Raw genomic sequence first — 262,912 nt, forward strand, 5'->3', positions numbered from 1 at the left:
AGGTCTTATGTTTTGTCCTTAAGAGGCTACTGTCCTTGGAATCAAAGAGATTACCATTTTTCCCCTGAATTAAATGTACAGTCAGATTTCACAGCTCCTATGCCATTTTCTTTCTTTACATCTCTCATTTCTTTTAATTTCAATTCTGCTCAAATAATTGGCCCTAGAACAACAGTTCCACTCTACGATAACTTCAGATGTCTCAAATTCATTTTGTTCCACCCCAGAACACAAAATATGATCTTCGGAAAATATCACACAACAGAAGTTCTGGATTTGTCTATAATAAATATTGGAGGAGAAGGGAGAAGATCACTTTTTTTTTGGAGTCTGTTTTTTTCCCTTTTGTCTCTCTGTTTGGAAGTGATCTGCACCACAGAAGTATTCATATTATAAACTTCTTGAATTTGTACTTCAGAAATTTTTATGCTTTGATAGTGGAGACTGATCTAAGGAAACGCACTTAGTCAAAAAATTTTGGCCATTTCTTTTACTTCAGCACTGGGGACAGTCTGTTTATTGGGAAGGACTTCTGATATTTGGTGATCTGCTTGCCAAGTGTGCTCTCTTTCTGATTTATTCATCAATTTTTACTGCAAAGTTATCATGCCATGGATGATTATATCATCCTACCACTTAAGGCAATCCAGGATTGTTCAGGAGGAGCCTTTCTCTAGAAATTATCTGGGAAACTTTACCCCTTCATTCATCCTGGTATATGCTAGAACATGCCACTCCTCACCAGATAAGAAATGAGATTAGAGCTTTCTCAGAACATTCCTGGATTTCTCTCGTGTTTGCTGCCTGAATGTGGGCTCTCCTGGAAACATACTTGATTGTCTTGCTTGTGCAGATTCCTGGCACTGTGTAGAGTTCAGTGCTCTCTCCAAGTGCATCTGGGTGGCTTTGTGAGACCACCAGAGCTGTTGGAACAAGTGTCCTCCTCCAGCTTCATCTGCCATCATATTTTCTACTCTAAAAGCTGAGCACACCTTGCTCCTGCCACTTCATCAGAGGTCCATTAATGAGTCCCTGTAGCACAAATGGCTGCTCAGGCCCTCCTGCCTAGGTCAGCCTGCTGAAAGGACCTGCACAGCTGCTCTCTGCCATTTCCAACCCAAGCAGCAGTCTCAGGACTCAGAAAAATGGTCAATAGATAAACACAGCTGTACCTTGTGCTGGGATAGACCCTCCATTCCCATTTGCCAGCATCTTCATTCAGATCTTTCCATTGCTGGCACATCTCATGGGCCCAAAGCAATTTCCCAGACAGGTGGCTTAAATGCTACTCACAACTTGTTTCTCCCTGTGTGGTTGTGAAGCTTTTGTTTGCCTGTTTGCTCAGAGCTAACATTAGAAGAGGTTGAAAAGGCAGCTTCAAAAATAAAACTTTATGAGTGTATTTACTATGCATGACATATTTACATACACCTATATAATGAGGTGTGAGAGCTTTGCAGCACTTCCCAAGGACATGTAAGCTCTGCCTCAAAATGGAGACACATACAAATAAATGTATACTCATAAAACTGCATTGACGCTCATTGATCATGTTACACCAAAGATTTACATGACACCCTACTGTTTTTCTGTCCTGGGAGTTATAATTCTTGCACAATTTCTACCAGTCACCTGGCCTCTTTGTGTTAGTCTTGTTTGAAAAAGAGGTGGGAACTTGGCCTCACTGACGTCAGTGGTAAAGCCTCCATTAAGTTCACCAAAAGAAAATGTTCTTAGTCCTTAGCTCTAAATGAGGGTTTTGTATAAGTGTCTTCAGCAAAGCAGGCTTTTGCACCTCTAAGGAGAGCTCTGTTGCAAAGACAGCACAATGAGAGACACTACCCACTGTAAATTAAGTAAGGGGACTAAAAGGCGATGGCACAGAGACTTCTAAAGAGAAGCAAAGTGTGAGGGCTGTTGCACTGAAGATTTTAGCATATATGGGCTTCAGCCTAGGACCTGACCACACAGCTTTCTCTCTGCTTTTGTTATTGACATTCACCAACAGCAGGAGTGTCTCATCAGGTCTTTACTAAGGTCACTGCTTTTGGAGAATGCAGTTAATGCAACTCTGATGATTTCCTGAGGGATCCTAGATGGCAGATATATTGATTGATAATAATTCACAAACCCTATAAACAAATGCAAACCTGTCCTCTCTTGCATGGAGAATAGGGCAACCAGAAGCCTCTTCTCCAATGCAAGGTGTTCAGACACAAGAAATAGACTCATAGAATGGTTTGGGTTAGAAGAAACCTTAGAGATCATCTTCTTCCAACCCCCCTCCATGGCTAAGGACACCTTCTACTAGACCAGGTTGCTCAGGGACGTATCTAACCCTTGAACATTTCCACAACTCTGTACAACCTGTTCCAGTGTCTCACCGCCCTCACACTAAAGAATCTCTTCATTACAGCTAATCTAAATCTACCCTCTTTCAGTTTAAAGCCCTTCCTCCTTGTCTAATTCCTGCATAGTCCTATGGAAAGTCCCTCTCCAGCTTTTTTGTAGGTCCCTTTTGGTACTATAGGGTCTCCCCAGAGCTTTTTCTTCTCCTTGCTGAGCATCCTCAGTTTTCTCAGCCCATGCTGAGCATCCCCAGTTCTCTCAGCCTGTCTTCATAGGAGAGGTGCTCCAGCCACCTGATCATCCTAGTGATTCTCCTCTGGGATCACTCCAGCAGGTCTATGTCCTTGTTATACTGAAGGCTTCAGAGCTGCATGCAGGAATCCAGGTGGATCTGACCAGTGTAGAGCAGAGGGGAAGAATCCCCTCCCTTAACCTGCTGCCCACACCCCTTGGGATGCAGCCCAGGACACTTTTAGCTCTCTGGGATGTGAGCGCTCATTGCTAGCTCATGACAAGCTTCTTGTCAACCAACACCCCAAAGTCCTTCTCCTCAGTGCTGCTCCCAACCCATCCACCTCCCAGCCTGTATTTGTGCTTGGGATTGCCCCAACCCATGTGCAGGACTTTGTGCAGGGTCTTGCACTTGGCCTTGTTGACCTACATGAAGATGTGTCTGCTAATTTCTGTGGTGAATGCTGGCCTTCCCACCATGCCCTGCTGTTGCCATCTGGAGTTGCCATCCCCAGAAGCATTTAAGAGTCTAATGCTGGGTGATATGGTTTGGGGGGATTACAGTGATAATGCTGAGTTCATAGTTGTTTTTAGTGATCTTAAAGGTCTCTTCCAACCTTGACAATTCTGATTCTAAAAAAAAAAGAAAATATTGTATTAAACTATCTGGTTAGAGAAAAAAAGTAGACAGCATCTGTGATTCCTCTTACAAGAAGTAGCTTCACACTGTGCTCAGAAGGATATTTACCTTTGTCCCATGTTCCACTTTGGGTTACAAAAAGAGAAAAAGAGGCAAATGTTCAAGCACAGGTGATGTCTTTGTGTTAGGACCCAGTTCTATAGAAATACTGAGAACACGTCACCAAATTAAAAATGTTTATTCCTATTCTTCATGTCACTTCACTGTAATATCACTAGAGGAATCCAACAGTAGGTGAAAAATATTATTTTAATATTTGGAATGTTATTCCTGAAGAGTTGCATTTTGCTTAGATATGTTATTTAACTACATGGGCAAGCAATTCCATTATGGAAATACAGTGAATGAATGGTTTTGGATACTCACTATATTCACTGCTTTGTCTTCAGATTTCGATGTGCAATTTAACTGCAAGACATTTCAAGCTTGACAGAACAAAAGCCATTAGTTGGAGGCACTGACAAAGGGAACTGTGGAGTCCTAAAATTTTGTAAACGTACCTGGAGGTCCTTGAGCTTTAGCTACAGAAAACAGAATTCAGCTCAGAGGCAAATGTATATGCAAGGGCACTGACTCTGCAATTTGCACCAGGCCCTATCAGAAGAGCTTTACTACACAACATACCTAATGGCAGCAGGATGTCAAGGTTCTCCTTCACCACTTACATAGGAAAAGGAACATGAATTTTCCTTCTGTACCTTTACCTTTAAAATCGGATACTAACAAGCAGTTGTGATGTAATCTTAATTGAATCCTACTGAGGGGTTCTCCTAATTCAGAGTCCATGCCCCATGCATGCACACTGTCATTGCAGCCAATGTTCAGAAAGGTCACAGTCTGACTTCAAAGGAATTAGTTTTGTGTGGAGAAACAGGAGAGGTCACAGGCCCAGGGTTTATCTACACGGCCACAGCCAGAAGCAGCTCAGGAGAGCATCAAGTCTAAAGGAATCCTTCAGTTAATCCATACTGAGCCCCATATCTTGCAAGATCTGTACTGGTTTCCCTAAGAGAACTGAGGCTGAAGGGCCAAACATCTTTTTGCAAGTAGGGATTTTTGTCCCAGTCTTGACTCATAGTTAAGGGCTTGCTAGCCGCCTGTTTTAAAAGAGCTTTGGAAGTTTTAATGTGATTGTTGTCTAAACTGATTTGAAAAAAAAACAAGATCCAGAGCCTCTATAAACTATGAAACACAGTTCTGCAGTGCCTAAGGCTGGAGGTAGCCACCACAAGCACTTGAGCAAGTTGGGAGATGAAAGGCACAGCTCACAGCACCACTCAATGCTACAAAGTGTTGCCCCAAACTTCAGAGAATAGAAACCATAAGAAAAATATTAATAGAATTAAAATTTAGCTATCAGTAATATGTGAGGATGATTACTCAACCGATTATGAAATGTCATAACTCCTTAACCTCATAAGTTGCTTCATAGAGTTTTAATAGGGGGAAAAAATCTGTTTTATGAAATGAATAATTTCATAAAATGTGTGTTAAAAGCCAAAAATATTGATAGGCATCACTGGAGTGAGGCAGAGAAACAAAAATCGCTGTAGGAAATAAATACTTGGAAGATGATGAGAAGTATATTTGGGGCAATTTGCTTTTTATTTATAGCAGTAAATTTAGGGGTTAACTCCAATCAATACTGATATTAGAATTATAAAGACAGAAAACTAATGGGAGAGGAATTAATTGATTGAAGCTTTTATGCCTCCTTTTCCTGATGTTTTCAGAAACAAAAATAGAAGTATGAAATTATGATATAAATTAAAATCCAGAGAAGACTGGCCAGAAAAACACTAGACTTAAATGAGCATTAAAACAGCACCAGCTTGTTCCTGGGGATCTTTTACTATTTATTGCATGGTTTGCTAATGAAAGGTGCCAGACTTACTCTTCTTACTGTATAACAACACACCAAGGGGTTCTGGATAGAATACAGGATGAACTAGGGTGTCTCAGAAGCACAGGCAAAGCCAAATAATGCCATCTGGTAGCCAGGTTTTAGTCAGTGAATGCAAAAGCTAGTGGAAGGTTATGACAAGCACACCAAATCTTAATAATGCAGAGATATTAATATTTTCTCCCCTGCCTGATTACCCCAGCAGAAAGTCTGCACCATCCTGTTCTCTGTAAATGATTCCATTTACTTTTTAATTTTTTTTTCCCCTGGGCATGCTTGTGCAGCAGTTAACATGTTTTGAGCGTTGCTCACACAATAAATTAAAACCAAGCCTTAGAAAAAATCTATTACCCCAAACTCTATCTTCCTAAGGTACAATCTCTGCCTAGAATTAATTTCATGCATGCAAACCCTACTTTTAATCAAAAAACAAGGGGTAAAAAGTGTTTTCTTTGACAAGTGTTTTCACCAGGCATAAATACGGCATAAACAAGGTGTGGTTTTCCTTGTGTTCCTTTGGTGCAGTTCATGCCTCATGTCTACAGGACTATCAAATCCTTTACTGCAGTCTTTGCATTCTGACATGCCTGATAGCCAGAGGGAAGGCAGCAGTACTTTCAGTTCCCTGCTCCCAGCAGACCCCAACCAAGGGCTTGGAATCCTACTGTCCTTCATCCTGCCCTTTCATGGGCCACTCCTACCACCAAAGGTTCTTCACAGCATCAAGATCAGGGTGAAGATAGTTTGGGCAGACACTTATTCTGCTTTTAGGGCATCACCTTGTAGCTTACCTAGGAGGGTAAAAACAGAGTTTCCTTCCAAAGGAGCTGTGGGAGATCAAGGCCTGTTTGATTCTGGTACAAATAGTACAGACTTCTGGCTGCAATCAAGGATCTATTAACTGCCTCACTCCAAACCACCCAGGCTGTTCAGGCTTGACCCTGAGCATATGGTACCTGTACTGCCACAGGCAGTCAAAACCCCTTCCCCTTCTGCATCCAAGCCCATCTTGCCTCCCATGAGCTGGCCCCGTGCCCCTTGCCAAGCTGCCCTCTGCAGCAGCTGCTGTTTGGTGCTGAGAGCTGTCTTCAAGCTGCCAATATGCATGGCCAGGGCAGGCAGCAGCCAGAGCAGGAAGGGGGGCACCTTCACAGAGACAGTTCATCCTCCAGGGAGGGACACTCATGGGGAGCCAGGCTGCTTTGGGAAGAGTAAAAATGTGTTTTAACTTGTACTGGCAGTGAAGATAAACTTCAACTGTGCTGTGGGTTGAAGACATGTTCTGGTCTCTGTTAATGAGAAGATAAGAGGCTGAATTTCATCCATAGTGCTTGGCTCTGAAACTGGCCATGGCCTGTGCCAGGTAGAGCTCTGCCAGGAGAGACACCTGTGTGCTGTTCTCCCTCAAAGGCTGCTGGAGAAGGAGGCTAAGTCCTCAAGGGAACAACTACATTCTCAAATTAACCCCCCTGGAAACTGAATCAGCATAGGCAAGAATGTTCTGTAGCAGAATCATCCATTGTTCTTTTTTTGAGGACCAAAACTGTCCTCTTCCTTATGAACTCTTTGGTACATGTGGAGGCATCAAATCTGGGGCACTGAATGCGAGATCCCATAATGGAAAACTGGGAAACAAGTCATGAATTGTTCAGCATACAGAGGTGGTGCCTACCTATGGCTAGCTTATTGTCCTGGCCTCTACAGCCTTTAGAAGTCTGAATAAATTACTCACAGAGCAGTAGTAATGCAATTGTGATACGCATACTAGGAGTTGCCCTTTAAATGTCCCCTCTGGCTTGGTGGATAATGCCTTTATGAATGTTTGTATTTGAGTTAGGCTGTGTTTTCTGGAAAAGAAAAAGCTGACGCACCTGCCTGGAGTACATGTGCTCGACTTGGGCAGAGCAAGCCAGGCAGGTGCCCATCCCATGAGCTAAGGGTCCGATTTTGGCATGTGCATGGTGGCTGTTAGCTGGCCCTTGCTTTGGCCACTCACCCTGAGGGCTCAGAGAGATTGGCAGGGTGCAGGACCTGCTCTGCTCTGCCAACAGGTCTCATACTTGACATTTTTGAAAGTTCATCAGCCAGGCCTGAAATTCTGTGTATGGATGTAAGATACTGGGATAAGACAACTGTAGAATGTGAAATTCTAATACAAAATATGCCCTTTCAGCCAGTAGCAAACTGAGCCAACATCCATGGCCCCTTGCTTATGAATGCAATCCTAGGGGTTAGGCAGGCAAAAAATAACTTTTTCTGCATTAGTCTGCCAAGCTTATTTAAAGCAACCCGGACCCTTGCAGCTTCTTGCAAGTCACTTGAAATGAGAACGTCCTCAGTGGTTTTCATTGTGGGGAAATTTTACAGGGAGGTGTCTGAGCAATACCAGTTTTGGACTTTGGAACAAACTTGTCTCAAACATTATTCATCTGTAGCAGAGCTACACTAGAACACAGGAACACAAGGGACCTAAGGATGGAAACTCAGTTTATTGGTTACACGGAACAGTGAGGCGAAGGCTGAATGGAAGTTCAGATGTTGAAGGCTGAGAATCATGAAGCCGGATTTAGTTTGGAAAAATATGGATTGGATTTCAAGAGATGGTACCAAGTGTTTGTCTTGGAAAACATGCAACACTGAACAAAAACAGAATAAAAACTTCTCTGAGAAAATATACATTATTCAAATATCTAGAGTATTTTTATTGACAACCTTTAAATACAAATAAGATTGTTCTGGGGTGTTTTAAGATATTTAATAGGCGTTTATACCTATTGTGTTTCAAAGGAACTGAGGCATGGAGAAAGCTGTTGAACATAACTGTCCTCATCATGGTTAAAATATCATATTTTAACCATGATGAGGACAGTTACCAACCAACCTACACGCTTCCATCTGAGAGAAGGGTTGCTGGACATGTCATGTCAACCTATGGAAAGCCTGTTATTTTCTGCCAGAATAGTGAGGGGACTCCTGCATGGGTAAGTTTCTTTGGCACCTATTATTTAATCCGTCTAGCAGAATCTATGTGAATCTGCCCAGCAAATGTATTCTCCCACCCCACTGTAGATCCATGCTCTGCACCCTGGCTAATGTTCAAACTGAGAGTGCTTCTGCAGGGCCTGTTTGTCAGCAAACTTAGCTCTGCAGTGGAACCCCTGGGGAATCACAGAGATAAGTAGAGCTTTCACCCCTCTGGTCTTTGAGCCTCCATCCAGTTTGCCTTGTCCTTTGGTGCCTGACTGTCTTAAACAAGTGTGACAGAGACTTATTGCCCAGTGTTGCTGGGCAATGCTGGTCATGTGGTGCTCTAAAAACACTGAAGGAGAAATCAGATCATTGAGGCACCTTCAGCTCAGCAGAAACTGTGGAGCCCTCCAGGAAATATTTCAGTGAAGCTGAGATGATGGGTAGAAAAAGACAGCAAGCCTGGGGAGGGAAGAAAGACATATTTTTTGTTATTTTAAACACATGTACTTGTCTTGATTCATAATGGAAATCTGGGTGGGAAGCACAGCTGGGAGGACAGAGGGGAGAGGCTTATTTTTATTTTGAAAGTATGTGCTAATTGTGGCTCAAAGCAGGGAGAGAGGGTGGGACAGTGTATGATGAAGAAGCCACCTGTAGTGAAGGTGGGGAAGGAAGGAAGTTTTTACTGTCAATTGGAAATATATGTATTTCTTCTCTAGTGACTGAACCACAGCTAGACCAACAGCCTCAGAGCACTGAGTAACTCACATTCAGTTCTGCTTCTGGCAACAGCTTTTATAGCTTGGTTCTAGCACCTTTTATTTAGCCTTGTGTGACCAATTGGTTTTGGGTGGAATGAAATGTTTCAGTCGACCCAAAACTGACATTTGTTTTCACTCAGTCTTCTAAAAAGCATATTCTTTCCCTTTCAGGCATCAGTTTGTATTATTTTTGTGTTTGTTTAAAGCCAAGTAGTAGAAATGCAAAGGCATGATTTATACATGCAAGAAATTGGAAAAAAATTCTTCTTTTCAGCAATGAAAAAAACAGGAACATCCACACCACTCTCCCATGTTGTGAGAAAACTCTCTTTAAGCCTTCTACTTTTTGAGAAACTTTTAACATCAGGTTATGGGTGATTCTGAGTGGCAGAGTATCTGGCCAGGGCTCTGCATTCAATACCTGACTACATACCAGCTTTGAACCTGATAAGCAGCAATGCACCCAGTTGCTCCGCATGTTGGGTAAATGTGCAAATGCTCTTTATGTCATTGACTAAGGTGGAGCTTCATCCAAAATAGATTGGCTTCATCAAGAGAGACCCACAGAATGGTGTTAAAGTATCTGGCAGAGATAGTTCAGACAGCAACTCACATAACATTATTTGAATTAATAGATTAGTTGCTGCTGGTGTGAGGGCTTTTTTGAGCGTTGCTTTATTTTCATTAGTACCCAGAATGTAAATGTGTGTCATGAGCAGAATGCAATCTGAGGGCCTTAGATACAATCTTGTGGAAATGTGCTGGAGAAGGTTTTATCACAAGGGACAGACACAAATCTTGTTCTTTAGAACACCACACAAACTCTAATGGGCCCAATATTTCTGAAATACTAAAAGAAGTTCTGATCTTTCCAACTTCTGTTCTAGCTTCCTCTTAACCTAAATGACTCAGCCCTGCTTCTCTCTACGTGGATCTTGGACCAGTGACCCTCAAAAGGAAATAAAGCAGGACTTTTTTTGTTTTGCTTCTTTTTAATTTTTTGGGCAGCTAAAAAAGCAAAAGGTCACATAATTCCCACTTCTGCTTTTACCTTGGAAAAATCCTGCTATGATCCTAACTGCATTGTTTAGGTGTCTAATACCTTTGAAATATACTCCTAAAACACTTCATCCTTTATGCAGCAAAGTGCAGTATCAAAGTGCAGTATTTTATGGCTGCCAGAATGAGAAAAAGGCACATTAAGGAGGAGATGAAAAGTAAACTTTGGATTCAGTTTTAAAAACCAAGAGGGAGTTTTGGTGAGGGAGGAAAGAATGAAAGAAAAAAAAGTCAGGGATACAGTGATATACTCTGAGTCTATGGCCAAGATTTCCCTACTCTCCCACTCAAACAAGAGTTCTCATTGTCTGGGTTTATGTGAATTATTATTAACCACAACTTGACTTCCCTATTCAGCTTACCTACTAAGCACACTTAACAGCCTCTGATAACACTCGTAACTTGCCCATGTCTAGTGGGATAACTTCAGTATGAAAAACACAATGTAGAAATCAAACTCTACTCTGCATCATCTGACACAGTTTGACATGAAAACACAGGAAGCAAATAGATATAGCTGGGACTAATGTTCAAAGGCTCACGGCCAAAACATTTCTCTTAGGCACCATGAAACATTTTTGCTCTTCCCATCTAAAAGATGGCCAGGAGGTGCTCTTGAGAAGAGCTCTACAGTGAGCTTCATTGAAAAAAAAGCTCCTAAAAGACCATGCATGAAGCAATATAGAGAGTGAGTCAATTAGGAAATCATCCATGTCATGTCATACTGAAGATCTGTGGCTGGTATATATACTACAGTTTTCCCATAAATAGAAGTGAGGAAATTGTTGCTCTAAAACTTGAATGTGTAGCTAATTTGAATATGATCTCACAGAGGGCTGTTGGGAGTTCCTATTTGTTATTATTTGGTGATTAAGCATAGCTTGTACATCTGAAACTCTTTGTCTATTCATTCCGCTTTTAGACTTGGAGCAGCAGATGCCATACCAACTCACAACAGAAGATGATTCAAGCAGAGATTTCTCTCTATTTTGGGGATTTGCAAAGGCTTCCTCAGCCCTCGGAACTCTGCTCATTAATTCCTTGACTGCTGTCATAAATCTCGTATTTTGATAACTTACTCATTAGCCCAGACAAGTAACATGCAACCCTTGGCAGAGTTCAGGACCAATCTATATTGTGGAGAGAAAGCAACAAAATATATCTGGCTTCTTCACTGAAAATATGAGCCTAATACATCCACACTTTGTTTTTCACTGCCCAGAAAAATAGGTTGATGCTTGGATTTCCTAGGCTCAGTTCTTTTTTTTTCAGTCAGGGTGCATTTTACTCTGATGCACTCTCATTTCACTTAATAAGGGTTGCTGTTTTCCAGTGAATAGAGAATCATTAATCATACATTGTCTCTTCAAACACAATCCACAGACACTTTTCTTATTCTAAAGAAAAGCCCTCCCTCCTTCTCTTGAAGTGCCATATTTTACAAAAGGTTTCCCACTACTTGGAAACTAACCAGTGACTGGAAATCTGTGTCTCCAAAGGCCATGGACTCAAGAAAATAAATAATTACACTGCCACCAGCTGTTTAAGTTAAAAGTGATGTAACTGTTGAGATTTGTGCTTCCATACACACAAACAAGATGAACACTGGTCAGGAAGGAATTTTTCATAAGTACCAAATTATTTGACATACTTAAATAAGAATTTTTAGCCAAGAAAACACACACACACAAATATTTTCCAGCATGAACAGATGTTAAAAGTTTGATCTTTGGTGTGTAATCTGTAGCAGACATACAGAAACTCCTAGGAATTTATGAAGTTACTTCATTTCAAATTGAGATGCATGTCTGATGAGAATATGGTTAACTGGCAATACTAGCAGCATCTGTAAAGGCCAGCTCTCTTACAGTACTGACAAGCAAGCACTAACCTATTTGTCTGCTACTTTGCAATCAAAATTCCAATGACAAAACTGCAATTTTTTTCTGGAATCTTGACATTACAGTGAAATTATTTTTCTTCTATCAATTCAGAGAGAAAACCAAAAGCAGGATTTTTTAAAGTCTTTCCATCCCCGAAAGTCTTACTAAATCTCAAGGTCACTGTAAAATAGGATCAATTTTAAAAGGGCACACAGGGAGCAAGACCTCCACTGCCAAGCTGCAAGTGAAAAACTTAGATCCACATTACCAGTTACATGCTATTGTTTTTCCAATCACTGTGACAAGAAACATGCTTTGGTTTGGTCTGGGCTGCAGGCGTATTGTCTATGCCATGGGTGTCAATGTAGGTAGATAAATTATTGCTATAGATCCAAAACTTTTAATGATGATGGGCTCAAAATGAAATTATTAAATGAGTTTTCTCCAGGAGTGCTGAGGGTGGCTTTTGAGAATTTCCAAACCAAGTATAAAGTGATGTTTATGTGCACATATCTCAGTGATCCACTGGGAAATCCAAGCCTGGATCATAAAAGTCCACCACATAAAAGTTTTCCTTCTAGGTCAAGTGAAAGTACTGTTGGAAGTATTGAGGAATAATCTGTTTTCTCAATAGAAGTTACATGACTCCCCTGCCTTCCTAAGACTTTTTCCATGTCTTAGATTTTACGATTGACAAAATAATGACAGCTGCATCCTTTCTAATTTCTTAATGGAATGCAGCCAACAGTACCCAGAAGGACAAAAGCCAGGATTGAGGGGAGCTGAGAAGGGAGGGAGCTTACATGGCCAGAAAACAAGTACTGTAAAAGCTTTCTGAAAACTTACAACCCAAGTATAATTACTAAAACAGCTTTGAAAGGAGGGAGTTAAATTACTGAGTGTGGCTGTAATCATTCTGCTAGTTTAGATTGCTCCAGTATAAATTAAATTAAATAGGACCTGGACTGCCAATTAACTACCCTACCCACAGGTGATCACAATATGTGCCATGTAAAATCCCTGCAAAGGAAAAATTTATACACCTAGAAATGACAAGAGTGCATATTAAAACCATTTTTGCAGTTTACAATAATAGCAAAGCCCTTTGATAGCTCATCAGGAAAAAGGGAGGGCTGGTGGGGGGAAGGAGCAGGGAGGAAATTCTGTATACATTTAGAAGCAATGATTTAGACAACATTTCCCTTGAATTAGTTTATTTTGAAAGAGAACAAAGGGGTTGTCCTGCTGGGTAGCTTTTCAGCAGGGATGCCCTGCCTGCCTTATTTCAGATCTGCAACATTATGTGGTTTCAATTAGTGGTAGCACTTGCAAAACTAGTAACACAGACATTTTGGCTTGAAATCTGACTCCAAGGCAGTGAAGGGTACTTAAGATCTACTCAGGGGTGGGTGGAGAAATACAGTATATTTGAAACAGTGTTGATCTTCTGTCAGAGTGGTGTCACTTCTAAAACATTCTCTGTATTTTTATGGGCTTGGTGTTTAATTTCTTCTTTGTTTCACTGTTTAGAAGTTGATTTCCACTTTTCTAGCATCCTATTTCCTGTCTCTTTTGTCACCTGGCTCCTTACTAGGCCCTCAGTTAAGTTTTTTTTCAGGTTTTGAGGGCAGCCAAGTAAGCTAGCTAAGCATGCTCAAAATACTATGCCACTTAAAATGCTTAATATTCACAGAGTCCCCTTCTTCCTCAAAGTTCCTTGTAACTCTATGTACTCTAAGAACTCTGTACTATCAGGGTCTGACTGGTTTTATTATCCATCTGTCCCCTTAATGCTGTGAAGGAATTTCTAAAATATATATTGTAAGGCAAATGATAATTTCTTTAACTTTGCAGACAAAGCAGCTGACTTCTGTTGCTATTCCACATCAATGTAAGTGTCTCATGTAATACATCTGCTGGCAGAAAAAAGCCTGTGTATGATGATTCGACAAAGTTTCCCAGTCCTACTCATCTTAGCTGTCTTGATAGGCAGGTGACATTTTGATGAACAAAATAACAAATGTCACTGCTGTGCTGACAGACATATACAATATTCCAAATATCCCCTGAAAGAGAAGTGTTTAATATTGGAATGAAAGAGGCAACTTCTTGACAAGATTTCAACATGTATAACTATAATATTTTTAGCAATGAAGTCAATATGTCTCACTATCACATCCATCATGGTACTAAAGTAGTTTTTATCAAGACTTTCCTAGATGCTGCTCTAGTATGGTGATAGTCAACATAGTATAGCTGAAAGAAGACTACAGCAAAACCATGAGCCCTTTTTTTCTCAAATACTTGCATTCCTAATCTCCAATAAAGGACTTGTATTTGTTTTCATGGTAGTGAAGGTTGGAGATCAAAGAGAACCCTAAATATCATCACCATGTATCTGTTTTGCTAACCTAATGCTCGCAATAGGCCTTATAAAAAGCTGGCTGTAAAATCACCACTTATTTGGCAATGCTTCATTTTTTATTTGTGGTTGTTATCAAGAGGAAACAAAATATTGGGGCTGCAAATGGAAATGGAATGAAAGTGTGGAAAATGCTGCTCATCTCAAACCCCATGGTGATCATCTGCTGAATTATTCACGTCTGGTCAACAGCATTTGTTTTTATCAGTGTTACCTCAGCCTTGCTTGTGCAGCCATTTAGCCTCACTCTCACTCGTGCTGGGAAGAAGCAACCTGAACTAAGGAGCAGAGGATGGAGCAGAAGCATGGGACATGGATAGACTTTTCCTTTTTGATCTATGTAACAGAAATCAGAATATAAATGGGCAGTTAGGTCGCTGTGATCAAATATCCACAGTGTAGTTCAGCTGATTTGAGGCTGGAACACCAAATTTACCCCGCATTTCTTCAAAGGCTCTGCAATGGGAGTGCCTTACTTCAGAAGCAGTCTCTCTTTTTAGGTAATCCACAATGATCCACAGTCATACAAGCAGACTTTCCCCAACTGCATTCATGCTACTTAACAGCTTTATATCAATTCTAGGAATAAAGATGCTCACATTCCACTGACTTAAGAGAGTAGGTTTAATGCACTCTGCCATTTGCCACCATCCTGATGGGCCTTTTTTGTGTGTCTGTGTGATTAATACATGTACTAATGCTAATAAAACACTTATGGAGTTTCCCAGATGTAGACATGGCCCCTTAATCCTTCCCTGTTCTGCTGGGGATAATCATTTTTACAACATGAGATCACTTGCACCAGTGAAGTGCATTTTAACACCTTTTGCTGTTATCTGTATGAACTGATGATCCTAATAGAATCCCAGCAGTGCATTTAAACTTTATTTCCTAGGTTAATCAGGCTAAAAGACAGTTAACTAAGTTTCCCAAAGGGGGCCTTCTTTACATTAAAAAAAAAAAAAAACTACTGGAATTGTTTATCACTAGAAATTTTGGTCAGTGAGAAAAGAAAGGGAGTAGTGCTATAAAAAGAAATGGTGTTTTTGTCTTGTAGTGGACAGCATGGCACACCATAAAAAAAAAAAAGAAAGAGGAAAATATTTTCTGAACAAAGAGCTCATGCCGATCCCCCTCCTTTTTTTTTTTGATCTTTAATCCCTTCTCTCCTAAGTAGAATGGCAAAGGAGCCCTTCTCTCTCTAATAAATAGCTAGCAAAAGAAGGCATTCAATGCTCTGTCCCTTTGATCAGCACAAAGCTGTCAGCTCCTGCCGCTTTTTTACTTCTAGCTCTTGTTCCTGGTTAAAAGTGGAAGTAATACCCCCTGAAAGAAATACCCTAGGTGTCCTGCAAATCATCAATCCTATTTTTTAACTTGTTGTTTTTCAGTGGCCCACCCTCCTGGCCTGAGCAACCTCCTCACTAACACCCCTCTTCCTCTTTCCACCCCTTTTCCAGAATACCAGTTTCATTTGATACGCAATTCAATGTGCCAGTCTGACCTACTGGGACCTTGCTGTCTGAGACTCTACCACTGCGCAGACAGGGGAAACCTTCCTTCTAGCAATAAACATGTTTACCTCCATTCATTTCTCCCCCTTAAAGGATTTTTTTTTTTCATAGACACAGCAAAGGGATTTTTAGAAAATAGTTTTTAATAATTTATAATACAGCTCTTACTTTAAAAAAAGCAGAAGACAAACAATAAATTAAAAAATTTACAGGTTGTGCTTGGCCGAGTGTCTGAGATCCCGTTTTGCTCCAATCTTCAAGCTGCTGCATTTCAGCGACATCACTGCATCTCAGCAGTAAACAATCTGCAAATATTGCTGCCTTCAGACAGGTCACTCGGCACATTTTAAAGCAGGCTCCTTGTTTACTGCTCAGATTAACTGCAGTGTGCTTTTCTGCTCCTCACAGTGTCAGGACCTTATACACAGTTTGCAAATATTATGCAACAGAAATAATTCACAAAGGCAAACAATTACTACCGAGCATAGAACAAGAGAGTGGCTGGTGTTGGGAGAGCAGGGCAGAGGTTTGGTGTCTGTGTCTGTGTGTCTATAAAGGGTTGGAGGGGGGAGGAATGGGGAGTAAGGAAAAGCAACTATATAAAAGAGCATTTTTACCAGACAATGTCATAGCCTCAGTGACATGTAATGATGTTTAAATACCTTTGCCATTTTCCCCTGGTGACTGCTGCACTGGGTGTGTTCTGTGGGCCTATAGAGATATGTTTTTCAAAAATCAGGATGGAGTGAATGCCGTTCGTTGTTCTGGCTGCAAAATGTCAAACTGCAGTGGAAAGAAATACAGCATTGCAGTGGTGGTGCACTGAGGCCCCCGGTAGGAAAGCAGGAGCTATTAAGTGGAAAATTCCTGCAGAGGACGTGTTTCCATTTCTAATGCGAAGAAAGAGGGTGTTGTTTGAGGCTGGCAGGTCTGTGGAAAATACAGAAAACACAGGGAAGATGAGAAAATGACCTCATTGAACTCTGAGAACTTAAGCAAACAAACAGCTTCGGCCAACATACCACATTCTTCTGCCCAAACAACAAATTGACCTGTAAGTTATATAATCCCCCACAAGCCCCCGTGCCTCATGTAAATGTGGGGAGGGAGAAGGGGGCTGTTCACTGCAGGGGCAGGGAGGACAAGCAGTAAAACCTGCTGCAGTAGTAAAGACTCTTGGGGTGAGCAGCCTGTCCTCCCCACAGCACCACCTTCCACCCCAAATGGAGTCCTCACATGAGGTTCAGGTTAAATTGCGCTCTGAATACCAGCAGAATGATGGCACTAGTTGTTTATTATAGTATGAACTATTTCAGTACAGCATAAATTTTCCATTTCAAAGGATCCTGAATGCCTTCAGGGAAGGGACTAAGTTTTGTGAGCAGAGGGTGGCCTCTGTAAAAGTTGGTGGGGGGTTCGTCTTAGGGATGGTTAAAACCGCATTGTTGGAACCTGATGGGGGGGACTCTGGAAGGCTGTTTAGGGGCTGTGTTTTCCCCTATAGAGGCCCCCTGTAGTGTTGACTTGGACTGCCTGCGTTACCATTTTATATCAACTGAACAAATCCTAGTGTAAAAATGCAGGGGCTAACCAAAGGCCATGGTTCTGCTGGGGTTGTTGGTGTTCTGTTGGCAAAAAAGGCAGATGTGTGCCAGCGTCCCCAGCATCTGACTGTGCTGAAAGGTTTGATTCATTGTACAACTGCTGGCCTTGGTGATTTTCCAATAACTAATTAATTGAACATAATAGAAAATTATTAATAGGTAGAATAGCAGATAAACCATAATTCAGAGTTTACAATAGTAGTATTTACAAATCAGCAAGAGCTTTTCTGTTTGTTAATAGTACATTTGCTGTGGAAACTTGTTCTCAGCTACCATGTAATTCCAATGTACCCTTTTAATGGATAGACTCTTTTTTTCTTGTTTACATTGTTAAAATCCTGTTGTCTCCCACTTGCAGTTGCTTTTGAGCACAACCAGAACCTGCTCTACCATCCAGCATTTTGCATGGACTCAGCCTCTGATAGATAAAGTTAGCTTTGAGTGGTCCTTGCAGCTTTAAAGTCTACATGCTTTAAGGACAAACATAAGTGTAAACAGATAAAGGGTTTGATCTTGCATCTTTAAAACATATGCATAGAAATGTGGGAATATGCAAGGTTCAAATATTAGCAGCAAAGAAGCAGCTGACACAAGATTCACAAATTACAGGTGCACATTCAAATTTCATGTAAGCTGCTTTTTAAGACTAATGGTTTGATCCATTCTGTCATTAGGCACCAGTGCCATGAATGCACTGAGGGAGAATTAAGAAAACCCCAGCAGCTCTAAGGAGCTGATTAGATTCCGTGCTCACGTTCCCTCACCAAAACATTTTAGAGCAAGATAAAGTGAATTACAAGATAAGTGCTGAAGAGAAAGTGAGACCATCCCAAACTCAATTCAAAAATGCAACTCTTCCCTCTTGCAGGCTTTGAGAAATGTAAATAAGCATTCTTTTTTTTTCCAGTTTGACATCTCCCTGCATGTGGAGAAGACAAGGCAAAAAATGACAGAATTATATACTAACAAAAAAATCTTTACATACAAGACTTTCAGCATTATTTTGTAGATATTATAAGTTGCTTGAAGAAAGATCAAAAAAGGTGGCTGAAGATGGGGGCATGTGTCCATATCAAATTTAATTCTCACACAGCTGTTGCGTATTGCTTTTCAAGGCTCCAGTTGCCACTTATTTCAGGTATGGAGGAGATAGTGTTATGGTAATATGAAAAAGAAATCATTCTGATCTGTGCAGCTCAGATCTGAAAACCAATTTGCCCAGAATCCAGCACCATTTCAGTTTAACCCTAAATGCCTTCACCTCTGCAGCACAAGGGCCAAAAGACATTCAGGAGCTCCACAGCGTTGTGTTATTCCCTTTCTGGAAATGTTTAACCAGGGCAAACTATATAGTGCAGCATTTCTGCATGGTGCCATGGATTCTGTTTCTCTTTTCCTTGTGCTGTGTAACTAAGGGGCACTGTAAGGGGTGCATAACTTACAGACTAGAGCAGCTTTCTCCTCCACACTCTGACAGGAAATAAAAAGTGCCCAAAAAATGAAGAGAAAAACAAACTCTATGAATGAAAAAAAGAAGCACTGCCAAAACAAAAGTTTCCTGCACCTAATAAAAGGGAAAAGTCAGATTTTTGCTCATCCTCACCTTGTGGTTGCAAATGGCAAAGGAAGAGAGGTAAGGAGTGCCCCATCTTTAGAGCTCTGGATTTTAGCACCCATTGCAGGATTAACTCTTCTGAGGAGTGCAGGGCTTTGGTTACATTGCTTTTAATAGGGTTTTTAATAGGCTCTTTGTCTTTTACATACTGAACTCAGCTCATCTCGTAGCTTCTGTTTTGCATTCAGTTTACAAGACCTGAGAATACCTAAAGAGACTTCTAAGAGACTATTTTAAATAAAAACATAGGCATATCTGGGTGATGAAGTACAAACCTGAGCCAACAAGATTGTAGGCAAACCACATTCAGCTCCTGCCAATGTACCTCAGTGCTGCCCTACATAAAACTTTCAGAAATGTGCAGAAGTGCCTGGTCAAACTAATTTGTGCAGGAGGTTCAGAAAGCAAAAAATAGATAGTAGAATAAACAAAAAAAAAAAAAAAGCTTGTGAGTTGTCCCTCTTAGCATCACAATATCAGAAGTCATGGAGTTAAAGAGACACAGAAATCCCTTATCAAGCTTTGGCTTTTATTTCTTCATTCTTTTATTTTAAATCATAAGATTTCATCCCAGCTGGGAAATGTGTGGTGCCAGCATTCCCAAGCTTTAGCGCTGTCCTCTTGTTCTAATCCTAATGGAAACAGGACACTTGGCCTCTGAGCACTGAGGAAAGCATTGACTCCCCAGGATTCTGCTATCACTGTGTCCACTTTCCTAACTTTTATAAATCTAAGATCTTGAAAGAAGTTTTGAAATCAACTGGTAGAAGACCTGATTGTGAACCAGTCTTCCTCAATGTTTTGCAGTTCAGGTGACTCCTAGTGTGGACAACTGGAGGATGAGGACCCCAAGTCATGACAAAGACTAAGCTCACTGTTTTATCTGGAAGCAGAAGGAAAGGCCCCTTGGCCTGTAGATCAATGATTTCATACTGAGAAAAGGACAACAAAAAAGGAAACATCACAAGAATATGTGTACACAGGACTTTTGTGGATAAAAGGTGTGTAATCTGCCCCAACACTGACCAGCTGGAGACCTTCCTCTGTCTCAGGATTTCTGCACCTCAGGATGTGGGTCCTGCTTAGGAGGCAATAAGAATTATCAGGTGTTCAGAAAATGTGCCTTGAGATTTTGCACTTGAGGGGCAGCTGCAAGGAGAAGGAAATCTGTGCTTTCCACATCTATTGCAACTACACTTGGTTCAAAGAATATTAAGACAGAATTATTAAAAATCTTATGTTGAGTGATAGGAGTACAAGCTAAAAGTGAAAACATTTCCCTAAATGCAAATCCTCCCACATACCAGAAGAAATACATAAATCAGCCAAAGTGTGGGTCAGTTTGTGCTTGGCAAAATGTTTGACTCAAGAAGAGATGGCGTGCTGCTCACCTACTTTTGACTCAACTGAGTGCTGCCAACCAGCTATGAAAAAGCCATGGTGGTAGAATAGGCTAAACATTTGGGAGTCATGGCCCAGTGGAAGGCTTTGGAAGAGTTGTTCCCAGGTTCTTGAAATATCTATGGCACAGCTAATCTCTACAGATATATTTAGGTATTTTTCTTACAGCAATTATCTGGCAATAAGAAGTGCTTGATTAGACTTTCTGCAGACTGATGTGTTGCAGTGCAAGAGCCTGGCCTTTACATGGAAACAAGGTTAAAATTTGGCTCTTCTGTTGAAATGGTCATTTGCAACAAAGGCTCCTCCTGCTTTACACCAGTGAAGAAAATGAAATGCCATGTGAGACAAAACAATACCAATACTAAAGATCTGAGTCAAGATCAATCAATGTCATGATTTCTCTTACCAAACTCTTAAGGAGATCTCCATGGAGATCATTAATTTCTGTAATATGCATAAAAGAAATCCACAGGGTTCAGGGAGAAGCAAGAAGGGAGACTTTTAATATACCCCTTTTTTCTGCTTTTGGTTGTGATTCTCCTAAGTGATAAGTATGATGTTAGAGTCACTTTGTCCAGCCTGGTGGGAATGTTAGCCAGTGTCACTACAAGTATTTAGTCTGATCTGCCCCATAAGCCCCCCTCCACCACACAGAAATGAGTTGTGAGGATTAGGGCACACCAAGACACTCAAGCTCCACTCCTGTGGGTTTGGGGAGAAACAACACATTTAAACATTCCAGCTACAGTTCCCTTGGCAACGTACATAACAACAACTCAGTAACACTATGGGTTTCTGTTTTCTTAACCCTTCAGGACATTGACTGAATGAATACTTCCTTGAGGAAACTGTTCAGTCAACCAGATATACTCAAACACACTTAAATCCAGCAGGTCTTTTCTCTTTAAAGAAACAACAGCTGTTGAATTCCATGTCAAACTGATCTCCTCCCCTAGCATTAAAGAGTTTAATTCAAAGACACACATATACCATTAGCAAATCCTCCATGGAAGTCTGTATGAAAAAAAGACAGTAAAAAACAATCCCCAAATGTCAATGTTTCATATCATTATGAAGTTACTGTGGAGCAGAGGACACAGAGAACAATACACGACATTTTATAAAGCACATAAGTACTCTTAAGAAACAAAACAATATTAGCATTTGTGTAGATTATAAAACACAATATTGTTCCTGACAGTAATAGGAATAATAATGTCTATAACAACTTCATAATTATTTCTCTGGGAATTTAAAATACTTTGTAAATATTACCTAATACTATCAAATAATAAGATTTACACCATCTTTGTGAAATACATGAGATATGCCCCTGAGTTTGTTCCCCAGCTCAATGAACTGGAGCTTTCTGTGATGTTAAACACATCTGCTCCTTAGCAGTGACCATTCCTGTTGTGCAAAGGTTTGGAAGAGGAACCACCTGCTGAATACTTGTGCAAGGTCACCAGAACTCACCTGTCCTCACAAAGAGCTGCTGTAGGCTTTGGGCTGTCATTAGTAGACAGAATTAATGAACATGCTTGCAAGGCCTCAGTTAAAAGCTGCAACTGTTATGGTACTCTGCAGATTTCTTTAAGAGACTTATCTGTGCACTGTTGTCTTCCTCAGAAGTTTAGATTTATGCAAGGATGAAAACCTTTACCTTGCAGACCTTTGCCACAGGCTGAGATCAACAAATGATGTGTAGCAATTGTCTGAAAAGAACTTACCTTTCTTTCTCAGTATACAAGAAGGGACCTGACCTAGCTTTTTAGGAGAGCAAAAAAAACCATCAGTACCTATGTCAAAATTATAACTATTCCTTAACTAGTAGTGTACTGATGCACTTACACAAAGGAAGAGATTGAAGCTACAAAAGTAAATCAGGGATCAAGCATATGTTAGTGCAGCCCAAACCAATTGCAGTCCATGACCCAGGTTTTTCATCCTTTCTCTCTGCAAGCTTTAATTTTTTTTATTTTCAAAAGGAGTCTGTGTAATCTTCCCTTGGATCTGTTCTGTGATGATGAGGCACCTTGTCACAGTTGTAGCTTCAAGCAGACAGAAGAAAGAGTTAAGTACACCTGCAAAATGAAGGCTCTTTAGCCTTAAACATCTAAGGTTCCATTGTTCCAGCACTGCTTTCTATGGAGAGTGCTTACCTTCTCTGCAGCAGCTCCTGTGTAAATCTCTGGGAAGCAGACCTCCCTCCTCAGCACACCCCCACCCCTAGCCTTAGCTCACAACCATTTGTTAAAAGTTATGCAGCATCCTCACTAACAAACATGTGGTTGCCAGGGCATCCTTGTTCCCCAGCCAACTACTATACTAAGGCTTCACTGGCAGCCATCCAGCTGTGCCTCATTTAGGAACCTCTGCAGCAGTAAGGGATGTGTTTTTCCTGTTTACCGGAGAAATAAGTCAGTTTGTTGATTGTCTCCTAAAGACCTGAATCATTTGGGGAAGCAGTAATTTTTCACAGCAGACTGTGAGACAGAACATTCCTCTATATTCTCTACAAACCAGAATTTAAATCTTACTGCAGAGAGCTGGGATTTTTGCACAAGCCCAGCTAGAGTAGGTCCCAGAAAGGTTGGTGTGGCACTGTGAGCAGCACAGCGCAGCACAGAGCCTTGCATGGCAGTGCCCCACACAGCTGGGCTGGTAACTCAGCACAAGTTCTGCAGTGGGTGGTGCTGTCTTGCCTGGGAGGAGAGAGTGAGTATTAGCAGCTACAAACCCCATTTCACTAAAGCTTTTACAGCATCACAGCAACATCAGTCCCAGAGAATCTTCCTCTCAATGTCAAGTTTTCTTGGGCCAGCTGCATTAAAGAAGAAAGGATAGCTATGGAAGGGCCTTGCTCACTATTTCATTTAGTGCAGGTGACACCTAAAGATGCAGCAGTGCTATGGCTGATTCCAGGCTGGACTTCTGCCTGCCCAGCAGCCTGAGTGGGCATTGGTCACAGAAGCTGATGGCAGGGGCCATGGTGCCAGCAGTGGGCATGAGCTGCTGCCATGATGGGAGCTCATGGGGAGAGTCCTGGGGAGAACAGCACCCAGGGTGAATGAAATGTCACAGGAGGGTTGCACCAAGAGGATTGACAGATTTTGTTGCTCATGCCATGATTCTTCTGTCCTTAATGCCTCCAGGGTGTCACTGCTCCTTCATTTCTCATTCCTAGAACAATTAATGAGCTGCATTTGTGCCCTTAGCACTGTCTCATTTACTGTACCTTTACGGTAGCATTCATGTAATAAGAGCTGGATGAAGAAAGGCGGGGAACATTCAGATGGAGAAGGGATGTTTTGGATTACATATTCCTGCTGTCCCTAGAGGAGAGCAAGGTTCCATACACTAAGGAAAGTTTAGATCAAAAAATCTGCAGTGATTGTGGCATCCACAGGAGGTGGATGCCACAATCACTGCAGATGTCACTCATAACTGGTGCTTACATACCAGACCTTTTATCTGAGAATTAATTAAATCTAAACTAAATGAACCCTAGAGTAGGCAAGTGGAAAGGGCAATGAACGTTTTCAGGCTCTGTATTTTGAAAAGGCAAGAAGTAGATCCCTGTGCTTAAGACCATCAGAGCTTTAAAAATTCAACTTTTGGAGGTCTCTTTACAACACTGGGCAATTTGTTTTAATAGTAACTATACCATTGTGCTAATTTGGGCAGCAGTTTACAGTCAGATCCTGGCACCCATTTTATCCATACTCCTTATGTGTCAGCTTACACTCTGGCTTTAGCCGGGGAGAAGCCAACAGGAAAAGTCAAGACAAATTAAACACTGGGTTATATTTAAGGTTTCTCCCTGCAGGATGGATGAATCTCACTGAAATCACTGTTCTGAGACTGCAGGCACAGCTATTGAGGACAGCCCAGATGCAAGCCAGGTCTCGTTTCCAAAGCACAGAGTGGATTAAAAGGTATGATTGCAGTTCTAGTTAGTAAAACTTTAACATAGCTTGTCACAGATGAGCTAAGAACAATATTCATTAATAGTACAAGACTTCTGCACTCTAAGGCTGCCTTTGCTATTGCTTCTGTGTGCTGTGTAATAGAAGTGGCTGATGCCAAAAACACATGCCCAACTTGTTAATGGGCTAAGTTAGGACATGGTCAATGTTCTACAGCTTATATATCTATAAAAATACATACACATATAAAAATACATCAAGAATTACATATGTGTAGTGCTCCTGGTTGATAGCAACTGAACTATTTATGCTGTAGTCTTGTTGGGGGAAAGGACATTGTGTTTGCAATTCACTATGTCCCCAAAGAAGTAGTAAACATTGTATCTATGCTATGAAATAAATATATAGCAGGTCAGAAAAGCAATGTAATTGCAAAAGAAGAGATGGCAGATGAATCACAGACCTGCATCAAGCCTTACCCTGATACCACCCAAGAAGGTCTGAGCATCAGAATTCAGGCCTCAGGACTGCACTTACAGTTTTAGCATTTCAGACCTAAGGAAAAGAAAGAAAATAAAAGAAGGCAAGAATGTAGCTTTTGTTCACTGTGTGAAAGGGAAGTGTGTAGCTCCTCACTCAGTCCCACAGGACACACAGAATGCAGTGACTGCTCTATACAACCTTTCACTGGAAGAATGTGCAGGCAGCAAAAGTATTTGTGATACTAATTACAGATTAGAAAATACTCATTTAGGAAAATGTCCCTTGGCAGGGTATTTCAAAATAAACTAAACATACTCCTCTCCAAACTGATGGAAAGGGCTGTATTCCTCTATTTAGTTAGAGAAAGGGGGATTAAAAATGCACCTCATTTGGGATGAAATGGGTTATAAAAATGAAACATAAAGCACTTTACATCAGTGCTGACAAAAGCCCAAATTAAAGAATTGTCCTTTAGTTCAAAGACTGAAAAATATCAGACATCTAGATGGAATAAAGGTTCATTTAACATAATAATCTAGTCCAAAAATTGGTATTCATCTTCCTAAAATACAGCAATGAAAAAAAGTCACTCTTTTTGTCACAATTAAAAAATAAAAGAAATTAAAATGTTATAACTAATATTATGGCTCAGTGGAATGCCACACACAGTTGCAGCACAGATTTTGCCACAAGATAGACTTTTAAAATCAAGGTAATATTTTGAGACCATATTGCACCCAAACCTAAAACTTGGAGCATTTTGACTGAATTTCATTTTGCATGGGCCATATCAGAGTAGCAAAAAACATCAAAGGTAAATTAATATCTGGAAATTCCTGTGTAACTTACAGTTTTGCTGAGGAAAATCCATGCACACTGCATGAACTGGTATTAATAAGTGTACAAAAGAATGCATTATCCCTTGCAGTGTATATATATAAATGTTGGCTATACCTATGGGTTTTTTGGAAGTAGTGTTGTCATGGTTACCATTCAGCTGTCTTTATGTTTTAATATGCCTTGTTTTGTAAGGTTGAGGTTCATTTCAAGTTCATGTGAAGCAAATCAACTGAAGTTTTCAGACATGGTCTCTAACTTAATGTGCCATGTTTTCTGAGAGGCCAATTTTCAATACTTTTGGCATGACTTTAAGAGATGTCAAGCACCTTCAGATGCAGCAGAAGCCAATGCTCTGTATGCAGTGACTGAGTCATGAATAATCTGCCAAGCTGCACAATCCGTGACAGTGTTCTTTTCCAAGGCTATAAACCTGCTTCAGGTGGTACAAGAATGTTTCTGTTCTCCTACAGGCTGAACCTACCACTGTAAGACACTAACTGAACAGTGTGTCATTCTCTCAGCAGCCTTTATTTATTTGTCTGAAGCTACAGGAATGCTTGACTGTAATGTAAAACATAAGCTCAATTCCCATGTGTAACATCAATATTCCAGTACCTTTGGTCCATTGAAACAGAAAACTCCATTTCCCCTTTCCCTTTGCAAATTTCCTCATGTTCAAATGTTGGGGATGGAAGGGTGTAATATGCAATTTGCCTTTGGTAGTTCATTAAAAAGCTGGAGTTTCAGCTCCAGCTGCAAGAGAGACTCAGCAATAAACTAAAAAAAAAAAAAAGAAAACTAAAAAATAAAACAAACAAACCCCCAAACGAAAATAAATAAACAAACCAAACAAACCCAAAACAAACAAAACCAAAACAAACAAAAAAACACCTCCTGGCCAGGGTAATTGAGCATTATCTCAGCTCTGTGGGGTTTGATTGTCTTCTGCAGGAAATCCCAAAGAGGCAAACTGACTGGTATATGTAGTTTTTTGCTTTTCTATGGAAACAGAAGAACCTGCTCTTCAAAGTAGCCATTTTACCTTATTAGCTTCAAGAAAAACCTTTTCACAGCCTTCCACCTGGATTTGCAGAAGAAATCCAGAAATGGCTCTTACTTTTTCTCAATTTACCTTTAGCTGAACAACCTGGCAAGGACATGTTGATCATTTCTGTGGTGCAGTGCACAGAAGTGGAGGCTGCTCATAGGGAGCTTTGTGGTAACACTCCAGTATAGCTGACTTGCCTACAAGATATTATACCCAATTTAAAACTAATTTAAATATTGTCTACTTTTGTCTTTGGTATAAAATTGGGAAAGAAAGGGGCAGGGGAGAAAAAGGTCTAGAGCAGTGCTTCTGTGTTCTAGGTTCATCTCATACATAGTCTTTCAGCTTTTAGTATTTTTAGATTTTGACTCCTGCTCTCTCAGGAGTGGGCACAGGCAAGCTAGCTGCACACACTGTGTTCCCCATGGCAAGTTTTCCTCTCTCTTGAGCACTCACAGAGTGCTAGGAGTACTCAAAGACTGGTTTATTTTGCTCTTGATTACTTGGCTGTTGGTGTCTTTGATTTGCTTTGTTTCTTTGGGGACATCCCTCTGCAGTGGGGTGCAGAACCATCTCTTTTCAGATTGTCTCTATGCATTCACACATCTCACAAGTGCATAGGAGGTTAAAAAGCTCTGCCCTTTCCAAGAGCTCCAGAAGATTTCTGAGGCACCAATTTAGCTAAAAAATGTTCAACATGTAGGGTACAAAATGCAGCATAAACCACAAAGACACCCAGGTCTACACGTGTGTTGTACAAATCTGTGCCCGGTCCCCACACACCTGTGTGTACACAGACATTTGGGTATGTAGGAGTCACATGTGATGGCAATGCCACAGAGGGACATAATGAATGTTATCATGGGCTGTGAAAACACACTCCCACCCTCTCACCTGTGTTTATTCAATCTATTCATTTTTCATTCTTCTAGCTTTCAGGGAGCTATTCAGACAAATAACTAGTTGATATGTCATTATATGAGTGTATTTGTTATTAGAGATATGCAATCATATTCTTTTTTTATCAGACATCTCAACCTTTTTTCATTATTTGATTTCACAGTGTGAATTCATTCTGGTTTTTCACCTGTTCTGATACTAAATGGTCTAGTAAATGATAAGCTTTATCTCCTAAACCCTACAGTTAAGCATCATCAGGGTGTTGAAGATGCGTTGTAAGCAAATTGGACTGAAGGAGGCCTCCCTGGCCCGTTCCAATTCCAGGGTATGTTCAGGTGAGTGGAAAATGTTTGCTGCTAACCCCAGTGCAGAGCTTCCAGTTCATTGCACAAGAGATCCACTTCCATACACTTGATGCTGTGGTCTGTGGTCTGTGGGAGGAGGAAGAGAGCTCTGAGGAGCATCTATTTGTTATGCTGTGGGCTCTGGGGCCTGGAGCTGTGCAAAATAGCATTTGAAATGTCACTTTCTAGGTCATAGCAAGAGATGGTAGTGCTGACATCTTTAACCAGGCTGCCTTTGAGGAGCAAGCTCACCTGCATTGCACTGTATTAAACTCTGAAGTGATCAAGGGCTGGCACTGCAGGGTCAGCCTTCTCCTCCAGTGAGTAAGTTCAAGTCTCCATGTGTGAGAATGTTTTTATCACAAACCCTAGCTTTTTAACAGGTTATTAGCAAAGCACCAGCAGGGGGCCTGAAAAAATGAAAACTACTTTTTGATTTGTTCATTAAAATCAAATAATTATTTATAGTTGAATTGATCAAACTCTATAGTTAAAAAAAAAAAAAAGGTCCTTATTCTGCCTGCTTGATATTAAATGGTAAAGCAGCACAGGAGTGAAAATACCCTGGAGCTCTTTATCATCTTCATTATCTTCACTGGTGAAGTGAGTGAGTGAGTGGAGAGGTGTGAAATTCCAGCAGAGAGGAACATGCTGTTTTAAGAGGAAGTGCTGACATGCAGGCTACAATTAGACAAAAAATGACTGCTGACATTTAAAAATCATTACAGAGAGGAAATTGTGAGTGTAATTATGTCATCATTGACACTGTTCAAGTGTGCTGATGCATTTTTGCTGATCAAAATCAAGTGTTTATATTTGTAAATAGAATGCACTTAGCAACTCTATCAATGGAAATGTTCTAGCCAAGAACTACAGAAAATGAAGCCAAGTTGCTCTCACAAAACTTATTTTTTCCTTTTTATTGATTTTCAGTATTTTGATCTGAGAATCATATCTTGGTAATAGAATTGTTTCTTGTTATTTAGTATTTTGGATGACTGTTTGATTGAACCTTCTTTGTAGGGTTGTTTTGGTATGGTTTTTTGCACACAACAATAGGAATGGCCATTCTGGAGCAAGTCAAAGGTCCATTTTGCAAATGTGTGTCCTGTACCAAACAGTGGCCATCATTGGAGGCCTACAGGTGGCTTTAAGACAACAGTAAATATATAATTATATTAGGTATACCAATGCCACAGTTTCCAAAATCTGCTGGTCACAGACTTCAGAGACTATTCCAAAAAATCAGAATCATGAAGTCTCTCTGACTTTAGAAATAGTGATACTGGAGTCAGTGCAAAGGGAGACATGATGTCAGCAGGTGGCAAAAATGTAAATGTTATCATTTACTTGGAGGAGTTTGTTGACTGTGCAAATACTGGATTTTTGGCACTGCATTATTTAACACAGTTCTGCCTTGAGCCCTGTCACAAGACCTTTACCTATGACATATGTCACTCAATGACAGGGAAAAGTGACCAATCTATGATAGATACAAATGCTCAGTGCAGAATGGGCAAAATATGTGAAGGAGTATGTTTCTGGCTGATTCCAAAACTGGATTGTTTTTTTAATCTTGGAGATTTTGAATATTATATATAAATACACTTTATAAATGTGCAAACAGAACTGCTTACAAAGGCTCTTGATGGAAGAAAAGGTCTTGGCTTCTAAATTGAAATGTCCCCCCAAAAAATGTCTAAAATTGCTAGTTCTCCTGTGGATGGCATTTTGTTCACAGTATTCTGGAACATATTTATGATGGAAATTAAGGAAAAGACAAAAAGTGTGAACAAGATAAAGGATGCTTAATAAGGAGGTTTTCTACAGTATCAACACAGTTATTTTTGAAGGCTGTGGCAGAAACAAAAATATGAACATTGAATGTCAACTACTCAGGTTCAAATTAACTATTTCTCAGCCTGCATCTACCTAGCTCCAAAACACCCCTCAGTAGGTCTTTGCTATTTTTATAGGATTTGGTTTGTCTGTGCATTTTCTTTCAGTTTTTGGGGGGGCTTATTCAGTCCTCACTTTATTGCCTTTACCCTTTAGGAAAGGGGTTTTGCAATCCACCTATTAATTTTCTGGGTGTCCTCCTGCATCCAGCTTTTCTTCTTTTGACATTGGGTCCATCAGTTTCCATCAGTGTCCCTGTTGTCTGGATGTCAAAACACATATCCAGTCAAACTGTGTTAGCAGAATAACGTCAAGTAACTCTATAGTCACCACATCAGCGAAAGAGCTGCTTTCATGATGTCACTTTATGATTGGCTGAATACTTAATTCATTTTTAGAGTTATAAGGATTTCCCTGTCAAAACACAGAATCCTTTGTGCCATTGAAATGGTAGAAATCAGTAGTTAGGGAACAATCCACACTGTGTGTCTTGGGAGAGACCAGTCCCACAGGTATTTCAGATGACTGCTTATTGCAGCAGGAAAGACTGAAGAGCTCATCAAAGAGGGGGCCACAGAAATATGTAATAGGGCTTCATTAGAGCATAAAAATATGACAGAAAGGACAGTGTTATGTTACTGTGATTTCTATTATAACATTTATTTATAGGCTACTTTCATCTTTATCTCCCTTTTCACTAATTCAGGCCTTTCTAGATTTATTTTTTTCTTTGGAATCATTGTTTTCCATATGTCACCTTAGTGGAAAGCTTATTTAATTACAGATTTTAACAAGCTAAAGAAAATATAGTTTCCCCATTTTCTGCTTGTTTTTGAAAGACAGAAATCAAAAAATTCATCTTTCTCTGTGCAGTAAACTGGTGCCACATAACTTATCTCTTTAAAAACATCTTTCCAGAATGGCTGAACTCTGAAACTCAGCCATATCTTATAATTAGTGGTTTTAATTTATCTCTAAGCATATTTTAAAAACATCACTTTGTCTGAAATTTTGATAAACATAGGATTGACAGAGCATTGTTGAGTATCAGGACTGTCAAGTAGTTAGATCCCCACTCCTACCAAAGGGAGGCAAACACAAATCAGTACCAGTGAACCATGCTGAGCCCACCCAAAAGTGGGGAATTCAGCAGCAGTTCAATATCTGACCCCAAAAGCAGTAGTGGAAGGGCCTGCAGGAAACCCTCTGGATTCTCATCAGTGAATCAAATTTGCATGGTACCTTTGCTTTTAACTTAATGATGGTGGGGTTTTGTAGGATATTTTATTTTATTTATTATTCTTAATTTTAGGTTTTTGTTAAGACCAGGATGGGTATTCCATAACATCCAGATAAAATGTATCCACCTGCACTTCTGGAGACCTAAAGTCTAACCTGAATCTTCCTTGACATTACCTCTTTGAACACCTAGAATCTTTCAGTCTCTGATGTTAGCCCCTACAAAAGCTCCAGGCCTCTATAACACAGCAGCCTGGGCTCCCTTTGCATCACCTGACAAACAAAAGTGGTGTTGGGCTCAGAGTCTTGATGGGTGCTTTGCATGAGGCAGAAGGGAAAATAATCCCACTTCCCAAATAAGACAGATATCAGACAGATATCAGCACAGATATTAGAAAAAATATGGTAAGCAATAACAAAATGCAAGTCCTTGGAGACTGGAGAGTGTCTGCTTATATCGTCTGCCTTGCACAATATTCTGTATAGTTTATGCTTTCATTGCAAAACAATTTGTCAGCGTCTTATTTGCCAAGACATTGTCAATATAACATAATGCAAGTCATGAGCTGCTGTCTGACAGCCCAGTCCTGTAAGCTGTGTCCTTTTATGCATTAAGGACTCCTTCAACAACAAAAGTAAGAAGAACTATTTTTCCAGCAGTTCCTCAGACCACTCACACAGTGAGGTGTGACCTGCAGAAGTTCCACGACAATGAGTAAATGTCAACATTGAAAGACACCTGCAGTGCTGTTTTCTTGCATTAACAACAAAGTCAGTGCAAAGCAGTAACAGTGCTCAGAAGAGTGATTCTACTGAAGGACTTTGGGTTCAGCAGTAGGAGAGACCATGGAGCAGTTACAATAATCACTGCCATCTCTTATCTGTTTTGATTACATAGAAGGATCTACCCTGTCACTTATCAGACAGGGACCAAATTTTAAGCCCTTTAATCTCCTTTGTGAGTAAGTATCTATCAAAGCTGTCTTCTTTCATCACAACATCAAGGTAGATATCTTCCAATACACTTAAATAAGACTGGAAAAACATTAAAACAATGGAGCTCTACTGCTTCATGCTATTGCTACATGTTCAGTAATAGTAACAGAAAAGGGTGTTGCCTAGTTTTAGTAAAACATACTCTAATAAGAATTATTGTTTGATCCATTCCATTTTGAAAAGCTTCAGCTGAGCCTCCAACTAAGTTACACAGTCATAAATGAGACTACAGCAGTCTCCAAAACTGTTCAATCTTACAAATCCGTGCATGTAACATGCTCTTCTCACTATACAATGACTTAAATTAATATACGACCAAGGTGTAGATAAGAACATGCAGCAGCAAGTACAATGGCCACTGTGGGTAAAAGAGAAACAATTTAAAATGGAACAATATGGTTTATCAGCAAAAGATCTGCAATTTTTAAAAACTTCATTCTTTTCCCCTACAGTAAAGTACAACCAAAAAGAAGATCTGGAAATCTGAAAATATGGAAGCAGAATAACAATCCAGCAAAGAATGGTAAGAAAAGAAAAAGATATTATCCAAATTTCATTGTTGAAACATTTTTGATTCTGAAACTACTGGTAATTAGCACACTTAAGTTTTATTAATTAAACTTCAATTGTTATACATGTGAAATGAATTATGCAACCTGTAAATCTTAATTACATTGCTAATTGCAAGAACATTATGATCATTTTGTGATGCCTTAAATCAATCAAACATGTTTCTCAATTTTGGAGTTGATCAGAGCTGATCGCATTTTGAATATAACACACTGCTTGTACATTTTAACAGAATTTATATAATTAATTATAATATTTTGATTAGAGTTTTAAACACTAGTATCCATAAACCAGAAAAACACAGTAGTATTTGGATGCAATATGATATTAACACTTCATGCAGCAAATGCTTCTGGTTAAACAATTGGTATTAATTAGGCAAACATGCATCATTCATGCACTGGGGGTTTATGTCCATCACAGCAGTGAAGCAGCTTCAGATTGAGACACGGATGCAGTTGGCAGAAGCAGCACCTGTACTGAAACAGCTCAGGAGACTCAGGTGTTGTCATGCCAGGGCATTTGTAAACCTGCTCACTGTGCTCACATAATGTAAGTCAGTATTATTGAGAGACATTGAGACACTGCATCAATTTTATGCCAGATGAGTGTCTGGCTTCTCTTACCATCAGTTCAGCCTCAAGTAATTAATTTAATTATATCAAGTAATTCATTTAGTTATAAGTAGCCTCAGCTACTTACAATTAAATGTTGAAAGCAGTCATTGGCATGTCTGGTGAAAGCTGCCCTGCAAGAGGGACTGAAAGAGCCATCAGTGGCCCAGGGTAGGGCTTCATCTAAAGTACCAGGGTCCAGGTTGAGCACATGAATTCCAGAAAGTTGTTAAATGACAGGACAGATTGCTGTTAGAGCTCTGAGAAGAACCAATAATCTAGAAAACACAGCTTAAAAGGTAAAATTGAATAATTAGAGATAATTAGTGTGAAGAAGGGATACTTGGGATAACAGTTTGCATACACAGAAAAGACTGGTATAAAATGAAGTCATTAGCTTGGCAGAAAAGAAGTGAAAACAGCATCACTGGCAACAAGAAAGAATTGTACTGGACATTATTAGGAAAAGCTTTGTAATGCTAAGAACCAGCCCTTTGCTCTTTGTGAAGCTATGAAGGTGCTCTGTCACCAGGGTTTAACAACAGACTGGACTAACATCAATCTGAAATGAAGCAGATATGGCTGGGCCTATGCTGGGGCAGTCCTTAAATGACATTTTACGTCCTCAGCACATTAAGTTTTGTGGGATGCAGAAAGTGCTTCATATGCTGCTAATCCAGAAATTCTTGCAAGAACTGGCTTTCTGTAATGCTCTGCACTATAGATGGTTTTCCTGTTGGGACAATCCCCAGCTCCTTAAGGATTCTGCTGAATTGTGGCACTTCCCTGGGCAGTGGCTGCTGCCATCAATCTCATACCTACATCCAGCATCCAGCTCTGGATTATATTATTAAACAAGGGTGTAGTACAAACCTTCCAAACACCTCAATCCGAGTCAGACCTTACCATGAAGTGTGAGCCACAACTTACAAATACAAAATGTTATTTTCCATCAGCTTTAGTGATATCCATTGAAGTTTGAATAGTTTTCCAACTGACTGAGGCATGAAAAGGTCGGATTGTCCACTCCTCACAGAAAGATAACTCATAAGTGACTCCACACAAAGGTGTGCAGTCTTAGACAGAGACAAAGCTGGTGTAGGTGGGTGACCTTCACCAGAGCCTGTTTGCTGCTGTGAAAGGGTGGAACACAGCAGATCCTTTGCAGCTCTGGTTATGGTGAAAGATTTCATTGTGCTCTTCAAGTTTGCCATTCCACAAGGCAAAGTTCAGGTTGTGCTTCAGTAAGATCTGGGAAGCCAATTTATGCACTGTGCTTTGTGTCTATTTTAAGATCTCTTCCCTAGCCTGCCTTACAGCACTGAGCCAAATTCCCTTCAAAGCTGCATTCAAATGTACCTCTTAGGCTAAAGGCTCTAGTAAGCAAAATAAATTAAAAAATAAAAAAAAAAGCAAAGACAAATTAATAAGAAAGCTTCAAAATAAAAAATGTCTTTGTTTTGGTTTGTTTCTTTTTCCATCTGCATTCAATTCAGTATTTCAGGAGACAGATTTAGGGTAGAAAGTTTATAGGTAGTGCAAACAATTCCCTGGCACTTCTCTTTTTTCTTCATTGAGAGAAGGTCTAACTTCCTGCTTAGTAAAACAACTCCAGAGCTGATCACAGGAAAGATCCACCAACCTACTCCTGTTGCTGGTTGGGTGATCCCATGCTTTATTTCCCTGCAGCTGAACAACTCCATCTTCCTCAGATGCTTCTCAGCAGCCTCTTTGTACATGAGTTTATAGAAAAGCTTTTCAAATCATTCAAAAGCAAAGTAGGAATATGCCATGAGTGTACTTGTAGGTAAAATTAAGAAATATTCTGGTTTGATTTCTGAAGGTTGGCTACAAGCCCTGCAGCTGAAGTTCTCTAAATATGCTTTCAAAATAAAAAATACTCACTAAATTCCTCTTGAAAGAGTAAATAGTCAAAGCAGCTTTGAGCTTCATTTTGTGCTTCACTTGCAAATAGTTATGTGACCCAGCCTCACACCTCAGCCTCTAACTCTGCAACAGGTCACCCCAGCATAGTGTTACAGGCTTTAACCTTGCCCTGCCATTCATGCTTAATGTGGTCACGGCTTGATTTCTCATGGCATGCTAGGACTCCTGGCCAAATTTCATTGCTAACAGGGAAAAAAGTCATGCTGACAAACTGAACATTTCCAGTGCAATTACAGGAAGACAGAGTGGCTTTTCACTCCAAAAACACATATATCCACACACATATACATGTGTATATAGACAGACACACTCATATATGTGTATAATACCTTGCCTTTTTGGTGCATATAAGAGTTACAGTGCTCTTCGGAGAGAAAAGCAGCCATTCCCCTTGTCAGAGAGCTGCAACTTTGCCAGTCAGTTCAGTCTGAGAACGCCAAGTGAGCCATTTGAGACGTGTGATCTTTCAGCTGCACAGCATCCCATTCATCAAACGCTTCAGCAATGTAATATGTAAAGCTGGAAAAAACAGAAGCTGCAGATGCAAGAAAAATCAATTAGCAGGAACGCCCATGTAAGAAAAAAGGCCTGCACAGAGCCACCACATTGCCATTCTGAATTTCCTAAAGCTGCCTCCTCCCTTCTTTTGGGTGATCTTGGAACACATTCTGTAATTAGGATGAGAGGATAGGAGTGTTCTAATCCCCTAATTAGGCACTGATAATTTAATAGAACACTGCAGAATTTAATGTCACTAGGTAGCACTAAGCACAAAGTTGGTATTATATCCTTTTCTCCACTCCCCTGCCCCACCAAAAATTTCAGATATGGCAAGCCTCAACATTAGGAAAGAGGCTGTTATAGTTTGCAAATAGTTTCCATCTGGAAGAAGGCGCACCCAACAGAATTCAAAGAATGCACACTGCAATCTCAGTTACAGTGGCATAAATTAGGATCAATTCCACTGAGGTCAGAACAGTTATATCTGGGAGACACGTGAGGATTGAGGCTAACTAACTGCAGGAGAGTCAGTTCTCATCTCCTCTCCCATAAGTCAGGCTGGCCCTAGTTTCCAGTTGGACTCTGTCCACATAGTGGGCCCAACCTGGCTTTAAATTTCAAGAGAATAAATGTGGAGATACTGATTTTACTGGAGCTATTCCCGATTACAGTAGTGCAAAGTTTGACCCAGAGATTATTTTTATAGATCCAGGCACTGAGCAGTGGCCAGAAGTTGATGTCCCATTGCACTCTGGCCTTGCTGGACTGGAACATTCAGAGTACAAAGACATTTCTGGGTGATCTGGAGCACCACGTTTCAGAGACCCATGTTTGATCACAATTATTTCTCACTTGGATGAAGGCAGCAATTCCCAAAATAAAGTGCACATGTGGAACACACTTACCTACCTAGTTCCTCTCCTCCCCAGGAATATTTTTCGACTTGTTAACTACTGGAACCTGATCCTCATGTAATACAGGAAATGTGTAAGGGTGATACCACCAACCTTAGCAAAGTGCAAGCTGTGAATAGCACTGCTGAAGCTGAGCAGCCAGAAAAGATAAAAATGTTGGTATGCCAGCTGTTGACTGCTACTGCAGGTGAATGGCTTTTAGAAACATTTAAACCAGTTGGAGTAAAAACAGGCCAACCCTCACTAATGGTGAAAAGGTGAGAGAGAAGGTTATAAAGCATAAGAAGTGCAGTGGCCACATATAGTGACGTGAATAGCAAACAGTCTGCCTTTGATGGGAGGAAGGCAGAGCTTAGCAAGAGGCTACAGAAACACTGGTGTGAGCTGTAAGGCTCATATGGGTACTCCAGGAGGAGGACTCCCCCAGGTGTCCTCTCCCCTTGGAGAGGAGGAAGCAGCTCAGAGGCCTGAGGTCTGTCTTGCCACCTCTTCTCCCAGAGGGGTAAATGTGGCTCTGCACAGCTGAGTGCCCCTTAGGGCAGCAATTATGAGGGGAGTGAGAATGGTAGCTGTATATGAACAAGGCCCTATTAAGAATTCTCTCCCATTATTTAAGGTTGAACTGATGCAGAGTTTAATGAACCACTGCTGTCTGACAAATAATAAATACACCACACAAATGAATTTCAGGGTGAGTGAGACTCTTCATGAATTTGAATGGAATTTAGCAAATAGTCCCGGATGAAACAATGCAGAAAAAAATCTAAAATGTCAAAGCACTTCATTTTAGTATTCTCAAAATGGAGTGGTTCATTTTAGAACTGCCAAAACATTTTCAAAAACTTTCAAAACAAGCTTTTAATCTGTCCATTTTTAAATTGCTCTAAATTTTAAAAGGAAAGAGAAAAAGCTTTTAAACACATGAAACAGCTCAAAACCAAAAATGAAGCCATTCTTTTGAAGTACAACTAAATATTTTGGACTGAAAAAAATAATACTTTTCTTGATTTTTTTTTTTTTTTTTTTACTTTGCCAGCTGTATTTCAAAACTCAGTCTGACCAAAACTAAAATGCAATTCTAAAAAAAATAAAAATAGTTGTTAGAACCATTAACAAATATCTATAGACTCAGAGAGTGGTTTGGGCTGGGAGGGACCTTTAAGGGCCATCTATTCCAACTCCCCTGCAATACACAGAGACTTCTCCCACAAACCAGGCTGCTCAGAACCCTGTCCAACTTGGCCTTGAGTTTTCCCAGGGATGAGGCACCTCTTTGGGCAACCCGTACCAGTGTTTTACCACCTTTGTTGTAAAAAACTTCTTTCTAATCTAAATTCAAGCATTACCAAGCTTCTGTTCTTGGTCATCTACTGCCCAATTAATGTTTCTGAGTTTAATGGAGCAGAGTGAGTCCCATTACTTTCCAAAAACTATTTGAGCTTATTGATCTGTTTTAAATTGGAAAATCAGAAAATATTTGTTTTTATAACAGTAAAATAACAAAGGTTCCATCTGAAAACTCACAGTAAAAAACATTAACCATGCAAATAGTAGGTTTGGGTGCTTGAAAATATGACTGTTCTCTGCATCAGAATCTGTATCTGCTTAACCTGATCCTGGAGCTTTTTTCCAACCCAAGGTCCTTGAGCATCCCCAGTGCCCTGGCTTGCTTGCAGGCAGATCCTACTCTTGCAGAAGGAGTGGAGTGGGATATCAGCTCCCACCCAAAATTCTGTTCCACAGCAGCGCTGCTGTCACATGTGCTCCTGTCCCGCTCAAGCTCAGCCACGCAAGACATTGAAAATGTGGCACTTGCGAGCCCCTCACAAAGAGCATGGAAATGAAGCACCAAACTCCCATCCCCCTGAGAGGATCAATACTTTCAGCCAGAAATATTTGGCTTGCAGGTGTTTGGCTGTCTGATGAATAGCTCTAATTTTCTACAGAAAGCAGATACTTTTTTTTGTGGAAAAAATATGCTCACAAAACTCAACTTTTCCTTTAAGGAACAGATGGAGATGGAAAACGTTTAACCTATACAATGTAGCAACATGTGTGGTTTCCACACACCCCTCAATCTTTTCTGGATGTCCACTGACTTGCCTTGCTATAGGGAATTGCACTAAGGGTGATTGGCTTTGAACCCAAAACATTGCCCAGTTTCTCAAGCTCTATCAATGGATCTATCAATGTTTCCATGTGTGGACCTTGACTTTTCTCAAATACCAGTCCTGTTAGAGGCAGAACAACATGCTACTGTACTGCGTGTCACTGGATATTATGATCACATTCCTATGCTGGCCAAAGGGAAGAAAAGGGTGTTTTCAAGGCCTGTAGGCACAAAGAACCCAGAACAGTTCCCCAGGAAAGGGGAGTCAGGTTTTGTAGCTATCTCAGAGGCATGAAATGTTTTATTACCAACACACATATGCAGACATTCTAGACTTTATTTGCTTCCAAAATAAAAAGACATATTATTGCAATAGCAAAAGAAATTCATCTGTGTTTGAGGTTTGTTATGATTTGAGCAAAAGGAAGGAAATCCAGGGTCAGAGATCACTCCTTCCCTACTGTCTATCACAACAGGTTACCATCCTTAATTTTCCCCAACTTTGTTATATTGGAGGCTTGATCCTTAACTTTGAACTTTTTCCCTTTTCTGGAATTAAGCCAGAACCACAAAATATTTGAAAACACAGGCTTAATGGAATTGAATATAGTTTTTCTCTGTGAAAGTAAAACCAAACTGAAAGTGTTTGCCCTTTCAAAAGATGCCTTTAAAATTGACATGTTTCCTTCATATTTATATTGGCTCTGGTTATTTGATAAAAACTGTAGGAAATGTATTGCAAAATATTATTTTTAAAAGACAAATAAGTAAACTTTAATTTTTAAATTTTTTTCAGATATATCCTACATTATTTTATAAATGCTTTCCAGATTTGGCTTGACACTATTACGCATTTCAGGATTATCTGAGAGTTAATTCAATGATACTTTACTTTGGCTCTCCTTTTTAGCATTTTGATGTACCATTGTTAATTGATTTTAGTGTTCTCTTCAGGAAAATTTGATATAAAATCACAGGTTTGAAGATAAAAATTAAAAATACATATATACACAAAGGTAAAAATCTATATGCATATATACACTTATACATACATATACCTGTGCATACATATGGACACATATATATGGAGCCCACAGAAATTACTCATAAAAATGCAATGTGTTCAAGCAGCCAACTACAATAAGCACATCATTCATTACTTTAAAGTTCTATTGACTTTAGCGATAACTTTTCCTGAATAATGAATGTACATTCTAGACAGAGTAAAACTTAAGGAGTTTAACAAAATATTTTAATAGAGCTATGCTGGAAATAAAGAGAATTTCACAGAGGGAGGTTTCAGTGGCTGATATGGAGGGAGGAAATTTTCATATCAATAAATATGGTGGCATCTGCCAGGTAAAATGTTGTAATAATCCTCTGGGTGCTACTTCCCTCCCACTAATGTGTTGGACAGTTTAGATCAACACCATATGCCTGTACATAGAAGGAGCTGGAAACCAATGTAAATACAGAGAGAGAGATCATTTTGCAGCCCTGTTTTCCCTGCACTCCTGCTATCTCTGGGATAGGGGTTGGTGGTATGCACAGAATAATGGAAGAGGAGGAAAACAGCCCCAGGAACAGGTCAAAGCATAGAGGGAGAAAGCACTGGGGGGAGGAAGAGAGAAGGCAGGGAAATATTTACAGAGAAGCTCTTGCAGCTTCTTTCTGATAGACTGAGGTTTTCATTCTTGTCTGTATCCTCTTCATGTCCTCTTCCCAACTTCTGACATTGCCTTGCTTTGACCTCAGGTGGGAATTGTGCTCCTAAGGCTGAGCCAGACTGCTCACCCACACCTCACCCTGTCCACTGTGCTTCTCTAATGTGGGCTAGCAGGAGTCCATGGCAATGATTTATTATAAACTATGTGCAATTGAAGTTCTCTTGTCCTTTGGGAAATATTTGTAGATAGAGATCGTTATGTAGCATCTGTAGTTTCCAAGTATCCATATGCAGGATAAATTAGATGAAAAATTATTCCCTGACTCTGCATTTACACTGGAGTCTTCTTGGCAGAAAAGATTGTTTACTTATTTGTGGCAGTATAGCAAGACCTTTCCCCTATTGTTTGCAAGCTTTGGCCAGCAGATGAGAAATATAAGTGACTTCAAATTAATATTTGTATCAAGCTCATTTATGAGTGAATTAAATTACTGCTTCCAAAATGAATGTCAGAATTAGCTCGCACTGTGCTTCACTGGCACTGTTGTATTAACATTTATGGTGTCAGGCCTATTCATTTTGACATACAGAGCTCTCCTCTGCTGTCACCAGACAAGTTACTGTCTGTAATACTACAAGGCACGTGGACACGTAGTGAGATTCAGGTGGAACTCCAGAAAATTAGCTCCAAACAATTTCTATGGATTACTTCTTCAGATAATGGGCAGTACTGAATGATGCATTATAGCAGAGGCAAACGTGTTTCTGTGAAAAAATACTAAACCACATGAATTGTCTGTTTTCTGCATGGACAGCTGTATAAAGTCTCCTTGCATTGTTTTTTAAGAGCTCTGGGCTGGTCTGTCGTTTGTGAAAATGGTTCCATGTTTTTTCCTCATAGCCTTAGGACTAATACCATTATGTTTTTCACCCTTTAGTGAAGAAGTATGTTCCTACCAGAGGAGAATTCTGGAGTAAATAGAATAAAAATAAGCAAAACATTTGCAGGTCATCACATCGGTTATGTTTTTTAAAAAAACTTGGGTCAGAAACATTGTGGTCAGATTTATTGCAATACATCCCTAGTAAAATAATGAAAAAATAATCACTCAATTAAAAGTGCCAGAATTCAAACTAAGTGTTATTCATAAAAAATGGTTCAGTTAGCTGAATCCATGGTGTGACAGTGACAGCTATAATAGAACTCAGCCATGCTGTGTTTTTTTTCCTCTCAAAGAATTCACAATGTGTTTTTAATTAGAGGGAATCCAGTTTTCAAAAACCATGACAGGTTTCTGTGCCACCCGTCTGCCATACCTGGTCCAGTAATGCCAGCATGATTTAAAAATTACGGGTGGCCATGCGACCCAGGGCTTCAAACCCCAAGCCAGGGATAGTTTCTACTCCACCATTTCAGGTTTTCCTGCAGGAAAGGTATCCTCAAATTAAAAATAGTTGACTAGACAGTAAATGAGAAGGTCTAAATAATGCCCAACTACTACAACCACAGAAAGTTGCCAGGCTCAGAGCTGAACTGTGTGGCTTTTATGCTAAAATTGTAAATTTTTTCCCCCTCAAAACTGAAAGAGGGCAGGGATTCAATATTTTCCCTTATATTTTTCCTAAATAAAAGAGATTTCCAAGAGTTTAGCTTTAGTTCTAAGCAGACAAAAGGAAGTGGGAAGCATTTTCTAACCAAACTGTGCAGTGACATCGTGAGGTACATGGTAAAGTTAAACAGTTGAGTCAATTTCTTGGTGCAAGATTCCCATCTGAGGGCAACTTACCTTATTTTGGTGTTTCTGAAGCCAGCAGGACTGTTTCCTAAGACAATGAATGGGGTAAGGCCTTGTTCATGAGAGATTCACAGAGTGTAGAGGCGTCTCTGACAACAGAAATAGCAGCTGAAAAAATTATTTACATTTAAACAAACAGTATTTCAAGAAATGCTGAGAGATTTGCACAATAATACATAATTTACAACAGGTAAAAACAAAGAAGGCTGGATTCTAAATTTTAATCTGTTTACTCTTCCTGACAGCTAAACTCTTCTTGCTCCACAACCACAAGTCCTCAATGTCTATGTTTTTACAAAAGGAAGCATTAGACTTTAGACAGGTGTTGGACTCTGGGCTGATGGTTCCCAAGCAAAGAAAGTTCCAAAGTCAAATGAGGGTTTCTATCTCTGTTTTTAGAAAGTGCAGAAATAACATTTCTAATTTCTCATAAAGTGAGAATTTATAGCCTAGAGTCCTACATAGTGTCTGTAACTGCAGTACTGTTAGGCTATGACAGAGTTTGTCCCATGGATAATGTTATTTAATTACAGATGTATAGACATACATAAACACACACAAAGCAACAAAACTGTATTCAACAGATAACTTCAATAATGAAAGAATTGGATAATATAACTGAGATCTTTTACACAGGACTAATCCCATTTACGTCAATGGAATAATTTGCTATGACAAGGGTTTAGAGGGTCAGGTCTGTGTAACAACCATCTGTGCTCCTTAGGTTCTATCCTCAGATAACATTATTCTCCAGCAACAGAAAGAAAATGCCATGCTGACAGGTAACCCAACCTATTTGCAAACAGCATGCCAGGCCCCTTAGTGCTTGGATGTGACATTTGACTGCAGTTGCTTTCACACTTTGATTTATTCTGTGCTCTCACCATTGCCCTGTTCCCCCTGTGCAAATTCCTGCAGACATTAGCATGGACACTGTCACCCTGCTTGTCCCCTTGTCACAGCTGAGCTCTGAGCTCTCCAGCCAACACCCTGAGACTGACCCCAGCCAAGGTGGGGGCACTTCATGGTGCCCTGTGCATGGAAAATGGGGACTGAGACACTCAGGGCTGTGGCAGCTACTGCAGCAGGCACCACAAACCCTAATTGTTACTGGGAACACACTTCTGTGGTAAGGCACCAAATGTTGAGCCTTCTGCAAATGTTTTAAAGTTATGCAAAATAACCTTCACTAAAGTATAATATTGCTGCTATTATTATACTTAAGAAATTAATCAATTTTATGTATTTTCCCTAACAAATGTTCAAAGGAAGACTAGGACCAGACTGCAGGAATTGGCATTACCCGCTACCATAAGTTAACAGTGTCTTTTTTAGGCAATATTCTGTCTGTAAAACAGACAGATGTAAGAATTTATAACTTAATTCTGATAAAAGTATTGCAAAATCGTGATATAGTTAAGAGTTTTTTTAAGACACTATGTATCAAGCTTTTAGTTTTATTTTTAATAGTTTAACTTGCAAACCAGAGAGGCGTTTTCTTAAAACCAAAGAGAAAACATGTCCCTTCTGCAATGAGCAGTACCGAGAGAGGATAAGAAAGCTTATCAGCAATATTTGCAAAAACTGATTTAGGGTCAGCATCAGAAACTCTGGATCATTAAACGTCTTTGCCAAAGGCAGGTTTCCCCAAGAACATGAGAGAATTAGATTTCTAGAAAAGGATACCAAAGAAAGTAGAAAAAAAATGAGATGTCAGTGGATGGAGAAGGGCTTTAGGGACATCAGTATATTTTCTGAGAAGCTTCTCAGATGTGAACTTTCCCATGGAGTAACAAATCCGCTGCAATGGGAGAGGATTTCAGAAAGACTGGCAGATTCTTCTCAGTCAGAGCAAGAACATCCTCACCAGCTGAGTGCCCAGAGCCCCTGGTAACTGGCAGTCCTGGACAGGGAACCAAGCTCTCCACCTGCCAGAGCATCTCAGCCTGCTCTGAATAGCAAAACAAGCCCTGAACCAGACAAAAGAGTACTGCAAACCTATTTGGTAGGGGCTAGGGCACTCTCTGGCATCTGGGAAATTGTGATCCAAATGCCTGTTCCAAAGTGGAGTAGAGAATGTGTAGGGCACAGAAAATGAGAGTGTAGTAAAGGCATGAGAAACCAACTCAGCCACTCAGGAGCTTCAGACTTGAGTCAGAGCACCTAGAAATGAGAGCTGATGGTCACCTTTGAAGCCTGATCCACAGGCACCACATAATTAAAAAAAAGGACAGTGTTACCTGTGTTGATGTACTGTGAATCCTCAGCAGTGTCATCCTGACATGAATCCTCATCTCTTGCAGGAGGATTCCTGCTGCTTCCCAGTAGTGCTGCTCCTAAAGTGACTTAAAGGAAAAGATTCATCAAGGAGGGGAAGCAACCGAGGTGAGTCTAGAGGAAGACATCTTCATCACCTAGTAAAATCTGTTCAGTCAACTCCAGCTAATGTGCCTCCCAAGCTGTAAAACAAAAATGGATTATGTGTAGTAGTACTATAAGATCAGCATGATACTCCAAGTAGTTTCCAATTAGCATAAATATAAGGTTATCATAGAAAAATGTTGCTGTAAATCTTCACAATCTAGCATTTTAACATTCTTCCTAATGCTTCCTATGAACAAAGTGATGAAGGGAGGAGATAACTCCCATGCTGTGCATGCACACTGCAGCTAAACTTTCACTGTCAGATCTCTATGGCACACAAGAAGAAAATAAACCACCAGGAAGTATCAACAGTGACTTTCAGAGGAAGAAATGCAGCATGAAGCCATGCAGTTTTGCTGGAATCGGGTGAGCTGGACACAGAGTTATGTGAAGCTCAGAACTTTAGTTTGGTTTTGCTTCAGCAAATTGTGCCAGGAGGCTGGTTTGCTTTGCTCAATTTTCCAACAATGAATTTTAAATTTTTGTGTGCTGGAAAATCAGAGATAGTGCTAAACCTAGGCAAATTCTGCCATGTTCTCTCTTCCCTTGCATGTTATCAGCTCAGAGTTGATATGCTCTCTGATAATGTGGAGGTACAGTAGTACCATGTATGTTCAGAATCATCACACAAAATGTTTCAAGAGCAAACAGAAGAAAAGGCCTAGTGCTGGCTTGATATCACCCATTGCCACAGTCCTTCCAAGATCACTTACTATCCCTAGAAAGAGAACATAATTATTTTTCTGGGTCAAGGACATGCATGGCTGGTGTGATCTTGAAAGCTGCAGATCCATGCCTGCCAGCCATCAGCTTTGTTTTGTAAATACATTCCTTCCCTCTATGAAACAGCAAGCCCAAATTTTCAGGTTGGGTGGGACAGAATCACCTGGACACAGGGCTGTGCCAGGGTAACAGAAGGTGCAATACTGTGTGCTTAGTGAAATTGGTTTTTGCATGGGAATTCATGTAATGATTTAAACCAGAGTTATGGTGGTTCACACTGGGCTGGACCAGGTGAGATTATCATCAGTGCCAACTCACACCACTGCACTGTTGTAACAGAGTTGTTTCAAGTTAATTCCTCACAGTTTCTGTGGATAGAGAATTGTCCCAGAAACTTCTAGTCTGGCTCTTCTAGCCAAAAATATGATTCAGGGCTGTCAAAGTGAGACAGAGTGGCTGGTGTAACACAGTGTTCTGACAGGAGCAGCACTCCATGTTCAGGGATTAGCACAGTATAGCCTGAAGTGCAGGCTTTGGTTTCCCAGCAGAGACTTTTGATCCACCCCTTCTTCATGTGCCACACTCCCAGCCCTATATGACCAAGAAGGTGCTTTTGGAAGAACATTCTGTGTCCCAGTGGTTGCCTGTGCACAAGGACTGTGGTTACCAGCCTTTACAGCAGCTTCAGTAATTAATGGCATTTCAAATCTTCATGCTACTTTTTGACTAATTACTATATCATGCATTTGGCTTGTGTAAAAAGTACAGTTCAGTCAGAGATCTAACCACAGAAAAGAACATTTTTAAAAGAGTGTTTATATTTTGTAAAGATTAAAGAAACTATATGACATTTTCCTGGATCTATAAACAACACGAAGTAGAATGAAGCATTGGGCCAATAACAATGTCAAAATCTTGTAGAAAAATGAACATGAAAGCTCAACTTTACCAAATAATTTATATTTCAATTTTTCTGGCTTTGTGATATATCATTTATGCAAGAGAATAGTTGTTATTAACTGCTTTTTCTGAAAATTAAAAGCCAAAAGATGTTCACAGGTAAGCAAATTTTTCTACATCTTTGCTGTCAGAATTGAATCCACTGATTATATTAAATGCATTTTCCTGGCTACTCTCCCAATTCAATTGGAGAACAATTCAAATCATGTTTCTTTGAACATTTAGCAGCTGGCAATTGCTGGCTGCAGAGTACCTGCCAAGAAGACACCGTGCTACAAACAAAATTATACACCTACTTACATGTACACACAGAACAGGTCGTGTTTATCCTGCACTAATACCAGCTTCCACAGAGCTGGAATGAAGCACCTTCACTAGGCAATTGCTTCAGCAATAAATTTGCCTCTATTATTGCTTTGCAGGATACATTTCTTGGAGAATGAGCAGTAGCTGCCAGTATCTTTGTCTACTGTGAGTACAGCAATAAAAAGAATTGATCAGATGAGTACTGAAAATGCAGTTCAAATGTAGAATAAGTTTCTACCTTGACCATTCAAGCAATATAGACAGGATAGATGCATTCTGTCTGTCTGATCACCCTCAGGATATGGATCTCCTACTGGCATTCTTCTGGTGGGAGCAAGAAATAATTACAATTGCATTTGTTCTGCAGTGGCGTTTTCTTTCCTTATTGCTCCTTTTTACCCCACACTGAGAATGGAGATTGCAAGATCACTGCAAAGCAATGCTGTGGCACAGTAGGCATTAAAAGGCCATAAATGTATACAGGGAATTATCATTTAATGCAGTGAATACAAAAGTGAGCAGCTATGAGTCGGAGGATGCCTAAGGTAACATCATTGAATTCTGGTTACTGGAAAACAACAGCTAGGAAAACCTGCCAGATGGCTGAGGAGCTGACAAATACAGGAAAGTCCCAAGATTTGGAAAAAGGGTTTGGAAAAGGGGAGAAATCTAAAACTTATCCCTTGAGCTTAGCTAGCTTTTGGAGACAGTGTCAGGTCTCTCCTTTCATGGGGGCCCCACTCGTAGAGGGATCTTCCTCACAATATTAACACCATGGCTTTGTGGTGGAGACAGCCTAGTCCAGAGCCACATTTAACCAAAATTCTTTTTAGTGTTCTGGCCACTCTCACTTTGGAGTATTCAGGACCCTGGGTCAAGGCTAAATGGTGGTGGGAAATGTGGCCTGCTCCAGAAGTGGTGGTGGAAGTCACTGCACCTGAGTACCTGCCTGTCCTGGCTGCTGCTCCAGACACTCCAGGGTGAGTGTATTTGACTGTCAGGCTTCTCTGTGCCCTTAGAAGCTGCAGTTTGCAGTGTGCCCAGTGCTGCAGTGCCCTGCTCTGGCACAGCTGGCAGGGGCTCTGCCCTGCCGGACCCAGAGCAGCAGGGCTGGCTCCCGCAGCCACCTGTGGCACATCATGGAGACCAAACTATCTGCAAAGTCCTTGGTGTCCTTGGTACCCTCCCCAGCACCTTGACATGTGCTAGCCAGGGAAGCTGTGATTTGGACATGGCTTGGTACTTCAAACTGCAACAAATTGCTGCCAATAATAATTAAAAAAGGAGTTAGTTAAATGCATGGTATGAATGGGAAATAAGATTAGAGATGACACTCAGACCAGGAGGCCTTTTTCAGGCTGTGGAAAAAAATAGACCACAGTTATTTTTCCCACAGCCTGGAGAAGGCCTCATGTCCTAAATGTCATCTCTAATCTTGCTTTCTATTTCTAGTGTATATTACACTGCTCTGCCAGTGCTGCCATAGTTAAAGTGGTGTCAGTGTTTCCATTGTAAACCCCTATTTTCAGAGGTTTGTAACTCAACCATAAAAATTTTGCTCTGGGCTGAAACTTAGAAAACAAGTTCTAGAACTAAAACATATTTAATTTTTTTTCTTCCTGTTATTAAAAAAATCATATTTTAAACACAAAATTTTGTAAGCCATTAGCCTATAAGAGAAACACAATTTGTGAACTTTGAAATTACTCCAAAAGTAATATTAACAGTTTTTTGAGGTAATCGTGAACTTTTTTTTTTCTTTTTTTTTTAAGAATGAATAGCCATACAATCAGGTCAAATAATTGGAGTTTTAAAACATTGAGTAAATATTTATAGGACTGGATCAATAATCTGCATTTTATAAAGGCTCCTAAGTACATATTTATATAATAAAATATAGAAACAATGCATCACAAATAGTCAATAACATGCTTTTAGAAAACTTCATAAATGTAGTTACACAGGCCAATAGTCTGCAAGGGATTTTTTCCACATGAAAAGGGCGTCTATTTAGCTAAGAAAACCTTACTCTTGCAGAAATACTCAGATGGGGTTCATCCATCTTTCCCTTTTCCTTGTGCTGCTGCAGTGACAGAGCTGCATATCCAGTTTGGGTCAGGCAGGAAAGGTGCCACACACACTGCTGAGGTTTGCAGAGCACCCCAGGAGGCTGCACAAGAATCATTTGAAGTGAGACAAAGGGGTTCTGGCAAGGATTTAAGTAATATCATTGACTTCTGGTTACTGAAAACAACAGCTAGGAAAACCTGCCAGATGACTGAGGAGTTGACAAATACAGGAAAGTCCCATGATTTGGAACATAAGAAATACTGAAACAAATAATAGAAATATATATTTGACAGGGAAGTACCACTAGAAGTATGGCTTCAATCATTACATGCACTCTGCCCTTATTTTGTGTGCTGAAAGACATCACTATTTTAACAGACAAAGACTTTGATTTTGCAATTGGATTTTCACCAGTGAATCCTATTGGAAAGTTTTTGGGAAAGGAATATCTGACTCAGAATGTACATTTGAAGAGCAAGAGATTGCTGTAATTTTCCTCACTGAGATCTAAATAAAACCCGTGGATGGCAATCACATTGGGAGTTTTGCAAAATTAGTTCAAAGGACAATCCAGAAGTACTAATAAAATCAGATCATAACTTTCTGTTCACACCAAACTAGATATATCTGGGTTAAGGCATCCTTAACCCAGATATATCTAACCATCTGTATATTCCATTGACCTCTAACACATAGATAAATACAATACCATTTAATAACAAGGAAGACAATTATCAGTATTCTTATTCATAGTCTGGCCTGAATTTTGTTGTAAATACTAGTATTAGTCTTGCTTCAGGTATTGTACCTAATTTATTTATTACAGATGACATTTTTCTAATAATGCTTCAGTTCAGTTCCTACCTTTATTTTATAACCCCAATTTAAACATTACAAGGCTTGATTTTATAATCCCTAGAATAAAGTCCATTAAAGTCACTAAATCACTTGAAACCTGGTCCAAATCCTGCTGAGGTGAATGGCTCTCTTGCAGTCAATTAATTTGGAATGATGTTTTACTCCCCCTAAAACTCCAATAAAATCTCTGTTAATGTTTATGGGAATTGAAAGCATACATTCCCTTTACTTAAATGGCTAAATCATCTTTCCTATTTTATAATTTAAGATATACATGCTTCATATATAGGTAGATCTTGTGATAAGCTTTATTCAGCATAAAGATTCCAGTGTCCTGGCAATGACAGGAGGACTTAGTTGTCCATCTCCTTATTCCCCAAGGTGTCAAATTAATTTTAGTGAAGCTACTGAAGTAAGGTACAACATGGAGAACAGTATTAGAGCCTGATCATCAATTGTAATTTTAAAAAAATTTATATTCTTCTATCATTATATTAAGGGAATACTTATTTAATGTTGGCTAAATTTCTGACTCTTACAGGAAATGTTGCATCTATTTCATAATTGACCTGACTTGTAAAGTTATAAGTGGGTAGCTACTAAAAGACCAGAGAGGCTATTTTGGAAAATGTGACTGGAAGCATATTTTCTTTGAGAAAAGGGGAATGGAAGACTCTAATCCAAATATAGTACAGAGAAAGAAAAAAATAAAAAAAAATCTGGGAGATTTCAATGTTTTAATATGCTGAAACACAGGAAAGTATGCACACTGTGGCCTAAATTCCCATTACCTTTCTCATGCAATAAACATTACTGGGTTCATAGGGACCAAATTTTTTTATCCTTTCATCTTTTTTTTATATCTTATTCACAGTTGCAGTGTCAGCACTCTGCAGGATTCACTTTAAGCACTGGAGCTTTCAGATGGAACTTCTCAGTCTTTCAACATTTAAGCAATTATTTGTCTAAATTTATGATTGTTTCTTTGCCAAGAGAGGAGCTTAGAAAGAGGATGGACTCCTCCAAACACACAGTAAACACTCAGCAAATGAAAAGGCTCCTGACACCATGTTTTGTTAAGAAATTTACAGCAGGTGACCTGCCCGTTTTCATGGTGGCAGCAACTGTGTTATTCACTCCACGTAATGAATTGGGAGGTTATGCTAATCTGAAGAGGGAAGCTATCAATTGTATATGTCCAGACCATCTCTCCCATTGATTTTGTAATTAATGATGAATGTACATTTTGGGAGGGAGAGATTGCTGAGGAGGGAACTTCACATGCAGAATAAAAATGTTACAGTAGCCTAATCAATTAGGTATGGCTGACAAATGGGTGAAGGATGACACAACAAAGCACTGTGCTTTAGCAGTGGTCACAGAGAAGGTGTCATATGATATCTGTATTAATCTTTCCACAGGTTAAATGTGATCCCTTGCATCAGCAGGACCATGAAAAAACCTATTTGGTATCTCAAAATCATGTGTCTTTGATGCTGACTTGAAATCTGCTTGCTTTGTTTACAGACAAAAACATTGTAATAATGCACTAGGTGCCAAGATCATTTGTAATTTGAAGCCTGGCAACAGGCTTAAAAGCCACTTAGAATATAATTTTAGGTAATTATTAGCACACTTGGACATGGGCTTCACCAGTCTGAAGTGTCAGGAAAAGAAGGTATGCCCTTGGAAGTGGGCAGTACATGCTCTGCTGGATGCAGCCTGTGCAGAGGTTCCTCCCTGCATCCCCAGCAAAGGCCTCCCAGCCTCTCACTGCAGCAGCAGCTGCCACAGGATGAAGTGACAGTACATGTAACCCACTTAAATATGTTTGGAAATACAAGGCAAAACAAGACTTACTTTGGAGTGAATAAGAAACACGTAGGTCAGTTCCTAATTCAGCAAGTGCTGGTTTTTATACAAAACAGCACTTCCTTTCCTGTAATGGTTCAGGAAATTCAGTTTTGTGACAAAAGCTCAAAAGCTAAAACATATTCTCTTCAAGGCAAGACTGGCTTACTGAACAAGTCCAGTAAGCCAGTCTTGCCTTGAAGAAAATATGACTCTTCAAGTCTTCAAGACTTTTACCTCACTGCAAATTAAATTCAAGCTCAGCACACTATTAAGAGGAGAAATCACTTCTTTCTGCATAAATCAGGGTTAACTTGCCTGATATGTATAGTATCCTAAAAAGATCCATCCTCATGTAATTCACAGGGCCCTTCAGAGAACTTGCATTGAAGGTAAAACTGAAGGAGCTGCACAACAATCCTCTGCCACTGCACTGTCCACCTCTGTGTGTCACAAGTACACCAGAAAGAGTCATCTCTCAAGGTTTGGTGCTGGGGGGTTTGGGTGGATGGAAGGGGTGGTGTTTGTTTGAGAGGCATGGCCATAGCAGCCATTCCCTGTGCCACACAGGGAGCAGAGCAGTGATGTGCACACACAGCACCCCACAGACCCTCACCAGTGAGCTCCTGCAGGAGCCCTCCCACCCAGGAACACTCAGCTAGGAGATCAGATCTGTGGGAGCCCCAGCTTTGCTTAACTCACCTTTCAGGGTGCACAGGGTTGATGACTGCTCTCAGATACTGCTTACACACACCTTGGACCAAGAAGCTCTGTACAATTTATAACGACTGCAACAAGCTGCAGGCACAATATAAAAATCTGGATTTCAGTAACTGGAAACGTTAGGAACATTAGTAATATCTTCTAAAGAGAATTTGTGCTCCTTAAATTAGAGGTCCCCCTCACTTCAATGCAAAACAGGAGTAAGCCATTTCAGCATAGTGCTGTACCCTCATTAACAATAAGTATGAAAAGGAGCTTTGCCACTCCATCACAGTTTAAGTTCTTGTCACATAGCCTCAGTTCAGCACAACATAACATGTCATTATTCTACTTATTATCTCCACCTTGGACACCAGCAATCTTTTCTAATTATAGGCAGGTAGATTCCTGAAATGGTGTTTCTTTCTCCTAGGAGAACATACAAATGGTATGTGTGTTTTTTTTATCAGTGAAGATGGCTGGAAAGGTTATTAATTTTGGTAGTTAAGAGTAGGTTTTCCAATGTGTAAAGGTCAAAGAGAGTAAGTTGTATTCACTTGAGGACTTGCATTGAGCTGTGTGTTTGTGGGCTGGAGCTGAATGGGAACTGAAATGTTTTGTGGTTTCCACTGTCCTAGTTCTGTAAAAAAATTACTGGTTTCATTGGATACAGATAGCTTGGGGAATGTGGGGTTTTTTTTAGTTTTTCCAAGTACTTTGTTCACATAGTAATACCCCTGTGTCCTAGTAGGTATTGCAAAGTAAGTTAGAGTGGGTACTAGGGCAGGGAAAGAAGGAGAGGAAGCAAGGCTAAATGTCATACTGAAGCTTAGGAGCCTAGAAGGCAAGAGATGGACCATTACAGGATCAAACTCTAGAAAAATCTTTACCTGTTGTTCAAAAGTGCAAAGCACAGAGTACAACAAAGACATTTAAGATGATTTGTCTTTATTTGCATGAATGTCTGTTCTGTGAGGTGTATAAGAACTGCTACAGGATTTTCCTAAAGGAAATAATAATCCAAATATCCAAATTCAACTTTATAGGGGAATAAATCATAAAACAGACAAGATAAATACCATAATAAGGAAGAAGGAACTGTATTGGTGCACCTTTTCACATGGAAATTTGGGTATGGGTGGAAGGAGTTCATAATTCGTTTTACAGTTTTGTCTCTTGAGCCATTTCATAAACAAACTCCTATAAGATTACAGTACCCACCTTAGTTCTGTCTCTGGAGAAAGTTTGTAAACCTTTGTTTAAGTGTTTCATAAGAGCTCTGTGCTATTTCAGTTTCCTTAACTGTATTAAGTTATTCAAATCCATTTTGACTTCTGAATTAAGCACAGGAGTGAACTTTGTGGGAGTCCCAGCTTTCCCTACAACTGATTTCAGGTTTGGGATGCATTGTCTGAGGTACATTCTCCAGGGGGTCCCTGCGCTTAAAAAAAGGAAGTAAGCACATTTCAAAGGGTAAAAGGTGCCAGGGCCAAGACAACTCCAGGTAATATATCATGGAGGTGGAGGAAGTGGGGTGTAAGAAAATTTTGGGAAGATGCTTGTAATGTTCCCTGTATTTTTCTTGTATGGTAATACTTTATTGACATCAACTACAGCCATCTGACACCACCATTAAAAAAGAAAGACCAAAACCAAAAGAAGAGGTTGGGCCTCTTCAAGACCTTTTAGCCTCTCCTTAACAGCCTCTCCTCAAATATAAGTGTCAAATATTGTCCAGACATTATTTTATTGGTATTTTGAGACACTTTATTTTTCAGGACTGGGCACTTTTCCAAAAGCTTGTGGCTTGAATAATTTTGTGAATTTCTATGGCCCATTTTATTTATAGGGTCAGAGAAAATGATTATAGTCACCTCTTCTGTCTCAAAAGCAGAACAACCTTAAACTAGCCAAGAAATCAATGTTTCAAGTGACAGAATTCTTTTTAATGAAATATCTCAGTAATCTAATTTTTTTAACACAATGACAATCAGAGCCTAATGGAAGTTCCCTTTGTCTTTTCTTAAGGAACACCCCCTCCAATAATGTGTTTTGTATCATGGCAGATATGTCTTCCCTGAAGACAGACATTTTGCAACTGGAGTGCCATAAGTCAAGTTGCTTTTCTTTATTTTGTATAATTTAATTATTTTTGTTATTTGGGTTTTTTTCTTCAACTGGGTAAGTTTTGGACATTTTTCATTTCTGTCTTCAAGATGTAAGGAATCACACTTAGAAATTCAAATAATTTCATTCTACTTGATTGTGGGGTTTTATAATTCAAGTGTCCATTTCTTTTTCAAAACATTTCTCAACACACCCCATGAAAACCAGCATCTCTTACCATAAGCCTTTCCTTATTTCTATCTCTGGACTTTATATTTACAACACAACTAAAATTGCTGAAGTTGAGATTTTAAACCAGTAAAAATGAAGAATTTAACAAACATGAATTCTGTATTACCTGGTCCAAAACACCAAAGCTACCCAAATCTTCCAAACTGATTTAATGATGAAATAGAACATAACAGCTGTATTTTTCATGTTATTTCACACCAGGTTAAAACTCTTTTAGAATCCAGAATGTTAATTTGCTGCTAATGTGCTGGTTTCTCTGAGCCCCAAGAGCAACACTGCTCCCACCACTGCCTGCACAGGTCCTGCACCATTGGTACAGTTTACACACTGTCCTTTCTTTGGACTTGTGCTTTAAAGGTACGAATTCACTAAGGTACATTTTCATTCTGCAATAGCAGTATATTGCTGGAAATTAGGAACAAGCAATCAGAGCTCATCTGATTCTGTTCAACTTATTTTATAATATCATTTCTGCAAAAGCCAGATTTTTATCCTGCTTTGGTCTATCTATGAAATACGAGAAATAAATTCACAATGAAGGAAATACTATCACAGTTTCTAATAGCTTTTCCTCATGGGCAATATGAAAGACTTTTTTATTTGTTCTGGGGTATCTAATAAGACTCTGGGTCTCTCAGGTCTGTCAACTGTTACATCTACTTGCTGCAGCTTTGCCCCATACAGCAGAGGTGTCTCATTTTTAGAGCATAGTTTAAAATTGTGCTTTTACTGGCACGGCAGGTTTGGTCAGTTAAGGACCAGGTGATCATCTGCTGGCTAAACAACAGATTATATATCACAGCATGCAATAATGGGAAAGAAAAAAGTATCTCATTACCCCCCAGCCCTTCATACACAGCCCAGACCTCTCCTGACACCAGTAAGGCACAAGAGCAGTGGTGTTAGAATATTGAGATCCACAGTGGATCATCTCAAATGCCCACTAACCCCAGGGTTTATCTCCAGCAGGGTTTCCAAGGAGCTGAGCTGGGAAAAGCAGAAAGAGGGCATGTATGTATGGCACACAGGTTGTCCCACAGAACAACTATTTTTACCTGCTAGGATTTTCTGAGTGGTTTCAGTTTCTGCAATGTAATAGTTCTTACTTAATTTCTCATCCAGAAGGTTGTGCAGTCTTTCCTTGAATCCATGTAAAGTTAGAGCAGCCCCTACATCCTTTGAAAAAAGGTACACATCTACTGCCTGCTGCATGAAGAAACCAAACTTTATTTGATTTCCTTTGAACTTGGCTCCTACAGCCTTCATTCAATGGTTCTTTTGCATCTTTTGCATTAGAAGAGACAGCAAAGACCCAGCTTTGCCCATTGTGCTCTTCAGTAAGTCTGTCACAGTTTTAAACTGAACAGTCCAAGCATCCACAGATCATTCTTATGAAGTAATTCCACCCTGCTTGGACTTGTTTGAGCATGTCCCAGTTGTATCACATTCTGTTTGAGGTGAAAGGACTGGAATTATGTGCACTCTTTAGCACGTGGATGAACACTGATTCTTAGAGCTGCTCTCTAGTTTTTCCCTCATTTAACACTTGGTTAACATTTTGGCTGCCTCACAACATAGAGACAAAGTTTTAATAGAACAAACTATTATAATCCCAGGATTGTGATCTTGAGTTGTAAAGGTCAGATCAGAGTCTATAATTTTGTATGTGAATTTAGGATTGCTTTTTCCCACATGCATCGGTTCAGATTTGTGCATATTAAATTTCATTTGCCCACATGGTGTCCTAAGGTACTTCTGTGCTTCCTGATAGGTGGCCTTCATATTCTCTACCCTGAATAGCTGATTTCCTGTTGTCTCCAAACTGTCTCACCTGTCTGTTCACCTTCTTGTCCCAGCAGTTTATGGTGTTTTTACCAGGACAGACCCCAGCACAGGTTATCCAGAATTCCATTATTGAGTTTCATTCCAATTTCTCTTTATTTCCTTTAAAATTCTTTGGCACAGGACTTCATGAAAAGCCTTTCAGAAGTACAAGTGAAACAAGCAGCTCACCCTTATTCACTTTCTTATTGACCTCTTCAAAGACCTCTGATAGATTTGCAAAGCACAGCTCATGTTCCATCAAAGTCTGCCCTGGTATGAAGAGTTTTCCTTTTCATTTCAGTCATATCCAGAGAACAGTCAATAGATCACAACTAGACTAACTGGAAGCCTCTCTGCTTAACAGATTTGGCTTATTTTAACCAAGGCAAGACTGGGCCACTGAAGTGCCAGCTGCTGGTGGGTTTCTTCTGAGTCTGATTTGCTCACTTGGGACCCTGAGAGCCACTGCACACTGTGCAACAGTGACTGCCCTTGGAAATGAGAGCAAGGGGGCTGAAAAAGACCTAAAGAGGGTTAGAAGCTCACCAGCAGCCCCTAATTCTTTAGATTTCTTTAGAAATCTCAGCCAAACTAGTTATCAATAGGAGATACTAAATTAGGATCCCACTGACAGGGAGGACTGGGGAGTGCTGAATTTCCTGTATCCATCATGTCCTTGTTTCAGGGAGATGTCACATCCTGCTGCTCAGGACAAGCACACCAACCAGGGAAAATGACAGAACAACCCATATTTCTGTTATTCAGAGAATATTTGCCACTGTCTTCTCTGTAGGTTCTGTAAATGTCCAGCTATGACAGCAGAAAAGAAAATTATCTATAGCCTTCATAGCTGCCAAAGCTCTCAGTCACAATTGGGCAATTCTGTATATCCCTTTCTCTATGCAGAATTAAATGCCAAAAAAATTAGCTTTCTCTAGCCCTTCCCCCTACCCACCATGCAATAAGCTGTGTGTAATAACATAATATATAACATATATTTATTATTATTTTATAATAAATAACAATTTATGATAACATGGAAGGACATGGATGCATAAGTTTTGAGTGAAACAGGAGAACAGATTTTGCAGAACTGGAGCTTGGTGAACAGGAATGTGATCTCCGTTCTGAGAACATAACCATTAAATGAGAAAAATACTTCCAGGAATAAGGCAGAGGCTGTGCTGGTATCAATCATGTTGCTGTGGAGCACAGGTACAATGCAAAGAGCACTGCAGAGAGCAGTAGACAGATGGTCTTCCATTCCACCATGTGCTTTACTGAGTATTTGGACACTTATATTAACAAAAAGGAGAATAAAAGGTCTTTTGCTCTATTTTTTACTAACGTAAATACCTTTTATAGAACATGAGTTTGTCTCTCTTTGCCCTTCTGTTTAAAGGGAGAAACATTAAATTATAGATTCTGAAAAGGAATAAACAAAGAGTATGAAAGCAAATGTGGCTAAGTACCCCAATTTTCTAAGATTTAATTATTATCAGTAAATAGCTCCCTTTTAAGAGTAGCCCTAATTGGCTATTAACAACAGTAGCTACCAATTTCAAGGCAATTAATATTTTAAAATAATGAGATGGCTAATATATTACATTAGAGCATACAGTAAGCAGAAGTCGTGCTAATTATATATATTATTCTCCCTACTTTACTTAATGAAGGTGTCTGGCTTGTAGATTAATTCATTCTTGCTCTGGTTTTTATTTTTTTTAATCAGCGTAACTAATCCTCCTACACACTATTGTAGCATTAAAGCAGAAAGATGTGGATGAAGTAGTGAAAGAAGCACAAAAAAGAACATTAAAATGAAGATTCAGTTTCAAGTTTCAGAAGCAGTTGCCCAAAGTAAAGAATTAAGATGTGGGAAATTAGAGAGAAAAGGCAGAAGCCTGAGTCAACACTTATTTAACACCTTCTACCTCATGCTGAAAACATAAACCTCTTCACAGAGGTAATCACACCCAGATCAGTTTGATTTTCAGAACACAGCAATTCTTCTGACAAAGATATTACCTAGCTTAAATAACTGCTTTGCCTGTTTCCTCCAATGCAGAGGCAGGAGGGTGCCTTGGATAAATGGAGATTTCTTCCAAATTGAGAGCTAATCTTCAGGAAAGAATAGCAATGAATGATTTGTTTACAGTGAAAATCTTCTTTTGTATTAGTCTATAACTACATTTCACTCTCAAATATTTGTGTGTCTTTATGCTCAGCAACTGTTTGCTGCTCTGATTGCACAGGAGAATTGCCTCAGACAAAACCTGGAATAGACAAGTTTTCCTGTGCTGGGTACCAGAAACACACTGCACTTTTACCTCTAGGCTCTAGAAACAAGTCCAAACTCCCTGGGAAAATGATGCCTGCTTTGAAGAGAGGGACGTGGAGAAAGCCCTTCCTTTGGTGTACCCCAGGGAGGGACAGGGCAGTACCGTGTCCCAAGCTCAGCCCTGCACACCCAATGCACTCACATCATCAGCCAACCCCACAGATACAGCCCAGGGTCTCTGCCCAGCTCTCAGAACAGCCTTCTCCAGTTTCTCAGTGAAGCCCAAGCAGTACTGACTGGCTAAAATATTTTAACACTTTGAGGAAATGTGAGGTCAACCTCCACTTAATTACCCTACTGCATCTCCTACTGCTCTTCTAGTGTGTGAAATTCTCTTTAGGACCCAATAGGAGCTGATAGCACACAGCAAACAGGGCAAAACCAGAAGAGAAACTCTTTCAGTGTGGCAAGTGTCTGTCAAGCATCAGACCAAGGTTGTGTTTTAACTGGGAGCTTGCTGGTAACTTCTGTACCATATGATAAAAGTCACCTGTACTATGGGATATAAAATGGAGCCTTAACATCAACAATGCCTCATTAGATTTGTCTATTTGAGACACAAAGCAGCACAGTAAATGATGATATCTGTTAAATAAGTAAACATTTGTAGACATTCAGAAGACATGTAAGCTTATCCCCAAAGCAGCACACCCCTAAATTAAGCATAGAGCAGCAGGTATGGGGTCCCAGGCAAGCACACAGCAATAGCTCACACACTCACAGCTTGCAAATTGTACACACTCAGTGTCTTTTGTCCTGGATCCCACCCATCAGGGGAAGCATTCTTTTTCCAACTGAGACTTGTCTCAGTTATAATACTGTTCCACCACTCTTGTTTTTCACATTGTAACCATGACAGTGGATGTTGGCTCTTGGGAAACAAGACTCAAGCAGGGCCATATGAGGCAGGTTAATAATACATGAATACATCATGTGCATCCCAACTCTCTGAACATTATTTTATAGTTTTGTTTCTGTGGTTGCCAGTGCACATCGATACAACCTATTGAAGTTCTCTCACTTTTGGGAAAACTTTGTGCACTCAGGTCTTGAGTTGTTCAAAGTATTTTTTCCTGTAGTGCTGTGTAGCAGATGACCAATTATTTTTCTCATCAGAAATATAAGGGATAGTAAATAATATTGTAAAAGGCATTTAAAAGGAATATTTAGTAGCAAATTCCCTTCTAGCTTCTGTAACAGTTTCTCTTGGGTACTAATTTGTCTAAGATCTTTTTCTTATTTCAAGTCACTGGAGTAGACAAGACTAACATGAGACATTTAAAATACACACCTACTTATCAAAAAATAAATATATTACCAGTTTGTTGGAACCTGTTGCAGTACATATCCTGCAGCAGAGATAAAGACTAACCTTGGCCCACGAATCATGTGATAGCTCAACAAACCACTGCTTTGTGCTTTATCTATCTTTAGTACCCACACATGGGTCCTCAGCTTCAAGTCAGCTCCCTAACTTTTCCACCATTACAGGAAATAAATTTTAAAAGAGCAGTAGAGGGTTCAGGCAATTCAGGGTTCAATGGCCATTGAGTAAGTGAGCAGCAGCTTCCTCAAGTCAAAAAAAAAAAAAAAACACCTGCTTTAATATTCAGTTTCATTAGGGTCCTTTAAGGGCTGCTGTGACAATGGGAGAGGGGATAAAAGTGCTCAGATATACAACTGAAGATTTATTACATACACACGCTTATGTATAGGATATCAGTCTGTCTTTATATCCTACTCCCACCCAGAATGAGCAGGAATCCAGTGAAGACAATAAAAGATGGATAAAATGATGATGTCTCCCATCACTTGGCAAATGCTCATTATGGAGCTGCCAGTAGAGAGCAGAGACCTCATTCCCACACCAGCCTCAAGGACTGACACGGGGCAGTGAGATATTACCAGCTTCTCTTTAAGCAAAACCTGAGAGAAGGATTTTATTCTTCTACCCCTGAGTAAAAGGCACCAGGGCAGGAACACAGACTTTCTTGTGGGCACAGAGGGCTCTTTTCAAACCACGCAGAGGAAATGTCAGGTTTGGTGTTGCCAAGTACCTGATTTCAGGGTTCATTCTGCTACTGCATAGAAATGTCTCTGGTGTGTGTTTGGCACGACATGTTATCCTAGACTGATCATATGTTCACAGATTGTGGAGAGTGTGTGAAAGCCTTTTTTGCTGTAGTTATTGGGCGAAGTCACGTCTGTTACCTGGTACTCATGCAGAGAAATCTGTAATCTGGGAACAGATGGTCGGAGTGAGCGAGAGAAAGAGAGACAGAGAGAGACGCTGTCTGGAAGACTGCAGAGTTTTTCACTCAGAGGAGATGAAAGAGGAATGAACAAACCCACCACAGCATGCCAAAATCATGAAAATATAGAAGCATGTCAGTCCTGAAGGTCATTCCCTTAGAATTCACCAACTGTCTCTGTACCATATGTGCATATCAACACACCAAAGAGAGCCCACCATCCTGTTGCACAGAGCTGGAGGTGGCTTACACAGCCAAAAATTGTGGAATCATAGACTTCCCATTTAGAAAAGCGACACACTGTAGTCTAAGCATACAGTCTGAGCAGAATCTGAAAAAATGTATAGCAACTCCCGCTCTGGATTCATTACAAAATTTGATTGTAATCAGCCAGAACTGGAAAATTCACATCCTGTTCTTCAAGCACTTCCTTTGTGGGATATGTTTGGATCTGAGACTTTCTCAGCAACTTGAGGCATGTAGTCCAAGCCCCTGGAACTGGTGACACCTGCCATCAGGACAAGTCCATCCTTCCCAAACAGTTACATGAAACTGACTATTGCTACCAAAAGGCAGCATTGCATTACTCCCAAATAAAATGAATTGGATCTAACCTGTCTAAAAATCTTATTCAGCCTTCTTGACAGAGGGGTTTTGGTAATTAGCAACCTATCCAAAGGTACTGGGTGCTGCCCTGCCCGTGTGAGTACCCACCTTGCTGGTCTGGGAGCCCACATCTCCAGGTGGGAGCTCTGATGGCCTGAGGTGCTGTAGTTCTCCCAGGAGCAGGAGCACATCCAGCCAAAGCAGGCACGTATCACACTGTAGCTGTGACAGCACACAAGCTAAGGTGAGAAAGCCCTGGCTGAGGGACTAAGAGTCCCACATTAGCAGAATCCCAGTGATCCCTGTGTGCCCAGGCAGTTTAGTGCAGCTCTGTTCCATCCCCTCAGCTGCCATCCCATCTTTAGCCACAGAGGACACACACCCCAAAAAACAGACCTCAAATGAAAAGCCATGACCACACCAAGCCCCATGTTCCCAAAGACATTTGCTCAGGACATTTCATCCAGAATGCAAATGAAAAATCTCCTGAATGGGAAGGCAGGACCCCAGAGATGCAGTGACAGCACAGCCACAGCCCCTTGGCATGGCAGGGCCGTGTGGAGCAGGGCAGAAAGGGCAGCAGAGGCATCAGCCAGCGACATTTTGCTCCCAGAATGACAGTGTGCAACAGGTATTTCAGTGGTATTTTCCTCACATAAAAGTGATTTGAAAAGATAATCAAGTCCTAATCGAACAGGATGGTTTCACCAGAAAGGTGAGGAGTTGCAATCTCACCAAGTGATTGTAGGAATGAGTCTGAACTTCTAGCCCTTTCAGCCTACAGCCAAAATCAGATGAAGCTGATTTTAAGAACACTTCAGTTTTTAGCCAGGACAAGATTTTACATTTGGGTGCTATCCAGTACTTCAGTTTTTCACAAGAAATCTACATTGTCAGATATAGACAAGCAACCCTGTATTTTACTATTTATTCTTCCAGCAATGTGTCAGTCAATTTGCAGAACTAATTTCCAAATAGGACCAAACATTTTTTGCCTCTCAATAAAACTGAGTGACTTCAGCAGAGCATTCAAAGGCAAAATTCCTCTTCCCTCTCCTCTTTCTATCCTGGCAAATGGCATCAGAGGCAGAGCAGAATAACAAGATCCAGAATTAAGCATGTTGCCAATGGAATAAAAAAATCCATTCTTTGACAGTAACAAAGTGAGCTATCATACCTCATGCCTAAACTACAGAAGAAGACAACATCCTTTTGGTCAGTCTCAGTTATTAAAACTATTTGCTTTGAGCCAGAAAAAGCTGGCTAAGGCACTCTGGAATAGTATAAAGCATCTTACAGGAGAAATGAAATACAATATCTCATTGTGCAATACAAAACAAAGGCTTTGACTACAGCTTTATGCATTTGCCAATTCAATTATGCAGATGGTGATCCTGCAAACATGCAAAAAGGGCAAATATCAACTTAAAAGCCCAGAACAAGCATCTTTGCTCTTCTCTCACTCGCAATTTTTTACCCTTCTGAGGCAGGATGAATTCATATTGCATGGGTATTACAAAGGCTATGTACCTTTCTTTTCCTTCTCCATAGTTGTAGAAGTTGTTCCTTCTCCTAGTTCTGTCTTTAAGGAAGATGTTTCCTAGAGTCTAGAAGGTTAGTAAGGGTACAAGGAAGTTTTATTTTACACACAGTGCAACAGATCTCTTGCAAGAAGTTTAAAGCCCTGCACAGCCTCACTGAATACACCACATGGTGCTCAGTGTAAAAAAATGTATTTGTTGTCTTCTGCCTGGGAGAACAGAGATTCTGAAGCTTCACAGAAGCTGCAGCTTCCAGAAAATGAGAAAATTACTTTGAGTTTACATCTTAAGGGTATTTACATACCTCTGTAGTGTCTTCCACTATTTCCTAAACTCTTTAGGCCCTTAATTCAGACAACTGAGTGATGTTCACCCTCCACCTGCAAGCGATGGGTGTCTGCAAAGAGAAACCAGTCACACAACAGAACAATGCAGAGAAAGGGTTGATTCAGAAGCACTGCAATGTTCTTGGTATTTTGTTGTTAATTAGGCAGTGGGATTGCAGCCATCTGAGTATTGCATACTCAGAAATGAAACAACAACAAGCTCTAATAAACAAAGCTCTAAATAAACAAAAAGCACAAGGAAGCAGAAGAGCCATTCTCAGCTAAAGCTGAGCAGCAAGATCCAGTGTGTTTTGGGATGAGCAGATGACTTGGATCCAGGAAAAGAACTTAGAGAGAAAGCACAAAAGGACCTCACAATAAGTCTTTACATGCTATTTTAATTTGACAGACACTTGTCCTGCAGCCTGAGTGAAAGCCATGAAGAGTGGACATGACTGTGTCACCAAGGATGTGACAGGAGTCCTGAAGGACTACACAGGACTGAGGGGAATGAGGACAGCCCTCCAAGCAGCCTGCAGGTGCAAACACAAACACAGGCCAAGGCCAGGCCTCGTCTGTGCCACTTGCAAAGAGTTTGTACCTGCCAGCACAGACACAGGGCCAGGGGACAGCTCTGCTACAGAAGATGAATGTGCTATCAGCCTGAAAGCAGATGGGGCATTTAATATTTTTAAGTTGGCCACTGGTACAAAAGCCAACAGATTTCAATTATGTGAATGAAAAAAAAAAAAAATCACTAGGATTAGATAAGAAAAAGGCAGACTTTTTATGGTGTGGCTTAGGTGTATCGTCCATCCTCACAGGGAAACTAAAGGTGTCTCATCATCTCAAACCACTGTTGTGAGGCAGGTGGAACATATTTTGGAATAGCATGAGAATTGAAAAATGGCAGAGGAAGTCCACCATAGGATCACAGAAATTTAGTGAGATTACAAGATGGAGTTGAATGAGCTCAAACTGCAGTAGGGACTGTGTTGCATATAGGTAAAACCTTATTTTATAAGGTCCTTGATACATTTGTAAAATCAAGGCTATAGTTCCCTTCACACTCAAATCTTCTGATGTAAAGGCAATTCTTCTAAGGGTTACAGTAGCACGACAAAACACGGTGTACATAGAGGCCAAAAAAATACAATTAAAACTCTTAGTACTTTCACAACCCTTAAGCTAAAATACAACTTAATAGATATAAATTGTGCAGGAATTAATAGATCACACCTGAGTAACCTCTCAGACACTGCATGATTTTATCTGCCAGAGCAACTGGCAGATAAAATCATGCAGTAGTGGTGGTAGTGATTCTGATAGATACCAATGAAGGAATAACAACAGCAAGTGAAGCTCTTCATCTGTGGTGCCAGTTCAGCACACACAAACATCCTGCAAGAACAGACACACTTGCTGAGATCAATAGTCATTGTTTATAAGTTACTTGGCTCTGAGCATGCCAGCTCTTGGAAAGGTCCTGGTGAGCCTGGAATCTGTAAATGGTTTTTTTTATTGGTGCTGATGATAGGGATGAGCTCAATTACATAAGTTGGAATTGCTTTTAATATTATTCAAGGGGAATGTTTCCAAAGAGCCCAGTGTTGCAAAAGCCAACAGTAATTTATGCCTCTTCCAAAACATTTGCCATTTCAGAGAACTCCAAGCTGCCTCTGTTCAAAGTGCAACCATTTCTTTTAAGAGAAAAGAATTTGTGTTCAGTGTTGAGCAATATCTGGAGTTCCCAGAGGGGCTCAGCACCTTACAAGGTCAAGCCCTAAGCAGGTTTTTTGGACACATTTGGAAATTAACAGTAAGACCAAAGAACCAAACTTCTGCCCAGATTTCATTTAGTGTATGTTTGCACTGAAAGCCACACTAAATCCATCAACAGAACAATTTCTTTCTTTACTGCACCCTCTTTTTCCAATGGCACAAGCTTCTCAGAGGCCCAGCCACAAAACAAGTGTTCTGGTTGCTGTATAAACATGGGACACTGTGGCCATCCCAGCTAAAAGAAATATTTTGTACACACCTCCAAGAAGAATCAAAACAGATCATCATAAGCAAACAGGTGATCACAGATTCATGTCCTCAGCAGTCACACACTGCTGAGTTAAAGGGCAAAGTGTCATGAGTAGGTGCTGGATTTCATGGGGTGCTACAAGGGGTTTCAAACCTTTATGGAACAAGTAAAGTCCTATACGTTTTACCTAAATTCATGTAATTTAAGTCAATATAATCCATAAGAGATTTCATTCTCCACACTGCTGTGGAAAAACTTCAAGTATAAATACACATCTCAGCAACAGGAATTGCCTCATACTTAGCAAAAGCCACCATTTGTAACAGTTTGAACAAATATGCATTTCTCAAATTTCCTGATTTTACATATTCCCAAAAGATGACCATAATAATCTCTTACTCAGACACAATCCATTACTCCCCAGATTACAACTGTTCTTATCAATAGTGCATGGTATCTGTTTGCTGAAACATGCCAAACTGATCACGATAATTTATTTAATGTGCAAGATCTGAGCTGCTCAAGAATATATTTATCAAAGTGAGAACTTAAAAACAAAGGCAATTTTCTTACCTGCTACACTGTTCCCTCTGGCGCTATTCCTGTTCCATGAGTATTGTGAAATTGCTTCTGCTACAGCCAGGACAGCTCACCACTTGCCTTGATGAAAAGTATGCCACAGACATTGCTCCAATCTCTAAAGTCACACCTCAGAATCTTCTATTTATGAACAGTGCCAGCTTCTCCCCTAGGCCAAAGTTTTGGGGGTTTCCATTTATGGGTTAAGTTTTATTCCCATCCCCTTTCTGAAAGCTCTCAAAGGCACACCTTAAAATGCAGTGGGTGAAGAGATCTGCCTGTTCATGTCTCAGGGCAGAAAAGAACATCTCCTGCTCACAGCCCAAAAGGATGGTCTCATGCTTGGTTGCCACTCTGCACAGCAGCAGCAGTACAAGTGAGTACCAGCAGGGCTGACTTCAGAGGGCCTGTGAAAGCAATCACATGTAGGGCAGCATTTGAAAAGTTGAGAGGCATATGGACAAAGCCATTTAGAACACAGTTAAGCACATTGAGTCTTTCTAGGAATATTCCACTGACTTTATTTGTATTCATAAAATTGCCACGAGTATCTTTGATCCTAAAAACCTCTTATCTGTAGCCAATCTAACAGTGTGACATCTAGTTTATCTCCACCCCCTTTACATTCCCATGCAAAGGGAGTGGGATTCCTCTTGTGCTCAGAGGAGAACTGGGTGAGACCCAGGGTAATTCAGTGTCTGAGCACACCCAGCCCATGCCAGCCCTGCAGAGCCAGCAAATGCCATGGCTCTGAAAAGAGGTGTTTAACCCAAGGGATGTGACCAGCCACAGTCACTCGGTATCTTGCAGAGACTGTGGCTCCCATTCAAAGCATGACAATCTCTATCCCAAAACTGACTCAGCCCAAAAAAAGGAGAATTTTTTATAACCCAAATGGTGCCAGGATTGCACAGAAGGCTCCAACTAATTCTTTGTTATGATTATTTTATTTCTATAGCTCAACAATGCCCACTGTGGGAATACACAGAGACCCATTCTGAGTTGCCCTACACTACAAGAGTCAAAGAAGCAAACTGCCAGTGCAACATGAACTGGCATAACTGATAACTGTACTAACATGACAATCATTTATACCCAGGTAGCACGTCAAAGGTCCAGCCTAGACTGGAGCCCTGTCAGCTTGGCATTATACAAACATCACCAGAGACAATCCTTGTCCAGGCAAGCTTACAAACCAAACAGACAAAACAGGCTATGTGTAATAGGGAAAACAAAACCACAGGGGAATTAAATGTCTGGCCAAGGGTTACACCAGCCAGTCAATGGCAAAGACAGAAATAGAATCCAAGTTTCTTAGTCTACTACTTGTGGCAATGGGAACTCTGTGGCCCATCAGGAGCCTGATTAGTCCACAGTATTTGGCAAGACCTACTACAAGTCCTTCATTAATATTTAGAGACATCATTTGTTCTCTGCTCTATTTTGCTTGCTTTCTTTCTCCTCAAAATAGAAACTTTTTCTTTGGAGGAAACTGGAACGAGCTCCTTTGTATGAATGGGGGAAGTAATGACTGCCACGGGATGTAGCAGATGGATAAATAACTCCCCCCAAAGCAATAAAGAAAAACTTCTTTATTGCAAAATATTATTCCTCTCAATGTTCATAATTGTAACTGTCAGTTACCAAAATTAGGATGGAAGCTACTGTATTTTTAATTGCACACTGGAAGCATGTAGAGCTAAACAGTGCCTATTAGTCCACTCAAACAGATGTTATCTAAGTCAATACATAGTTTTGAAAACAAGAGCCCATATTTAGACTCCAATTTTCTTTTTTTAGGCACTTGCTTGATTCCCAGGTGGTGGCTTAGGGTAGGGAGGACCATGGATAATGAGCATCGATTTGCCAGCTGAACATTAAACACCTAGGTTAGAGCCCACCCACATGCACACAACTCCCATTAGGGGCCCATATGTGGGCTTTGAAAAGCACTCACCATCCATTTAACTCTTCCTCTCTTCCCACTGGGCTTCTGTAACTGGAGGTTTCAGACCAGCACTGAGCCCTTCTGCAATCACACCTGAAAGGGATTGCCAAATGACACAGAAGCAACAACGTGAGCTCTGTATCCACTACTTGAGAACATGTCAAATCTCACAGTATTGCCTTCAAATATTATGCACATTTCCCAATTAGTATCTGACAAGTATTTCCTTTATTTACAGCTAAATTCTTGAATAAACCCATCTGCATTACACAGGAATTGAAAAATCAGCCCCTTTCCCCTATAGTCTATTAAGGATGTTAGAAAAACCTTCTACATCTTCTGGTTTCCAGTCATTTGCGGTAAATGAGATTTGAATTCCAGACTCTGGAGTGCAGCCATTGAGGATATGCAGCTTTGCAAAACATTTTCCACAATGAAATCTCCAATGATTTGAAGGTACTTCACATTAACCTGAAGTAATTTATTAGTGCAAAACCCTCTAAACTACTGACATATCTGGTCAAATTAAAACATGATAAATCTGATGCTGGGATTATAGTTATTATGCTGTGGTGAGAACTACATTTGGAGAAGATGTTGTTTTTCATAGCAGCAATGTTCCTTACTGTGCAAAAATGAAATTACAAATGCTTTCAAAAGAAAGATGCGCCAGCTCATTGCACAGCTTTTGTGCAGTACAGGGTTGAGATTTGGAGTAGCATTTTTTGTGTGGAAGAACACAATAAGAAATGTCAATGAGCTATCTTGGAAAAGAGCTAACAGAACATGATTTGCAGAATTGGGTCCTTTTAAGCTGAAAGTATACATGATACTTCTACAGCTGTATCTTTATAAACCAAAATCTCCATGAAGGAATATCACATTCTATCTTTTGTAGAGAGGAGTCCAGATATACCATTAGTCTGTGAAAATTGAGATATCTGTGATTTGTGCAGCCAACAGCTTCCTGCTACCCAAAACAAAAAAGTTACACATGCCAGATGATGCAAGGAATTCAAGCTACTGCAAATTGGCTGAGCCACAGTAACTGTGGATATATTCACCAGCCTACTGAAAGTTTAATTCAATCTAACTTAGCCTGCTATTAAAGAGGGTTATCCAAATTTTTATTCCCTTGCCTTTGCTGCTTCTACTTAAAACATACAGAAATAAATATGGTAACTTGGATGATGCATGGTATCTTGTCAATCTGCAGAATCTAAATTCATTTTTAGTTCCATTTCTTATCCTGTGTTTATGTATAGGTGTCACACATTAACAACAAGTTGATAGAAGTCCCTAGTTACAACCTCTCTGGATTTTTTTTTGAAATCCAAATACAGAAATGCAAACAGATTCTACTGTAGCTTCAGCTCATATCTGATGTTTAACAAGCCTTCTATTTCCCACAGAGCTGAAAGCAAATCCCTTATTACTTGAAAGAACTTAAACAGATTTCACTTTCTCAGAAGCTATCTATTTTCTGTCACTATTTCTGACATTGCTGCGTTTGCTAGCTAATGCATTCTGTGATGGTACTTTAGAGAAGATTGCTTATTTAATTTTTTTAGGGGCTTCACTCACAAAGAAACATCCTTGTGTCTTTCAGAGCTGGGGCTGTTCTGATTTACCTTTGCAACTTGTAAATACCTTTGCAACTGTGACAAAACCAGGCATTTTTCAGTGCAGAACTCAGGATTACAGTAGGTGCAGCACAGGATGTGCCTACAGGGAGCACATGAACATACCAGCCCCACTTCTTTTTGATCATGCCCATGTTCTCATGCTATCAGAGGCTCAAAAGGAGGCAGTAGCTGAAAATCGATCCTTAAGATTGGCATTGTTCTCAATTCTCAACACAGCAGGGTAGGAGGTTCACAGGGTTTGTTGTACAGAGAGTATGGCCATACACACTTGAAATTTTGTAGTGTTTTCCAAATGTTTCATAAGTCACAAGCTATGAAACAACTTATAGCCTTCTGGCAAATCCATTTATTCAAATTTCTACCAGTCCATTGAAGGCTTCAAGTCCTCTTTCAGGACTTCTCAGTGGGGAAGAAAGGTGCAGACCTTATTAGCTATGTCTCAAAAGTTTTACCTTCTCTCTGTTCTTTAGTCAAGTATGTCAGGCCCTGATAGACATGGATCTTTCCATGTCTATCAGAACTGAATTCTGCACATAACAGGCAAAGGAGTTTTGAATGAAACATCACTGAAACCAACAGCATATCAGCATAAGAGAGTCAAAATGAAATCTTACTGTGCAAGAGCTCATTCCTGCTCATGAAGTCTAATATGAATGGCTGCTTGGACTTAAAGACACCTTTCTGTGGGCCAGCCTCAATACATGGCCACAGAGAGGTCGTGTGACTTTCTTCTTGTAGTACAGCTGCTGTGGTACAGCAACTCATCCCAAAGTCAGCATCAACATTGCCAAGATACTTCCAGACCCTAAATCAAAATTTTAACTCCTGAAGCCTGAGGGGAAGAAGTCTCAAGCCATAGCCATGGCCAAAATCAAAGGAATAAACTCTTGATTTGAAAAGAACATAGAACAAAGCACTGCATAGTCATGCATTTTTTGTATCCCACTAAATTAACAACCCACTGTAATGGGGTTAACCAATGCTCAGAAGAATTCTGCATTTCTTCAGCTCAACCAATCTCTTCTGAAACCAAAAGGACTTTTTGCTTAATGCCCATCCAGTTTCCCTGCTCTTTGAGAGGAAAGAAAAAGTAAGGTTTCCTCAGAACTACAAAAGGAGAGCAAATCATCTGAGGGACCCCAGTCTTTAGATAGAGCCTCAAAAATGCCAGAGGACACTTACCCTAACTAGGTTTTCTTTTTTTTCTTGTTATCTCTTGACCATTATAAGCAGGGGAGAAAATAATTACTCCTCTCCACATTATCAGACTTGTCCAGATAAAACAAATATTTTGTGTGATGCCCTATTGCAAACTCAGTCATGCTATAATTAGCAGCTGTGAAGAATCAACTCAACAGCTGCCAGCAGATCCATCTCTACTTTCCAAAGGGGTTTGTTATATGACTTGGAAAAATATGGACACATAGGAATTCTGAACAAGTTATTTCAACTCAATAGGAAATAGTCATCTGATGAGAATATCACAGTTCAGACCTTTGCAATACTTAGCTGTAGCAGGCCCAGTTTACAGCATCTAAGTATTAATTCTAAAGAAAATCCTTATTGCTTTAAAAGTTTCACTCCATCTTTTACTGATGCCTTACCATGATTTTGACCGAACATAATCACTGAATTTTTTTCTTAAAAGTATTTTGAAAAACTAATGTAGAGTGTTAAATCTTACCCAGAAATACATTAAGTGATGGATAGAGCATTACTGGATTGAGCTGATCTCACTGGTAAGAAAGTTAAAGGTATGAATTAGTTTGAATTCCAGGTGTTATTTCTTTGTTGTTAGAGCAGTTGCTGTCCTCTGAGAACTAATCTGCTCCTAAATGTGTTATTCTGCGTTACCAGTAGAACACCAGAGGTGTACACGGTACCTTACAGGCAAGCATGAGAAATGGACTGTGGCAGAGGCAGCTATGGTTTAAATTAGATTTGAAACAGAATATTGGGGGCGTACAATGGTGGCAAAAGCAGGAAGAAGAGTTATATTTCATCAATAATGGGGCAGGGAACTAGACTGAGTCTTGGACTGGATCTCACTGCACATCATCCTCAGGCCTTGCTTACTCTTCTTGAAGGTCTGTGAACACTACAGAGATATTCTGTGATTCACATAGCCTGTGACTGCAGTGAGACAGACCCAGCATGGCTGTGGGACAGATACCAGTGAGGGCTCACCCAGATTTCTACATGGAAACACTTGTTTGTGTGCAGAGTATGAGTGTGCCATACCAAAACCTTGAGGCTCCAGCAGCATCTGCACTTTGGTGCTCTAAGTGCCCTGGAAAGATAAATGCTCAGTGCCTGTGATCCCTGCAGTTATCTTTATGAGCTGCATTTCCAGTCTGGCTCAGCATCTTGCCAGCCCAAAGAAAATGTGGCAAACAAGCAGTTAAGAACACTCAACTTTAGACCAAAATCCCCAGCTCCACAATGTCTGAATCAGAGCTTTTTCCAAGCTTATAAATTTCAATCATTCATTTCACCCAGGAATTGACAGTGTGTTAGGGAAGTTATAAGACCAAATAAAGGGAGAAGGAAAAATAGGAGCACAAAACACCTGTCTTTGCAGCTGGTCACCAGGCAGACCTTTAATGTGCTGCCTGCTGGGAAACAGGGATGGTCTCATGTTACACTGAGGCTTCAGCAAAGGACGGAGTTTGCAGAAAGGAATCCTGCAACTAGAAGATGTGAGGCTTGGGCTCCAGCCAAAAACAATGGAGAGCAACATTAAATGAAAAGTTCCATAAATTCAAATGCATTCAATCACTGAACAACACACAGCTTTATGGTTTGAAAGAATTTTTAAAAGAAATTTAAATCATCACTGTAGAGCTACCAGTTGTTTCTAATTTTGAAGAACAATCAGTATTTTACCCTTAACTACCACCAAATGCATCCCAGAGTGACCATAGTCACCCATAAAAAGACTGAATGTCTTCATTTAGGAAGAGCAGACCAAACCTGATAAAAGCCCATATGCTACTTTGAAAATTGCTTTACTGCCTGAAGCAGAATTTCATCTTTCATAGGCTAAATCGACCCTAATAAGTGGCACCAGTTTTGCTTTAAGTCACATCCTTAGAAGCTCATTGACTACAATGGAGAAGTCATTGAAGAAGAGTGATTCCAAAAGATTAGTAGAAAAATATACATAATGGTATTAAAGTAGACGTTTAGAGGGTATAATCTCAAGAATATAAATGTTGTAACAGAGAGCAGTAGAATACAATCTAAAAAACCTAGAAGTTGGACTGAAAATCTTGAAGCACTGAAATCTGCATAGTTTTATTCCTGAAGTGAAACAGTGAGAAAGTGAGGACAGGACTACAAAATATCTAACAAAAAATGATCAAAGCACTACATAACCATGGACTAAAATACACATTACAAGCCAAAATGCCCATTTTTATATAGTCGCAATAATTCTGAATGCTATAAAGGGATAAAGGCATTAACAGGTGCTTAAGGAGCAGATCTGTAGTGACCTGCATTTTCAGCAGTGACCTCTAATTTCAGTTTCATAGCACAAGACAAAGAAGAATCTCTTTCTGAGGGATCTAAAATATCTTAAACTCTTCCTGATTTTGGTAGGAAATGAGAGGACAGTAACCTTCCCTGATGAGGAAGTGAGAAGGGTGTATATTGCCTGCAAAATGTTGCTGAGAAATGAACTGCTGGAATCACAATTTCAGGGACATAACATTAAGGATTGATGAAAGAGCTATTTAAATGCTACAATATTTGAAAATTAACTTCTTGAATGAAGCAGAGTTTGAAAAAATAGTAAATATTCTAGAATCATACACAGATACAGTTTATACTGGTCCTTCAAGTGAGGGGTGGGGTTCACATTAACAAGGGTATTTGATTTGGGTGTTTTTTTTAATCTTCTGGCAGCTAACAAACCTCTGCAAAACAAAAGAATCCATAAATTGTATTTCAGCTCTTTGTTCTTAGGTTCATTACTAGAGGTTTAATGACATAAGATTCCTTTAATCTCTAATTTTATTATTCTAATAAACAAATTATAAATAAAAATTTCCTCTAGACATACAGAGGGAGGGAAAAATCACCAAAATATTGGAAAAGGATCCAGGTTTTCAGTCAGTTGAAACATCCCTAATTGGCTGGCATGTTTTTTTGCACTTATTACAGTGAATGCTGCCATCTGTTTCTTACTTCAAAAGAAATAGTCAAAACGATTAGCAAGCCAACAGAGAAGAAAGTCTTATCATGCATATAGAATATTTTAAAAAACATAGTATCCACTGACTCCCCGTGGATAGAATATTTCTAGCCTTGACATGATGATTACTGGTAGAATAATATTCGACCATCTTCAATTTGTGATAATGGGACATGTGGAGATGAGAGAATTTTGACTTCAGGTTTTCCATTTCCCACTTTAGGAATTGCTTTTTAAAGATCCTGGTGAGGGTGTTTGTGGTGAGCCAGGCTGTGCTCTGGATCACAGTTTGGTGGCTGAAGATAATGAAACATTTGCCAGTGTAAAATATCATCTTTAACAGCCCAAAGAGAGGCCTACAAACAAGCAAAGAGCACGAAGGAAAGCACGCACAATGTTAGGGGAAAGAAAAGGACACAAAAGAGACAGAATTCCCTTGCACTAGACTGGTAATGTATCATCAACAGTGCCATCATCCCAACTGATCCAATATACATCCCATGGGCTATTTTCCTAATTGTTAAGCATCATATTGAATTGCTGATATTTCTGCACTTCACCATTTAATTTCATCAACTGCTGATTAACCTGATGACTGCAAAATTCATGCTTGCAAAACCAGTAATGTTTTTACAGATACCTTACCTATACATTAATGTAGGACATTTACTTCCTTGAGTGATTTCAGATTATTCATCCATTATGGGAATGCTGTAAAGGCAAAATTCCCTTTCAACATGCATGGTCACAATCTGGAAAGCCAGGGAAAGGGAACTATAGCAAGAGGATGTGCAATAAACCAGGGTAGCTGCTACAGTCAAGAAGCGACAATAGAATAAGTATGAAATACAGGAGAGGATTCACTCCCATGAAGCCTATTAGGTATGTTTTCACTCTATCAGTGCAGTGGAGAGTAGCAAGATTCATAACTTCTCTCCATCCTGTTATTTTCCTATCTAACCAAAAGGAATCCAAATCTGGGTCTCTCTGAGATAGGAGAAAAAAGAGCTTTTTGCTTTCTGCCTTTCCCTCTGCTACAGGGAACAATAATAATTTCCAACAAAACTGCTCTTTTATCATCTATTTCTTTGCTTAGCACTTCACAAAAAACTTCATTAATTCACTTTTAGGCTTTGCTTTTTCTTCTTATGTCAATGACAGTACCAATAGTATTTCCATTTAATTTGGAATGTATTTGTATTTGATTTTACAACTGCCTGAGTAATAGAAGCATGAGACACACAGGCCAGGACTGAGGCACACCACCAGTGACCCCTGCCTTCACTCCTGTCTGTAGTCCACAGAAAGAAATAGGCAATTATTAGCAGGAACAGCATGCCAACACATTTTTTTTTTAATATGGAATGTCCAGGCTGTAGAGGCACCTGCTCAGAGATGAATACAGCAAGCAGGCAAAAAGAACAGAAGACAACATGGACAGGGGTAGATGGCAATATAGGGAGGAGAAAACCCCAAAACAACAAACAAACCACAAAAAACAAGAGATTAACAAGTCGTCCGTGAACAGTTGCTCTCAGCACCTGTGAACCAACCACAAATAAGAAAGAACATACAAACTTCAGACCAGAACAACAACTCTATCTCAGCTGGCAAATGTGACTGGTGACTGGAGTTTGTTTATCTTCTATTTTCTTAGAAAAAAACTAAAAAAAAATTTAAAAAGGAAGGTATCCACACACAGAGTGTGGGAAACAGGAGAATGGCCATGAGCTGATGTGATAGCTGCTGGCTCTTGAAAGGGAAGCGTGAGAAAGTGCAAGAACAGCAGCACTTTCATCACACAGGCAAAGGAGCCGTCTGTGCTCTCACACTGGAGGTTCTGCTGCAGCCAGGGACTCAGCACAGTTCTCAGGCAGAGGGACCCTTGGAAACACAGATAACTTCAGGGGAGATATATGAGCCTCTAAAAAGGATGTAAAAAAGTACAGGTATTCAACCAACTCCTCTGTGAGCATTGGTGACTTCTACAGGCTTGATTTGTTTTAGAGAACTGTGCATTGGGATGTTTCTTAACCTAAAAAAAAACCCCAAAACAAAAACAAAACAAAACCCAAAAAAACCAAACAAAACAAAACCATAGCTTGGATGGAGGGATATTTTTCTTCACCATCCTCCTGCCAAAAGGGAACATTTAACTGTTATCAATAGGCAAATTTGAAGTTGGACAGAGCTCCCTAAATCCACTTGTCACATACATGTCTACTGTGTTACTAGGACTGTTTTTTGACAAATGAATTGGAAACCAGCCTATTCATCCTGTATACTAAACAGCAAGTGCTGGAGGGTATTTAACATGCAAAGGGTACACACCACAGATTGCCATGCTCACTGTATGACAGCCACTGAGGAAACTCGTTGGACACAGACTCCACATTCCTCATGGAAGGGAAGAAATGTCATTTAAGGTAATGTGTACAACTGGTCAAATCAGTGCTGACAAATACATTTGCTGACAACTTCAGCCCTTTTTCCAATTACCAGCTGTTTGCAAACAGACTACTGCTGTGTTTGTTATTGTAATTGTAGGACAGACAATTGAAGTGCCTGAGCCAAAGCCCCAAACTCTCATTGACTTCACTGGGCTATGGGAAAGGGCTGTAGATGAACAAACTTTATGCAAAGAATTTGTGAAATATTCACTTGGACGCTTTCCCACTTTTTATTTATGCTGTGTAACTGGTCATTCATATCATCCAGTTTTGGGGTTGTTTTTTTTTCATCCAGGCTACATATCTGAAATCTTTTAATTAATAATTTAATAGCAAATAATTTTTACATCTGAATGAATAACCTTATTCACACGAGACTAAAAAATTGTGAAGAGCAGTCATCATCCAAATGTTTGCGGCAGTGCAAACATCCATGAGTGGCTGATACCAAAAGGCTGCAGTAAGCCTGGGATGAGCCAGGGCAGCACTTGCCAGCAGAGTTTTAGTCCATTCATGAAGCTACTGATGGATCATTAGTCTGAAGCAGGAGCAGTCTCAGAACAAACTGCACTGCAAGCTGATGCAGTCACTCAAGACTGAAATCACCAACTAATCTGTCCTTCCACAAATAAAGAGGAGCTCAAATATGGGAATTAATCATGTACCTGCTTCATTTTTCAGGATCTGGAATTATACTGCCTGCCTCTACAGGGGGAAGTAGTTTTCTTTATAATTCAGCCTTACTTTGTCTGGGTATAGTGAACAATAGTAATAACATATCTGTTCCAAAGTACTCCAGAAAAAATTCTTCAGAGGATTTATCATTTAATGGTGAGATTATGATACACTTACCTTTACAGAATAACATCCTCTTTTTATAATCCAACTGGATTTTAATAGCTTTGTTGGAAGACTCATGGGATGTGTCAGGTACAGTAGGATATCATAATCTGATCCTTCACTTCTTCTAAATGTGGTAAGCAGTATGGATCCTCTCAATTGAACATATCAGAAAGTTTCTCCTTGATATTCAGGTATATCTTTATATGTTCCCTTCCTCACCTCTTTATAGAGCAATTTTTGTCCACCTTGGCCTTCTCCTATCAAATAGTGGGTTTCAAATAGCCTAGTTTCTTCTAAACAAGTCATCATGAAGCTATCAATCTTTTTAATGGGGCACTGAACAGAACAGCATAACCTGCAGAATGTACAGTGCAGAATCACCACCTCCCAGCGCTACGTGCATGTGGACATTTTGGACTAAGTCTCTTTTTTCCCCCTGAAATTCCTTCTCCTGGAACATGCCCAGTTCAGATATTCTGATTATTTATATGTTGTCTTGCATTGAAATTCCTTTTCAAGAAACACCCCCCAAAGGCACTTTAACAGCCCAGAAATTCATGAGTGATTGGGCTGAAGCTCTGAGCAACAAGACAACAGCTTGTGGCATATCACAAAGATGTTTTCCATCTTTTGATTATCTTATTTATTTTCCAAGTATTGATTTATAATGTTTACTACAAGGAGCATATAAACACAATAAAACCTGCCATCTTTTAACACAATAAAGAAATTCAAGCTATATATGTGCCATTTAATTTACAATAATTTGTTCCTTCTTGATAGCAGCAATTAATGAATGTGGAGAAGATAACATTGGTTTGAGTGTTCAATGTGACACACAGAAACATTGCAGTAAATGATTCTAAAAGCTCATGGAAAAGGAACTGGCAAATAACATAGGGTATGATGAGCTGAGCCAAGAATGTGATTTTGGACTGTTTCCATTGCGGTTTTCACTTCAGAGTAATTTGTATGATTTGGAAAGCCAGCAATATAACTCTGTGTAAGGATGGGTTATTTGAGGTAACCTCTATGTTTTAAGGAGGGGGTATTTTTATAGCCATGGACCAAAAATTAGGTCACATGCTACAGCTACCTAGAGCTAGGAAGACAGAGAATCCACTGTTTTTAATTCCTCATATTATCTTGTACCATACAGAGACATGTATTTTACTGTTCTTAAAATACATAGCTATTAATATGCTAATGGCACAATGAGCAAAACAGCACAGCCTAAGAAAACATCCTTTTAGCAGAAATATTAACTTTTCACATTCTTAAAGGCTACTTTTCACAATAAATTCCTCGGGAAATGCAGTGAAGTAGAAGGATAAGAGTGTAATATATGAAACTTCTAGATTATACTGTATTTTAGTGTATTCCAAGTCTATGTGAAAGCACAACCTCTTTAGTGCTAGATTTTCTGTGATAAATTTTGAGCTAATTTTTAGAAAAAAGCTGAATTTTTTAAGCTGCTAAAAGTTAAAAGTTGCAGTTTGTGAATAAAAACACAGCAATGGTGGGCTCAATGGAGTACATAAAGACAACACTACCATAACTGAACATATTTGGATGTGGGAAATATTTTCTCTTGCACAGAACATATGTAAAAGATGAAAAAAAACTTCAAATTCAAAAAACCCCTTTGAAATCAGCCACAAATTAAAATTTTACACTGGGGCCTTTTAAAACCTTAGTTTCAGATCCCCCTTTGTAGTGAAGTTTCAATGGGGAAATTGAAAATACCTAATTTACATCAATGAAAAATTATGAAATCAATATATAATGCCAGCTAAACTCTCAATTTACTCCCCACTGCATTGCTTGCAAAGAGTAAAACACTTCCAAGATTTCTACAGGACCAATCTAACATCAGTTCTGGAAATTATCTTCACTTACAGGGTGAGTTAGAGAAATATTCATAAGGTGAATGTCTTGAAACATCCTGATGTACTTGGCCAGAAGTCTTGTGAATAAGAATAACCCAAAAAATGCAATTCTGAAGCATTGTAAAGGAAAATTTAAAGAATTATTGAACAGTACAAACTAAATAAAATCACTGACACTTAATAAACAAAGGATGTTATTCTTTCTCCCTTATTTTTTTCAGAAAGGTTGAAATGGTATATATATGATTGTTGTTTAAAAATATCTTCTCATTTATTGGCATGATCTAAGTGAGAACTGTGACCATCTTCTACTCATTCCAAGTTATGAAAGCTCAGAAATATGGAAGAAAGTCCTGAAACTCACAGCCCCTCTACAAAAGAAATCTCTAGCATGGATGTTGGGCTTCTCTCTGACCCTGCTCCTCACAAGCCCACCCATGACAGAACTCCTGGGGGGAGAAGCAGCCTGCTGGGGCTGGTGGGACATTGGGCTGTCACACCATCAAGACCTGAGTACAGATTGTCCCCCCAGGAGCATCCCAGGCTGGGCTATTGCAGATCCCAGAACTAGCTGAGGTAATACAAGAAAAAAAATCAATTAAAGAATGAGTTGAGGATTAGAATGTGAATGCACCAACACACACATCTTGGAGTCACCACATCATCTCCCTCCATCTGGTAATGGGCTAGGGCTGTGCTCTGGTCAAGCATGGGCTTGAATCTTGACATGACATCCCAAATCTGTGGTACTGCTGCAGAAGCAGTGGCTGCTTTGGCTAAAGCTTGACAATCTGTCTGCACTGCATGGACATCCTCTCCAGAGTATTCCTCCACGTCATTTCACTCCTAAGATACTAGACACCCATGACCACCAGGCAATTTCTCCTTGCTTCCTTTTATTTCTCACACATTTACTATTCATTAATGCTTTTCTCAAGTACTCACTCCTATTTTGGCTCATGTTCCACATTGAACATGCTCAGTTGTCTTTCATGCGGTGTTGTGGATCTCCAAGACTGTTTCTACTTTTTCTCATATCCACTTGCAGAGACTAAATGGATTCTGGTCTGGACAAAAATATGTAGTTATGGTGACAGGACACTTTTATTATCAGACACTTATTAAAGCTTGATAAAGGTTTTATGAAGAGAAGAAAATCTTATTTTTACAGAGGCAAGCCAAAGTCTACTGAGTATTAAAGGTATTATGTTGTTCCAGAGGATGTTCAATGCAATTGCCACAGCTTTTGCTTGATGAAGATTTTACCACCTTGATCTGGACTGCTTAACTGACACTTAAAGCTGGAGACTTTCCTCTGGAAGACAAGCTTGGTGTACTTTTATAAAAATTATTGAAATTGGTTTTTATAGGTAAAGAAAGAGTTTGGCCAACAAAAAGGTCAGCTGACAAATTTTGTGCCCATGGAGTGTTACCTAAGATAAGTAAAAGCACCACAGTGAGACAGAAAGGCCAGAGCATGTGCTGTGCCAGGCACAGCAGCTTCCTTTATCCCTCCTGCCATAGAGCAGTGCCACATGGTCAGCAGTCAGCACAGGAGACAGATCAAAGTCCTTGTAATCCTGTTAGGAGGCTCTTGATATCACCTGAGACAAGGAGAAATGAGATTTGTGGATAATCTCAGCTCATCCTCACTGCAAATGCCTACAAGGAAAACATGACAGTAACCTGCCACATTTTACACACACAGAAGTCCCCTTGTCTCTTGCTCTTTTCTGGTACAATGTAACTCAGACAAGTGGAAATACAGTGGTGGTTTCTAGTTCACTGGATTTTTTACAAGTGCAACAGGACAAATAAATCCAGTTTTTCCCCCTGACTGACCCCACTGGTGGGCTGTGCAGAGGTGTGCTACTAAACCAGAAAAACCACAATTCTGTTGTGATTAGAAATCTTTGGGATGTCAAAATGTAGCAACATATTTGCACTTCAGCTGTTTGCCCTAAAGGTTTACCTTTCATTTGCAAAGCTGGTGCAGGAGCAACCAGAAAATAAACCCAAACTGTCCAAAAATGGGCAGGACTGTGAAACAACACAGCACAAAAGAGGTATGCTGCTTTCTCTTCATTTTATTTCCCATGGAGCCAATAAATAAGAAGGAAAAAGCACAGGCTGTAAAACCTGGACAGAAGAGCTGATTCAGTAGGCAAGCTCTGATCTCCAGCATGTTCACTGAAAGTTCTGGTTTTTTAAGGAAAGTTGCCTTGTTCTTACATAACCTTCGACAGTTCGCTACAGCAGGGTAAGTGAGGGAACAAGATTAACAGATACGAGATATTTTTACTGCTTCACCCAAAGATTCACAGAATTTTCTGGGAATTTTAACACTTTTTCAAAACAATGTGTGATTCTTCGTGTTGCTATCAGTGCTAGGAGAGACTTTTACTTAGCCTCCAAGTGATTTGTACTGAGCAGTCTAAGAAAATTATTTAACATCCTTCTTCAAACTAATAAATCTGCTAAATTTAATTTTGATAGGAACCAAAATTCTGTTATTAAATATACATGCACTGTCACTGCATTATCAAAGTGGAAATCAGGAGGCTGCTACTCCTACCAACTGTTGTGTGTTACCATGAACTTAGCCATGACAAAGGCTTTCTGAGTTAACTTACAGGAATAATATTTGTGTCAATTAGCACAGATTGCGTGATCAAGGAGCAAGGTCAGTGAAGCATAATAAATGTAAGTCAATATCTGCCCTAAAATATGACATCTATTTATCTAAGTGAAATATCTTGGCTTCATTTACTGTATCACTTCCTGCTTCCCTCCTTTTGCTAAGCACTTATTTTAAAAAAGACTGGTGTAAACAAAGCACATAACAATTTCAAATGAACTTACATTGCAATGCTGTTCCATCAGTAGGATTTGTTTGCCTCCCTACCATGAAGATCCACTCCTGATATTTTTACCAGCAAGTTCTCCAAACAATCACTGACTTCAGGTCACAAAAGATCCACCACAGATGCAAAATCCAGAACTATTTCCCCATATTCTGCAGCTCCACCAAAGTAGAAGCTGAAGGTATGATCACATCTCAACAGTCAGAGGAAGCACCAGCTGTGCAAACACATGGCCCAGCCGGTGATAAAATCCTTTTTCCTTTCTACAACAGCTGCAACAAAGTCAGGGCTCCTTGGATACAGAAAATCACTGTAATTTCTCCAGTGGCAGAAAACCAGTGAAAGCCCCATAACAAAGAGCATCCCAGGCTATTAGTTAGTCTGGGATTCAAGAACATCAGCATTTCAAAGTCTTCTGCCATGCAATAGGCACCAAAATCAGATCTTCAGCCACATCTCCCTAACTTCACCAATAGCCTTGAAGATCTGAGACTCTCCTGCTCAGTGCTGAGACCTTGAGCAGAGCTTTGCATCCAGCCAGGCCAGCAGGGCTCTGGGGGGAAATTCTCTCTGCAGAGGGAAACAGAAAAGCTCTTGTGCAACTCTGCCAGCAATGCTCCCCCATCTTGAGCTTAACACCAGAGCATCTGCTCTCACTGCCTTTAGCAGGGCCAGGGCATTTACACAGGCAACTGAATCTGAGGGGTGAAGGACAAGATAACCCTGAAGATGGGCCTTGGGATAGGAGGAACTTTGCCTTAGAGACAGGACCAGACTCTAAATGATAAGAAAATGTGAGTCCCAGAGTTCTTCTGCTTTCAAGCCAATTCTCTAAGCATGCTGCTTTATTTTTTATTCTTCTGTTATCATAGCATTAAAAAGCATCTTCCTTTGAGCACACCTTTTGAGATGTGGGCCTGATTTTTGAAGGGGGAATGCTCAGCACCTTGCAGGACAATCGGGGAAAGGATTTAGACATAAACCAAATGGACATACCCCTAATCACCAAAAGCTTGAACATTTCTCCAGGGCCATCAGCTTCCATGGAGATATGAAAAGATAAATTAACTTGGCATCTGTTCTGCAGATTTTGAAGAGATGATCACTGAGCCTTTCTTTTCAGTTTTGGTCTACTTGATTTTTAGCCATTTTTAACTGATTGCCTGAATGAGTTCCAGGAACAAATATTCTACAATGCAGCATAGAGATGAACAGTTTTCACTTCACTTCTAGTGAGCTAAGAACCTTATATCTGAGCAGAACCCTCAACATCTTTAACAGATAAAGATATCATCAAAGCAGCAGCAGCTGCTGAATATTTTCCATCAGGATTCTTTGAGACATTAAACTACAGAAGTGCTTGGAGATGACCAAAAGGTTTTGGTAAAACCAATAAATGTTGCTCAAACTCAACACAGAGTTTCAGACCACAATTGATTAAACCAAGTGTTCATCTGATTCCATTTTCATAGAGATTAGGAATTAGAAACTGAATTCAGATCAGCCAAGATTTTTGAGCTTTTACAAACGTTTCCCTGAGCAGATTGTGTAAAAGACTTACAACATCAAACTCTTTAACTGAAATACTTTTCATTTCTTTCTTATATTTAATCCTCAAACAGAAGTACTTAGTTTGGGTCAATCAGAACATTTGCACTTCAAGTTTGAAAACACTTCATTTAAGTATTGAAGGTGTGAGGGTTTTTCATTATTGTTTTGACTGCTATTAGCTTCAATTTCAAAGGCAACAGTGGTTCCAAACACTACAAAGAGATTTTATTTTTTGCAAACTTTTTTCAACTTTCCAAAAATTCACCCACTGTGGAAAAAAAAAGGATGTCTTTGCCTTTCCTCTGAAACCTGTTAAGTCAAGAAATTTACGTCCAATCAGATTAAAGACAGTTAGAACTTCCACATAGAACATCTTAAAAATATTATAACTATTATGAATCACCAAGCAAAATATTGATAGATATTTTTCTACATTATTACAACCCACTTCCCTTCATAGCCATTAGAATCAGTAGAAGCAGGCTACAGATTGCATTTTCTCAATTACGAGCTGCACAGAAGAATTTTATTCTAAGACAAAGTCTTTTGTAAGACCCCTAAACATGCACTACTTAATCTTTTCCTGGAGGTAGTCAGGTTTGGGACTAAAAAGGTAATGAGCCAGACAACAGCACTCTCAAGTAATAAGGATGTGCCTTTTAGTAAGTCTAAAAATTCAGTTCAAGTTTCAGAACCTAATATATTCTACTCATCTACCACCTCATCCTGAAAGCACCTAATTTTCTTGTGAACACTAACTGCCTCTATCCATAATCCAAGCCTTGTAGTTTTGACATGGCTGAAACTGTTCCTTTCTTATTTATCAGCATCACTACTTTTGACTTCAGAGTCCATATGCTCAGGCAGGATCCAGATGACAAATAGAAAAGTGTTCTGCAAGAGAACTGAAAATTTCATCTTTCCCCATCATGTCAAGACAAGGCTCTCCTCACAGGACCCTAGCCAGGGCAGGGTACTCTCAGGCCTTCCTGATGGAACTTACATCCAGTGTTCAATTCATCCCATTTATTAGCTGCAATGTATCATTTACTATAAAATATTTTAAATGCAACTCCCTTTTTGTAACCAGTTCAGCAGGTTTTTTCAACACAAAATTGCAAACACAAGTAAACCCTGAGTGCTCTTGATTCTAGACACAGGATTGGCAGGGGCTCAGACAAAGCCTAGGTTATATTATGTGTACATGGAGGAAGAAGGGGTCAGAATTATTTTGTACTGTATGCTAAGGAGTGAATGCTTTATGCAGAGTGTGTTCCCTTATCAGAAGGCAACTCCTGTGACAACAGAGTTTGTTCCTCCTAGCAAGAATATGATACTTGGGCTTTAGGAATAGTTTAAAAGTATCCCTTAACTACTCCCTAAGAAAAAGAGAGCAAGCTCAGGGAAGTGCAATATTGCCACTACTCAACCACCCCTGGAGAAATGTTGTTACAGAATCATTTACCACTAATAGGAAGAATGAGTTCAGACAGGACGTCCAGGCTTGTTACAAGCCTCTCAACATCGTTTAAGAGCAGGGATAGGCAGCAAACTGCTGTCCTAATCATAGTGGAAAACTATTGGATTTTCTTCATCAGCTCTTGCAGGGTTTGCTAGAGGTATCACACCATCTTTAATGCTGCAGCAGAAAAGAGAAATTGTCTACATGGATTTGACGGCCTTGTTTCTTCTAACCAAACAACCAAGAAATGCTCTTAAGAAAACTCTCTTGTCTTGCAAAAATATGCACCCACACATGCATTTTTTGCAGCAAAAGAAGTTTTCATGGTTGCTTAGTGCTGCACACAGATTGCATTTCAGAGATAACTGAAATGACAGCCCTATGCCCCCCTCCAGAGCTTCAGTGGACACCATTGTGTCTTCCTTCAGTTTTTCAAAACAGTTCCACAGTTCTTTCTATGAGAGTTATGCTATTTGTAGCTTTGAATGTGGAGGCATGGTGATGAAATTTCACCCTCTATAACAGCACAAATACCAGCAAAGAATTTCACATATACAGTATTACCAGCTGACCAAGTGCACAGCATCCTTGCATGCTTTGACTTTACACCAAGATATCAGAAGTCATAAGAACAGGCTGGGTAAAAAAGCTCTGATGAATTGAAAACTGATCTTAAAAAAATTCAATTCAGGTTGTGAATCTAAGGGACAGTTACACAGTTAATTTCAGAAAACAGGTGGGGACTCTCCTGTTTCTATGTACATTACAGGTCTATTAACACTTCTCAAACAAACCTTAGCAAACACGTATCTGACAAACTCCTATATACAAACACCTAAACGTTCACCACATCCTTTCTGATGCACAACTTTCCAGTCTTCTCTGGGTTAAGTGTCACAGATCAAGCTGTTAGCTGGGAAGCTATTTAGAACACTCAGAGATTTCCCAGTTATCTCAAAAGAGCTTAACTGTGTTCCTATTTTTCCATGGAAACCAAACTCCAAAAACCAGACACAATTCAGGGTATCCAGTCCCTACTGCACCCTCCTGTTCAAAGAGTCAATTCTCAGAATGCTTCTACCTAATTTCTAGAGGCCTTTTCTATACCTTTTTTTCCCAGATGCCTTCCTCACATACCTTCCTCAGCATAACAGCTATACCTGAGAGTGTCCTCCTCAGTATATTGGCAAAGTAAAATTCATATTGACTTTTACAACACCCATTTATTTCCTGCAGAGCTGGGTACAATTCTGAGGTCTGATAGTCAGCTTAGAACTATATATTTGATAAACTGTCATGTCAAGGGTCCCTGTGCATGTCAGCCATCACAGATGGAAAGGGTAGCAAAAAGGAGCATCACAACTGCTTGAAATATTTAGTTCTGTATGCACAAACTCACCATGCAGACCAAAGCTCCATCCAGCACTCCTCACACAGATGAATTGTGTGCAGGTGCATTCCCAAGGCCTGCAAACTGCAGAGCATAAGTCACCACTGCCTGGGGGGCATCCTATGCTTGTGCAAAGCTCCCAGTGGAAATCAAGGTAGTAGCAGTTAATTGCTATGTGTATTTTATAGGAAGCCAGGATAATTTTTCTCTGGCTAACAGATGGTGCATTCTGCTATGACATGGTAGCTAGACTGCCACAGATCTTGTTCCAGTCTCGGGCAGGTGGGTTGGGAACCTGGGGACAGTGAAAGATGGGAGTTTGTATTTGACACAAACGTGTCATTTGTTGGTTTTAGGCACGCCTGTTCCCCAGAGATCATCCACAATCCTTCTGAGGGTCACCACTTCCATTGTCTTCACACACCACATCTCACAAGTCTTCTCACAAAACCAGAAATTTACCTTTTATGGACAATTACATTTTCTTGCCCCACAAAAGTACTCAAGCATGCATACAAATATTTTTTCTCATTTGCAGCCTAAATGCATTTATGATCAATCCATATACTTGTTCCTGTGCCAGTGCTGTCTTTTAGATTAAGCAGTTCCTTCTTGTCTCTGATTCTATGGCAAGCTGCCTTGGTGACTTATTCTCTTGTTACAAGGAGGTGGAGACCACCAAAGATAATTAATACCTTAACACAGAACCAAGCTCTTCTAATGTGCATTTTATATAAGCATTTTCCATTGAACTGTGGAAAGCGAAAATTGGAAATTTTGCCAATTTCAAAATTAAAATTAAATTATTACCTGTGAGAAGTCATAAAAGAGAGGGAGAGGGAAATGAATCTGTAAAAGAGAGCAATATGTTTTTCAAAAAGTATTTCATTAAGTATCTTTAGGCTCAGTTTTCTGCCACTGTGATCTCTGTGCCAATGCCGCTTATTATTTCCATTTTTCTGTGTTTAAATTCAGTGTTAATTGATTTGGGTTGAGATTTACTCCAAGTGCAGTCAGAGAACCCCATGCAGAAAAGGTACAGGATGGACCAACCCAGTCATCACAGCCATATTCTCAACACATTCCTGTTGGGCCATTTCACAAGATGTGACCCAGATGGGGACTGGCTTGGACAAGGGGTGATGATGCTCAGAGCTGGTTCCAGCTCTGGTGTCATTTCCCAGCCCCAGTGAGCCACAGAGGAGCTCTGCAGCAGGTCTGCTCCAAGTTCAGTTTATGGAATATGGATTTCATCCCCCATCTCCTTCTTTACACCATTTAAAGAGAAGTGTTGTCTCACTGTGTGTTTGTCTTTTCTTCCTACCACACCATTAATGCTATCCTGGATTAACTGTTCAGGAACTTGTTCACTGTTTTGACAGCACAAGTGCCACCTCTAATGAATACAGACATCTCTGTACATTGATATAATGCATCACCTTCACATACTGGATTTCATCAGTGTTTCCTTAAATAATTAGAAGTTACCTAAACAAATCCAATTAGTTGATTTGTTCTGCTAAGGCTAATTAATTTATTGCCACCAAGAAAAAGAAGCTTAAGTCTTTTTGAGACCTCAGATCATAGACATTTCAGCTCTCCACAGAGTGTCATAAACAGTAAATATTTCTTGCTCAGGAGAGGTTTTTCACAGGACAAGTACCTCGAAATCCCATGCAAATTGCTAGGCCTAATACACCTGATCCAAAGTGAGCAAGTGAATGAGAGAAACAGTGAGAAGACATGTCAGAACCAAACTTGAGTGTATGAAGGTCAGAATATGGAATTAGAGCATGAAAGAGCTAAGTTTCTTCCCTTGCCTTTTCCTCAAGGGTCTGGTTAATAGTACTTCTAAAATTACTTGAATAAAATCCATTTTTACTCAAACTTTTCATTTTAATGGAACTTTATGTTTGCAGTTCCTTATTTAGCACTACTGAAAAAACCATCAAGCATATGTACCTGCAGTTGACACTGTACCTACCAGTAGAAATCTTGTGAGCCCTCAGCCTTTTTGGCAGGTAGCAGTCAAGGAGCAGATAAAAGAGGACACAATGAAGGCAACTAATCAAAGAGATCAACTGAAAACTCAAATCAACAGTGCAACAAAATATCTCACCAGTGCATACTTCACTTCCTTAGAACAAACAGCAAAAGAGAACTAAAATACCAAAGTGCTCTATGATCTTAGTCATCCAGTTTACAGCTGAAGTCACATTCACAACACATTCTCCCAGTACATGGAAAGTTCAAATCAATGCTATGGCTGAAGAGCACATTGCAGACTGATAGAATTACAGGTTCACCAGAATGTACTGGGGAGCAGCTCTGGCTCTGCACTGCCAGGAGAATGTGGGGATCAGAGCAGGAAGCTGAAGACTTGGCCATTGCCCAGCCTGTAGAAGATGTTTGCATCCCAGTTGTACCTCCAAAGCCAGAGAACTTGCACCTCAAAAGGGCAAGTTTAATGCAGAGGCATCTTGTAGGTGCTTTTCTCTTTTAACCTGGTGTAAAAACAGCCTGGAACACCAGCTTTTAGATAGTTAAAGGTGAGGAAGAGAAATCCCACCTTCAGAACCTTCTAAAGATCTTATTTTCAGCAACACTGCTACAGGTTCATGGGTTTTATCCATTTACTTATTAGCATTTTATTCTCCCCCAGACATACTGACTACGATAAAACTGCATCCTAAACCTCACTTAATTGAGATCAAGCATATAATGAACAGCATAGCATAAGAAATGCTGTTTCTTAATATTGAGAACCACTTTTTATGGCCTTTGACCAGCAGGAGCAGTTTTCCTTGCATTGGATGGACACACACTTCGAAGGACCTGAGGGTTTTGGTGTTACTGGGGATTTTTGGTGTCAGGGTATTTTGTTGGTTTCTTCTTAAAAATCTATACACAGCTTGAAACTCTATTTTGTTTCGTGCACTCCAGTGCTCGAAGAAAAATACAAAGGAAATTTAATGGAAAAAAGTTCTTACAGGCTTTAAGGCTTATTTTTCAGATACATCTGTTCTAGTGCATTGCTCCAGAAACAGAGTAGGGAAAGAATAAGAAGTAGAAAAGTCATTTGCAGAATTCTAATTCACCTATGAGGATGATCCTATTAATCAGCTTTCATATTGTTCCCAGTGACCTTTTCCTTCCTGTCATACTATTATTACCCTCCTGCTGGTTTTAAATCTTCCTTCCTGCATCACTGAATAAGAAGAAAGTTAGTTTAGAGCAGTCCATGACCCCAAGTACATGAGAGACAAGTGCTGACTAATGATTCATTTTCTCTGAATCATGTTAACATTACTCTCCAGATCCCATCACTTCAAACACAACTGATAAAAAATACTAGAGTGTAAATTCAGGACTTTTGCAATAGCAGTTTTTCTTAAACGAAAGCAGCACATGCTTCCCCTTCCATTCGTGCCATAAAGGTGTTTCCTGGCAGACCTGTCAAGAAGACTACAGATTATTACTATGAATATGAGCTTGAATAAGTTCTGAAAACTGAAACAAAAATATCTTGCTAAGAGGGAAGAGATAATTTTTTATTTCCTCTAGCTTTACAATATGTTTAACTGCAGAGGGAATTTTTTTTTTCCAGTATCAGGTGCTGAAATATCCCTCAACAGGACCAGCAATTAGTTTTTCTTGGGATACTTTTAAAAGACTAAGCTGGAGAGTCTACACGGGATTTCTTTTATGTCCTGCTGGACTACACTTATAACTTTACATTATAAGTTTTCAGCACATGAACCAATTTTTCTTTGCAGAGGTGAGCAAAATATTTCTTCTAAAAGTGATAAACTCTTACATTTGACTCACAACAGAGGTATTACAAATTCAAGTGCTTAAGGTTGTGACTGGAATTGAATTGACTATTTCCAGTGCCTCAAGTCCCTAGGAGGTAAAATAACTCAGAAAATCCAGTAAAAAAAGGAGTTTACCCTTAATAATTCTAACTTCTATCACTTTAATGAATTGGCTGATTTTGTTTAGGTCTTCTTCCTTGCCTAGTTTTGTAACCAGATGTAGAGCAGTTTAATTTGGAAATGCAACAACTAAAAATAAAATGGAAAAGAAGAATGAAGAATCTTGGTTTAGAGACCACATAGACTTCTATTCCATGGGGTCCATTGTCATGAAGAAAAATTCAGTAGACTAGAAGGTATTATTGTTTCCAAGATTATATCATGTGTTTTAAATGGGCATCACTGATAGAATAATAGACTAGCAATTGTGAGGAAAAGTGCCAGCATGGGATCTTCAGATTCCACATAAACTTGAAAAAAACTCAGAGTTTCAACAATGCAATGAGATTAAGTTGCCATTACCATTATTTCCTCGTGGTCACATTTCTAATAACAGATCTAGGAGCCCAAGCCTGAAAAACAATTTTTCCCTGAGCAAATGCACTTCACACAGCCTCAGCTAATTAGATTGAGCAGGATAAACTGCATATCAATAACTTGTGGGTTTCTGAGCTCTCTGAACCATGTGTAGAGTGCTGTAGCTGGATGGATATTTGGGAGGTGTGACTTGACTAAACCTGCTGTAAAAGCATTGGATTCTAAGCAAACTCAACAGGAATTCTTGCCTCCCAAATCTGGATGTGAGGTGCATCTGTTCCTCACATCAGCCTTTTCTTTATCACTTGCCAGCCTCTCTGACACAAGCTCGAGTGCTGATCCCATGCCAGGGCACTGAGTGGCTGCAACACAAAGGCTGTGCCAGAACTCCCACACCAGACTAGCACTGTCTGTGCTCAGGCTTTTGCTAATTTCCAAATTACATTATCCAAGTGAGCACACACTCCCTGTCTTACAGAAATTCATGATTCCAAGGGGTGTCTCTAAAAAGAAGTATAAGAAGGTTAGATAGGTGATCAATTACAGCTTCCACAGTTATGCTGCATGAATGCAAATAGCTAAAATATTAATAAAACCCCTAACATTCTATATCAGAGGTGTGAGCCTGTGGGCCTGCAATGCAGCTATAATAATGTGTCAGGGTGTGTATGTGAAGGGCTGGAACTGACAGTAGCAATCAATGCCTCCATGTCAGTTGTCACCCCTTACCTTTCAGACCCTAGTCCAAAATTCAATCAAGTCTGCTGCACAGGGCACTTACAGTCCCTAAACTGTGCAGGGAAGAAGTGAGAAAATGACAAAATAATCCCCTGCACTAATTAGGATACAACTGTTCCTTTCAAAAGCTGATGCACTTGACTCTAGACTATAAAGGAAACAATTGTCTTTTACCAGGATCCCCAGACTGAAGATTTGCTCTCGGGTGCTAACATTAGTCCTTACACATAACTTATGAGAAAATTGTGGTCCTACTTAAACACAATCTTTAGAAGAAGTTGTGCCTCCTTTATTCAGAACCTTCTCTCTACCACTGCCTTCTCCCATTCAAATCAGGGCAAGGAGAGAGAAACCCATATTTGCTACCACACAACAGAGTGCTCAGGCCAACAGGTTTTAAGTGAAGATGCACATGCAGAGAGGCACATGCACTGAAGAGCCCATACAATGAAAATGGATCACAATGCTGAAAGTTGTGAGTCCTAAGCCAGTCTGGGGCAGTTCTGGGCAAGCAAAACAGCAACTTAAGAATATTAGGAATGTTAAAATCTCCCTTACCATCTCTATTATTCAGAGATCTTGATGATTGTCAGACATCTTCCTCATAATCCCATTAATGTCATCAGGCAGTAAACACGTGTGAATCCCAAACTGATACACACTGCAGATCATTTTCAAACTTTAGGGCTGCTGTTGTTAAACACCCACATCTCTGTTTAGTCACTGAAGTAAAAGATATGTTAAGTACCAGTTCATTTGGAGATCCCATTACATTTGGTGTGAACTGACACTGCTGCTTACCTCTGAAAATCAGATTACTTGGTTAGACTCAGACCTTGCAAATTAGCTGTGCAGATTTCAAAACACCACTCATCATGCTTCTCATCAGGTTCAGTCTTATTCCCACTGAGTTTCATGATAAACAGCTCAGAATCAATTAACTCTATGATCCTGAACAACTGATGATATACCAGATCTTTCTAATCCTGTTATTTGATAGAGAAACCTCTTACACAAACAAAGAGCACTATCACATACAACAGAGCATGGCTGTGTGTCTCTTTTGCTCCTTTGTATTTAGCTTGTTAAACCTCAAAAGGCTTCATCCAGTTCAGAAACATGTACAAGCCAATTATACAGACTCATCCAGGAACACAAGAGAAAAATTACACCTTACATCTGAACCATTGTCCAAAAAGCTACCACTTTGCATTTCATGCAAAAATAAATGTGTCCATAGATACATGGTTTTATATTTCAATGATTATATACATATAAATATATATGCTCATATGTGAATAAAAGCATAAATATATGAAGCATAAGGTAATACCTCCAGAAATCTGACTACACCTTATGCTTATAAAAACACAGGGAAGCCCTTCTGATAGCAGCCATGGTACAATATTTTACATGTAACAACTTCACAAAACCAAAGTGATGCAGTACCAGGGGTAGCTTAATAGCAGTCAGATTCCAAATAAAATACAGCTATTTTACAATAATATCATGAAACACAAGCATGACTTTCAAATGAAAAAAAGCCACCTTGTCAAAAAGATATGTAAAAATATGTTCTAGACAAGGCCCTTTGATAAAGAAAAGCTCATATAGACCAGAAGTAACTGCTACTTTTTTAATTCTCTGCCTTTAGTTGTCTGCACTCTCCACTTGAGCTGTTGTAGCTGATTTACACCATACGTCTCAGGTCCAGTTGAAGGCAGCCCCACTTCTGACCCTGGGAGGGTGAAATCCTTTTGAAACTCTTCTTTTTAATCAGCTATTGATCATCACCAGGAACTTGAGTTCACCTGTATATCTGGTACCACACAAACACTAGCACAGTATTTTCAGCTTCAGCTAAATAAATCAGAGTTCTCAGTCATGTCTGTTTTTGACAGGTACTTCATATGCCTTTCTTAAATCTTCCAGCTGTGAAAAGGTAGCAAATAAACACTTCTAGTGATAGAAGCATATTCTTTTCTGCAGCCTGTATGATGAAAAGAAATGTGTTTGCAAGCATATGCTTCCGTATCTGTTGGTATGCAATTGGGTCCCTGGTAAAGGAGGAAGCATTTGGCAACACCCAAACATTTTCCATGCACTTCCAGAAACCAAGACAACTCAGTTTGAGTGTGTGTGTTCCCAGGGGTGGCAGGTACAATCCCACAGATGTGGGGCTCAAGGTCAATGACAAATCCTGGCTCAAGCCACAGTGCTGGGTAAGCTGAGGACTGCAATCTACACTCATTATCACCCAGGTGCAGCCCACACCCAGCTGATGCTGCCACGTTCTGAGAGGCACACACTGAGGTATTCCTAAGTCTCAATATGAATTTCCTGGTGTCCATTAATCCACCCATTCCCTCTCTACACAACATTCCCTTTTTCTTTGCCTTGGGCAGGGGTGTTCCCTCAGCTTGGGCCAGCAGTTTATAACACAGGGAGCTCTTTGGTGCACTTTGTCACATCCACACCTCCAGGGCATGATCCCCTCACTGCTCACAACTGAAAAGCTTCTGCTGACTAAAGCAGATCTGGATCCTAACCTCCACCTTCAAGGAAGAACCTGTGTGACCACCATAAGATTGAGACTTTCTAACCAAACTCTTCACACCTGCTTTTGATTGAAATGGTAACTCAACACATTTTTCAAAGAATAGACTTTTTGATACAGTCCTCCATCATTTCCTCTTTATTATAAAGAGTGTGCATGCATACCTTGTATCATGAATGGGAAAACCCTTTGGTGAAGGTTATCAGACACATAAAAGAGTGAAATTAGATGACTAAACCTAAATTACCAAGATGCAAACCAGTAAATATAAATGTGACTAAAGCCAGTCCTAGCACACTGGAGGCAGCTATTGTGCCTCCTGTTCAGCCCATCCTGTTTCCAGGAAGAATTGCAACCTTTCCCAGCCATGCAGGAAATAACACCTGAATTCTAGTCCAGGGGCACAGCTGCAGCATGACATTCTAGCCATCAGATTTTGTTCCTTTCAGTCAGCCCTACAGTCCTCTCAGAGCTTTTTGTTTGCATTTAATCTCTTCCTTTTATTGCTACATTTATAATAAGGAAAAGTTGGGATTGCTGACACATCCATAGCAGTTTCTTTGGGCTTAGCATATCAATGTAAACAACTTTTTGTTGTTATTTACAGAACAAATTCTGCTTCAAGTGCCACAAAATCACTCTAAGTTTTGCTTGTCAGCATGCCCCAGTCAGGTTTCTGAGGATCACCAACATGTACCACAAAGCAGACTTCAAATTTACTACACACATATCAACAGTAGTTCCTGAATATTTGAATCATTAAAGAGCATATTAAAGCCTGGGGGTTTTGTCTATTGATTTGGGGGCAGGGGTATTTATTGCCTTGTGAGGGGTTTTGTTTGTTTGTTTGGGGTTTTTTAAGACAGTGCATCGCTTATTTTAATTGTAAAGGGCATATGGCAGATCTTCCACTGAAAATTTTGATAGAAACCAATGTAAGTAAAAGACTATTCCAAGATGACTAGTGTGGTTATTTTGGCAAACAGTATACTGCAAAAAAAAAGTTTTTAAATGCAAACCCAATTTAGCAAATTTTTCCAACTGTAAAAAAGGGAATACAAAATAAACCATTTAGGCTTTTTGTTTCAAATGACCTTTCTAACAAAAAAAAAAAAAAAAAAAATTAAAGGGCAAAGCAATAGGAAGATGGAATGAAACATTTAGTTTCATGACAAATTAAATGTTTCAAGTCAACCCAGAAATATTTCCAGGCCAGAAACCAAACAGAAATATCCTGTAATCCCATAAAACTTATGAATAATACCAAAATAGGTATTGGTTATAAAGATTAATAAATTTCTAAAATGTGACACCATACTATCCTGCATCCATTATCTTGATTTACAAACTGCAAACCTGCATTTGTGCTCTATCCAGATTGCAATTTGGCTCGAGTCTAAGGCAACTTTCCATTGAAGTATTTGAAAACCTTATTATAGCATAACACAAAAAGCAAAGAGCCAAACCTGAGTTTCAGAAAATTATTTTTAAAGCAAAATAAGACTAATGGTTATGATGGCTTAAACAACTGACTGCTTGTTATTGCTCTACTCTGGACTACTGGTGAGAAGTGTTACTACTACCAGCTAGTCATAAGGCAAAATACTGCTAGTATTAGGAGTACTTTATATCCCAGAAGCTATCACTGCACTTGGAAAAGCTGTGACCATGGAAGGGTATGAAAGAGAATCAAATCCACTCAAAACCTTTGTGCTGCTGTTCAATACAAAGAGATGAAAAATTCTGGGAATCTTTGAGGGAAAGCACCAAGGTGTCAGTAGTGGCTGCAAGACCCCAGAGCAAGAGAGGGACTGATTGGAGGCACAGGATAGAGCATGGACAGCTGGGAGGTGTAAGCACAGGAGGAGACATCTCCACCTCTGCCCCTGAGAAGAGAGATTTATTTCACAATATTGAAGAAGCAAGCTCCTGTGATAAGAAAGAAAAGACACATATAAAGGGTTCTGGTTTAGCAATACCTAGCTAAATTACAGAGTCATAGAAACTTTAGGTTGGAAAACACATTAAGATCAAGTCCAACTGTCAACCCAGCACTGCCAAGTCCACCACTAAAGCCTATCCCCAAGCACCACATCCATGGACAGCCTGTTCTGATGCCTGATCACGTTTCAGTGAGGAAATTTTTACTAATATCCAATCTAAACCTCCCCTGGTGCAACTTAGGGCCATTTCCTCTAGTCCTGTCATTTGTTACCTGGGAGAAGAGCCCAACTCCCACCTAGCTACAGCCTCCTCTCAGGGAGCTGTGGGGATCAATAAGGTCTCCCCTGAGCCTCCTTTTCTCCAGACTAAATACCCCCAGTTCCCTCAGCTGTTCCTCAGCACACTTGTGCTCCAGACCCTTCCCCAATTCCTTTCCCAGCACCTCAATTTCTTTCTTGTGCTGTGGAGCCCTGAACTGGACACAGGATTTGAGGAGTGGCCTCACTGGTGCCCAGTACAGGGGGACAGTCCCTGCCCTGACCCCACTGGCCACACCACTGCTGCTACAGGCCAGGATGCCATTGGCCTCCTTGACTAACCTTAGCTGACAGGCCAATATAGAGCTGGCAAACAGACAAATGGTTCTGGAAAATTCAGCCTCCATCCATGTGCAAGCTCCAATGGCGTAACAGAATTACTATAAGGATGGCATAAGACAAAAAGGAGCTTAATGCAAAATTTATTTTTTATTATGTATTTTATTTTTATTATTTTTTATGTATTATTATTTATTTAAATTTTTATTATTTTATTTATTATTATTTATTTTCTAATAGCTTAATGCTGTTAGAAAATAAATAAACTATCTAGGGAAGAGCAGTTTGGACTTCACTGCATTGAATTGTGATATACATGAAGTAGATGAAGTAGCACGAAGTTGATATTAGAAGAACTCCAGACCCATGAAACACTGATCACTTTTAAAAGTATGGAAAAGAAAAACCTTTAACTATAAAAACTGTAATGAAATACCATAAGTATATTCCAAGTGTAGCATATATGGCAGGAGGAAATGTAGACTTGAAAGACAGAAATCTGTGAATAAAATTTCACATCAGAACCACTACAGAATTATTCAGGGAAAGTGAAATCCTGCCTGGGTGTTCTCAAGTCCACCACCCACTTCCCAAGGATTGAGTGAATCCTTCCCTCTGACTCAGCTCAGAGCATGAGATTGCTGCCAGTCCAGTTTGTCTCTGTAGTAGAATAAGGTAAGCAAGGGTTTCATCTGCCATCTTCCTTCCAGAAAATCTTCAGATCCCTGTCATGTTTATGCAAACCTACCCAGAGCTGCTGTGACACTTAGTTCCACATTAGGAGGGAGTAGAGGCTCCTCATTTCATGTCTTTCCTAGCTACATCCAAAGCAGTTGTGTTGGACCCACCTTGCTGAAAACAACAGCCATTTTGTCAGAAAGCAAACATCATTCTCCAAAATAAATTCAGTCCTGTAAAATGCAGCAGTGCACACTCTGCCATTGGATGTTTGCTGAAGACATTTGTCAGAAACTCTATGCCTAACACAGCAATCTGATTTCACCCCTGAGAAGCTCATTAGAGATAAAAAAGAAAATTCAAATGGTTTGGTCTTTTCCCTGAGACAAGTCCATAATAGCTCTGCCTTCCTGGGAATGAGGAGACCAAGAAAAACAAATACCAAAGGTAGCCTGGAAAATGAGGAGCCTCAGGGGAGGTGCTGAGGTGGAGTGTTATCTGACAAGGCAGCAGGAGAGCTCAGGGGCTGGAAGTACACACCAGAAAAGATGGGAAGCAATTGAACTGGATTCTGGGCATCCACTGAGAGTGTGAAGTAATGGGAACCTCAGAAGGTTATCAGCTAGGAATGGCAAACAGCAGCAAAACAGAGCTATGGCAACAGAGCCCAAGGACTGAGCTGGGGGCTCACCAGGAATGTCACTGGAGGACATACACAGTCCAACAGCTTTGTCCAAAATGAGTTATTGCATACAGGGGGTAGAATGACTCTGTGGGTTCTGCCAGTGAAATCCAGGCTCACAGTTTCACTCTCATCTCTTAGGACATGTCTACCTTGTGCATTTGGCCTGAAGCCTGAGCTCAGGGGCTTTGGCCTGGCCAGTCTCCTCTGGTTGCTGCTCAAGTCCAAATTAGAGCCAGCATGCCTCCCTGCTGAGAGAAGGCACCTGAGAGCCCAGAGGCAGAAAAGGGAAACTTCTCAACCCCTCCTCAGCTGGGTTTGCAGCCCAGCAGTATGACTGCTCCTCCTCTGCTCCAGAGCAGTCAGTATGAGGTAGCCCAAAGCCCTGTGGCCCATGGCAGGACAGAGGGAGTGCTTCCCTTCCTTCCACTGCCTAAGAGCTCAGAGGCACTGAGGAGCTGGGCTGTGCCACCTCTCAGCTGCTGCTCTGTGCTATTAAAGCAGATTCTTGTGTTGACATTGCATCAAAGCATCTGAGCACACCTCAAGTCCAGGAAAGCTGGATCTTTGCTTCTCAGAAGAGAAACCCCAGTGTCACTGACCAGGCTGAGGTCAATGACACTGTTTATTTAACAGTGGGGATGGTTGGTAAATGGCGACATAAACATTGATTCAGGCCCAAGTCAAACACAAAATGCAAACCTGGCCTGAGTGGGGCCCAGCTTACCAGTTACTTCACTCTGCCAAGAAAGCAGAGCAGAAATTCAAGAGGGATGAACTGACAGTGGAAAACCACAGGTAAACAAAAGGAGATGTCTGCAACACACCATTACTGCCTCAATGGAGGCAGCACTGAGGCAGCCTACAAAAACCCCTCGAATCATGAAACACTGCTTGGGTGCAGAGATGCCATGTCAGGATATAGCAGAGCTGGATTTGCACTGCCTGGTTCCACAAACTATTTAATAGGGATGGTACCCAGTAGAAAAACTGCATATCTCACAGCCTTCCAAAACAAACCTCTCCAGCTTCTTTCTTCATTTGTCTTGTGCCTTTTGATGTGCTACCAAACAAGTTAGCAGGCAAGAATGTTCCAAATAAATAAAAAAAACAAACAATAGCTAAATGTTGGGAGAACACTGATACAAAGTAAATATCACATTAGTGATTATAACCATAAAAAAACCTGAAAAAAAACCCACAACAACATCAAAACCAGAACTTCAAGGAACACACTATTAAAAAAGGGGGGTGACAAGTAACATGCTCATTTGATTCTGGCCAAAATGCAATTTATTTCAGTCTTCAAAGGTTGTGATCAACTGTGTGTTGGGTACTGATGAAGAGTAACTCATTGAATAACAGTAAAATAACAAGCCAATTTCAGAAAACCCTTATTTTTGTACAGGATTAATTAATAGGAAAAAGGCAAAAGTCATCAAGTTTTTTTTAGAAATTGTTCACTCATCCCTAGCAATAATAATTAATTACAAAATTAGCAGGCATAGGACAATAGACTGATTAGTTTATAGTGTGTCTACCCTAAAATGCAATTAATTAAGAAAAGACAAGTAGCTAAGTTACACAATGAAATTAGATCTTGTCTTTTAATTGTAACTAATTGTATCATCACCTGTCTGTCCAACCAGTATCTAAGCCAATCACTGGCCTGCAAAAGAAGAGACAGCACATTAGCTAAAAAGGATATAGAAAATAGTGATCCTTATCAAAAGAAACATACACTAAATCTAGAAAGAGTGCATGTTGGACTCTGCAGTGCATGTTAGAGATCTTTTCCAACATAAACAATTATATAATTCCATGGCCTCTTCAATTCCCCCAGTGACTGTTGCATACATTATGGATCAATAGCATTTTAAAATAAGAACAAAAATCCTATAGCTGAGGCCAGCAATTGTGTTAAGAATCCCTACCCCCAGAGCAGACTGCAAGGAAGGATGACAGTTGAAAGACCTGTATCTGGTTGAAATTTGGTCAGCTGTTATTAGCAATGTGCCATTTATCATGCCTCACACCTGTTGAGCTCACTGACATGAAACAAGTTATACCACGATGCTTTCTCTTGCCAGGCTGACTCTACTTTAAGATTGATCATCTACTCAGTGAAAACTTTCTCTGCAGGTGAGGGACAAAGGGAAAATGCAAACAGTACCATGACATTAGAACTACTAAAATCAGGATCCTGCAAACTCTGGCAGAAGATTTTTCAGAGTTTTGGGTAGTTATAAAGTACTCCTTCCATGTACACAGCAGTGCCAAATAATGTGTGAACTCAGCATGTAGCCTTCTACATTGGTAGAAAATGTACAGGACAGAATTATGGGATCTTCTTTATATATACTCCTCTCATTTATTACACAAAGTTTTGAGAGAATAACATTTTTCTGATAACTCATCCCTTTAAAACTGAAATTAACCACAAAGTACAATATGCAAGCCATATTTCCTTAGGAAATCAGATGACAAAGAACTGTCTTGATCCACTTGCTTCTGATATTCTTACTCCATTCATGTGTCAGGCTTCTCAGTTCACTCCTGACAACATAGGCATGGGAATGTTCACCTCAAAACCAGGGGTTTGGGGTTCTGATCACATCACTAACAAACTTCAGAGTTTCATGAATACCAATGCAAACACAGCACTGTGAAACAAAGCAAATATTTGAAATGATTGCACTAAAAACTCCTCGACCAAAATACTCAATAAATTTCTGGATTGGTGCCATTCCTACATTGCAAATTCACAACTATTTTAGATTTGTGCCTTTTTTTTTTCTTCAAGGCTATCAACTCAATAGTTTTGCTTCGGGATTTGCTCATTTTGACTTTTTTTTTTAATGTATTTGCCTTTATACAAATGTTGGATATCTCAGTTTTGCTTACACATTCAGTGCTCAGATGATTTGCTCCAATGGTGCCGGTAATCTGTGAAACTGAAATACGTGACAGAAAAGCTCATGCAAAAGCCATTCAGAAATAAATCTGAGAACTAGAACCAAGGCAAGGGATGATGACATGTTTGTATCCATGCCACATAAACAAAGAAAGCTTTGGGGGTCTTTAGTTCATCAGCACTCACATGTTCAAATATGGGAACCAGTTTCTAATCTAACCTCATGCAACTGCCCCAGAAGCCTCTAAAGATCAAAGGGGATCCAAAGTTAGAAAGAAGGAAGATAAAGATACTGGGAGTTTTACAGCAGCACTCGAACATCTGGTGCAATGAGCTACTACATCTCAAATTATCATTAAAAAAAAAATACTGCCTTCTTTTCTGTGTTTACAGAAGGAGGAGGATGGGGAATAAAATCAAACTCACTCAAAGAAATGTTCATTAATAAAAACAAAATATAATGCAAAAATATAAAAAATTCAGAGAGCTGGCTTTCTGGAAAGCCATGGCCTTCTGAAATAATACCTGCATATTTGGGGTTTGGGGACTGTGATTTTCACCTTAAACACCATTAAAAAGAGAAATTGGTCACATAGGCACTGATCAATGGACATGACATCGATGAAATAGTGCAGCTCATTTTTCTGTTCAACATTAAGAGTCTCGTGATAAGCATGTAGGAGACAGGGTGCACTCTATAAATATTATGTGATGATGATGATTCTCTTTTGATAAATGTATGAACTGTGAGATTTGTGTATTTCCATAGCAACTTTAAGTCTTTGTTTGTCTAGTAAAGAAAAATACCATCAGTAATATCTCTGGCAGTCAGCTTTCTTTACTTGCATGTAGAAAGAAAAAGGGATGGAGAGAGAGTAATAAATATGAAGGCTGGCATACTTGAGATTGTTTCAGTACTGTAAATTGCTTTCTAACTATTTAAGTACAACAGTTACATGCTCTCTGTTGTACTCAACTTAAAAGTTCCATCCATTTGCTGATGTAAAAATTAAACATGTGTAACTTTTCCTCCATCTTGATTTGCTAATACACATTCAAATACAGTTTCAAGACTCAAAACCCTACGCGCTTAAGAAAAAAGAATTAAGATATCATTAGCTGCATCCCAGGTCCCTGAAAACCCCTCCTGTCATGATCCATTAACTGCAGCACTGAAGATACAGATTACTGGCTTCACTGTACACTGTGCTACAGGTAAATAAACATCTACAAGGAAGGTGCAAGATTTTTGAGATTCAGAATAAGTGAAATATGAATGATCAGGAATAGGAGAGCATTCAGTCTCTGCTTTAGCAAGGTCTAATTTTCACTTGGAGTGAATTTCTAATAAATAAGTATATAATGGTACAATGCGTCTGGAGTGACTGGGACCAGGGACATTCATGTCCCAGGTATTAAAGTGGATTATGCCCCACAGTACAAACTTCCCCCTTGCCATGCACAGATCCTGCTGCTTTGGCTGGCTGTAAAGGAATGCCTTGCCATAAGCAAAGCAATGTCTTTAGCAGCTGAAATGTTCTAGAATTTATCATTCCTGCTGCGGTAACATTCTGCCTGTGTACATTTCTATTGGTGATTTTTTTTCTGCAGAAAGGATCTTAGCAAATATAAATAATTTCCTGTGCTGTGTGATGAGCATGTTCATATTATTCCATCAAGAGTTCTGTCTCCTGCTTGCTAAAGGATCCATACACCTGTTATATATTTTTTGTAATGATATTTTCTACAGTTTGCCATATGAGCAGTTGTCAGCTTAGAGTAAGATCTGTTTCCTGCCAGATTTTCTGTTCTGCTCCACCTCTCACTTGTTTATGAACCTGATTTGTTATGGGTACACTCCTCAAGGATATGCACTATGTCTCTTGTTAATTTATTTTTCAGCAAGTGTAAAAATTTTTTTTGAATATTTGAAAAAGTCAAATAGGTCCAAGTTGTTCAATGGTTTACACTAGCATCATTGTGCCAGGCTTAACAGAATAGTGATTATTTAAACCAGCTGTTTATTTAGCCCATAAAAGAACTGAACAGCAGGTAAAAGTATTAATTACTCATTGTGAAAAATTAAAACAAAGTTCAGGAGCTCAGATTCTGCCCTTTAAAACCAATAAAAACAAAAGCCTACTTTAGGTACATTTTATTAATAATGACTGAGCTGACTGAGGTACTACTTGCACCATTGTGAATGATCACAAAACCATATTATCCCTGAAAAGGAAACCAGCACAATATCACAGTCTGTCTGTGGCTCAGGAGAGGGAAGGAGCACACTACAGTAAGCAGCCTCTGGTTTGGTGGAATCCCCACATTTCAGTTCATGGTTTAAATGGTATTTTTTGTATTCTGCAAATAATTTTCTGTATTTTTTGTGCAAAAATGCCCAAATTGATTTTGGAGCAACAAATCTCCTGCTTCCAATATAAGTACACAAAATATCTGGAGGAGAGTAAGAGACATTCTTTCTCTCTGACCTAAGGAGTATGAAGCAGGAGAGTTCTGAAAAGAGAGGAGGAAAGAAACTGCTGATCCTCAGCCTCTCTGTACCAAAATAGGTTTGAGCCTGCTGGACAGAGCAGCTGAGCCAACACACTTTGAACCCTCCTGGGATCCAATTTCAGAGTTTGTAACACAGGGCAAGGGCTCCATCCAGGACAGATTTACACGGAAAACTGAACAGGTGATCTCCTTATTGCCACTTTCCTCTCTTGCCCCTGGAGCTTGCAGCAGCTGTGCAGTTTGTTTCCCCTCACATGAGTCACTGAGGATGCATCTTTCCCATTGCTATTCCAAAGGTAGCTGTTTGCAGAGCAGGATTTGCAGATCCACTGTGGTTTGTGCAGAGCCTTCAGTTTGCTGCATTTTCAGCAGGCAGGTGAGCTGGGCTCTTGCACATCATCAGATGTTTCACTTCTGTCAAAGTACAAGCACCAGACAAATTTCTGGTACCTGGCAGCAGCAGAGCTTGATTGTGGTGGCATAGAACAGTGAGTGTCAGAGATGCTTCTGAACATCAGAGAGAGAAGAGAGTTATGCACCTCCCTGATGCACTGGAACTAGCATGGAGTTTGGAGAATTGCATTTTGTGGTTTAACAACTTAAACTGATGTTCAAAGGGATGCCTCCCCTTTAAGCTAGTGGAAGCTTAGGCCCTGACTTTGTGAAATAGTCCCAAACAAACCAGAAGTAGCCACTATACTACACTTGTTCCACCTGAGCCAATTTGCATCTTATCTCAAGAAGATTTCACACCCATACATTTGTCCTGGCAGGCAGGCATCTTTACCACCAGGCTATAACTGTTTGTTGTGTCTCTTCCACCTCCTTTTCCTGAAGCTGCTGTGTAAGCATTTCCACCCACCACTCAGACTAAATTAGACACATCATGCTCTGTGACAGAAGGCAAAGTACCTTGCTGTGATCCCAAAAGCTCTGCTCCAATTCCTGCTAAAGGTTTGCTCACCTGAAAAGCTAATCCCAATTGATACCTGGTTATTACAGGTGACCACATACCATTGCTCTGGGTTGTGTTAACCAGGATGGGCCATGTTCTAGGGTGGTTCTTTGAACTCTGGAAAACCCCACTTGCAGCTGCTCCTCACCCCTTCATGGGGTTACAGACCTTTTTTAATCCTTTTGTAGAGTTTTGTCCTTAGGGAGCTACATTTTGTCTGAAACATCTGTATTGCTGTGTTTATTGCACAGTCAATTGAAAATACTGCCTGTTGTTCCAGAGAATAACTTGGATTCAGACAGTAGGCTCCATAGGTCTACGATACCCAGGGGGATGAGCTGAGATAAGCAAAGAAACCATTTTATCTGAAATTGGTGAAGTGAATGCTGTTCACATGTTTCTGTGTCACTCATGAAGAGTTACATATCTGCATTTGTTAATTATTCATGAAATGACATGGACTGGTTGCAGGGGAATCTCTTCATACCATCACACTGCTGATACAGACACATCACTGTAACTGCTATGAAGTCAGGGCTCTATCTAACTGAAAATTTCCATCAGCTCAATTAAGTGCTGCTCATGGTCTCTTCAGATGATCAGCAGTTGCTGCTGGACACACAGGACAGTTCATGCACTTATAGATCTGTTAGAGCCAAACACAAACACCAGCAGTCAGTTGAATCCAGCAGATTGCAGATGTTCTTGGAAAAAAAAAGCCTTTAAGATGCTATGCAGTGATGGCTACTTACTACAGAAATGAACCAATGTGTGCATGGTGCTCATATATGAGGCTGCAGGAACATGTCCTCATATTCCTTACTCAGAGAAGTCTGACAATCATGTCTCAGCCTGAAAACCTCTTAGAAACACTGATGAAAATTACTTTCCATCATCAAAAAAGTATTCACACCTCAGCAAGAAGCCAAATAAGGACACTGTTTTGGGAGTGTCCCAGACACTGAACTATTGTTTTTAATCCTCTTACTTAAATACGCACAAGCACAGAAATCTCCTAAGGTGCTTAGCACTGTATTTGACAGAAACAATCCATGCCTGTGCAAAGGTAAGGGAAAGGGAGCTGAGCAGACATGCCTGCAGCCCTGAGAAGGGAAAGTTCATGGCCTGGGTCAGCAGACTGCAGGCACAGAGCAGATCAGCACAGGGTCACAGGCATCCTGCCTGCTCCTGACAGGAGGGTTGCCCATGGAGGCTCTCACACAGCCCAGATTTCAGATCCCCAGGGTACTGGGTCTCATGTGCAGTGCTAGGCTGGCCCTTCCCAGCAAACCCACTCAAGAGCCACAATGTGGAAGGAGATCATCCTATGAAGTAGATTCCAGACTAACAGGAAGCTTTCCTTTGTTTTGTTTCTCAAAAGGGTTGTCTGAACCCAGCAGAATTTCTGTTTGCAGTCCCTGCTACATAAAGCAGCTGGATCCACCCAGAGCAACTTAAACAGCAGCCTAGGCAAGGACAAAAACACTGTTCTGTACCTCTGGTTCCTTCTCTCCCATTCTTTTTGTTTTCTTGTCTCTTTTGTTCTCCTTTTTTCTTTCACCCTCATTCCTTACATTATTTTTTTCTTCCTTTTTGCAATTTCACTTCCACTGCCATCTGTAACTCCTCTTCCCTAACAGTGCAACTCAAGAATAGTTCATGCACACTACAGATCTGTGTGTTGTTGGTGCCACATGAATTGGAGGCTCTTAGCTGATAGAATCTGCTTGTACTTGCACTGAAAGAGTATTCAGGATTGCTGAGTTATAATAGGAGGAAAAAGTGAGACCAAACCTGTCTGCAAGACTTCAGATAATAAATATGGTTTGTTTGTTGGCTTTGGATTTTGGTTTGGGGTTCTGTTTTGCAGGGAGGGGTTGGGTTTACTATTACTGAAAGCAAGTGAATACACATCCATGAGAACTTAGAGTTAGGAAGATACAACTTAGGCAAAATAGGACATGCAAGACTAAGACTAAATGTCTATAAAAAATTCACTACACAATATTGTGAAACCTTGGGGGTGGAGGGCAGGACTGGCTGGTTTTAATATCAGATTTTTTTTGTTTCTAGGCCAAATTCTCATTATGAACATCAGAAACAACAGAAGTGCATACAACTAGGCACCATGAACATTTGTACAACTTTTAAAAATGTCAGAAATGGGGAGAAAAGTTGTGTGTGATGAGACCTAGAAAATCTGTTTGTTCCTGGTAGCTACTCCTTAGCAGCCATCAGCTCTGCTGTTAAAACAAACATCAAAGGTCTGAAATTCCACAATGACTTTTGATGTCTGCACAAGTTCAGTAGTTAAAGTTGAAGACTTGTCACATGAGGAGTTTATGCCAATTATAAAGCATAAAAAAGAAATCACACACATGCAGGCATATGTTCATTATTAAAACAACAAGTCCACCAACTCTCCTTCTCCACTGAATGTTTGGCCTATTTTATGAGAAAATAAAAATGAGAAATAGCTCCACTTTTCAAGGTAAAATACTTGAAAGAAACAAATAAATGTCAGTAGTAGCTTTCCCTGCATGCCTTCCTTTTTCTACTGAACTGTGCTGGTACATTCTTCAGCTTAACCCTCACATGCCCTTGTTATTTTTCTGTAATGGATTCCTTTTCCCTGTTCCAATACAGGAGTCTGGATTGCTACTTTTTACACCATTGGCCAATAGACAAGTTGGTTCTCAATGTCACCCAATAGGATAAAATAATTTTCCCTATTCATTTAAAAAAAGAAATTCGATTACAGGTTGTCTAAATTTTGTTTATCATGCTTGCTTTAGCTGCCCCTTAACACTGCCAAAACTTCACAAGGCCATATTTATCCCCTAAAAATGAGTAAACAGACCCCAAATAGGTGCAAACTGGCATAGCTTTTTAAAAATCCTGTTCCAAATGTTTTCACAAGCACAAGCTAATAATATCTAAAAGCTTCTGGGTATATCAAGTGAGAGTGGAAATATAATCTACAAAGTAAAACCACAAACCAAATCAAGCCAAATTGCTCATTTCCCTGTCAGGTAATGGGGCAGGGAAGGGAAGACTGCTTACCTGAAATGATTTTTAATGGAGTCATTTTTAACTTCAAGTGAAATTCTCCAAAAGACTGTAACAATTTGATATCCAAACTTCATTGTCTTTCCAAAAGGTGAATTCCACAGTGAAACAGCTTATGGAAGATAGTGATGTATGAATATCTCTCAGAAAGGGTGCGACATCTACCCAAGACAAGCAGATTCCTGTTGGAAGCACAACTGTGTTTCCTTCCCCTTAGCCTGAGTCACTGCTGCAAACCCACCTTCCCAGATCCTGCACTGGACAACAACCTTGCCACAATGACTGCCAGAGCAAACGAGAAGGATAATGCTTGGAAACCCTCCAATTATAGCTGACATATTCAGGGCTTCCTGATTTCCTCCACTGGTTTTGGAGCCTGACAGCCACCATAGCACCAACCTGAGCAACCCTTGGTACTTCAGGGAGCTTCCCCAGCCACTTCTAACAGGTTGGGAGCTTCCCAGAGTGCCCCAAAGAAGCATGGCAGAGCCAGGAGTCAGAAGTTATGACACCTCTTTCATTTAGGAAAACTTAAACCATGTTTTCCCATTTTCCTTTGAGTGGAAAATTTTGAAATGTCGCTTTTTGTTCCAATTCAGTACAAAAACATACTGGAATTCATGTCTCCTCAAGCACAGCTCTCCATCATAAAACTTCTGAGTCTCAGCTAGTTCTTCTGTCTTCAGTGCCTTTGAAAATTACCCCCTGAGCTCTCTCTGATGAAATCATAAAAGCAAATGCATGCTTCTATTTTATATTCAGTCAAATACCAGATGTTTAAATATTCTCATCATATTCAACACACAAATATCTGTTCAAAAGTTTTGTTTCACAATATTGTGGGAATTACTCTCCTTCATACAAATGCTAATATTAGAATGCTAGAGAGACAATTCATGCATAAATAATAGCATTTATGGCTATTCATTGTTACTGGGTGTTTGTGTAGGTGTTGGTGAGGAAGGGAAGAGCGACTGGCATGGTCTGGCTAGACATGTGCAGAGCATTTGACATTGTTCCACACAACACCCTTGTCTCTAAACTGGAAACACAGATTTAGTGGATGGATCACTGGTAGTGGGTATGCAATTGGCTGGGCAGTCACACCCACAGTGTGACCCCACCTTGAGTATTGCACTCAGCCCTGGGGTCCCCAGCATAAGAGGGATGTGGATCTGCTGAAGCAAGTCGAGAGGAGGCCATGAAAATGCTCAGAGGGCTGCAGCTCCTCTCCTATGAAGACAGGGTGAGAGAGTTGGGGTTGCTCAGGCTGGAGAAGATATGGCTCTGGGGACATCTTACAGCACCTTAAAGTACGTAAAGGGGAGCTACAAAAATGTTGGAGTGGGACTCTTCACAAGGAGAGAATAGGGGATAATGGCCTTAAACTGAAAAATGGTAGGTTTAGATTAGATTCTTTACTGTGAGGGTGGTGACACCTTGGCACAGGCTGTCCACAGAAACTGTGGATGCCCCAACTCTGGAAGTATTCAGGGCCAGGCTGGATGGGGCACTGTGTAACCTGGTCTAGTGGGAGCTGTCTCTGCCCATAGCAGAGGGGTTGGAATGAGATGATCTTTAAGGTCTTTTCCAACCCAAGCCAGTCTATCATTATTCTTCTTGTAAAATAATTCTATCAAGCAAACAGTCTAGGATTTCTGTGACCAACATACAGTACACACAATGAACAGGGAATGAAACCAATGTAAGCAACAATCTGGGAACTTATTTCCCAAAATTGATCTGTAAACAGTTAAACAACAAAGTTACAAAAATAGTTGGCTGTACTCTTAGCGAGTACATACAAAATAGTGAAAGCTATCTTCTAAACACACTACTGCCATTTCTTCATCCACCTTGGTAAAAAGAGCATGCAGCACAAAGCAATTAGCTCTGCCACCTCTTCCCACTACCAGGGCATGCCCTGCTGCCTCAGCTGAGGAGGGGCTTTTCCTCAGCTACCTCTGGTCTACTGCTGCTGCCTGGCCTGTGGGAGCTGCAGGACTGCTGAGGAACATGCCATTTGTGCTGGAAAGCATCCTAAAGCTTTCGAAATCCTAGCTGCCACAAGCTGCTCTTGAAAACAGGAATCCATAACATCTTGGTGCAAAACTGTGTCACTGCAAAGTAACACAAAAGGGTTTTGTGCCATGGTAATCTGATCCCATCTACAGCATTCACTTTAAGACAAATAGGAAGTGATGAATGAGACTCAAATTCTTTTTGGTATGCAGCAGCAGCCAAGATGTCGTTAAGACCAGAGACATGGTTAAGGAATGCAGTGGCCACACTTTCTTTTCCTGTGAGCTGTTCTGAGTGGTCCTCTCTACAGTATTTCTTTAGCAATGAACTTAGAGCTGCTATTTTTTTCTGGGAAATTGGGTCACACAGACTAAGGGGAGGACAGAAGTCAGGTAAGGTGCAGTATCACCCAAGGCATGTGAACATCACCCAAAAGTTGACATCCTGAGAGGGATATGACCATGACATCTCTGGGCACTCTGCTTCACTTCACCAATATCCATTTCTGAATAGTTATGCATTCTTGACCTCACATCTTTTGGGACTTCTGAAAAACATGGAGATTCTGTTGGCTTTTATAAACAGGTTAAGGGCTCTGAACAGTTCACAGGCTGTGCCCTGTCAAATACAAAAGCCATTAGCTATAATTTCTGTTTGCCATTAGCTATAATTTCTGTTTGCCATTCTTTAACATTCACACAGACCATATTCAAGGGAGGAAACTGCAGGGATCCCCTTGCACTGGGAAATTGTAAGAGTCTATCTGCTGGAGGCAAAGAGCAGGCAATGGAGACAATGAGCTCATGAGCTCCTCTGCTTCAAATAACACCTGAAAAGTCTTTATGGATAAAGAAGGGGAAGCAGAAATAGGATGTTTCTGTTGATCTTTGGAAGCCTTCCAACTTTAGCTTTTCAGCTGATTCAGATGCACTGCAGGCTACCAGCTCCAGAGTTTAGCAAGGACAGAGACAGTAGCAAGCTGAGAGGCTCTTTGGCCCCCTCTGTGCTCACCTGTCTGGCACAAGGAGAAACAGAGCACAGCCACAGCCCCACTGAGTCAGCACAGGCTCCTTTCGCCAGGGATCCTGGCAAGCATCAATGCAGCCAGTGAAGCTGAGGTCAGAGTGTCACAAGTTCAACTGCAGCTGAGCCTCCAATATCCCATAGGAAACACAAGCAAATTTCCTAGCATTCTACAGAGAAATACACATGGCTGTCTGCACCACAGAAGCCTCAGAGGATTACTTATCACAAATCAACGAGTCCATCCCAGAGCCACAGTCAGAAGAGCTTTGGGCTCAGCTGCAGCTCATTTTTGGCAACACATAAGCACTCATCCCTGTTTGAAAGACACCCTCAAACACAGTGTCAGTGTCACATCAAAGGTTTTGCTTGAAGGGGGAGGATAGCAAAACTTTCATGAAGACTTTCCCAAGAGTGGAATGTAGTGTAGGAAGTATTTTTGCTCCTTAGTATTTTACACATAGAAGAGCAGCTCAAGTCCCTTGGGAATGTACAGTTTAAGCCTTGGATTGTCACTGTGTTATCAAGCCAGGCATACAGTTGCAGCAGCAAAAATGGCACACAATCTGAAACTGCAAACTCAAAATTCAGGTGACAACCAGACCTGGTGGAACACCGTATGCTACTTTTAATTATATTATTCAGCAGATTTAATAACTCCACTGTAATATTTATTGCCAAAAGAATTGTCTGTTGACATGTTGTGCAAGTATTTTTGAACCATGTAATAATATTAGCCAAGATCAAAACAATTATTATAAATCTAATTATTCTAAAACCTGGAACATTAAAGGTCACTAAGCCTGGCTGTTGGCAACTACATTGATTTACTTTCTGTTTCTGACAACTGACTTTCAAATACACTAAAGGTGCTTTTGTTTTCAGAAGTGTCCTGTAATGAGAAGTGAAATGTTCATTCTCCATTAAGGAGAACTTCTCAAAGACCATTAACAGTCCTTCATTGTTGAACACTAAAACCTCTTCTCCTAAAGGATGCTATGTTGCTACTTATTCACTTATACAGCAATTTTATCAATTTTTTGTGGTATTCTAGTACTCACATTAGTGTTTTCTAAGATGCTTCCAAAGCAGAAGTTCCCTGTGGTCTTGGAACATTTTTATTAGCTACTCAGGAAGCCAATAAATTGGAGCACTTGGTGTAGAAAATGAGATCCTATGCCCTATTTGATATGTGTTTATGTTCTATTGGAATAAAGAGATGTGCTACAGATAGAAATTCTGTTCATTAGCTTGCATTTATTATCAGACTGCAGCTGCAGCCTTTGGGCTGGCTGACATACTTAAAGTGTTTTCTAATATAATAAGTACTTTGGAGGAAAACAGTGTTAGCATTATGAAGCCAAATTCTAAGGCAGTTACAAAAAAAGCTACTCTTATTTACTCAGTTAACTTGCTCTAAGTTGAGCTGACATTAAAAGCAGGATTTGGGCTGCATACTTAAATATATGTTAATACACAGAAAGAGAGTGCAGTGCCAAGTTGTCTGAAACTGCACAGACTCCCACTAGTGAATCCACACCACACAACACAATCTGTCATGTCAGGAAGACTTAACAGCGCTGGTCCAACCCAATCCAGTTGGGACTAGCCTAACCCAGCAATGCCCATAGTTAGAGCCCTTTGCTGCTGGAATGCAGCACAGCCTGACCCAGAACTTGTACCACTCCTCTTCCACATTCATGCAAAAGGAGTCAGCTCAGGCTCATTTTCAGCAATTCATTTAGAGTCTTAATTTAGACTTAGTTGAGTCCTCAACTCCTAGAGGTGTGAGCTCCCATTTTGTTGTGCAGAGTAGTCCTAGCAAATAGTGACAGTTCAAAACACAACTTCAGCTGCATGTTTGCTGTTCATTGAATATTGGGGGAAAAATAAAAGGGCATCAACATTTCAAGATAGGACTTTTCTATGATCACTCCCAGTATCTTGTCATAGTTCCTGGTTTCTCCTTTACCCAGGTACCACTCCATTTATCCAAAGTCTTGTCTCACCCTACTGTTTTCAGCTTATAAACTTCAACCCCAGCTCGCCAGCTCCTTGCTTGTTCTCACTTATCCCTCATTCACAGTATTCCTGACTATGTCCTTTTCTTCCAGTTTATCCCCCCACACTCACTGGTTCCCATTTGCAGTGTCAGCTCACTTCATCAGAAGAAAACTTGCCTTGTGATCCAGTCTCAGCTTTCCCCTACCTTGCACAGCCCTTAAAGCCTGGTTGTCCCATCCTTGTCCTAAGTTCTCCTCCATTCTTATCATCTCTGCACCAGAAAATAGATATTTTCTATCTGATTTGCCCCACATCTGCACAGCCAGCAGAGGTGATCACAAGGAAAACACGTAGAGCACCTGAATGCTCTGGGGGTATGCTCAGAGCACCACTCAACCTGAAGTGAAGTCATCTGCTTCTACTGAGCAAATCTGAACCAAAATGTTTGGATATTTGGTTTTGATCAAATACACCCTAGGTCAATGTCTTGAAAGAACAGCAAAAGCAATCCCTGATCCCAGAACCACCTCTGACTTGAAGCTCTCCTGGAAACACAAAAGCATATCAGTAGAAGAGAAAGTGGGAAAATTCCTGTTACCCTAATAATTGAATAATCTACTTGTAAGAGAGAGCTGCGATAGTGTTAAACAATCTCAAATACCACTCTTGCCATCAGGTCTGATGAAAAGATACAGAAGAGAAAACTGCAAATGCAAGAAAGCATGGAAATAGATACTACATAAGCTCAACAATGCATTTTGAGCAGTATGTAAAAATGCAGACACACAGATCAAAATAGGAATAAACCTGAATGGGGTTTTTTGGCCTTAGGCCAAATAAATAATTCTTCACTCTGGAATTCAGCATTAATTATTAATGGGTCATGACTGCCTCACTGCTTTGAAAGGGTCAGGTTCAAAAGGAAACCACTGGGTTTGTCCACTGCCTCTATGTCTGACAAATGGCTGAGGGTTTCCTGGAGATAGAGAGGTTGTGCCCAAATGTTGGGTATTAAAAGAGAAGAGACCCGTAAGAATTAGCAGAAAGGTGAAAACTCCCGAGGCATGACCATGAAAAAAAAAGCTGAGAAGAAATCAGACACATTAATATTAACATTGAACTAATTTAAAACAATTAATTAGTATTTCAGAGAGAAAACACTCATTAAAGATTTAGCTGAGTGTAAGAAATCATAATAGTCATGTTACCTACACCCTCACTAGCAAAGAGCAGGTTTAATATTCCTGATGTTTTTCAGACAAAATGAATGGGAACCAGATGTTATTTTCCTCCTTCCAGGAGGGAAAATAACTAAAAATTGAGTACACAATTTTGTTTGAAAAATTATTTTCTAATCAGACACTTTTTGTTTTGCTTGTTCATAAGTAAGCTATTCATGCCTCTGTATTTGAAACACCTACTATTTAATTACTGTACAATAATTAGTCCAAAATTTACTTGAGCCCCCTGCCTCCCACCCACATATATATATAATTTGTGGCAGAAAAACTTCTCAAGTGCTTTGTTTAGTTTTTTTTAATGGCTTGTTTCTTTTAGGTTTTTCTGCCCATAAGCAGAAATTTGGACTGAGAAGCTGATTTATTATTACATTTCTTATAGTTTAACCTAGAAAGGACCAGGCAGTCTATTATCCATATACTGATATGCACAAACTCCTCTGCATGTGTAGCTAACACTAAAATCCTCATTTTCAGTCCTCAAATATAGGCAAGTGGTTGGTACAACAAAGTCAGCAAACGCTATTGGTGTAATAGTTAATTGAAGAGCTCTAGATATTTCCTATAGAAATGTTTTGTATTCTGAAGGGAGGGAAGAGATGCAAAAGCAGCAGTACTTCAGTCAACAGTGTACAAGAAAGGAGCTAGACTGCAAGTATGGCTCCATCCTTCCCCTACAATATCTCTGGCCACAAACAGCCACGTGCACAAGCACTGCTCTCTCCAAGGGGCTCTTTGCTCTCTGAGTGTCCCAGGCCCTTAAGGACAGGCTCCCCTGTCCTCACCTGCCCTGGGTGTCTCTGGCTCAGCCTGGGGGCTCAGCAGGAGCAGTCCCTGCTGCCTCTCAGCCCTCTGCCTGTCCTCTCCCCTCAGATCCCTGTGCTGTTCCCATTGCCACATATGGGTGCAGAATAAAGCAAGCTTGCTGACACTTGTGTGTATGTCACTGTGATGATAGTGTGGCAGGAAACTTAGCACATTCGGAGTGTACTTGTGAAAATCCCAATCTCTGCATGCTGCCATTTGTATGTGTAACATTTCAAGGAAGCCAATTTAATTACCAAGGAGAGGTCACAGTGCTCTGGGTACAGAGGCCCTATGTCCATGCAGAGCTACACCACTTTTTGACCTTCTTTGCCTCAGATGTTACAAAACTGCAGGAGTCTGCTATCTCATCCCTGTCACTGCCATCTGGAGCCCTTTTCTTCTTTTCATGTTACTCAGGAGACCCTCTGGTATTTTTAGGAATATCAATTTACTCTTTTTCAGAAAAATATCTATGGAAGTATGCCAAAGAAACACTCCACGAACCCAGCAGACGCATTATTGCAGTCATTAAATGAGGTGACTACTCTAAAGCCCATCACTTCCCACTGCTTTTCACATCATCATGATTTTTTGACCTCTTAGTCTATACCCTTTAACAAAGATTTAAATACACTAAAAAACAGCACAACACCCTCTGCCTGCAGTTTGCCTTAAATAAATCTTTTCCGACTTCCCACTGTAGTTTTCATTTTATTCTTTTGCTCTCATTTATAATGACTCCTTGGCATCCTGTTTCCTAACAACATGCTATTAGCACTTCTGGGTTGTAATCCCCTCTTTAGTTGCCTAACCCAACGCTAGCATTAGCATCAGCGTTATCGTGTTATCATGTAACAGAGCTGCATGAAAAATTACAACAGTTGTGCAGCAGTTACACTGTAATTATTTAGTGCCACTCAATGTGAAGTGCTGCAGTAATAGGTTGCATAACCAATTAAATTTCTGAATTCTGCTCACATAAGAAGCCACTGAAACAATGTCACCATAGAGGTTTCTCAACCCTGTCTGCGACTGATTTGTGCCTATTGTGTTCAAAAAGGAGCCAAAACCTGAGGTTTGCTGGGTTTTTCTACTACTCCCAATAGCAAGGAAAACACACTACTGTGGTCTTGTGAACTGCTACAGTTATTAGAATCGATGTTAATATGGGAGAAGAGTGCTTGGGGGGAAAAAACTTGTTAGATGAGTAAATTTACACTCCCCAGGGGTGTTCTTCAGCCTTAGACAGAGAAATCATAAGGAAAAAAGTAAATTACTTTTTCCAGCAGACTTTTATAATCATATTACTGCTTATAAATATAAATTGTATGCAAATGAGAAATGAGTAGGCATACTGATGCCTATTCATCTGACTTGTACAGTGTCCAGGCACATCTGGAGAACCACTGCAACAGGCTGATTTCATAAATGTGACAGTGTTCCTTTCTGAATAACAATGTTTTCCATTTTCCTGACATATATTTGTTAATTAACACCAGGGAATAAGTAAAATGTAGCATTAATTACAACACAAATGCAATAAACTTTTGCAACCAATGTTAATTGATTAAAATTTAACTATTTTCTTTACAGCCTAAAGCTGGCTACCAATTCTGTAATGTGCCTATAATATTCATATGCTTCACTCACAAAACTTAATAACAGTATTTTAAAAAACTTGAAAAATTCAAGTTACAGTTCCCTTTGGAAAGGCAAGAACTCCTGTGTATAAATTTATGAGTGTGCCTGCATCTGTATTTTGCTACTAGAAGATATACATACATACAAAAAAACCAAGGTACACCTAAGTTTTAGAAGACAGATACAGCTCTAAGTAACAACAAGATTTTCAGGCCTCAGTTCCTTCTGAATTAACCTTGGATTCCCAGTCAGTGGCAGGAATGGAGAAAAGAGTGGAGATTTTACTACCCATACCAAGTAGATGCTTGAGATCTTTCCTTTTAAATTAGTACTTGCCTGATGCAAATTTCTGCAGCATTTCCTGGGCAACTGTCAAAGGCTATGAATTACATTAATCAATGAAAAATGTAGTGGGTTGTTTTCATGAAGTTGATTTTTCCCTTTTGCTTAGATTGCATCAGCTTCCCATTGGTTACTTGGTGCAACTCATTTTTTGGTCTATAAAATTTTATAGTAGACTACAATAATAAATCAATCTTTATCTCTAATTGATGCAATTCTGTATTCAAGACAATAACAGTAGCTTATACTTTGAGAAAAAGAAAAACCATAGTCTCTGTAATGCTATCCTATGGAAAACTTTATAAATTCTTACACACAGTCTCAACCATGTTCAGCTGAAGCATGGTTGCTGTTACAGCTCTGTGATAGGAAGTTTGAGGCTGTTCTTATTTAACTTCTGTTCTCTTTGGGAAAAGATAGAGAGAGAGATGACATTTTTCATTAATAAAGGGAAAGAAGTAGGAAACCCATTATCTACCAAATAAAAACTAAAATATGCACCTGTGAAAAGCTGCTAAAGCCAAGTCCCTTGACAAAAGTGGCATCAGTATGAGACAGACACCATAGCAGTGCAAACAAGAGCAATTTTCAAAAATCAGCAAATATGAATTTCACTTATTCCTTGAAGAATCTCTTGTGCATTTTTGCCCATTGAAAGATCCACTGAACTACCAATAACTGTCATGAGATGACTATTTCAAACTCCCATTCTTCCTGGTTTTTCACTCCTGTTGAAAGAAAATTTTTCACCAAGGAGATACTCTTCTTTTCCACATCAGTTAAGTCTGTCCTAAAACTCAAACTTGGTGCTAGCAATGTCTGAATTTAACACTGCCATGAAGAGACCAATGGTAAGATTAACTTAAAATCAAAAATTAATTTTTTTGATCCACTCAACTTCTATGTCTGTGCTGTACAGGACTCAATTTTTTTCCACTTTTTGTAATTACATAAGGAGTGAAACCATACCAAGTGATCTTATGATGTTGTATTAGACAGTATTTTAGAAGTGTTTAAATTTACTGATACCACTTCTATTTTGCTGCATGACAGGCAGAGTGTTTCCAAGGGAATCCAAAGAACAATATGAAAATTTTATGAAGTTATGAAAGAGCCCTACTATTTGAGCTCAGGGAATTGTTTCCTCCAAGCCACCCTGAGTTAACAACTCAAGGGCATCTCCTGCACACAATGTCTTTGGCCAGCCCTAGGTCAGAGGGAGGTAAAAACAATTCTCTGATTTGTTCCTGCTCACAAATCTGACCATCAACAAACATCAGTAGCAGAGAAAGTCATTCATGTTGAAATTCTAGGTTTCAATATTCTTTAAAAATATTTTGCCTTTTTTGTCTGATGCCTAGGAAATGTGAAACTCTTCATGTTTCAGTTTGGCTTGATTTCTTTCCGTTTACAGCTATTCATGCCTATGCAAAGTGGGAGTATAAAGCTTTAACAAATTAGAACTTGAATTCCTTGAGAATATTTTACAGGTATAAGGTGGCAGAAATCAAGTAAAAAAAACACAGAGAAAATCAGCCCCATTGGTTTTGATGAACACTATGGACTTTTAGAATTATACCAAAACTCAACATCCATCATTAGTGCAGATAAAGGTATTACTATGTTACAAGGGCAGATTTCTATGACTACTATTGTGATACTAGGTTTTGGCTTCCTCTCATCTTTGATGCAAATATAAAAATAAATTTAAAAACACCACCAAGAAAAGCAGCTTTCTCTCACATTGAAGTGTTCAACCAGAAGATCCCAAGAGGCTTCTATGATGGTTCATTTATAATATAATTCAACAAGAGCAGTTAAGTGATGCTGTTGTACAGTTTAAGTGCCTTTGCTAATTTTCCTGGCCCGGGGGGGGGGGGGGGGGGGGGGGTGGGTGTATCATATATTTCATTTGAAGCAATATAAATTTCAGAGAGCAATCAGAAACATTCCCTAAGGAGTGCAGGGGGACATCTGGACAAAGAACTTCCTTTTATAAATACACACCACACCTTTTTTGTAGCTACTCTTGCAATAATAATGTCTACACTCTATTTCCTCCACTTCTTGATGGGGATCCTGCTACAGACTTAAATACTAATGCACACTTGTTATGGATATACATACTTGCACTATTAACACCCATATTTATGATCAAATACACATGCAAAAATGAAATGAATCATTTTCTAAGCAGAGTCTAAAATAGCAACCAGCCTTCCCAACTCTGTGAACCCCATGGCTGAAAGCCAAACACAGACAGCAGTGCCTCAGAGATAAGAAGCTGAGGAGCTGCAGGAGTGGTTTGCAGATTTCCCAGAAGATCCCTCATCTCACTGCAGGGTGGTGGGTTGGACACACTGCTCAGTGTGAACAGAACACCCAGCAATATTGATCACCTCAACAACTCTCCCTGATTCCCCTCTTTCCAGAGGCAAGCATTCAGATTACCCAGAGCTTCCTGGTGCCCACACGTATTATCTGTGAACACCATGACCAAAAAGTTGTTGAGCTGGACTCCAGCAAGCATTGTACAAAAAGACATTCACCTGGGTCTTGTACTGGTGCAGAGTTACTCATTAAAATTTATGGCCATCTTCTGCAGTAGACAAGACAATCATTCAAACAGCTGTAAAATCTGCAATTGCATGAAAGACTAAACACAAGGAAAAGAGCAGAAAGTATCATAAATCATAAACACAGCTCCTTAGTGTAACATTAACCAGAATCTCCATTTCCAGTGACAAGGCTTGAAAACCACATCGGTTTCATGTTGCTGTGTCTTCTTTAGTGTGCTGGATTACCCAGAAGGTAGCCACACTACAGTCCTAAGCCTAGAGGACTCCTCAGGGCAGTAATGAAAGAGAGACAGGGAAACATTTACTTGGTTCATTAACTTCAAGAGCTCAGTGTTTTTCATATTATCTAAAGTGGAATCTTGTGCCTCCTCTACACAGGGTGGCCACACCAAATGCTGGGGCTCTGGGATGTGCCTTTAAAATATAGGAAGTTCTGAAGTGTTGATGCTTCCATTGAAAGGGCAAGGACATCTGGATCATTTGCCTGACTTCTGTGAAAGGTTAGCAGATATTCCAGGTGGTAAAATTTGCTGCAGATACACAGACCTAAAGAAACTTAAATCACACAGAGGAGATGACATGTGCATTAAGGAGCCCAACAGAATCCAGCCAAGCACTGTGGCAGCCTGGCTAGAGACTGCTCCATGTACTTAGATCCATTGCAACTGCATGGGAGCAGATCTAAACAGAAGAAAACAAGACAGGAAAATTTTTTTCATCATTCTGTTAAAGCAACCCGATAGATTAGCATTATCCAAATATTAATACACACAGTAAATTCCATGTCCTTCTCTGCCTTCCTTTTAGACCTGTGGGAAAACAGATGGACCCTCCTGCATGTCCTCTAGGTCAAAAGATTTGTTGAACCAAAGAAAGAAAATGCCAATACCCTTTAGCAGCTTTCTGTACTTCTCAGTATGCTGTATTTTTACTTCATCCCTTTAAAGATCTAGCTTAACAAGCCTGAAATACCAAAGTCTATGTATTTAAAGAAAGAAGGAATTTTTTTTCCAATACCTGAAATGGTATTGGCCTTTTTGATTATCAAGAGCCAGCATTTTTCTCAAGCAGCTGCAACATTTCTCTTCATCATCTCCCTTTCCCCATGGATGATACGGTGTCAGAGCAGCTGAGACCAGAAGCATGAAGGCTGAGATACCATGAGAACGGCTGTTCTTGCAACAGGAGTAGTAGAATGCATTCAGAAGTCACAAGAGATGTGGCAGCAACACAACATGTCCTTTTCCATTTAACAAGTTCATTGCTTTTGGATACAGCTGTTTCAACTTCTGGGAAGTTAGTTGAACTGAATGTTTTAGTGCTGTAAAAAGTCTGTAGTATCAGCCAGAATAAAGTCTCTTAATTTACTTTCTTCTTTTTGAAGTTTAACACTAACACCATTTCTGCATAAGTTGTTTTTAAAATAATTATTTTCATTAAATAATGGCAATTTGCTCACTGAAATAACTGAGGAAACCCCTGTGTACTCCAGTAAGCACTGGCTGAGGACTCCGACATCAAACTCTGTCATCCTTAAAGACTTGACCCAGCACCATTAAACATTACTGGGAATTATGCCATTGGCTTCAAAGGGAGTAGGAACAGGCCCTAAATAAGCAAAACTTCTAGTTATTACTCCAATGGGAGTAATCTTGTCAGGCCACAGAATGTGCCTGCATAAGCCAAAAATTCAACAGTGCTTTCTCAATGATATACATACACTTCCTAGGAGTGTTCTGTACTTCTGTATGCACAAACCACTCAATGCATGTATCAGGTAATTGTACAGAGAAGCACAAGGGAGTTCTAAGACAGCCTGTGTATGAACCCCAGACTGTTTACCTGATGGATTCAGGGCTCTTCCCCAATATTATCCCTCCAAAATACACATGCACAGACAGACAATTAAGTGTCACAGAGAAATTGCCACAGCATGTCACAGGAGTTTTATAATTAAGCTCTACCCAACTTCTGTCTTACTCTGAAATGAAATTAATTGAAAGGGGATAGAATTTCACAGGAGTTTTTCCTTAGATGTGTTATTTGACTGCTGGCTGATTTGCTGACAAGTGAGGCAGACTGTGCCTTAAGCAGAACAGGGCAGAACAAACCCCATACCCAGATATGTGAATTGTCTTTGCAGAGCAGAACCCTAATACTGCAAGAGTTCTCATTCCTCACACAGCCACACATGGCAGAATATTGAGACAGGACAAAAATCTGTACTATACATATCTGGTGTCTATGACTTGGGGTATTTGAACCAATATATGTATTTGGGATTTTAACTCAGTAAGAAAGCTGTTTTCAGTGCTTTAGAGAGTGTTCCAGTAAGCAGCTAAACTCAGGGGTGCCTAAATTACAGGATCACAGAATATGCTGACTTGGAAAGGACCCACAAAGGTCAAGTTCAGCTCCCAGCACTGCACATGACACCCCAAGAATCACACCATGATTATTGTGTACCTGAGAGTATTGGCTAAATTCTTCTTTAACTCTACCAGGTTTGGTGCTGTGGCCACTTCCCTGGGGAGCCTGGTCAGTGCCCAAAAACCCTCTGGGTGAAGAACCTTTTTAAATATCCAGCCTAAACCTCCCCTGACACAACTTCAGGCCAAGCACTGGTCATCACAGAGAGAATTTCAGTGTTTATCCCTCCTCTTCCCCTCACAAGGAAGATTTAATTGACTCCTCCAGGCTGAACAAACCAAATGCCCTCAGCTGCTCCTCAAGTGGCTTTCTCTCAAGGCCCTTCATTATCCTCATTTCTCTCCTTTGGATGCTAAGAGCATCTTTCTTATATTGCAGTGACCAAAACTGATCACAATACTAATAAGCATGGTTTAAGAATTACTACAACTCCTGGTTTCCTTTCCCCCACCCACCCCCCACTATTATTTATGCCTCACCCTTCCAAGCCCAAAAGTCAACCAGGTCAGAAAGCTTTATTGAATAGGTTTTCTAAATTGCATTTAAATGCAATTTCCAGAATACATTATGCCAAAACAATCTAAGCCTAACATGCTTTTGAACTCAAGCATTGCACTTTGCTTTTCTAAATCAAATTACATTTACTCCACTTTACCAACTTCCACGAGGCTCAACACATGTCCACGCTTTTGAACCTTTAGCTTTCTTTGTATTTCACATTTTGCTATAAACAGCTTTTATCCTACACACCAAAGGAATCAAGGATGGATATAGGCCAGGATAAACTCTCAAAATATCTCATTGTGGATTTTTCCTCCTCATTTCAGTATTCATGACTGTATTTGAAAACCACAGCTATGCAAAAGAATGACTCTTCTTGGTATGAAACAGTATTTTAGGTTTTAACCTTAATGAGTTCAAACCTATCCAATACGCTGAATGAGTAAAGAAAATCTTTAGCAATACAGTAGAAGATATATTTTTGAGATTATACACCTCTGCTTGGCAGAAAACAGGCAGAATGCTCAGGGACAGAAAGGAAATGCAGGAAGCGTGAACTCAGCAGCTCAGGAGTTAAACTTCAATTAAACAATGAGGTCCAACAAAGATGATATTAGCTACTAACTCTTGAGACACCTACCACAACAAAACCCATCCTTTGCCAGAGATTCTTGTTGGATTATTGATTCAGTGAGAGTACAATTTTTAAAGGAAATTAAATCCTTTTGGAGAAGGACAGTTCCAAAACTGTTAGATAAGGATTATTGTAAAGGGAATTGAACACTGGAAAGGGAACATGCATCCACCCTGAAGAAAAGGGATAGCACATAACTGCCTTGAAGACAAAGAAAGAGGTGGGGGAAAAGAAAATATATTTTTGGATGTTATCTGAGACATGATGAAAGAAGTGTGTCCTCATCTGAGAGTTTTTAAAACAAAGAATATGATGGATGTGTGTATAGACTACTCAAAGCAGAGGGCCTCCTTTCCCTCAAAAGAACACTGATCTCCCCACCCACAGCAGTTTTATTTATCAATACCATGTGCTACCTGGCACAAGGATTGTACCAGCTCAAATCCCTTCCCAGCCTTGGGTAGATTTGCTCTGTTGGTAAGATGAAAGGTGAGGATTTCCCCCAGTAACTCTCCAGATGAACTTGCTGGAGGCCCCCTGTGGCAGGAAGTCAATTTATAGACTTGTGACACGCAGCAGCTGCTGCCGAAAGCTCCCCACAGCTTTTGAAGCCACACTGACCACTGCTGCCATGGCCTCCCTGCTCCAACAGGATCCTGAAAAACAGAAGTTTATCCCAAGGGTCCACAGATTTTCAGGGTTTTCTCTTTTCTAGATCAGACTGCTCACATGGAGACTGTCAACAGAAACATGTCCTCTGCTCTATTACCTGTTTAACACTTGTGCTAAAGGAAGAATGCACAAGTAGTTCAAAAGTTTCTGTAAGGCCTGGAGTGCCATCACAAAACTAATGAGTTTTATACAGCTACTTGAAGCCACTTTTTTCTGAGCAGGCTGATAGCATGGTAGGAAGTTGGATTTGGTCCATTTAGTAGTTTTAAAACCAGACCACATAGTCTCCTACTTTGAAATCTACCCATATACAGGTAAAGAATTTGTTATGATCCTTGTATTTTACTGATAGCCTGCAGTTTGCATTTCTCCTGAGCCCCCACCATCTGGCATTTTCAGTGTACACATTTCAGTCCAGTACCACTTGCACTACTTTTTCAATTGTATCCTGCCTGCCACACTATTTCTCTTGGATGCAAGAAACCAAGGAATTCCAAGAGCTGTTAATGGCATTTTTCAGTTCAGCAAAAGTCAGGAAGATTTTACCAGTTGGCATTTTTTTATTATTCCCATCTCAAGGAACAGCTGCTTTTCCCCCCTCTGCTGGCATCCTGCCAGGAAAACAAAGCCATCTAGTTAAGACAGATTGTCAGTAACAGACTTGAACCTGATGAGGTAATCACCAAATCAAGTCCTAAGAACAATGATAAGGAACAGGGATTGCTTTTCTGAGTAAATGAATAGGAAATCCCCCTGAAATAATATAAATAAAATTTCTGGAAGTCTGAGAAAAACCTGTCCTGTAGGGCAGAAATTTTCCATGAAGGCAGTCCTGACTAGAGCTGCTATTCTCTGTGCCATGTTCAATGTGTCAATCAAATGAGAACCTGTTTTCTTTTCTCTCCTTGTGAAGCTGCCTTTTTAAAAGTCAGAATTTTGCTTCAAGTAAAATACTTATCCTGGACAGGTTCTTTAAAGAGCACTTTTTCACTAAAATTCTCCTGAAGAAGCAGGGAGAACACCTTAGCACAATGGATCAAAAAAATCCTCAAGACTGGCCTAAAAGTCCTCAGAAAGCACCTTAGGGTCAGGTGTGGGGGTGGCATGCAGTGTTACACCAACCAGGTAAATGGCCAGCCAATGCTTACGGCTCCCAAAGCTTTCAGAGAAATACCTAGATATTTTGCCAGAGCAATTCACTAAGCAAATGCAGAGTAAACTTAAATTTATAGTTGGATACTGCAAGCTAGAAACTCCTGGTGCTGTAGAGAGTCAACCCAAAATCATCCCAGAAAGACAGCAAGCCCCTTACATATCTTTTATGATCTTCTTCACAAATGTCTCTATGTTATCCATCCAGATTCCATTCTTCTATTTCCCATTGTTTTAAATCAGTTACATCCCTTTCTCCATCACTGTTTTTGTTCCTTTATCCTTCACTAAATTGAAAAACCAATTCCAAAATAGAATCCAGCTACTACTTTCCTTGGCTCTAATAATAATATTGTGCCACTCTAAGAAAGCAAATCTTTTCACCTGCATCCACTTCAGCTTCTTCACCAGTGAAAATGAGTACACAGCTTTCCAGCTATAGTCAGTCTCTGATACTTTTGGATGAGACTTGTTTGCAGTGCTATTATTGTAATTTATTACATCCCATCCTCCCTAAATACCATTTTCCTTGCTGCAAACCAAAGATCTCTTTTTTTCTGGCATCTAGCAACCCTGCAGTATCTTTGTTGACATCCTGCCAAGATCTTTGCAGGTTCTCAGCAAATCTGTTAGTCTCTGCTGGGGCCAGCTGCTGTCTACAACCCTCACATATTCTGAGTTTCATTCGATTAGAAACCCCCCTGAATATATTACATGCTTCTGACCTCAAGGGTAATCAGATGGAAAGACACTTCTGCCGACCACTGCAGAATCCTTAGCTCACTAGCCCTGAAATTCAATTTGTATAATATCACAATGGGTGAGAAGAGATCAGGTCAGAAGAAGAAAGGAGTTTTCATCCAAGTCTTCCTCCAAAAGATTCAATCTTGGCATCGTGTCCAGAGACATTTATCCCACCCTCCCAAAGAAACAGATGAAATCTCAGAAGCTGATGGGATTTGAACTGTTACCAACTTTTAAAATAAGCTTCAGAGTTGTCAGCATCCCAGTTCCAATCCTTCACTGACTGCAACATATTCACATGATTCAGCATTATTAGATGTCAAATTTTTCATACTTCAGGAGATTTTTTTGTAAAACTGGAGGCTGGAGTGGTATTCCTTTAGTGGTTAGTTAGACTGCTTATTTTGTGAAATAAGATATCTAACATAGTATGAACATACACTAAACCCTCAGCTGTTTGGTAAGAGAGAAACACTAGGTACAAGGTGTGCTGCAGAAACACCTGCTGAAAAAAACAATGCACTCCTCAGGCCTCACACCATGCCACATGCATGTGCAGGTGGCATGAAAAGCAATGGCTCTAGGAATAGATGAAAACTGAACAGGACTTCAAGGGTCAGTATGGTGGATTGACATGTCAAACCTGGCAGTACAGGTTCTATATAGGAACCAGCCCAAAAGACCCACTCTCTGAAATAACCATAAAAAAACCAGGAATTTTTTCCACTTAAATCTCAAAAGATTGATCCCCAATAACTTGAGTAGTACTTTGGGAAAAGACACAGCTTCCAGTCATACGCAGACCAAGGAGAAACAAACCTCCAGCACCTAGAAAACAGGTGCACACCCACTCTCTAGCCACTGCCAGGGATGCCTAGATACCACAAATATGCCACAGCCCCACAGGCTCAGGTTCAGAGGAACTGCAGGTTTGTAGCTGTTTCTGGACCCAGTTTTAAGATGGCACATTTGTGACCTTTAAAGTGGTAACAGGCTCCAAGGTAGCATTGGGGTATGCTTTTCAACTCCTTCCAGTCTAAACCCATGCAATTTTTACCCTCCTTGGATTCCAGGGCTGGGTCAGACCTTTGTGTCCCATGCTTTCTAGAAACTGGGGTTTGGCAGACCTATCTTACCTTCTGCTTATTTTGTGAGCATATGAAAAATGAAAGAGGCCATAAACACAGCAAAAGAAGGAAAAAGCAAAGCAATGAGCTACTGCTTGGAGCCACGTGAACATGCTTGTTGCAAGAGATGGTCTTTGGCTGTTCTGGTTTAATGTCTCAGTGTGAGTGGGTACCACATGATAGGGCTGTTGACATCACTACTGACTGTCCTTGTGGAATAGCAGTTATTGCACCCTCCAGCCCATCTTGGCTGCACTTAGAGGAGCACAGGCAGCACCATCCAGCTACATGAGGAGTTTTTCTCTAGTTTCGTACTAATGGAGAACTATCAGGTGAGCATCTCAGAGAAGAATGTCACAAAACCTGCATTCATACACTTATCTCTCGGTCTTTTGGGAACTCACCAACCTTACACATCTGTAGAAATCTCCAACCAAGATGCAGTACAGTTACTGATGCAAAAGGCATCTTTAGTGAGCCTGCCTGTAACAATGCACAAGCTTAATGCATGGCATAACAAACTGCCCATCAATATGTGATCAGCAGCAGCTCTTGAGCTCTGCCCTGTAAGTGCACCCTGTGGGGTGCTGACATCATTTGTGCTAAATGCCAACTGAACTCCAGACCTCTGCTCTCAGCTGACCGAACAACCCCACAACAGACTGGGGGGTACCAAAGGACAGGCATATGCTCAGTCAACTCACAAACCTTGCTAACATGACTTCCCCTTGAATCCACATTAGTTCCAGCTAGACAGCATTTGTGTCACAGGAGAAAAAGGCAAGACAAGTAGATTAAGGGGAAAGGACTGTACTTTTCTTTAGCACTGCCATATTGATATCATGAGTGTCAATGCAAAAGCATTCCTAATCTGATAAGTCAGGTGCAAGACTCAGTATTACTTCTTCAGAGAAAATTCATACTGTCACTAGAAAATGTTTCAGCTACAATAGTGCATCTTACTTCAAACATTCCACACAAAATGGTACTTTCTGAGTAACTAGGAAAAGCTGCCTCTTCATAGAGATGATCTATTTCTAAATTAGAAAGCTCTAAGATATCTCTAAGACAAAACAAGTACACTCAGAGAGTAATTCAAGATCTTAGAATGCTGTTGAGGAAGTCTAATAACTGTCTAGAATAAATTACACTGCATCAACAATTAACTGTGAGAGTAGAATCAGATAATCACAGAATATTCTAAGTTGGAAGGGACCCACAAGGATCATCAGCCCAGCTTTTAAGTGAATAGCCCATAGGGGGATCCAGCCTGGGATCTGGGTGTTATTAGCAGTATTAGTTATTAGCTCACCTCTCAGACAGATAAAGACAAAGCTTGGAAACTTCATTTGAGTCTGACCACACCACTAGTCACACAGGTATTTTATAGGATCCATGTGGATGTTTCCACCCAAAATTTGTTCCTATTAGCTTCAACAGTATCTTTAAAAATCAAGATACTGTATAAATTGCTGTACAGTTCACAGATATTTCCAGTTTTTGGAGCTCAGAAAATGCTCATTTACATGTGTTTAACAGTTCTGGACAGCTTGTTCTGCAGTCCTAATCCCACAGACATCCTTCACCACACTGTGAGGTGAACTGGCTCTCAGCAGAGGTGCACACTCAGCAGCAGGAAGGACATGGCTCTTTACAAGGATTATCAACTCATTTTTTGGACTGATGCTTTGAATACTGGCTACTATTTTCCAAATTCTCTTTTATAATGATAGCACTATCCTCCTGGCCAGATATAAAAGACAATTGATTAGAGATCTTTTACACAAAATACATTAAGAAAGCTCATTAATGCCTGACACTGGGGAAGGGGACAGCACTGGTATTCCATAAAAGCAAATCCCTGCTCAAGTAAACAATGTATTAAATGTTGGAGATTAACAGCAACATGGCTAAGGAAAATAGTTTTTAAGACATCAGTCCAGGCAAATTTTCAGGTTTCAGTCCAGAGAAAGCATCTTTGACATTAATTGGGGCTTTTACATATGCTAGGATCCTTCATCTGGGATAATTTCAAATAAAGCAATATATTTCTCTTCACCTCTTTTATCTATTTCTCTCAAACATTTAAGCACCTGCATTTTGTAAATTTACTCATTGGTGAAGCCCTGGCTTCATTTTTGTTCCTATGAGGTATGACAGTTTCTCCTTGGCCTGAGTTTTTCCACTAGCTTTAGCAATATTCATAAGCTAAGTTTACACATATGCTTAGATATACCTTGGACTGGGATTTAAGAGAAACAGCTCTGTGAATTTGCTTGCATATCCAACTTCTTTCCCTGTGCTGTTATCCACTCAGAACAAAAATGCTCAAGTTCCAAATCAATTGTTCCAAAGATTTGTAAGCATATTAGGAGGATGTCAGTCACACTAATTTAAGCCACCCTGCTGTGCAAAAGAAATTGTTCAAAAAAGTCATGCTCCCTTTCAATCACAATGTACTATAAAGTAATCTGGCATAACCAATTCAAAAAATATCAGACCCATAACTATACAATGTGAAATGTAGTGTTGATGATTTTTAATTAGAATTTAAAGCTCATTTTGCAGTTACTCCACAAGACCCATTTTCATCTTTGGCCACTGAGTATTGAAAATTAAAGATTTGCTGGATGCAGTATTTAATAGGTCAAACACAATAAAATTACAAATGTAGACAATAAGGGAGAATCCTTTATTCAGTGAGGAAAAACAAATCAAAACTAGAAAAGAGTACATACAGAGTGAATTTGGTTGGAAAGCTTTCATTAAAATAGGTGCCTGCCCTGCTCTCCTTCTTGACTCCCTCTCAGTTCCCTCAGCAAATTAGAAAAACACTAGAGAAAAAGCTGTTCATAAAAAGTTATTTAAGGAAAATGATATCATTTGAAATGATACAAACTATTTTATTTTCCAATCAAAACTACTTGAATGGAAAAAGAAGACACTATTTGTTAAAAAAATTAAAGTCCAATTGTTCTTAATTTTCTTCATGTCCATTCTTCTCTACATGTAAAATAAGGACAAAAGATTTTTCACTGAGGACCATTTGAGATGCTGGGTTTTATTGCAACTTAGGGCACACTTGTATGTCATTTTTTGATAACTCTTTGCATTAAACTATGCGTTAAATGTGCATTTCCATGAATAAATAATTTGTTTAAATACGTAAAACTTGAATGAACTATTTAAGATGAGATGTATATCAGTTACTAATGTAATCTGCTTGCCCATTTCAGAATCATGTTCATTTCCTTTTTGATCAGGTTTTCTAACCCTGTCACTGACCAACTTCAAAGGTTTGTCTGGTCACAAGGTGGAATCACATTGAAACAGTGCTTCCAAAACCCATAAACATCCCAGGTACATGAAAAGAAATTTAAAATCTTGCTTATATGACAATTTTTGTTTTGCATTTTAATATAATAATTATAGTAGAATCCAACTTTTACATTGTAAAAAACAGGAACTCGAGAAATGATTGCTGAAGAGCCTGTTGTGACTTGGAATGAATCAACCATAGGAAATGTCATCTGGGGAAATGTGATAGTTTAGTCCTGTAGAAACAGCTCAAGAAACTCAGAAGAAAAATTAGAACGTCCATGACACGAAAGAAAACATTTACCTCCTTTTTTGCCCTTTCCATCCAACTGTACAGTAATTTAAATTAGTGGGAAAACCACTATTTTCATTCTTCCCTATTTGGTTCCAAATTATATACATAGGGATTTTTCCACCCATTTCCCCATTCCTCAGTTCATATCACACCCCCTTCTTACATCTTGGATGCAGGAAGAATGTGGAAATAAGAAAGAGAAAGGACCTAGACAAGTGAAGAAACCCTCTTCCCTGATGACTAGCCAATGCAACTTAGTTAGAAAAAGTTTTTAAAAGAGAATTGAAGTTTTGTATCCAAAACAATCCAGTTGGTGGGAAGGGAATCTTGCAGCTATGAAAATAGTTTTGTATCAGTGTTTCAAAACATTCAGAGGTATTTTTCTTACCCAAAAAAACCACCAAACAAAAAACTACAACAAAAAAACCAACAACAAACAAAACAAAATTTAAAAGTAACAACAAAAAACAACAACAACCAAAAAACCCACACAAAACAAAAAAAAAATCAAAATCCAATCCATTAACTAAACACCATTTTTGCCCTGGCTCTCATCATTAGGTTTGGCACTTCACACTCTGCTGGGAAGTGCTAATTGTAGGGATGCTATGCTTACATCTGCACCTGCCTTTTGCAACAACTCCCAGCTGCTTCAGTGAAGAGAACAAAAGCCAATTCCCAAATTCAGCCACTCAACAATCTTGACATCTAAGGATAAAACACATTCACCTTTTATGAGCTGGCACAAAGCCCATGCACTAGTTAAATTTCACTTGAGTCTGTTAGGATTTTTGCAAGAACTCTTCTGGGTCTTTCCATAGATGCAATTTCCCTCTTCCCAAGTGAGCTCCTGTATATAACTCAAGCAACCAACAACTCTTAGGAAGATCTCATTTGGTCTGATTATATCAGAACATCACTGACTCCTCTCTCTGAGACTATTCTAGTGCTGCAACTGTGGATATATTTAGAAAATATTGAAAACACCTAGGTCAGCAGACCTTTGTAGCTTTGTGCATTGACTCACATCTTTCTTTTCAATTCTCTTCCCTTTTGCAACTTTAAATGCCTGTGAGGGGATTTTTGTTGAAGTGTGTCAGTGGCAAAATCAGGGCACCAGCTTGTTAAATAAACAATCAGCCCCCAAGCCATTCCAGAAAAAGGAAGAGATTTCTCATACTTACATCTTTTGTGAGTTAAGGTTTATTTAGGTTTTAAATCCCTCAAGGCAAGCATGCAATGTGTAAAGCAGAAGCCCATAAGAGAAACACTTTACCCCTATTGCTTACCAAGAAGGAACAAGGCTTTTAGAAACAGATCAGAATGCCACACTTCATTAAACAACATCAGTCTTGTCTAAAACTTTCTCCTTTATTTTTCTATTGCATCCACTTGTATCTATTGTTAAAAGGTAGCTTATCTTCCATATAAACAAGATATTAGGTGACCAATGGCTCTTAATGCTTACACTGTAAGAGGAACATCCAACTGAAAGGAAATCTCTCTCCCTTTTATATCTTTCTTTTAAGTCTAAGAATGCATGGATGTTACTCAAAAATAGTTCAGGCTGTATAGTTAAACACAACTTGTGTCATAGAGACACCAAAAAATTAGCAGAAGAAATCCATTCTTGTTTGTTAAAACATCCAGGATCTCACACATGTTAAAGGTTTAATTTGTGCATACCCAGATACATGCAAAGATACAAAGGATGTTGATTGTCCATATGAATGCAAATATTTTCAGAAGGATGCAAAGAAACTTGACACCAGAAACCTTTCTCTCTTTCAGATTTCGTTGAAGAAAATTACATAATGGAATGGCTGACTGAAGTTCACAAAGCTTGAAAACAACTCTGGACCTGTTCTCAAACATTCATAGTTTCCCAATGGCACTAGAGATGAGTCTGAAGTTTCTTCAAGCTGAAGGATAGTCAGACCCAGGATGGACTGATAAGAGAAGGCCCGCAATACATTGAGGTTCTAAATTTGAATATAGCTGCATTCAAAAGCACTTGGATCCCACCTGTGTATAAGAGCTCCTTTATAAATAAATCAAAGATAAGAAAGCCTACTGAACTCTCAGTCTAGTTGGAATGCATACATGCGGTGAGTGGAATGAAAATATTTTGTTATTGGAGGAAAATTAGGGTTCCCTAGTGAGTCCCAGCAGAATTAATTACATCTCTTACCATGTTCAGTGGAAGTTAAGTGTGACCCATCACAACTGGGACCCAAGTACATTATCTCATGGTCAGGAGACTAATTTAATTTTTTTCATTTTGCAGCAAATAGAGCAAATTTCACCTTAGGCAGATGTAATGTGCTTATAAAGGAGCAGAGAACACAAGTGGTTCTATAGAAAAAGAAAAGCACATCCATAATTTCACTTCCTTTGCTTATTAAAGAATAGCAAACTTTTCCTGAGGTTTCTCCATTGTCTCTTGTGACCACTGACTGCCTCTATACTGCATTATTTTGTGAAAAACAGAAAGAAACTTTATAAAAAGTTCACCACAATTTGTTACTGCTCAGCAGGAACATAATCTGGACTTCTTGCAGTGCTGTAACCCAATTTATTTCCCTGTCAGACCACTTGATGGATGTGTCTATAGAGTTCTCAAACAGGAGATAAAACTTTTTACCACTAAAGGCAGATAGTACTTTGCCTTTCACCTGCCATCCAGGGGTTCAAGCAGTACCTGCTCAGCAGGGCTTCACTAATTCAGTTCAATTTTTTGAACAACCTATTTAAGATTTTTTCATTTAGAATTACAGCAGAAATAAAATATAAACATTTCCATAGGTGAAAATCTCAAGTCTGGAGTTTGCAGCCTGAGCAGTGTGTTATTCCTTCATTTTAACTCACAGCAATGCTGACCTTAAATACAGCCAAAGAATGAATATTTAGACCAGCTGCACTGAGCCTCTGAGATGTGTGAGCCTGAAAATTCAACAGACACATGCACTCAAAGTTTTTCTAATATATTCTCCTTTATAAGAGTGATAAAAATATCTCAGCTCTCAATGCTGACTTTATCAAACTTGGAAAGGTAGAACCACACCTACACACGAATGGGAAATCCCCTCTGAAAATGTACAAAGGCACTATATATTATTGTTCTCTCCTGTGCCAAATATCTGTTTTTCTAAGCTTAAAGGCAGGCAATAACACACTGAGTAATGACATTATGCTATTACTTAAAACAGAGTATTTCCAATTTGTGTAGCAAATAATTCAACCTTTTCAAATGTATAAAACTGAAATTTTAGGATGCAATTTTCAAGAAAATTCACAATAGATTGGATATGTTTCAATGACCAATTTGTTTCAAGGGAATCACAGCTAAAGGCAACAGAATCTAACAGAGCTGGAGGACAGAAATATCTGGACACACACATTTTATACCCAAGGTATCATATGATGATTATTAGCCACCATTTTAATTCTGTGAATGGTGAGCCAAGCATTGAGAGAATCATTCTACATGAAAGACGAGAAAGAGCAAGAACAAAACAGCAAGAGTTGTTTTAGGGCCCAGCAACACAAACAGTCCAGGACATAAAAATTCAACTGACTTTGTCATCAATACATTGATTGAAAAAAAGCTCTTGATTGCAAAAATGCAGAGATAACCACATGAAGAGCAAAGCAAGCTCATAGCCCACTGATTTTTAAAAGTCCACCTCAAACCTACCTACTGCCCCAAGCTTTCCTCAGTAACATACACCAGCTTTTAAACTCAGTGAGTACTTTTTCTTCTTCATGAAATTAAGCCCTTTTCCTAAGGACCCAGATATTCACTAAGGCTGGAGTAAAGGATATCAGCTTTTGCTAGGGGTCTGAAAATTTCCTGTCACAGTGTTCTGCTCCTCTTCCCCTAATCCTCCTCACAGTCCAATGTCAATATTCAAACTAAATGCAGCTTTAACACCAGGGATTTTTTTTTTAACATCCAAGAAAATGTGAAGCAACTATGCCTCTGTCAGAGCTGCATCTAGTCTTCTAAATCTAAGAAAACATAATCCATAGCTTTACAGGTTATTCTACACCATTTGGAATTAATGAGTCTGCAGTCCAGGATTCTTCACTGAGGGTTAGATCAGACACCACCTTTCCACTCTTTTGGAACTGTTTTTTTAATGAGACATTTGCAAATATCTTCGTGAAAAGTATAAAGCAGGCAATGGCTAATAAAAGAGAACCTCACTAAGACATTATTTCCTCAGCAACCAAGTAACTCCCTTCTGGGAACTATTGCAGAAACTCAAGTTATACATAGTGCATTCAGAAGCCAAGATTAAAGTTCAAAAATAATCGTATGTGTTAGAAGCACACTTATTAAAGAAAAAACATGTTTACTCAGAAATCCTCAGAAAATACATGCTTTATGCAGAGAATACTGAAAAAAAACCCCATGCCTTATGCAGAGAATATCCTGAAAAATGTGCAGTAGATTCTCTGATTTTCATACCGAAGTCACAACTCCCCAGAAGAGCTTTTGCTGCGCAAGTAAATCATATTCAGCCGTTATGGTGACATTTCAGTGTCTCCAACAGTATATCTGAGTGTGCATATAAGGCTTTTGTTCCTCTTGTTCCCAAAAAAGAAAGAGTTCACTTCTTTCCATACACTATTTGTTTCTCCATGGGAATATCACCAATAGAGAAGCCAACCTATCAACAGCTGGATAATCTTCCAAATTTTCTTCCTGAGTCAGAAATAACACTAAGATGGTTATGTCACCAGATTCATTGCATTAGAGATGATGTTGCATAATTGGAAAATCCTTAATCAATTTAAGTGGCTCAATAAAGTTTGACCAGCATCAAGACTGAAAAGACTATAAAATACTGGAGTTGCAGAAAAGATGATAGCATTGATTACAGTATTAAGAATCAAGATTTCTCTCTCAGAACACCCAAGGGCAAAGTTGACTTAAAACAAAAGGAAAAAAAAAGACAGTATGAGATGGCAATTTGTCAGTTTTCTAGTGCTAGGTGAATTAGGTATGTATAACCTTTCTGTCTGCCCATAATGCCTCCATTCCCCCAAACCAGCCCTCTTTTAGCCATTTTCAAAATACTCTGTCTTCCATTCCTACTGAAGGTTCCCACTCTAGAAATCCAAACTATCTCTCAGTTCTCTATCTTCCTCTGAAAGATATTCCTCTAAGGAAATCACCTACAGCAGAAATTGCACATTATTTTCCCTCTTCATTACATATGTCTTAAACCTGAATCTCTTAAGCGCCCCTCATCTCAGATGGGATTAAGTGCAGTACAAAGTGTTTGTCCTGAATGAAGCAGGACTAAAAGGCATCTTTTCATTCCAGGATTGTGCTACTTCAAAAAGTACGAACTGCAGAACAGCATTAAGGGGTAAATTAAAAGATTAAGATTTTAGGTCAAATATTCACCAATATTCACTTTGAAACTATTAGGTAACACCTACCAATGCTATAAAAACAGTACTTGCTACCAAATAATATTATAAAAGCCTATAAATAATTTAAAGTTTGCTATCAAGTTTCCATAAGCATCTGTGAAATTCCAGTCAATCTAACAGATAAAACTAGAAGTTCTACTTCCACACTTATTTGAAAAGTCAAGAATTATCATAAAGTTCATAGAGTTTAGATGTAATAAATCTGTGTTTAGGAAAAACATATCTATTTCAGATTTGAAATGCCTGCAAAAGCAGGTTTCTGGTTGTAAATAAAGATTACATTAAGCAGTTCAATATCCATCAATACACATGAAATTTATTTTAATCTTTTTCACAGAACTAGTTAAGAATTTAGCAGGTTTAAGGCTTAACATGGTTATTCCACAATCAACACCAAAATCATATTCATGCTTTTGCAATGCCAACAACTATTGTAAGAAAAAGCTATGGTTACAAATTACTCTAACAGCAGGATTTTACAATAGATGAACACAGGAGTAATTTATAATGCATTTGTTGCTATTAAAAAACAAATAAACATTTATAGTCTGTGCTAATTAACTTTACTGCTGAATTAGTAGTATTCCTCACTCTTCTTAATTAGAAGAAATATTGCAAGAATGGCATTAAAGTCAAACCCTTCAGTGCAGTAAAGGCTGACATTTTAAAACCCCTCTGTCTCATCCTCTAACACACATGGAGCCTTCGGAGCTGCATGCACCAGGGTCAGGACTGACACACTCCAGTACACATGAACGTGTGATGGAGCAGTTTAAGGAGGAAATGTCAGAAATAAATTACCATAGTTTGAGCACAAAACCTAAGTGCAGCTATTAGTAGATCTGCCTCACCCATAATCAAGCAAGTGCCTCCTGGTCCAAGGCAGGGAACTCAATATACCTAAATACCAGGGCACATTGTGCCTGCACATCTGTCCATGGAAGTGGAGATTCAGCTTGGCTGTGACTGCAATCTCCATCAGCTGTCACAAAGGGCATGAAGCATTTACATTGTGTACACTGTGCATCAATAAACAGTTCATGGATTTTTGTTTTGCTGCTGCCAATCCCAGTAGTACTTTGTGGCAAATCTAAAACCACATCCAGTTTGTACATGAGAAAAACAACAAAACAAGTATATCATCTTACCTTTACTCAAGTCAGTAATGTCAGGATTGAGCCTGTGTGAAAGCAGTAAAGCATCTGACAGCAGAATCTCTGAAATACCCATTGGAATTATTCTTTTTCTTCTTGGTATTCTCAAAGGTCTGGGCCATGCTCAAAGGGTAGCAAAGGACCTGTCAAAAGAAAGAGAGCAACATGGTGAATGAACTCTGTTCCCCACACCCCTTTGAGGAAGAGTTCCTCAACTTCCTGAATTCCCTCATGAACACCAGCTGTCATGAATGCCAAGTCATTAGGTGAGAAATAATAAATTCTGCTTTGCTCTTCTCTAGACACACTTTCTGTCTTCATCTTGAATGAGAGGTCAGACTTATTAATTAAAACTGTTATTTTTCTTAAGTATAAAGTAGTGAGAGTTTGTTACGATGCCTCATCAAATGTCTGCACAGTGTCTGCAACATTCAAGGTTTGAACTATAAGTTAATTTAAAATACCAACCAAAACAGTTAAACAGTTTCTACTCCAGCCATGAAGTGTTGACTGGTAATCTTATCTTTGAGGAGTCAGATCCCTGCACCCTATATTGGGTTTTAATTTCATTATTTAAAATAGAGCCAGCAGACTTCCTACACAATGACCATATTTCTGCTGTGCTAAAAGGCAGAATGAGATCCTACCACAGACAAATACAAATGCCAGTGCTTACTGTGCCATAAAAGTATTCCGGGACTGGATACCATTTTCTTTAATTAAAGCAATAAAATTTTTCTCATTCACAAGTAACCTGATTTTTGAGAGCCTACCTATCAATATATTTTTCAAACTCTATCAGTGCCACTCAGCATTTTCAAGTTTTTTTTTTTTTTTTAGATGAGGAAAAGCAATTACTACCAGCTTACCAAGCATATGATTCTCTAAGTACCATTTCATGAGCACTGAAGACCATGAGGTTGAGAACCTTGAAGTTAACTTCTTGCTTGCTCTTTTCTGCATCTTCAGTTTCATGCCTTGGAGAAGGATGTTGTATTAGAGTTCTAACAATAAAGTTTGCTCCATTTAGTTTGGATATAATGGTTCTAGGAAGAACGTCAAAAGTTTGGAGGGCTTAAGTGAGACCTCAGACCTTGCAGTAGCCATGAACATGTGGATCAAATGCTTCAGAACTCTATCTGTACTCATATTATTGAAGCCCTTGTAAATGTTGACAGAAATAGAAAAATTTGCTTCTGAATCAGGCAAAGATGTATATTCCATGGCTTTTTTTTTAATAAGAGAAACAAGTGTGAGTGCACATAAGCATATTTTTACATGACCATCTTCAAAAGCTTAGAAAGTGTTTCATACATTAAGTTTTCCAGTGGTTTGACTGCCACATAGCCTCCTCATATTACAAAAGGACACACACCACTGCACTACTGGCACATTAGACAGCCTAATGCTCAGAGAAATAAATTGAGCTTGTTTATAAACTAACCATGGTTCTAAGTCTTTGCAACTAATCTAGTATTTGCTGCATTGCTACTTATTTGCTCAAGTGTGACTCAACCAAGAGTCCTGTTCACATGCCTGGAAGATTGACAAACACAAATATACCACAGACCATGAGACAAAGCAAGTTTAGAATTCCTTGTAGTGTTCAGCATCACAGTTCTACAGATGTTGACCCAGCCTAGCTGCAAAGCTGATCAACCCTTTCACTATGGTTAACAAACCAAAGGCAGGTGGGTGACAGTACAAGAGATACAAGCATTTAAAATGCCCAGACACATGGGGCTGGCACCACTTGTTCCTTCCAGGATATGCTAATCAATGCAAATCTATGCATTAGTTATAAGGTGTTTAAATTCCAATAATAAACATTGTGTGATTGATGAATTTTTCCCAGCTGTTGTGTATATAGCTGTTTAATTAGAGCATGCTGGCAGAGGCTGTTAATCCTTCATGGAGTAGCTGACTCCATGGCATTGCACTTTCTGCAGGGCAGGGTGACAGTTGGTAGAGGGACTTGGGTGGCTGGTCCGGGGACCTGACATTTGGCAAAGCATCAACGCATTAGATGACAAGCCACATTCCATCAGCTTCCTAAAAATACTGTCAGGCTGAGAAACTAAGGGCCTTGATTGCTAGTGCTACCAACTTTGATGGACACTGAATCTAAAAGCACAGGAGTGTCTACTCCATGTTACTGGTGCTCCCAGGGAAGAGGGATGCCAGCCAACCATGAGTACCAGGAAGGAAACAAAACCAGCTGCCTTTGCAAAAAGCCTAATCTGCCAAAAGCTCTGGCATTTGCTTTAAGTATGTGACCTCCTGGATCCATATGATTCCCTTGCTGGAATACTCCATCAGGGAAAGGGAATCCCTGGCTTAGGTATCATGTGACATTTGCCTAACCAGAGCCTTAGAGGTGGATATTCCCAAATCGGTACAAAACAGGGGAGCTCACACTATTCCCTCACTGAAGCCTTTAAGGCCTGACTCAAGGAATGACATCCAGAGGCCAGCAGGGTGCTTATTTTCATCCACTCAGTGCAACACAAGTGGCAACAGAGCTGCCAGTTGTGAAAACAGCTCCTGCACCACACGTCCCTGTCCAGGAGAAGCTGAGATTTCCTAATTTACTCCACACACACCAACAGTTTTTAGATGTTATCAAGCCTAGTAATATCCACACTGGTCACTTACAGGTGAAAGCAACTATACTAACAATTCCCTGAGCCAACTAGATGTTTAGGATACTGACCTAAAACAGAAAAGAGTTAGAAAGCTTCCTATTCTTAACCTTGGTTTTGTCTCATAGGGGCTGTTATAGATTAGACTCTTTACAGTACCAAGAGATTCGGAATTCAGTCATTAAACTGGGTCCCTGGAATCAGTCAAAATTCATGTCACAAACAAATAAAACCCTTATTGTATTCCAGCTGCAGGGAAAAGTTACCTTGCCAGCAGCATAATCTTTTATACTGAATGACAAGTTGTACAGAATGCACAAATTGATCTATTTGCATTTGCGGTCACGATGAAAAGTTTATGAAAAATTAAAGTATATCTGTTTAAGAATAACTAATGTATTATTTTTTACTCCTGGATACTTAAATTTGCCACAAAAAGCTTTTGATCTCAACTAACAAAATCTCAACTGCAAAACACATCCAAAAAGCTTTCTCCATTAGAAAAAAAAACTTATCCTTTTTTTTCAACAAAAAACTTTTCAACCCAATTAAAAGTGTTCATGATTCATTCCTTAATTATGTCATACCAATATACAGGAAAAAATACCTGTTCAAAAGATGACAGTTTTGGCAAAAGAGATTTAAGCCCAGTTCCAGAACTACCCTCATGGATTATGGTTCTTTGCATGCAGTAACTGCTTCTATACAATGAATTAAATGAAATACTATTCTCACCAAATCCTTAGCCACCCAGGTACTTAGACATTTTGTCCAAGGTAGTGCCATAGTCCCCTTATTTTAAAAGACATTAACAGATGAATGCAGATTATATGGTTGTGAGAAGAGGCTTAGATTCTCGCTCTTCTTCCTTACCTTATCCCTAAAACTAAAACAAGACAAAAACGTTTAAATATTTGTGATTACTTTAAAGGAGTTACTTCAAAAGTTCTTTTTGTTGCCTAGCAGCTCAGCAGCCTAAAGGCAGCTAAAACAACATTGCTCACTACTTAATTTCCCATTTATTTCTAAGAGAGTTGCAAAAGACAAAATTCATATCATAGGAAGAAAAGTCACGAAAGAGCCTGGCAAAAGCTGCAAAAAATCAGCAGTGCCAAGTCTTACACCATCCTATTCAGCAGCTCTGCTGGATGCTTTGCTTGCAGCAATTCAAATTTTGCAAGCAGTGACATGGAGCTTACCTTATCATTTGTCATAATACTTTTCTAAAAGACAAATTATCAACTTCACAAGCTTAGGAGAACTTTCCCTGCAGCTGTGTTACCTGGTGAACACTTTACTCAACTTACCAGAAAGTTGAGAAGAAGAACAAGACAGTTTTATAATCAAAGAAGACATAGCAAAGCTTTCCCTGGTTTTAACAATAGTAGGATTCTTACACAAAGCCATTTAACATTTCATACCTGAGTATGAGTTATACATGAAAGCACAGCCTGACCCTGTAAACAGTTACTCCAGAAGTTTAAAGTCTGCTTGGTATACTTTGTCTGCATACTTCATGCTCTCATCTCAACAGCTAAAGAAAAAAAGGAAAATACAAGGAGAGAACAGAGAGCTGGAAGAAAAAAAAAAAAAGCCCACAGAAGGAAAATGAAGGGGGTCACTTATTAGTTGGGAGTTGATCCCGTGAAGGCAGCAGCCAGTTTCCTTGGCACCAGGTATCCATTACAATACAAAGCTTAACAAAGGAAACCTGTGAGTAGTGTTGCACATGCCCCACAGTTTTTCCATTAAGATCACAGGCTACTTGGAGTTCACTCTCCTGATTCCCATGTTGTCCTACTCATTTAATACACATCAGTATCTTCAGTCATAGTTTGTACCAGAGAAACTTCATTGTTTTGCACTAATAGGTTAAATAAATTTACAGATTTTCTTTAATTACTTAATAGACACTACACCATATTTAAATTGAGCCTTAATACCAAAGAAATCATCAGTTAAGAATATAAAACTAAAAATCTATACTAGATAGACAATTCAAAACATCATAACACTTCACACTACCTCTGCTGCTCTTCATCTCCACCCCAAACATAGGCTTTAAAACTCCCACAATAAGTTACAGGGTGATGATTATTCAGTAGATATTGAAACACGATCTCCCATATCCTCTCTTGCCTTTTAAATCTGATCACCTCTCCAGAAACAGGTTTTTTTTGTCTGAACACCAAATTTTCTGCATAAACTAGTAAGTGGGTAAATGTAAAGTTTTTCTAGTAATCATTGCTATGAGCGTCTCGATGTCGTATTTTTCCAGCTGAAGCAGTGTGTAACTTTTCAACAGTGCCAGCTCTCAAACAAGCCCCACTGCCCAGAGATCAAGTTACTGCTGTGTGCCACTAGCCCCAGGACAGCCCGGGGACCAGCACCTTCCCACATCCCCTTCCTACTCCATGGGCACTGCCCTGCACCTTCCCTGGGCTGGAGCCCTGAGCTGCAGAGACACCAGCCTTCCCCAGGACAGGATTTCTCATGCCACTGAGGGCCGTTTTGTCACCCTGATCCATAGCATAAGCCAGAATGGTGTTACTTGCCATGTACTGATCAAATGCAGATCATTCCTCGTATCTCCTGATTTCATACCCTCACTACTGACCTAAAACAAAGCTCATGCTGATGAAAAAAATAGAAGGAAAAAAGCCCAAGTGTGCTATGTAACATTACAGAATGGTTAGATCTTGACATCAGCTTCACAGATAAGGAGAGGAATAATGCATGCAGAAGTCACTCTTGTGTTGTTTTAATTTTTTATGTCTATCAAGAAATAAAATCAAAGTCCCAATGGTTTAATCTTTAATGTAGTCAGACCTTTGCCTACTTAGTAGCTCTGTGTCCATTGAAATGTGAACTTTTTCCTCAAAAAGCACAGGATTACGGCACTGTGTAAAATTTGCAGAGAAATTCAAGAAAAAAACCCAAACAAACAAAACCAAAAAAACTCCAAACCAACAGAAAAAGCCACTCTTCTTGCACATCTCCTGTAACACACCAAGGACTGGAGGCAGAACTTTAGAAAGTCTTTGCATAGTAGCCTTTGAAAAGCAGAGCTGAAGGCAGCTTTGGTGCTTTGCTCTGACCCAGCCTTTTTCTTTTTCTTCCTCATTCCTAATAGAATTATCCAGCTTTTACTGTTTCCCAACACAATTCACCATTTTTGTTAGGCAGGCTCAGATGACAGAAGATGTTCATCCATCTCAGAGTCTGGACAGCCAGGTTTTCAGAAGAAATCCCGTGGGACTATTAGGACAGCTGTTCCCTCAAGTATTCCCTTCTGTTTTCAGTTTCCTGCCCTCTTTCAGAGTCAGACAGGAAATATCTAATAACAATCCCAAATTCTGAAGTCCCAAAGGAATGTAAAACAGCTTCTAAGGCAAATTTATTAACAATCTGATCTAAACACCCACAAATCCAGAAACACCCTAATAACATTTTTGAGGAAATGAATTTCAGACTTAAAGACAGATTTTTGTACCAGCACAAGATTCAGAAAAAAAGCCTTAATGAAAGCAATTACTTTTCAAATACCAAACAACAAAAAATTGAGGCTAAAACAAAAGCAGGAGTTGATTCATTGAGATTTAAGCTCACCAAGACACCATGTGAAATCACAATTCCTATTTTTAAAACCTTGAGACTGACTCTAATCTTCAATGCTGGACAAAGAGGGTGAGAGAAACGGTTTTCAGTCCACTTACTAAAGACTCCACAGATTTCAAGTGACTTCCACATGCACAATGCAGCCCTTCCTCCACTGGGCCAAGAACCTGCTCCAGTTACTATATTAGGTATCACTCTCCTGCCTATCAAAGAACTTTGGTGCTCTGACAAACAGTACTCAACATACAGATAACCACTTTGGCCCTGGATGCCCTCTTGTATTATAGTTTAGAATAACCCTCATTTCTCATGGACATTATTCAAAATTGCTGAGCTTTGTGACAAAATCACCAGTAAACGTGTAAAGAAAGTCAACAGCAAAGAGACTAACAGCACATAAATCTCAATTCCTTTTGGTTCAATGGAGTTGCTTCATACTTAAAACAGTGCAAGTGAAAACTGAATTTACTGAGCTAAAATTATCATTAAGTGGCCATTCCTATTATTCTCTATTTTCTCCAGAATAAAACAGTATTATTTCTTTGAATTGTTTCTATACACAAGTGTTCTTTCCATAGCCAAAATATTTTTTCTCTAAGAAACCATTATTACAATTTTTTCTTAATAGAGTTTCTCAAACTCATGGCTTCTAACATTATCTAAAATAACCTTTAAAAAAAGGCTACTGGATTTTCTTGGTGGAACAGAGATGCATTCTGCTGAAAAGATGATGAGATCATCTAAAGATGTCATAGTAAAAAGCAAAAAAGGGAACACAGGAACAAAAAGTCAGCAAGAAAGAGAAAAGCAACAGTTACTTCTCACAATTCTCTATTATAATAGAACCTCAGTTCCTCAGTTCTAACCACTACCAAGTGCGGATTCACGCTGCACAAACTGGCAAAGTTGACACCCAAACATTCACCATGTTACAGAAAAACATTAACATACTGGCTTTCATGTACATATTGTCAAAGACTTCCAGAAAAACATGGTTATCCTGCTGGAAGGAAGTGATAACTCAAAACCTAAAAACACAAATATTTTATTTAGTATAAGGAGTTTATGCAGGTTTATTAATAAGCAAAGGAGAAATAAGCAGTCAGAGCATTTACACAAACTCCAATGCTCACATGCCCATATACAGCCCTTTTTAGTACCTTTTTTTCCCTATCACTTCCCCCACCTTGTTATCTCTGGTCTCAACTGTATGCTTTCACCCATGCCATGTAGGATACCAAGGCCACGAGCCAAATTCCACTCTCAGTTACACAGATTCAACCTTTAACGTCAGAAGATTCACACCAGTGTAAACCAATAATAGATTTTGGCTGCCCTTATAGACCCAGTCTTGGCAGGTGGATGGAACAGGATTGGAAAGTTGTATTTATTTACCTCAGGAAACTGGAATTCACATCCAGCTTAAGAGATTTGAAAGTTTTATGGCCCAAAAGGCTAATCTCTAACACAGTTCCCCTCAGAATAAAATCACTATAAAGGAGAGCTCTTGGCACAATTCATTTTTATGCCTTTAATTCTTGTTTAGAAGAGGTCCAGGAACAAACAAGCAGGACACTGCAGAGCAGAGGCAAGGTGTAATTGTAGCAAAGGCACAGGGGTAGGACTTGGAGCCAGCACTACTTATTGTCAGCCTGGCTGCTTGTGAAGGGTTGCCATTCCCCTGTGGCTTCTGAGAGCACTGAATTACAGATACAATGGCAGGGAAAGGGAAGGGAGGTAAAAATAAAGTGCCCTTTGAGAATTTTTAATAAGCCTAACAAAGAAATCATGCAACTTGGGAAGATGTAAATCACTTGTGAGCTGAAAAGCTTGCTATTTATGCAATATAGACAGCTATTTCAAAATTGCCATGGAAGTCATTAGGAACACAGTTTTTAATTCAGCAACAAATGCAATATATGATGTATATAAATAAAATGTATAAAATTGGAGTGGAGACAGATTTTCAATGTCAACACACCATTAATTGCAAGCAACAGTCAAGCTCTATAGTATCATTAGAAGGTGGGCTGCTTCTTCAAATTAGGACTCCTGGGAAAGGAAATAAAGCATATTCAAAGAAGAAGCTGCTGGCCAGTGCACCCTAGCAGGCTCAAGATCAAGCAAGGGAGGATCACTGCAGCAAGGCAGAGCTACAGCAGGAACATAACATTACTGCACCAAAGCAGATATTTAACACTTGGCAGCCCTACAAAAAATGCATATGCTAGGCACAAGAAGAAATAAGCCTGTCTTTCAGGGAACAAACAGCAGAGCAGAGGAAAATACCTGCAGGACAGCAACACAGTAGATGTGGCTGAGAGGAATGTGTGGAATTAACAAGAGCACTTCAAAGCTTTGCTTTGAGATGCAATTGGCAGATACACCATCCACAGAAGTTTAGTGTCAGGACTCAAAGAGCTAATTAGTAGTACAGGGATGGTGACTATCACCCACTAAACAGAGAAGAATTGAGATTCAATGTCCAAGTCAAAAGATTTCACGTGGATTATGCAGATTCAATTCTATTGAGAAGGAGGGTGTGAAGTTGTTTAAAGGAACTTCTGTAAGACACCTCTAGCACTGGAAAAGATCTGGAGGCAGATTTGCTTGGCAAGGTTCTGCACCAAATCAAAGTCATTTAGCTCCTCAGCATCAGGAAATCCTGGTGCACTAAGAGCTATTTCAACAAGTGATCACAATGGAGCTTTTGAGTTCATTTCCGTAATATTTAGGAAGCTCCCCTAGCTTCAAGCCACACAGCTTACTAGACCCAGGAAAACAAGAACATTTGACAGCAGAGCCAAGCCAAAGAGCTTAGCTGGGATCAACAAGCTGTTAGAGCTGACTATACACATTTGAAAAAAATATTACATAAAGTGATATGTATCTAAGGTCACTGGGGGAGCCAGGAAGCAGTGCCAAGACATTCCTGCAGGCTTCTGCCTTCCTTGGCTTGCCCTCATTCATGGACAGAGAGTCCAGCCCAAGCCAGGGCTCAGTGGAAGCTTCTGCTGGCTTTACCCACCTCTAACGACTGTCGGGTCATGTTGCAGAGTCATTTATATTTAGATGAACAGGTGGGCAGCCCCATTTCCAATTTAATCAAGTTAACACTTGATATTTCTTCATGGTTTCCATATTCTAATTAGCTCACTGTTGCAAACTAGGGAATTGGCTACTCCAGCCTGTCAGAAGTTAAAAATGCTATTTCTCTACAAACAAATGTTTTTCTTCTCTTTACAGGGAGAAGTTTTAGTGCACAAATTGGAAAGCCCATGACTTTTCTAACATCCCACATGGAGATTTAACAGTGAAAAATGCCCAAAAATCATGTTAAAATTGACAGAGGAGATGAAAATTTAGCATTACTTTTATACAGAGAGCTATATGTTCATTTCTTATTACCACTGCCACTTTCCTGCTTCCTACTGAGAATTCTGTGGGATTATAAAACGTTCATAGAATGGTTTGGGTTGGAAAGGGACTCAAAGATCAGCTAGTTCCAAACTGCTTGCTAATGGAAGGGACACTTTGCACTAGATGAAGCTGTTCAAAGCCCCATCCAACCTGGCCTTGAACACTTCCAGGGATGGGCCACTCACAGCTTCTCTGGGTAACTTTTGCTAGTGTCTCTCTCTTCACAGTAAAGGATTTCTAGCTCATATCTAACTGAAATCTACCCTCTGTCCCTTTAAGCCTGTTAGACCTGGTCCTGTCACTACATGGCCCTAAAAAAAGTCACTCCCCAGCTCTCTTGGAACTCTCTTCAGATACTGAAAGGTACTCTTAGTTCTCCCCAGAGCCTGATCTTCTCCAGGCTGAACAATTTCAACTCCCCCAGCCTGCCTACACAGGAGAGGCACTCCAGCCCTCTGAGCATCTTTCCTGGCCCTCCCCTAGACCCACTCTAACAGGTCCCCATTCTTCTTACCCATCTTCTCCCTACCAGAGCTGGATGCAGAGCTCCAGGTCGGAGCTCACAAGACAACAGCAGCAGAATCCCCTCCCTTGATCAGCAGGTGACACTGCTTTTGATGAGGCCCAGGATTCTGTTGGCTTTCTGGGCTGCAAGGGCACATGGCCAGGTCATCTTGACTTTCTCATCAATCAACACCCTCTAATTCTTCCCACAGGGCTGCTCTCAATCCATGCTCTACCCAGCCTCTATTTGGATTTGGGACTCCCTCCACCCAGGTGCCAGACCTTGCTCTGGGCCTTGTTGAAATTCAGGAGGTTTGCACCAACCCACCACTCAAGCCCCTCTGGATGGAATCCCACCCTTGCTGTGGGTTGACCTCTAGAAATTTGTGGCCAACTTTTAGATGCAAAAACACCATGTCCTGCAATGGAGGTCTCAGCAAAGCCTAGAGAGCCCTTTTTGGCCTCCCCACTCCCTGTATCTGGAGATAAGCCCTGGATACTCTCCCCACAACACAGGAGGAATCAGAGTAACATTCCTCAATATATTATGTCACCGGGCTGGCAGAGGCCCAGGACTCTCCACCCCCAGGCTGCCAGCATGACACCTTTCACTAGCAGAGCTCCCACAACCCACACATCTTTCTCAGAGGTCTGGAGCCAGACAGCACAGCCAGAGAGTGACAGACACTCATCTCACCTGAGTGCATGACAGCAGACCCACAGGGCAGCTCTGTGCCTCACGTTGGGCCAGGTCCTGGTTTCTGTTAGGGCAGTCCAGCCCTGGGGTAAGTATTTACCTCATGATTATTATTGGAACAGAAATAGAAAAATGAAACTAAAGCAGCCTTTCAATGAAACCAGCAAGACATCCTAGTCTCTTCAAGGCACACCAGCTATTTATTTCTATTTCTATAGAAAGCAGAATCAGCTTTCTGGTCTTGGGGATTTTTTATGACACAATCTCAGATTCACCTAAGTCACTTATAGGATATCAAAGGTGTACATGCCCTGTGGGAACCCCAAAGTCTAACTGATGACTACTAGCATTTTCCCCTCTGTTTTAAAAATCTAAGATATTTGATCATCATAAAGTGTTGATAGAAAACCACAAGTGACAGTCTCCATTTTCAGTCATGTTTTATGATAATTTAAAATAACAGTGGTAGTAAATGTGTTCTCAAAATGACATGATGAGCAGGCAACTCCTCCCGTTGCCCTGATGACAGGTAGGGTTAATGTCAGCAGTGTAAAGGATAATTAATCTTCAGTCAGTGCAGCTGTTTCACATAATTTTATCCTAATAGTGAATATCACATATCTTTGCCAAGTCAATTTAAAGGAGTAGAAACAGAATACTGCATTCAGATGTAGTTTACCATGATCACTTCCACCCTCATTGTAGTGAGTTCTCTAAAACTCATGAATTTATAGCTTTCTGGTGCTGTTTTGTTCCTATGAACATCTGAATAAATTTGTTAAACTTACTGCCTCTAATGATAGGAGCCTCCTCTGGGCTTTTTCATAAAAGACATGGCCTTTGGAGCTTAGGGTAAAGAATCTAAGTTTTTGTTTGAAGTCTTTGCAGATATTTTTAAAGCAACATCCATGTGGCATCCAGCTTGCTCATACAATGAGAGACAGGACCTTTATCAATCTCCTACTCTTGCTGGAATATAAAGATGGACAGTAAAATAGCCAGTGAAACTGATTTCTAGCATGCAAATGAACAATCTCTAACTGCACCCACCATCCAGATGGAACTTTCCCCTAAAGGCAAAGTTGTTCCTCTATAAGCAGCTCCATGAGGGATAAAGGCAACTCATCCTCCATTTGTATCATACAGGCATATTGTTTAAGAGAAAATTGTAACAGAAAAGGTAGAAACATTGAAAAAAGCCTTTGTGATGGAAAGCTCATAGACCATCCCCAGAGAAGCTGGAAGAAGCTGCAGGACATCCCTGATTGCTGCTGTTGCTGTTTTGCAGAAATGCACATGAGACCCCCCCAGGTCCTATGTTCTCTGTGCCGTTCACAGAGCATTGCGTTCCACTTGGCAGCATATTTCTTTTCTGTTGCACAGTTTTGCAAAACACTGTGTCTAAAATAAAAAGGAGAAAAATAAACCTTTAGAAATGCAGCATACAAAAAAGTTTAGAAGGATCCAGAGGTGAGGAATATATAAAGGAGGCAACCTAATGAGGGTTTAATCTGTGTAGCTCCAGTAACTCTGCACAGACCTAGAGAAGTAGACAAGAAATTATCATCAAGGAGCCAGAAATAGAGGAACATGGAAAAGTGCAAAAGTATCACCCACTGGGTGGCCTGTGTCCAACTTCATGGAAAGCAGCAATCAATCAGCTTTTGACAGCAGCGTTTAATGTTACTGAGCTAAGTGGCAGACTCCTGAGCAAAAAGAGCTCACTGAGAAAGTGGCAAACTTCAACTTTGAAGACATTAATTAAGAACAAATCTGAGAAGCATTTTCAGAGAGAAGGTTGTGTTCAAAGCTGCAGCTTTGGGCATTGCCACCACAGGATTTAACACTGAGCCCGTGAAGAACGGTGCAGACTTTAACAAGTTTTTCCATAGGTATAAACAGGTGCTGATAGTTCCAGGTCCCAGAGCAGACATGAAACCATGCCTCCCTGTGTGAGATTACTTCCACAGTTGAATATGAGAACAGTCAACATGCTTGAAAATTCTGCCAAGTTATTCTGCCCAAATGTGAAATTTTCACAGCCAAAGAGCACAAGATTAGTTAGCACCAGGGTGTAGAAATGGCCTGACTGGCTCTGGAGTCTCCCAAGTTGTTTAACATGCAAGAATGGAGTAAAAAAAAAAATAAAATTAAAAAATAAAAGTATTTGCAGATATACATCTCCTGTTACTGAGAGTGGGAGGTAATGCAAACAAAAAGTTTGAACTTATGGAGAGAATTGCCAGATATACAAAAGGGAGACCAATTAAATGCTTGGAGCAATGCTACTGCAAAATGCCAGACTCAGGAAACTGAAAAAGCTCTTAAGGAAATACCTGGGCATGTCATTTGGCCTTCTAGAAGCAATTCATAACAGTAAAAGCTGTTAAATACATCCAAGGGCATGTTAAGACAACAGACTTTTTCCCCCTCCATTTTCCAGGACATTTAACAATTCAGATTTAATTTAGCAACTCTCTGCTACAGCTAATATTCACAGGAATATTTTCTAAGCTAATTACTGAGACAGAGGTATTGCCAAAACAATCTATCTTTTGGGGGTTTTTTAAACACATACTAGGAGCCCATTTTGCTTCCTCAAAGCTTTAATGATTTCCTGGTCCAGAACATAGACTTTCTATAGAAAAAGTGCATTCTTCTATTAGAAATGCACTCTGATAATTTCTACAACATATAGCAAAACTGTGTTCTAGAGCACTGAAATGGTCTAGGTTGGAAAAGGGTCTCTTATACACTACAGGTATCTGTACACAGAGGACTGAGACAGGAGCAGGTGAACACTTAGCCAAGGCCAATATCACCAGCCCTACATACAGCTGGGGACTTGATCTGGAGCAGATGATGTGAGAAGGGCATAAATATTAGGTGAAGGATATAGGTTCCTTTTGCTCGACTCTCATGGCCAGTGTTCACCTAAATTGAGGTGTATATTTTGTTGCCATGTGCAGATTAACCTGGAGGACCCTCAGACCAAGAGATTATTGGGAATTATCAAGACAGATATGATGTAGATAAGCACAGTTACCACTATCCCTTTAAATATGATGAAATCTCATTTTTGAGGGGTTTATCAAATGTGAAGAAGCTTCTTCTGCCAGTGCATTGTTGTATACTCATGCTCAGAGTCATTGAACATTTCTACAATCAGATTCTCTGCTTCTCAGACACACTGGTACTCTGTTGGATACTGCTAATATTTAGATATCTCCCTTCACAGCAGTATTAGAGCACCTGGCAAACATTAATCACAGCACCCTGTGTCACTGTAAACACACTGCAGTAAGGAAATGAAGCAGAAGCAGCCCTCATCCAAACAGCAAATCCACACTCAAGTGGTAAACTGATCCACCTTATCTCAAATCTTCAGCCAGTTCTTAAACACTAGATTATGCAACTTCTAAGATCTTGCATAAACCACGGTATTTTTCAATGTTGAAAATAATTCTTTTGTTAACTTCACACAACAAGGACATCTTACAATGCTTTCATACATAGAGCAAACAGACTTTCAGAGAAAAACATGCAAAATGAAAATTTTTTTCACAAAATTGAAAGCATGACATATTAGGAATTTGCCTGAATAATGACAATATGCTACAGTTTCCCTCCCAACATACACCACTTAATTGAAATAAACAAGAGAGCAAAAAGTATCTGACTATCAACAAACAAAAGTCAAATGTTTTTGACCAAAATCACAATAACTAGAATATTATGGAAATTTCATTGATCAACAAAAATGTTGATCAAACAGTTTTGCTTTTCAATTTGATACTAGTAGAATACTTTATCAAAAAAAAAAAAGGCATTTTTATAACAGTCAGATTTTGGCCCATACATCTAGGGCAGTAAAGAGACAGCCACTACTCAAAGTCATTCCAGAAGGAAGCAACATCTGCAGCAATTGAAATTTCATTTTATCTGCAGCAGAAAAAAAAAGGACAGTACATACATTAAAAACATAGTGATCATCAGTAATTAAGAAACTAAATGCAGTTCACAAAGTAGTTTTTTAAAAACAGGAGAGACAAAGAAAGAAATAAAAGCAAGTTGAAGAAGGAAGTGAAGGCTGTGCACAGTAGTCTGTGATCTCACAGAGGAAATACACTTGGCCAGACTTGCTGGAATGCACACAGAGTAACATTATTACTTGAAAACTGCATATGAGCTACCAGTGTCACCCTATTTGCAAAACAGAAGCCACAAAAATATGAGAATTGCAGCCATACTATAAACACTGCACTTCAGCAGAGCTAGACAGATGTGTCTGGAGACTCAATAAAAAAAATTAATCTAGCAAACAGCAGGGACAAAAATTCCAAGTATTAGTTACGTTATTTCTTTGTTAGTAAGGATTCTAGACCAAACAAAACCCAGTATCACAAAGACAGCTGTAGAAAGATATACCTGGCATGGACAGAACAGAGTTCACCATGAACCTATGACAACCACATAAAATAAATCTTAAGGTCACTGACTGCAGAGGTTAGAAAGATCTTTAGCCCTTTCTTTCTGCTATTTGTGACAAAGGAAAACTCCTCACTGAGTTGCACCCCAGGTTTCCTACGCAGGAAGCAAGGGAAGCACAATTTTCAGCTTCTTCCTCTTCTACCTAAACCTAAAAAAATTGCAGATAGGGCTCCATCTTAGCTTTTGAACTTCAGTTTGAGCCTACTGGACGCTGATGTTGCCAGACCCAGGCTGCTTTCTGGTCTTTGTGGAAGGTCACAAATCACCTTTGATCTCACTACTCACAGAGAAAACATCTCCATGAACCAGGCTGCTGCCTGCAGGGAGTCTGGGATAGGCTCTTTCCATTGTCTTGCTCAAAATGCTGCTGGGTCACCAAGGCAGATCTGGTTTTGCTCCATCTTCAGAAAAGATTTCCCAGCACATATCAGAAATCATTTAAGACAATTTCAGAGCACAAAGAAGAAAATAGGAGTGTCCACACACATGGAATAACTACATTTAACCTCATTTTGTGAAGGTAGGAACCTGTGTGCCTAACTTAAACCTTTTATTTCACATTTTATAAATACATATCAAGTCCAAGTGGGAAAAAATATCAGGATACACTCTCACTGTAATTAAAATTAGACTTTACCACTTCAAAATGCATCCTCTCAGATGCATCACATTTGCTTTAACGTTCATGTGAGAATCCTAGGGGACTTCTTGTTGTGGGCTTTTTAAACTAATATCATATGCAAATTTGGTTGATGAATAATATGAACTGACAAACTGCATACAAGATGTTGATAAGCAAAATGGATATTTAGAGTGAAAAAGTATCTGAACTTTGTAATGGGGCCTCAGCAGTTAAAGACCAAACCTTGCATATTCATGAAAGCAATTATTTTTCAAGGCAAAAAAAGCAAAATCACCTGAACAGCACATTCCAAAGGGAATGGAAATACATTAATTAGTTTGCTGTGATGGACAGGGAATAACTATGGCCTTGGAAGTCATGTTTTCTTTCCCATCCTTTTAATAACAGTTTTAAACTGCAAACTCAAATGACAAGAAATGCTACTTGCCCACAAAAGGAGCACAATCATCATAAGCTGCCTAAAAACATGGAGAGAAAGGATCAAACCATTTCAGAGTTTCTTTTTAGTGCCCAGTGAATAGTGCCCTCTGGGTGCCCATTAGAATATTCTGTGGTACTTGTGTGGAAGCCTTAGGTGCCCAGTAGGGATTGAAGTCACTATCAATTCATTACCTATGGGATGGTCATCAACTTGCAGAAAGTAGCACTTGTTCTTGAAGCAATTACATTAGAGCAGATGAAAGAGTGGATATTCCCTTCTGAGAGAGCTATTTTTAGTTCTATCCTATGATAAAATCAGTACCACAGGTAAAGGGTGGATTTGCAAATTACAAAGTTCTGGCAGCAGTTCAGATCATCTCCCTTATTCAGCAACACATTTATTCCTGGGGTTAACCTTTAGCATGCTCAACATGCTTCACTGAATAGCAAAGACCTGCACAAGTGATAGAAAAAGTAAATGTAAGCATGCAGCAAGAGAAGCATTGCTACTGCACAGATTACTTTCAATTTCCTGGCTTAGTCTAAGATTTTAAATCAAAGTTCCCTGAATATAACCTGTGAAGTTATCCAGGAAAATTCTGAAGTTATTTATTGGAGGAAAGGAGTCTTAGCAATATGAGGCTATAAAATTTTCAATGAATGCTCATACATTCATATGGACATACTTAAATGCAATCAGGTACTAGAAATAATTCTTCAGAAAAGCAGGTGATTGTATTTCAGAAATGCTACAAGATTGATGCATTAAGAGAAGAACTAAAGGAATGTCAGAACTGACCATGAAGCCTTCTACACTATAATATTTTCCACAAATATCTGGTTAACTTTTTTACTCATTTATAAAGGGATGTTGGTGAACAGGTCTATTATCCCCTGGAGTAAGGTGAGATGAGTGAAGTCTTTGAAAGAGGCATAAGGAAGAGAACCTCCTATAACTGTTTAAAAAGCTCTGGAATAAAAGTTTTGTTCAGACCCCTTTAGAGACAACAGTAAAATCCATCCATCTAACTCCACTAACATGTCCTTGCTGCACAGCTTATAGGATAGGAACACAGATTACAGAGCTACATGTTTTTTCCACTTAGAACCACCTGTTAAATGAGCAGTTACACTTCCTCCCTTGAACTCTGTTTTCATAATATTTCTCTGCAAGGTGAAGCTAAAATTGTGATACTGAGTTAAGTGTAAGGAAGCACCAATGCTTCTATTGGAAGCCACTAAACAACTGCCAAAATCCAATGACATTTTTAAACAAAACCTCCACACTGAAGTGCTATCCTGAAGTATATCTGAAGATGCATCCTGTAGGTCTTGTAAGATAAAACTTTAGAGTTGTAGGTAGCTGCAGGACAAACAAAAGCTCTGCCAAGGCTGGAAAATGACTGAGTATTTCAGTCTAGTGATGAACACGTGCTATGATAACCTCCACAATCTACTCACTAACATGCTTCTAGGCTTGTAGCTTGATAATTCAAGCCTGAATCTCCTTCCAAACAACCATTTAGAAGATACACTTTGTTTTAAACTGGAGTTCAGCTGTAAGAAGATGGCAGGATTAAACCTTAAATCTCAAGGCCACAGCTGGTATGCTATTCTCCTCAAAAATGAGCTCTACCTTTGTTCATTATTTCAGCACAGTTCATGTAAATATTGGGGTTTAGCCTCCAAGGATAGAATGACAGCATGTTTGTCCTGTAAACAGCCATGAATGCCTGTGATATTACATCACCTTCAGGACAAAATCTCACCAAGATAAATGTTTGTACAAAGTGGTTAAGTAAAACCATTTTGGATGACTATTTTTGTGTAGTAACAGGAATTAATAGAGGAAATCATGTACATTGAGATTCAGATGTTTTGAGAAACTGCACCAGAACCAAACATTTCTCTCTCTTTTGTGGAAGTTTGTCACAAAAAAAAAGGCAAAAAAATGTTATACATTTTAAAAATAATAAATTTAAATTATCTAATTTCTGTAAAAATAAATTCTTCATTATAGAGGCAATATTTTACCCAAGTATTTTGTTCAATGTTTTTGCTAAGTGCAGTAGAATATATTTGAGGTATTTCCTAAACAGCCTTTTTATTTATTACATGCCTTTATTTAAAAGGAAAGAAAATGTCTTGAACAAAAGGTAGGATGCATCACATAATCAACACTGAACACCATCAGAAAGACACTGGAAAGAGCAGCATAAAGCTGCTCCATGTCAGTTCCATTGAAAGATGCCTACAAGCAAGACAATGGAGTATGATGAACCAAAGTGTAATACCATTTTGTTATTCTGCCTTGCTTTGATGATTAACAGAAGTAAAAATAGAATCAAGGCATAGTTTTCCATAACATTTTATTTACCTACTTTTGACTTAAAAAATTATTTGCCTCTGATGTAAAGTAAAAAACTGTTTATCTTTTAAACCAGGGCACAGATTAGGTGCTACATAAACAATTCCAAAAGTAACTCCTCTAAAACCAGAGCATTCATTTTTCTTTTCCTCTGGTGCCTACATACTGACAGATGGAATGACATGTTTTGGGTCAGGGGGCTTTTCCACCAAGCAGAACAAGTCAATTTACATTCTCATCAAGACCTAGCAGTCTGTGTTTGAGTTTCCTTTTTTATATTGGTAAAGTATCCTACTTTAAAAAATACTAATTTACCCTGTGAAAAGTAAATACTTGAACCTTATCACATCTTTCTTTATAAGACTCTAGGCCAGACTGTCCTAACTAGAAAATTCTTTGATTTACTTAATCAAGAGCACAGCTGGTTTGAGGTTGCATAAACTCCCACCTAGATACTTAGTGAGTCAAGTACAGCTCACCCCCATCAGGTGCCAAATTCACCCTTCGCTTGTGCTCGTGTAATGTCCCAGACAGGGGAATGCACAAGCCTGGGGAAGGCTGTTCCCTGTGGGCTCTGGAATTATCCATGCTGGATGACAAAGGAGATAAGTAACTGTGGAAAATTAAAGATGCAAAGAAAAAGGACACGTAACAAGTTCAGCTTGAAAAAATTACAACTTTCATGCAAAAAAAAAAAAACAAGCTAGAATAGAGAAAACATTATTTTCTTGGTAAATAAAAAATTCTATGAGGTGGTGAAACTAAAAGTTATAAAGCAAGGGTGAATTCACCTCGACAGGGTGAATTTAGGACAGAGAATTAGCTGGCCATTGTTTCAGGAAACCTTCATGTCACCAAGAGGGTTTCATTAATATTTGAGGGGAGAGAGGCATTCAAACACATGGAGAGTTGTGGGAGTGTCAGGGCACAGAAGTGAATCTCACCCAACAAGCAGGATACATTTCTACACACATCCAACACTGTACTATCAAAGATACACTTACCTTATAAAACACTCATCAAATTTTAAAACATGGCCTAAAAGTAGCAAAGGTTTGTTATAAGGAAATTAAAGAAAATGTAAATTGGTAAATAGCTGATCAATCTCTAGAGGCTACAGGTGGCATGAGTTATTAATTTATTCTGGGCTTCTACTATAGCATTTAAACTGGTATTCCTACAGAGAGCTCACAGGTGTTCCTATGCCAATTAGAAAGCTCAATCTCCTACTTATCTATCATAGACCAATAGAGGATTGAGAATAAATAACCTGCAACAAAGATTTTTAAAAAGGATCAAAACCAGGTGGGTAGAGGAATTAAACCAATCATAACTTAGAAGTAAAAAGATCTCTCAAAAGACATTCTGACCTGTAGAAAACAACCCACAGGCTAAGATGCTACACAGAGGGGCACACAGTTTTGAGAAGTTACATGCTAAAAGCATATCAACTAATAGAAGCTGATTTTGTTTTGGTTTAGAGTTTTTTTTCCTCTAGTGAGATATTGTAAGTAGGAATTGGCAAGGTCATCAGATGATCACAGTGAAAGTATTTAAGATAACACTGAAGCAGAAGAAAATGATAGCCTTTTCACTAGAGAGGCCACTGGGGGATTTTTGTATCAGAAATAAGATGAAAGTTCTGCCTGACACCACTGTTACCATGTCAAACCTTAAATTATCTGCTCAAAATCACTGACTACGTCAGAGACAGCTTTTGTATCTACTAAAAACATGACTGGAGCCAAAGGAGCTGTTTAGGTGCCAGATGTGAAAGCTACCAGACACTAAATAATTGAGCTTATTTTCAACTTTTTCTTGTCCCAGACATGCCAGTAGAGTTATTCATATTTACTTCTTAAAGACTTAATTAACACTTCAGCCAAGAGTTACAAAAATAAAATTTGGTTCTGTTTTACCAATGGAATCAGTGGGAGATTTTTCTCATTCCAAGACAACCAGACCAATCAAAGGGGTCTTGTCTAGGTACAAAGTTTGAAGAGAATAGCAAGTCCAGGAGAATTCAGAAGTGAACCTGGCAGACACAGTTTGTCAGGCTGACAAGTTGATGAGCAGAGTAGCCTGAGAAACCAGCACCACTCAACTATAACACAGGTCAATTCTTCCAGTCTTAATCAACACAAGCCATACATCCCACAGCAGACAGAATTCACACCCTTTCCCCCACCCTCCCTCCTCCCAAGCCACTGACATCTGTAGGTGCTCCAGTCCCCACAGGCAGTGACAAACTGTGCCAAACCTCGCCATGGCTTCTGAACTGCAGCATGCAGTCACTGCCCAGCATGAAAACACAAGGCTTTAAAAATCAAAACTAGGAAGAGACGAGTACATTCAAAACCAAAAGTGAGCCCAGAGCAATATAAAAGAAAAACACAACATATCTAAGTCAACCAGTATGATTTATGTTGTTACCAAGAGCAGTAGCACAAGACCCTCACTCCACAAAGCCAGAGCCTGATGGTCATTGAACAGTCTGACTTTGCCCCATGCATCACAATTACAGCAACACCTGTGGTAAATGACTAAAGCCCACAGTGCTCAATAACCCTTAACACCTTTCCTATTTTATTTTTTAATGCATGGGGGCAAAAGGGAAGGGTAACACAAACTTTTTTTTCCTAGAAAATTTACCTAGAGACAGTTGCTCCAAGTTTCTTGGCTTTCCCTACAGATATTGATTTTCCAACTATCTGTCAGCAGATGTTTACATCCTTGTTGCATTCTAATACATTGAATTATTTACTGTGGCAAGATTTGCTGTGTAGAGGCCTGATCTCATTTGCTAGACCTGCAGGCTAGGCAAGATGGGCAGTGAATATTTGGGAGAGGGCTCTCTTCTTTCTCCACATTGCCAAGATTATAGTTCAAGGACACTCTCCAAAAACATCTTCTTTCACCACCATTACCCAAATTCTAGAAGCTACATGAATTTTATAGTTTTGCTTGGCCAATGTCAGTTCTGCACAGAAAGTGGAACCTAGATATGGTTGTAGCCCAAAATTCTGGCATTGCTAAGAGATGACTGAAGCTTTATAGGGAAGATGTAGTAACCCAGTTTGTTGTGCAGCTTCATGTTCTTCCTTGTCTAATAGCAAATGCTCATTAGTAGGAGCAGACTCAGTGTATTATTTTTGAAGTTCATCTTCAACAAATTCTCTTACATAAAACAATCATGATTGATGGAAGCAGAAAAATGGAAGAAACCGCAAAAGCGGAAAGTACCAGACCAGCTGTAGACAAACCCATTCTCTTCATTCTAACCAGCTCTGCGTTGTCTTCCAGTTGTCAGATCCATAATTTTAAGTAAAAACAAGACTGCTTTTTCTGCTGCTCATAATTCTATATTCATAAGAATGTCCAGAAACAAAACTCACCTGACACCACTACTGAGTTTCCCTGTGGCCCTGAGAAGAGCTTATGCTTTGAGCCAGGTACAGCCAGCATTCAGCAATACCTGACTTGATTGCTGTCCCTGTGCAGGCTATGGCTGACAAAGGCAACTCACAGTATAAAAAAAGTTCCTGAACCCTTGCAGGCCACTCCAACCTGGCTTTTGTTTCTCATGTCTGTAGGAAAAACTCAGTAGCACACATTTCACACTTCCATAAATTCACGTGTGAATGAGAAAACGCACTTGTGAGAACTTTCAGATTGTTCTACCACATTTTCATCTAAAAACTTGAGGACCAAATCCATTGCACTGGTTGTTAATTGGAAAGAGAAAATTCATATACAAAATTCCCATAGGACAACCCTTTATTAAGTGAATGCAAAATCAAACATTATAATGTAAATATTAAATGAAACAAGAACCACGAATACTAAAAATAAAAGGATACAAAAGGCACTGCTTTTAAGGAACATGCATGTTTTGTTCTGATTATGTTCTAGGCTATCCTTGTCTCCAGGGTTCTTTCACCCTCCAGGTAAGCTCTTCACCTGTCCCCACATGCCTATTCCCCATTCCCTTTGTCTCCTTTTACCTTCAATCTTCTTGCACCACCTGGCTGGGACTCCATCATCCAAGGCAGTGACATTCTCCTACTTGCCTCATCTGGTATTTGCTCAGCAGGGCAACAGAGGTGTGTGTTCTGTCACCACACACTGCCATGGTTCAAACAATGGCTAGTGCTGGTCCTGAAGTACTTTTTCATTCCACTGTAGTGCTTTTTTTAATATAATTAATCTGTTCTGAGGAATGAATCCAAAGGTCTCTTGAATTACTCCCTCAGAGCAAAGAGAACTATTTAGTGTGAAATCAAAACATTTTTAGGAACAGTGTTTGTACTTACCTGCTTCAACCCAGATTTTTACTAGTGCAAGTATTCTACTCATTTTTTACATCACTGTTGAATCTGGGCATGAATATTTAGCCCAACAGCCCAAAATTCCATCTAGCCTGTAATTAAAGGTCTCAGAGCACAGTTCCAGCTGACTGTCAAGCCTACAGTGATCACATACATGGGAATTAACTAAGCCCATTTCTTAAGAAATATTAGATGTAGTGAAATTAAAAGTAGAAAACTCTCAAGGTATGGACTCTACATCATTCACAAAAGAAGGTGAATGTTCGAAAGCATGGTCTCCATTGCCAGGACACAGCAGAGGGGCTGTGAAGCAGGGGCCTCACACACAGCTCCTGCAGGTTCACATTTAACAGAGTTCTCAGTCCTTGGAGAGAATTTGACTCTCAAATGAGCAATACACAACTAGCATGAGAATTAGTCAAAACTCCAGCAATAAAATGATTCCATGTACTGTATGGGGAACTGAATCTGTAGGAAGGGAAAGTCTGAAGATTTTTTTTTTTGTTATTGCTGTTGGTGTGTGTTGTTGGTTTGTGGTTTTTTAGCGGTAGTGTTGGCTTGTCATTAATGCATATCAAATCTGAGGATGTATTACTTATGAGTAGCTCATGTGCAGTACCATAACTCTCACTAAGAATACTACATATTCAAAGGGCAACAGTTTTTCCACACTGACAGTCATTTCTCAAGAGCAGCAGGAGGAGCTTCCAGCAGATGACTTCTTAGATCACTGAACACAAAGGAAAAAACCTCTTCTGTTGTCTAAATATTTTACTCAGCTGCCACTGTCACTCTTCTGGAGTTACACAAGTCTCCTGAGAAGTGGCTTGAGTCTAATCCATGGTGCCTCAGACCTATGATCCCCCTTCTCCAACACATCCAAAATGCCTCAGAGGTGAGTGAGGTGTTCAGTCCCTGCTTACCTACATATTTAACTTGCTTTTCTGCCTGAGGGCCTTTCTGTCACAAAACCCGAGGAAGCGTCATGTGAGTCAGAGTGGCAACAAGAGGAATGCTGTCCTTAGTTTGTCTTTTTATGGTCTCCACAGGTGGTTAGGACTCAGAGCCTCTTTACTACTGCTTAAAACTCTAAAATTGAAAGTTTTCTTCTGAAATATGTCACTTAATTCTAGTTTAGGGGAGAGACATTTCTTGTAAAGCTCAAATCAAAGAGCCAATACATAGTACCAGCAATTACATTTACTATTTATTACATACTGTAATATATCACACAAGATGTAACATATTAGTAAAACACACTACAGCTAAACAGTTAATAGTGGTTTACACTGCCAGGAAGGAACATGATATACACCACAGCACCATGTTAGTTACTGTGAGAGTTGCCATCCTGAATTAGTTTGAAGGTCCATCAAGCACAGTATTGACTGACACCAGTATCAGATGTTTAAGGAGGGAGTCCCTATGGGGGCAATTATAGACTAATTTACCCATCAGGGAAATTCTTCTTTAAACTCCATCAATTATACCCTGAGGCATAGGGATTTATATCTCATGGTTTTAATCCTTTCTAACTTAACTCCAGGTTATCTTATTACACTTATAAACGCTTAACCCTTTTTCAAAGCCCACTAAGCTCATTTCTCTTAGCATAACAATTATAAATTATGCATAACTTTCCAGACATGTAGATAGACACAACAAAAATACATGCTAACTTGAAAATTAATGAGAATTGCATAAAAATCCATCCTATGTATCATGGAAAATTCAGCAGAGCTGATCACTGAGAAACCTATCACAAACATTCAACTTAATGTCTTCCAGCAAACTTCTGTGGATTAGATAAAAAACTGCATCTAGAATGGCAAAGTGAAGTGTCAAACATCAAAAAAAAAGCAACATTTGCTATGTTCTCACCCTATCAGTAAGCCCATTTATATGGTGCTTCCTATGTTACAGTATCCAGTACGTCATCCAGCTTCTCAACACACAGCCACAGATGGAAGTCTGTTTTGTCAGACCTGTAATTCAGCAATTTCATGGAGAATAACACAGGACTGCTGTGGAATTCCATAAGAGACCCTGCATTCACATGGAAAGCAGAGAAAACGTCTTTGGCATCCCCCTTGGTGGCCCCTTGACAGGAAGGCTGTACACAGCTGAAGTTTCCTGCCTGCTGCAGAGCTGCTGGAAATGTACTGAGGTAAGGAGGCATGGGAATCACATCACTGCAGTAACTGCAGTAACTTCACTAGCCAGCCTGAAGAGCTGAACAAGAAAGGTTTATAAAACACAGAGGCAGAGGTCCTGCCTGTTCTGTACATATGATAGGACATACAGATTCAGCATTGTGGGATTCAGCAAGGAAAACTGCATGAGCAGTACAACTTGCCACCTGACCACACTGAGTTCTGGAAAACTGCTATATTCAGATCTGGAGAAAAATCTGAAATCCACATAATTAATCCCCCACTCACATATTAAAGAAAATATAAAAAAAAAAATTTAGTTGCTCTGAAGCCATACATCAGCTTTCTAAGGCCATGAAAGGGAGTCTGAAGTTGATTAAAACATGAGCAAATTTTCGTCCAGATAAGGCTACCAGGGTGAGCAAAGGGTTTTCTGGATACAACTTAAATACAATTCAAGAAATAAGGCTCAGCTGCCCTCTGACTGCTGCAACTGCCAAGATTTTCAAGTGTTTCCTGCTCCTTTCGTACTTTCACTCTGGGAACTTGATGGATGCACAACTACCACTCCTAGGGGCCATTCACACCTTCTAAAGCACCTGCTCTGTACAGGACTGTTCTCTGCTCTCTTGTGCACAAACATAAAAGACAGACCCCCTTCCCAACTCAAACCTCAGTCACTCCATACCAACATCTACAGGCAGGCAGGCACAGCAGAGACAGGTTGGGAAGGGGAGGCACTTACCTCTCCCATGGCTTTTTTACTGTGTATAAATTATTCCTTGTCTCTGCCAGAGAGATCAGGTAGACTCCATTCTTTTCCACAGTTCTCAGAAGCCAAAAGTTAACATAAAACTTCCCATAAAATGCCTGCCTTCTAACACAGCAGAAATTAAAAACCCCTGTGTGAATAATTGATGTCATGGCTCACCGGATGAAGAACCAGAAGTATTTCACATCAGTCCTAAAACTTCATTTATCCTAAATGTCATGCAAGATGAAAACATTTGTTTCAGCTCAAGTGCCCCTACCCCTTTTCCTACATAAAAAGTTGTTTGGTTTGGGATTAGGGGTTTTTGTTGGATTGGAGGAAGGGACAGATGATGGAATTTACAGCAGTCAGGGGATTTTTAATAAAAGCTAAGGAACTAAATTCTTCAAAAAAACAATTTGCCACTGGTTGGAAACATCACAGTTGTCACAGGAAATCCAAGTTCATATTCCCAAGCTCAAGTAAGCACAGAACAATCTGAGCCCAAGTATCCTATATCATATTCCAGTATTGCATCCAGGAGTCAACAATTCCTAAGGATGGTAGGATCCTTTAGCAGTATCTCACACCATCTGAGCTGGCTCTCTAATCAGCACTCCAGTCCTGACTTGTTTTTCTTCAACTGCAACCTCTTCCTGGATTAGAACAGTCTAAGGATAATTTCATGTGAACCAACACTGATTTTAGTGACTGCATTAAGGGGGGAAAAAAATCACCTAGTATGAAACTAAAGCTGTAATTCTATAAAACTGATGGGCACAGCCTCAGAAGCAGCATTAGGGGAATAATAGAGGATTTCTTCTATGGATAAGAAGAATTATTCTATTCTATTTTAGGACAGAATAGACCATACCAACCACAAGGGTGCAACTGAACAGGGGAGCATTCAAGGAAGTTGCTCACACAAGACACCTTCCCTCTGTATCAGGTACCAAAATCCTGCTTGCACCTGCTCCTCTGTGCCTGGACAGCTGCTCACTAAAAGAATTACTACACCAGGGCTACTCTATCACCACCCCCAAAGAGCACTCCAGGACCTGGGAGATGCACAACAAATGCCAACAGAAGCAAGATGGTGGCTACTTGAAGTACCACAGGCAATTCCAGATACAATGTTTTGTTGTTTACCAACAGAATGCTATTCAGGTCAAAAAAGCATTTCAGATGCAGCACACTGATTTCTGACTACATTCTACCTATTTAAAACAGCTTCTGCCAGTCACAGAGAAATGAAAAGGTATCTGCTGGCACTCCAGTACTTTTCATCTCTGAAGCTGTAAGAATATTATTTAGGAACATCATTATTGGCAACATTTCAAAGCCATTCAGTGCCAGACTTTTTCAAATCCCATGTATAATTAAATATCTTCTGTCCCTGGGTGGAGTGTAAGACAGAAGGGAACAGTGCAGACAGATTCCAGTCCCCTGGCTACAGGGTCACTGGGAGGCACAGTTCACCAAACCTGCTTTTTACAAAGTCAGAATAAGCCTGAACATGATTTTTTCCCTTAGTTATTATTGGTAGCAAATAGCTTATATTTTGTTACTCAAAGACCTAAGATAAAACACCTTTCCCTATGGGATAGCATCTAGCATCTGAATTCTAGTTGCTCATCCACTACAAATATCCTTATCTTTCAAATACCTGACAAATGTTGCATTTCCCAACAGAAGAACCCCTTTTTTTCTAGTCCTAACAGGTTTCTAGCACAGACACCACACTCCCTCTCAATGCTCCTTTGATAGGCTTTCCAATTCAGTCTTCTCTGGTCGATGACCCACACTCACCACAACTCCACATTTTACCACCTTTGAAGGTCTCTAGAGAGGTGCTGTACACTGAGCTAAGGCTCCCAAGGCAGCAATCAAGTGACAATAAACAGAGGAGGGAAATCTTTTTCTAGTGACACAGACTGAGTGACTCAAAGGCAATTCAGAAGCATTTTTATCCTCTCCTTACAGAAATACATTAACACACTGAGGCTCTTAAATTAACCCAAAATGTACAGTGGTCTGAAGTTGTACAATATATGCCTGCTGGTGTCCCAGACACTGCAGTAGTGGAAATGCTGCAGACTGATGTTACTTTTCAGCAATCATGTTCGGCAGAATACTGTTTGAGCATGAGATGTTTAAAAATTGCATTTTTCAAGGGCAAATTATTGTGCTTAAAAACACAGAATAGAACCAGGGAAGAATAGAACCAGCCTGATATCGCATAGAAATATCAGAAGATAAATACCTGGCATAAAACTACATCAAAACAAAAAAACAGAACAGAAACCTCCCAGAACAGAAACGAGCATCTTGATCTAGACAGGACCACACTACAGCTGAAATGCCATGTACTATGCACTGAATGACAACCCTCAAGTCTGTCTAAATTCCTCAAGAAAAAAAAATTTAAGTCCAAAATTAGCTCACAATTTCTACTTTTGTTCACAGCATGGTTATGCAGTAAAGTTCAATTAAAATAAGCTGTGAACAGCCAGAGTTTACTTTCCATTTGTCTGATTCCAGAAAAGTGGATTCCTCACAAAGAAAACCCTAATTTCCAGTGAAGCAGTGTTGCAAGCAAGGTTCCCTCACCAACCGTACAAACAAATCTCCACTTTTTAAACTAAGGCACAAAAAATGAAACTTTCATTGACTGCACTCCCATTAGCACACCCAGGGAACCCAAACAGATGAGAAGGTGAGAACAGATCCATGTCAGAAGCAGCATATGCTTCCTCATACATTACACCTCAGGCACCTGTCCCAGCAGCTTTGCTTCATCTGCCATGCTCCTCACAGCCAGATCCACATCCAGGCTGTTCACAGGAATGGATCTAGCTAAATTCAATGGACAGATGAAGATGTTCATAAAGATAGAGATTATATTGAACATCTACATCACTGGAAACTTCCTTTATTGCCTAATTCATCTTTCCTTTCAGATAACTGAAAAGTCATTCTTTACAAAGGCTGAACATACTAGTCATTCCCAGAAGGGGTTTTATTCTTATTTTCCACAAATAACAGAGAGGCATAAGCAGCAGCACAAAGGTTCTGTGTTCCAATACTTTTCTTCCTCATCAGAAAAGCTACTGGGAACATCAGGAATAAAGGAACCAACACTGTTACTGAAGTCCTACTCCAGCTTCAAGGCCCAACACAAACACACAGCTAAGCAAACTGAGTCTCTCTAATAGGGAAAAAATAGAACAAAACACTGCACTGATCATACCAGTAACTAAATACACTTCAACCACTTCAGTTAAAGACCCAAGCTTGCAAATTCAAGCCTTTACAACAGAAATTTTCAATTTCCCAGAAGGAGGGGAAAATCACAACTACAGAACAGCTGGATGGTCTAATTACTGCTGCATGAGCACTGATTTTGGACAAGGCTTCCAGCTTCTGCAAGCCAAACAGCACTTACAGGTGAAAAGCTACAGCCCACTACCCTCAATATGCAGGTCATTCCAAATGAAATAAGCCCAGCTGTTTTCCCTTTGGTTCAGTGCAAGATCAGTTCACAAATTAAATCTTTCTCTGCAAAGCAACAGCAAAGTGTAATTGATTTTGTGATGGCAGAACACAAAAAATGTTCATTAGGTAAGGGGGGGAAGGGAAGATTTAGCTACCAGCCATAATATGGACAGGGTGGCACTAGAGTTGCCTGTCTCTGTCAAAGTCTCAAAAAATGATGGGGAAAAGGATCCTTGGAAAGAATTATTATACAGGGAAAGATGAACAGGAATCTGATAATATCCCCAAACAAAATTACTCTTTTTATATCTCAAATGTCACAATTTTGTCAGGAAGATCAAACCTAGAGATTAAGCACAAGCAAAAGAGATTCTGGAATACTATTGCATTTTCCACTTTTGGATCTTTAGCACCCTTAGCCCAGAGTAAGCAGCAAAATGATTTATCACAACAACAGATAACCTAACAGCAAAAAATTCATTATGGAAATTTTTAAAAATTAATCAAGACCTATGAGAAGGTATAATGACTTTGGATTTTCCATTATCCCCTTCTCTTCCTCCCTGTGAGGAGGTTAAGCAGAGAAGCCCCTACTCACTGGCAGGTAGGTCTCTGTTATAGTGTAAGTCCCCATTGGATTCACAGCTGATGTACCACTGGAAAAGCTAACACAAAGAAACAGGATTTCATTTCTGATTTCTACGATTTCATTTCGCCCTCCAATTTTACACATATTTCAGGGTTAGTAATAAAGACAGAAAACTGACTGAAGACATTTTCCCCAGGTGAGATTGGCACACCACACTTCAGAGTAATGAGCTCAGTAATTTTCTGTTGAAGTTGTACATTAGCTGGTCTGCACATGGGCATTGAATCATCTGTTTTAAATTCACCTGAGTCATTCTTATGTCCAAGTGCTAAAAACCAAGACCAACCACACAAAGTTATGGGACCAAACAGTCCCTTGGGAAATGCCAAACTGCTGCTCACCAGGAGAGCAGGGCCCCTGCCTAAAGAACAGAGCTTTGGGAGCTGCAGCAATGGAAAGAGTTGCTAACAGACAGGACAGATGATGGGAGCCCCTTGGAGCTGCCTTGCAGCAGCCAGTGCAGGTGGTACAAGCAGCCTCCAGATTCTTTATCTGAAACCTAGAAGCATCTGGGGAAAGCCACATTTCAGCAATGCAGTAGAAAGGCACCATCGTTCCTGCTGCTTATCTGCAGGAATCTCCTGGGAGTGCTTCTTCCTGCATAAACTGTAATTACAGGGGCCTAATCAGTAAATTCCATGTTATGTTTCATCTCTTAAATGTCTACATTACTTTCAATTCTCTCTCATAATAGATCTGAGTGAATATGTAGAAAGAGAATAAGTGAAGAATTTACCAAGGGCACCCCTCAAAATGGAGTGGGCTCATTTCCAAGGCCACACAGAGAAGTGAAGGGACATAATACTGTAAATGAACTACAGCTTCAGTCACCTAATATATCTGCAGCAACTGTTTTGGCACCATGTCTTTGAGCCAACAAAGATTTTACTAAACACTTGAATATGCAATTTCTTTTTTTAATGACTTCAATGGAGGTTACTATGACATAGTGGCTGTATAGGGATGGGAGAGAAGTTTCAATTATAGATGTTCTTATTCGATAAAAAAAAATCCTTGTTAGTCCCTGTCTACCAGTCTAGTGAAGCAGCCAATTTGGAAAAGCACCTTGTGTGAATACCACATCAGTCTGAGCACTCTTGGCACCTTCCATCATACAGCAAAGCCTAAAGTCCATAAGTGCAAAACCAGCCTATGCACAGTATGTTATGCATTACCTGTTTATATATATTCTGTATTATACTGAATCCCTGAGGAACAGATATGTTTATATGCTGCAGTTTGGAAGGCAATTCCTTCCAGCATGCAAAAACAAAGCAAAGGAATCTAATATTTGTTCTGCTACCTGATTGATATTCACCTTTCAAACAGAGACCTCCTGTGACACATAGCAGAGGAAAGAGAATGGTGGGGATTTAAATTTTTTTTAAGATTTGATTTCTATATATTACTTAATAGGGTATTTAAGTATTGCAAACTAAATTTAACACTCAAGTAAAATAGAAATTAGTCTTAGAGACACCATCTATATATACATATAGACAGACTTTTGAGAATTTATTTTCCAGCAAGTTTTTGGAAATACCAGCCATATTGCCATGATATTGTTACTTCCCCCATCTTTCTCATGAGGTTGCACATTAGTCAGAGTCTTGAACCCACCTGTGGAACAACCTCTACTGCCTGAATAGATTTGAATCTACATCTTTCAGGTGAATGCTCCAATGTCTGCTATGAAGCTGTCCTATGAATGTTTAAACAGGCATTTCATACTGCTGGTACTAGAAAAATCCTTCCCTAATCAGACTTTAGGTGTCTGTGGCCCCTTTATTGATGACCCTTGCGCTTTCTCAAGCCTAAAGGGAATAAAGTGGAAAATCTCAACCAGGATCTCACACCCACCCAAGGAGACATCCTGTCAACCTGAGCTGCACCTGGAAAACAGCCCATCAAACTCAGCTCATCTTAGCAATCTGCATATTTAAGTGCTTAGCTCATGTTATGCCACTCTCTACACATTCAAGTTGATGTGCACTCAGGATGACCTTTGTACTTCTGATCACAGAAGAAAATACCTTCAGATTTCATAATGTTCAGCACTCCACAAGACTAATTCAGATGACATTCAAAATATTCAGTGTGGTGATATGACAGATAAGCCTGACCTTCTTCCAACATACAACATTTTTTATGATTTTTGTTTCTCCCCCAGCTTTCACTTCTCATGGAGTTGATAGCTCAAGCCCACAGAGCCAACCAGGCTTTGGGCACACAGACACACACATCATGGAATCACTGCAAAAGTAACTTCTATTTCACTACACTTTGCATCCCAAAATTTGCTGCAACTCTTCTACACAGCTCAACATAAAGCAACTCATCAGGGAACAGGACAAAAAAGGCACCCAGTAGCAGAAAAACAACCCAGACCATCCCATCAGAGCAGTAATTTTGAGCTATCTAGAAATATTATTAGAGTTCTAGAAGAATCTCAAAATACTAATGGATTAATTGCTCATAGAAAACATATCTGGAGTGAGAAATTTAAATAGATTCCAGAAAACCTTTAATACCACCTCACTATTGATACATATCCAAGGCTGGGTTGGATGGGGCTTTGAGCAACCTTTCCCTGTGAAATGTCCCATGGGAGGGGGATTGAAGCCATGTGGTCTTTAAGGTTCCTTCTGACACAAACCATTCTATGACTCCATGCTCCAATATTAAGCCACATATGACCTAATTGTTGCAACATAAAACCTAGGGAATATTCTTCTATTTTAATTGTTTTTACATTTACACATTCATTCTGGAATTAAAAATGAAAAAGAGATTGATGTGGGACACAACCCATCTCCTTTCATCATATCTGCAAAGTTATAAAAGTGATTACTCTTCAGGACAGTTTCTTGTGTGTAAGTGGAATTCTGTGCACTGATTCCTCAGTAGCTTTGAGGAATATAGTCAGGAATAAACCCTGTGAATGCAAAAAAGAAACTGGCCTGTGAATATTTTCATCACAACTTTTTTCATCAGAAGCACAGAACTGTTATTTGATTATTGAATACTTTTCACACTGATTGCAGCTAGAATCATAATGGTAGGCATGCAAAAAATAAAGTGGAACCAGACTAACAAGAAACTGCCACAAATACCAACAAAAAAGCACTGCATAAAAAGTTGTGCTGAGAAATTCTTGACATAGTTCTCCTGATGTTGACTGACAATCATATTCCCCATTATATGTGTAAATATATTTACTTTGCCAATACAGTGGCCACAATAACACACACAATTGGTTTTGACAGCAGCAATAGGTTTCTTGGCTTTCTCCCATGATTTACAACCAGAATAACAGTCTCACTTTCAGATGGGAAAAAAAATTCAGCTTGCTCAAGCTTATTTGAGCTATGCTTAGGCACAAACTCTCCTCTCTCTCCCATTACATCATTCCAACTACCAGACAGAACTTCAGATACTTTCATTCAGCAATTACAAATATTTCACTTTTTTTGAATTGTCATTTAAAATATTAGCCATTATTTACCTCCTGAACAGAAAAGTGAAAACACTCTGGCCACCATCTATCAAGAGACCTAATAACTAGGCAAATTAAATTGCATTTGTCTTCTATTTATTTTCATTGCTTTCCAGTGCTGCCATTGGCCAACAGGATGCAGTTGAACAGGAAATAAAAATACATTTAAGAATGTATCAAATGCATTTGAACATCATTAATTTATCACAGCTATAATTAACATGCAAAGAAATCATAGTTGATGATTCCAAAAACATACAAAGCAATACTAAGAATAAATTGACTCCATACCCATTTTTTTCCATCTAAAGAAACATTAGTCATGTGTTAGACTCATGAGGACCCAAAATGTGAGTACCCTGGCAAAGGATGCAGCAGATAAATAAGTTTATGTGAGTTTGAGGAGAGACTGTACAACTAAATGAAAGAGAAACCCCAAAAGGTAATTAAATAGTAGGAGCCATCTCACTTTGACTGTCTCTGAGCTGCAAGCTATTGAAAAGCTATCAAGAGTGTTTGGGCAAAATATTCCCATGTACCTGCCTATTTGTAAATTTTTAGCTATCCATTTCTGGTCACTGCTGCAGACAATAAGTGGGCAAGGTGAACCTTTATTCTGCAACTGTATAATTATTCTGATGTTTATGTCCTTACAATGGCATCATTGTAGTGCAGGCTATCATTTTACTGTGCATGATCAAGGAGAGCTGCAGAAATTCATCGAGTGTGAGCTTTAGCACAGAGTTCATGCCCAGAGTAAATTAATGAGTGGCCAGGAGGCCAGGAAAATTTGCCAGTACTAAACTCAGTCCTGCTGTGACTGGACATTTTCTGGCACCTCAACTAAAATTGGTGGAATCCAGCCATAAATATGCTGAGTTTAAGAAACATGGGCCAGTAGGAAGCATTTTAGGTGTCCAGCTTTGATACAATGGAAGCACAGCCTCAAACCTCATATTACTTATGGAGCATATGCGAGAAAATATAAAAAGCACATAGAAAACAAAAGACATGAGAGGTAGGGCTTTTTTGCTTGTGCCTTTTTTTAAATTTAGATCCCATCTTCAAAGCCCAGGATTTTAGACACTTCTCATGCATAATTTCTGGCAAGTACACTTACAACATCTTGTTGACATTTCACAGCTATACCTCAGTAAATACTTCAGGCTGTCTGTGATTATTTATTGTTAGACATACATCTACCACAGAATATTTAATTTCAGTAAAATTTTATTCTGGGTTAGGAGGCCTAAACAGAGAGTACTCTATAAAACACTACATGTAATTCAATATGACAAGCAGAAAACACTCAACAATTGCCTTGTAACTGTTTAGTGCAAGCTGCTCTACTCTGATTTTTTAAATCAAAATGGCCATGGCCACATATAAAACTGTATATTCCTCCACATCAGTTCCTACCCATTAACATATTCATTAGTATTCAGATTAGTCAAAAGTTTAACATCCTGCATCATTGTATGGTGCTTGACCCTGCACTCCAACATAAGATTATGTAATATGTAAAAGAACATAGTTATGTTCTATGCCAGTTATCAACACTGCCAACCATGACTACAATAAAAAAAAAATAAATCACATGCCCTGGGACCCCTCCCCTCTCAAAATTATAAGTTTGACTTTTCAACCATAGTGCTCCTCAGTCACATCCATAATCAAAAGTTCAGGCCGCTTTCTTGGGAAACATCGTTTCTATGTCTATTTGACACATCAAGGTGCTTCATATGTTGCTTATTTTCAAAGCAGAAGATGATGACAACAATAACTGGAAATGTCTGAAAAGAAGTTTTACTCTCACACAGCCAAAAAAAAAGCATGACCAAATTAATGTCCCAATTGCTAAAGCATTATTCATTCTGGAGGACCACTCTGTCTTTCTCCCACACAAGGGAAACTCTGTCATTGGCACCAGTGAAAGAAGATATGGATCTCTTTGGCAAGACCCACTGACCACTGAAGTCATCAGCCAACTTGCAGTTGGTGTGAGCTTTGTGTTACATTTTAGAGTCAACTGACAACCTGTTTCAGGTCAGAGTTAAAATACTTCTGCTGTTACAAGACTGCAGACCAACCTGCTCCATTTCCATAATATACAACAGAATTATCCACTCCAGTTAGGCCCATTAAATGCGACAATAACTGATGCTAGACTAATTTAGTGACTCAGCTTATTATAGGATAATTACTATTGCAATGATTGAGGAACAGAGGCCCAAGGGCTGGAACAGGGTGTAGAGTCTCCCTCACTGGACATATTCCAAAACTGTCTGGATGAAATCCCGTGCTCAAGGATAACCCATGGGCTCAAGGATAACCCTGCCTGAGCAGGGCAGTTGGACCAGGTGACCTGCTATGGTCCCTTCCAACCCATCCCATTCTGAGATAACCCCAGTTCTGGCTTTCCAAAAACTGTAAATCCCAGACTGATATGGCAGCATCTCCTGACACCAGCTATGGCCAGCTGTAGCCACAAAGCAGACAGTGGCTTCCCGGGGCTGGCAAAGTCGCAACAGCAACAGAAAACATCCCTGTGTGATAAGAAGCAAAAAGGTGGCTGACATTATTGCTCTGTGCCTGCTTCCATCTTCATCTTCCTGCTGCTGCCCTGGGAGATTTTGCAGCAGTAAACCAGGCTGAGGGAACCCAAAGGCTCCATATTTCCCCTACATTCCCATTGTCCCCCAGACAGCAGCTCTTTCCTAGTTCTACTGGGTCACAAAGAACTGACAGGTTTTGACCCCCAGAAAAAAATGCATTCTTAGGGCAATACACCCCATGCAATCTCCAGCAGCCTGGAGTCAGCCCTCTCCCAGGTGTATGTTAACTACTGGGTGCAAAATGATAAATGCACATGTGTGTTACTCAAAGGCTTAGGCATTTAGCACTAAAACAGCAACATTTGAAACTTGGAAAGAAGTAGTAATTTGTAGGGCACAGAATACTGCACCCCATGTCCCCAAACAGCAGCCCACATAAATAAAACCTATACCAAAAACTGGGGCCCTGGTGAAGGTTTTCACAAACAACCTCAAGGAATACATTTGCAATCCTTGGCTGTCATTTTGTTTCTATCATGACTCCTCATAAAGACATTCCTGAAAATGTGAATTTCAGAATCATCTCCTGAACTCTTAGGAAAAAAAAAAAAGCTCTATTATCTGTCCTTCCACAGGCAATCAACAAAATTGTTGCACATTAAGTGCTTTACTGCCTCATGGCTAAAACTCTTCTTCCTTGTCTTCTCAAGATCCCCACACAAAATAAATGATGACTATCAGGCATAATCTTTAAAACAAAAGTAATTTCAGTAGCCAAGGCATAACCATTTCTATTAGCCTTTATATTTCAGTATCTTTTAATAGACATAATTTGTTCCTTGATTAGAGACCCATGAACAGCTACAAAAAGCTTGACTCAACCACTTGGACTTGGTTCTTTGCCTAGAGAAAAGAGAACTGTGATTGAGGAGCAGGGATTTCTCTAAGAGAGGAGAATTTTTCCAAGTGTGAAATTACTGGTGTTTATGCTGTGGATCCTACTCTTTGTTTTGCTATAAAAAACATATTTTCCCTTTCTTGCACTAAATCATGCACACACTGTGCGACCTGGCCTTCTTTTCAGGGAGCTGACTGCATTTGAATAAACAATAGCAGTCTAATGTTTATCAAGTCATTAATTCCTCATGAAAGCATACAGCTGTATAAAGAGCCTTTTTTCCTTAGAAAAATTCAAGTGTAAGTTATTAAAAAAGAAAGCAGTTGCATGACTGTAGATCTTGGAGATTAAAGATCATCAGGGCTAGCACATAAAGCAATCAAAACATGGAAAATTTATGTAAAGAGACATTTTTACTGATTTGTTACTTGTTCCTTTCTGTACAACAGTTATATTTACATATGAATGTAATTCTGGATCAGAAATAAAATTTTATCCATTGTATTTTTAAGTAGCATTATAAAATAGTAAACCAGTAGGAAATTCTCAAACATATACTTGCCTACAGCTTTTATAACAGTCAGTTTGGGGCAGGGGGGAAAAAAATCTACCCCTGCATCTTATCAGTGCTCCCTTCATTATTATTTCCTTTATATTCCAAAAACACTACCATAGTAAAAGTGTCTAAAAGTCCTTAAATATAGCAAATACAAAGGCTTATAACTGCATGCAGATGGAAGTTATAGAACTTTTCCACAAGCTTCAAATTTTTTTTTTATTTCTCCTTCTGCAAATTTATACCCTGGAATTTTACTTTTCTGTTAACTTTAAGTTGCTGGTAAGGGTTGAAAGCAAATTATGCTTGTCCTACCAATTCCCACTTTACTGTTGAAGCTCCTCATCCCCTGAGTGCCTGGGAGGTGCTCACAGTGCTGAGAGGTGTTTTGAGCACTAACCCATCAGATAGACATCACAGAGAGACATCTCTGGTGTCCATAAGGCCACTGCCTACAATCAAGTACCTCAGCATACTGATCTGGCATTTCCAAGGCAACAGAGGCAGTTTGGAATAGAATTTGGACCCTGCCAGGAAGAGACTGAGGCTGTAACTCAATCAGTCCAAGCCTCCAACATAACAAAAGGCAGGTGGAGTTAAAGAAACACAGAGCAAAGGCAGAGAAAAAAAATCCTATCCTGGCAGCATCCCAGAAGGTTTCAGTGAAATGTACATAGAGAAACTGGAAGTGGTCCTCTCTTAAATAGAAAGGCTTCAAGCATGTGCTAGAGGCATGTATCAACTCCCCACACTGGTTTCAGCTTTTCCCCTTTATCATTATGCAATAATATATGCAGTCCAGATTCTGATTCCCTTGCTCATACTGAATAGCATCCCTGGCTATGTCAATACAAAGAATTCAGTATTCAGCATTCATATTCACCTGGAGGTGAATATGCAGCCTCAATGGATACTACATTGCTCTCCAAGCATTTAACTGGGTATATAAAATACTCTGTTCTGGAATAAGTGCTGCAGACCCTTACTTTGATTTAGCCAAGTCACTCTACAAAGGCTTCTTTTGAGTTCAATGGGGCTGTGCATGGAGTGACACTTCAAAGTCAGAACAGTAGCAGCCAATTCAGTGCAATGAATATCTTGCAATCAAACAAATATATAATTCAAAATTCCTTGGTCTCCAGACACTATGGAAAGTTGTAAAATAAGTGGAAAACATGGCCTTTCTTCCCTTATTTTATGAAAGGCAGTAAAGTCTCCTCTAACAGCAATGAGCCATTGCCATAAATCTAAATGGAGAAAGCCTGTTCCCTGAGCAAAGACAAAACAAGTTACTGTATATCACAGCAGAGGAAGGATCTAAAGATCAAAGGGTAAATACCATTTCCTGCAATGTGTTTTTCCAGGATACAGCTTACTCAGCTCCTAAGTTGTTCTACAGTAGAGAAAAAAAAAAAATGAAAGGGTGGGAGAAGTGCATGTTTAGGCTCTGGTAGATAAACACCCAGATACCAAAAATAGAGCCATGCTTGTGCAGTAGAAACAATGTATCTAGTCATATGAAATGACCCCTTTATTGTTATATATTTTTCCCCCCTAGTATTTAGTTTGATATATTCCTTTCTCATATTCAAGGGATCTTTAGGATCTCTTGAAGCTGTACAAATGAGAAGTGTGGCTCTGGACTCTATCTCCTAACTGCATGCCTTGTTTTGCTGTGGAGAGCAGTGCTCACTCAATGGCTCCTGATGGCCTGTGGATAAAGGCCATTTCACCACTCTATTCCTAGCATGGCATGTAGGTCTCTTCTTAAATATAAGAAACATCCTGTACAACATTACATGAGGAACAGAGAAAACACATCCCCAAAAACCAGCTATAAATACAAAAGCAATTGCAATTTTGTAAGAGCTTTCTGAAAGGCTTCAAATTCCAGCTCTCAAAGTTGTCATACTAAAGACTTTCTCTTCACTGCATTATATCCTTTACCTGTATTGATGATTCCTTTGCATTACAATGCTGCAAGATTTTCCCAAGAGATTCTTACAGAGCCACTGGAAATATGATGGATTCTCACAAAAATGCTGTGATAGGGAAAGCAACAGAAGTGATCTGGAGTCCTTCTCACACGCTGAACCACTCAAACACCTCCCAGTACGGTTGCTCTGACAGACAAAGATGCTTCTACCTTACAAAGGGAAAAGATGGGGTAGGGGTAGATGTGCTGCCACTGTGGGAAGATGAAATGCCACACTGAACAGTGCTGCCTTTCAGCACACACACAGCCAGGGGCCACAACAACTTGAGGCCAGGCAGCCAGACCCTCCTGCCACAGTGCCAGGGAGAGCCCTGAGCAAGGACTCCAAGGCAGAACATCCTGGGGAGTGCTGAGGGGCCAGGAGGCAAAAGTCATTTTTGCATTTCTGTTAAGACTACATAAACTGTTCTGTTTACCATATGGGCACAATTCAACAGTGAGGAAGAAGATCTCAGCTTAAAGACAGGGGATTGAGCAAATTAATCATGGAAACTGGAGTTACAAGTCCCCTCAGGTAGGTGAGGTCTATAGTCAAAAATACAGAGTCCTGCAAAAGCCAGTCATAACCTCTCTCAAAAGAAACATCATTAAAACAATGTTGCATTCCTCCTTTTCTATTTTTGTTCCCCCCAGGAGGGAGAAACTGAACCTGCCCTGGCCTCCTAACACCAATCAATCAGAAAGGGCCATAGCCTATGCTGGGCTGAGGCACACACAGCAGTGTTGGTCACAATTCAGAAGTCACCATGTAGCCACTTCCCACCTGACAGACAGATATCCCTGTGGACATGGGGAAAATAATTCTTGCCATGTGGTAAGCGTGGGTGAAGTCGAACTTTTCCAAAAGGTGCCTACCACAGGCAGCCCAGAGCAAAGACACTTCTTGGCATTTTTTTACCCCAAAGCAAGAACCTGAGGTTTCTCTTGATTTGCTTTCCCCTGACAACTAGGGACTGCACTCCTTTTGTTCTGGAAGCCAAAGGGAGGTTCATTTTCCATTCTCCTCCCAACCAAAGCTCTATGACAGATTTTCCTGACTCAAGAAACAAACTACTTACTTATCTCAGTGAAGAGAGAGATCTTCAGGTGTGCCCCAGAGGGAGATACCCCCTGGTTTGGGAAATCACTTGAGAATAGAATTTACCCTCATTTGTCAGAGTAGCTAGCAGTGGTAGGGACCCCTTCTTGTCTGTTCTTCACCTTATCAACTGTCCAAACCCTTAGGTACAAGAGGAAGCTTTCTGGGTGCTCCCCAGAGAGCCCTTGCAGCCACATGGCTGCAGCTCTCCTGCCCCTGTCCTGTGATCACAGCCAACAAGGAACAGGAGGTCTCTGCACCATCCCTACTTTCAGCAGTCCATAAGCTGACAAACCATTTCTTTCTGTCCATATAACATGTCTCTGCCTCCAGAAGCACAAATGCATCCCTCAGACCCTAGTCCTAGCTACTCTGGATAATGTTGATGAAGATGAACTAATATCACAATTAGCCTTCCTCTATCCTCAAGCTGCCAATAACTTGCAGCAATATATTTAAATATAATCCATGCAGGAATCAACATTCCTTCTTAGCTTTATAGCAGCTTTTCATCCACTGGTTTTGTTTTAAAGAGTCAAAAATAAATCACAAAAGCCAGGGAAAAACATGGTGAAATTGAAGCTATATTGAAATGACATCAAGTAAATGAAATTAGTAAAACACAATGACATTGCACATTGACATTAAAGTGTGTTTTTAAAATAGCACAGCTACAATCAGTTTTGGCACTGCAAGCCACAGATTCTCCCTGGCTTTATTTTTAGAGTCTTTTCTGAGCATTAAACAATTCAACCAACCACTTAACTCTAAGCATGTGAGTAGTCTCACTGAAATGAAAGTTAAATTCCTTCTGAATGTGAATTACCCTTAGTTCTCCAAAAGCCATTCAAATTGTATTTAAACATAGAGCACTTTTAAACCTGCAAAAATCTAAAAGTAAACAATTTACTATCAGAGTTTATAGCAAGCACTTCAATTAGGCAATAATGTTGACACTCATTGGCTTAGCTCTTTATTTTATAGAGAAAACGTACAGAAAAACTCACTCCATTTACCAATCCTTTGGGAGACTTTCATTACTGGTCTTCTTTAACAGCAATTGAAGATAGAAACAAAATATTATTTAACAAGGTTTTATATGACAACATAAAGAGTGACTGCTAGCTGAGTGTTGATCCAGACAGGTTTCTGCCAAGGTCACTTCCCTGCCAAAACACACATCCAATAACCAGACATAAATTTTATTTTTAATGAATAACCACTAAATGATTGCATAAACAGAGTAAACTGTGGGTAACTCTAGGTTATAATGAATATCTGTTGTAGCAACATTAACCAACACCTCGCACAGGCTGACTGCAAGACAGTGTCACCATCACTAACCTGTTGGTTGGTGGCAAACCAAATTATGCTGGAACACTTCAGTGGTTTCCCTTAATGAGAAATCTACATCCTTGCAACATCAGGTTTCTCACTCCTGAAGCATCCCTCATATTTTTCCTTTTCAGACATTTGGCTTTTGAAAGCTTAGAATTTATAACAGAATAGTCACTGACCTGGCAAGTCACTGTGGCAAGACTGTTCCCTATACCCTGCCCAAAATATAAACATGCTTATGTGCAGGACGTGTGGTCTGAAGTCTGCAACAGGAGTCTGAGATGTAAAAAGTCAGCTACTAACTCCTTGTGTGACCTTGGCCCAGTCTTTCAACACCCTTATCCTTCAGTTCCCTAACTGTGTAACTAAGAGAGGGATGCAGAGGGCTTTGTGAAGGTTATTGATTGATCACTGTTTGCAAAGATGCCGTAGTGCCACTGGGAAAAAGCTTTAAACTGAATGTGTTTAAAGGATCGATGCATGTTATTACATTATTATTGAAATAATGGTAAATACATTGTACCAAAAACCTGGGAGAAAGGAAGAGACAAACAGTTGTAGACCAGCCCACAAAAGAGGAATTACATTTGGTATGTGATGTCTCATCTTGTAGCAGCAAAGAGCACAAGAAGAACCTTTTCTAAGAGGGGTCTGAAGCCAAGGGCACTCAGCACCACCAGAATTAGGCATCCTCACCCTTCTCAAGGATTTATTTGGGAACCACCCATTTAAATCTTCACAGTGGTGACCATTCATGCAATTTTCTTCAAAAAGCTGCCTTGTAATTTTCTTGTTACAAGACCCTTTTTATTTCTATGCTTTCTTCAGCCACATGTATATTTAGCTAAATTCTGATTTCCCACCCATGCAAATGCAAGGGGCATTTTACACTTTTCTTAAGTACTGACACATTTACGACTGTAATTTCTCTAAAATGTCATTCAGCCAAGATTGATTATTTGCTGCATAGTGAGTTGAGGAAAGAAAGGAGCTGTCAAGCATTCTTGCTTTTCTCTTTGGGGTGGAAAAATAAGCTTATCTTTAGAAAGACAGATCCTTTTATTAAAGGATGAAATGAGCACTGAACAAATACTATGAGGAATTCCAGTTATGCTGATACTAATAGAAGAAATAGTTAAGATGGCAGAAAAAAACCTTATGTGTTCAAAGACTTCAAATGCATTTGTACAAGGTGGGTCTTGACCTGGTAAGACTCCATTAATTTCCTGGGGCTTGCAGTTGCATGTGGCCCCCTTTGCATGATGCACTTAACCCACTGCCTCTCCCAAAAACATTACCAGGCCATGGTTTCACTAATTTATTCCATTTCTCAATCTTCCTCTTATGTGTTATAATAGCCATTCTTACCTTCCTGTGGCCAGTAAAATTCTCCACTGGAAATTGTAAGTATATTCTATCAACATTTTGTTATTGGTCTACTGTAAAATTATTATATAATCCAGGCTTGCAACAAGCTGCATAGAATGCAAAACTGCCTTTTTTCACATATTTCTCTCTCACAAAGAGCTAACAAATAACTCCACCTCTATTCCCCAGAACTCAAATGTCTGCAGTAACTGTTTAGGCAGATTAACAGGATTCCTTTCATTTTTACTGCTCTAATCCTTGTAAAATACTGGCCAAGGACCAGGTTCTGGTACCTTTATTGACAGAAAATCTCATGGAAACCTGAGAATCTTCAAACTGACTTTGACAACTTGTAAAGGCTATTAAATTAGCCAATGATATCTGTGAATAACAAACCAAAATCCCAAGAAATGGTTCAATACCTTTGCCAGTGCTGTTAGAAAAGTGTGTATTTATGTACAGTACAGTCACTAACAGTACAATGTGTGTTAAGTGTAATTTGACACAGGAGAAACTGCAACCTTGTAAAGCAATGCCCAAGCTCCAGCAGAGTTTTGAAAGCAGCTCTTTTCCACAGCAGCTCCCAGAGTCAAGCTCTTCCAGCCCCCCTGGTTGCAGCACACCTGACCAGCTCTCACAGCTGCTTTCAATCCCCAGATTACAACACAGGTGGAGCTTGAGGCACTACAGCAGAACTATTTCAAACCTTACAACTTGTGTGGGTTTCAAACAGTGACACTGGTCCCAGAAATGGCTGTTAAAAGTACTAAGGACTGGGAAAAGGCTCTTGAGGGAACAAGGAAGGACATTCACTTTAGAAGGCTATTTTTCACTCTGCATATTGTTCAACCAAAACAAAAACTTCCAAATCTTAAGGTGTAGTAAGCATTACACAGAAGAAAAGGAGAAGATATGGGAGCTTTACTCCAAGCTACTGCAAGGTGATTTCATACCAAACTAAGCAAAACAGAGCAACCTCCATGGGAGGCCAGAGTTTATCACAGGTTGTGGTTTGGCCCAGTTGGCTGACATTTTAACTCCCATCTGAGCCTGAAACTTGGCAGATAACACAAGTTTCTTTCTCTCCTCTGTGAGGTATCCCATTTTCTTCCTGAGCATTCAGACAATTTGGCCTAAAGATCACTTCTGCTCTATAGACATGAACTGATTTAACAAGATAAATTACAAAAACAAACAAAAAGTCTCAAATTAAAAGTATGAGATGAAAATAGTACAAAAGCTGACTCACCACTAATGTTCTTGTGACAAAAAAAGTTGTTTTCTGCCCCAGCAACAGGAACCAGCCTAGAGATGGAGCAGGCAAAGTACTGCAGAGGGACCCTGTGAAGAGAACAAAGCCTCTGCGTTGGGTTTAAATAGGCTGAGCCCCAGGTGGGGCTCATCAGGACAATCAAGGCTCTCAGGGTTTAACCAGGCTGAGCCCCAGGTGGGGCTCATCAGGACAATCAAGGCTCTCAGGGTTTAACCAGGCTGAGCCCCAGGTGGGGCTCATCAGGGCAAATCAAGGCTCTGAGGTCCTGCCCTTTGCAAACTGTTAGTGGGACTTGAGACACAGGTGTGATAAATGGGCTGAGCCCACCTTCAGCTCTCCCCTCAGAGCTTCCAACCACCCCCAGGTTTAAAACATTTTTTGCCTCTTTCTTCCAAAAGCCTTGCAATTATACCCAATTTTGTAGGCATTGCTTTAAGCCTGACGCTGACACATGAATCTGATGCTGAACACAGAATCAGTTAAAAAGAAGTGAGGAGGTGGAAAATACCTCTTTGGTTATAAAGTGCATCCCACATCAATGGAGAGTTGCCCCCAAGGTTTTCTGTCCTTTGGAACCATTCAGGTCATGACACTTGCACCAAATCCCTTCTCAAATTGTTTCCTGATAGCCAATTTCTTTTTTTTTTTTTTTTTTCTCAATTTCACAGAAGATTAATTTAGTCACAATAATGCATCATTTAGTCATCCAAAAAGTTCTCTCTCTTCTTGATATGTGGACCTTTGGAGTATGCTAGACAGTTCACATATCCTCTTTAGTCATTGTTTCCTCCTTCAGATATTTCTTTTGGAAAATAAACTTGGCAGAGAGCAGAAGACAGCTCTATTACCGTGAAGCCTCCAGTGACTGCAACTGGAAAAAGAAAAGCTCCTTAGTTAAGTACTTCAATGTGCAAATAACACATTTTGGAGTTAACAGCAGTCCCCAGAGTGGTGATTCTCAGAAGCTCTGTACGTGGAAATCTCACTCCAGGACAGAGAAGGAGCTTTAACCAGCTAAGGAATTGGGGAGGAAGACAGAGTTTTCTCATAACTAAAGCACAAGTTGGATCATCTGAAGCTTCTTCTGGCTTGGACATGAAACTACTGTGTGGTCTGCTGTGCCTTTGTTTCCCTATCTATCAAAAGTATTTATGGGAATTTGTCTTCTTTTTCTCCCTCTTAGTCTTTCTTATGAGTCTCAGATTTCAACCATGGGACAAGCAAAATTTTGAGAGGAAAAGGATACCAGAAAGTCCAAAATGCCTTGAGCCCTAAGAGCATCTGCTCATGCATCACATATACAATTCAAATACTGAAGGAATTAAAAAAGTCATCATTCTCACTTGATGCGGAAGAAGCAAAACACTTCCCAAACTCACAGAAGAAAGTCTGTCTGAAGTCTGTAGGGAAGTGCTGGAATGGGAAGTAAACATGAGAATTAAAACCTGGCAAATGATGTAGTGGACTGTTACCTTTCTCTCCATCCAGCGCACAAGCCCTGATGTAAGTGGTAGCTGGGCTGTGAGTGGGGTACCTCATCTGGAATCACTCCTCATGCAAATTTCAGCACCACTGTGCTAGGTTGGTATGACACCAACAGACTGGTTTAGAGGAGATGAGAACCAGTATTTAGTTTCCCTAATGACTAAACATCTCCAGCAACCACAACCCTCGCCAGAAACAAAACCCCAGGGTAAATTTTGGACTGAGTTTGCAGCACCCATCCCTGCTCATTCATCCCTCACTACTGACAAGGTCTCTACCCACCACCTCATTCAGTATCAGTGCACAAAACCAGCTGCAGGCTTTTTGTTGTGACACAAATTACACAGTGAGATCTGGATGAACTGCAAGAAATTGCAGCTGGATTTTCAAAGCTGCATGGGAAGAAAACCACAACAACTTTCTGTAAGCCAAAGGGAGATTGCTCCACTCCCTACTTTCCAGGGCTAAAATCTAGAATAGAAACTAGTTGACCAAGATGAACCTTATGAGATAAAGGCACAGGGCCATACCATCCACTGCCTCCAGTCTGCTTCTTGAGTTCCTGCTCCCAGTTGTTCACAGCTGAACATAGGCACCAAAATGGTTTTTAGGAACAGAGAACTCTATGCCAGAACTGAGTAAGGCAAATTTACCACTCAAAGGAGATGGTCTTTGCTTGAGAAAGTATTTCAGAAAAGAGAATTTTTCCTAGACTGCCTCAGCTCCCAAAAAGTTTTGGTTCAGTGTTTTCTAATCCCATACTTGTTTGATTAGAGCAGTATAAGGTCTTTATGTGAGTTAAAACAGTACATTGTACATAATCTGAGTTCCTCTGCAGGGTATTTCCTATCACTACTGAATCATCTAGTGCCATACAATGAGAGCTAAATTGGAGCCATGTGCTCAATACAGTCTCCTGAAACACACAACAGTGACTCCTTTTCCTTACTACCTTTTTTACTGCATCCTGTAAGAGACTAGGCTTAATTTTGCAGGAGTACACAATTGAACTAAACAAAAATCTCTAGTCTTTGTCTGTTCAGTTCATAAACTATCATATAAAATATAAAAACTTATAAAAAACTCATATAAAAACTTAGCAAAAATTGCCTTCTCTACCAAAAGGACTTTCAAGTTTAATTCAACATTGCCTGACCAGCCTGAAACTCAATAGCAGCCCACTATGAAGAACAATTGTAACACTTCTGCCCACACTACATCTGTCAAGAATATTATTATGCCATGCATTTATGTTAATATCCAATTACTTATGCAAAAAGGAGGAAAACCACAGAGTATCCCTCAACTTTTGGTAGATTTGCAACTAAATCTGAGTTTGTTCTTCAAAGTTATGTGTAGGAAGCAACTCATTTGTCTCTGCTCTAAAATGAAAGCACACGATTACCAGTCTAATCAATCATGCCTCTTGTGTTTATCTAGTGTGGTGTGATTTGTGTATGCATGATATTCTTTTTATTATAAAGAATTCAGACTCCTATGTGTAGTCAAAACCAGTTCATCAACACACAAAACAATCAATAGCTTGTGTAAAGAGGCAGGAATGTTACTATTGCTCAGTGACCAGTAACACTGAGTGAACAAGGTGCAGATTCCTACTAATTCCTCCATGAAAGTAGCTAGATTTACAAACACAAAACTACAGTGGTAAGATCTTCTGAACTGGTAAGTCAGAGAGATCACTGAAATTATTCCAGTTCATAGTAGGGGGGTTCTTTGCACACAGAATAGGCCATAAGTTTTCTATATACTGATACTATATAGAATAACTATATACATACATACATACATATATATATATATATATATAAAATAAGTATATATACTTATACCCTGTCCTACTATATGCATAAAAGGTGCTGTAATATATGCCATCAGTACTAAAGAACTACTATATAAATTTTATATAAATATATTTCTATGCCATTAGTAGAACCACAACAGCAGAAAACAAGCATAACAAAGACAAATCAAGTGCCATATGGACATACGAGATTTCAAAGAAAATTAGCCTCTCCATCTAGACAAGATAACTGACTCATCCATAAAGACATTATGTACTGAAAGTAATAATTTTAATGAAGAAAGGAGGAATAAGCCTTTACATTAGAACTGAAAACAAACAGTAGTAAAAGCAGTAAATTGAGCCAATAAAGTCCAGCAAAAACATGAATCATCCAACCCAACAGAAAATATTTGAAAAATACTGAGTGGGAACATGCCACAGAGACCAAGATGAGACAAAGTAAACATGTCATGTGGAACAGATGCTGCAAAACAAGCAAAATGGCAAAAATAATTATATGTTAATCAAAGTCTCAAGAGAAAAAAATCAATATATTGGCAAGCATCAAAACAGCTGCATCTGGCTTTGAACAACAGAATTTGCGAAAACCCCACCTGCCAATCCAGCCACAGAGGAGATGCAGGTACAACATACACAAATAATTCCTGTACAGATATCTCTACCTTGCTGACTGATAGTGTCTTACACAGTTGAGTATCTGAAGTCATTAATTAAAACATTCACTTGTTCATAAATAATTTCCAGGTACATAATTTCTGCCAATCTTTGTATCAGAAGGGAACTGATGAACCTCACCTTACCCCTCCATACTTCCAAATTAAGAAAACCAAAGTTAGCTGCCTAGACCACAGTCAGTCTTCAATCTTCATGTGTTAGAAGAGTTTAGCAATGTTAAACATGCACAACCAAGGGAAAATTCTTGTCCAGTAATAGATGAGACCTAATCCATGAGGCCTGAGTAGCACGTATTTAAGTCAAGAATTACCACTCAACATGAGTAATGCCTCCAAAAATGGAATCTCAGAAGAGAAAAGGATTAGACCAGTGCAAAATATTCCCAGTTCAGTTAAAGATGTTAACAAGTGTATATATAAATATGAAATTTCAGAGGGTCTGAAATTTAAAAACACATTCAGATGTGTTGTCTATGATTATGAAACACAGAGTAAACAAAATTGTAGTTCAGCAGGGCTACTTCAGTTTCTTTTGTTTCTGGAACCAGAAATTGGGCTAACCTTTAGCACTGGTGCAGCACTAGAATTTAAACCTGAGGGAAATAAATTCTCATTTTGACATTTCTGCTCTAATGATTATGTACCCTAAACTACAAAGAACAAAGTCCCCACAAAAAGAAATACAGAAGACTGAGGCCTGACCCCTCCTACCTGAGTGCCTGAAAAATAATTTCCTTCCTAAAACTGATTAATTTTTACAAGAAATTGTAATGAGAGAGTTGTGATCAAGCAGAAGCAGAATATACATAGTAGACAATTCCCACCAGGAATTAACATTCCTCAGAAAGCAGAAAGACTTTTTTATTTCCTATTTTTTCTCCTGTTAGAATTCAGCCTTCCTCTCTTGCTCAGAAACCATAGAAAAATTACTTTTGCTCAGCTTTACATTCAGCATGGCAGAGGCTCAGCCAATAAATGTAGAGAGTAAGTCTCAGAGTAAGAACACAGCAAAGACAGCTATGGAAGGCTCAAAGGAGGAGAGGGGAAAAGGCTGGGCCAAACATGGCTGGTTTAAAGACTAATTCTGACCTCTAACCATAATGGATTTTGAACACTAATAAAGGGGAAGCTAAGTAATGCACATGGCTGGAGAAAACAGCACCATATGACCATGCTTATTCTCTCTCCACACACAGGTACACACATCCCAACATCTTTAGAGAAAGCATTCATTTGAACAGGATCTCATTACTGTTCTAAGCCATCTTTAGCCAAATTTTCTCAATGTTTAAAAAAAAACAGCCAAGAAGCTGCAAATCTGTCATAGTAACCTGTAAGAAAACAGAATCAATCCAGTAAAAGAGCTGACTTTGATGTATTTGAGTGCTTTGTAGACTTAAGATGGAAGAAAGTGCTTATGAAGCTTTCAGCTCTATTCTGCTACTTTTAAATGTTGTACTTGCAACTGACTGGCATTTGAAACATCAGATCCCTATTCACCCATAATATTACAAGTCACCTGGTAAAACACAAACAGAACTAATTAAATGCCATAGCTAATTTATTTAGTCACTTCTTGCAAGCTAAACGAAGGAACACATCTAGTGCATGAACTTGTACATAAAAAGTCATCCCTCTGCAATAAAACATTTTTTTTAACCTCCTGAGCTGGACCCAGCTGCTTTTCATACATCTATAACAAACTTGGTGCCAAATGAACTGCTTATATATTTTTCTAAACAAGCCCCACTTTACTTTTTCCAATCAGTCCAGACAGATGGCAAGTAAAGAAAACACTTTAGTGTCAATCTGGTGGAGACTGTCACTGAAGTAATTTTGCCAAGAAAAAACAGACTAAACATTAATGAGGCCAAATAGAGAAGCTTGTTTTACAGGCTGGAGGTACTAGATTTCTCTGGACTTACAGAAATTCAATAGTAAAATGCTTGCAAGGAAACACTTCTCCACTTTCCTGCAGCATGTACCAACCATATTCTAACTGGGGTAGCAATGTTCAGTCCCCACCAGCAAGAATGGGTAATACATTTCTAAAAACATTGGCAAGAAAGTGTTGGTTTTTTTTTCTTTTTCCTCTTGATGTACACAAAAGTTTTTGCACCCTTGCAATGATTATGTTTTCCACTACAAAGAATGAACTTTGTAGAATTTGCCTATGATGTTACCAAGTCACTCCTACTGAAAGCTTTTTCAGATTTTGAGCACTATCTAAAACAATAGCACCTTGGTGCACAAGTATCAACTCCAGCCAAATCTCTCTTGCACCTGCTTTTGTGCATGTACCTAATAATGCCAAGAAAAAGGAAAGATTAAGGAAGATCCAAAATAAAAACTGTCTATGACAAGCTGCTTGTTTTGCCTTGTCAAGACACTGTAACATTTTTGCCTACAAGACATTAATCAAGTTTGCATTATCTAGTATTCCTTGCACCTGAGATGCAATTCCCTCCAACTACAGCACTTTTATTGCTTATCACATGCTATGACCTGACCAGATACAATAATCACCAAAGCAAAATTAGCCTAAGTGCTGCATAAAAATCTGTGATTGCCTCAGGAGGTTTCAGATAGGTTGGTTACATCCTTGGCATCCAGGCCTCCTCAGCAATTAAAGGATCAGTTAAGCAAGAGGTACAGAGTGCATAATACAGGTTTTCAAACAGTCACTTCACTTTAAAAATTCCTCACAGGGAAACTTCCATCAGTTATCTTTATGTCTCAAACTTGGGCCTTTTGGAGAAAACAATTTCTTATGGTGCTCAGACACTTTTTATTGGTAAGTTTGTGATTCTCTTTCCTATGAAAAGAAAAGGCTGCTTGATCATTTGTAATTCTGTTTAACACAGCTAAACTTCATGAGAAAAGAGGGAAATGCACTATTCACGTTAACATTGCCTTCATCAGTAACTGGTGCAGTTCCTCTTGTGTCAGGAGAGTCATGTAAAGTATTTTGAACAATCAAGGCAGAATTTTATTGAGCAGTTTCCAATGGTCAGGAAGATTCCAAGGTAAAATGGGCTCACTATATCAGATTTCTCATCTTTCATTCTTCAGCACTTCTTTTGTAATGCTCTTTCCTCATCTTGTCTTTTTTAATACAATGACTTGTGAGTATCTTCCAAAAATACCTAGTCATTTGAGGATGAATTGCCAGGTTTCCTTTCCTCTTTTGTACATCTTCAACAGTGCTCCAGACTTTAAGGAGAACAGCATGTTGGGTGGGAATCATCTGGACATATAAGCTGCTGTGTGAGGAGCACTGTGGAGATTGTGGCAATGTCTCATAGCAGTGGAGATCTTTAGAGAAGAAAAATTATTTTGAATCCTAAAGAAACATGAACAGATTGAATTATTTGCCTGACTAGCTCATTTTGGTGTTGGTTTGCCTTATTTCCCCACAAGACTAATAAGTTTATCAGTGTATTCACCAGACACTATAATATCATGCCAAAGCAGATACAAGTCTAAATAAAAGAATCTAAAGATACAGATATAGATAAATAATCAGGGATGAGTTTAAAAGATATATCCAGAAGACAAAGCTTCAAACAATGCTATTAACTAGATTGCTTTGTGCTAAGGACATTCAGTAAACAGATTATCTCTAATAAGCTTATCCTGTATTAAAGTGCTAAGGAGTCGATGCTGTGATAAGACAGTTTTCAAAGGCAATGAATTACAGACACAATCTTATGCAGGGAGCAGAGCAAGCTTTCCTTTCTCCCACAGTGCTGCTCAGTGGCTCCCTGCACACACTCTGAGTGCTGATGAACACAGACACACCACGTAAGTCATCCTGGGAAAAGCCAACCAAATTGAGTATTAGAAAATTGTCAGGACAAGAAAAAAATATCTCTGCTCTCAAAACCACCTGTAGAACTTTCAGCACTTTTGCAGAGGCATGGAAAGAGCAAACCCAGTGTAAACTTTGCTTGAGAGCAGAAGTGTTTTCCTGCAGGTATTTCAATCTGGAATAGTGATATAAGTGTTTTAGCAAGAAACCCTCAGATATCAATAACCATGTAAGGACAATAGCAATAATTATGAAACTCATCCAAGAATTGCAATATAGGTTTTCCTTTCACTACAATCTTAAAATCAAGAGAATTAAATGATCAGGAGTAAAGGGGGGGAATTACATGAAGAGAAGTTGCCAAAAAGACAGTGAAATCTAAGGTATTTACACTAATTTTTTGAACTGGGAAATGCATTTAGACTTGTGTAAGTCACGAATAAGCTTCTAATTTTCATAGTGGAAGAGGTCACGCTGTTTCTGGGGCTCTCAAGCATTCAGTTCACAGAGAAGTCCCTCAACACGCTGCATTTGAATTCTGAATACAGAACATCATCCAATTTGTATAAAATGTTTCTACAACTGCAGTAACAAAGTCAGCATTGATACAACATCACTTGCTGCAAGCTTTAAGGAAATCATTCCGTCACTTCCAGCACACACCAACGCAGAGTTGATTTATGAAAAAGCCAGGGAGGAAAGAAATTCTTAAACCAGTGAAAAACATGTGAAATAATAAGAAGGATGTCTAGCTAATAAAAGACGATTACAAATGCTAAAAGCACTAGACAGGCACAATATAGAAAAGAGGCTGGTAAACAGAAAGATTAAGGAAATATGAGGCAATTATCCACTAAGAAGTAAATTCTTGAATCATGTTACAAATCAGCATGTCCTACCAAATCTAAGTAGGAATGTGCCAATTAGCAGAGCAAACATTCCAGTTCTGAGAATATCTGCCTGCAATGGCCTATCTTGGAAGGTGAAAACACCAGGTTTGAGCCATGGACTCAGACAGTGATACCAGGGCTCCAGCCAATTTTCAGGGTATCTTTTCAGAGTCTGATTAGGCACACAGCTCTAATGATGGCTGAGAGACTGGCTGTCATGCAAAGTGGTAAAAAACAGCCTAGTGTTTCCATAAGTTTTCACTATGTATTTTTCCACCCTCCAGAAAAAGCATGTTTGCTAAACACAAACCATGTAACCTTGTTGTCGTGGATAATGCATTAATTATACAGTTCTACAATTAGCAGCTTCAACTTAAAAATAAAAAAAAAAGTTCACAGGTTTACAGGCTGTCACAAGAAAAATCCACAAAGTGTTTCTTTCTGTTTACTTAATTTGCTTGTGAAGTTGCTGTGGAAAGAGAAAAATAATGATGCATAGAAAAAAAATTCTCCAGAGAATCCAGCCATTGATTAAAAAAATGTTAATTAAGAATGCCTTCAGAATGATATCTAATTTTGCATACAGGAAAAAAGCATCTAAGAGAGAATTAAAGGCAAGTCCCATGATATAGATGCTTTGGTTTGGATTAAACTGCTAAAAGCCTCAGACTTTAAACACCATAGAAAAAAAATACCCTACATATACCAGAGGGAGTATTAGCATTGTAGTGAAGAAAACTCTATACAATGTGATAGTTTATAACTGCAAAGACAGTGGAAATAAGAAGTTGAATAAATCACTTTTCCACCAATGTTTTTGCCTTTAAGAGTTCTCTCCTTTTCAGCTAAGCCCTTATTTAAACTTCAACTGCAGTATAACAAATCTGCAAGCTTCACTGTCTGGCAAGTTGTTGGAGAATGAAATCTTGATCTATAAATTAACTCAAAATCTACATATCTGAAAGTACAGCACATGGCCTCAGGCATTTAAATCCCATAGGTGGTAGGTCAGACCTAATTGTTTCCACCATACTCTTTACCCTATGCACACTCAGGACAATATGAATCCCCTTCCCCACAAAGGGAATAGATCAATAAAGCCTATCAAGATCCATGAGCTGACTGATTACCCAGTGTGTAAGGGGAGGATGAACATGCTGATACATACAGAAAGTAGATTCACATTAGTGAGAGCATGCAAAGGATCCATATGGGCAGATAAGTACAAGCTGAGAGTGTTTGAATAGAATTCCACTTCTCTCTCAAATCTTACATGAACACAGGACTGTAAGAAGATTAATAGCCTGCACACATTGGTTACCACACACCACATCATGCTGACAATCCATACACATTGCACAAGCGAAAAAGGAAATGGTTGATGTAGAAAACATTCCAAGGGTTTCATATTTGTGGAATTTCTCTTTTGCATTAGGCAATTCCTTTATTTCAGTAATTCACAAAGAGGTTACACATGGATCCTGAAAGGGCAGACTCAGCCAAAACAAAATGCTCAAGTGAGCATCTTTATTTAGCATCACAGATATAAAAACATAAAAGCATATGTTCAATATCAAGGAGAAATGTACCCCAGATTTTTTTCTTCCTAAAAAGTGGGCAACATAGCCACAGAGAGGGCTGGCCAATGAAACTATGCATATATTTCCTCAACATGGGTTTCTGTGGCAATCCTATCAGCAACTCTGTCTGGTTTCTCACAGTGATTCATCACCATGCTGGCCCAGGAGGCCAGAATGATGTAAACTAATCTGGAACTTTCAAGGAAGCATAAGGAGCATTGGCACAAAGCTCTCATCAAATTTCATTTATTGCCGAACTCATTTAGACCCCTCCAAAATCCCCAACATAAACTTTACATTTTAAGCACAGGTAAAGTTTCCTGCTGACCACTAACTACTGCCAAAATAGCAATTGCTGCCTCTGCTAATTCTCCTTTTGAGGGTAACAGTGGCCTCTGGGGAAGCAACCAAACAGAGATGCTAATATTGTTTATAAAGCCTGGAAGCAGCCAAGCCAAGCCCTTTGAATCCAAATAACCCAAAACTTCGAGCTCAGAAAAAGAATTAAAGTCATATTTTATTTCCAGCCCTAGATCCTTCCTTTAGTGAGCTGAGCACAAACCAGATCCAATTGTCTTTTCTTTTACTAACAGCAGATCCTGCTGTAGCAGCAGGGCCCTGCTGAGAGAAAAGTGAAGGTCCAGAATTTGTGCAAGTCTCTGCCTTTGAGGACTTGATTTCTCATATTCATACAGTAACTTAGCAGACCTACAGGTAGGTATAAAAATTTCTCATTATGGCATTTAAGAAAGTGAGAAGAAAACTGTTAAGACAAAGCTTGCCGTTATCTGAGGTGCATAGAAATAAAGTCTTTGCAGTTCAAGGGAATGTAGCCAAAATATTCTTGTAAGGGGTGAAAAATGTGGAAATCTCCAAACTCCATCTGCAAAAATGCCAAAATAGAAACATTTTGGGGTTAATTCTCATATGCAGACACACTCATTGTCAGTATTTTGGACACATAAAGGAAATTTCAGTGAAAGTTCAGCCAGTACATAATCCTTCAGTACTGCCACAATGCTAATGATTTTCCAAGCACCCAAACCAAAAATACTTGACTCTTTTTTTTTTTTTTTTTCAAATTACCATTGCCGATTCTTTCTCACTGAGAACTATGAAACTGGGACTTAAGTCTCCAGATTCTGCTACTAATTTGTTGTGGGCATAAAAAAAATTATTTTGAACGCATGACAACACTAGGGAGGAACAGGAATCACATCCATAAAATCTCCAAATATGTTAAACTTAAAAAAAAATCAGACATTAAAACTATCAGTAAGGAAATTAGGATGCTTAGAGTATGAAAACCAGACCCTTTTTTCCTCATTTAAGATCTTCAGATCTTCAAAGAATATTTTATAATGCTACTTGTGCTATAAATTCTTTTAATGCCCCTCATCACATGTGTTATCTCATCCATATTGTTATACCAGCAGAGACACATCCATAGCTTACAATAATCCCTACACACTTTAGAACTGGATAGGTTCAAGTAAACAACTCTCCATGGTTTAAATATATATATAGAAAACAATCTGAAAACTCCTTCTTAATTCTGTATTAGTTCTTTCTCTTTAATTCATTCAGACATCCAAGAATAGCATGCGAGATAAAGAGATTCAAATATATGCAAATGTACATATACATATTTACACAAATACAGCTGAGGTTGAATAGATGTGATCCAGCAGAATGGATAGGAAACAAAATATAGCTGCCAGCTTCCCCTACAGTAACAGTTCCCCATGGCAAAGGAAAAACATGAACTAGTGCCATCATCTTCAAACTGTGAGCATTGTTTCTGGTGATATGACCCTGAAAACTCTTATTTCAGTGCCAGGAAAATTACTGCACTGATATCAGTATCAAGCTTTATGTTATTTAAGGAATTTCTTGCCTTTTAGAAGAAAAATGAAATATTAATTTTTTTGAAGCGGTGTGGTTTTACAGTGTTGCTCATTAAGTTCATTCTTTTTGTTGCCAGGGGGACAAGGTACACCAGCTAAGAACACAGGAATTACCAAGGCTTGATCATGGTTTACATAATGTCCTGCTAGCAGAGGAAAGATGCAGTTCAGAAATTGTCTAATACTTGGGGGAAGACAGCAGTGCTCTCACTCTGTGAAAGTCCCACACACATCTGCCACAGGCTAATTTGCTGGCACCCCTCACAACACCAACAGCTTTTGGTTTTTTCTTCTACATCTCATCCCTTTATTGCTGCTTTTCAGATGGGCCATCCAAGGGGATCCCTTTTTTATCACTCTTATTATGTTTCTAAAGCCATTCTGAAATCAGTCACTCTGGAGTCAAAATGATTCAGATACAGTCTTTTTTTTTACTATTATTTCTGAGCTGGTGACCTAAACAGCAGACAAAAACCATTGCCTCTAAGATCCATTGCTCTTTGGAGTACATCATGCAGTATAGCTCATCCCAGATACTTATGAGAGATCTTCTCACAGGATTGGTCCATGTCTGTTGAGACTCATGTAGTAATAAGCAAAATAAAGGAAATGCCAAACTACTTGCTGCTTAGTAATTTTTAAATGAAAAGCCATGATTGAAATGAGGATAAATATTTGCATCCCTGGTTCTCACCATTCCCCTGCTTACCTTCTCCCAAACCTCAGCAAATTTTTCACAAGCAGAAACAGCAGTGACGCTGATTCTGTGAGCGTGAACACATTGAGTCAGCAAAATGTGGTACAAAACCTCTTTTTTCTCCATGTTGTTTAGAATCAAACAAAGGAGAAGGAGGCATGTGTCCTTTCCAAAGGACACCTTCTGTTAGCAGTAAACAATGCTCTTAATATTAAACAAAGTTACTGAAGAGCAAAAAGAAGTAACTCTTTACATACCTCTCAGCAAAGAGGTAGAAGCATGAGGCAAAAAGATGCCGTTCCCCCTTTCCCAGAAAGAGATCCTGCTCTTCCTGCCCTTTGCTAGCCAAGCCCACAGGTCTCTGCTGTATGGCAGATGAAAGGAGGTCACTGCATGTGACTTTCCAGGACACTGAAGGACTGCTCTGCCCCAAAGGAGTCTGTCCACAGTGCCAGAACTGACTAATGGGACTCAGCTTTGCCTGAAGCCCTTGAACAACACAACCCTCTGGCCATCTCAGCCTGCTGCTCACAACCCCTCAGACTCTAGGAGCATCGAGGCAATGGTGCCGCTCAGAAGGGCAGCAGCAGCACCCTCTCATTTTCTTGGCTTCACAAAGTGTCATTTTGTGTTACTAAAGGGCTTTGGAGTGGGTAGACTGCCTGAGCACACGCACTCTAGAACCCATGCCTGCTGTCAGAAAGCACAGGGTCATCTGTAAACACACCTAAAATACGGGAAATTTGAGGAAAAGGACATTTCAAGACTGTGTGCTGAAACTGGAAAAGTTGCAAATTCATTCCTTAAACTGCTTTTTCCAAAGAAGCCAACAAAGAGCTTCACTCTGCCCTCAATACACCTTCTAACAGGCCTGTGCATTGGCAAAAAGAGGCTGATTTTAAACACTTGACTCCAGAGCTTTGCTGCTCCATAAGAAACAACACTAAATGGCTTTCAAAGCTGTGAAAGAAAATTGATGCAGGAGTCACCTTCCCCCACAAGTCCCACCACAAATTCTAGCAAGTGGGAAACTAAATAAAGCATTAATTTAATTAAATTATATTGAAAAGTTTAAGTTTAAAAAAAATTGAAGTGACCATTAAGTGGTGGAATTTAAGATCCCTGGGGAATTGAGGAGGGCACACAACAAGCTCCCTGTCCTGGACTTCAGGACAGCAAACTTTGCACTCTTCAGGGATCTGAAGAGTGCCATGGAAAAAAGCTCTGAAGGGAAAAGAGGCCCAAGAAAGTTGGTTAATATTCAAGAATCACCTCTTCCAAACCCAGGAGGGAGGTATCTCAACAAAGAGGAAGTCATCCCAACAAAGAAAAAGTCAGATTAAAATGCTAGGTCAGTGTGGATGGAGAAGGAGCTCCTGGACAAACTCAAACACAAACACTCAACCCAAAGTCAAACACTCAAACACAAAAAGGAGCCCTACAGAGGGTGGAAACAAAGACAGGTGACCTGGTAGGAATACAAAGAAGTTGTCCAAGCAGCCAGGGACATTTAAAAAATACTATTCTCAATAAGTACTTCTTGTAAGCTCCAAAGCACCAGAGAGCCATCATCAAGATTCCACCAGAAATGCAGTTTGGAATCACACGGAAGATTAATATTTATTATGAATCCTGTTTTGACAAAAACATCTTTCCATGTTCTCTAATCCTTTTTACAGTCCCCTAGCACACATCCTGACAGCCTTTGGGGCACACTAGAGCACAAGCATTTACCACTGTTACCACTTTACAGCTCCCTGTTTAGACTGCAAATACAATTTTGTTGATGCTGCATGAGCTGCATTTTAAGGCCACAGCTTTCTGGGTACTGGCACATACTTAATCACATGTTTGATCAGACAGTTGCATGCTCCCATCTGTGCCACAGAAGATTCTAATCTTTCTTGGATAGGTAACAGTTTTATCTGACAAATATTTTCAGAACACAGCAGCTGAGCTACCATTTATTACCATTTCCCAAGAGGGATTTGACCTCAGGACCTCCTGACATTCTGCAGCAGGTACTATTTCCACACATCCTGCTTCAGTCGTGAACAGTGTTACAGAACTGACTTTTCTAAGAGAAATTTACCTTGTGATGTTTACAAAATCATAGAAATGCTACTGGAAGATATAACTGTCAATTTTAAATCAGTGTATTTAAGATGTCAGTTATAGTTATTATAGTACTATATGTTATCATTTAGTTCAAAGCACAAGCATATGCAACAATTTTCAAGGAATAGAAAAGCATGCAAAGAGTCAAAAAAGCAGGTATTAAAGTCAATATACTACTGCTGGAGTGAGAGGAGTGGGAATCAGGAACACATCAGCCTTGATTTTTAGTGGGGTTTTTATCACTGCAGTATCAATGACCTTGATGACAGAGAAGAGCAGTTCTGGGGCATTATTACAGACACAAAAATCCCAGGTTAGACTTTCTGTGGGACACAGATTACTAACATGGAAAATCCAACATTTAATCTCTCTCCCTCAGTTTCCTCAGCTGTGAAGTTGGCAAAATAGGTATTTAATTTCTTATCTAGCTCCAGAATGTGTTCAGTAATGCAAAAAAGGGGAAATGTCATGGGTCTTAGCGAAGAAAAACTATTTAATTCCTCTCTCCCTGACAAATAGCTCTACCCAGTTCTGACCCTCACACTTCTGTCTCCTTACTCATTCACTGAAATTCCACCAGATTACATTTTAGAATAGTTTATATTTCAACTGGACATTATAAACATTTTATTATTGTCACCCAGTGACAATAATCTCTTGTTCTGGAGTTCTAGTGTCTGTATGGCATTTTCTAAAATAATATAAAACTTCTTTTCAGACATAAACTTTACCTCCTGCTCTTTTAAGGCCAGAACTTGCAGTTTCCTGGGCAGAACTCCCACTGGATGATTTTGCATTTCCTATGTATATCGGTTGGTTGATACCAGCTCCCATGTTAGGAATTAATAGTGCGCTGAGTCTGCTGGGCCTAAACTTTTCACTGAGCAATCTAAGGCTCCACTGGTTATGACAGCAGATTCAGTTCTACAATTTCCTATATTTCCTGAGTGCATCTGGGCCACAATTATATCATGAACTATCTCTTTTCTAGTTTGAGTTTGTTTTGGAGTGGTTCTTTAACACCTAGAGTTACAGCCTTAGTAAGAACAGGTTGGTGCAGATGAAATGATTTATGAAATAATTTCATAATTTATGAAATTATGATTTATGAAAATATCAATAAAAATATAACTCAAACATTAGTGCTTTTTTTGCTTTTTGTTAAAAAAAAATCTTCAGCCAGAGATGGGCAGTTAGATCCTTATTAACTAATATAAGCTAGTCCAACCATTTCTTGTTTCTATACTATTTGTTTTTGAGGGAGAGACAGCAGGGTAATATTTTTACATTTCATATAAATGTTCCCTGAACAAGGGTGGAAGCTTTCAGTCACTTTTCATTCCTGATAAATTCAAAAAGCAGCACAGCATCTGACTGACTAGCTCAACAAGCCTGTTTTCCAGAGATACAATTAAATGTTGTTGAAAAATCACATCAGTAGGAATTACTGGGTACTTTGGACTTTGGAGTTCTTGAGTTTGATCCAAAGGCTGTCCTTGACTGCCATAACATTTACACTGGATTCCTCATGAACAAGGATTCAGGAACCCAAATTTGAACATGTCTGCTCTCTAAAGTGTTGGGCTATATCTTTCCCTTAATCTATTTCTCCTTGCTTACAGAGCTGGTGTGAAAACCTTATGGTATGTCTGCACTATACAATGCAGAAATCCCTGCACCAGCTGGTGGGAGTGCCCAGCATAGCACCATGCTGAGCCATTAGCCTGGGTCCTGGGAGCAGTAGAGATATATTAGGATGGCATTACGCCCAGCCTAATGAGCTCAGGCTAGCTCTGCATTATACTGCTTTGATCCAGAACGAGCTCCTCTGCAGCTCAGGCAGCCCCTCACTGCACAGAGCTCGCTTGTCTCTGCACTGCTGAATGTTATCTGTTCCACACATCACAGGCCTGCTCCTGCAGACCCACTGCTGTCTGAGTGCCATGGCTGTCTGAATTCTAAACACTCCAGTATGCAAAAATGTCTGTTCCTAAACTGAAACTTATTTATCTATCCACACATTGCAATCTACAAATAAACAGAGCACCTGCATCTCGCCACATTTCCTATTCAACACTGACTACATCACGTGCTTATATTGTGACTGAAACATGGAGTTTTAAATGAATCCCAGCAATCATCTGTTAGCTCTTTTGCCTTTAGTTTTGTGCGGAGGGGGAAGAATTCTGCATTTTAGTCTCATCACCCAGGTCTAAACATTGCTTCTTAAAGCAAAACTTACATTTTCTCTCTGTTGGCAGAAGTCTGTCTCTTGAATAGAAGAGAGAAGATCATTGAAATAGAAAAAATCATCATTGGTAAGACAGGCTGACTGACAGACATTGCAATTAAGTGAAAGATTTCAACTGCAATGTATTTCTGTGTCACGGGCAACAGTAACGATTAGAAGGACGAGCACGTATATGTATGTAACTGTATTTGTTACTTAGCAGTATACCATGTCATCACTCTTAAGAGATTTCTTTCTTCCTGCTTACCTATTCCAAACGACCAAACATATGTCTTTGATCTGCCTGAAAGGATAAGTATCTTACCAAGGGTATGAGCACATGAATAGCTAAGTAAAGCTCCTGACACAGCAGAATGCATTTGCACACACCTACGACAAAGGCTAAATGCTGAAATGGAACAATCAGAATTTAAAAAATACTGAAAAGAGCAAACTTGTAATTACCAACACGAGCAACATCCTTTCCTCATCAATCCTCAGGCATGCTTATATTAAGCCATAAAGGGTCAGACAATTCTGGAGGGATAGCCTTTCAGGGGTTTTTTGTTTAATGCTTGGGAGCTAAATCATGCTTTCCTTTCCCAGAGGTGCATAAGACAAAGAGGAGGCCAGATGGAGCCCTCTTCCCCTCCCCAGCACACCTGGGCAGGGGCCAGCCTCAGCGCAGTGCCCAGGGGAGTGCCTGGAGCTCTGGCAGCCCGGGCAGCAGCTCCAGCCGCGCCAGGGGCTCGTGTTCGCTCTCCCTCGCCCGGGGGATGGCAGCGGGGGCGAATGGCACTCCATGGCACGGCCCTGCGGCAGGGCACCTCCACCGCCCTGCAGCGCTTAGCACACCCAAGGGCCACAGTCCATCCCTCGGAAACGCTGCCATCCCTGCACGCTGCAGGCAGCCGCCACCCGGCTACATCTCCAGAGGCAGTCCTGCCTGCAGGCACAGACAGCGAGCCACGGCAGAGCCAGACGGGCTGTGCCAAGCGAGGACAATAACCCGGGCTCCCGAAGCAGCAGCGGCTGCTGCCCGCCGTGCCGCCCGGGGATGGGCTGCAGGTTCCCAGCAGGACACTTCAGAGGTGCAGCCAGCAGCTGGAAGCACTTCAGAGGCAAACCCTGCGAGACAGGGACGGCACTTGCAAGGGAAACATACGAGACGAGCTTCCAGGGCTGCAAAACAGCTCCCTTGAGCCCTCATAAACAAACCAATTTAGGTTTATTCTGCTCCACGGCGCAGCTGCAGAAGCGGCAGCACACTGCAGGGCTGACAGCAGCCAAAGGGGCTCGGCGCCGGGGGACATCCCCCTGTCACCACAGCTTGGCTGCGGTGACAAAGGTGCTCTGCAAAGCTCCCTGGCTCCCAGACCAGCCCTGCGCTCGTAATCATGATGGAGCACACGTGAAGGATCACGTATGGAAGCGAACAACACGGGTAACAGGGTGAAACCATGTTAATGAGGAGACCACCCTGGAGCACAGCAACAAGGCCTGCCCTTGGCAGGGGCACACAGAAGATGGCACTGGCCAGAGCCACTACATCCCATAGCACTGCAGGGTGACACACCTGCTCCCCAGGCAGAGCAGCCAGCACCTGCTGCAGCGAGCCCTGCTGCCTCCTGAGGCCCTCCAGGACCACCAGAAGCACTCTGGTCAAAATACAAATGTGATCAGCTCTCAGGAGGAGAAAGATTTCTTACACCGATCAGCTCCAACCTGACTTAGAAAGAAACCAAAATATGGAGAAAAATAAAGGAGAAGTTAGAAAGGGCTACAGTATTTTATGTCATTGATTGTATTTTCTCATTTTGTTTTGTTTTCTTACACATACTACTTTAAGCCTAGAAGAAAATCTTGGAGTCAGTGCTGACAGTGAGAGAATAAAGACACCCTGTACCTCTGCCCTCATTTTAACACTGATTTCAATAACCACATTATTCTCAGTACCATAAATTGGCTGAGGCCAAGTTACTTGGTGCAACTAGTCTCTCTTGCAGAAGAGGCTTCAGCTACTCTCCAGATCTTTTCTCTTTCTCATGGGAATACTTCAGGAACACTGTATTTTGCATCTAAAGCAGAGCAGGGCTAGCATACACTTTTCCATGGGAGAAGTCCTGTAACAGTCACTGCAGTGTGTACCAGCAGGAACCAGCACCTCACACCACAGCTATAAAATGCCCACAGTTCCTCCTGCACTGCAGCACTGGCAGAGCCTGGAGGGCAGCCACTTCAGGGCTTTCATGAAAACCCTGTTCCACTGTTCATTCCTCTAGAGAGGATGGGGATCTTCCATAGGAAATTTCAAAGACAACTAAACCTAAAGTACAAAACACATCACAGGAGAGCCTGGGAGGGAGCAATAGATCTCCAGCTTGACACAAGTTGGAAAGTTTCCATCTGCATGGGAAATTGCTCAGTCCTCTTCAGTTGTATTCACGTATTTTCTTCATACTGCCACAGCAGGAATTTCACCTATATGGAGATCATTACAGGTTTTGCATGGGCATACTTAATCCCCCTCTTTCCTTTCTACTCCAAAAACCTTCCCACCTTTAACAAAAGTTTAGCATCTGCATAGCCTTTATATTCTGTGCAGACACTAAGGACAGGAGCCCAGCACACTGCACTGCACCTCTCAGGGGTGTCCCCCACACAACAACAACACTGCTCACATCCCTACACCCCTCCAAAGCTGCAGCCCTGCTGAAGGTGAGCAAATCCCACTGCTGTCAGCCTTAGGTTCTCATGCTCTGCACCTTTATCTAGGTCTGTGCTCACAGACTCAGCCAACCCATCAGCATTTCTGAAGGCTGCCCCCAGCCAGTGGCTGAACCAGGCCCCATGAACAGAGCTGCTGATGTGCAATTTGCAGAGGAGGAAACAATCTCAGAAACAGTGTGTTGTGGGACAGACCTCTGCCCACTCTACCAAATCACATGCCACCTTCACATGCAAAATACAAGAGCACATTTGACTGTTAAGAGATTTTTGGAGAAGGAGACTAACATATAAAGACAATAAAATTCTGCCCACCCAGTGTTCACTGAGAAGGGCTTTGATTCTTTATCAAAATTCAAAAGAAATCTGCTTTCTCAGTGGTAACAGCATCATAATCATTTCCTATCCCCCTTCCCAAAAACCCTTAATAGCAAAGGTATTTTACAGGCAAACATTTCTTTTTTAAAAGGCAGAGCTCATCTTATTTTAGAATCCAGCATCTATGCCAAGACTTCACACTGTGCTGAATGCATTACAACATCTACCAAAAGTGCAAAATACATTTTAAAAATGGCCAGGCAATACACTGAATAGTTGTGGTTTCTGAACACTTGCCAGTTTTAGTTAGAGGAGTTTTTTTTTACCCTGTGTAACTTATGGGCACATTGAGAAGGATATGTGTAAAGCGTTCCTGAAATCTACTATATCACAGCAAGGAGATTTGCAAATGCTTTTGTTCACTGAAGCACAACACATCCAGAATTACCCCTGTACTTCCCTTCCCCATCATGTGGTGTTATTCCTTTTCAACATGAAATACTGTATAAAGAAATTACCTTTGGCAGCTACAAACACCAAAGTCTAGAATACATTCTGGATATTTGTGGGAGTAGGATGCTGTGACAACCAGGGCAAAATTTACTAATTTTTTATTAAGTTTAAAACCAAGATAAGTTAGCCCCTCAAAAATAAAGAGTAGTAGGAATCACAAGGTGTAAAATTTTAGCCTATGATGACTCAGATTAATGAATGGCTTGCTTGCTAGAACTGCTTGTGAGTACAGTACTGCAAGAACCAACCAGAGGATGCAGGATTTAGAACTCATATCCAGATCTCACATGAAAACATGATCTGAACCTTTGCCAAATATCAGCATAATCCTAATTCGAGTTTGCAAATAGGTTGGGATGATTCTTTTCCCATTACATTTTAGTTATGGACGCTTCTGGGGGGGAAAAGGGCATAGGGAAAAGCCAGCAAACCAGCAGGCAGTCTTTTTAAAAGAGCCTAAAACAGGATCAGGGTTCTCCCTAGGGAGAGGAAAATAGCTGCAGATGAGTGGAGTAAGAGAGAAATGTAGACAAAAGCAGAAGGCAGCTTAAAAGATTTTTAAAAGCCCAGCAGCAAGAACAACTGGAACCCTGATTTCATTAAGCAGGTCAGATCAGAGGGTGTGAAACAAGAGCTTATTGGTCATTTTCTAAGTTGTTTTTCAAAAGAAAATGTCAATTACTTGAAACCAAGCTTTTGGCAGGAATATACACACTAAGTTTGTCTGGAACATTTTCTTGGGTACAAGATGGCATTTCTGATCAGAGAAATCACATCCCAAGAGCAGCCAACAGCCTTGTCACTAGGCCAGTGCCCTGGAATAGCACTGCAATCCCTGCACCAAAGGTGAGGGAATCCCAGGCTGACAGTGACCCTGGACAGTGAGTCCACCTGACCTCACACAGCAGTCTGTGCATGGCCCAGCCCAGAGAGCTTCATTCTGCACCCAAATTAATGACCCCACCTGCTCTTCTGATGGAGCTGGATCACTTTCACAAAAAAGACTCTCACCAACCCTGTCTGGTGTCTCTGCACCTTCCAGGAGGAACTACCTTGAGTGTGTCTGTACCCAAATCACACCCAAGCCACTGCCATTGTCATGGGTAATCTATATGTCCAGAAAAATCCACATGTCTTAATATCACTATCAGTTTTGTTCACTCCATTTTGAGATGTAACTAAAATGCAAATTATATTCATATATTCCCTTATCCACAAAAATTTCATTCAATTCCATATAAACAAAAATTATAAAGCTGAAGAAAACATTTTCTCATGACTGAAAAAGAAAACCAAGATGAGGTTTTACTTCATTTCCTCATTCAACATTTTGTTCAAACCCATATATTCATGTGAATGCTTTGCAGGCACTGATTATACTAATTCTTTGTTCTCCAGTGGAAAGATGCTCCATCTGAACTGTACAAGTTAAAATGTAGTCCGTGGCCATGCCACAGATATGTTTTTATCTTCTCTGCATATTTTTACTTTCTCTACATTTTTCAATTTTTATTTTATGTTGCCTTCCAGTTGTCCAGGGAGTTCTACTAACAAACCTTATGAAGTTCCTGTGCACAGGAGACAGACACAGTCCCTAGGAAAGAGGAGACTGTATGTTAGTTCAGTTCCAAAAATGGCTCCAGGTGCATACAAACACCTCGGGAAACATTTGGTGTATACATAGAGAACAAACACCTGCAGATTTCTACCTTAGTTACTCAAAAGTACCTGGCTCCCATGATTCTCCAACAGGTTCAATTTGTGAGGATTCATGTGCCCTGAGCTGATTTCAGGTCTTGGAACAATGACTGCATCAGCCACTTTCTTATGTATGGAAACGAAAAGAGCTACTATCTTTGAGAACAGTATTACTCACTCCTGAAACTGAGCATGCTAGTTATTTACAGCACAATTTACAGCTTGACCATTAGTCAGCTGTTAAATTATGCCTTGTGATAAAAGAAGGTTTAGATTTGCTTCCTGAGCAAATATGATCAAGCTTGCAAAAAGTGAAAGCAGATGGGAAGTTTTATTGCAAAATTACTGCAGAAACAAAAAAGGAAAAAAGTCAATGGTGAAATATTGATGAAAATAAAATTCAGATGGAATGAGATAATGTGCAAATCACTTGGTGAAAAATACATCTCCAAATATGATTTAAGAGACATTTCAGTTCCATGGTTACACATTTAATTTTCCAAACCATGAAATGTTCCATTATTGTAATAGCTTTGATTGGCTGTGATTCTGCCAGCAAAACTACTACAGTATTGTTATAATGATAAATTTTGCTGCAAGAAAGGGCTATTATATAAGAATGACTCTTTTAGATATTTATAGGAAGAGTTTTTATTTATTTATTTTAAAAGGCTATAATGAGAGAGGCTGGATTGAAAACAAAGAAAGAAAGGAAATCAGGGCCAATCAATACAACGTTCTCAGTTAGTCTAAGTTTTTCATATTTTAAATTGTTTCAAGGCCTCAGAAAAAAAAAGAGGGAATCTACAGCTTTTACTGATTTTTTTAATATGTATGTTTTCACCTCTCTGTTATGACTATTCACTGATTCCTTCCTTCCTTTCTGCCTCCTGTCTCCTGTCCCCACTTTTCACCCACATGATAGCTTGGAATTGAAAATATATTTTCCTGTTAGCTTTCTTTCTATTTTTTTTTCATGACTAGTATTCAGATAGGACAACAATTGTCCAGAAACAAACTATAAATATATTAATATTTAGCTAGCTAGCTACCCATCCATATATACAGATAAACATTAAATAAATGTGTAAATATGAAGCAAAATTAATGACAAAGGTCAAGAAATACCATACAGCTCCACCATAATAAGCCTCAGAAAGAGTATCCAATTATTGTAATAATACATTTGAAGTATAATAAAAATTTAATGTAGGGACTCATTTTCATTTAAATTTCACAAGTGTTGTGGGAAATACCTTTCATCACCACTCCTGAAACCTGAGAGCAAAACCACCACTTAGTGCTAGGAAGTTCAAGTGTAAATTTGTAAAATAAATCTTTTGTCCTTTGGGAGTAAACTAGATTAGCAGACAAAAGCAGGAGAAGTAAAAATACAGCAACAAGCACATTCAGCAACAAATAAAGGCAACAAACAGGAAGGTGCATGCATGTTGCAAGCAACAGTCTGATAAAATTATGTTGGTTTTTTTTTTCTTTTTAATAATATAAGCAAAAAGTTCAGAATTAAAAAGCATTAGGGAATAAGTTAATGGATTTGTGACAATCCCAGAGAACAGGCTTCATTGTATTAAGCTCTCTATAAATCTGCTTCTGCTAGTATTGTCTATTCTCCAAGAATGTGCCTACCTTCAATAACCAAAGGGAGACCCTAGCTGGCCCAGTGCAGCCCCAGTGCAGAGACAGAAGTCAGGCACTAACCCAGCAACTCTTAGTGCTCTTCCTTAAGAGGCCAGGAAAAGAGAAAGGAAACCCACCCTCACAGCTTTTACTGTTTTCTCCCATTGCAAGGCATGTCTTAAGACACAGCTGAGCATGCAAAGCACAGTGTAATTGGTGAAAGTCATAACCTTGCTCTACAGAACTGTGTCTAAATAAGTTTCCTTCTGCAACTTCCCTGTTGTGGGGGGGCATGTTAAGGTGGCAGCTGATAAAAAGTACTGCCAGAGCAGCAGTCCGAGAGGTCCTCATGTCACAGGACCCTGTGCCTCTGTGACAGACTACCAGATGTACAAACACGCAGCACAGGCCTGGAGGTTAGAGAGTCCTGGGGAAGTCCTACTGCTCCTGCTTTTTCCAAGCTGCTGAACCATGAAATTGTCACCAAATGGTTGGAGGCACAAGTCTTTGTGTCACAGCTCTGCCACTTTTCACAGGGCACTCACTTCCAGACTGTGGCAAGCTCCCATTTGTGCCACTGTGGGGATGTCCACACGTCCAGTACCAAACTTGCTGGACTGAGTCAATCTGTTGTTGCCTCCTTCGTTTTATGGCTGTTGGGAGCCTGGACAGACAGCTTACAGTGCCTCTCAAAACACTGTGTGGGCAACACCATGGTCTGCAGGGCCAGGACCAGATTTCTAGCACCATCACCATATGTCTCCTGTCAGAGCACATAGCATGGATGTCAACTCCAAGGAAGAGCTCTCTCGTTAGACATTTTCAGGCTCCTCTTAGGCCATTTGGACATGCTCTTATGGTTCCCACCAAGTATCCTGCAGAGCCAGGCTCTTGGCAACAAAGCCCTTGCATTCACAAGTAAATGAGCATGGAAATTGTTTCATTAAAAGCTCTGCACAGACACACCTCAATACAATACCTCAATAACAATATACTACCGGTTTTTCATCTCACAGAGGGCTTGAATAAATGAATATGCATCCCACCTCTGTATTGTCGTCACAATCTACTTGGCTGAAGAAGTTACCTAAACTCCTCACTGAACATCTCTTACTACAACTGCACACAGAGCTGACTCAACATCACTCTCAATTCCACACTCAGCAGAGGTGCCGTGGGACCTTGGAGGATGATGGTGTTCTGCACTGGAGGCTTTGAGAGTAAAATGATTCAGAATGAGTGATTCCAAAAGAGCCTCTAGATTCATTCCCATCTGCCCTACTCCCACACCACACTCAATGTGTTTCTTCCCACTCACTAATAACAGCTCTTGCCTCCTACATGCTATCAACACCTGACTGTCTTTTCTCACTGCAAGAGAGTAAGCGCTTATAATGCATTCAAAGCACAATTTTGTCTGACACATTTGTTTTAGCTAATTCTCTTAAGGCTTTTTTTTCCCTGCTAGAGCTGTTTCATTTGTAGGAGCAAATAAGCCTGAATGTCTCCTGCCACATCTGCTATCATCTCCTTATTCAATAGGCTGCTAAAGGTTACACTTCACACAACAGGATTGCCTTTTCCCACACACCCTGAACCTGATGAGAATATCATGACCAGATAGGTACCTCTCCATTCATCCCTTCTGTACTTATCTGATATGCTGTGGCAAGCAAAAAGCTGGGAGCTGATTCCTATGTGGGCAGTTCTGCCTTTTCCAGCCTTGGAAAGAAAATCCATTGATCTCAGGAAATGCTCCACCTTTAAATACTTCCATGTCTCTCTCTTATGCTTAAGTCTTTATAGATCTTATAGCCAGCCACCTTATAATTCAACAGACTGGGTTTAAGTGAAATAAGATTGAGAGAACACAGTTAACACTGTCCCTGATCATGCTTAACAGGACACAGCCCTGCTCCCAGATGTAGAGCATGTTTTCTTTCTCAAGTAAGATCATCCTGGTGATAGGGACTCCTGGCAGGCCACAAGGGAATCTATCTAGCCAGAAGGTTTTAATGCTGGTTTAGCACCATAATGAATCAAAATGTTCTGCCAACATTCAGTTTTTCACAAAAGACAACAAATAAATCTAGCCAGCAACATTTCTACACTGGCTCCTCTATTTTTAAAGAGGTCACTTTCCCACCTAATGATTAAACTCAGCAAGGAAAAATGAGGGAAGATACAGAATCTAAGTTCAAAAACTTTCAGCTTATGGAATAAAAAGTTTCCAAAAGCTCAGGCTGACTAACACCGTCATGCTAGAAAAATTGAGAGAGAAATACAGGCCAGCATGAACTCTAACCTTAATATTACTGCAACTTTATCCACATATTTTACCATGGTTTCCTAAAAAATGAGGCTCACACAGTCACATAAAGCCAGCTTGTCTGTGTCTGATTATAAATTCCCTCTCCTCCAGTAACTTCTGAAGCCATTGGCCAATTTTAACCAACTTTGCCAGAAAAGCAGAGGTCTGAAAAATAACCTCCTATTTCTAACATGGAGACAAGAGACATCCTCTGAAGAGCAGAGCCTTACTTTGCATTTCCACATGTTCTGGAGATGTGGGAGCAGTTTTCTGTTATCTGTTTCACAGAATTCTGATGGATGGACACAATGTTGGCATAAACAGTAGCTGCAATGGGCACTCAAATCACAGACAGGGACCTTGGCTATCTCTCCTCATTTACAGGGAGAGCAAAGTGAGGGATAGGAGTAAGAAAGACATCCAGTCTGGCAAGGTCAGCAAAAACCTGCCAATGATTTCATCATGTTGGGCACAATGGGCCCTCAGCAATACAGTGAACAACTCCATCCACATTCCAAGGCATGTCAGAGCTGCAGGGAGATACTCTTGCATCAAGCTTCTCAAAAGCTGCCTTCATTTGGTTCCATGCTGTTCTGCAGCACCAAGTCAGCAAGTGCACTTTCTGAGCATGACATCTGTGCTTGTAGGAGAGGGAAGACAGCACCTCGATATACACAGGTGTTCATGTTGTAAAGCATGTGTCCAGAAAGCTGAGTGCACAAAAAGAGAAGTGCCCTTTGTGCACTCTTTTGGGAGCTGGAGCCACATTAACAGCTGCACAATGGGAGGAGAGAAAGCAAGATCAGATAGGTCAATCAGATGCAGAAGTAAATGGGAAACCTCAGGTACAAATTTTCTATAGAGCCTAAGTTCTGCAGAAGCACAGGAATTCACCGGTCTCACTATTTATTTAGAATTATGCAGGTTTTCCACAACCAAGATTTTCCAGCTCTCCTATAACCAGTGTACTGTGCACCCTTATGAGCCAGTTGTTTCCTGTTTGGTTAAATAAGCCCAGTACTTACTGTAAATTCCACATGTTTGCAACTACAATCAGCTGATCTCATCCCTGCAGAGTTTTATCAGGTGTAAGAATTAACAGACTACACTCACACAAGGGAGAGGGAACACCGAGATGAGCACCTCCCATGTCCACCTTCCCACCACATTCCACACACTCCCACACCTGTGCCAGGCTGCACAAGGCATCCCAGCCTCTTGCATGGCCAGCAGAGCCCTGGCAGGTGGGGGCAGGGCAGAGGAGGGCTGGCCAGAGTGCTGATCTGCACCAGGTGTGCCAGGGAACCACGGAGGATGGCAACACAAGTATTCCCCAGCATGACTTCATTTTCTCCAGGTTTGTAATTCCCTACTGCCACTGCAGAGTTTCCCAAGGATTCTTTCTATACTTGAGCCTTCTCAGAGGTGGCAGGGGAAGGGAGTATTTCACCTCCTCCTGCTGCCCAAACAGAGCATGTATCAACCATCTACCACAGTTATTCAACAAGCACCAACTGGTGGTCTTGAAAGTCAGCCTGAATATTAAGCTACGAACATCATGGTTTTCTTAAACTGATGCAAAGGCTCTTGATGCTAGACATTGTACCAAAACCCAGAATGAGAATGTCCCTGATTAGGACTCAGGGTTGCCATAATATATTAATGTTGGCCAAGAAGATTCCTTGAAATCTGTTCAACTCCATAGATAATTTTGGAACTCTTACCCCTCTGCTCCTCAACTTCTTCAGTCTTACTGCCAAAGCAGGTCCTCATTCCCTTACATAGAATCTGGCTCTGCACAAGGTACTCCACTGAAAACACTTCTGCAAAGCCATGACCTTTAGGCAGTTAAAGCCAAGCACCCAGTTTGGTTGGCTGCCCACAGCAGCACAAAATCTTATACCAAGGCTACAAAAAACTAACAATCTGCCTGTTAAATAAATTGTACTGGATTAATCTTCAAACTCCTGAGGAAAGATTCCTTCCAGGACTTGAGTAAGCTAGCATTTAGGAAGCTCAAATAGTTCCATAGCATTCTGGAGTCACATCTGTAATTCCTCCCTTGCTTGCAAGAAAAAATTTGCACAACAGGCCAGCAATCAGACCACAAACAGTTGTTAATTCAGAGAAACAAAGCTGAAACATTGAAAATATGTGCTGAAGTTGTAACCAACACAAACCCTTGTGCATGCACCTCTTCCTCATTCTATTGTGATTTCCTTCTCCATCCATTTCTCTGCCTCTCCTAAGCCCTCCCACACTGGATACTTCCAGAATCCCTCACTTACCAACTTGCACCTTCCTTAACTCTCACCCTGGCTTCTGTCTCTCCCTGCCCCTCCATCCAGAAGTCTCCTTCCTCCTTGGAACACAGCATTGTTCCTGTTGTGTTCCAGAATACCAAGCTCTAGGTTTCCCTGTCCCTCTAAGAACACCACACAGAGGAATTCCCCTTTCAGACTATGTACTTTTTGCATTTGCTACCATATGAAAGAAAACATTTCTCCAGTCACATTTCTATATAAAACAGCCCTGTGTTAATCTGGGCACAACTTTGTTCACTTGGGACACTGCCTAACTTCTCACTGGGCTGTCATATCACAGACAAGCTTTCAGGCTCACTTTCCCTGAGAGCCAAAGAGGCAGATAGGGTCAGATTTAGGACACTAGAGAGAGAGCCTTTGCTAACTGTGATTCTGCCCTAATGGTCCTCTCAGTCAAGAGGCCTCCTCAGGTCATAGTGGCCGTTTATAAACAGGATTTTACTTCCATTAAAATTATGCAAATCACTTAAGTTTTGCAAAAAAAGTCCAAAAAATCACCAACACTTTGGCACAGTTTCCAGTGAAAAGGCACAATGTTGTTGCAGCTTGAGAACAGTGAGAAAAGCTTCTGATGTCAGAACTACAGAGGTGGGGAACAGCATCCCCCCAGGACAAAGGCCTCCACACCTCTGGCATACTTCCTTTATGAATTTGTGCTGTAAGCTGCAGTTTCAGAACTGACACATCCCACCCTTTGTGACCCTTCACTGTTCTGCTGGCTGCCTCACTGCAGTCTCAGAGCAGCTGTGAGCCAGCAAGTGGGGTGGAAAGCACCTCTGGCCACTGAGAACTGCACACCAACAGAGACCTTGGCAAAAGCTGCTACTGCAAACTGAGGATGGCACCCCCACAGATAATAGCACAGAAGGGCTTCAGGAAGAGCAGAGTGCAGCTTCTGTTTTGGTAATGAATCACAGAATCATTTAGGTTGGAAAAGACCTTTAAGAACAGGTTTCATTAGGTGTTTTTTGAAGATATTTGCAGTGTATTCTGCACATTTTCCTACCCTTTAAGCAAACAGACTCCATGGCCATAGAGGAAAACCCCTGAAAACTGCTAGCCATGATCTCACACCCTAACAAAATAACAACATAAGCTCCATTGGGATTTCTTTGTTTTAAATGACAGCATTTCCTTTGCAAGCAATCTACAATAATCAGGCTTCCAGAGCTTAGAAATCACATTTTTCTGCCAGTTTTTTCACTCTCCAAGACAGTTTCTCTTCATATCATCATGAGCACTGTTGTTCATTCCCGGACAATGTTATCTTTTGGGACACTGACCCATTTTGGGCCTCTGAGTAAGGCTGAATCTTCTATGGGATAAGAAACTATCCAAACCCCTTCTGAATATGTTGCAAGGCAGACAGGTATTTCTCCTTTGACCTTCATTTCTCTCTGAGAAAATACAAGGCATTTTGTAACAGTTTCAGTGGGCATAAGGCAGGGATTGCAAACAAAAAATCTGGCCTTGTAGTAAACCTTCTTAGGAAACACTGGCCCTTTTTCCCAGAAGAGCATCATCATAGTTTAGTCTCTAGTTTTCTAAAGTTCTGTTTTCCAAAGCTAAAGCAAGACCATCCATGAGGATCAGGTGCTAAAAAAACAGTAAATATTTTAAGAACTGATATTTGGTTGAAAAAACAACTTTGATAGAAAGTACTTCATCCACCTCCCAGTAATACTGAAGCACTCAGTCACACTCAAAGTTGTGCAAAACCAAGGAGAAGTTGAACTAATTATACTCAGTGGAAATGCTCAGTGAGAGTCTCCCAAATCCTGCAGTGCCTAAAGGTGCTGTACATGCAGTATGAATTAAAACCACAGATTTATTTGCTTTTCTAAAGTTGAGGTTACATACACACCTTTTCCATGTGAGAGGATCAGCTGAACTGGAGTAAAGATGGATCCATTCCAGGAAGATGGACTGGACAGTTAAGCCTTGAAAACATGTGAGCCTGCAGCACAGTAATATGAAAAAAGTGCTCTCCTGCCAGTGATTTTTTTTTCTTAAAAATGTTCAATAAAAATGTTGATAACACCACCTCCATCCCCAAAAAGCTCATTCAGAACTGCTGGAATAGCTGTCCATAAAACAGTACAAAATCACCCCAAGCAGAAGCAGATGGAACTTAAATGAAATGGTGGCAAGTGCATCTCACACAGCACTGACAGCATGTTTTGCCTCAGGGTTTATACATTTGCTCACACAAATCCCACCATACCCACCATAAACATTTGAATGGGTTGTAAAGATACAAGGTGAACTAGATAATTTAATTTCAATCATGCCAATCTTCCTCTGCTTAATTTTGCCTCCTTTCTCTCCAATTTGTCAAGTTTAGGCATTTTTAATACATGTAGAATACAAACAGACGTTTTTGGTAAGAAGTATGTTCTTCAAATCCAAATCTCAGAATTTCAAACTATACAATCCTAAGGGCTTGACCCTTCTAAGGACTCCATGCTATATGCTTCAAGAATTCTACTGCTTCAAGAATTCTACTGCTTCTTAAGGAGTCCTTAAAAATGTTTCCATTGTTTAAAATACCTTTCCTCAAATCCCACTTCTTTACCATGGTACTGCTCCCTCTACATTCCGGTAGAAAACTGCTCTCTCTACTCCTCTGCCAATGGTGTGGAACCTACAACAATTAGCAGTTTCTGCTTGTCTCTGCTCATTCTTTACCCCACTGCCAGTTGCTGCTTATAAAGTAGATACCTGTCCAATGATTAAAACAGTTACTCAAAAACAATTAAATGCTATTTTTTAATGGTCATTCATTTGAGGGGGAAAAAATCATTGCATGCTAACATGCTTCATTTGATGCAAAGCAAGAGCATTTTAATAAATAATTCATATCAACAGAACATAAAATTTACTGGCCTAATACGTTTAGAAGCTCAAACACAATGAAGTTGTACATGCACACACATGTACTCAGATGTATTGTATTTTCAGATTCCCACTATTACAATAGTCCTTATCATCTCTGATAGCATCACAAAAGTTCCTGTCTGCACCAGGGTAGAAGACAGATTTCTTGCTAATGCATCTCTCAGTAGATTAGATAAAGAAAAGCAGAAGAGAACATAACATTTACCCCTCACTCTGTAACTTGATCAGTTATGCAAATACAAGGAACATCGAAAAGTAAAGACTTCAGAAGAATTATTATCAGCAGGTCTCTTTCTTTTTAATTTAGGCTGAAAAAATTAGGATTAATGAAGACAGATCTGCAGGGGTCAGTCTATATTTGTATATGTATGTCCTGCAAGTTTTCTCTATATGGCTACAGTTCCCACACACTGTCCAAGAGAAAATGTTGAAATAGAAGCGGTTCACAAATGTTCCTAGCATAAGCAAGGACCTTTGCAATCCACAAAATGCAGAGGCATTTTATAGCATTTAAAAATCATAGTGATAAAATGCTTTATTTGTGGAAATATAAGTCAGTCCATGGATACCACTTGAATTCTGATGTTGAGCAGTAAGATAAGCAGGGTCCACAGGAAAAACAAGCATGAGAGGAGAGCATCAGTGAACATGGGCCTGGGAACAGGCTCTGCACATTGAGCGTGGTGTTTTGAAATCCTCAAAATGCTGCTGAGGCATGAAGCACATGCACTCTACTCCCTACCCCCAAAACAGACTCATTCCTTGTATTCATTTGGCCAATGACCTCAGTGAGAAGAGCATTAAGTCCCTGTTGAAAATGCAGATTTGCTACAGAAACTCTATAAAAAGTAAATCAAATTTAAAAAAAAAATCTCCAAAATGCAAGTGTTTCTTTCATCTGTTCCTGACTTCCTTATTATTTCAGTGTTGGATGTAGAAGAGTAAATAAATCTCATTTTATATCTGTGACACAATTCCCAGCTGTGGTTTCCTCAAGTCCTTCTAAAGCAGCTTTTTGGCAAGTTAAAATGATTTGGCACAATCACAGTCACAGAAAATATATTTTATTCCTGAAAAGATTATTCAAAGTTTAACAGTCTGTAAGAGCATCACATCCACTGAAACTCTCAGAAACCAGAGAGAACTGATTCTCTACTGCCTGGTGTACACCCCTCACACCTTATAAAATTTTCCTCCAATATCTTCTCTTTGGAAACTGCCAGCTTTATTTCAAAAACCAAAGATACAGCAATAGGTATTGTGGCAATGTTCATGGCTGGGACACTTGTTCATGGGAACCCTACTAATACTCTTTTTTTAAGTCTCACTTAGGCTCAACAGCCATAATTCAGGTCTGAGTTTGGACCCTCCTCTGCTGAACCCAAACCACGGCTATGGGGTGAAATCCATTAAAATCCTCCAACAGCTTTCCCACTGGGACTGTGACACAAAAGTGTTTCCATTTCAGTATCTCCTGAATAAGAATTTATTTTTACAGCGCGCCTCCAGCATTTCCCACACACTTACCAGCTGAAGAGAAAAATCCTCAACCCCATTCTGAATTTATCATCACAACACCTGCTCTCTGTCAAAGCTCACTGAGGACCCCAAACAAACCATCCTCAATGGGCTTCCAATCACTTTGCAATTTTGTGTTGCTTTTCAGCATGCCAGGCATATCCCAAACAGCCTAACCCACAACCAGATGGTCAATACACAGGGGAAGACACCCACAGACTTTAAAAACAAACAAACAAATAAATCAGAATTACCAGTATTTAGTGTCTGTTTGTGTTGCAGCATTTAGGCCAGGACTTTAAAAAGTGCCTGAGAGCACATTCACAATGTAGGAACCCACTCCCAACCTAGACTTTATTTCTGCCAACAGGTTGAGTGGGGAGCAGAGAGGGGGAATAAATCTAAAAAGCACTTCCTCTCCCCCCTGTTCCACAAATGCATTATTCATAAAAGCCAGGGCTTTTTTTTATTACCTGGGGATTTCACTTTTATTATGTTCAAAGGACTGTTTCAGAGAGTGCTCACTCCCCTGCAGGCAAATATGCAGGGTTTTTTTACACGGCAGTATAAATTACAGTGAATATCTAAATAATACCAGCAAAACCTCAACAAAATCAAATAGCCAAAAACATTAGGGACAAATTGCCCTTGCACAATTTATTCCATTGTTTGGTGGAACTCCACAGAGAATCTGAGGCCCCTAGTATACTGGATCTAAATTGATTTATTCTTACTATCACAGGGAAAGTCAATAAACTACTCCTTTGCTTAAGTTATACCGACATTAAAAAAAATCCTAAAAGACTACAAAAATGGCTGTTTTTCCTTAACTCCTGAGCTTCTACAAAGAGCTGAGCAACATAAAGATATACGTTGTTATTCTCATAAACCTGATTAGTGAAGACAAGGCATAACCACAGCATAAAACAAAGAGAGAGAGAAAAAACAATGCTTTTTTTACTCTCAACTGAATATATTTCAGATGCTACCTCTGCCTGTTGTAATCACATTTCCAGTCTGAATCACAAATACTCCAGAAATCTATCTTGCTCTGAAGAGCCAAAATATTTATTTTTATTTGACCTCCTACTAGGTGCATTCATGGGAAAACAAATGGATTCTACTTGGGCCATGTCCATTTGTGCCTGTATCCCAGAAACCTGAAACCAGGCCAGCATTCTTCTGATTGAATAAAGCTGAGTTGTCTGGGTTAAATCTGTTGTCAATATGCCTCGCTTATACAGTGAAATAGTTTCTTGTTAAGCAAGACAGAGATTTACTGTAGGCAAGATCCAGACTTCAAATGCAGCAGCATGGAAGGGTGGGATAGAAATGTATTAATTCTTCAAGAAACACCAGATAAATGTACCTTAGTAGGAAGCTCTTTTTCTGTGGATAATCATGGTCTTGAGTCAACAGACTTTGCCTACTTAAGCTATCTCTTGCATCAGAATCCAATTATAGCAAAGCCTACAGAAAACAGGTTTGGCACACTTTAATATTTTGGTATTGATCTAATTTAGCTCTGGTTTCAATTACAACAGGGAGCATTTTATCAAGAGATAGATTTTGTTTGTGGGAATCTAAATTGCTTTTTTTCCTTATTGTCTCTGATCTTACTATCTGAGTACTTTTTCCACACTTATTGCTTCAGTTTTAGAGGTTTCACCCATTTTATTATGAACTTTTTTACAGGAAAGAAATCCAATCCAGTTCTTCTAAGTAATAAGGAGTGAACTCAATACATTTAAAAACTGGGCTGGGGTTTCTGTAGCAACCATTCCACAGTGATGCAACTGAATTTGACATCAAAGAACAAATGTATCAAGTCATCCTGACAACTGAAACACTTGCTTTAAGAAGAATGCCTACATATATCTGGAACAAAGAGGGATTATCCTAAGTAAAATGAGTATTTTATTTAGTAATATATGTATACCGTATCATCCTACTTGAGGCATCTTTTCTCCCATCAATGTGCATAACTGCCACAAAAATTAGCTGAAGCTATCCACAGAAACTGAGGAGAATAGACCGTTTTATTTAGTTTTCAGATGTATGGGAGAATTATCTCATTTTCCATTTAATGACATACAGAAGATATATGGAAGTAATTTTCTTTCTTCCTGCTGAATTTGGCTTTAAACTCTGCAGCTTTATGTCTTACATTCATTGAAGGGAATGTCATCTCTACAACCCAAAATAGTTACACATATTTATAAACTCCATCTAAGAAATTACCCCTGGTTAACAATGTGTACACTTCAGCTACAAAGCCCAAAGCCTGACAACAGGAAAATTTTTCTGCACTATGCTCTCCCAAAATACAAATGGCATATGTTGATAATCTGGAATGTTTGCTGAATTAAAGGATTATGAAATCATATCAGTGATTAGAATCATACTCTGCTGAAGGCAGATAGCTGGAGTGTTGAAATTTCTAAAAAGGAAGCTGTCAAATAGTAGGAAGCAATTTGCAATGATCCATAGCTTTGTGAATAAAATCACAAACCTAGCGCTCTGTTAAGCTCCAAGAAGTGATAAAATTTGAATTCAGAGTTTATAATTCCAAAATGAAGTCCATTTCATGGGCAGCCACAATTTCTAGAAAAATGTAAGACTTCACAGAGATAAAGGAATGTTACAAACTCACTGGAACTGAGACAAAGTTGCCAGTGTTTCTTCAAGCATGAAAAGGCATGACACTCAGGGTAGACTGCTTTTTAAAACTCCCTGTTGGTGTTACTGGATGTGAGGTACAACTGTTCAGCCCTAAAGAGAAACATGCAGTGCATCCCTTTCCAGCTGAACAGCAACAAGAACTGTGCAGTGTTTTAGCTCAAGGTAGCTTCTGCCTGCAACTCCCTTCTGATGCGGAAGAAGAAGAGCGCAGCTGAAAATTGCAGCTTGTGCTCTTGAGACTATTTTGAGAGAAACCCATTAAAAAACAATTCGGGTGCTTTTCAAATGTCATTAGAATAAAAAAAAAAAATTGTTTAGGCTGTAATATGTCAAAGGCTTTCACATCTACAGTGGAAAAATGAATGTGCTCCTGTATAACCAGTGCACCTGCCCTTAAGGCTACAGTTCTTCCAAAACAGGTTCCTGTCGTTAGATGTCAGGGGATCATTACTTGAAAAGAAAAAGCTCATTCTAGTAACAATGGTCGTTTGTGTACAGGCTTCTGATTAGACACACCACTTAAAGATTCAACATTAGTTTTAGCATTCCTGCCTCCTGAACAAGGAAACATCTTTAAATTTGACCCCAAAACTTAAGAACTCAAGCTGCAGTATTGAAAGTGCCTCATCTGCACATAAAAGGCTTCACCCAACAAGCAGCTCTTTCCAGAGAGCAGCAGAGCAGGTACAAGCTGTGGTGTGGCAAAGTAGCAAGAGGCCAGCAAACACTCTGCAGCCGAGTTTCTGACTTAGTTTTTACTATTATACACCAGCCCTGGCAGCTGCTTCTTTCTCAACTGCCCAGCTTCTCTGGGCTGTAGTGACTCAAGGTGTGCACCTCTCCTCAGTGCCATTAGCGAGGGCTGTGAACTCTGGAGTCTGTCCTGCTCACACGGAATCACCCCGGCATCAGGAACATGTCACTGCCTGTTTGTGCCCGGTTCTGCCCGCAGGCTCAGATCTGCAAGGGAAATCAGGACCCTGCAAGGTCTCAGGCAGTCACAGAGCTGTGAAGGGGCATTCCCAGCACCTGGCTGGCTCCATTACAATTGCTGTGGTTGTATCTGTACAAGGAGGGACTTGCCAAGTTTCCTTGTGTTCGCGTTTATTGCTGCCGTGCCCCAGGTAATGCAAACGGCAGGTAATTTGAGCATTTCTGTCCTTCTTCATTTGTGTTCTATGGGATTTCCCCGGCACAGCTGATATCTTGGGCAGCCTGCGGCCTGCTTCATGCACAGACTTTATACCCATCGCTTTTATACCAGGGCTTTTTTTTTATGTCAAAGTAATCCCCCGAACACCGCCCGTCCCGCAGCCCCAGCGGGGAGGTGGCTGGTGGCAGGTCCTCGGGCCGGGCTGCGCTGGCCGGCACGGCCGGAACGGGAAAGCCCTCATCGCTGTCGATTGTTTTCCTGAATGCCTCTGCGAACAAGGGCGAGAGGAAACATCAGGAGCTGGCCGGCGGCCAGAGGCCCGCTGGCGGCGGCGGCCGAGGCGAACACGCTCCGCCTGCGCCGCCGCAGCCGCGGGGTCCCGGCCCGGGGGGAAGCGGCCCTGCTGCGCCGAGCGCGGCCGGCTCCTCACGGCTCTGCGTGCCAGCCCGGGCAGGGCCAGCCGCGGGAAACTCCTCGCCCCTCAGAGCGTTGTTCCGCTTGGAACTAAACCTGCCCGCAGCCTCGGAGTAGAAAAATAAAAGCGGTTTCCTCTCGCACAGGTGTGGTGGGGCCCTGCGGGGAGCACCCCACAACACACCGGGCCACGCCAGGGGAGCCACCATGAGCCCTATTGCCCAGCTCCATCAGGATCAGTTCCTGGCAAAGCCTCCCACAGCAGCCACTGGCTCTGACAGGCTTGGGAGAGGAGGATGAGGGACAGCCAGAGGTGCCGCTGTCACCGCTGCCTTTGTCCACACCCCCACTGCCATGCACAGGCAGTTTAAGGCTGCAGCGTGCCCCCTCCAGCCTCCCAAAGAGCCGTGTCCTGGTCAGCGTCCAGCTGCCCATGGGGCAAAGCCAGGCTAGGATTTCACCTTTTGAGATGGGCACGTTGGGAGCACATGTGAAAGCAGTTAACTGTGCAGTTATTTGGTCACAGGAATTTACATGCTCAGCTGCTGAAGCAGGAGGCTGTATGGTTAACTGGAGATGTTTAATAGATTTGTAGCAATAGGTGGTGGGGCTTTTAGGTCCAGCAATCTGTTCAGCTCCAGACCAAGAAACAGACAGCAAGTTCGTACCTCTAAACCTATTTCCTTCAGAGCAGAGGGGTGAAATCCAATACAGGGCAGAGACAGGACAAGCCATGCTTTACTCTCAAATCCAGTCATCTGTGGGATCAAAACAGCACGTGGGACCACAGCTTACATGCTGCCAGGAGATCACTTCCTCCCACTACCATTTTCCAAAGTTTGGGAATCACCATTTTACAAGCATCAATAACTTGCAAGAAATTTTCCAAGCTCTACCAACAAGATGTTTTGAGTTTGCAAGAAGTTCCATTACAGAGAGAGCTCTTTCAAAAGTAAAAATTAGTGAGATCAAGATAATAAAATAAATACTGCTGACCTAACATTCCTTTGCCAGGGTGAAACACAAGGCAAATCGGGCGTTTCCTACAGCTCTTTGCAAACATTGCTTCTTTGGAAGCGGGATGGATGGAGCAGTGGTCTAGGGCTCAGGACACCTGGACTTCATTTCCAGCTGTGTCACTTTTCTGCTGAGTGACCTTGGGATATTACTGTAAAATGACACTCCAAGAATCTATGAATGAGAAGTGCTGCACAGGAACTAGGCTCTTCTGCCATCTTCCCACAGCACTGACACACAATCCTATGTCACAGCTGGCATTTCTGTCACAGCTTGCTTACAGTCCTAATCCTACAAAGAGTTCTCTGTGGAAGGGCCTTCTTATAGAGCAGTTCTGTTTGCAAGAAATAAGTCCAAAAGAGATGTGTGAAGCCAGAAGGATTCTACCTGGATTTTTAATAGAGTTAAGATCCACGTTACAAATTAAAATCCACAGGACCAAGAGAGCATTTCAATTTCAGGCATATACTCTGTGACATTGACATTATTGCCTGTATTTTTAAGTCCCATTCACAACTGCAGCAATAGAAAAAAAACCCCTATAATGATCTGTGATAACTAGGTCTGTTCAGTCACACGAAAGTACCAGTCATGTTCCATTTCTGTAGACCACTGGGATTTTATGCCATTGAGAACAGTATCCATATGGCTGTAACACCAGTTTTCCGTACTCTCTGGTAAAAGCTTCCCAGAAACCAAAATAAGATGGAGTCTGTTTTAATCCTGCCCTGTTTACACACTCTAGGACACCCATTTTCAAGTAAATCCTTAGCAGAAGCCAGTGAATCGATGTGCCTTATCCTGTAGGACTGAGGCCTCCATTTTAAAATCTTTAAGGGATACTTAACTGAGCTTTATCATCAGGAGAGGATCAGTTTAACATCTGAATCTCCCAGGAGCCATATACATGATTTATCTGTCTGAAGGGTTAGAATCCCATCCAGCCTAGGAAACAGAACCTTGGGCAGGCCACCGGACATTTCTCTTATCTTAAGGTTTGTTAAACACCTACTGCCCAGCTCTCTGAATATTGAGCTTCAAAAAGATTAGTCAGAAAAACCTAAGAATCACACTTATCTGATCCAGCAATATCAAATCCTTCATGATGTCTACCAGAGTGAAATAAACAAACTCTCTTGTAATAAAACCTTTTTTTCTCTTCTGAAACAAGTTCAAGTTTTTCATAGGTTTAGAAAGTATGGTTCTGGCCAAGGCAGATAAGCGACCAAAACAGCAATGAGGGGCTAAATATACAAATATATTGCTTTGTAGATAATTTTATCTATTTGCACTAAGTTATTTATTAGCTGAACATCACTGGCATGTACAAATTTGCTCTAACCAAATCATCTAACCTTTTTTCCGCATGTTTGCCATTGTCCACACATTGCAAAATTCTCAGATGTATCATGAAAGACCTTACAGGCCTACATCTCAAACAGCAAAAAGTCAAAATTATTATGTGCCTTCAGCTGCAACTTCTTCACTGTAAGAGACAATAGGTGCACTCACATTGGGTTAGTAAGTTAAGCCTTTCATTCATTCAAAAGCAAACATTACAACTCATATGGTTCAGAGAACACAAATTCTGAAATTCACTGGTAAAATTCCAGGTCACAATTACTCTTTATATACATGTCTGTCCTGGTGGAATCTGAAGAAGCACACACAAAGAAGGTAACACCCTGTAGGCATAGAAACGTGTTCAGTTCCTTTTTAGGACTCTGACAAAGAATATAGTCACACATGAGGCTGAGTATCTGGATTCTGAGATATCTGTCTCCAAAGCTGGAGAGGGCACAAACACAAGGAACCCCTTGCAGAACATATTGCCTGGGTGGGCTGCTCCTCTGTGGAGTTCTCAAAGTCTCCTGAAGCAGGGCAGGCCACTATCGGTCAGCCTGAGATCTGAGACTCCAAGAGGCATTGGGATCATGTTCCCAAGGCAGCCATATGCCAGATGCAAGATTATATTCTCTAGCAAGGCTGCAGCAATTCAGCAAAAATGCATGTAATTCCAAATATTTCAGCCTCAACAGATCTGTGTTTGCAGACCTTGGCATCACTGGAACGTTTCCAGACAGTTCCACTCCCATCAGCTCCATCTGTCCCGAATCTCTGGATGGTGCTACACCTCTGACACACAGGTACACACAAGATAAAGAGAGCATGTTGGAATGAGGTTACTACCCAAAGCTTCAGGGGCATAAAAAATGGATGTGAATTATTAGATCAGACTTGGATCCACCTATGATGTTCAACAGGTCCTGGCTGACAGGTTCTGCTGGGAAATGATAATAGGCAAAAGCAAAGGGAAGGGAAGGAGCAGAGGTAACTAACAGACTCCTTAGTAAATTCATCCCTGGTGAGGTCATGGAGAAATCACCAAGGCCCTCCCTGTTTGTGGCATATCTAGAGATATCTAAAATAAGATTATATGGAAAAGGCTAAGATAGAAAGAGTTTATATTTTATTAGGAAAGGTAGTTACTTATAAAAACAAAATAAACAGGCAAAGGGCCTTGTGGACCTGCTGATCAGCTCTGCATGTCAAATTAAAAAGGAGCTGTGGGTGTTTCCAGATGAGTTTAAGGAACATCTTTACCTTGAGGCATCAGTGTTTAGCCCCAACAGGGCATTTCAAGTGCCCTTTAATCGCCAGTATGAACAGGGAAGAGATAATGATGAGAACAGATGGGGGGCTAGTTTCACATCCTATTATGAAGCAAACTATATAATCCTTACTCAGGTGGGAGCACAGGCTTTAATTCTGTACATCACAGCAGAATGTGCTGCAGTAAAAGAGAACATTCCTGGCATTATTCTGAAACCACAGTCTGGACCCCATTTGATATAAGAAGAAAATATTATTAAATAAACAAATTTTAAAAGATTGTGAGGTAACTCTATCTCTTGTCTACTAGAAGATTAAGAGGTTGCATGTTGCACTGCAAATAGTACTGCATCTAATAAAAAGCTGGGTTGTTAGCCCACAAATATGGAGAAACAATTTGTTTGACTTGCCAGAGTAGGTAGAAAGGAATAGAAAGAAGGAGAGCATTCTTAACAACTGCTTGCTTCTGTCATTGCAGGGGAGGAAGAATTGCCCAAGGCAGGGATATTTCCTGGTATGGCACAGGGACTTTGATAGTCAGCTGGTAATACATTTACCAGCTATCTAGTTTTCCCAGAAGTGTCTTGACCTGAGCTGACTCATCTGTGTCCCAGGAGGCTGACTAATCATTCTGATTTATTATCCTGTGGCCTGCTAGCCATTTCAGCTCTGTTTACATTGGTGCCAGTACAAAATTTTATACGGGACAAACTAGGTTCTATATAGGCATAGTTATTTAAACTAGATTCAAAACCAAGCAGAATTTTTCACCAAGCATCCACAAAATTGAAATAAGTACAAAATGACATTCTGCTGAGCAACATCTGGGAAAAAAGCTGAAAATTTAAAGGGAAGGCAGAGTTACAAGACAAGCTAATAAGCCAATTAAGCCTGAAGTTAATTGGTAATTCTAGGCATCTTCCAATGAAATTACAAAATTCCAAGGACTGCTTGTGACCTACAAAAAACCCACATGATCATTTTAACAAGGCAGCAATGGAGTGTTATGGGAAGCAATCTCAGTCCTATTAAATGAATAGCTCTTGGTGGTGAGCATATACAAACCATGGTGTGGAAATCAACAGAAAAACCTCTTGGAAAAGCCAGAGAGTGTGGGCCCACATACCTTTGTTTGCACCAAAAACTTGTTCTAAATGAAGCTCTACCCCAAAAAACATACTTGGGATGGGCATAAGTGTGTCAGCTTTGTGTGATACTGTTATCACCTGCAGACTGCAGTCAAGGAAACTTCCACTCATGAGACCTAAAGTAGACTAAGTAGAAGACTCAACAAAGCATGAAAAAAAAATAAGAGAAGGATAGCACAGCTGACAAAGAGACAAAGAGTATTTTCCAAAAGCAGTCTTAAACCCACGTGCTCAGATATACAGTGAGCTAGTACCTCACTAGCTACAGTAGTTTGGCTATTCCCACCAGTATTACATGTGAGATTCCACACTGCTTGTATCTTACTGATTTAAACATAAATTGTGCTCAATTTATTTAATTTTGCTTGCTTTGGAAGCTCAGCTTGGGATCTGAGATTCGCTCTGACAAACTGCTTTCTCCATTTCAACCCACAGTAACAGTTTGTGGGACAAATAAAGGCACTGACAGGTTCTCTGCCCAGAATTTTGTAATGGAGAAGTAGTGAATACCCCACTGTTTCTCAAAGCCAGGCTCTGAACAGTTTCTATATAATTAATTAGTAGAAATGTCACCATCTTGAGTTTCAGCAAATTTACAATACAAAGATGGGATACTGGATTATTGAAAAACGAAGGTGTATGTCCTGTGGAAGCAAGGTCTTATTTTCTTAGCAGATCTCTTGTTTACAAATTAATGTTTAAAGAGAAAAACAAATCCCTTATTTAAAGAAAGTGCCCAAAACTTTTAATCTTACCCTCATTTCTGAGAGAAGTATATTGCTTACTTAAAAAAGTACCGATGCCAACAAATCCCTGCCAGCTGTGCATGAGAAACACTCTTAATTACACTGAACTTTGTAGTATTAGTGATGTTTCCAACAGACATCTTTAGCCACTGATAAAAAAAAATTTTGTATTTCTTCAACTCACTCACATGAAATGGTTGTTTCAAGTGGATCTGTCATTGTGGTTTCCTGGATTTCTTCAGTCTTGTTGGAAAGCTTGTAAATTCCCATGGCTGATAGCAAGCTAAGGAAGGAAATAAAAAATAGTAAATACCACTTCAGTGGTGTAAGTCCTTTTATGCTCTTTTTTGGCTGAGAGTGCATTTCAGGAGATTATTATCTGCTTTTACACAAACTTCAAAACAGTTCCATCTGGGAATCCATCTGTATGTCCATTTTGCACCCTCAATTGAACTCCCACCAAATCAGGCTTCACTAAAGATATATACTGGTAGATTAGTATTTGGCTGAATTAAGTGAGTCTGGGCTGCTAGTTTATTTTACAGGAGCACTTGACAATATCAATACAATAAATGGATGAAGCAACTGGATGGAAAATTACTCTTTAATATCATATTACTTCCTGCAGCTACAGAGCAAAATATGTGAAAGAAACAGTAAGATAAATCAGATGATCTTTTTCCATGTGCAGTGACTGGGTATTTAATATCTGCTGATTTTTAATTGTATTTTTGAAAATGAAGATGTTTTAAACTGAAAACAAAATGCATGTAGAATATATTTACTACACAGAGGAATGTCAGCATATCAGCTCTGTGAAGTTATACCTCTTTTTGCACTCAGCTCATGTACTAAAATTGCTTGTGCTGCTTACTGCCTGTATTGCTGCAGATGAGACCAGAATGCAGCCCAGCACAGCTGCAGAGAGCATGAAATGCAAGGAATATCAGTTACTGACTCCAGTTTACTTTTCAAAAAGCACCTAACTGTCCCATATGCTGTAAACAATCCCATGACTCCTGGAGAACATGAATAATAGTGAAAGAATCACGCCTTCTGAACAGAAGCTTGCAGATTTTGCTGAACTTGTTCCAAGAGAAGAAATAGGAAGAAATTCTGAGTAGCATAATGCTGTTAGAGGAATATTGACACCAAGTTGACCCAGTGACAGCACTCAGAGCTGATGAAGAGATTTAAATGGTGCATTCTGGTGAGGGGTTCAAAAGTCAGAAGTCATAACCTAAAATAATTGTGTATACCGGAAATTCAAACTATTTAACTCAGGGTCAGAATAATGAACTCATGGAATTAGTTGCCAGCTAAGAACATGGAAACACTGCAGTCTAAGTGGCTTGGAGACATCTTGGCACTTTTATGGAGAGAGAAGGGATTAAAGGATCTAGTGACAAAACAGAAAAGTGGGGGTTAAGAAAAACTTAAGGGTGGACAAGCCTCTGAGGTCAAGTGGCATTTTCCTCTCCAAACGTCATTTCCTCTCTTTTATGTCACTCTTCCCAAAGACATCATGTCACAATCACTAAAGCTTAGATGAGGAATGGACTCCTACTGGATTGAAACAGGGATGAAACAGCACTATCTTTTCCTCTGCTCCATAATAGAAGCTGCTAACCAACAAGAACAGACTTCTTTATCTATATACAATGACCCACTCAATCTAATGCACCACATGATGTTTTCTCATAGCAGCCTCTTCCTGTAACCTTATCTTCCCCAGTCCCATCAGAATACTACAACTGACCAGATAACAGAATTAAAGTGAAGTAGTCTAATGTCACAACACAGCAAAAACAACTGTCTAATGTACATTTCATTGGTGACACACTTCTTAATCTGTACCACCCAAAACATTTGCAGTATTAGCATGGGCACACCATTTGCAATTGCAAGAAGTATATGGAGCTACTGGTCAATGTTTTAAGCACTAATGAAGTGACAAAACATTAATAAAGGCACTATTTTAGACATATTTGCCTTGTCTTGTTTTAGAAGAAATCCTATTCCCATGCATCAGATACAAAAACATTTCAGTTGGAAAGTACACACATATAGAAAGCATATGTAAAAGAAGGAGCATTTTTGATTTGTCAGGTTTTAAAGCAAGACTTAATTAGAAGTTCTTACTGTTTGACTCTTCCAGAAATGGTTCCTGCAAGTTGACTTGTATATTGTAGCTGCTTTTCTTTGCCTCTCACATCAGTTGACACCTACTGCATCAGTTGAGGCACACAAGGGCTTTTCCAACCAGCTCAGCACTGATCTGTCCCCAGGAACATGTGGGATACTCAGATATTCTGTGGCACTAGCTCAGTGCATTGTGCTATGCCCTACTTTGTTGAGTTAGGCTCCAATCTCTTGGTCTCCAATGTAACTGTATAAACAAGATCAAAGAAGAAGAGTAGGTAGATTATGCCAGGGGTGATGCTCTTTACTGATAAAGAGAATCAGCCCTCTGCTCTTTGCTCTGATAAAGCTGTCTTGGAACCTGACTTTTCTCAACAGCATAAACCAAATCACATTTTCCAGAGCCAGCTCTTCCTGGATATATATCAGTATAAAATCACTCAGCCGTTTCTTTTCCGAAAGGTGTGAGGGGATCCCTTTGCTGATGTTTTGTGGAACACGCAGTTGTATCTCAGCAGACTCAGTAATGCTTACCTGGGTTGTGTCCAAATCTTGCTCGCTGATGGGCTTCCTCACAGGGAGAGGCATGAACAGATTTTGCACCTTTCTAATCCTGAGAAAGTCCCTGGCAGCAGCCTGCCAGGCCAGACAGACAGACAGAGATCCTCCAGGCACTACAGGAGAGCTTGAGTAGAGCTGATTCAGATCAGCAATGAGCCAAGGCAAGAGAGCATGAGGCAGGCCTGCATTCAGGCAAGCGGATTTGTCCAGAGATATAACAAAGAAAAATTTCAATAGTTTTCTGAATTGCAGGGAGCCTAAATGGAGCAAATGTTGAACTTTTGGAACATTTGCCAGTGGTTCAGTTTACATATGGCAGAAAAAAGCTTGTGTCTTATGCATTTTACATAGAAAGCAGCTTTGTCAGCTCACATCCTGGGATGTGGCATTAAAGAACATTCCTCTGATTCTACCCACACAGATAGCTCAATTTCCCCTAATCCCTCAGCTTTCAGTTACCACTAAAACAGATGTCAAAATCTTTGCAGACTATATTATTAAAACAGGTAAACATTTGTTTGGTTTTTTCTCTCTCATCTTCTTAAAAACACTGTAGAATCACACTTTCTTAAAGCATCTCTGAGATGCCCTAGAATTTCAGCTACATTTACTTCTATCCGGTGTCAGTCTGACACCTCTACCTGTCTCTGCAGAATCCCACTGTACTTGCCTCCAAAACTTATCTAGGTTTCATGTAGTAGAGATATTTTATACTTTGGGACTGATAAAAAGATAATTCAAATTATAATTATAACCATTTGCTCTATGTAACGCTTACTCTTTACAGCATAAAGCCATTTTTTTTCAAATGTGAATTTGGTTTTGTTAAACCTAACAAGTTAAACTTAAAGACAGTACAGGAGACAAGTTTCATGTGTGACCTCTCTTCTGCTCTCCAATGACACATCAGTCTCCTTGATCATTCCTACAGATAACAGCAAAACCAACAAATGACACAAGAGAAAAGGACTTGTCAGGGTAGGTGGTGACCTGTGCCACCGATTTCTCTATTAAAGAGATGGGTTTGTTTCTTACTGGCACTTATTTTCTGCTGGAGACATATCAAGGCTTGAAATTCTTGATCTATTTCAGTTTTCAGTCACTAGATCACTCTTTAAACTTAGATTTCTGTGGGGGGATACAAGATTAAACATAAAATTAATCACCCAAACATTTTTTCCACTTGAAAGAACAAAATTTCCTATTAAACATAAAAGATCTTTGATTTACACCTCATGGTCACAAAATGTGTTTTCCACTTGTCTCATTTGGGTACCTTCAGGCTTTTCCAGGGTCTTTTGTTCACTGTTTTTTTTTTTTTTATCCTGTAATTATGCAAGGAGAGCAACTTAACACTGTTGCCCTAAAGATGAAAGCCCTAAAAGAGTGGCATGTTTAACACCTTTCAACCAATCAAAAGAGCCTGAGAAGACAAAGAGAGAGAACTCATTATCAATGTTTTTTGTTGGGAATAAGGAAAGTCACCTAATGACTGTCAACCTTTAGAATTACTTGCTTTGGTTACAGGCTTATGCCACTGCTAAGCCAATGTGGTCTGAATTAAATTCCAGGTAAAACAGTCAGAATCCTTCTGCATCCTTACATGGTCTGACTGTCCCAAAGGGGACAGCCTCTATCTGCTCGCCCAAACACAGATTGCCTGCACTTGGCTCTATACCCAGAGTCTTAAGAAAGTCATTTTAGGAACAATGTTCTAGGTTTCTTAAACACACAATATACATTGGAATAGTTACTGCCAAGGATTAAAATAATGCCTTAGTGATTTTTTCCAGGCACTCCACAATACAGTAATTTTTTCATCCAACAGCCTTTCATGTGACACTTTTATATAAAAATGTTTACAGGAAATAGCAAACTTTCCTTTCGTTCCTCAGGTTACATGTACCCCCATAAAATGCAAATGCTGAGTGAAGTCATTGAACTACCTGACACTTAAAAATGAACACATCCAAGTATCCTGCTTAAGATCAAATGGTGGCTCCCAGCAGCTAAACAGATATTTCAAACACTGGATAACTGATTTTTTCCTGGCCTCCAACTGCCACTTTTAATGGGAAGTTACACAGTGAATCTTTATTAGCAAAGACGGTGGGCCTTAGGGGGTCAAGCAAAGGCAGTTTCCATTTGCACTTGCGCAGCGGGATGCTCAAGCCTTTATCATTGTGCAGACTTCTAAAATTTGAAATGAGGACTGGGGACTGTCACAGAGACAAAACATCCAGGAGCACACAGTCTCACAGCACACCAAAGTTGATGCACTTTGTAGCAGACCTGTAGGAAAGCTGGCAACACCTGCTGGGAAATGCCAGCCAAAATCCCAGAATCTGCTTCTGCAAAGACTTTTCCAAAGAAATGGAAATGTTTCAAATCACTAAAAAACTTCCAGGATTCTCTCTCATCAGAATAGTTCAATAGTAATATTAAAATGTCAGTTGCATGCAGTTTTCCTTTTCTCCCTCCTTTCTCCAAAGTTTTAGGAGGGGTGTTATACCACAAAAGTGAAAGCCAAAAAGCCTGAAAACCAATTTGCAGTGAATGCCTTTACCAGTAGCACATACAGAGAGAGGCACACTGAGCCTCTGGCACAACAAACTTGAAGTTCCCAAAGCTGAACTCAATGGACATGGGCTTGTGACTCCTAAAATTTCTGTGGGAGATGCTTTGGCTATTCCTATGCTGGGCAAAAGACAACACAAGGTCCTCCAACTGAATGGGAGTCACTCATAAGGAAGCAGCAAAGCTTTCCTAAAAAGGACCTATCATCACCTTCCTCTTCCATTCTTGCTGAAGAGATGTCAAAGCTTTGCTTCTCTTCCCTCTGTCCTTCCTTGCATATTTTTCAATCAAATGATTATGTCACAGTCTTCTTTCCTCTCACTAAAGACAAGCATCCAATCCTTCAGCATTCCGACTGCAATCACCTGCAAAAACAATGAACAAGAGCAGCAGAGCACACTTGCTGCTGCTTGGCCAGCAGGTGGGAAGGGTCCCTTCCCTTGAGCTGCACTGGCTGCCCAAGGTGTGCTGTGAGTGAGACTTTGTGCTCATGGCTACTCCACAGCAGCTCACCATGCCAGGGACACAGGTGCTTGTGGGGCAGTGTGTCCTGGCTCTGTGACATGCCAGCTCAAAACCCTGTGACAGGAACAATCTGGTGGGGCAGGAATTTCTTACGCGTCCTTTGCTAGCGGTAGAAATCAATGACAAAGATACACACTGGGTAAAAAGGAGCTTCAGGCTCTCTTCATGTCTTCTCCCTCACTGCCAGCTTTGGGAAGAGAGCAGTTGCTATAAAGAAAAGGAGCTTCATATTTTGCCATGTTCGTTGTCATGGTTTTTTCCCCCTAAGGCCTTATCCCAGTTACTAGAGAAGTAAATTGGCAGGCAAGAAATGCTGGCAGTCAGGAGTCCTATTGCCATAGGGCTGCTTTGTCTCTCAGTGCAAATAGTCAGTGTATTTCTGGTTTATGTTTACCATCAGAGCTGCAGTCAGTCACAGAAGCTGCAGTTCCAGCCTTGCAGCTGCAAGGGGAAATACCACACACTGCACAGAGGAGACTTTCAGGAGGGGATGCTGAGGTGCCTGCTCTTGTGTCTCCATGAGCACACCCAGGGACAATCTGAGGGGTTTGGGAAATGAGGACAGTCTGGTTCTTTCTGCACAACAAATCCAATTGACCAGCAGTATGAAGTATTAAGCATTTCAATCAGAATTTATCAAAAGAAAAAGCTATTTCTTGTTCCAAACCTTCTGCAAGTCAGAATCTGGATCCAGCCTGGATTACCACTTCAAAGCTGATCATCCTAAAAATTGAAATTCAAAACCAAATTAAAAAACACCATAAATAAAATTATCTATAACTGAGACCCACCTTGGAATGTGTTTCTTTTAATGCAAAAAAGATAATCTTGGCAAAGATAGCAGAATTTTATTACTTGCTTTTCCCAGAGGATATACTACCTGCATGGGATGAGCATAATGGAACTCATTCTAATGCTCCATCCAGAAGACAGTCCATGAGAAAATAAGAATATATCTTTTTAATGAGTGCAGCCAAAAGAAGGGTGACTGAGACTTGGCCAATTCAACTTTTCTAAAAGCTTATCCCTTTGTAGTTATTGTAAACTTCATTTCCTTACACTCAGGATACACACCTGACAATCTGACCACACAGCTCCACTGGACTTTCATGTAAGGGTGCGCCTGGCAGGCAGACAAACAAAATCGCTTCAGCTCACATCTCTCTTTCTGGCATTTTTGTCTTTCTTCAAGAATCAACTTGGATAAAAGCAAATCTCTTGAGAGGAAAAATATGCTTCCATTTAGTGAGGAACCATCCTTTATCCATCCTCAGACTGAGAAAGGAGTATCATTGAGCTCTAGGAAAGAAAAGGAATGCATTTCTCTGGGAAGGCAGGAAGAGGAGGGTTTCAAAGAAACATTTGGGTTTCTTTGAAAAGGTGTACACATTTTTGGGGTACAATAGGAAAATTATAACTGCTTTAGAAATGATTTCCAAGAAAACTTACAGCTGTGTACAGGCAAAAGTCTCACTGGGGGAAGAAGAAGCACCGTGGGTTACAGGAGAGGTTCGGAGAAGGCAGCCAGGCTGCCTGGATTCACAGAGGCACTGTCACATAAAGTCACATATGGACAACTGCCTCCCAGCCTCCACTCCCAGATAGAAATAGACCTCTGGGATGTAAGAGGGGAGGGGGCAGACCAAAAAGGCAGAATTACCCTCCCCCTGGCCTGTGCTAGATTTGTCTGCAGGCACAGTCACAGGGTCTGTGAAGCAAGAAGATAATGTGACATGGCAGAGCGTAAAAATAACATTGCTGATTGGAAAACATCAGTGTCCATTACATGGGACAAACTCCTGGGGCTCCATGCAAAAAGGTTTCCAAAGTTCTCTGGGATGGGAGTCCAGATCTTGAAAAGTGGATAGCAAAAAACTTATGGGAAAAAGACAACTCCCAGGTTTATTCAGGCATCCAGAGGGTACTCTGAAACTGCCTGTTACATCAGGCTCCAAAGCAAGGACACACTGAGGTCTCTAACATGTGCATTTCTACAGTAATTAGACCATACTAAAATGCTTCTCTATATAACAAACGAGGTCAGGAGAGTCTGGGTGCTTGGGATTGAAAGAGCTTCAGACATGGATATAGCTGAAAGGAAAGCTATAGCTGAAGGAAAAGCTGCTTCTACACAATCCAAAATAAGTGGTAATAAAATAGTATAGGACAGCTTTGCATGCACTGAATAACAGGTAATTTCACAACTTCCAATACCCATACTTTAGACAAGTTTTTACAAACCAAATTCAATGAGTTCTGTTCAAGGGACTCTTGCAACACCGTGGAGCATGCAATATCCACAGGTATTGCAACATCTAATTGCAAAATAAAGGCTGTTTGCCTCCAAATCTCCTCATGCTCTCCTTCCAGCCAACAGTGACAATGTTACATGACGATGATTTTTTTTTTGAGTTAGTGAGTTGAATCAACTCAGTAGTCATCTGACAGGCACCCAACACCCAAGTCAAGGAAAGCAGCAGAATTGCAAGGCCAGGAGCTAAGAAGGGGAGCAAGAGCTCCCCTGTAACACTGAACTATTAGCACAGCTGCTTCTGGCACTACAGTGCTGCTCACGAGCTTTCAGCTGTCCCCTTGGTTAGAGGCAAGAGTTCTGCAAGTCACTTCTGTGCCCAGGTGCTCCAAGGTGGACAGGAAATCCATGCTGCACCCACCACATGTTGTGGCCACACCTCTAAAGAATCAGGGAGAAGTATTTGTGAACATTTATTGGCACAGAAAAAATACCCCAATTATCTGTGAGCGACAAGCAGGGAGTTTATAAATACTCAGATTCAAGAATCAAGCACAGCAGTTCACTACCACTGACCACAGAAAAGGGGGTATCTTGAAACAACTCAGACAATGTAAGGTTTGCTGGTAGCTCTTTCCTTTACTTTTTGTTCTTAGCTGAGCCCTATGCTCTGACCAGGTTGCACTGCACACTCCCTGTTTTTTCTCAATATATTCTAGCCAACTTCTGCTTTTCCCTCAAACTTGCAGGCCAGAATTACTGGGAGGGGAGCATCACTGTACCTTCTTATAGAGAGAAAAAACACAGCACTGAACCATTTTATGTGATGAAATGAACACAGCCCCTGGTGATCAAAGGAGAAAAACAGCATCTTCCAGAAAGAGCTCAGAGTGGGACCCAGCTGAAGGTCAGAGGGCTCTGGAGGAGCCCTGAATGCATGGCTCAGTGACACAGCCAGGCTGACCTGCTGGCTGGCAGATGCAGAGGGAGGACTTCTGTTCTGACATAATGTTATTCCTCTGTCCCCTGTCCCCTTAACACTTAATTTTGTTTGTGAAGTCTTACAAATTAAGTAGGTTGAACAAGCCATGGTGGACCACCAGAGCTGCTGTGGGGAAAACAGTGGGGAACAGGAAGGTGGAAGGAGCAGGATTGATCTCTCTCACCTGAAAAATTGAGAAACATCATCAAACTGTGTGACTTCTGGTGGAGACTATACTGGGTCTGTCTTTGTATCTCTGCATGGTTCTGTCATTGAGCACTCAGACACTCTCAAGAAAGAGTGAGAGGAAGAGGTTACCTGATCAATCAAGTATTTCCTTCAGCTGCAGCTCTTTTTCCTACAGGAAGCTCTGGCTTGTATAAACCACTCAAGAAGCAAACATCAAAGGACTCCTCTATCACTTAGTCAGGATAATAGACTGTACTTGAACTCTACTCAGTGAAGTGAAACTTCTTAAACTGAGAGCTGGAGTTTAATTTGTTATTCCTGGCAAACTGCCCAAGAGGAAATGGATCCAGGGCAGAAGTTTGTTTGTTAGATAGCAGTGAGAGATTGACACTTTTATAATAAGCCACAAAAGCAGGGAGAATAGAAAGAGCTGCTGAAACTACTGATTTTTATAAGATCTGCTCTTAATGCTGCATCAGTTACAAGATCTCCTTTTAGTAATTGTCAAATAATGGAAATAAGAGACCATGAAACATCAGTAAGAAGGATTTTGAGCAGACATTCTGCACATGTGGCTGATTCAAAAGAATAGGAGGAAAAAGCACAAAATCAGCTGCAGCAGGTCCTTTACAGACTGGAATCCTTCCCCAAAGACACAAGGTACTGATTGCCAGTCCTGTCCACACCTTCAGCACATTACATGTCCATAGCCTGCCCACCAGCATCAAAAATGTACTGCAAGGAGCTCTCAGTGGTTAGATAAGGTGGGTTACAACCCAGCCACGATCCCACTCCTGTGTGTTGTCCTGTAGTTCTGCTGCCTCTGTGCCTCAAGATATGGAAGCTCTGATCAGATACAGACCCTCTGCCCTACTGTGGCACAGCCTCAGTCACACCAAGCCCCAAAAAGCCAACAGGAAATGTGACCTGTGGTGAGCAGACAGCAAAATGGTTTCACTGCACTGAAATTCTTTGCTATGTTTTTCAAAACAACCAACTGCACCTGACAGACACACCTTAAGCAAAAACATCACATGAACATTACCCAGTGATCTCTCAGGTGAGCTCAATGAAGATATCATCTTCTAAATAAGAAACCCAAAGTTCCTTTTTGACTTCAGGATATATAAGTGGTACCTCTTTATTATTTATTAACAGTAAATGCATTCCATGGTAACACATACCATTTTGGAATCTCCTTTACTGTCAGTAATTTACAAGCTGCATTAATACAGACAGTTCAAACTAATGAATGCTGCTAACAAGAGCAAAGCAGTGCATTTACCATAAATACCAAGAGACTTCATCCCTCCAGGCAATTTTTTAAATATTTTTTTTTTACTTCACTCTGCCTGGAGCACAGGTTAAAGAGCATATTAGGTATATACATTTAAGAACAACTACAAATATTAAGAAATGCTACTGGGCACATTTGGTAGTAGCTCTTCTGAAGTTCCTCGCACAGATTTTGCAGTGTGGAAGAATTCTAAATATTGTTATACCTCTTTCCTTGATATTTTGTTCCTTTGGCAAAGCATTTTATTTGGAAAGGCTTTGTCTAAAGGTTAAACAGTCCCTATGCAATCTCTGAATGAAAGAGAAAAGCATGTTTAGATGTCTGGTCCCAACTGCCAGTGTCCCATGCCTGCCAAAACTTCCAGCCTGTGTGGACACTGGCAGCTCCCAGAGTACATTTGCCACCAAGTCCTGTCCTTCCATGTGGACAAGGCAGAAGTTGGTCCACCCTCAGACCCTGCAGAGATGCAGCAGAGAGTTTTCAGCTGCTTGGACCGTGAATGCTGTTGCAGACATTCCTCATCATTCAAAGAATAAATAGCAGCACACATGGAAGTCTCCCGTGGATCAGTCTGAGGCCAGGAGCAGCCCAGCTGACCTACACTGGCTCTGCCATACACCACAAGAACAGATACAAGGTGAACGTTGTCCAAATACATTTCCTGTTGTTTCTGCCTGGGTCTTGGTGAGGTTGTCTCTTGGGAAGGAAAAATTAATCAATTAACATTCATCCATAATTAAGCAAATAGGCTATTGGAAAGATTTAATAGCAAATAGCAAATAATGATTTTCATACCATAAGAAGACAAAAAAGAGAAACAGGAAAGCATGAAATCATAGTCTGGCTTTCTGCACAACAACCACAGAATAAATCATATGCTGTTGATACATTGCTTTCAGATTCTCACCCAATAGTTATTATGACCAAACCTACAGCAACTCTGTATGTAAAAACAGAGGAATGAGGCTGGTGGAGACTGTTTGGTTCTCAGAGCTAAGATAGCTATAAACAGGTAACATCTTCACCTTTAAATTAACAGTTTTAGCTAATTGGGCTGTCACTTTTTCATCTGCAAACCACTAAGCATTTGCCTCCTAAGCTCAGGGAAAAGGCCTCCAGAGACTGTGAGTCAGTGAATGAAAACTGTTTTGGGTCCCATGGCAAAGAAAGTACTTTGCTCTCAAAAATAGATACATTTCTTGTGGGAAAAAACAGCCCAGCTCCTTCCTCTCCCATAGATAACAATGTAAAATGTCAGACACCTCCCAGGCTCCATTCCCAGGAGATCAATAGCATTGCAGTCATTACTTTGGTGGGTTTTTTTCCTTAAAGGTTAATTCATATCTAACCAAAAATTGTGACCCAACAGTTCACTGCTTATGGGAGCATGAGGTGTGGAATGTCAGGCTGCCAGTAGTGTTGAACTGCTACAGCTGCAAAAAGCTACAGCAGGATTTGGGCATTTGGAGACACAAAACTTGGCTGGGAGGCAGGTAAGGATTGGATGCCGGGGAGCAGGCAGGGCCTGTGTTCAGTGCACAACAGTGAGAGGCTCCAAAGCAAGGGGAGGAGGTTGCATGCAGGGAACCTCCTGCTTTCTTGTGTTTGCAGCAGAAAGCCCATGGGATGCATTCACTATGTTGCCAGTATGTCCTCTGCAGGTTTGGGGCTGCACAGTGACAGTAGAGCAACGTGGACTGAAACCCTAAAGATCACTCAAGGATAAAAGCTGGTCCATGTGCACCTTTTTAATGCAAAGGCTTTCACCCAGAGGGTTTGGTGACTGCAGCACCTGGGGCCCTGGCACAGAAAGAGCTCTGCCAGAGCCACCAGGCCAGAGCCCTGTGCTGCTGGCAGCCCCTGCTGCAGGGCACAGCAGCCTGGGGGCTGAGCCCTGCTGGGAACTGCACAGAGGGTCTGCCAGCAGCACTGCCACCCCTCTGTGTCACAGCCCTGCATCAGGCTGCAGCTCCTCAGGAGTCTGCTCACCCTCAGCCCTGCTGGGCCCCTGCACTGCACCTCACACCTGTATTAACTTTGTGCTGAGATTGTAGGCAGCCACCCTAGGGCAGGGGCAGAAGCAAAGACAGATGTGAGATGCTCCCCAGAGGTGATCCTGGTCCATTATTCTCATTTCACAGGATAAATTCAACACCAAATAGTGAGGAAAAAAAAAAAGAAAAAACAATCCCAGACAGGCAGTTAAACTGAACCCCAGGCTGTGCAGTACCACAGCAGGCTCCACAAAGCTCTTGTAGTCCCAGAGGAGTAAGAAAAGGGGGAGGAAACATCACAAGAGATGACTTTGCTTACTCACATCATTGGTGCAGACACACTTGTTTACATTTGATTGGCCTCATCTAAACTTTGCTGGAGGTTGACCATAATATTTACAAGCTGAAAGAACAATTATGTAGCTGAGAGCAGCTAAATGGAACAAAACAAAACCAGAGACACAGAAATCATGTCATTTGCTAAAGTCAGAAAAACAAACTAAGCCATCAGACCACACATCTGCCTCACGCTATATAAATTTACACTGTGGTACTATTTGTGCAGCTTTACTGCAATATGGATGTTCTTTGAGTTTATAAACACTTACAGTGCTTATGTGCTCCATGTACTTATTTGTACCATAAAAATTTATATGGAAGGATATTTCCTATGCCTCGTCTGTTTGTTTACAGAGTCCACCTTTAAAAGACCAATATTCTTCCCTCTGGGGCCTGTTTACAGCCTGCACCTGTGATGGTTTCTTCAGTTTCAACCTCTTGGGCTATATTTCTTACATAACTGTTTTCCCTCTTTCAGACACCATTAATCATCCTTCTGTCAAGATCTTCTTCCCACACCAGGCTTTACTGTACATTCCTTGCGTTTTTGTACCATGATGTCAGTCCAGAATGGAACAAAGATAAGAATTGCTCAAGATTTTCCTTCAAATGATCCTGTTTCTACAAAGCTATATATAAAATAAAACCCTCATATTCACCACGGAATTTGGAAAGGACCAGGCTTGGGGATTTGTGATTTTCTCATATTCCATACCCGTATTTCTTGAGAACTAAATGCAAAATTATTTTGGAAAAATGAGTGCAGAAGTATGGGGACCAAAGCAAGCACACCACAGCTTTGTAATCAATAGTAGAGCAACTAGGCAAGTGTGTCAATTACACTGCAAATGTTTTGAAAATAGTTTGTCAACCATGCTTGAAAAATTATGACTTTTTTTTCACACTTTTCAATGTTTGGAAAAGTGAGATTGTTGCATGCATTTAACACCTTTTTGCCACTGCAAATGATTTAGAATGACAAGAATAAAAGAGTGCTGAGATGCTACTTCCATTAATTTTCATGTTTCAGAGATAGGATGGACTCCAAATTTTTAATTATCATTTTCCTTTTATGAAGGAAAGCAAACCCTATTAATCTGTCAAATCCCCATTCCTGGGCAAGCATTCACCCTACTGTGGTTTTATTGGACTCAAGAGTAGGTAGCTCCAAATAAGTAAAGATCTCTGCCTTATTTTGTTGTAACACTAACACCATAAAGAGTAAAGACTCCACGTAATATCACAACAAAGCATCAGAGGAGCAGTGTTGTAACATATCTGGCTGTCAAGTATCAGCCTATAAAAATACCCAGGCAGGTCTGTTCTTCTCTTGGAGTGAAGAAGAGAGCTGTTCAAGCAGAACAATATTTGTTTTATTGACAGATTTTACTGTTATCTGTTACCCACCAGTGGGCCCCATTTGCAGTTTTCATCATAGAGTAATTGCTTATTAGAGACATTAGCAGGTTGTTTATTTGAAAACTATTATGCTAATAAGAAACAATCATATTAGCAAGGTGTGCTCTTTACAACTTTATTTGTTTATCCTCAGGGACTAAACTTCTGAAACCTCAAACCTTTTGTTACATACTGAAAGATTTGGAAGTAAAATATCTGAAGTTTTTTTTTCATGTCTGAGAAATTTGTCCAATAATAATCAGTAGTTTTATTGCTATCATAAATAACAGGAGCTGCCTCTGACAGAAAGATGCTCACAGGATTGAAGGCTATTCTGTACACAACCATTTACTTGCTAAACAGTCTGGAAAAATTATGTTGCTGCTGTATTTGCATATTTTCTTATTATAAATGTTACCATAGCTAGAACATATCAACTTTAGTATATTATTAAGCCCAAAGGGAAGGAAAAAACTGATTGTAGCATAACTTCCAAGGCTCTGGGAAAGCACCTGTTTCCCTTATCCTTTGAGCTTTAGGGGCTTTTTAACCTCAGACTCACCAATAAACTCCCTTAATGATAACTTAGATGGGATCAGTTATATTTACACATCCCAAGATTCCTAACAAACCAATAAGTACTTACAGCACAATTTCACTCCTGCAAGAAAATGCTTTCACCATTGGCACAGCTGAATTTTTTGCTATGCTGCTGCTGCTCATTATTTTGCTGTGCCAGGGGTATTTGTGCTACACACAGTCAGGCAAAAATTTAGAAAGCAGTCTTGCAATGGGTAGTGCCCACAAGCAGAGTAGAGTTGCAGATTCCAACCTGACTGCATAGCAAAGCAACAAGACATTATTATTTCTATTCCAGTAGCACACAGACCCAAATTTGGATCACAGCCCAATGTGATTAGGTGCAGTGTAAACACATAAGTAAATAACATCCCAAACCAAGAGGATCATACATATAATGATGACAAAAAAAAGCCCCAAAACAAACCAAAAATCAGGGGAAAAAAAAAAAAAAAAAAAAAAACCAAGCAAAAAAGGAAGAGCAAGCAAACCACAAAGCAGGAGAAGAAAAAAAGGAAAGAACAACTTGCATGGGGACTGACCAAACACAACTCAGCTCACCTCTTGACTGTGGCTCGCTTTGGCAGCCATTGAGTGGAGGATGTGGCTTTGGATTAAGTAATCAGACAAGTCTGTGTAAAAATGGAAACAGAATAGGCTGGATTTTGTTATGCAAAAATATAGATACTAAGCACTCTAAGTATCCTAGTGTATTTCCCTTCTCCCTGTTTCTATGTACATACAAACCTGCATGGATGCTCGTGTATGACTCATGATGAAGTTAATTAAATCCTATTGCAGTGTAAGTAACAATGCAGGGAATCAGACATGTTGTATCAAAATCACATGTGTCTGTGGGCTGAAATCCAAATTTTGGAAACTTTAACTGTTGAAATTGAGTGAGCACACCCAGATACTACCTGAACTTTCACTTCACTGACTCCATATGAGGAAAGAGGGGCAGAAGGAGGTGAATTCCTATACCAAAATTAAAACTTCTTGCAGTAGTCTCTATAACTGTGTAGGCAAGCTGTAACAGCAAAGAAAAGAGAAATATTTAAAAGGCACAATGTTTTTTTCTGGAGCCTCAGCCACTCTCCAGGAAGGAGACCTGTCACTTTACATGATACTTTACAAATCAATGCTTACTTCAAAACATGGGAGATCTTGCTTCAGTACTGCCTTTGTGCCAGAAAATTCTCTCTGAGTAAGGGCTGTTTCACTTCATAGCCCGTGCAGAGTTCCTAGGGCTGAAAGCTCAGCTCAGTATCTGGGTGCCCTTCCAGCCAAGCCCCTGCTCTGCCTGCACTCAGCCCCCTCAGCAATGCCAGAGGATCCCATCTGTGCCAAAGGACTTCCCTGCATCTGGAGTGGCAGGATAAAAGCCAGCTTTAGACAGCTGAGAGCACACAAGAGCATGTGATGTAGTCCCACACTTTAAGAGACCATTTCAGCAACTCTTTAAAACAGGCCTGTGCCCAGTAAGGTTTGCCCTTTGAGCCTTCAGTGTAAATTGCAGTGCATTCTTCTCATGTATGCTTCAGCAGAATGCCAGGCTCACAACACCCAATCCAGCAGAACAGGGGTTGGACAGTCCCTTCTTATCTTTGCCTCCCTCAGATTTTGCAGGCTGCTGGTTTCACCCTGCCAACACACAAGGGTGACAGCTTTCCAACCTCTTCCTCAGCTACTTACATCAGCTGGCAGAAATTCTTCAGAGATGGCAAGAGGGCTGGATATTTACAAGTGGTGTTTATTTTTCTGGAATAGCATATGCAGCCAGCTGCATGTTCTCTTCATCAGAAAGTCTTGTGATATGAATACCCTTAAGCCACTCTCCTGCGTCTCTTGTTCCTCTTGATCAGCTTAAAAAAAATTAAAAAAGAACACTATGCCACTTCATGGTGTGCTCTTCTTACAAGCATGATCCCATTTGTTAGCACAGAGAGTATGGGATGGCTTTGAGAAGAGCTCTCTTTCCCAGCAGGTTTATATTTGAAGGTGACAGTAATGAATGGGATCAGCCTGTTTCTCACTTGCAGGGGCTGAGTCTCAGGCTGGAACAGGCAGTGCAGAGAGGAGGATTTGTGTCCAGTTGTGCTCCAACACCACCATGGCTTTAAGGCCCTTCTCTCAGACTCACCCTTGCTCCAGGTCATTGGTAGGAGAACTTGCATGTGAGGTTTGTCTTGGTTTCCAGCCTAAATCTACTGACTGTAGTTCTGCTCACAGTCTAAGAGAGGCCTGTGCTGGCTTCACACACAAGTGACTACAAGGGAATAAATATCAGTGATGCCACAGTAGACAGGAATAGATGAGCTGAGGTCTTATCATGTACCCAGAAACACCTGAGGGAAGCAAAGCCAGGCTCAGGCAGCTCCAAAGCCCTGCTCTCCACACTCCTGTCACCTCCCCTTGCAGCTGCACTGCCTGGGCCCTACTGCTTCTGCACAGGGTGTGACAGAGGGGACACCCTCCAGCTCACACAGCAGGGTGACAGCACCTCCTCACTCTTCTGCCTCAGCCCTGTGCAGTTGTTGGGAAGGAAGTGTCCCCAGAGACACTGCCAGTCTGACCACCAAGTTCCAGGTGTAGAGAGAAATGGAAGCACTACATTTCTGAACAACTACAATGAGCCATCATGTCTCAAAATTGCCATTTTAATTGTCTCCCAGCAAAGTAAAGCTTGCTGGGAAAGCATTGCTGAAAATAACTTTTTTTTCCTTCCACTCTTTCCAATATTTTTTTTCTTCCAGTTTTGCTTGGTTTTATTTTTAGCCTGGTTTTAGTGTCCAGCAGGAACACTAGAAGAGCAGAAAAGGTGGGGATTTTTCTTGCTGTTCAATGGGACTGAGCAGCCCCAAACCTCTCAACTCTAGTTTTGCACTACTGCCCTGCCTTCCTCTTGGGGATCAATGCAGCAGCACTGTTTGTGTTATGTGCTGGATATAGACTTAGTTCTCCTCCATTCTGCTGTTCCTGCAACTCCATCAAATTTCCACTGGGTATTTGAAAACAACATTATATATGTATATACACACATACACACAGACACATAAAACAGAGCTCTTAAAAAGAGTTTACATCCTGGGAGGAAGCCAACATTGATTTCTTTAAATTCAGAGTAGCTCCTGACTTCTGAAGGAGTTCATGTGTCTGAGAAGCAGCAATGGAAATTTGTCTTTCAGTGTTTCTGCTTACCATTCATCAGGGTTCTGGAGTACATTCATATCTTCGTAAGCGCCTGGAGAAACTTCACTAAAAAGTCTTGTTCCCAACAGCAAATCTGTAAAATTGTCTGAGGGACTGACTGACTACAGATAGAAGTACCACATTCATTGCTCCTTGCTCCTCAGCTCCCACACAGCAGCACTGCTGCTAAAGCCTCAGCATTTCATCCACCCATTCACCTGTCACAATGCAGAATGAGTCTGTGAAGCATTAGTATAACACAGGAGCTCCCAGGACTAAGGAGGAATCTGGCACAGATGAGACAAGACCGTCTGGGTGATGGCCTGTGTGGTGAGAAGCTCAGGTAGTGAACACACTGCAAACCTGCAAACATGCTGCCCATGTCCAAGGAGAAGAGGCTGCTGCCATAATCACCTTCTCTGTGAAAATATTCTGAAATGACAGCATCAGCCTCTATATTTGAGAGATAAACTATCGAGTTTCTTTAGCCTCCCTCAAACTTTATCACAGACACAAAGAAAATGAAAGATAACAAAAAGAAATCTATCTGAAAAGCCATTTATTTTTATCAGCCTGGACCTCTAGGACAGAGTTCATGCAATTTCTTTTCTGCACCATTCCCCTTCTTGGAGTCATCACACTTAGGCAGTAAAATGTCTAATTTTAGTAATTGTCAAAAAAAATGGCAACTCCTGTGTTTCTGAAAGAGTTGAATATGGTGTTAGGCTAAGTTACAATCTGGCACCCAGGTCAAGCTGGGGTTTTTTCAAAATCAGAATTGCTTAAAGACAGCCCCCAGAGATGGAGCACAGATACTTGACTTGAACAAACTAATCTGAAAGAAATATATTCAAAATTAATGAGGTGGTTGATGAACTCCCAGGACAGAAATGTCCTTTGCCCTTTGCAATAAAAACAAAAAGTCATGAATACAACAAGGACATTTATATACAGGGGGTGATGGTGACAAAAGCAATTAGGAAGGTTGGATTTACCTTTGCTTGCTTCTACTCCTATAACTGTCAGAGTTTCAGAGGAAGGGGATCCTTGTCCTGTTTTCCCAAATGTCTGGGGCTCATGATTAAGAACTCTGCATGTTGTGCTCGGCAGCAGGGTGGTTTCTCCACACTGAAATCTTCCCAGGGCAACCTCTGGCCACCATTTCTGCTTCCACCTGCCAGGAAAGTATTGGCCCTGCAGAAACTTCTGCAAACAAACCCTCTCAAACAGCAACAGCCACAAGTGAGCGTATTATAAATGGTAAAGGAGCACTGAACTGTTCTTTTCTAACCAGAAAAAGGCTGCTGTCAAGTGATTTAATTTCCCTGCTAAATTGTATAGTAAAAAAGAAATTGCATGTAAAGACCATGTGACTGGGAACGAAAAGCCTCTTGTTGGAAGCTTTCATTTGCCCTTTATCACACTGTTTTGCTTCATATTCTATAAATAGCTCATGTGCACTGTTTTTCCTTTTGGCCTCATAACTATGAACTGGTTCCTCACTGGCTTTGCAAAGACTGAAGAAAAAATCTCTGGAGAATGCTGTAAGCAATTGATAGAAGCTCACAAGTGGATTAATTTCAAAACAGGGCTCAGTTGGCACATTTAAAAATATATAATAATAAGAGCTGTTTGTAATAGATTCATCTCCTTCTGTAGCAGAAATCAGGAATGGGAGTAGCTTGGTTTCTGCAATCTGATTTTAGTTACAGTTAGGCTGCAATTTATTTTTAGTAACAAACTGTTTCCCCGAGACAGATTTGGCTGCTCATTAGCATTGGGAGTCTTCTCTACAAAAAATATATTGTGATATTTCCTTTTAGCTTTGACTAGACCCACCCATTTAAACATAAACTCCATTCTGAAGATTTGATTATCCATCTTGTCATTGACAGATGATAAAGATACTGAAAATCAGTTGTCCCTCTTCCCTAAATGTTTTACTTAGTATCACCACACAGTTTTCCTTTAAAATGGCAAGGAAATCTGTTAATCTGCATTATGAGCTTAATGAAAGAAACATAATTGAAAAATTGTTGTAATGAAAGAGAGTAAAATACCAGTTGTGTTGGATTTGTGATTTTATACCACTCAACTACTTCATCAAAACATTGGCTGGGGGAATCCTTCACAGTGACTCCTCTAGATGGGTTGATTGGCAGGTTGGGATCCAAATCATTGCCTTCACCAACTGATCTTTCCAAAGAGAGTTTAATCTGCTTTGCTTCCCATTTCATCACTGGTGTCAGCTGCAGTAGCAGCCTGGTTTTACTTACTAATCAGTATTTTCCAAGCCATTTTTTCTGCTACACCCACCCAGGTAACCTCCAGGCAGGCAGACTCCTAACACTCTGATTTCCAGCACCAGAAGAGCCAGCTTTGGTCAGGCCAAGGGCCCCTCCTGCCTCCCTGCAGCAGGAGGAGAGCTTTTAAGCAGCTGAGGCCGTGGTGTTTCATGGCTTTGAACGCCTGTTCTCCAGATGTGCTTAGCTGGGCTGATTAAGGGTTACCCACAGCAGGCAGATTTACTTCGGCTCACTCCTGTGGAGGATGAAAATACCTCCCCTGCAGCACACCACACATCAGGAGATGGCAAACCTGACACAGAGCCACGTCTTAGAGCCATGGTCCTGCAAAGCTCAGCTCCCTGCTGCACCCCACATCCTGGGGTGAAAGTAAACTTGTTTCTGCAAAATATTTGCTTTAGTAAAGATGAACTCTACCAGGTGCTCAAAGGAGCTAATTCCAAAACTGGCAATGTCAGAGTTCAGATGTGCCACATGGCAGATTTGGAGCACTGTGGGTTTGGGGTTTTTAATTCTTTAGCTCCCTTAGCCACTATTAACAAGGTGTCATGGTTAATTTAAATTATTTTCAAGATAGACAAGCTATTGGAGTGGATTGCGATCAATGCCTCACTAAAGCTTCAACCACTGCCATGTCCTGATGGTTCAAATGTTACATAGAACTTGTAAAATTCAAAGACCACTTCTTTAAACTTCTTTGAATTACCAAAGGATATAGTGCATTTCCATTACAGAAAAAGAAAGGAGGACACTGTTTATTTTTGTCCCTAAGGACACTGTTTATTTTTGTTATTTCAATTAGTATTTTCATATCTAATAACAAGAAATAAACCCCACTTTAAAAGTATGAATATAATCTTAGCAGTTAATTGTCATGGCATTACAAAAATACCACTGAAATGGGTATGAAAATTGCTCAGAGCAATTTGTAGAGCCATTTCATAAACCAGGGAGTGCAACAACTCCAATTCATACATGTTTACACACAGAGCTTTCACATATTTACTTGATTTTGGCAATTATGTCAGCTGGAGAAACATAATTTCCTGATGTAAAGGGCTCAGACTTCATAGATTTTTCACTGAAATCATTCATATATTTTTCACTGAAATCACAGCAGCTGATTCAAAAATTCTTAACCCCCTTCTTGTAACTAACCTTGACCGTTTGACCCTGAGAGGTTTAACAGCTAATTGCCTCTTTGAGGGAGGGGTCTGAAAACGGATTTCAAAGAAAAACAGAGATCGTTTTATCTCTGACATTAGTGTACAAGTAGGCAGTGGCAACCTTGTGCTCTGGGTTTCCCTTGTTTCAGCTGCCTCCATCCCAAGAGCTGTTACTGGAGCAGGAATGTGGGTGCTTAGCTCGCCGGTGATGGTATCTGTGCAGCACCACAAACGGCCCCACATTCTTGGCATATTTGGTGGCCTGCATCAGCCCCGCTCGGAACAAAAGCTCTTGTTTTGGACACATCACTGCAGACTGTTGCCTGATCCAAACTGTCTGCCTCCTTCTGAACTTCCAACCAGAAATGACAGATCCGTTTGTAGTTTTTTAACAGACCTAGCCTCAGAAAACCTATCTGACACTGCCTAGATCGGAGCTGCCTTTTGCATCCAGGGTTGTTTTTAACTTACAGCACATTCTCCACCTTAATACCCAAAAGACAAAAATAATTTAGACATAAACTTTAGCTGTGTGAGGATTTTACTTGAAAAAAAAATTCAAATATGTGCAATGAACACAGGTGTAAGTGCTGTTTGAAGGACCATTGCAAACACTAATTAGGAAGCTGCATTCAGAACTGCACCAGGCAGTTTCACTGGCATGTCTGGATATTCAGTGTGGCCTCTCTGTGAAGAGCCCTAGCATCTCCTGCAAAGAAACAGCATCTCTGTGTGCCCATCCCCAAGCTGCAGTGGGGTAATGGTTAGCTCTCATGGATTCCCTGTCACAAGCAAAAGGGAACAGAAAGGTGAAAACCTCAGATGCAGGGCTGGCTATTTGCCCTACTTGCTAGGCAGACAGTTTTGGTAGGAATAGAGAGTAGCAATTCTATTTTGAGCAGTAAATGGATAAATTTAATCCTCAACTATCAAGGCAAAGCATTCCTTCTCAGGAGAAAAAAAAAATCTTTGAAGAAATCAGATTGAAAGGTCCTTACATTGAAAGGTCCCAAAGTAAGAACAACCATCTCCATGTCCTTTCTCAGAGGTATTTCACTCACCCCTGCCCTTTAACATCATCACATGTCATAATCACCCAAGCAATCTTTGCCAGTACTTGCTATCCCTGATTTGGATAGTTGTTGTTTTGGGTTTTTTTTTTCCCTTTAATGCTTTCTTTTGATATTTTTTGCTGCAATTTAGTTCACTAATTCCTGTTCCAGCTTCTGCAGGGATTGGACTCTCTCTAAGCATCATACTGCTCTTTACAGCAGCCTTTTCTGTATTTGAAGACTTTTGTAGTTTTTCTTCTGGTCTTTGATTCCCTACACAATCCAAATTGTTTCAGGCTGCCTTCTAGGTTTGTTTCCTGTTTGTTTGATCATTCCCACTTTGGAACCTCTCCAATCAGCCCACATCATTCTCAAATCTACCAATCATCTTGGGATGTCCTCTTGGGATATTATTACCACATATGAAATCACGTTTTCCCAGTCAGGTTTTAAAATGACATCTATTAAGCTGAGGGTTGTGTCTTCAGTGCACAGTTAACTTGAGTTATTTGCACTTGAGTTAATACCTCCCCAGTCAGCCTCACATCAGAGTCCCAGGAACAGGGAAGTGAAGGGAATCACAGGAAATCATCTCATCCATATCCCACCTCTGAGGCACCATCAAGTACAAAATTTCTACAGTCTTTTTGAAATACTCCAGCAGCAAAGCCATCATGACCTCCCTGGACCATCTCCATAGGAAAAATTCTAAATCCTGAATACCCATTTACCCACTGTGTCAGTCAGTTGTGTGCCCACTTTACCACATAAACCCAGCACAGTCTGCCTTCAAGAATATCATGTGGGATGGTGTCCTAGCTTGTCTTTGCAATAAGGTTCTACCAAATCTACTATGCACAAGTACAGAGTGGCATCATGATAATGATTTATCACATTGGTAAAGACAAGAAAGATTTTAAAAGTATCATCTAGTTCTTTATGCCATTATTCATTTTTAATACTAAATAAGCATTAAGATTCTCTAAATTCTCCATGGCTTCCTCCCTCTCAGCCTGCATTTTCAAACGCACGTCATGCATTTATCTTCTTGACATCATCAGGAGACTCCACATTTCTTAGAGAATGGCAGATAAGTAAGCATTTGCAAATTTTTCATATTATAGGGTATTGTATCAAGTCCTGCTGACTTGCATAATCATTCTTATCTATCAAGTACACCTGACCTGTTCCTTTTTAGTCCTGTTTTTATTAAAATTAACTGATTTACGTATCTGGTCATAATTCACCTTTTCTGTGGTGGTTGAAAGGGGAAAGACATCAAAGAGATGACCTATTATTTGCTCATTTCCATATTAAGCAATAAACTTCTACTTTCCTCCACTTTTATTACTTAAGTATTTTCTTGCTATTCTTCCTTCAGCAGTTGCAGTTCAGTTTTAGCCCAAGCTTTCCAACTCTCCCTTACATGTCTCTGAGATCTGCCACAGCAGTCCCCAGAGGAGAAGCACACCTTTGCCACCTTTCCCTGCCCGCTCAGTGCGATAAGGCACGCTCGTGTCTCCCGCTGTCCCCTCTGTGGGACTGTGAGCCGAGAGCAGCGGTGCCCTGGCACGGCACCCGGGGCCCGCGTCACTGCACGGAGCCCGCGCCGGCAGCTGGCAAAGCCCCGGCCGGGCCGAGCGGGGCCAGCAGCACCAGCCCCGGCTGAAAGGCGGCTGCTTTCCCAACAGAACCCACACCTCAGGCTCCTGCAGGGGCAGAGAGTACCGGGAGAGACATAAGGGAATGCTTCTCTTCAACTCTGCCAAAATGAAACAAAAGCAACAGGAGACACGGCAGAAACAGAGGCCTCGCTGCCCGCTCGCATTTGAGCTCCACTGAGAACAAAAAGAGTAACAAAGTTTGACCCTTTGAAGATTTGGTTGCTCCTTCCCTGCTTTTACACAAGCTCCTTTGTCACACAGGGTGCACAGGAATGTGCTCTGAGCCCAGAGAAAATCTTCAATCCACCTCTTAATGAGACAAAAGGTTTCAGAGAAACCCAGATGAAACACGACAAGGCATAGTAATACAGCCAGAAGGACACTATTGATCTGCTTTACAAGTGGAAAATACTGAGAAGCTAATGTAAATAGGAATGAGCTGCAAGAAATGTTCTGTAACCTTAAATTAACTACCTAAGAGCATGGCAGGCATCTTGCTGGTAGTTCTGCACTTCACATAGCTCCTACAGTCATACAATCCTAGCAGCTTCAGTGGGAAGGAAAATGAAATCCTCCAGTCCTTAGCAAAAGTCACAGTTTATCTCTAGAAAGCATGAAGCTGCAAATCTGAAACGATGCCAAAGTTGACAGTTAACTGCCACATACTACTGAAGTCTTTTTTTCCACCTTCTTCTTAAACTCTTTCTTCCATTCCCAGGCCAGACTCGAAGTTGGAAGTCAGTGAATGAATTCCACAAGTACTACAGTTTGTACTTTCCCCAACAGCTCAAAAGCGGAGGTATCAGGTTTCACAGCCCTGTGAGGAGCCTGGCACGGCTTCAAAGCACTTTTGAAATACCTCTCACTTTATCGTGAGGAGACAATGGCCTCTGTGCAGGGACCTGCAGCAGCCTTCCCTCCCAGAGCCGACTGTGACACAGCCCCAGCTCCTGCAAAGTACCACCAACAGATCGGGAACTTGACGACCTTGTGCCAAGGCAGAACTTACCTGTAAAGCCTCAAATCAGACAGCATTTGCAATCTCAACATTTTAAAGATGTCTTGGGCCTGTCATGATTCAAAAGTGGGTTGGATTCAAGTCCTATGTTGGCTTCAATGTGCTAGTCCGGTGGAAAGCAAGTGCTTTCCACAAGCTCTTTTAGTTACCAAAAATAGCTTTGTACTACATTATCGAAACGACACAATCTTTAATTTTTTCTCTTGACTGCAGTTAAATTTTAAAGAGACAAATGGATCAATTCCAGAATTTATAAAGACAGGTCTCATAAAACCTTCCTATTCTGAATTATTTCAGAGATAGCCATTTTTGAAAGACATCATTTTCTCCTTTCTCCTTTGATATTAAGAAAACTCAACTTTCCCTAGTTCCCTGCATAGATAGAATATGCAGGATTTTGTATATTTTTGCCAATCCATTTACAATCAAAAACTTTCACTCCATCTCACGAATGGTGGCAAACATCACCTCAATAGAGACAAGGGCATGCCAGAGAAATGGATTTTTACTAGGAATAGCAAAATGAAATAAGAAATAGGAACATAAGAAGAAAAACAAATAGATACATAAAAGATAAATGGACATAAATATATCAAGATCAACAAAACTAAGTAAATACTGCACTGAAAATATCCTTCTAAGCTCCAGGTCAATGGAAAATTTTAATTTATAACTGTATCATGTGCAACAGAGCTGCTGCAATTCCAAACATGACAACTGGGTGATATATGGCATTTCCCATGTTCTTATATGTCCTAGTATTTCAGTTATTAAATGACAAGCTGAGAAACAGTAACACAGGGACTAGTGACAATAAAGCTGCTGAAAGGATTAGTTGAAATTTGTCAAAGTGTGATGGAAAATATGGGAAGAACAAAACATGAGCTGCATTGGTGCGTGGAAAAAAACAAAACTCAAACCACTTGAGAATTTGAACCAAGGTCAAACTGAAACACTAGACACATTCACGAGGCAAGATGGCACATATTTGGATGATCCTCGATAGAAAAGCTTTCTAAGGGAAAGGGAAAGGGAAAGGGAAAGGGAAAGGGAAAGGGAAAGGGAAAGGGAAAGGCCAGCTGAAAGCACAGCAGCCAAGTGCCCATCATCCCCTCTCCCTCTTCAGAATCTACTGGAACAAACTCTGTACAGGCAAGAAACAATCTCAGCATTGCTGCTCAGCCATGGGTCTCCTCGCTAAAGAGCAAGGAGAAACAACAGCCAAGTTTCCAAGTTTTCCAGGAAAAAGAACTTACCCTGATTACTTAATCCCCTTTCATCCTGTTAATCTGGTGCTCTGCCCCTGCACTAGTTCAGTCCAGCCCCTGGGTGAGGAACAGTTCACATGGCTTTGCTGCTGCACTGTCCTCACAGCACTGCCTCACCTGGGTGAGCCATGCACAAAAATCAAGGGAAAAGACTTTTCAACTAAATTTGCAGCTGGCTCCATCAATGTGTCCTGGTTTTTCTCTATGGGACTGGCAAGGAATCTACCCTGCTCTGTTGTTCCCATCCACAACTGATATAACTGTATGACTTCAGGTAGGTTATGAAATGTTGAAACTGCCTTTCAGAGCCCTGGCCCTGTCAGAGCCATGTCAGAGAAATGAGCCATTCTTAGGTGATACTACTAAATTTGTGAATCTCCCACCAGTTCTGAATGCAAAGCTGTTAAGTCCAACATCCAGTACATCTCCTTCCACTTCCTTTCCAATAATCTCATCATGAAACCTTTATGTTTTTCTAACTTCCAATGCTACAATGATGTTTCAAGCCAAAGCACCCAAATGCTGTAAAGTCAAGAATCAGCTGCGTGTTCCTTGAGGCAGAATAGTCACAGAATTCAAAAGCAAAATGAAAGAAGAATCTTTGAGGATACAGTTTGCTTTCTCTAATGAGTCCTCAAAAACAGCAATGGGGGAAGCAAGGTTAAAAAAGGAATTATTTTGAGATAACATTTTAAAAACAAAAAAAGTAGAATTTGAAAACATAGCACATAATAAAGATCAGCCACAAGCCATAGTACTGGCTGCAGTTTCAACTTATTTAAACTAAAGAATGCTGTCTCTTTTCCAACACAGGCTCTATGAGCCCATATATTGTTGAGTAAACTTTTTCCCATGAAACCATTCCCACTCCAGTTCAGAGATAGGCATTATGGTCAAGCCATGTTTCTAACAATAATGTTTGGTTTGGCAAGTTGTAGTATGGTTATCTTGGCAAACAGATGCTTTAGCCTATGCCATTTATTTGATCCCAGCACATTCCAAATCATTTTGATGAAACTTCAAGTGTGATATGAAGGGAAAGTCATAGCTAGTAAATCACCTGGAAAGACCCATAAAAAGGACAGGTCTTGGTGGCCTCACCCTGCCAAAGAAACAACACTGGGTTGCTGATCTGTTACAAATTGGAAATGCTTACAGAAAAAGCAGGGGTTCTTTTTATTGCAAGAAGTCAAGGAAATATATACAGCACACAGAATAGTAATATGACCCTCCAGCAATGCTCACCCTAGAACAGAAGGACCATAACTCTGAAGAGCAGTCAGCACTTAGGTTCATGAAGTTACTGAGGCAGTTGTCACAGCATTCCCCCACTCTGGGGCAGTTGTCACTCTCCCCCCACTCTGTAAATTGTTATTTATGTGCATGTGCATGTATGTGCACAGATACCCATTTTTAAATCTGTGGATTATTAACACAAAGGTGAGAGTTCACATCAAGCAGGAGGAGGAGAGATTTGTTTCTTTATCAGCACTATCTCACTTCAACAGAAAAAACACTGCAAATGGCAATAAAACAAAAAGAAGATATTTAAGTCCTGAAATAATGCATGATGGTTCGTGCAAACAAGCTTTCCTTGTGGTGTTCTTGATAAGTTTGCTGCTCCTTAACAGTGCTGTAACAACTGCAATGCTTTTCTTTCAAATACAACTCTTTTTTTCAAATAATTCACAATATTTTCAAATTATATAAATCCCTTTTTATAGACCTGAATTCCTTAAGAATGGCTTGGTTCTCAGAAATGTGCCATAACCTCAGAGCCCAATGTAAAAGACAGCATCTGTCAGTACCTTGTACTTGTGGAAATCAGGGCAAGTCCAAAAGCTGTAAATAAAGATACTTCCTGTGTCTGTCCCATTAAAGTAATTTCCAATAACTTTATAAAAATCTCACTTGCTTTTAAAACAATAAATAGAAAAAATTCATAGTGCTTAGCTCTGATTTCTATTCACACAGCTTTTCCCCACAAATGTTCAGATTCACCTCTCCAGCTTTAAGCTGTCCTCAATAAGAAACACAGACACGAAATCCCAACTTTCCATATTTCCTCAGCCCAAATGCTGACTGCTCAGGAGTTAAGAATAGCAGCAGCAAGCTGATAGAAAACTGGGAAAAGGAGAGCATTTGAAAATTAATGCTTGGATTCACAGCATTATCAGGACAGGCTGACTGACAGCTAATCTTAGATACATCTATAGGAAATGTCATTATTTAATTTCTTTCACTGCACATGGAACAGGAAGTATTACACAATGACTACAGTTAAATGTAAATACATGGCCTCTAAATTTCACAGATATTCTTCAGATACCATCTAAACAGGTAGGCAGATTTATATGTATTTGTCTTTCCCAGAAGACATCCCTCCAATTAAACAGCAATAGAAGAGGATTATCTAATTTCGTGAGCAAGCTGCTACAGAAGTAAGAATCATGCACAGACCTCTCTCACATGGACAGAGGTCCAGTTGAGCTTTCACCTGCAGGAAAGCAACTCCAAAGTTACCTTGGTCCAACAGAAACTGTTGAACTGTAGCCCACCTCACAGGGGTGGGAATTGAGACCTGGGAATATTCAACATCCTCTGAAAACACAAGCAGTTCAACATTTCCTCCAATGGATGAATATCCAGCTTTAAACACATCTCACAGGACATGTGCATCTTAACAGAAATGAAATCATAACTTGAAGCCCACACAAAACTCATCATGTCATGTAATGCACTAATGAATAAATACCTAGGAATTACAGATGTTAACGCTGTTGTGGGATAAAAATAGAACTGAGCTTTCAAGGGCAACAAGTGACCTTTGGTTAAACTGCAGTTGGTGCTGTTGGAGCATTTACTGGTTTTACACATATACCTTCATACACACAGACCTTCTCAGAGAGTCATTCTGATGCTTTCCCCATTTCCTTTTTCCTTATCTTCTACAGTTTCACCTAATTCCCTTTTTCCTTCTTTTTCTCTTGAATCAGAACACATCTATAGGATCGTGTATTTTAAGTCCTTCAAGAAAGAAGAAACAAACACAAATAATTTGCACTACTCTCTGCACAGACAACCACACTGCTATGGACACTGTCTTTTCCTTCCAGCACATCAGTTTCCTTCAACAAGCAAACGACTGGAAAAACACATCTTAAAAACAAATTAATTAGCTGCCTACAAATTAAATTTTTCCTTTCTGTATTCCTAAAGCTTTTATCTACGATTTCCTCTTTTACTCTTAACAATGCAATTGATTAAAGACAAATTACATTTCTGTAGGCATTGATTTGCTAAAGCTTTTGATAGAGCCCATTCCGGATGCATTATCCGATGCGATAGATCCTGCTTGGGAAGCTGCCACGGACTCCAGACAGCGTTTGAAGTGCAGTTATGCAATGGATGCCACAATGCCCGAGCAGGCAAATTATCGGCCTTTCCAATGAGCCATCCACACCGCCCCAGAGCACCGCTGGGCTCTGTGTGCAGGAGCTGCAGCTCCCTGGGCACCCAGCGGCTCAGGGTGTGCTCAGAAGCTGCCGCACAGAGACCACAAAAGTGGTCATTGGGAGTAGTTCAAAACGCTTCACAAGAATGCTTTGATGCTATCCAGAGCAGTGCTACTGGCCGGTAGCTAAACTATAATTATGCTGGCTGGATCAGAAAGTCAGGGTTGAGTTGCAAGAATTCCCTTCTCGGCCCACCCGTTTCAGACCTTGATCAAGGCCAATGTACTTTTGGGAAAGTTCAGTTCCAGTGAAAATGTAAGCCTACAGCTGAAAACCTCCTGGGTTCAGTTTTTGTTTCAAAATCTAGGTCAAGTCATTCTTGTAGCAGTGGCAGACTTTCCACGCAGGTGGGGATACTCTGTACACAAGAAGGTATTAACAAAGAAATGTTTACAAAGATCTAACGGTATGTGTTAGGAAACAACAAATTACCATCAGTTCATTACAAGCTTTGTCTCTGGCCTGACTACTACATCTGTGATGGGGACTTTGTTATGCAGTGAAACAAGAGCAAGATAGAACTTAAAACAATTGCCTTGAGCACACAAGTTCTGTGTTTATTCCTAGGAACATATTAATAAATTATAAAATTGAAGGAGGACACTTTGACTGTGTGGAGTACAGAAAATTACTTCATCATGACAGGCTCTGACTGTTCTGTGACCAGCCCAATTCCCACTTTTTTTGTGGAGGTCCATAACCACTGTGCACCTGAGCAGTGGCTCTGAGCTCGGTGTGTCAGGGATGAGTGATCATCAGCACTGGGATTTCCCACCACGCTGGGCTGGGTGCAGCCACTGCCTGGGCCAGGCAGGGCTGTGGCATCGCCCTTGCAGACACTCCTGCTCCAGGGGGAGGGCCATGGCAGGGGCAGGACAGCACTGGCCCCTGGCCGAGCCCTCCTCTGAGGTCACCGCTGCTTAGCAGACACCGGGCAAGGCCAGAACCACGTGAGCCAAGGTAAATTCAGTATCCAAGCTCCACTTGGATCATCCCATTTCCCTGGGCAAAGATCACAGTTGTGGACTTTGTTAGGCTTTTCCTAATCCTTGTTGTCTGCTTTTACCCACTGCATCCCTCCATAAACACTGTCCAAGCTTGAGCCTAGCACCCAGCTTTCACCTCCTTCAAATTCTGCTGGTGGGAGGAAGGGTGACATCTCTTCTCTGCTCTCTAAACTGGATCTAAAACAGGGCATCAACTAAATAATAATTACAACCTCCAATGTGTTTATTTGCTGTGTGCCTCAGGACATTGGTTTAAGGAAGCCTGTGCACAGCTTACTCTCACACCAACCCCATTTTCAGACAAAAACCTGGCAGGGAATCACAAAATTTTTCCCCCAAAGAATCCTTATGATAATGAACTTCCTTTAAGCAGCTTCATTTTAAGTCTCACCTTTAAAACAAAACATTACACAAAACAATGTACTAATATCTTACGGACTGCTTCATATGGTCAAGAATTATCTTGTTAATTCAGCCATCTCTCAGAAATTAATGCTTTTTTTCCTTGTCTCAGGAAGTCAGGGTACCTTACTGTGTTTGTGTATTTCAGTTCACTCTGCCATACATTACCCTGATTAATTCTGGCAGTGACAAAGCTGGAGAAGTAATTTAAACTCATGATCATACAGAGGCATTGCATTTTCCTGCAGCAAAATCAGCACTCCTGTTTAACTCTCCTGACCTTTCATTTTCTGTGAAGGAGCACAGGACATAAAACCTGTCTCTGCAGGCACTACCTTAGGAGTTCTCAAGTTTGTTTTTGAATTATTTTCCCTCAAATGAATGAAAATATTATACCTAGAGAGACCACAGTACTGCAATGACACCAAACAGCTACACTACAGGTGGAATTAGGCTAAAACACCAAGGCTATTCAACCAAGCAAAGTCAATCTAAATTTATATTTGTCAACCTTCAAGAACAACAGAGAAGAAACAATGGAATGCAAATGTTAGGGATGAGCAATCTGACTCGTTTCCTGGGTGAGGTTTGCTTTGAATAAATATGTGGCAATACTGAAAACAACAAAATATGCAAAGATGACAAAGGGAGAATTTAAGCACATTGGACTTGTAATTTGTTTCCTTTGAGTTTTACTTCTTGTTTCCTTCTAATTATAGCTCCTGAAATATTTTTAGGGAATAATTATAATATAATGACAGTTATCTATGTCAATTGTAAGTCATAGATGGCTTAACTCCTCTTTTTAAGAATTGGCCTTAACTATTTTCAGACTAAGCATGTACTTCCTGTAACTTCCCAAAATAGCAGTTGATGATCACTGAGCTAGAAAAGCTGCTGCCTGCTGGAAAGTGACACTTGCAATGTCTACACAAAGATCAAATATAAATTTATCAGAGAGCACCTATCCAAATGTCTGTTACAACACAATCAGTCATTGATTTTTCACTGACAAGCTACTGAAAGTCACTTCTACTCTGCACACACACAAACCTAATAAGCAGTAAAAAAACCTCAAGAAAACAAAGAAAAAATACCTCAAAAAGCCATTACATTCTTATAGGTTTGAGCACAACTCTTCTCAAAAAAATCTCACCTATTCAGCATCAATTTATATTACTGTTATATATGCCAAACATCCTGCTTAAATAAGGCTGTTAAGCAAATGGACTGACAAACCCAAATCACAGTTATGACATTATTTGCTTGGCAAGTATATGTGATTATTTTACAGTGATGGAAGCTTCATTAGGAAACACTTTCACTGCACTGCCAGACAGCAAGGTGTGCAACACATACTGTGGGAAAGAGACTCCAATCTGCACACCAAGTTCATCTGGGATCCCATCAAAAAGAAAGTCACATGTTCTCTGAGCTGTTGGTCTTCTGGTTTCTTGTTTCTCTTATTCTAAAGCCAGGATAAATTTAATAGGATGCTATCTCAGACTAGAAAGTTCTGCCTTTTGAGTAATGTTATTACCTGTGCAACCATGTTCTAAATTGTGTTTATTTAATGATGTTTTAAAAACCCCAAACAAACAGTGAGTTAACTTTTCATTTGAAGTGAAGTTATTCCACATATCTAGTCAGGAACAAAATTACTCAAGCAGGTAAAACCCTCCCAGTATTCCATCAGGCCTTCATTTCTGAAGATACCAGAGAAGACCAAATCTTTTAAAATCAAAATAATTCTGGTATGTGGGAAAATAATCTTATTTCCCCCTCCTTTATCCCTTCCTCCCCATATTTATGCTATAAGCCCATTTACTCACAGCAAAACTGAAGAGCCTGTGGTTTCAGGACCCATTGCCTACTATGGCAATTTCAAGTTAAGGATTTCACACTTTCCCCTGTTCTTGGGTCATTTAAGTCCAAGCCAGTGCTGCTCACAGGATGTCTCCAGAAAGTTCTGCTGGCTTGCTGTTTCACTAAGGCAGCACTGTCCCCAGAGTCAGCATATGGCTGTCAAAGAACATTCATGTGCTAAAAGTGCTTCACAGAAAAGAGGAAAGCAAAGGAAAAGTTCAGAAAGGCACCAGGAGCTCACTGGTAAGGTGAAGAGGTGAGGAGCTCAACAATAAGAAGTTCCCTCCTTGAAGCATCCAAGGGAAGAGGTATTAGGAGGAAGAAAACTTGCTGACTGTGACCTTAAATGAGACCTCTGTTTTGACAGGGAGAGTCACAGGCATCATATCTTCAAGGAAGCTTTGAAGATCTGCATTTCATAGAGCTCCAGCTTTCACAATGAGACTGCTGGAATAAAAAACACAGGCTCCCCAAAGAACTTATGTGCCTGTAGAGCCATTCTTAATTTAAGGACATACTTGCTTTGAGCTTCTGTACATAGTTTACAGGCTTTTTTAGTAGAAATCACTTTGATAAACCTTTAGCGGGCATTGGTCTTCCTGAATAGCAGCAGCCTCCTGAGTCAGGGAAAAGTGTGGCTTCCACTAAGAGATTACAGAAAAGGGGGTAGAGAACTGCAGACTGGGCTTGAACTGCTCATCTTCTGGTGAGAGCACCTTGGCTGTGCAATAGTTAGAACGAAACTCAGGAGTGGAAAGGACTAAACACGGAAATTTTCCAGCAAGTGAGATTTTTGAGATGAAATTGAACAGATCTGAAGGGGACACTGAAATCTGGAGGGAGAAAAAGGGCTGGACAATACTACTGTTCTGCAAGGACAGAGTTTACATAGCTTCCTTACCAGCATTTCCTTTTTACCCAACACTGCAGCAGTTATGTACTTCTTATTCATCATTTCATCCTCCTAACACCTCAATGGAGGTAAAAATCAGTTTTGCTTTGCATACACAAAACTGATGCAATAATACCAATTTATTTATTCACATTCATGTAATGCTTTGAAAGAGACAAAACTAAACAGCTCACTTGTGTATCACTGTTAGCTCTAATTTTAAAAGTAACACAGCAGGCAGAAGTCTCTTGATCTTTCACATCCATGTGTCACGTTCAGGCCCGTGGCCTTATCTTTCACCTCAGATGACAACCCTCAGGATTACCCACATGACTGGAGACTGGTGATGAGCCAACAGATTACCAGGCCACTTCACACAGCCTAACAGGGAAGAAATCCAGGCAAATTGCCTCCTGGCAGATTTAGGAAAAAGAATTTCAGCTTACCTTTCCATGCTCCCGCTGAGGTGGCAGCGGCGTGTGGCTGAGGGAGAGGACACTCTCCACCAGCAGGCCGCGTTCCCTCCCACAGCGGCGGGCACCCTGTGAAGAGGCTGAAATTAATGCAAAACATGCTCCTGATAAGGGCAGGCTGTCAGGAGGAGCCACATCACTGCCAGGCGCCTGAGGAAAGCCAGAGCTTGTGGGAAAAGGGCGGCTGGGCAGGGGGTGAGGGCTGAGGCAGAGGAGGCCAAGCACCAGGGGCGGTGCAGGGCTCTGAGGAACCACGGGGCGGTCTGAAGACACCACTGTCATATAAGAACACAACAGTTTTTCTCTGACGTTAGTAATTTGAAGGACAAAAAATTTTTTTGGCCCTGCATGGGCTCAAATGCATGTTTTGGACTGAGACCACAACCCCACAACCACAGGAACTGGAACTCACCTAATTTTCATCAACCTTTTAAAAACAAAAGCCAACCTGGCCTTGACTTCAAAAGATACAGCCTGAGGAAGAAACAGTGACACGTTTGCCTTGCACTCAGCTCAGCTGACTGCAGAATCAGGATATGCCAGAAATATGGGGTTTGTTTTGCTCTCAAACTCCTGCCTGAAAAAAAACAGAGTTGAAATTCTTTTTCCTAGATCTGCCTTAATCAAATTTCAAAACTGGCTAAAGAAAAATGAATGGCTGTTTTAAATTCACAAGCTGAAGGTGAAACAGTAAATTGATAAATAGTTAAAATTATAATTTCTTGTTTCAGTCCATCTTCAAAAAGGTGAGAAAACAAAGCACTACCACTGCAATGATGAAACTGAGCAGGACAGTAGCCACATCCACAATAACCTGAGGAGAAAGCCCTGACAATTTCAACTTTATTGTACTTCATTGGCAGCAAATAATTCACAACAAAACAGACATTTTATTCAACTAACTAATCATTGGTTATTACAATGAAAAAAACCAAACACAAGCAAACAAGAGGAGAAAGACTTCTCACTTCTCAGTCTGAGAGATGGACCCCAGGAAAAGCCCCATGAGCAGAGCCACGTGCAGCAGGAGGGACTTTCTCCTTGCTGATGTTCCAGGAGGGTTCAGCCATGACATCCAACAACCAAATGGTGCCAGACTGATTTTGAAGTTAAAAGTAAAAAAGAAAGGCACAGATTGTGACAGCCATATACAATGCCACCCACAAGCCTTTGGATGGACAGACAGGAGCAGAGCTGTAAGTCACAACTTTTCCTCTTCAAAAATTACTGGTAAAAGTATCAAAGACATTACCTGGTTGTTTTAATTTTTTATCAATTCTGTAGCAGCATTGCTGCTCTAATGGTTTTTCCTTGCAAGGCTCTATCCTCTACAAACACTGTAGGCGAGTTCTCCAGTCAGGACATTTTCTTGAAATTAATCAGCACTTCAATTTCTATAGACAGAAGTTGGGTCCAAGACTGGTTGAAAAAAACCATTTTACCAAGCCATGACAGCATAGCTCCACTTCCTGCTGTTCTGATTCAATGCAGTTTATCTGCCTACAGACACTGATTTCTCTGAGAGGTATTCAACATCTACAGAAGGCAGACTGGTTTTATTTTATTTTATTGGTGTCCATCTCCAAAAACAATTGTCAAGTGTCCTAATACAGCAGAAACAGGAGTTTTGGGGATCCAATCAAGCAGAGCCTTTTCCATAGGTTGTGGAGGGTTAGGGGGACTTCGCAGCAGTTTCTTTTCCATGCCCCTTCAGTAACGTAAAGCTCCAGGTTCCAAACCATCCACTAATTCAGATCGGGAATCCAGAATGGCACAGAACCTTTTGCCAAAAAACCTGTCCCCAGCAAGCTTCACAAGGCACTGAGTGTTTGAGCTCTCCCTCCATCCTTCCCTCTTGAGGCCTTGCACCCAGCCCTACTCTGTCTTACAGTGGACATGCAAAGTTCTTATGTTTCCTGTGACATCCAAGCCCAGCCACTGCAGGCACACATTAACATTCAATTATCCTGTTAATGCTATTCCAAATGTAGAACAAAAGCTTCCAACCTGAAAACATTTAAATACAGAAGTCACCATAACACCTGCTTCCTCAAGTAGTCCTTGACTGGTCTCCACCTTTTCCTCTGACGTGTGAATGTTCTTTCAGTACACATCTGGAAATCACAGATTCATTTCATCTTTTTTGAGAACAGTATCACCTTAAAGATGCAAAGACAAAATAAAAGTTTTTCTCTAAACTGAAAGTCCTGAACTTTTTTCCATTTTCACTTTTTTTTTTTTTTTTTAATGGGGATCTGCTAATTTCACAAACAAGTTACTTACAGTATCTTCAAAGTTACATCTAAGTGAAAATACTGATAGGTAGATAAATACAAGATGAAATAGACAAGGATGAATACTGCCACTTTACAGTATTTACACTTCCCTGTCACCACTGAACTAGTCTCTAAGTTTGCAGGTTGAAAAAATCAGACAAACAAAAAACCAACACCAAAAAACTCCCAAAATCATCTGCACCCAAAGATGGCTTGGAGGCCACACAGGAAATGGGCAAAAATTTGCCATAAGTTCTTTATTTTCAGTATCGTTTCTTTAGTCTGAATGAAGCTGCAGAACAAGAGCTGCAGCATGTCCCCAGATGGAGTCAATGGGCATTGAATGCTGTACTCTGGCTGCTCCCAGGCACTGGGGTCAGCTCAGCCTTGCAGGAGCCCCGTGAGGCTGCTCTGCTGTGCCGGTCACACAGCTCCAAGCAGCACAGCTGGGGGCTGCTTACACCCTGCTCATCACCCAGCCCTGCAGTGAAACACAGGGCACCAAACAGCTGAAAGTCAGCTGGGAGCAAGATGGACACAGTGCTTGGTTCTTAAATATGCACCAAGTAAGGCTACAGCACCAGAACATGCCTATAAACATGGCCCGAGTTCTCTTTTTGCTTTCTGAATTTGTACTTTTACTGAAACAAAACCAAAACAACACTATGGAAGACTTGATATTTTAAATACTAAGTAAAGAGGTTAGTATCAAATACCAAAAGGACAAAAATTTATTTAGAGTTCCACAACATACACATCAACTCAATCAAACTGAGCTTGAACACAACAATCTTTGCCAAAACCGAAGTGTGTAAATGCTCCTTGTGCTCCTGGAGACTGCTTCAAATGGTTTTTCCAACTTCTCTCATTTTCAACCAATAGCACTAATAAAATGCATTCAATACAGTTTTTGAACACTGAAGCTGTGCCAGTAAGAGAGCCAGAAAGAAACTCAAATAATAATCAGAAACTGCCACTTGAAAAAAATAAAAAGCAAAATAAACTTCCAAGCATCTGAGTTTTACCAGCTGATCTAGGACTGATCCCATGTGCTCATTTTTAAACTTAGAGAAATGACAATCTGTTCTGTGGCAGACAGTGCAAAAGAATTCATAAAAGATAGTATAGCACTGTATTTTTGAGGCATTTAAACTTTAATTTAAAAGGGTTTAGTTCATAATCATCTATTTATTAAAGTTTGTAATACATAAGAATAAAAATCTATGCAATAATCAAGAGTTTTAGGTTTGGTTATGAATGCACTTTGTTGCAAAAGTATTTTCAAAACATTTGCTGAACAGGCATCTTGAACTTTACTTAGGAAAAAATAATGATTAACATAAGCCCTATACACATTAACATCTTTAACAAGCTCCTTCTCTGCTCATGTGCCATCATTAAGATGAATGGAAACCCACCAGATCAGCACCATCTCCCTGCCATCCCTAATGACCACTGCCAATTCCTACACTTTTGTAGAATTCATTTTGTTTTATGAACAAAATTTGCTCACAGAGGTATAACTGTGAAGTACTCCTACCAACATTAAATGAATTCACTGGTGCCTATTAAACCTTAACAGTAGCTTCCAGCACCTCCAAACTTGAGACTTTAGTAATTGCCAGATTCTGCAAATTACCTGGAACAATACAAAGCACAATGGACATTAAATACTTTTCTATGCAAGGCACTTAAACATCAACACAGGCTAATATTTAGCAACCAAATCAGCACGGTAAACATTTAATTCACTAAGATGGAGAAGACTGGGCAAAGGAGTTGAGGGTGAGTTGTTTTTATGTTTTTACTTCAGAATATATGCAAGCTTTCATTGCAAATAAACCCCATTTTAAAAAAAGAACAAAAAAACAAGGTTTAAGATGAAATAAAAATGGGTAATTTGGAAATTTAAATACTGGTCTGATGCACTTGGTTTTCTTTTTAAAACAAATGCTGCCTTTTTAGGTATTAATG

The 262,912-nt window shown here is 40.1% G+C and overlaps 3 long non-coding RNA genes across 4 annotated transcripts; 1 reads left to right on the forward strand and 2 right to left on the reverse strand.

Moving 5' to 3' along the window:
* Window positions 1-15,917: 15,917 nt before the first annotated feature.
* Window positions 15,918-22,657, reverse strand: LOC139594895 (uncharacterized). Its single transcript, XR_011680767.1, has 2 exons — window positions 22,578-22,657; window positions 15,918-16,722 (listed from the first exon to the last, which is right to left on the reverse strand). It is a non-coding gene; the product is annotated as an uncharacterized lncRNA (long non-coding RNA).
* Window positions 16,708-111,473, forward strand: LOC139594896 (uncharacterized). 2 transcript variants are annotated; one of them, XR_011680768.1, is made up of 9 exons: window positions 16,708-16,846; window positions 19,819-20,012; window positions 24,245-24,353; window positions 32,546-32,616; window positions 44,515-44,596; window positions 46,741-46,789; window positions 47,458-47,604; window positions 51,770-51,886; window positions 107,296-111,473. It is a non-coding gene; the product is annotated as an uncharacterized lncRNA (long non-coding RNA). The 2 variants fall into 2 exon arrangements; XR_011680769.1 differs by lacking the exons at window positions 46,741-46,789; window positions 47,458-47,604.
* LOC139594897 (uncharacterized) lies at window positions 67,881-224,271 on the reverse strand. Its single transcript, XR_011680770.1, has 3 exons — window positions 224,196-224,271; window positions 136,330-136,478; window positions 67,881-68,005 (listed from the first exon to the last, which is right to left on the reverse strand). It is a non-coding gene; the product is annotated as an uncharacterized lncRNA (long non-coding RNA).
* Window positions 224,272-262,912: the final 38,641 nt, after the last annotated feature.

The sequence above is a fragment of the Agelaius tricolor genome, unplaced genomic scaffold, assembly GCF_023055355.1.
Source record: "Agelaius tricolor isolate 1412-34295 unplaced genomic scaffold, bAgeTri1.0.p SCAF_12, whole genome shotgun sequence".
Lineage (NCBI taxonomy): Eukaryota > Metazoa > Chordata > Aves > Passeriformes > Icteridae > Agelaius > Agelaius tricolor.